Genomic DNA, 283724 nt, shown 5'->3' with positions numbered 1-283724 from the left:
GCAGTGTACATAGTAACTAATGGTGATCTCAGGAAGCCACTCTCTACTGGGAGAAGTGAAACCAGGAGATGGTTTCCTTTTTTCCCCCCTCCCTCTGTTCTCACATGTTAGGTACGGTGTGGGATCCACTTTGGGTCTTTTAGCTATTATTGACATAGTAAAGACAAATGGTCACTAAAAGAAAATTCCTGTGAATATAAACAGTGAAAAGGCCAAGCCAGGCTTTCCTATGTTTCCTGAGCATGTGCCAGGACAGTTAAAGTATATTAGTTATTAGTTAGACAGTTAGACTAGTTATTAGACAGTTATTAGAAAACCCATTCACCACAGACATCTTTCAAGATCTCCTTGAGATCTCCTCATTCCTTCTCCAGATGTTGCTCAACTTGAGATGACAGTTTTACCATATTGGGCAAAGCAGTGGTTTGTTTTGTTTTGAGCATCTTGAGATGTGAGCAGTGGGTGGACTGGTCACTGTTTTGGCATCCCCAGTGGTGGAATGCATACGTGGACAATCAGATCACTCAGAGGAAGAGGAGAGTTTGCTGACATCCTTATCCACATTCCAAGGCATGCCTTTCATCTGTGCATCTTCACCACTGTGCCAGAAGGAAAAGTGAGGGTAATTAATAATCTACCATTTGTAGGGACAAAGCTTGAGGGACTTCTGCTACCTGCATCCCCTGTGTGGTCTGTGAATTCCTCTGAGTTTGGGTATATGAGGTGCCTCCACAGCTACAGTGCTGCAGATGATGCAGCCAAGGAAAGTTTCAGTGGTTTGGTACTCAGGCTTGAGTCCTGTTCTGTTTTGGTTTTTTTTTTTTTCACACAAGAATATGCATTCATGGTATGTGGCTTGTCCATACTAGTGAAATATAAATTATAAAAGACAAATGCATGTTGCTGCATTGCTCAGCAGCAATATGTTGATTTATATTGCTTAAGGAAATAACCTAAATTTCTTTTTTTTACTTCTTGCAGTAGGAGCCAGAAATGTTTAACCAAACTTGGAAAATTCCCCTGGATGACAGCAATAAAACTAATCATAGGGTAGTATTCGTGTCAAAGTGGTTAATGTGGTTGTCTCACCACTTTATTTATTTAAAAGAGACTATTTGACTTGTAAGAAGATCCTTACAAACAATTTTATTGGGTGTTCCTTATTAAATATAAGGCGCTTTTCCATTTGTTTCTCAGGAGCATTGATGATTTATCTTGTTCATTCTTAAGTGCCCTTTTCAGTGCATCTGGTTCCTTCATATCCCATTTTAAGAACTATATGGTAATCAAGTTGTCTATGTGTGTACATATGTGCTATGTAGAGAACTGGCCTAATCATACAGGGAAGTTCTTGAAAGTGGTTATTCTGATAATTGCAGGTATTAAAAGCTGGATATATTAGAGTGCTTTAGTCTTATTTAAAGTTCACAGGGGTTATACAAGCGTTTTTTAAAAATCGGCTTTTATTTGTCTTAAAAAGATAAAAAAGTCATAAATACTATCTCTCGAAAGTATAAAAACATAAGTTATACAAAAATGTTTCTGGGTTCTGAAAATATTTTTTCGAATACATATTAAATAAGTCTGTATCTGAATAGTACCATTAGAAAGGAAATAAAATACATAATTTGTTTAAATTATTTCTAAATATTGAAAATATAAATAAGAAATATTAAAAACTAATAAATATTTTAAATACAATAAATAAGTTCCTAAAAGGAAATGGGAATGTATATAGATGCCAACCATTGTTACTATTTCTAGTTCTTAAAACAGAACAACACTGTTATCTGCCACCTGACAGATTTGTAACCAAAGGATTGTGCCTGAACTAAAACATTCAAGCACTGAAACTCCTGGTGTTTTTCAAATAGCGCACAGCCCTCACTGTCTTCTCCATAAATGAAGTAAAGTCTCGGAGGATGAGATGGATGGTGATTTTCTCTGTCCAGAAAGTGGACTTCAGCTTTGTGTGGAGGGATTCCTGGGTAGCTGCATCTGGGATGATCACTTCTTCAGGATTGATCACCTGTGAGAAAGACAATATTGGGGGGCCTTGGTTAAAGCACTGTCACTGAGCCTGTTGGAGAGCATCCGTTTGTATTTTCCCAGCCTGCTGCACTTTTCCATTTTTCTGTACTGCAGACAACAGCCCTCCCTGGGACTGTGCTTTCCTCCAGCCCTGTTTCTGTGCAGAGGTGTGAGGAATGCTGGTGCCTGCTATGACTGCTGCGTAGGAATCTGGGCTGTAGTGTTATGGTTTGAATGCCTCTGTCATTGTGGTCTGACAGGCTCTGAGCAGATCAATACACCCCTCCTGCTCTCTGGCAGTCATGTGGCTGGGTAGGTAGGGAGATGCTGATCGTGGTTTGTTCTAACCTGCACTGCTCCGTCCTGAGTCATAAGTTAATCGGCTGACATTGGAGTACTCTCACATTTTATAACAGATTAACAAGTTTCCAAAGATGTCAAACTTGTTTAGCTGCTTAATTCTTACTTTCCAGGCATTTAGTCACATGTGAGACTAAGTGCCACCAACTTTCACTGATATGTGAGAGCATAACTACAAGATGAGTAAAAGTTATTTATCTAATGCGTTATTTATCTAATGCTGACTCACAGCACTGTGCACCCAGTACCTAAAGGCCTTTGAAGAACTTGTCCCAAGAAGTGGGACTTCTGAAAACAGGAGTTACATACCCAAATCATGGAGCTGTTTTAGGTGGAGTCCAAAGTTCTAGCAACTATCTGCTTAATCCTGTGTTTAGGATCACTCCTACCCTTTAACAAGTGGCAAAAAGATGCAAACCTCCTTCTGGAACATCTTTTTTGTGAAATATAAGACAGAAATATTCTTCCTATCCAGACTACTTGAGAGTGTGTTCTGATCACACCCACTTTTCCTGGTATGCCCAGCTCTTTGTTGTGCTCTGTTAAAGTTTGGATATCCAGACAGGTATCATGCTGGTGGATCTGTTTAACCACAAGTGATGGATAATGGCTTTGCTGTCTTTCCCTTAAATAGCAGATTCGTCTCTCACAAAGAAAAATTTCCAACCTGAAGTTCATGGCCTTTTCTCAAAAACTCCACAGTTTCTACAAGTGCAGGTTTTGCTTTTTGGTCACTGTGTTTAATTCTGCCTGTTTTGATTACCTTGGTCAAAAAAAAAAAAAATAAAATCCAAAGCCCTAAACCCAACAAACCTAGTGTCTCTCAGTTATGAAACAAACTTTCTGCAAATACTTTCATGTATCAAGCTGGAAGCCAGTAATCAGTTGCTGTCTTATGACAGGACTATTATTCTCAGCTAGCACAGTGTGAAAAAAAGCACCTCAGCTTCCTTTCACATAAAGAATGATGGGCATAAGTAAATATGTTAGGAAAGGTATGGCAAACGCACAATGCACAATAGGCTTTTCACATGCTGAAAATTGCCTGGAAGGAAATAATGCCCCAAAACTTTTGCAGTCCTTACTTGGGTGATTTTTAATCAGGCAAATGCTTTCACCAAAGACAAAAGGAAGTGTTCATATTAAGGATTATTAAAATGAGCAAGAACTACATGAATGAAGTAAATTTTTGAAGTGTGATCTTTCAAAGCTCTCCAAAACATGAAAAATGTCTGTCAGAAGTTAATGGCATTTTAGTTTACCAAATCAAGAGAGAAATTGGTATTTTTGTGAAAGAAGATCTTTTGCAAGTAAAATATGTGTTTTTCAGTAGGGAGCTATCTGATATACTGACAGCAATATCTCAATATACCATACAGCTTGGCTTAGAAGTTTGGTTTGGAGAGTTTTAAAGATAAATAATATTGTAAAAATACACTTGGCTTTTTCTTTTCTTTCTTTTTTTTTATTTTTAATGTGGGCTTTAAAAAAAAGTTGCTGACTTCTACTTCTCAGTGGGTTCCAACATTAGTACAAGCTGAATTGCAGTTCTGCAATTATAAACAAGCTCTCTGAGAAATCTTTCTATCAGCTAGTTTAGTATATTTGTTCTTAAAACAATGATGCATTTGGTGGTTTGGAAATTACAACAATAGAAAGTAGGAAGAAGAGTTGTTTCTTTAAGAAAAGAAAGCAAAACTTTGTAAAACCTCGAAGTCATAAAGGTAAGATCTGACCATAAGGAACTGTCACCTGTTTTTTCAAGGAACTGAAACATAGCATCCTCTATTTCACATAGCATCTTCTATTTCTGACTTCACATCAGTATTAAGCCACAAAAATCATGAGAGGGAATTTAAAACCAACTCACCATCTGTTTTATGATATGTGCCAGGCGCTCTGTATTATAGGATAGCAATTTAACATTTTGGTTTTCACTTATAAAAGTTTCTTGTATGTATTTGAAGTATGTCTGAAATGTATAAAGCCCGCTGGAGATTTTTCTCAAGCATTTATCCTGAAATGAGAGAAAGGTAAGAAAGTCATTTGGAGTTCAAGGTGCCTTGATCTCAATGTGTGTGCAGGTTAGCAGATGATGCTTCTATAGTGTGGAGGTCTGGCCAACGCCAGCTAGAGCCGGCACAAATCTTTAGGTCAACTTCCACAGTTCTTTTGAGCAGGTAAAACCTGCCCCAGGTATACAGGATTAGATGGGAAAGGAGAGCTGTTCCTTGCCTCATTAAAGCCGGCGAGCAGACACCCATCTTTCTCCGTCACCTTGGGGAGGTTGAGGTTGTTCTGGAGGAGCATTTCCACGCTGTTCTGGCAGACGGTAAACTTCTCGCACATCTGGGGAGAGACACGGAGAGGTTTGGTCGCACCTTGTCAGGAGGCGGCCGGGCCAGCCGTGTGAGCGAGCGAGCGAGCGAGCGAGCGTGTGCTTGCCCGCGGTGCGGCCGTACCCACCTCGTTCTGCAGCTGTGTCGCCCGGTCGTGCAGCAGCCGCGCCAGGTTCAGGCTGTTGGGCAGCACCGCCCGCCGATTCGCCGCCTCCTCCAGCTCGGCCTCCCCCGAGGAGTCCGCGCTGGGCAGCGGGGCGGCGGCGGCCCGCGGCACCAGCAGCAGCAGCAGAAGCGGCGGCGGCAGCAGCAGCGCGGCGCGGAGGGCGGGCGGCCGGCGGCGGCCGGCGCGGACACGGTCGCAGCCACAGTCCCGGGGAAACTTCATGGTACGGCTTCTTGTCGGCTCCGGCCCTGGCCCCTCGTCGTTGGCGAGGCTGGCGAGTTGAATGAACTCCAGGCATCTCTGAATGTGTATTTATTGAGGGGGCTTCGAGATTATTCATGGCCGGGGAAAATCCGACAATGAAGCGCAGACCAGGAGGGGTGTGTACTCTCCGTAGCGGTTTGACAGGGCTGGTCGAGAGCTCTGATTGTGAAACGGGCCGGGGGGGCGGCCGAAAGCGCGGTGCGAACATGAAGTAATCGTCCTTCGTAACTCCTTGAGGCCCGGGCTGCTCCCCGCATCCACCGCCGGCTCACCTGCCCCGCGGGAACCCGGCCGCGGCTGGAGCCCCCCGGTTCGGCTTTCCTCGGAGCCTGCCAGCTCCAGCCGCACAAAACCTCCTGGAAATTATACATGCATACCTGCCTATATACACACATACTATATAGATGCCATACACTTCTGTATGTTTTTATACTTTAACGTGGTTTAATGGTTTATGGATTTCGTATGGTGTATATTTATCTCTGTATTTTAGCTATTTTTATTAATTGTATATGTGAAAATAAACCTGTTAAGGTGCTGGGTAGTACAAGTCGCAAGTTGCATCTGAGTGAACTACATGTGGGTGGGATTAGATACATCAAATACTTTAAGTGGACCAAAGCCAGCTCCTACGGGGGTGGGGGGGGGTGGCTGCAGGAAATGCCACGAAGTTCCTTGTTATCTGCTGCCTTATCTCTTTCTGCCTACCTGGTAGCTGTTGCAGGAATTTTAACCTTTCAGGGGGACTCTTCACCCAGGGACCCAGGGCAAGTGTGCCTGTTGGGATCAATCTTGCAGAATGCAGGCTGAGTCAAACTGTTTAAGGCATGCTGACACTGAACTTGTGGAATGTCTTGAACTGATTTTGGCCAAATTCCTTTTTTTTTTTCCTTTCTTTAGTATGAAGTTGGTTATGTTTTCTCACTTAAGAAAAATCAGAGGCTGCATTGGGAACTCCTAAGAGGAGAGTACAGAGTTGGGAGAATAGAACATGGGGCATAAGAGAGGTGTTAGAGACAATGCAGAAACTGAAAAATACCCCAGATACTTCATTTTCTAAGCACAGCCTGAAAAGAGAGCCTCAGGAAAGAAGCAAGGTGCTACTGACTTTTATTTAATGTCTCTTTCTGTCAGTAGCAGAAAAGCAGCTGTGGTAAGTTTGCCCAGTGGAGAGATATCAGAGCTGGAACACAAGTGTGAGAGAGCAGTTTTCAACAGCAGCAATCCATCTCTGCCCAGGTCCCCAAGTGCAGCAGGAGGGATATTGCCAGACCAGTATTTGCTGTAATGTCAGGTCTGTGGCATTAGGCATAGAAGAAAGCATGTCACTAGCAGTATGTTTGACTATTATCAATGAAAAGATCCAACTGAAATATGCTAAAGGATTAAAACAGCCAGGCCAGATGAGCTCAAAGCCTGGTATTTGCTTTTGCACAACCATCAGAGGCAGGCAGATACATCAGGGAGGGAACTCCTGCCTACCTCTTTTTCCACTTGCAGTAGCACATGGATGTACGTGTCAGGGATTTCCTTCCGCTGCCAGACGACTCATAGGCTGTTCCCTGCAGACAGTCAAACTTTTCCTTTACCTAACCTAAGTGAGAGTACTATTCTTAAAATGAGGAAAACTTGGTAGACAGCTGTGTTTCCATAATATCTTTTCAGCAAGCATTCTGTAATTTAGTCTTCTCTGTAGCTCTGTAATTCTTAATTTTGTAAACTTATTTTATGCATACCTCATTGTATTGTGAAAGTCTCTATTCCTTAAAAATTTTCAGAGAACATTTTTGTGCTGATCACTGTTATACAGTCTTGCTGATGTATGTAGTTGCATCTGCAGAGTGAAATAAAAGCAAGTTTCAATTGTTCCTCATCTAAAAGTCTCTAAGCCTTCAGTTACTGTTTTCTCATTTTGGAGTTTTGTTTACTTTTTTTTATATGAATGTCCATGTGACTTTTCAGAAGTACAAAGTATACTTACATGCTCCAGTGAAAGGTGCTCATTAATGGCTTCGGAACTCCATTTGATAATCTAGGACAAAGCATAGCATTCAAAGGAAGAAGGAACTAGAATTTATACAATAGCATTAGAATACTTTTATTGCTTTGGACAGTTTCTTATGGAAAATCACTTATTTAATTGGTACTGTACATAGAAGAAATACTTTTGCACTGATCTATCTCTAATAATGGTTAAATTTTGGGAAGGGATTAAAGGAGATCTGCACTGTATTATTAATTACTTGGCACTGTACTGCACTGAATTACACTGATTCATCAGTAGTCACGTTGTTCAAAATTTAATAAGCCCTGAACAAACAGCACATGCTCATGAGTTACCTACAGATCAGGAGATCCCGGTACTTAAAATGTAGGAGTATTATAACTGAGACACTGAGGCATAGTTTCTAGATGCCAAGGAATTTCTTTCCTGCATAGCATCTTTGTAATACTGTAGATTACTGTTCTTGCATCCTTTGATTTCTATTTCACTATATTTCACTGTACAAATTTTTTCTTTTCATTTATCCTGTCAACCAGATGGCTGCATCCTGGTATGTAAAAACTTCCTAAGGTGGGATTTCAGAAATTCTCAGTGTTTACCCAACTTTTTCTTCTGTCTGACAAATGAACACTACTACTGCACATTTCTGTAGGAGCGGAGAGACCATTTCTGAATGTTGTAAAAAATCTCTCCAACTGTCGCACATGAAAATTGTTCCAGGTTCCAGTCAAGTTATAGTCAATCCAGGATCATCCCATGTGTGTTTTCTAGGATCAATGTGCAGCTCACTGACCCATTCTGGAAAAGGTTCTTTTTCTTCTAGAATTGATCTGCCTGGGAGAAAGCCTGTGCCACTTTTGCTCTTGATAACCTGGGAGATTTGCAGAAAGGAGCCTGTTTTCAGGAGAGGTGGATGACACCAACATGGAAATGCTATTACCACTGAAGAATTCAACAAACTGCCAGAGCTGTCATGATCAAAGCTTGTCTTCCCTCTTGTCAGCCATCAGGCACATGTCTACAAGGAGCCCTACCATGTGCAGGGGCAAAACCCAGTGCCATTGGCAGCAGCAGGAGACCTTGCTTGCTGAGTGTTGTGAGTCAAACATAAATGGCATTCCTACATGGAAAAATAAGATCTTTCAATGAAGTAGAATTATTAGGGTGCAGTAAGTTCCACTCCAATCTGTGTGTTTGGTTTGACTGTCTTTTTCTTTCTAATAATCTCCACTGTTTTACAGTAGTAAGAAAACCAGTAATGTTTATTTGGGGATTATGACTTAAAATAGTACTGTTGGTAGTAAGAGAAGAAATACAACTGAAAATGTGGTGTTCTTCTATAGAAGTGTTAGACTGTGCGTGGAAGAAAATGCCAATTGTCAGAACTGTGATCATGACAATCACTAAGCAAATAACTTCCAAATATTTTGAATGAGGAGGAAAGCTGATGTCTGATTCCCCTGACATATTTTTGCTTGAATTCCTCACAGCTTGTTAACAAGAGAACTCGATTCTTACAGATCTTGTAAAGAGTGTCAGAGTTCTTTGTAATGTCAAACCAAGCTGCCCTGTGCTGTATTTGAAGTGAACAGGTTGAACAGGTCAGTAATACCCTGTGTTCATATTTCTCATAAGCAAACATTACTTTGACAAGCTGCATGTCACCAAAGAAAGCTGGTGCACTTGACTAATGGCTGTTGGCTTTTGTGGCTTGGCAACTTCTTTCCTTCTCTGTTGTTTTTTTGCCAAGTAACTTCAAAGTTTTTTGGGGATTTTTTGGTGAAAAGCTTTGTGGATTCCTCATTTTTCTTTCCTAAAGGAAGACTTGCATCATTCTTAAAAAAGGCTAAGATGTGTGGTAAGACTTGAATTTCTTTTCTTGAGTGCATCATATGCAAATACCCTGAATTTCCTTGCCTTAAGCTAGATCGGAGGTTTAGAGGAAAATTTTTTACTTACCTTTTAATTATGTCCTGGTTTTAAGCTTTATCTGCTTAATTTCAAGAAGATAAATAATGCTATGGTCGTCTCTAGCCAACTTCCAGCAGACAACAACTTCCAGCCATGCAGTCCTAGGTGAAAGAGGTCCTAGATATAATGGTTCTTGGGGAATATCTGAATGCTGCAAGACATATCTAATGGTACATGTCCTTCAAGTCAAAATGATTGCAGGGATTTTAATGCTGGAATGGGAATGTTGTGGCACCTGACAGTGAAACTCGATTTTCACTAGGAGCACTTTGCTTCTGTGACTGTGCTGTTAAATGGCATCAGGAAGCAATTTGATAAACTTTTGTCATGGAAGGAAGGCAGCTGTTGCTTTCTCTCTTTCATAGCACAATGTGCCTGGTGGGGTGGATGGTGCCCCTTGAGACACCAGAGCAGAGAGCTGGTCAAGTTAGAAATACTAATGGCCTTGGGTCTTTCACAAGCAGCATGTTGTTATCTGGCTTGTTTTGTGAGCATCACCCACGAGGACAACACGCTGTTTTGACAGGGATCCCATTTTGTCAGCACTGTGTATTGTAGGGTCGTACTTCTGAAAGAAATCTCTGTTTTTAAAAATTAATTGACTGTAAGTTCCACTCATCTTTAGGGACTTCTCAGTTCCCATTGAGCTTGCTTTCTAAGCATGAAAGATGAAAATTCAAGGAAGTTATATGATGAAGAAGAGTGAGGTATTTCAGTTACCAGAGAAGATGACAGAACTGAAAAGAGAACACTGAGGAGCCTGAGTGTATGGGAGGTACTGAATGGTGTAAGTATTTATCTTTATTGTTTACCATTTTTAACATGGTACATTAGATGTAGATTGTGTTTTACAAAGCTTTCAAAATTGGGGTTTTCCCTCCAAGGAACTTGCTCAATGCCAAGGGAAACTCAAGGGTGTCAATGTTTATAGTCCCACTCATGAATGCATACCAACTCTAGCTCACCTCAGTAAAGAGGATCTATTTCACTCTTAAATAAAAGCTCATGCATTGTTCCATGAGACATCTGTAAATCTAACTGTGTTTACCCTTGTCCATGCCCAATGATTTTGTGCCCATAATCTCATTATCAGATTGTTGTCTCACTTGGTGTGACATTTAGCCGTGCATTCTCTGCATTCTCATTCTGCCTTTCCTGGTGATTGCATTTGTGACTTTGTAGATTACCTACACATAAGCCAAGTCACTTAATGAAAATTTTATGGTTTTTCCTGGAAAGCAGTGGTTTCTCTCTGTAGTGAGAACAAAAACTGGACAGTATCAGTGGTAAAAGTATTGTAACTCCATTGTCAGAATGAGATGCAAGGCTTCAGTACATTCCTTTTGGGAGATAACTTTTCAATAGCACTTTATATGTGTTGGAAGTTTCTCTTAGCAGATGGATTACTGGAGAACTAAAATGCAGAGTGCACTTTCAATTAGTGTTGTGTGCTTTCATAAAGTTTTTCTAGCTCAAGGACCCTGAAGTGACATTGTGGAGCTGCTGTGGAGTTTGCCACTTTGGTCATACCATTTTGTTGAGAAAACTGAATATCCCTACTCAGAAAGTGGTGCCTTGCACATTGGGGTACTTGAGTCTTTCTTCCTTTCTGGGTGAGTTCTAGCAAACTTAATTTTTCTAAAATGAATTTGTGAAAGGGAACCTACTTACCATAGCAGGAGCCTTTTCTAATTGCATGCTAGCACACTATAAGAGGGTTAATAGATTGTGCTGAATCTGTAATAGCCACTCTTCCCACACTGCTGTTCCTGAAGCAAAAGTGTCCTGGGGGCCAGGTTAGCTGTAAAGACTTTGGTCCCATCACCGGAGCATCTGAGTGGTCTAGGTCCAACTAATTTTTTCCTTCAGATGGCCAGTTAAATGGTCTGGTTCCTTTTTGTTTAGATTACTCAACCAGGATGTGGGAGATGTTGAATCATATCCCTTCCTTATTTAAATGGATTATGAGCCCAGTTTTACTCCTTTACAGGAAAGTCTCCCAACTCCCAAGAAGAGTATTGGCCAAGATGTTTTTCTATTGCTCCTCTTAAAGTGAACCTTTTTTTTTTTCTCAGAAAGAGAAGATCAGGAGCCTGTGTGCCACCTTAGTGGATTCCAAGGGAAGTCTGCTCAAATATGTAGGACAAAAAATTCAGACCTTGGGCAGAAATAGAAAGTGATTTCCAGGGACACTCTGACCCCAGAGCTGTTGAGTAAGCTTGGGCAGAAGTGAAAGCCTCACTTCCTCCATGGGCTGCTTTTTAGAAGGAGGAGCTGGTTCCTGTGGTGAAATTGAGGAGGATTGGGTGGCAGGTCCTCCCAGGACTCCCAGGTCCTGGCAACCTGGGAGTCACACCTGCTTCCTGAGAGGAAAAAGCTCTTCTTGGAGTTTCTTTTGTACTGGTGCAAGAGCTTCTCAAGAGCAACACGCCAACTCCCACATACCCCTTCCTTGACAGGGGCTCTGTGTGTGCCTGGCAGGGGAACACCACAGCTCTGCCTGCTCTCTTGGGTCAGGTGCTCCTCACTGTGAAGTTCCCTGGTATCGCCCGTTGAAAATGCAGAGTGTATTCAGTTTCCCCTGCTGATGTTAAAATTACATGTAAGTCCAGAAGTTAAAAATAAAAACCAGAAGCAGTCAGGCTGAACTGCTCTGATAGGAAACCATCCCCTTCTCCCCAGCCCTTCCCTACAGCTGATGCTACACCCAGCTCTTCTCTACAGCTGCAGCTACATGTGACAATGGCAGTTTTGCTGTGGAGAGGGAACTTGGTAAAAATCTCCCTTTATACATTAGCTCAGCATCATCAACCATCACTCCCTGCTGCTCTTACTTAGATTTTCATTGTTACTCACAAATCCTCAAATATTGAAATTTCTATGGTGTACTTTTTTCTCATACTCCTTGTCTGGACTTGTCAGTATGTTGAAAGTGCCTAGACTTTCAAAAGATGCTGATGGGAAGGGGTATTGTCTGTCATTGAGGTGTATTGTCTTTATTCCCTACAAATACAGGAACAGTTGGCAAACATGAACAGAGAGCAAAGGCCTTGGTCAGAATTACAGACATTTTTAAGAAGGGTAAATTAAACTTTTGTATTTCATTTCACAATATTTTCATTATCTGTTTGCAATACTCTATGCATTTTTTCTTGTGGGAAGTTGCATACTTTATACATTTTGCAAAATAACTACTTTCTAAAATGTGATGTTCTACTATATTTTTAAGTCATGTAGGAGAAGACTCCATGGAGACTCCTGTGCAGTTACCAACTTCACATTAAATCTCCCATTTAGCCTGGACAGCACACAACTATGAAATGAAATGAAATCTGCTGCTTTCTGCATAACATTTAGCATGTTATAAGCTAATATAGAATCATAGAATCATACATTAGTGTGCTGCCCCCGGGCTTATTTATTATTCGAATTTAGTTTAATGCTTTTTCAATGAGCCCTGCTAACTACTGGGAAGTGGGGACATGCTATCAAATGGGTACACATGAGGGGAGGATGCTACCAAAAAGGAGTATTGCTGCCAGTCTGTAGTCTGACTTCTGCCACGAGTCACCTTTTCTCACCACTTCCTATGTGTGTCAGCACTGGTGTTTGAGCCATTATGTCAGACCGGGAGGGAGGATCTAGCTGGAAAATAGGACACCAAAGGAATTTTATTAGTTTTCATTAGGTTTCAGTCTGTGATCTGAGTGACTCTGCCTGTCTGCCTGAACACTTGTGTCAGTATGATGGAGCAAGCTGCAATGCCTGACTCCTGGGAAAGTATCAACAACAAATTAATTAAAATCACTGTGTTCTTTTGTTGAGCATGAAAAATGTTATGCCTCATCTCAACATAAATGTCACCTCTCATACCTCCAAAGCAGTGCACACTTAGTGCAACTGATTAAAAAAGGAGAAAGTTTTAAGACATTGATGTGAGCACCAGTTTTTATTAACAAACAAAGCTAGTAGCTAAAGTCAATTTAAATTCATGAGGACTTTTGTCTCCTCACCTGCTTTCAACTCCAGACAATACTTAGGACAAATTGTTATTATTATTATTATTAATCCCTGACTGGTCTTTTTGGTCAGCTCTACGCTCTTGTCCATGGAAAGCTATTGCACATGTTTTAAACTGTTATAACAACATTGATTTTGATAGAACTTCAATTGCCTGATGAAAGAGCAAAGAGAGTCATGCAGCCACATGACCAGTGTCAGTGCATGCTTTGCCATCTGAATGGGTAAGTCCACAGCTGTTAACTTTTGCTGCTAAGCAATGTGATGGGGTTGCAAGACCCTTCAGACAGCAAATTTCAAGAGCTGATAACCCCTGGAAACACAGCTTTTGAAAGGAGCATTGATGTGTGGACATATGGTTTAACCAGAGCTCTCCATGCTCTTGGGTCTACAGAGAACATCTGCAGAATAAAAAGCCTGCAAACAGTCAGGAAAACAAAGCTGACTTTCCTGGCTTATGATGAAGATGAAAAAAATGGTTGGAAGGCTCCTTTAGCATTTCTAGAATTACATTACTTTTTGTTCCACATTTTGTATCTTCCCTATTGTGTCCCTATTGAGAAATGTTTTGTAAATAATTTCAGGGAGTTGGTCACAGGGGTAATGAAAATATCTGCTTCTCAGAAGAGTAAGATCAGTGTCATGGAGAGGAAAAATTGTTTTAAAACTTTCTCAAAGACGATGTAAAATTACTGTAAAAGGGTGAACTCAATGGCAACATTTCTATTGAATTCATTATGAAACTGGCACTCTCTTATATGTAAAAGGAAAGACAAAGTGGGAAATGGCTCCTACCTTCCCTCCTAAAATCTGTACAATTTGTTCACTCTCTTCTGAGCCTGAGCTCCTTTCCAGCAAGCTTTGAGGAAACTCTTCTAAAAGCAGCACCATCAAAACCAAGGCTAGCATAGTAAGAAATATACTAATTTTTTTGAGGTACCACAAGGAGGAAAATAAGTCAGATTATATCAGAAAAGGAGGAATTACTAGTTTCAAATATTAGATGACATCTGTTTGAAATCCCTTGCTTGCCATTGACGCAGGACACTTCTTTGCCAGGTGACAAAGTCACTCTGCCTGTTCTACCACTTGTCCCTTCAAGTTGGTCCCTTAAGCACTAGTAATCTTGCTGTAGCCTGGAGTAACTCTTCTTAGAGTGTGAAGATTAAATGTTTCAAAATACATTATGGGATCATGACATATCATAATTCCAAAATGAAGTCACAGGTTTTCTGTAGTAACAAGCTTTATTTTGAAATAGATTTTCTGTGGCCACTTGCCAGAAGTGATACTTATTGTTAAAGATTTTGAAATAGATTAATTTTTTTTTAATTTGAAAAAAAGGTTGTAACACTTCTAATTTGTTCAGTAAAGGCCTTTCCCTGAATAGCTCCCCCTGACATCTGTAGGAATCTGTAATCCCACAGTCCTTTGATACTTCTGAAATTTGCTCTTAGTTCCCTACTGGTGGTGTATACATTTTTTGTATCCTTGACCCCCTTCCCTGCACCTAGGTTAAGCTTTACCAAGTGTGTTTTCCCCAAAATCTCCGTTTGCCTAGGATGTTCCTTTTTGTGGTATTGCATGTGATAGACTTCCTTTCAGTCTTAAAACAGCATCACACTACAAAGTATAGACAATTTTAGGCTTTGACCTGGACTGAAAAAGCCATGGAATATAATTTCCTCAGATAGTCTCAGACAAAATTTGTTTTCCTGATAAAACACCAGTGAAATCCTTTGGAGCAGCTTGTGCACATATTTAGTCTACATTCTGCTCTTTCCTATTGTATTTTTCACTTTTGCTTCTTGCTTCAGCATTTGCAGTCTGTCATTCTCACCAAGAGTTTATCCTGAAGAACAAGGTCACATGAAAGCCAAGGCTACTCTGCAGCCTTGCAAAGGAAATATCAGCAAGAGTTTTCATCGCCTTCATCTTTTTCCCTTTAGTAATCTGGAATATTTCTAGTAAATCATGAGTTATTTACATGAAACAGAAAATATTTCTTTTTATCTGTGGATGACCTAAAAAATCAGGAGTGGCTCCTGGCATGTCCATATTGTGGGAAAGCTGTGATAGCTGTTCACATTTTTTGTCTTGACCACAAAGTGAATTAGGAATGAGCATCCTGAATGGGGTTTTTTGGTGCTAAAATGGGGCATATTTAATGAGGTGGCTATTTACAAATTGAATGGATATTCGGTGATGTGTAAGTGATCACTACAGGGGACCACTGGCTCATGATGTCCCTTGCTCTGGAACTCAGTGATGATGTTACACCTCAAACACAAATGTCCGTGGAAGGGACTGCCAGCATTGCCACAGGGCCTGGTTGGCACCAAGTGCTGCCACAAAGAAGATGATTCAGAAACCACAGGAACAGACTTTCTGAACCACAGCTCCTGACGTCTGCAATGTCGTCCTCAGTGACAGAGCTGTCCTCTTCCTGATGTAAAAAAGGAACATGATTTCTTCAGCTATGTCCGATACCCCCTCTGTGGACAGCGTTGTGCTGCACTGTGGTATAGTGGGATGTACTGTATGTCAGCTATAATGAGTAACAGAGGTGTTTCCTCCTCTGGGAGGGGAGAGCATTCCCACTCCTTGGGTTCCAGCTTCCTTCACAGTGAAGCTGCTGAAAACTCCACGTGGTGTTTTACAGGCTCAAACTGAGAGGAAGACGCTCCTCTCCCTGCTGTGGGATCGAGAGCACAGCGATCACACTCCTTTCTGCATGGGGAAGCTCTGGCAGAGGCATGGGGTATCCAAGGTGAGTTTTAGTGTTGGCTCTGAAGGGACCAGAGCAGGCCACAGGCTCCTCACATGGCCTGGAATTGTTCCGGACTGCTGAAGTGTCCCTGTTTGCAGATCAATTTCCCCAGCTCCTTTCACAGAATAGTCCTAGGTGTGGAGGAAGAACCGCAAAAATGTGCTTAGGCCATGTCTCTGAGCCAGCCTAAAGAGGTGCTTAGGCCATGTCTCTGAGCCAGCCTAAAGAGGTGCTTAGGCCATGTCTCTGAGCCAGCCTAAAGAGGTGCTTAGGCCATGTCTCTGAGCCAGCCTAAAGAGGTGCTTAGGCCCACGTCTCTGAGCCAGCCTAAAGAAGTGTTTAGGCCCACGTCTCTGAGCCAGCCTAAAGAAGTGTTTAGGCCCACGTCTCTGAGCCAGCCTAAAGAAGTGTTTAGGCCCACGTCTCTGAGCCAGCCTAAAGAAGTGTTTAGGCCCACATCTCTGAGCCAGCCTAAAGAAGTGTTTAGGCCCACGTCTCTGAGCCAGCCTAAAGAAGTGTTTAGGCCCATGTCTCTGAGCCAGCCTAAAGAGGTGTTTAGGCCCATGTCTTTGAGCCAGCCTAAAGAGGTGTTTAGGCCCATGTCTCTGAGCCAGCCTGTGCGCTGGTGGCTCTGGGGTCGCACAGCAGTGGGACAGGTGAGGATGGCTACTGGGCCTTTGTCCTCCAGCAAAGCTTTTTTAAGGAATGCTCTTTGGAGTCTTTAACTTCAGGACACAAAGAGCTGGAGGATCTAATTGCCTTCCTTGCCAGTTTTGTGCAACATGGCAGGAATACGTTAAGTGTTTCCTGAAAACAAATGAAAACTTCAGAAGACTAAGCAATAGAGCACCAGGAGAAAAAACCATGCAATATTCTGGCACATAACAACATGTTTAGGCATAGCAAATTATGTGTTTTACATAAATGATGTAATTCATTCCCATTACAAAGAACCATTTACATATGAATGGTTTGTGTCATTTCTCTCTGCTGATGCAAGACTTTCCAGTCTTTTGCATTTTATTTATTACTGTTAGTTGACAGTACCGATAGATTTAATTTTTGATAATTCATGTGATATAGATACAGTTTTTTTCCTAAACAAATAGTGGTACCCACAAAATTTAGCTTTTAAGCTAAGTGTTGTTACCATTGAGCTGCAACAGAAGTTGAGGTTATTGTTGTTGGCAGTTATTTCTTGTGTGATGTTTTAGGCATTTTTTAATAAAGGTTTTGTAAAGGACTAAACAGATGAAAGAGTTGGGTCTGGTTTAAATTACTAGGATGAAATTTCAGAATTAGCTGCTTGTAGTATGTTTTGAGCAGAGGATCAGGGATTTCATTCACAACTCTATTTGAACTTACTAAGTGAAACTTTAAATGTAGAATATCACATTATATCTTGTTTAAAAATCTATTTCTACATGGAGATTCTTTAAATATTACAGGATAGAGTTTTGCCACTTCAAGAAGTGCTCAGTAAAACTGAAGAGATTCTAACAAAATGCATATTGTTGACATTCTACATATTGCAAAACTCTTTTAGTTACGGGTATTGTAAAAGCAGTGCTGGTAATTATATTGCTGGGAATTGTGATTGAAAAGGATAATACAACAGGGATAATCATGTCTCAGCAAAGAAAGGGATTAGAAGGAAATTGAAATCTCTCCTACTGGTGCTTAACTCCTCATTCATGATTTTGCCTCTTCCCATCATTATTTTTCCAGCTAGTAATTCAAAATGAAACTGCAGAGCTATCGCAACATTTTGGATCTCCATAACCTAACAGATAAGCTCTAACCATAGAAATATAGTTGAAGAAATTCCTGCCTTCACAGCTATGAACATAGTGCCAGCTATTGCACAATTTGTGTCTTGTAGCATGCTTTTGGATTAATCATAAGTAAATTTGGATCTCAATCGTTTCATTATCAGTCGCAGCCAGCACAGCTTCACAAAAGGAAAGTCCTTCTTATCAAACCTAATTTCCTTTATGACAAGGTAACCCACCTGGTTGATCACAGGGAGCCAGTTGGTGTAATCCTTTTGGAATTCAGTAAATCTTTCCATACTGTTTCTCACAGGATCCTTCTGGACAGAATGTCCAGCACACAGCTGGGTAAATACGTCATGCGATGGGTGAGCAACCGGCTCATGGGTCGGGCGCAAAGGGTTGTTTGTAGGGAATGGGGTGACATGAGACTGGGGACCTGTCACTAGTGGGGTTCCACTGGGCCCCCATCCTCAGCCCTGTGCTCTTCAACATCTTCATTCATGACCTGGATGTAGGACTGCAAGTTCACAGCTGATAACAAAACTGGGAGGAGCTTCAAAGGCAGGGAGGCCCTGCAGAGAGACCTCAACAAATGAGAGGCCTGGGCAATCACCAACCACATGAAGTGCAACAAGGGAGGTGCTGGATTCTGCACCTGGGATGGGGCAGACCTGGATGTAAGTACAGTCTGGGGAATGAGAAGCTGGAGAGCAGTGTCATGGAAAGGGACCTGGGGGTCCTGGTTGATGGCAAGTTAAACATGACTCAGCAGTGCCCTGGCAGCCAGGAGGGCCAATGCTGTCCTGGGGTGTGTGAGGCACAGAATTCCCAGCTGGGCAAGGGAGGGGATTGTCCCACTCTGCTCTGAGCTGGGGCAGCCTCACCTCATGTGCTGGGGGCAGTTTTGGGTGCCACAATGTAAGAAAGACATTGAACTGTTAGAGATGCAAAAGAGGGCAACAAAGATGGTGAAGGGCCTTGAGGGGAAGCTGTATGAGGAGCAGCTGAGGACACTTGGGCTGTTCAGCCTGGGCAAGAGGAGACTGAGGGGAGACCTCACTGCAGTTACAACTTCCTTGTGAGGGGAGAAGGGGGGAGATGCTGATCTCTTCTCTGTGGTGACCAGAAACAAGGAATGGCCTGAAGCTGACTCAGGGGAGGTTTAGGAGGAATATTAGGAAAATGTTCTTCACCCTGAGGGTGTTTGGGCACTGGAATCGGCTCCTCAGGGAAGGGTTCACAGCACAAACCTGACAGAGTTGAAGAAGCTTTTGAACAATACTCATGGGCACATGGTGTGATTCTTGAGGATGGTACTGTGCAGGACCAGGATTTGAACTCAGTGAGCCCTGTGGGTCCCTTCCAACTCAGCTGATTCTGTGATTATCTTTCTGGCACTTCTGTTGTTCAAGATGCAGTGAATGTATAATTTTTTCCCCAGAAAACTCCTGGATTATTGTGAGACAAGGTGTGATCTGAATTTGGCAGGGACTGGTACATGAAAGCAAAGCTCTGGTAGCAAGTATTCCCAGTTTCAGCCCTCTTGTATAAGGACAGTAACATACATATGAAGAAAAACAAACCTGGGCCCTTTAGTCAAAAATGTGGGGAGAGGAGGTGACCCAGGCAGCCTTAAGTGGTTGGCTGCAATAGTATGCAAAGCTCTCAGGAAAATTTTGAATGAAAGGCAAATAGAGGTTGGGAGGTAGATAAGATGAAACATGACTTTGCAATGTTGGATTGTGTCAACCCAGTACACTCACTGAGAAACTATTTCCTACACAAAGGAAACTTGTTTCCTTCCTAGGAATTTCAATTAAGCCTTTTCATGAAGTATTGTGGGATGTAGTGAGGAGGGAGCAGGGAGAAACAGGGATTAGGTGTGCATGGAGCTGGCTGAAAGGGAGAAGCACTGCTGAGTGTTAATAAGCAGATGGTGAGGAAGGAATTCATGACCTGAAGCTCTAATGGCAGGAAATATGCTCTATGGAAATAACTGTAGAAGGGAAGGATGCTGGTGTCTATGGTAGGTGTGCTGGTAAGGATTTTAGAGTGGTCTGGTGAGGTATATCCAGCAGAAAAGGGAGAATCTTACTGCTCTAATTCAAAGACATTTGTGAGATTTCACTTCAATTTTGCATATGCTTCTGATTGCTCTATGTCAAACATAGAGCAATGAACTTTCAAACATAAACTATAACTGAAGGATGCCAATAGTGGTCAGAGGGATGGAGGGCTTTGTGCTGGAAAGGAAGTGGGAAATAGTTACTATATTTAGTCTAGGGAAAGAAAGCCTCAGAAGGGACCAAGACTGCTTCTTAATAGCAGTGTAAGTACCAGAGAGGATGCCAGCAAACTGATGGCACTAATCTAGCCTTGAACAGAAATGTGTCTTTTTCAAGTAGGAAAGTGCTTCCTAGCCATGGAACAATTTTTCTGATCAGATAAAGTTATACAGTGGGACTGGTCAAGCACTGGCAAAAGTGCCCAGAGGCTGCTGAACCTCCATCCTTGGTGTGTGAAACTTGACTGGATAAGGCATTTAGCATCTTGATCCTACTTCAAAACAGATATTTCAGTAATGGGATGGCCAGGGGTGCCTCCTGCCTGAATGATCCCATGCTCCATTAGAACAAAAAAGTTCCCAGATACCTTCCACAGCACATGAGGAAGAAGCAAAAGGCCTCAATATAGGTTCCACAAAATTCATAATATTTTACCAGAGAGCAGAGAATGGCCAAGTAATGAAAAAAAGGAGGTGATGAGAGCTGAAAAAAAATCTAATTTTTCAATAAAACAGAGTACAGCTGAGGCAGAATTCAGGTATAGAAAAGGAGGGGAGGGAAAAGGAAAGAATCAAAAGAGAATTAAAGGAAGGAGAGACAAAATCAGGAGATGCACAGATTTGCTAAAGAGGTCTGCAAAATTGAATTTGCTTGGTAGGTTCAGTAGTTCAGCCTCTCATAACTCATTTAGAAAGTGAAATGAAGTGGGGAAGCAGATTGGCCCGGTCTTTATTTTGCATCATGGAATTACAGAGCTTGCAAAAGATGGGGCTGTAGCCTAGACAGAGACAGCAACAACATTTTTACTCAGCCCTTTCTCCTTGACTCCTCATCTTCCCCAGTAAGGCTATATGAGCTGGTAGGACCATCTCTAGAAGAAAGAGGCAATTGTTTCTTCAAGCCCATCCATCCCTGAGACCAGCAGGAAAAATCCATTTCTTCTTTGTAACTCAGTTTTCTACCAGTGTTGTTCCACTGAAATAAATGCAGGCAATTTGGCTTTTAGTCCATTAGACATGTCATTAACACAGGAACACATGTTCAGGGACTGGGCTGATACTTTTCTGAACTAAATGAAATATTATAATTTGAGGCCCAGGAAATTTTTTTTAATGACTTTCCTTTTTTTTTACATTGAACTATCAGGCAAAAAATAAACGTACAAGGGGAAACATGAGTAATTTAAAAGATATCTTTATGTGAAAGGCTATCTTATCCACTGCATTTTTTTGAATCTGAAAGGAAAAATTTCATATGCTTTTGGTAACTGGATTGAGCTACAGTAAAGAGGTACTAAGGCTCAGCTTAGCCTAAACTCTGGACCCAAAATATAAGTATAAACCTTCATTGACTCATGATGCAATTCTCCTTGTATAGGCAAGCAAGTCTTGGCCTCTGTGAGGTGCAGGACAGCTGTACATGCAAGATATGTATGGTTCTACATCCTCTCCCCAGCTTTTCTCTGATTTGGCATTGTTTCAGCCTTGCACTGAGAGCCAGGGCACAGCTCTCTATCTCCTGGTGCCCTCTCAGTGCCCATCCTAGGGCTGGGTGGCTCAGCAGGCTGCTGGCAGCACACACACCAGTACTGCTGCTCTCAGCCTCCCCTGGGAGCTCTGCACACATCACCTGCTGTGTGTGAGCATGTACAGGGGCTGCTTGCTGAGGTGGCAGATGCTCTGCTCTCCCTGCACAGCCATGGGCAGGGACACAGTTCTGAGAATTGAAACAGAAACCTCCCCAGGGAAAAAAAGAACGTTTCTGATTGTTTGGAAGTGCTCTGTATTCATTGCCCAGAGGCAGACAAGAGTGGATGGACAGGTTTCTCCCCAGTGACTCAAGGACTTCCGTGGCTCATTTGCAGAAGGAAGATGCGTCATGCTGGGGAAAGCCTCACGTCATTCTGGGGGAAACATTACCCACTTTTGAATGTATCGCCTGGCACCCGAGGATGTGACAACAGAGAATTGTGGTGGCTTGGCAAGAGAGGCCAAGTGAAAACTGAAATGTGTCTGTGCATGTATGAAAGAGGGATTCTCAGATACTTTCTTTCACTTTTCTTATACTCAAGTTTCCCTTTTCCACTATAGTCAAAAAGGAGTAACTGTTTCAAAAGCAATTACCTCAATCAGCTGCAGATATGTGCCTCTGACAATGTCTTTATATTACAGGTTTCCTGTCAGGACACACTGTCTTTCTCACCACAGCTGTAGTGAGTAAAATTGATACTCTGAGTTGCTGAAAATTTGATTTGCAGCCTCTTCTAAACTCTCTGGTCTGTGAAAATCACCTCTTGAATACATTCTTGCTACTGTGCCTTCTAATACCTCCTTTCAGCTTTAGGAGCACTCAGTCACTCAGTTCTTTGGATCTATCTCTTGCAGTGTGGTTTCTGTGCCTATCTCCTGTTTTGGATCCCAAAGACTCCCTTATCTGATCCACCTTTTTTGGTGGACAATCTGGCTCTTGCTTGTCTGTCTCAGTGGAGGATACAATGTCACTCGAAGGCAGTGCTACTGCAGCACACCCAAAAAACAGTGAAAAGAAAGCTGTGCTATGTCCAGGACATCAAGGACTCCTCTGCAGGAACTTGAATCCAGTGCTGGACCTGACTTCCAGTGCCTGCAAAGACCAGTGCCACCTCAGGAGGTAAGGGTCATGGCTGGTGCACTACTGAGAAGAAGAGAGAGGGAGGTGTTTGAACTTAGTGTGTATGGAGGCAGCAAAGGATGAGAAGTGACTGTGGAGCTGCTTGGAAGAGAGGTCACAAGGACAGGGAGACATTTTGTTCGAGAACTATATGAAGAATCACTCATTGGCAGCACCTCCAGCCTCTTGTGGACTGCATGGTAGATGGATCTCAGGGACCTCAGGCACATCTGACAAGAAAGGATAATTTCTATAGATGGCAGTTGTATTCCTGATGTTCACTTACTATAGGGAGAGGCCAATATTGCTCAGGAGAAGGAGAGACTTAAATACTGAGGGAAAGAAAATGAATGAAATGAATCAATGATGGGCTCTATCTCTACTGGTGAAGGTGCTGGGGTGTCCCTGGACAAGGACACTCAGACCTCTGTGTTACCAGAATATATGTGTCCCCACTTCAGGTTAAGATAAATATCACTCCCCAAAACAGTTTTTGGGTATGGTTTGGGGGGGGGGTTAAGATCAATCCATGGCCACTCCTAAGAGGTAGTTTGTGAGCACCCAATCTAGTTTGAAAGGTGAGAGATTTTAATAATGTGAATATGAACTTCAGTGCCTGAGAATGGTTTTAGTCACAATTCACTAGCAATGCTGAGGCATTAGATATTTAGTAAAGTTTCTGACGCATAAATCAGAGCAAGAAAATCCTGGCCAAACTGCCTAAGAAATAGGAAATCCTGGGCATGAAGTTCTTACAAGCTGGGGGCAGAGTGGTTGGAAAGTGTCCCAGCAGAAAAGGACCTTGGGGTGCTGGTTGACAGAAGCTGAACAAGTGCCCAGGTGGTCAGGAAGGCCAATGGCATCCTGGCATGTGTTAGCAACAGAGTGGCCAGCAGGACCAGGGCAGTGATTGTCCCTCTGTACTTGGCACTGGTGAGGCCACACCTCGAGTCCTGTGTTGCGTTCTGAGCCCTTCAACTCAAGAAGGACATTGTGGGGCTCCAGCTTGTCCAGAAAAGGGCAACGAAGCTGGTGAGGGGTCTGGAACACAAGTCCTGTGAGGAGCAACTGAGGGAGCTGGGATTGTTTAGTCTGGAGAAAAGGAAACTCAGGGGAGACCTCATCACTCTCTACAAGTGCCTGAAAGGTGCTTCTAGCCAGATGGGGGTTGGCCTCTTCTCCCAGACAACCGGTGACAGGAGGAGAGGATACAGTCTTAAACTGCACTAGGAGAGGTTTAGTTTGGAAATTAGGAAGAATTTCTTCCCAGAAAGAGTGATTGGGCATTGGAGTGGGTTTTTCAGGGAGGTGGTGGAGTTACCATCCCTGGAGGTGTTTAAGGAAAGACTGGATGTGGCATTTAGTGTCATGGTCTAGTTGACACGGTGGTGTTTGGTCATAGGCTGAACTTGATCATGTCTAGGTCTTTTCCAACTAAATTAATTCCATAATTCTCTAATTCGGTTGAGCCAATTTACTGCACTGAGTGATGACTTATTTGGATCCTACCTTGTAATTACCCAGAGCCAGATCTCTATTTACCTCCTTTGCCATGCACTGCCACAGCCTTTCTTTGTTTTTCTGACCAGTTGGGCCAAATACAGCTGGTACTCACAGCTTTCCAAGGGCACAGTGTAGCAAGGACCCATAGCCCAGGCACACCACTGGAGTACACAGCCTGTGTTTGGAACACGGTGCTGGGATCTGCCCTTCTTATGCACCCCAGCAGAGACACAGTTACATCACCCCAAGTGCCAGATGAATCCTCCATTGTGTCGTGCCTCTGATGTTTTGCCTCATGCTTACATTGGAGAAATTAAAGTCTTTATTAGCACTGTTGGAAAAACACCAGTGGTCTCCGTCAGGTTGGTCCTTGCTTTTGCTTTGGAAAGAGAAACATTTCTCAGGGGAAGCACTGTCATCCAGGAAGGATGCAGGACACTCTTCCTGCACAGGAAGGCAGGGGAGTGTAGATCTTGAAACTTGGCTGCACAGGGCCTTTTCAGGACTGTCAGGTCTGAGATGGCACAGAACAAAGAAGTTCTTTACCAAAATGCCCTTGTAAAAGGGGGCCAGTTGCACGTGCCAGATGTGCAAGTTTGAATGAGTGTTACAGCTGCTTGGTCAGCTTTGCTGCCTTGATTTCTGGTTGACAGGTGTTGTAATAGCAGCACCAGTTGCTTCAATGTAGTTACCTGGGTTGGAAGCATAGGCCCAAGGTCAGGGAAACTTCCACTTCAAGACAGCAATTAAATACACACAGTAGGTGAAATATATGCCTAAAATTCATTGAAATTGTATTTATGCTTTAAATGTTTCTTTGATGCTGCTTAATCCAGTCACCATTTCATTTATTACCCCATGAAATCCTTTTCTCTGGATTGAGCTAGAATCACAGCACTGTAATTTAAGGTCCGAACTTCACACCTGAATGTGTAAAAATATCAAATTAGCTATTACAAACCTAAGTGAAACTACTTGGCTTTGCACTTCTGCTGCACACAGTGAAGAAGCAGCAGGAAAAAAAAAGAAAGAAAAATTATGAGGAGATATGTTTGCCCTCCAGCTGGACTATGTTCTTGTAAAAGTGATCATCTGCATCAAAGTGATCTAAACAGAGCAAAGGACATTAAAACTGCTGTTCTTTGACACAGGATACTGCTTAATAAGAATGCAGAACAGCTGTAAACTAAATGAGCCACATAATACTGCATTTTTCATGGCATCCTTTATACAGACTCCACAATCATGTTTCCAGCCTATGGTTCTTGTCTGGCAATTAATGATTTGTGCTGGTAACTCATTTTTGCCATTTAAAATGTATTCTTCATATTTTGTTTAAAAAAAAAAAAACAAAACAGGATAAAATGTAATTTGTAACTGCTTTTGGAATATGAATTGCTTTCTAAGTCTTCTGACAAAAGAAAACACAGTTTCCAGGCCTAAATGCTAAAAAGCAAAAAACTGAAACAGATTTACTAGGGTTTTTTTTTTATGAATTGTTTTAGAGAACAAGTTTTGCTTATTTTATATATATATACATATATAAGCATTAAATATAAGTTAGTACATATTTTTTTAAATGAAATTTAAAGAAAAGATAACACTCTGTCAAACAATTCCGTTGAACCCTATTCTCATTTTATCCTGGCTGTTTATGTAATTTTAGAAAAGATCTTGGCATGTGGAGAAGCTAAAGCTTTCCCATTTTAAAATGGGGGAAAAAAAAGCTTTCCCTGCTTTATCTTTCAACCATTTTCAGTCTTTTCAGGCAAGTTTACTGGAATCATTTCCTGGGATTTCTTTGAGTTTCGAAAACACATCCCTTTGACCCTCACTCTGCACAAAAGACCCACTTCAGGCCCTGCACTGAATGGGTCTTACCTTGAAAAAGAATTTCATTGCCTTCTCCTTTGGACTTGAAGATGCAAATTACATTCAGGAGCTGCCTTGCAAATTAGATAAAGAAATGCTCTTTTTACTACTGCTCCAAGATGGGAAGAACATTCCCACCCCTGCCTTAGAAGAGAAGGGCAGTGGAAGTGCAGGCTGCTGCACCAGCCTAGGTGATGGGCTGTGCAGAGCTACCAGAGGGGCTGTCGGGGTGAATCTGCTAGAGATGGGAAGAGCTAGAGGATCCTCACCTCTGTTCTTCCCTTTCCACTAGAGCCTCCTCAGGCAAACTCACCACCTTTCTGCTTTATTTCTCAGCCTCTGAAAGAAGGGAACTCAATTGGCTCATCCCATTTGCCCACTTCTGTTGTGTCTTGCAGGTGGTTTCACAGCATGAGCCCTATCAGGAGGATGCAATAGCACTATCGCCACTCTCACACCATGCATTAAACAAACATCCCAGGGAGCAAGGACACTAAATATATAATATTGTTTTCATTTCCTGTATTTGCTTTTATGAACACAAGGCTTACAACTGCTTATTTATTACAATTATCAGTAGTATTACTATTAGTGAAAGTCCAGTCCACTTTAAGGACTCCAAAGATGTTGAAGTCCTTAAAGATAGCTCCAAGATAGCTTTAATAACATGTGTTGGAACCCTCAATAAAGTCGTGGGATGTCATGAGTCTCTGAAATGAGTGAGACTGCAAATAAATGCTTGCCCTCAGTGTGTTTTAGTCATTTTCCCTGAAGATAAATTGCCTAAGGAGGAAAACATAAGCCAGTTAACACTGCTGGTTTATTTCAGAATAAAATTACAGGGACCATTACTGTCAAAGCAAAGTTAAACATCCTGTCAAGCTTGTGTAATGACCTCAGGTCCCATTTCAACTGAGGAAACATCTTTGCTGTCATTAGTCTAGTATAACTGGGTTTTGCTCTGTAAAATGTCAAATGTTTCTTTTCTCTTTTTGCCACTCACAGTACTAATACATGGTAAAGATGAATGAAAGTTACATAACATTCAAGAACTGAAAATATCTCAAGAAAATATAATTCTTCTTGGCTGCACTCAGAGTCTTTGGTTGTCTGAGGGAGTCTGGGATTCTCCATTGTCTAATGTTCCTGGTGTGTTTGAGAATTAATAAACTAGTAGGGAGGGATTTTCAAAAGCTCAAATTACAGCCATGTGACCATCTGCCATGGTTTTTACAGCTCATCTTGACTGGATTTCTGAAGATAAGGTGCTTTCTTTGCTTTTCTCCATGCTGATGCTCAGGGTGATGTGGTAGCTCTGGTAGTAAGAACCATGGTCTCCTTAGAGCACTCTCCTTGGCACCATCTCACAAACCTCACAGATGAGAAGGTGAGACTCTTGCCCAGGAGTGTGGGTGATCTGCCCTCAGGGCAAGACCAGGAGCTGACTGTGAGCCTGAACTGACCACTGCCCTTTTTACATCTGAGCCTAATGACCTGCTGCTTTGCTGTTGTGCCCTTTTGCCAGTGTCCTTCCCCAACTGGACCACAAACTCATTCTACAGGTATTGCTGTCATGCTTAGGAAAGACCCCACAGATTTGACCCTCACATCAAATTGTGAAATAAAAGACTAGAGCTACTCAGTACAACTCATATACATTCACCTCCATGTCACCCTCCAGAAGCCTCTGAGTTGGCCTGTCAGTCTTCTCTTTCCGTCTGGCATGTTTTTCTGAGTTTATGAATAGCCACTTCCATCAGCAAGCCTGTGAGATATATGACATACAGCAGCCTTATGTGACAGAGAGGAACCTCACAGGGACATGGATTTCAAGCTACCTATCAGACAAAAGTCTGTAAAGAGTTTTTCATGGATTTTTTTTTTGTTTGGTTTCTTTGTTATTTTCTTGACGTTCGTTTTGAAGTTTTGGGGAGCAATGTTGTACCTTTGGATCAAAGCAAAGGAATGGCTGTGCAAGTAAATCAGTAGACTGGTGAATAGCCCATTAAATTTTTGTTAGACTGAATTTTGATGTGTGTTCAACCAACAGTAAGCCCCCAATAAAGAGAAACACATAGGTACGAGGTATGGATTTCAGATAAAACAGTGTCCAGATCTGGTTCGTGCCTGTGCTGCTGCTGGAGAGGAGGGCAAAAGAGCAGGGGAAGATGAATAGGGAATAAGCAATGCAGTACAGGAAGGATCCCTGCTGTACTTTTCTATTTTGGCATAGATCTTCCCTTAACACGTGGTAAGCTGTGATCTGTTTTGTAACCAGCCCTGAAGAGGAGGCTGCTTTCTCAGAGAGGACTCTGAGAAGCTACGTGCAGCTTTGAGCTTGCGTGCACAGCCGTCCCCAGGAGAGGCAGCAGTGAAGTCATGGTGGTCCTGGGATGACCTCTGGCAGCCTCGGTTGAAACTGTGTTGCTCAGGCAGATTAGAAACCAGGGTCTGAGCCAGGCGCCTGACTTAGCTGCATCTGTGAGTGTGCATGCCTAGTGCTTGTGAAGCTCAGTTTAACTCATGCCTCTAATTTCATCTGTAGGGAATGCTGACACTTCCCACAGACAGTTTCTTGGCTCATTGTTTATCAGCGGCCCAACACCACTAAGGTGTTCTAAGATGTTGCCAGGGTTTGTCAGCAGAATTTTCAGGAGAAAAATCCACCTGCATTGGCTATTTAAATTTCAGAAAATAGCAGAGTGCTGAGCAATGAGGCTTGAAAGAGAAATACAGCAACAAAGGAAAGTGATTGTTCACAATGACTGATGAAAATGACATTGCAGATCTCAGCTTGAGTTTCATGGACTTGCAGTAAATCCATGAATACATCCAGTAAATAAGAGACCTCACAGCTTTTGCATATTACACTATTTCAAATTCATGACAACATCATTTTGTCTTCACCAAATCCTACCGTTTCATGCTGTCTGTCACAGAAAGGATCCAGAAACAGTTTGCAATTAGCCAGGTCTCTGCTGTGACTAGGTCATGTAATCACAGCTGCCTCAATGTCACTTTGCGTCACCTTTCCCTTTTCTGCTATTTAGTTATATTTAGGTTTTATTTAGGCTCTTTATTTTACTTAGGTTCCCTTTCCTATTTACCTGCTGCATATTGTCTGCATCTTGGGTTATAAAATCAGGATAGGAAGTAGTGGGGGTGGGAGTTCTGGTGAGTTACATAACTTCAAATGGTGAGTTAGAGATGTGACATTTGCTTCTGCTTGGGGTCTTCAGAACTGTTGTATAACATCAAATAGTGAAAACAAAACCACTATATGTTGATCTGAAGGGTTTGGCAAAATTAACATTTCCTAAAATGTGAGCAGGACAGGCTAAAATTCTGAAAAACTACTTTAACTCATGCTATGAGTTTGTACTCAGGTACCATTCATTGCTCTGCAGCACCACTTAAGGCAATTACATGGGAGAGAGCATTTGGATCGCATCCTATCCTCACAATATCTTTCTTGGGGATGAATCTTATTCCTATCTCTTTTTTTCTCTCCATGAGATGGAAAGTCAAATTAGCCAATCATCTTGGAAACACATTCCATTGCTCTGGTGCCCTTGCTCTATTTCTCTGAAAAGATAACATATGATTATTAAAGGATGTATCCTCTTTTTGGAAGGATCTTCCCCTAAAACTACCACATAGTATAAGTCTGTGGTGCCAGAATTTCTTCCTCTCATTTTCTTTTCTTCCCGTGGAAAAGCTGGTGATCCAGGTCTGTGTTACCATGAATTCAAACATGTTGAGGGCTCATCTGTGTTTCACAATCCTGTTTCACTTAGCACCATGCAATAGAAGCTCTGTAAAAAGATCAGTACCAAAAAGCACTTTCCAAAAAGGGCAACAATGTCATCTGTACTTCCATTTCTCCTGTGCAATCTAAATCCAACCCAACTACACAAGGAAATATGAAGCATCTCTTTATAAGCAATCACTGCATACCTAGATGCTCAGATTGCTAAATGAAGGCAGGAAGGAAGGGTGAAGGCAGCAGTCCAAAGCCCAGATTTTCCTGACTCACTGCTGTGTCCTGGCTGTGTCCTCCAGCTGCTTCCACACAAGTAACATTTTCTGCTGGGTCACAGCATGACAAGGCATTTTTCTCTTGTGATTAATCCCTTCTCTAAGAGCAATTCTTCCTCTGATTTGTTCTCTCTTCTGCCCAGAAGAAAGTGCTTGGGTTATGGCAAAAGCAGATCTTTCTCCTTTTTATGTCACTTCTCTACCTTTTTCCTGGCTATTGCTCACACCTTGCTTTGTCTCTGGAGTATAGGAATAACTGCAGCTGTCTTAGGGAATTGCCACTTATCCCACTTACTATCCGTCTTATTAACCAACCCCTGCCAGAGAATGTCTGTAAATGCTCTTTATGGGGATTTTCTTTGGCACAAACTGCTGTGGTAGCACAGGACTTGTAATACTCCTTTGCAGCTCTTACTGTATGTTGCAACAGATTGCATAGCTGCTTTCCATACACTGTCACTGGCTAAATCATTCCTGGCATCAGTGGATAAACTTTCCAGAACCTGCAACCCAGCCCTGACTAAGCCAGGGCAGGAATCTGGGTCCTGGGCTGTATTTTCTCACTCAAGTGTTTTGAAACACTTGGATTTGACATCTCTGGGCTGACCTCACTTGGGCCACTGAGGAGCACACCGACCTCCCAAGTCACAGAGCTGGAGGCACCTGCTTCAGCACCAGCAAACAGTGTGTGCTGAAGCAGGTTGTGTCCAAAAGTAAACTGTGAGGTTCAAATCCTGCTTTTAGTAAAGCAGGTGCTTATATGGGTCAGTGATTTATTGTTCTATTTATCACGTGTTTCAGAAAGCCAAATATTGGGTATTTATCTTTTTTGGATAAGACTCTGTGGAAAGCTCATCCAGTGAATCTGTGAGCTCTCCTGTAATAAGATAAATCTGTGAGCTCTCCTGTAATAAAATAACATAGCTAAAGCCATAGAAAATCAGTATTTATGAGGCACAAAAATGCACCACAGCTTGGCCAAACATTTCAGACGGGAAGCCCAAACATTTCCGTGTTCGTGGAAGGTGTAATTTCTGTCACTGGGGAGAGAAGGCAAAGTTGTTTTCAGTTAGAGTCTTGTAGCCAGGGCTTGATTAAAAATTTTAAAAATGCAGAGCAGTACAAGTAGGAAATCATGAGGAAAAGCGTTTGTATGCAAGTTGGAGAGCTGTCAAAATTTAGCTGTCTTTGAAACATATTCCTTAATTTCTTTTGTACAAACCTGGTGTCACAATGGCCCTTTTGTCACGTTCCCGTGCTCTCTCCAGATGGTCAGTCCTGACACAAGGAACAGCTGTCACAACACTGCTACCAACAGAAAGTTAAGATGGATGGATATCTGGATGTGAGCTGAATCTACTGTATCTGAGGTCTGCACTAAGGTTAGCAGGACAGGAAGGTGGGGGAAGTGTGAAAGAAATTTGGCAATTGTTGTGATATTTCCAATTATCCTAAATATGGAAAGAAGAAGAAACAAAAAGGGATTTTTTTTCCACTTTAGACTACCTGACAAACATTGGATGTAAGAGTATCAGAGAAATGTAGAATCATTTAAGTTGGAAAAGACCTTTAAGATATCAAGTCCAAGGGTTAACCCAGCTGCCAAGTCCACCACTAAACCATGTCATCAAGTGCCACATCTACATGTCTTTTAAATACCTTCAGGTGTGGTGACTCAACCACTTCCCTGCACAACCTGTTCCAATGCCTCACAACCTTTTTGGTGAAGAAATATTTCCTAATGTCCAATCTAAACCTCCCCTGGTGCAACTTGATGCTATTTCCTCTTTTCTTGTCACTTGTTACTTGGGGGAAGAGACCAACACCTACCTCACTTCAACCTCCTTTCAGGCAGTAGAGAGCAATAAGGTCTCCTTGAGTCTCTGAGTGTTCAGGCTAAACAGCCCCAGCTCCTTCAATCACTCCTTGCAAGACTTCTGCTCCAGCCCCTTCACCAGCTCAGTTGCCCTTCTTTGGACACTCTCCAGCATCTCAATGTTTTTCTTGTAGAAAGGAGTCCAAAACTGAGCACAGGATTTGAGGTGTGGTCTCAGCAGTGCTGTGTACAGGGGGACAATCACTGCCCTGGTCCTGCTGGCCACACTATTGCTGCTCCAGGCCAGGATGCCATTGGCCTTCTGGGCCACCTGGGCACACTGACAGTGCATGCTCAGCCGCTGTCAACCAGCACTTCCAGGTCCTCTTCTGCCAGGCAGCTTTCCAGCCACTCTGCCCCATCCTGCAGCACTGTCTGGGGCTGCTGTGACCCAAGTGCAGGACTCAGCACTTCCCCCTGTTATGGCACAGCCTTGGCCTTGGCCCTGGCCCATTGATCCAGCCTGTTCTGATCCCACTGCAGAGCCTTCCTACCCTCCTGCAGGTCAACACTCCTGCCCAGCTTGGTGTCTGTGAGCTTGCTGAGGGGGCACTCAATACCCTCATCAAGATCACTGATAAAGATCTGGAACAGGGCTTGTCCCAGCACTGAACCCTGGGGAACCACTTGTGATAGGCCGTCCAATAAACCTTAAGAAGCAACAACTTCAAAGCAATGAACTAGTTAGTGTAAGGTATCACTAGAAGAGGTGTGTTACATGAACAGAAGTTCCCCAGGCAGCCTGGTATTTCAGCAAGAAATGTTGCTGCTGTTGCTGCTGCAGAGGCTTGCACAGTTCTGCTGAAAGTGCTGCTGCTGCTTTCACATCCTGTTAGATTTCAGGAAACTTTGCTCAATCTCCCTGAAAGTGATTGACGTGGTTTCAGTCTCATTACTTTGCAGATACTTTGTTCTGTTTCAGAGGAAAAAGGGAATAGACATGTCTGTGCCTTGACCAGAAACCCGAAGTACCTGCTGAGAGTGAAACTGAAAAGATAAAAAGGCTTGCAGCTGGCTAAAATGCCGGAGGCTCTCACTGTATTTCCTGGGAAGCCAGTGAAGAGGAAAAAGGGAATGTTATCTCCTTAAATCCATTCCTAATTTCCTAAGCTCTATGATCTCTTTTCCACAGGCTGAAGATGACTCACCAAATAACTCACCCAAAGGTGTTCAGTGCCTCTTGAGAGCTGGGGCTAGAGAATATAACATTGGGCCCTTGAAGGGAAAATGTCAAGAGAATACAGCAGTGACTGCTCACAGACCAAGGGCAAGAGCCATTGCTCACAGCTTTCCAGGATTGTGCAGGGTCCTCTCTCACTTCCTTTTTCTGTGAAGAAAAGATGATGAACTTCCATGGAGACCATGATGAACTTCCTCTGCGTGAAGAAACAGTGACTGGCTGACCCTATGGCTGCTAGCTGTAGGGATATTACAATAATTAATCAAACTGGCAGTCTCCAGTAGGTTATCTACAGCTGGTCCCTTCATTGTACAGGCAGGGAATTCAAAATGCAAGCTCTTTTGTCCAAAGACACAAAATTAATTAGTATCAAAGCCCACATGAAAATTCTTGAGGCCAAATGCAAATTTCAAATGTGCACATTAGCAGTTACATGCATCATCAAAAGTATGTAACTGATGTTTTGTAGGCATGTCTTTACTGATAAATCAAACTGTGTGACAATTTAAATTCCTATGTCTGATGTTAGAATTGAATCATAAAATGCAATGAGCAATGACCCTGAACCCAAGAGCAATTCACTGCCTATTTTCTAGAGATGGTATTGCAATGACCAGGGTTTCTTAAAGAAATACCCTTGATGAATCTGCTATATGCAGACATGCAGATTTTGCTGTGGTAGCATAGACTAAAAATGAGCCCAAACAGCTCTAATCAGAAAAACAGCAGAGCAATTACATAGCAGGCTTTTCTCAGCATCACCCAGAGCAGGACTCATTAAATTGGACTCTTTACAAAAACACTCTTAATATTGACTCTGTTATAATTGACCATCAGGTGTTTGGAGTTTAAACACGTGAAAACTGTGATAGATATTTTGTCATAGCACTAAATACTGTGCTCCATTCTCCCAGCAGGGTTTGCTACAGGCCACAATTGTTCCCTACAGTTTTTAAAAGATCCTGAGCTTTGTGAATTTTCTCTGGTAACACAGGTTGTATCTCAAACTAGTGGGATTGTAATAAGCTTCCAGGTGTTGCAGGCTAGAACAGAAGTGTAGATGGCACTCTCTGAAAGAAGTTATATGAATTACAATTGGAAGATATTTAGCCTATATTGCAGTTCACAAGCACCATCCATTAACTCTCTGTACTTGTGTGTTCAGAAGTCTATCACCACAAGTCTAATCTTTCTTCTACTTTGTTTTTAATAATGGTGATTTTTGCTGCAATGTAACAGGGTTACAGACACCATGCAAAACTGGACAAGACCCTACAGGTGTTTTGGGTTTGTCTGGAAAAACATGGAACATGTCTGTTTCCCATGAGTGTTGGTGATTGCTTCATCCCAGAATCACTTCCAGCTTCCCTCTTATCAATTACCATGTACCACACAATGTAACCACAGCTTTTTAGATTGGTTTTGGGGCATTGGACTTTTCAGCTAGGAAGGTTCTATTTCTTCATATTTTCCCCAAAGCTCTCATAATTCCTAATTTCCTGATACATGCAGGAGTGCCGAGTTTTAGCACTGGCTGACTGTTGTGGTTTCACCCCAGCCAGCAGCCAAGCCCCATGCAGCTGCTCTCTCATTCCCCTACCATTTGGCTCAAGGAGAGAATCAGAACCCAGAGAACTCATGGGTTGAGATAAAGACAATTTAATAGGGAAAGTGAAAGCTGTGCACACAAGAAAAGCAAAACAAGGAATTAATTCATTGGTCCTCATGGGCAGGCAGAAGTTCAGCCATCCCAGGAGAGCAGGGCCCCATCACATCTAACAGTTACTTGGGAAGACAAACACCATCACCCCAAATGTCTCTCCTTCCTCCTTCTTCCCCCCACTTTATACAGAGCATATCCCATGGTCTGCAATATCCCTTTGGTCACCTGGGATCACCTGTCCTGGCTGTGTCTCCCCCCAGCTTCCCATGCAGCCCCAGCCTCACCAGCATGGCAGTACAAAAAGCAGAAAAGGCCTTGGCTCTGTGTAAGCCCCGCTCAGCAATAACAAAGCTTCTCTATATTATCAACAACCCTGTGTTCTGCACACATCCAAAACACAGCCCCATACCAGCCATTGTGAAGAAAATTAACCCAGCTAAAACTGGCCTTTTGTCACACTGCTGGTCTTTGCTGCTGAAACATTAACATTTCTGTCCTTAATGACAAAACTGACAAAACTGACAAAACCTTCTTCAAGGGTTAGTTGAAAAATTAATTTACTGAAGAATATTCTAAGGAGATAAGGGAAGATGCTTGTCCCCTGTCACTGGAAAGTGGTGTAAAACTTCCCCAGTTCTCAATGAAACACACCAAGGGTTTTGACAGCTCTGCATACATCAGCAGAAGAAATTTCTGAGTGAAACTGGCCTGGCTCACTGCCTTCTCTTTGGCAGTTGATGCTTGCTGCTGTATTTCCTTGGAATCAGTGAGATCACAGCCTCTAACCACTGCATCTTCACATCTGGAAGAAAGTGACCCAGTCACTAAATCTGTTATAAATATTTAACTTACTGTCAGTTAAAAGGAAAACCAAATTGCATGCACCAATACCCCATCTGAATTAGGATGCACTTTTGCTGCAGCGGTCTGAAATCTGTGTGTCCTTGCCAGCACTCCCTCTTTGACCACTTTTTTTTTTTCTTGGTGGTGATGGAGGCTGTGTCTCAGTGCCTCTAAGATGGTAACTAAATGGTAACCAATCTTAATGAATCAAGCTTTTGTATTAGATTAATTATGTCAAAGAATCAATGCTGACAATCTGGATTTCAGTTTTGAAAATTTTATGGCGCCACATTCAGTGAATCCTACTCCTCAGAAACCATATTTTCAATAACCTCCTGAATTATACTGGAATTACCTTTGTAGAAAAGACATTTTCCTCCAGAAAAGGTGCCTTTGAATACTTTTCTGGAAATGATGGTGGAGCAGAAGCATTATATTACTGGGTCACTAGATCCCTGAACAAGCAAGCCTTTCCACCTCTGAATGTGTTGTGGTGTTTCTCTGGAATAGATTAAACTCAGGTATTTCTACTTACTGCAGCAGACATTGAGGGTAGGTGGCTAGTTTGGCACACAGAAGGCAGATGGGTACTGAGCTGTTAGGAAGTGAATAAGTTTCTCCATCAGAGTTTTAGTGGAACAGTCATGGACCAAGGTAGCACAGGGCCTGGAAAGGCTGCCAAGCATTCCTGGTGTCCTCATCCCACCTAAGTCTCAGCTACAAAGACAAGAAAATGCTCCATAATAATGTTCAGAGGCTACCTTATTCCTTTCTTTGTGCACTATCTTTTTTCCAATCTTCTTTTTCTTGTATGCCAGAATCAAATAGCAGCAAATAGTCTCTTGTTGTTTGCCAAAGGTTTACAGGGGCAACGGATGCTCTGAGCTTTGTCTCTGACTTACAGCATTTCTCTGGGCTGTGCCCTAAAGGGCAATACAGACAGCAGGGCAATATGTGTGCATGAATCACAGAATAAATTAGAAAAGATAAATAAATCTTGGAAAAGACTTCTGATGTCATCAAGTTCAGCCTTGATGATGACCAAACACCACTGTGCCAGCTAGACTGTGGCATGGAGTGCCATATCCAGTCTTTCCTTAAATACCTCCAGGGATGGTGACTCCACCACCTCCCTGAGCAGTCAATTCCAATGCCCAATCACTCTTTCTGGGAAGAATTCTTCCTAATTTCCAACCTAAACTTCCCCTAGTGCAGTTTAAGACTGTATCCTCTCCTTCTGTCTCTGGTTGCCTGGGAGAAAAGACTGACCTCACCTGGCTATAGCTTCCTTTAAGGCCCTTGTAGAGAGCAATAAGATCTCCCCTGAATTTCCTTTTCTCTGGGCTAAACAACCCCAGCTCCCTCAGTTACTTCTCATAAGATTTGTCATCCAGACCCTTCACCAGCTTTGTTGCTGCTCTCTGAACTCTGGATTTAATTTGTAACTGGGCTGAATAATCCAGTTGTACTCTGACTCTAGCTTTATTTTTTATTATACTGCCCCAAACATTGATGTAACAGTGATATCCTGTTGTGTGTGGAGCTACCTGTTGTTCCACCATGATTCATGTGCTAACGCCTGTTCTGCTCAGGCCACACTGCCTATGTCAGGCTCTGAAGTCACAGCTATTTCCCAGGAACAGTTTAATTCCCTTCTAGCAGATCTGCATGTACTATCTGTTGGAACCATGACTCATCCATTTCTTTGGCAAAAACCCAACAAACTCCACAGCTTTTAGAAAATGGACAGTTGAAAAATGTCTCCTCTTTAGAAGGAGAAAACCAAAACCCATCGACAGCTGGTGAATGATATTGTTGCCAAACTATTCCATTACTACGAGATAAAATAGTACAAGGATCACTCTTGGGCTGACTGCAGAAAAAAGAATGACATTATAATTAAGCACATTTTCAACATGGAATACAATATTAGTCAGCTTTAAGCATGCTGCCTGTTCTGAAAGGGGAGTTCAGCACTTTTTACAGGGAAATGAGGGGGTTGAGAACCTACATGTTCACATCCTTAATCTGTGGGCTGGCCTGGAAAGGAGCAGACTGACTCTCTTTGACCTCTGCTTAGTAAGGGTAAAAACCTGCCAGTCTTTGTCTTGGAGGCTCTGGGAATGGAAATTACTGGAAATTGAAGGTGGTAGCAAAAGGGTTTCACCAGGATTTTAGCAGTAAATGTAATGAGTGAGGTAATTGCATGAAGTAGCTCTCTTGAGCATCTTCTGGCAATATGTTCATGATAGAATCAGATTCAGTAGAAAGTGCAAAACTTCCTTAGAAATCTGTGGAGTTAATTGAGCACATATCCTAAACTCAGTGTTGCAATGATTAGTTATACCAAAAGCTTAGGTATAGCAGGATACAGCTATCTAAAATAGCAAACTTGTTGCAGTTAAGGTCTGATTGTTGCCCTACATCTTATATTTAAAAAAGTGCTGCTAGAACAGAATATCAGCACTGTACGTGGTCTTTCCATCAGGCAGGGAATGGAGGAGCATATGAGAACTTCTCCTTTGCTGGGATTTGCAGTGAGTCTTTGGTACTAGCAGTATTTTGTATCGACTTTCATGAACAAAATGAAGGGGTAGGAAGTGCCCTGAAGACTGAACTGTCTGTGGAAGACTGACATGCTGAGAGGCTCCCAAGACCAGCAACCATCTTCATGTATGGCCCCTACAGATTTTACTTACTCCTCTCCTGCAGAGCTGGGCAAATGGTTCTTTTTTAGCAGCTCAGTTTCCTTTCCCCACCAAATGTGTATTTTCTCCAGAATGTCTTGCTGATGCTCCCTCTCCTGGGAAGGCAGGCGAGTTTTCTGGAGGACAGCCATGAGATACTCCCACGACTGGGCTCTGCAATGCTTCTGGCCTGAGAGAAGGGCACGACAAGCTGGGGGAGGTGGGGGCAGCAGGGCAGGAGTGGGAGGGGAGGCTGTAAAAGGTAGCACTAGATGAAATACTCGGGGTTACAGCCCCGGTCTGGGGAAACACTAAAGCATCTGCAAGGTGCTGAGTGTTTTAGCTGTACCATGGTTATACTGGGTAGCCTTTTAGGACCATCTGGAGTACAAGGAACAATGGTCTCTGATACAATGCAAAACCAAACTATATAACACATTAGTTACTTCATTTCAAAAATTACTCATTTTTTTGGCAGAGGAAAACTGCTTGGAGAAAACCTTAATTTTTTTTTTTTTCAGTTTTTCAGAACACTTTGCATTTCTTAGGAATGGCGTGGGGGTTTTGGATCAACAGAGGAAGGTTTTAAAAATAGCAACATGAGCTCCTATTACTTTTCTAGAACTTAATCAGTAGTCTCATGCCAGGAAGAATTCTTTTTATCAAACTTACATGGGATCCTCTCTGACTGCTGATTGATAACTGCCTAGGAAATACTAAGAATAGAGAAAATTTTCAGAGTCCTATTTAAATAGAAGAACTCATGGTTGACCAAAATAGTTGAAACACTTTCCTTATGTTAACATATTTATGAGTTATTCCTACTTTGTATCTTGCACAATATTGCTACAAAACCTGCCAGGCGTGATTTTAGAAAGAGTCTTTATTCTATAAATTTGCTTTAACATCTTGGGAATTCTCTGGCTGCTGATTTTGATGAGCAAGAAGTACACATCTGACACTTAGTCTTTGTGCAAAGTCTTGCTTTGTAGTTTAACATTAGGTTCACTGTTTAATAAACCTGTTATTCTTCTTTCTGCTCCAACAATCACAAAAATCCTATGAGGACTCTTGAACAAGACACCCTGGCTGATATACTATGTTAAGGAAGTATGATACTGTATATAAGAAACACAACTTGCAGTTCACATATTGAAAATAGGTTTAGCATGTTTCTTAGAGTTTGTGTAATATTAATAGCCAGTCAAGATATAGTGCAATAATCTTCAGCTCAATCTCTAAAATTCTTACTAGACTAGCTGTGTGCTGACTCTGTTAAGGAAATTAGGACTTAGGAAGCAAGAGACAGAGAAGAGGGGGTGGATTCAGCTGCTTTTTGAGAAAGTGTGGTAGCTAGTTAGTCTGGGAAGTTATGCAAAGACCAGTCCAAGACAGACGTGACGGCTGTGAATTGTGGTGCTTGCTACCTACGTTCTCACATTAGGGCATACGTTATTGGGCTTGTTCACCAAAGTGTAAAATTAATAGCTTGTGCAATCCATGCAATTTGTTCCTTTCAAATTCCCTCCCTTCAAGTCTTGATGATAGTGTGTTCCAGTAAATCAACAGCGGAGGGATTTTTTTCCTTCCTGGTATTTGTCTGAAGCTTCAAATAATGTTATTTTAGCCCTTAAAAATTGGAAGTAACCAATAGTAGTTGGACACGTCTCTCATTACAAAGTTGGCAGACAAGCCTGTGAAATCCCACACTCGTAGCTCTGCCAAGTGGAAAGGGAAAGCAGAATGAGGGCAGGGGAGCCACCACTGTACTGCAGAGCTGGCTGGCGAGAGATGCGTCAGCAGGGTGACTCTCACTTGACACAAGTCAGGGGCTATGAGGGGGGCATGTAAAAACAATTAAGTTTATGTATCCTCAGGGCTTTGTTCACTGCTGGAAATTACATGCAAAAGGAAGAAGCAGTTTTGGAATGAACTCTGGGGGGAGTTTTTTGGAATGTTTCGTGGTGCTGTAACCACCTTTACAGGAAGAGATATCCCCAAAGGTTGATTTGCTTCTGTGAAATGGTCTTGACCCTTTTAAAAACAATGAAGCATTCTTCAAAAAATCTCTTTTATTTTTTTTTTTAAACTTTTGTTTAGGTTTAGTCCTTTGAACATTCAAATCATCATTTTCCCTGAAGTATTTTATAATCATTTATACACCGCATATTAAGGGTACAGCAGCTGCAATTCAAGATTTAAGGCTTAAAGGAGGATATTCAAAATGACCCTCCTCCTTACTGAACCCTAAACCTAATACTGAGAGACATGTTTAGTTCAAAATAAAAATTAATGAAAGATCTTTGTTTACTGAACTTGCAGACACATTAATTCCCATTGTTTCTCAAAGACTTTTTTCCCTTGGAAGATTCTCCTCAAAGTTATCAGTAAGAAAGGATTTAGGCATGGTCCTTTTGTTACCTTCTGTAATAAAGAAGGTGAACCACTGGCAGTGTCTTATCTGTGGAGCCCCTGTTGGCCACTGACAATATCCAGGCTTTAGAAGCTTCACAGTGGTGGTTTTTATTTGCAGATACCTAGAGCTGAATTCATTACAGTATTCAGTATCTTTATGAATAAACTGTGATATCTGAAGGAATGGAGACAGTATCAGAAGGGAGAAAGACCTGATTTCTCTACTATTAATTTATTTGTGTAGCTGAAAGTGTCTATAAAACATTTGACTTCACAAATAAGGCAACTTTGCTGAATTAAAAGAATTAAACATTTTATGAAAAATGTTCATATTTTTTTGTTCGGTCTATGTAAAGCCCCAGGAAAACCTCTTTGTCTTCAATTTTTCATGGGAATTATATTAATGCCATAATTTCCTTCATATAAGTTAACAATTCTGAGGTTTTAGAAGGCTGTGATAGAAATCCTGTTGTGGCACCTCTCCACCATTTCAGGTGTAGAAAATTTCAGGAAAGACACAGATGGCATTAAGTGAGAGAGGGACCAGCTGTTGGACAAAGAGTGAGAGGGCTGAGCAGATGTTCCCTTTCCTAAGCAGCACTCATCCTGGACTGTGCAGGAGGTGAGAATCCACTAGAGAAAACAGCTCATATCCTGAAAATAATGGCAACCTGATGATGTATAAACCCAGGAGGAGCCAGCATCACAGAGGCCTGCTGACACACTTCTAACAACCCACCTTTCTTGAAGGGATATGTAATACTCACCACTGAGAGTAGACATGGTCTTGATGTGGATGAACTTTGATAGCATCTCTTTGACATACTTTTTAAAGGGCACATACACATGATTTCACTTGAATCAAAATACCTTTTCAAGTAAAGACAATTCTTTCAAAACAGTTGGGAGCTCTTTTTTAAAGACAGCAGTAATACTGCTTTTCCTTTCCTTTTTAATGTATATGAAAAAACTGGTATTTCCATTCAAATTCATCCTCTTTTTTTTTCCATTTCCTACTTTAACCCTATAGAACAGGTTAGCCAATATTTTCCCCCTTTAGTGTAAGATCTCTTGGGTGACTCTGAGAACAGGCTTTGCAAGGTCTTATGCTGAAGGGACAGAGATGTTGGTTCATTGTCCGAGATCTTTCATCTTTTCTTTGAGCCCAAAAGTTTACCAGCTAGTGAAGTTGAAAAGCTGGGAAACAGAAAACTGTAAAAGCAAAAACAATCTAGCTCAAAAAGTCATAGTTATTCAAATTTCACTTTCCAGGGTCAGTCTTTACTTCCTCAATTACCATCTCACCATCATGTATTTTCCTAGAAGAAACAGGCCTTATAGTTCTCTTTTGGTGACTCCTTTCATTTCAAAGCAAAACTAAAGTTTTGGAGAACAAATTATTAAGAAATTATCATGTATACTCTTCTTGTCATAGCATGTTACATGTAATTTAAAAAATCTTAACAATATCAGTTTATTTTTCAATCTCCCATCATGATTTTTACCTGGTTTTTGTTACCAATGACAATGCAGCACAGACACTTAATTGTCATAAATTTGTTTTAAAAGGAAGATCAGCATTCACCATAAGAGGGTGAAGACAAATCCTTTTCTTTTCTTTATGGGCACTGGGGTAGTTTTCCTGATGGCAGGGGATTCAAAGGGGCACCTCCAGCAGGTTTGTGTGCTCTTTAAATCTCTTCCCATTAGAAGTCAGTGTCATGGCAAGGTAGAAAAATAAACTACAAAGTAGAGTTATTATTTCTGCTGCTCATCTTTTAAACAGATGACATCAAAGTAAGGGGAAGTAGGAACTGTCCCACATTAGTCAATCTTGTATCTCAATAAAAGCTTTATCCTATTGCAATAGTAAAGCTTCACATTTCCTTTAACCACAATGGGATTTGCTAAATGCTTTTTCTCTTACCACACACAAATGATGGTATTGCAAAAGGTAGGGCAGAAATTCTGAAAGATGGGTATCCTGTTTCACTTGGGGCAAGGAAATACATTCTCATAAAAGAAAATGAAAGCAAGTTATGTGGTGATGAATTCTGCAGTTGGTTGAAGAAAGCAATAGTGAAATAAAACCACAAGTTAACCTGAGGAAAAGAACCCTCAATTTCTGCCTGGTGTTTTGTTTTTGTTAATATCTCTTATTCTATAAGGACTTTAAAAATGCTCAATATCTTGTTATATATCTAATTGCTGCACTTAGCCACTGACTTCACAGACTACTCCATCTCTAAGACTCTCCTATTCATAATTGGATTTCTTTCTAAGAACTTTTTCTGTCCTAAATTTTATGCCTTTTTAATTGTCTGAGTACATTTGATAAAAAAAATTGCTTTAAAGTGTTTTTTCCTCTATTTTGAACAGTGACATAATACATTGAGATAAGTTTTCTAGTCTGGAGAATATAGGACTTTTTAAATTGCTCTTCTGAGACATGACTTTGAAAGATCAGCCTTTGTTAGAGGAAGAGTGTCTGCCTGCATCAGTGCAAAAATGGCACCCAGGACGTGGATGTGAAGCATGTGAAGATACTGGGCTTGGTGTATGCTAGTACTAAGGACATTTCCCTGGGTGCCAAAGTCATGATGTTGTGACCCTGTTCCTCTGCTGTTTCCAATGCCTGACCTGGATTGTGTGTGTGCTTTGTCTGCATTGTCTGCACAGAGCTTATTGCAGGACCTTTTTCTGGTGCCCTAATCCTGGCTGAGTTCTGCTACTACAACACCACAACGCCAGCAGAGAAGCAGAATGGCCACTACCACTTCAAACATTCCAGGTATTTTCTAATCAGAGATCTAATTATATCATTAAGTCAAAGAATGTTAAGTGGTTAAAATGGACCTTAAAGATCATCTAGTCCTAACCCCCACCTCCATGGGCAGGGACACATCTCACCAGACCAGGTTTTTCAAGGCTTTATCCAGCCTGACTTTGAACACTGCCAGAGTTGGGGCAGCCACAACTTCTCTGGGCAACATGTTCCAGTGCCTCACCAGCCTCACATGAGAAAAATTCATCCTAATATTTAACCTGAATTTGTCCTCTTTCAATTTACACCCATTATTCCTTGTCCTATCACTACAGCTCCCGATCAAGAGTCCCCTCTTCAGCTTCCCTCTAATCCCCCTTCAGATGCTGGAAAGCTGCTATGAGGTCTCCATGCAAACTTCTTTTCTCCAGGCTGAACAGCCCCAACTTTCCAAGCCTGTCTTGGAAGGGGAGGCACTGCCAGCTGTATCAGCTTCCACATGGAATAGTGGGTAACAATCTGTGGGCTTCATCAGGCTTGGCAACTTCTCAGTAGCATTCTTGACCCAGACTCCCAGAAGCCAACACACCTCCCTCAAAAGCGGGTTAGGCCAACAGATGTGTACCCAGTACATTATACATATACCATATTTATTAATTACATGTATGCCAATACATAACATGCAATGTAACGAGAATATTTACAATATTTGCACTATTGCAAATTAGCTGTAACAATAATTAATATATATTTTAAAAGTATGTCTTTAACAAACCATTTCCTCTTTCTATTGCAACCACATATTCTGCAATTATGAGGATGGTTTCAGGGACAGCATTTTATGAAACTTTTCATGGAATTATGAAACTGGTACTGGAATAATTTTAATTTGGGAATTTCCCTAAACGTCAGAGAACAACAGCTTACATCAGATCCCAGTAAAACCCACTGAAAAATTAGCATACAGTTGTAGAGGAAAGAATGGTACGGTGCAATAAGCATGACTCCAGTGGCACATCCATCATCACAATTTCATTTTTTCCACGACTCATTAAAAAATCCCTGAGTGCCTCTTTTAAACCACACTAGCCTAAAACACTCAAGAAACTGAAGCAGATGGTTGCTCCAGACGGTGGCAAGAGAAAGGCTTAAGTGTAAGGTGTGTTCTGGCCTTTGTGAGGGGCACAGGTGGATCATGCCTCCTTCTTACTGTCACTGTCCCCAGGAGTAGTGACATCCAGCCAGAGCCAACCAGGCTATGGAGACCTCCAAATTTTATTGGTGCTGGTGCCAGCACAGAGGCTATCCCCACATCACAGCAGAAACAAAAGGGAATGTCCCTTAGCTGTGAACCCATGATGTTAAGGACATGCATAGTTCTCAGAGGGGTACGAGGCCACAGGCTTCTGAGGGAGAATATTTTGGTGCTAAAACTGCTCACGTGAGTAGTCACAAGAGTCTATCTAGGAATCATGTGTCCAGTCACAGTGCTGAGCCTTGAGTCACACTTGAACACTTGAGTCACATTTGAACACTCAAGTCACACTTGAGTCACATTTGACCTTTGCATAAAATGGTGTGTGTGTATTCAGTTTTAGATATAGCCTGATTAGTTTTGTTCTGCAGAGTACTAGATACAGGAAACACTTATCTTTGATAAGATCCTAATTTTAAAACCTGTGTAAGACTTTAATTTCAATCCATGGTATTTTCTTCTTTTGATATTTAAATAATTTGTCACTTTGGTATAGTTTGTCTTTCACATTTATGACCTGAATCTAATAGAAATATCACCTGAACATAAAACATTAACACAGAGGAACCTGTTTGCTGTGGGTTAGAGGACATTGAAGGTTTACATAAGAAGTGACAGTCTTTACATTTTGAAAAACAATGTGACTTGTGAAGGGGTACACATAATCACACTTAAGGAATTAAATACTAGTACATGAATAAGAAAAATAGTGTATAGACATTAACATAATTAATCATATTTCATTTAATGGATGAAACATTCCTTTATCAAAGAGGCCATCCAATTTCAATGCCTTTACAAAGACATTTCTTTCCTCCTCTATTAACAAGTGGCTCCACTAAAGCTGCTGCAAGTCTAATGTGGAACTGCATTGGCCCTAGAAGAACAAGTTAACTGACTCAATGCTTAGTTTATCTCCCTCAGTTATGGGTTTGGGGTGCATCAGTGAAATTTAGGGAAAAGCATCAGGACCTCATGCAAAGCTGTGCACGACAAAGAGGCATTCTGCATTGCAGAGTGTTCCATCTGGGCTCATTCCCTTTGCTTAGCAGCGGATCCTGAAGGAACTATCCCCTCTGTTACTCCAAAGGTAGTCCCACTGAATGCACTCCTGTGACAATCTGTGTTTTCAGTTAACAAAAAAGGTTGATTTGTATGTTTCATTGAAAGAGAGACTCCTTGAGCCTGGCTGTATTAGAATGAAAGATCATCCTGATGCCACATACACTGTGTGCAACCCAAGATCTCAACACTGGCTCTTCTCACAAACTTTCCACTTGACCCCAGCCAACAACGCCTCCCTCCCGACTCTGCTGCTCAGGTAAAGTCAATAAAAAGGAAACTGGCAGGAGTAATTTACTACATTAAACAAGAAATAAAAACATCAAAAGACCTTAAAAGGGACAAACTGTAACAGTTACCGGATGTTATCATCTAATCCAGATTACTAGTGTTTATATCTACCAAAATTGTCTGCGATGGCCTATGGAAACCAGAGTAGATAAAACATAGATGAAGTCTTTCAACTGGTTTATGTTGTGCATAGGAAACACTGTGCCTTATAAAGGTTTTTGACATGGTTTGCCTTTGAACAATCTATGCTGGCTGCTTCCAGTCATCTTTGTGACTGTCTTGTGGCTGGAATGATTTCCAGGAGGATCTTCTCCATAACGTTCTCTGGACCCAAGACAAAGCTGTTCGGCCTGCATTTCCCTGGGATGGAGATAGCTATGATGTGTTTTTTTCTGAACATCAGGCACCTCCCTCAGTATCATTGACCTTTCAAAGATGATAGAGAGGGGTCACACAGTCAAAACCTCATGACTTTCAGGTGCATCCTATCTGGTCCTGTGAACTTGCATCTATCCAATTGGCTCCAATGCTCCAGTCCTCACCTGTGAAAACAATTTCCTAACAGGGCCCTGAGTGCACTAATGGGCTTCAATTGCTTTGACCACTCTCACATGGGACCTTCACCCACACAGCAATGACCAAGATATTTAAGTGCAGGCCCAAGAGCAGTAGCCCTTTCCTGACCTATGATGGAACTGTAGGACATTTTTCCAGTCCTGTTTTGTCATGAGTCGTTTCTTGGATTTCCTGGCTTGATCTTGGATCTGGGTTGCTTTTGCCTGATTCATGGGATGGGACCTGTTGCTCTTTCTGCTCAGGGGCTGTGGTGCCATGCCCTCATGGTAAGTTCACTGTTTGTGCTGTTTTTACCTATGTCTCACCCTCCCCAGTGGGGAGCCCTTCCCTTGCTCCCTGCTGACATGTTCCCACAGAGTAGGTTAGTGGGATCAGGGACCGGGGAGACCAGCTGGCAGCCTTCTCTGGTGCAATCTAAGGCCAGAAAGAAAAGTATTGGGTACTCCAGCCTACCCTGTACTTGTCACTAGGTTCCATGGCCCCTACAGAGCAGGGCTGTGTCTTCCTTAGGTTCCTTCCTGCTGCCAGTGTGCTTACAGAAACCCCTCTTGCTGACCAATGTAACCTGTTCCATACTCTAACCTCCTTGAGCTTTGGCCTTCATAGCTTCACTCTTGTGAATGCAAGCCAAGTTTCTATATTTGTCGTGGGCAGCCTATGTCTGCTTCTACTTTCTATGTGCTTTCCTTTTTTATTTGAGCTTAGTCAGGAGCTGTCTGGCTCTTTCACAGCCCACTTCTCCCATGTTTGGTTCCCAGATATCAGAATAGGCTTTACTTCAGAACTCTCCTCAACTCTATTTAAGGTTAATTGGGAGATTTTGAGTCAGTATCAGTGTAAACAAAGCTTGTTTCTAGGCTTTTCTGTAAAATTAATGTCCCTTACTGAGCAGAAATTGGAAAAATTGAGATAACCAAAAAAGATATTCTGTGGTGGGAAAGGAACTAGAGGTAGACAGAAATATGAGAGCAAAACTATAGAATGTATTGTTGCATAATTAAAAATGCTAGTCTTGTCCAATTCTGTCTCTTTTGGTCTGCAAGCAGTGCTGCAAAGTATGTTGTTATGCACGGGGATTATTGTAGGTTTTCAGTAGTTTCAGTCCCCTGAAACTTCAGTCATTGTCTAACCCAAAGCCAAATATCTGCTAACCATGGATCCAGTTCCCATCACACACTGTGGGCTGGGATAGCCCTCTGGAATACAGCTGAGGGTGGCAGGAGCTTTAGCAATGTTGCACAGGTCCCTGCTGCATGCAGTGGTGGCCAGCCAGGATGCAGCTGTGCAGTGGCTCCAGTGCATGTCGAGTCCCTGCTGGGGATGTACAAGGGAATTCTCACTCTTTTCTCCCAGGTCCAGAGCTGCTGTGGCTCCCCCTTTGGCTGGCCCTGCCTTTGAACTGTAGAGTACCCTGCTGACAGGGTACTCTTAGGAAGGGCTTAGTCAAAAGTTTGTTAAAATTTGCTTACTCGTGAGGCAACTGGCTTGCTGATCCTTAGGGCAGCTTTATACAAATCCTAATCCATAGAAAAGATTTAATATGAGTCTTTATGGGAGTGTCCTTAATTGTTAGAATGGTATGAGATGACATTGGTCTCCTGCCCACCTCCTGTTGCTGTGGAGATCTCTCAGTTCTGAACACACTGAGTGTGAACTGGTCCTTGTGGTATGGAAAACTGCCCACAAACAACCCATATTGTACTGGAACATATACATATATACACACCACTGCATCTTTTAAAAAAGAAGTATTTTGGCATCATTACTGGCTCCAGAAAACCCAAACCCTTTCATACTTTGGGAGTGATAGCAGCATACAAAAGCATACTTTGCTGTGTTTAGGGAAGGGGACTGGGAAAATGGCTGATTTCACACCTTTGCTTTGTAGCAGTTTATAGGCATGGTGCAGACTCTCAGGGCCACAGTGAGAGTGAGTGATAACACAGTGGTGTTATCAAGGAGGGCTGGGCAGTGTCTCAGGTGTCAGTAAAGTAGAAGTGGTAATACTATGTAGTTACATCAGGCTGAATTTGGGCCCACAAAACAATTGGGAATAAGGGCAACACAGCCCCAGTTGCATAGAAATAATGTTGAAAAGAAGCTTTAGATTGCCTGTGGCGAATTCCATGAAAATATTTTTTCATTTGGTATTAGCCCAATTTGTGTGAATAACAGCTAATTAAAGAAAAAATAAAGGATGGGAAAAAAGCTCTTATAAGAATCTGTTTTAAAGGCTCTCAGGGGATTTAAGGAGGTAATATGTACTTAATGGAGGGGCTAAAAATGCAGCTGCATGTAATTATGGCAGGAAAAATATTCCCAAAGCTGATTTGCAGCTTCCCTAAAATGGTAGTCAGTAAGGCACCCTTAGGGAGATGGAGAAGAGCAGGTTTTACATTAAATCCTTTTTGTATCTTCTAGCTCCACTCCTCATGGGGCCCTGGGCTCTCTTTTAACCCTGACCATGCAGGTAAGAGATCTCATCCATCAGCCCTCTGCAGAAGGGGAATGCAGCCATGTCAGCTTTGGCTTTCTGTGGCACTGTACCTGGAGTTCCAGCCTTTTCCTGTCTTTTCCCAGCCCTGATGCAGGGTGCCATAGTCAAAAACCCCAGCAGCTGTCAGGAGAGTAGTCTTTCAATAATTTGTTTGGGAAGCTGTTTCCTGAAGCACATTTCTTGTGCCTCAATCTGGAACACTTTCATGGCTGGAAGGCATCACCCATGTCTGGGTGTTTGACTCAAGCCCCTGAAAAGTCCTTGGTGACAGGTGTATTCTGGCAGCTCCTGATTCAGAGAGGAGGTTCAGACACCAGCCAAGGTGGTACGGAGGAAATCCCATTTCCTCGTTTTCTGTAGTCAGAACTGCGGGATTTATTAAAAGACTGGTTTGTTTTGCAGGTTTCTGGGTGTTTGTTTAATTGTGCTTTGAAGGTTGCCTGACTTGGGCATTTTTGCTCTGTGTTGCTGTAGTCAAAGCCCCCCAGCATTTGACAGAGGAGCTGTTTTTTGCTTAGCGGTTTGAGGACTTTTAATACTTCCATCTAGAAAAGGTTTGGTTTCTGCTTTTGTTTTTTCATTTTAAATACCTTGAAGTCAGTTTAGTTCCCGCTCCAAGTTGCGAACTTGTTTTTCTAGTTATAGAGCGTGTCTCCGCGTTTGTGAAGCCGTACTTTTTTGCTCTTCTGTGCTGTTCGCGCCGGCGCATGGGCGAGCTGAGGCCGGGTCAAACGGGGCCTTTTACGGCTCCGCAGCCCGCACCAGGCCGGTGCCGGTACCGGGCAGCAGCGGCGGGGCGGCGGCAGCAGGGGGAGCCCGCGGGCCGCGCCAGCCCGGCCGCTCCGCCCGCTCCCGAGGGAGCCGGGAATCACCGGAGGGCACCCACAGCGAGGCTGTGGTGGAGAGATGGGAATCGACATATCAAATATTTATCAATCATACCAATATTTATATATAACACCGACGTCATTTGCCTACTAAGCACTACTAACACCCTTCCACAGCGGCCAAATTTCCCCCCCCCAAGTGTCTAATGAATTAGGTTACTCGGCCAGGTGTATCCTTGGGGATGCTCATTTGTCACAGGGTGGATGTTCGGTGGTGTTTAATAATTTGGCTTCTTTAAAGTGTTTAAGGTCAGAAAGCAGAATGATGCATCTCATTAGCACTGGCTGTCCAAAGTGATGAGCCAAGCACGGTGCTTCCCCAAGGGAACAGCAGGCAGGGCAGCTCTGCTCCTCTACTGAAACACAGACAGCTTTTGGAAAGGCTTCCCTTGAAAGATGTGATCCAGTCACAGAAATCTAGGCTGAGCTGTATAGAACATTAGATGAATAAATAGAGGGAAGAGGAGTTAATGGGGGATGAAAGATAACTTCTGTATTAATTAAAATGGGTTTTTTTGGTCCTTTTCCCTTCCAATGAATATGCTATAATTGATGGAGGAGAGGAAAAACCTGGAAACATTTACTTTGCAAAAATGTCAAGCAGACTGTATTAACTGAGACCAGTAGGAAGCCATTGAAAATAAAATAATTAAACAGAGATAAGTTGAAAGTTAGTCTTTTTAGCTATGCCTGTTTGTCAAATGCTGAATCATTTAGGATCAGAGTTGGTGCTTTATTTGGTTCTATGAGGTGCTGAGCTCTCTGCTTTATCTTCAGCTTGGAGAAGCTTTATCTTCACCACTAGAGCAAGTGGGGGAAAGAAAGACATTTGAGATGTGCAGAATTAAAAATTCTGTGTAAAGTAATATTTCTGTGTTAAAATTAAAATGGAAATCTTCCAAAACATTGAGAATGCTATTGGAAGTGTACCTGGCTTTTTCGTTTTGTGGCTGGATGGCAAAACTTCTGTCCAGTTCTTTGGCTTAAGCACCAGGGGAGCCCTTGGTCATGCTTGATGGCAGATGTATTCTGGTGACAGCTTCTAATCCAGAGAAGATTGAGCCAGCCAAGCCACAAATCCAGTTTCATGTGGCAGGAAATTTCAATTTCTGATTTTTTTAATCCAAAGCTTCGAGTTTTATTATCATTTCCCAGAAACAGTGAAATTTCTCAGAAAAAGGTAAAGTCCTACAACTATTAATGAAAAAAGTTCTTACAAACTTCTGGCTACCTCTGGGATTTGCTTCCTTATTTACATAGATAATCCTATGCAAATTCAGGGGAGAACATGAAATAACCATATTTTAAAAGGTAACTAAAAGTGGAATAAAATATATATTCATTACTAACGCAGATGACGTACTTGGACTTAAATTTTCAAAGCACAAATCAACAATGCACTTAATTATTACAGCTAAATTAATATTTAAAAAAAGAAAATATTTTTCCCTCTGAAAGATTGGCTGCTGGAAAGGAGGCTGCTGGTCCCTGGGTGATCCAGGGCAAGGCTCCATTGCTATCATGATTAATAGAGCTATAAGGCAACTGCTACAGACTGTGGCAGATCCATTGGTTCCAGATATGCTCAACAATCAGTATGCAGATATGCTAATTTACAGTGTATCACTCAAACTAAAGGATGTTTCTATGCTCCACTAATAGTTCCAAAAGATAATTATTTTCTAGTTAGTGAAAAAGACAAAGCCAGGCCCCGAGTGTTGGAGAAGCTTTATTTTAATGGAGCTTTGTGATTATGTTCTTGAACAATTCTGCATTCATTCAAAATGGGTTATAATCTACCAGGACCAGATTTGAATACTGTATGTGCCAAGGCAAAAACATTGTGGTGGAACACGAGCCAGGGAGCAAGCCAGATTAGGCAGAAACTATGTGCTGAAGATAGAAAAGAAATTAAGGTAGGCTGGAAGGCACAAGGGAGCTGTGGATGAGAACTTAAGTGAATGCTTTAAGTGGCAATTTGCAATTGGAGCATGGGAAAAGCCAGAATGTAACATTATAATGTAGTTTCGAATAGTATACAAATCAGTTCATGTATTAGATTGCAAATTATAATTATGCAACATTATTATACTAATTTTATGCATTATAATATTTTGTAATATTGCTGTAATTACATAATTGTAGCAAATTATAATGTTACATTATACTAATACAGAAGTCATTAAGACCCTAAAGCACATGAAGTAGTGCTGCAAAATTCTGGTTTTCCTTCCTGATGGGTTTGATGGAATATTTGAGTGATCCCCCAATTAATGGAATCGAAATCGATACATTGTCACTTCACAGTCTCACAGGGCTCACTTTGTTTGTCAGCTTCTGCTCATCTCTGGCCACATTTAGCAGTAGATGTACAAGAAAGAATGATCAGCAGCTGCCAGCTACAGCCCCTAGTTACTCACATAATAACTCTCCTGTAATATTTACAGTCCTGAGCTCCCAGCTCAAAGCTGGCTCTAGGATGGCTGAAATGGCAGGAGGAACTAGGGGCATGTTTTTCCCCCACCCTCATTCTTCTGCATGGCTGGAAGCCTTCAGCCAGTGCTCCCAGTGAGCCTCCTCTCAGGGAAGGTATGCTTTGCTCCAGGCACTTGGAATGCATGATTCATTTTTACTGTATGCCTTGTATGCAAAATTATTATTATTTCAATCTAGGATGGCTTATTAGTTAAAATTGTACAATAAACACTGCTGCATAATTCATTATATACATTGCGAGCTTTTAAGTCTAATGTGCCACATAATGTTCTGTGTGCCTTTGGTGGAATACAAACACATACAGACATCCTTCTCCTTTTCAGCAGCGTTGGTCAAGTCATTAAAACTTCACTACTGTTGTCCTTAAGTTCTCACAGTCAGTGCAGTTTCCTAGCTGCAGTCCTCTGCTGGATGTCAGCTTGCTGGGGGTAATGCAGGTGGAATGTTGCAGCCCTCAGAAAGGCTGCCTCTGCTTTGTGCTGGGGATGAGGCCCTTGGTCAGATCCTGGGAACAGGTTCACTCCCTGTGTTGCCACTGTCATAATTTGCTTACTGTAACTGACTCTTAAGGTTAGATGTTGGGCTATTTCAAGCAAGTGCTCAATTCTTCTAATTTTTTTTCCTTATTTAAGTTGTGAATTGCCCCCCACATAACAAATTACTTGGAGATTGTTTCAACTGGGAAAGCAGATATTTCTGCTTCCTCCATTTTTTCTATATTCTTTCAGATAATTTAATTCTTAAAGGTCACAAGCTCTGAGGATGTGTGATTAGTGCTAGAGCTAATTTTTATGTTGAGATAATAATATAAAGAGTAGATTAATTTTTAGGTCAGCTGTGTTACTGATGGTCACTGTGATATAATAGAATTTGCCATATTCCCAGGACAGACACTTCAAGAACCATGCTAGGAAATACTAAGTTCACAGATTTATTAGAATTTAAGTTTTCTTATCAGCTAGATGCCTCTGTCCTTGGATCAAAGGAAAAAAAGCAATGAAAACATGAGAACAAGGTCTCTATGGGCCTCCTCTGGGAAGGCAGAACTCAGAACTGCCAAACTGTGAACTCTGTTTAAGCCAACAAAGCTATTAAAATAATCCAGGCATGTCCATAGAGACTTCTTCTGGAATAACCTCCTGGTTTGTGGTTTGTTTTGCTTTCTTCTGGCTGACTTTTTATTTCTTTGATGGGTTCTGGAGAGTTGCATCTGATCTTGTTTGGCTGGTGGTGGAGAGTGTTACAGCCAGGGACCCTGGGGGAGAGCCAGGGAGGTGAGAAGGGTCAAGCTGTGAGTGATAGTTGTTAATTCTGCCTCTACAGAAGGAGGGCACATAAGGGAAAAGGAAAGACAGTGCCTGAACAGGTGGAAACTAACATGGTTTGTGAAGGGAATCCATGTCTGAGCTCTACCATCCCCATCTTGCTTTCTGGTCTCATGCATCTCCCCCTGTAGCTTCTGCTGGCACACCATCCCTGCAGCCTTAGATGGATGTACTGCTAGGCCAAGCTGCTCAGCAGCTGTTGGATTTCTAACTGCCACATGTATAGCTGAGCATCCTGCAGGTTGCTACTGCTGTGTAATTCACCTCTGTGAGGCAAGGAATGAAGAGAACCAACCTTTTCAGGATGGCATGAAAACCAAACTGTAAATAGCATCGGATCTTTGGAACATTAGTACTTCGCAGTAAAGTTAATCAAAAGTCTGGTTTTAGAAAACCAAGGTTTAACTTTGATTAGAATTAAATGAGCAATTTCATGCTGGTGAGGTACGGCAATGGTTATTAATTATTCGTTTTGATCAATTGCACAATTCTTTGATCCTTGCAGAAGCAGAATTGCACTAGTAAGATCCCAGCTGTCTCTGTACTGGTATTTATGATATTCTGTTCTGTTGGCTTGTTCTGGTTGCACTACTGAATACTGATTTCTTAGGGGTGTTGCTGCTTCAGCTGCATCTAGGAAAAGAGGGACAGACTTCAACCCTTTGCACTTTTGTTCAATTTCCTGGATTCCCTCGCCCCACTTTCCAGAACAGTAATGTGTGGATGGTGCTTTGGCTGAATTACTCATGTTTGAAACCTGCCTCTATTATTTTGGTGTTAGAGAAGCTGAGCAGTTGTTGTGTTGAAACCTGGCAGCCTCACGCTATAGTCAGCAGCAACAGCCACAAGGCAATCCAGCATTTCCTGTGGCCTCATCCAAAATTTGGCATTTGTGTAATACTGCAGACGTGCGAGCAGGCTGGTATAGCAGGACTACGTGCAGGCTTCAATCCCAGCCACGATGGAAGGAGAAAACAGAAACAACTCTTCCCTTAAGGAGGCAGCAGTTCATAAATGAAGATGATTTCCTGGACTGCATTTCCTTCTTTCTGCCAAATGCCACACTTGTTGGAAGGAGCTGTCACAGATTCATGGATGAGATTAGTAGACTCAGCATCAACAGTCTGGCCACAGGGCTGGAAATACTTATGCCAGGATGATTGGAACTCATAAACTAAAAGAAAGAATTAATGGGAACTTCATGCACTGAATTGACATTTTAAGAAACATCTAAACACATTTTCCTTAAGTTCTTGTACAAGGAGCCAGCCCACAGAGCTTGCTACATCATAGGACAAGCAAATTCAGGTGGATTTCCCCTTTTCTGAACATCTTACCTCCTTTCACTCCTTCCTTCTTCTTAAAATTGTTTCTCATTATTTGCTGTTGGGAAGACAAATAGAAAAAAAAATAATTGTAACATATAAAATGCTGAATAAAGAGCAAGCAAATGTGAAGACTGGAGACATTGCTGACATAGGCAAAGATGAAGACTTTGAAAGGAGAGTTAATAATTTTCTTAAACTGGTGGGTGGAGTTGAGAGATGATTTCAAGCAGGCACACAAATGGGTTTTATTTCCCCTCTCTTATGTAGAAGGGGAAATTGCTTAAATATGGGATTGGTTTTTTACAGGTTTAAAAGATAAGGGCTGGAAAAGGAAAGTACTATTTTTTCCCTTATGCTTTGATGAACTAATTAAAATTCATCATTTCAAGCATTCGGGGGTCAAATGTGACCTGGTTGGCATTTTCTGACTGCCTCAGAAAGTGCGAAAAACCAGTTCAGGATTTGTTTGCTTTATTTATTTATTTGGTTTTTTTCACCTTTGGAATTGACTGCTGTGGAAACTCTGGGAAAGACTTATTATTCTATTTTGGAAGGACAGAATTTGGAAGAACTGCTGCAGTAAGAAAAAAATGGTACAGGGACCTTCAGGAATATCCTACCCCATCTGTACCTTAGCTGCACTTTGCCTGCATGTTAATTGTTATTTATTGCACTCTTGCTCTTAGTAGAGCATTTGTGACTGAATTCATTTTAGACTATAGAAGTTATTGAGCCTATAACCACAATTTTAGGGATGTTTTTAGACTTCATTAGGCCTATACTGATGGCTGCTTTCAAGGTAAACATAGAATTCTTTTAGCTGGCTGAATACCCTCTTGGGAGTCCATTACAGGCAGATTTCCTGCTTAAAATAGGTGTTCTGGGTTTTAATAACCAGGACAGACTGATCTACAAGAATCTGATTTTTTTTTTATTGTTGGAGGTTTTTTTAATGAACCACAATTCTGATATAACTCATTATTCACTTGAGATGGCATTAGAATAAATTAATATTAAAATATTTAAATGTAGAACAAAGAGTTTGAAAAGTTACAGAGATTGATCACCTGAGATGCAGCATTGGTGCTTCATTAGTTGTGGCTCTCTGCACTGCCAGGCTGAGGTACTTCTGTTTCACCTAATTAGCAATTCTTTTTCTTAATGCTGACTGGACTGTATTCAGGCTGTGTGGCTTGATTTTTCTTCTTGCCAGAAGTTTATATTTCTAGGAGATTTCAAGGTGTGTTGGTGAGAATTCATTCCAATACAAGAAAAGAGGCTTTGCAAGAAAGTGCAGTTTTTTGTGATCAGCCTAAAATTTGGGAATCGTGGCATCAAAGGAGTGAGAGATAAATGCCATCTTCTCTAAGCAGGCCAAATTCTTTTTGCATTTCTCATGTCAGACTCCTCTTGTATACAGAGAGAGGAGTTTTCTCAGCTTCCCAAGAACCTTGGCCCACTCTGAATCAATCTGTGGTGCTGCCAGCCCATCTTGTTCACAGCTCTGAGGTTGAGTAGAGAAATGTCTCCTCTCCTGGAGAAAACTCTCCTCCCAGAGCTGCCTGCAGTCCTGGATTCCATGGCTGGAAGTCCTTGATCCCAGTAATACCAACACAGCCATATGGTCTGGACCTGTAGGAGAAGACAGTTTTATAATTGTAGGTAATAGAGTTTTGCCAGGGGAAAAAGGAAGACAAGTTTTCATGCAGTTAAGCCCTTTCCCATGTACAGGATGAGGTGTGGCATGCTGACCCTGCAAATGCTGCTCTTAAACTTGGAGTTTCCCTTGATTTTCGACGTAGGACCACAAATGCAAATCTGATTCTGGCTTTCTTCCTAAAAAGCTGCTTGTAGGGGTTTTCCTCTGGAAAATCTTCTGCTTCCCCCCATGAAATTTTCCTGGCCCAGGGCCTGCAGGCATGATTCAACACAAACTTTCCCGGGCATCGGGGTTAAGGCATAACCATAAGGTGGGAAGGCATAAACCCAAAGGCAGGAACATGAAATGCAGTGTCTAGCAAATGGTGGAGGCATGGACAGAGAAGTGTCTGCCACTTTTGCTCAAGGCCACACAGAGCTTTCCTAGATCTGAAGGTCCAGAGAAGACACAAGCCATTCACTCATTGTCTCTCACTGGTGGGTAGAGGTGGCAGAGGCAGTGATGACTCCTTCAAGCTGGGGAGGAAAAACAACCATGCAGTAATGTAACTTTGCATTTTCTGCATCCATTTTTTTTGTGGCTTTGGACCAGTTTTAGTTTGTGATTGCATGTGGTGCTGGCTTTGTCGTCAATGCTTGCATGCTTTTCAAAAATAGAAGCTATAAAAAGGACATCAATCTGTGGATTTAAAAAGTCCTTTCTGCTAGGAATTGTCATTCCCATTATAGCTGTGCCCTATTTGCCCTCTTTAAATCTTCAACAGAGTAGCTTGAGGTTTTGCATTTGCGGATATGTCACGTTAATTCAAAGAGAATTTAAAATGAACCAGTGGATTCAATGCAGGCAGAAGGCTGAGTGACTTTTGTTCATGCATAGATATCCAGGGTGGGGAGGTGTCAGTGGGTGGGTCTGATCTTGACTGCATGGGCCCTGTGGAATTTGTGATATGACAAGATACAGCACTTGCTGCAACTGGAGCCTCTTTTAGCTTTGCTTTATGTGAGATAGTGAGGATGTTCAAATCTGTAAACACACAGCACATTGCCCTAGACATGTTCATGAAATGTTCTGAAATGTTCCCAGGGCCTTTCTACTGTCCTGGAAAGTGCAATGTGCAGCTGGAGCAAACACAGCAGGTCAGGGATGTTGGTGGGTTAGTGGCTTGTGTGGTACGAAGGGTTAAGATGAAGGGGAAGGCTCCCTTCTCTGCTTCCAGGCATGTGGTCTCAGATCTCAGAGCTATGGGGAAATAAACCTTCCTGGGAAGTGGAGTCTCGAGGGAGAAGTCTTCTATTCCACAAAGCTCCCAGGCCTAAGGAGAATGGAGCCGAGGCTTTGGTGCTAGCTACTGCTTAAGAAATATGCAGTTTGATGCTGTCTCAGTGGACTTACCACCCAGACATAAAAAATAGCCAACTCAACGTTTTAAAGTGAGCTATGACTTCTGTTTTTCTCTTCCTTTTCCTGCCAGAGAAAGTTTCCTATTCCCAGGCATCTCTTAAGCACATGCAGAATTGTCAGGGGGATTAACCAACATGAAGAAGGAACAGCAGGGTTCAGGGAAGACCCAAGGGAAGGAAGGACTGCTGAGAGGAACACTTCCAGGAGGCAGATTATGCATAACTTTTGCTTTCATGAGGGAAACCTAGCACTGGTTGCACAGGTGTGGTGGTGGAGATCACAGGAGCAGAGGGACTGAACCAGGTTCAAGCTGTGCAGCCAAAAGGAACTTTGCTGGCAGGGTCTTCAGATCCTTCCAGCACCATCAAGTCTTCACATATGTTCCCTATCAACCCCCTGCAAGAATAGCATGTGGTCAATACACTCTGCATGAACTTATCTTTCTTAGGTACCCAGCAGGCTAACTTAATTCAAATACTTTGCTTTTCCTCATCCCTGTGGCGGGGAAAAGGCTTTTTATCTCTTAAATGTGACACCAATAAATTTCAGAGTCATCTTGTAAGTGCCCTTTCTGTGCTGCCATCTTATCACAGGCTCATGGGTAACATTTGCTTGGGAAGCATGTTAAAAAAATTGTCAGCACATTACTAATTGCTTAATTTAAACTGGTGAAACAAAGAAGTTAAAAGTTCAAAGCTGAGAGAATCTCAAAGAGCTGCAGGTGCTTCCCTTTGCCTGCTCTTTTGTTTCTTCTTTAAATTTGTGTTAGCTGCCAGAACTAATATCTATAGATCAAAAATCCAGTTGGTTCCTACCTTCTTTTGCCCACCCAGTACTGTTTATCACAGTGTCGAGGTTTAGGGCAAATTTGGAGGAGAATCTCCAAATTAGGGCTCCTCCAGTTAGCAAACCCACACAGCCCCTCCCCCCAACCGGTTCGGGAAGGATTTCTCGGAGAGGAGTGGAAAGAACCTGTTTATTTAACAAGCACAGCACCCCCCAGCACACAAAATGAACAATACCGGATGACACCACTCTGAAAAAGATGACAAATTCAGAAAGTCTCTCTGGGGGTGGTCACTCTGGTCTCAGTCCCTCCGGCGCTGGGGCTGCTGCTGCAGGCCAGAAGGTGCAGGATCTTGGTGTTTCTCAGGTCCCAGTCCGGAGCAGGTTCGAAGTGATCAGAAAAAGGAAAGGAGAAACCGTCCAGGAAGAAATTGGACAGTTTAGCTGAATTAGCTAAAGAGCAAAAGCAAGCAGAAGCAAAGCGAGCAAGAGCGAGAGAGCAAAAGCAAAAAGCAAAAGCAGCAAAAGCAAAAGCCGCAGACTCCGTGTCCCGCCAGGCTGATAAGAAAACCAAAACAAAACTTTCCCGCTTCAGAGCCGGTCTTAAAGGTACAGAACATAATATCCAATATTAACAGAACACATGAATGGGGATACAAGCATCATAACGTCACCCTAGGACATTCCACCCCTTATCCCCATATCATCAACATACTACCACACATCATGCATTTATTCATACAAAATTTTCATCTGCTCCCCCACAATTTACAAGCAACACTCATTATGTCCTCATCACATCCCCACACTGGACCACTGAATCCATGCCCTATACTACAGGGCGGCAGGATTTCACCCCTTTCACCTTACTCACTCAAAGCTCCATCTATCACTTGCTCAGACCTTCGACACTTGCCCATCTCCTTCTCCATCTCCCACTTGTCCAGACCTTCAACACTTACACATTTCCTTCTATCTCATGTCTGTATGGTTTTCTCACCCCACAATCAGATCTCCCTGTGGTACACATCGTGTTGTTCCATCTCTTTGCATTATCCACCATGTGCAACCTGGTCCCTGAGCAAAGACAACCCCACGAATGGGTTTGTCTGTACTCAAGGCAGAATTGACCCACACAGTCTTCCCTAACAAACCTCTGACACGTACCACTGGGACTTTATCTCCATCTATTACATTCAGGGACTCAGACTGGGCAGGACCTGCTCGGTTGGTGGAACCTCGGGTGTTAACTAACCAGGTGGCCTTTGCTAAATGCTGCTCCCAATTTTTGAAAGATCCCCCACCCAAAGCTTTTAGCTGGGTTTTTAGTAGTCCATTGTACCTCTCCACTTTGCCTGCAGCTGGTGCATGGTAGGGGATATGGTACACCCACTCAATGCCATGTTCGCTAGCCCAGGTGCTGATAAGGCTGTTCTTGAAATGAGTCCCATTGTCTGACTCAATCCTCTCAGGGGTACCATGTCTCCACAGGATTTGGTTTTCCAGGCCCAGGATGGTGTTCCGGGCAGTAGCATGAGACACAGGGTAGGTTTCCAACCATCCAGTGGTGGCTTCCACCATGGTCAGCACGTAACGCTTGCCCTGGCGTGTCAGGGGCAGTGTGATGTAGTCTATCTGCCAGGCCTCCCCATACTTGTACTTGGACCATCGCCCACCGTACCACAGGGGCTTCACTCGCTTGGCCTGCTTGATGGCAGCACACGTCTCACAGTCATGGATAACCTGAGAAATACTGTCCATGGTTAAATCCACCCCTCGGTCTCTTGCCCACTTATAGGTGGCATCTCTGCCCTGATGGCCTGAGGCATCATGGGCCCATCGAGCTAGGAATAACTCTCCCTTGTGTTCCCAATCTAGGTCTATCTTTGACACCCCTATCTTTGCTGCCTGGTCTACCTGCTCATTGTTTTGGTGCTCCTCATTGGCTCTACTCTTGGGGACATGGGCATCTACATGGCGGACTTTCACAGGTAGCCTCCCTACCCTGGTAGCAATATCTTTCCACTCATCAGCAGCCCAAATTGGTTTTCCTCTACGCTGCCAGTTAGCCTTTTTCCACCTCTCCAGCCATCCCCACAGAGCATTGGCTACCATCCATGAATCAGTGTAGAGGTAGAGCTTTGGCCATTTCTCTCTTTCTGCAATGTCCAGGGCCAGTTGAACGGCTTTGAGTTCTGCAAGTTGACTTGATCCACCTTCTCCTTCAGTAGCTTGTGCAACCTGTCGTGTGGGGCTCCATACGGCTGCTTTCCACTTCCGGTTCATCCCTAAGATGCGACAGGAACCGTCAGTGAAAAGAGCATAGCGTGTTTCCTCTGGGGGCAGTTGGTTATATGGAGGAGCCTCTTCAGCCCGTGTCACTGGTTCTTGTTCTTCATCTGTGACACCAAAATTCTCACCTTCGGGCCAATTTGTAATTACCTCCAAAATCCCAGGGCGATTTAGTTTACCTATATGGGCGCGCTGAGTGATAAGAGCAATCCACTTGCTCCATGTGGCACTGGTGGCATGGTGAGTGGAAGGAACCTTGCCTTTGAACATCCACCCCAGCACCGGTAGTCGGGGTGCCAGGAGGAGCTGCGCTTCTGTACCAATCACCTCTGAGGCGGCTTGGACTCCTTCATAGGCAGCCAAGATTTCCTTCTCTGTGGGAGTGTAGTTGGCCTCAGAGCCTCTGTAGCCTCGACTCCAAAATCCCAGTGGTCGACCCTGAGTCTCCCCAGGCACCTTCTGCCAAAGGCTCCAGGACAAGCCATGGTTCCCGGCTGCAGAGTAGAGCATGTTCTTCACATCTGGTCCTGTCCTAACTGGGCCAAGAGCTACTGCATGAGCTATCTCCTGCTTGATCTGGACAAAGGCCTGTTGCTGCTCAGGGCCCCAGTGGAAAGTGTTCTTCTTGCGGGTGACCAGGTAAAGAGGGCTCACGATCTGACTATACTCAGGAATGTGCATCCTCCAAAAGCCTATGGCACCTAGGAAAGCCTGTGTCTCTTTCTTATTGGTGGGTGGAGACATTGCTGTGATCTTGTTGATGACGTCTGTAGGAATCTGACGCCGTCCATCTTGCCACTTCACTCCCAGGAACTGAATCTCACGAGCTGGTCCCTTTACTTTGCTCTTTTTAATGGCGAAACCAGCTCCCAGGAGGATTTGGATGATTTCCTTTCCTTTCTCAAACACTTCCGCAGCTGTGTTCCCCCACACAATGATGTCATCAATATATTGCAGATGTTCTGGAGCCTCACCCCTTTCTAGTGCAGTCTGGATCAGTCCATGGCAGATGGTGGGACTGTGCTTCCACCCCTGGGGCAGTCGGTTCCAGGTATACTGCACTCCCCTCCATGTGAAAGCAAACTGAGGCCTGCATTCTGCTGCCAGAGGAATGGAGAAAAATGCATTGGCAATGTCTATAGTGGCGTACCACCTCGCTGCCTTGGACTCAAGCTCGTACTGGAGCTCTAATATGTCTGGCACGGCAGCACTCAGTGGTGGAGTCACCTCATTCAATGCACGGTAGTCCACAGTCAATCTCCATTCTCCTTCAGATTTTCGCACAGGCCAAATGGGGCTGTTGAAGGGTGAGTGGGTCTTGCTGACCACCCCTTGGCTCTCCAGCTCACGGATCATCTTATGGATGGGGATCACAGCATCTCGAGTGGTTCTATACTGTCGTCGATGCACTATGGAGGTGGCAATTGGCACTTGTTGATCTTCTCTCATCAGACATCCTACTGCAGATGGATTCTCAGACAGCCCAGGCAAGGTGTTCAATTGCTGGATGCCCTCTGTCTCTACAGCAGCTATCCCAAATGCCCACTTGAGTCCTTTTGGGTCTTTGAAATACCCACTTCGAAGGTAGTCTATGCCCAAAATACATGGGGCCTCTGGGCCAGTCACAATAGGATGTTTCTTCCACTCATTCCCAGTGAGGCTCACATCAGCTTCCACCAAAGTGAAATCCTGGGATCCCCCTGTCACACCAGCAATAGAAACAGACTCTGTCCCCACATGTCTCGACGGAATTAATGTACATTGTGCGCCAGTATCAACCAAAGCTTTATACTCTTGTGGTTCCGATGTGCCAGGCCAACGAATCCACACAGACCAGAAAACACGATTTTCCCTGGCCTCTACCTGGCTAGAGGCAGGGCCCCTCTAAGCCTGGTTATCCTTCTTTCCCTGGGCATATGTCTTAGATGTTCCTTCAAGGGGATCAGACATGGCATCATCAGCATCATACCTGGCGGTTCGGCTACGGGCAACTGGAGCTGCTTTCTTCCTGGTGGCTTCCTTCAATTCACGCACCCGTCGTGCCAGAACAGCAGTAGGTTTTCCATCCCACCTCCTCATATTTTCTCCACAGTCACGCAGGTAGAACCACAGCTCTGTTCGTGGGGTGTACCTTCTCTGGCCATCTGGGGAACGTCTGCCTTGGATACCAGAACCTCTGATCTGTACTGCCGAGATTTGGAGAAGGTCTTCTTTAATCTCCTCTCTGAGCTTCTTATGATTCTCCTCTATCTTATCCTCTAAGTTCTGCAGACGTGTTTCTACCGCTGCAATTCTGGCATGTGTTGGGCCATGCACAGCATCTGCATATGCTCGGAGCTTCCTTGCCATATCCAGCACAGTCTCGTCCCTCTCATCCCGCTTCATTATGGCTAGGGCAGAAGCATATTCGTGTGGCCCAAGTCGCACAAGTTTCCGCCACATCACAGACGTGCATGGCACCAAGTCTGGGTTCCTAGTTGTCACATCATCTGAGAAGATAATCTCTGCCACTGCCATCTCTCTCAGGCGTTGGATCCCTTGCTCTATGGTCTTCCACTGTGTCTGTTGCATATAAAGATCATCTGCACACAGGTATCTTTGTGCAACACTTTCCAAGACCCGTGCCCAGAGGCTCTGAGGGTTTGCCCCCCTCATCATTCCTTGGTCAATGACAGGATCATGTGACAGGGATCCCAAATGCCTCGCTTCTGTGCCATCCAGAATTGTAGCCTCGCCTGCAGCATCCCAGAGACGGACTAACCAACTAATTATGGATTCATCAGGTCGTCGGGTGTAATCCTTCCGTAAGCCACGAAGGTCCTTCAGGGAAAAGGACTCAATATTTGCATCTGGTCTTGCACCTGCTGCTTTGACTCCTGATTTTATGTCAGGAGGCATTGAGGTTCCTTCTGCTGCATCATCATCATCATCATCATCCACTGGTCGATTGGTCTTGTCTGTGCATTTCCCACTTCTGGTACTGGTAGCAACAGCCATTGGTTTAGCTGCTGGCTTAGGCTCACTATCTGGTTTGGCTGCTGGCTTTGAGCCTGTGGTGTTGGCTGCAGCCTGAGTGACTGGGATAGCTGATTTATCTCCCTGCCCCCCTGCCTCCGTCTGCTGTCCTACAGTCTCCAACAGAGTGCGATAAGCATATGCCAGGGCCCAGCTCACTGCAATGACCTTTCTCTCCTTAGGCTCATCCTGGTATTTCTCTTTCAGATATTTCCCCACCTCAGCTGGGTTCTGAATTTGTTTATGGGGAAAATCCCAGACTATAGGGTCAGAGAATTCCTTCAGGATGTGGCCCATTTCCTCCCATTTCCCACACCACTCAGGATGTTTCACACCTGGGTCTACTCCTAAGTCAGGGGTCTCATCAGCCCGTCTAGAAATCTCAGCCCTCATTCTGGAGAGACAGCAGACTGTATAGAGGAAGGTTACCAGATTGAATACAAGAAAGATGGTTTCTCTAACATTCAGGGGAAACTGAACATCCTTTACTACTGACGCAACCGATTCATAGGAGAGGAAGGAAACCAAAGGCTGAAAAGCCTCATTCCCTGCTGCTCCTCCTCTAACAAACTGGACGAATAACCATAGCCAAGAACCATTCATACCTGGAGCAGACCCCAACATGTTTATAAACTTCTTGCACATCATTGCCATCAAGCCCAGCAGGATAGCCATTCTGGTCACTGCCCCTCTGCTGTAAAAACTACGTATGAGGGACAATACTAGAACTATTTCAGGATAGGAAAATAAACCTAGGGACCACAGAGGTATTAAAATCTCGAAAAACCCTAGGGACCAGAAGCACATGCAAGCCTTCACCCCAACACTCATCATGAATTCAAAAAGCATGGCTATTAGCTGCTTCAAACAGAGAGTAATGGCAACCAAAATACCCACAAAACAGGCTTTTTCCACTCACTCTCTCGAGCCCCACGTTGGGCGCCAAGATTTTGTCGAGGTTTAGGGCAAATTTGGAGGAGAATCTCCAAATTAGGGCTCCTCCAGTTAGCAAACCCACACAGCCCCTCCCCCCAACCGGTTCGGGAAGGATTTCTCGGAGAGGAGTGGAAAGAACCTGTTTATTTAACAAGCACAGCACCCCCCAGCACACAAAATGAACAATACCGGATGACACCACTCTGAAAAAGATGACAAATTCAGAAAGTCTCTCTGGGGGTGGTCACTCTGGTCTCAGTCCCTCCGGCGCTGGGGCTGCTGCTGCAGGCCAGAAGGTGCAGGATCTTGGTGTTTCTCAGGTCCCAGTCCGGAGCAGGTTCGAAGTGATCAGAAAAAGGAAAGGAGAAACCGTCCAGGAAGAAATTGGACAGTTTAGCTGAATTAGCTAAAGAGCAAAAGCAAGCAGAAGCAAAGCGAGCAAGAGCGAGAGAGCAAAAGCAAAAAGCAAAAGCAGCAAAAGCAAAAGCCGCAGACTCCGTGTCCCGCCAGGCTGATAAGAAAACCAAAACAAAACTTTCCCGCTTCAGAGCCGGTCTTAAAGGTACAGAACATAATATCCAATATTAACAGAACACATGAATGGGGATACAAGCATCATAACGTCACCCTAGGACACACAGCCTTTCCCAGGTCCACTGCACTCACAGTTCCTGAGCTGGGCACTGGTGCTAACCAAAGCCTTCAGGGCAGAACCTGCTGTTCCAGGGAAAGATGAGCCTGGGAAAGGTGCAGCTGAATGCTCTCTCTGCCTCTTCTTGAGAAGTGTATCTGAAGTATCCTGCTATTCCTCCCGTGTCTTTGACTGACATATTGAACACATTTGAGAATTTTAGTCCAGTTTTAGTCAGTTTAAAAGCTTTGATGCCTTTGTCTATTGGCAAATATGAAAGGGCTTCCCAGTCCCCCAGGAATGGGAGTGTATCCTTCCAGCACCCCTAGGGAGAGAGGCAGAAACACCAAGCCTGCTGCAGGGCACGGAAAAGTAGGAGGTAAGAAGGCTGCAGCAGAGAAGAGAGCTGTCAGCTCCTGCTGAGCTACTTCACCTCATCGGAGAGGAGCATTAAGCAGAGCTCCCACTTGAGTGACAGTGACACTTTTAACAGGTACTCAGGCTGAGTCAGGTGCTTGTTAGCGTGGTTATTATCTATCATGAAGAGGTGTTGGAGCAGTTAATACTTACTGGGGGGAAGCAGGATATAGCTGTTTGGAGCAACATTCCCTCCTGCCTGCAGAGTCTGTCTTCCATCAGCATCCTGCCGATTTGTAGTGACTTGCTTTCTCCATTAAAGATTATACATATGATGTTGGGCTTTGATACTAAAATAATTGCTTTCTGAGTTACAGCTGTAGCATTGGCATAATGCAAAGCTAGTTACTTCAGTCACAAGAAAACTTTGAAATAATTCATTTGGCTCCTGCTGATGCTGTGAATGTGTTACTTCTTAACTGGAATGGGCCCAGTATTATTTACTGATAGCTTAAATCCATGGGGCACCATGGAAAAGCTGCTGCTCAGCAGATGCCAGTGTTGATGATGAGGGCATGCAGCTGCTTTCCTGAGTGAGCACACAGGTCTCTGGGACTGCTTGGGGGAGCATCAGCCTAGAGGAGCATTGAGTCAGCAGATAGGCAGGTGCCAGGGATTGCTGGTGGTGCCTGGGAATCCCCTGTTCATGGGGCTGGCACCGGGGCTCTGCAGCACAGGGAAGGCTGGAGCCAGGTGAAGGTGGCTGCTGGTGTAGTGGCAGAGACACCAGGGTGTGACAGAAAGCTGATGGAAAACCCTAAAGGGGGAAGTCAGAAAATCACTCATTTTACATAAGCGCTTTTCTGAAATAGCATCAAAATTATTTTGTCAAATTGAGGATGGAATCCTCTTAGTGAAAGTGGTTTTTGTTTTTTGGGTTTTTTTGCTGTGCAAATCAAATTAATCTTCCTTTTTTTTTTGATGCAAATAAAGCTTGTGAGATTAAAAAACAGTGGAAGAAACTCATCGATCTCTTTCCCTTTTTCTCCTAAATCCAAGAGTGCTGAATTCTGGGCCATTTTTAGGGTTTCTGATTTTCATGTCATCTAAGACAATTTGAGTGGAAATGATGTTGACTTACATCAAAACCTTAGGAAGGATTTAGATAAATTTTATTGTTGTTTTGTTATCAAAATAATTTTTAAACCATACTGAACAATTGCTTAATCATTGGGTAATAACATTTGTTGAGCTTGTGGGAATAAGTACTCAAGGATCATGTTTGTACACTTGCAGTCCTGTGGGTCAAACAACATTTGTTTAAACTGTGGGTGCCTTTTATTTTTAATCACAGGCCTGAGCTGGAATTAAGAATTTCTGAACCTGGGGGCTGTTTCCATCTGAATCTCCAGGCTGAGAAGGGCTTTTGTGACCATTGCTCTACTGCTAGACATAAATCAGCCTTTTAACCTTGGGTCTGCAGGCAATTAATTTATAGTGGCATTGGCTCTGCTGCTGACACGTCTGATCAGGGGGTGGACTGGGCTTTCAGGAAAGATCATGCTCCATTCTTCCACTGTAAGCAGGTTATCATACTCATTTCTACAACTGATTTATAGTTTATATATTAATAATTTCTGTTTCATAATGTTACTTTTCCAGTTGCAATGTTATTACAGGTAAAGTCTGTGTGTTGTGCAGCAAGAATTCAGCTGGGAATCTGCACAAGGTCACTAAGGATGTTTGAGAGTGTGCTTTTAAAGGCATTAAGATGAAATTGAGCCCCAAGTACAGAAGACAATGTAAAAATGTGTGCTCTGCAGCGTACTTTTCCAATAACAGTGTCTTTTAAACAGCCAAAGGCACAGATGTGGTTACTCTGAGAGTGTGCAGAAGATGTAATAATGCTGTTTGATCCTGTTTGAAACCTGAGTGCTGCTCATCAGGTACAGGTACAGGCTCAATGTTTGCTGGCATCCCCAGCCGTCCTTGTCTCCTGCTGGGAGATCAGGTCATGTGTTCCTGATGCAGGGCCAGAGCTAGCCCAGGGCACAGAGAAGCAAGTGGCTCTTGGCTACTGCCAGGGAAAATTTTGTTTGCCTCTTGCTTCAGGGAGGTTCGGTCTGGGAGAGAACATCTGGGATTTCTTCCCATGTTTTGGGGTGCTCAAGGTTTGGGTGTTTGGTTACCCAGGCTGCCCACTGCCTTCCCTACAATATGTGTGTTGTCAGACACAGATGCCCCTTGTCTTTGTCTCATTTTGCCACAGAAGCAAGCACAATGTTTTGCCTATTCTCTTTCTTTTATAGATGTCACCATAATGAGCCTGGTGACATCTACAGCTCTTCCTTTCTTCTTGTCCTTGATTTTCTCCTTTTGGAGCCTAATTGTGAAGAGAAGGCACCAGGAGATCAAGCTGTGCAGTAATTAAAACCATGTCAAAGATTAAATGAAATGTTTAACCCTATTTGAATGTGCTATTCTGAATTTAATGGGCTAGATTCTGTATTTGAGAAGGAAACTTACTGTGTTTGGCAGAAGCAAATGATAAATTTTCTAGACTTTTGGGATGTGTATGAATAGCAGGGACTTGGAGCCTGGATCACATAAAACAAATCTGGGGGGGGGGGGGGGGAAATCACATTTTTGATGGTTTTAATACCTACTAGACCCATTTTGTTAAATAGTACTTAAAAACACATTTATCATAAGTTGCTTATTAAGATGCATGTCACATGCACCGTCATGCTGATCAGCCTGAAAAGGAGCAGTTTCTCAGCTGATAATCTGCTGTGCCACAGGGAGGTCAGGTTAGAAGTCAAGACTCCAGGGATTAAATTGTGGTCCCTTTGAAATTGATAGGCATCTTGCCAATCACTGTGGATTCTGCTCTGTTTTGCTGTTTCACATGAGTTCTCTTCTTGATTCTTATCAGTGATTTGCTGTGGGACTTGAGCAAGTTTTTTAACTCGTCTGCTCTTTTACCTTTTCCAGCAGTTTTCAAAACCCAGTGTATTGCGTGTAGCACTGTAAGATCAACATATAAATACATCAGATGTAAGTGTAACGTTAAAAACCTTGAGATGATCAACTCCTCTGATTTTTTCTTTTTACAATGATTTCCTGTTCAGGATTGTGGGTAGGAAACAACAAAGAGATTTCCTACTTTGAGAAACACAATTTTTGTATGAGTGTATTTTTCATTCTGTAGGTAACTTTCTGAACAGATTTCCATGAGTTCTGTGAGCCAACCCTCTTTTTAGGTCAGCAGCAGTGCTGAGTAAGTAGAGCTTAAGAACTTAGTTTGGTGCCTGATGCAACTCCCAGAATGCTGATGGGGAAGGTGTGCAAGCTAAGCTCCACAGCAGCCTGTTTTTTTGCAGATATTGTAGGACACAGCAAGCATCACTCATAAAGAGAACCACAGCCATGTTATTCCCTAAGAACTGCAAATCTCATTTCTCCATTTGCCTGCTGTGAAAAGGAGCATCCCTCCTCCTTCACACCAGTTATGGCTGCAGGCCATGCTGCTCCTGCAGCCAGGCACCCAGCGCCCTTGCTTGGTAAATTGACTGGTGCTGGGGAAAAGAGAACCACCAAAACTGATGTGGAGATTGCTGGTGGAGAGCAAGATCATCCCAGGGGAGCATGATGTTTATTGTGACATGAAATCCTGCTCCCAGCATTGTGGTGAAATTCAGACTCTATGTTCTAAGCCTGAAATCAAAGGAAGATAAACACTTTGACTATATCCATGCAGCCTTGATGAAAAATCCCTCATTCCCAGGTGAAGGTGTGTAATCTGGCCCTTGACCAGACCACCAGCAAGAGGGGAACATCTGGGCTTTGCATGATCACCCCGGTGAGCAAGGAGAAAGGGCCATGTCCTAGTCATTCCAAGGGGATGCTGCACTGCTGGTGGGTGAACTCTTTCCTTGAAAAAGGTAGCCTTGGTCATCTTAATTACTACATTGTTGTGTTCCCTGAAATAAGCCTGGACATTGTCTTGGAAGACACAATTGGGCCAGGAACCCTGTTGGAAGTTTGACAGTCAGGGCTGTGCCCAAGTTCATGTCCTGGCCCTGTTTAGTTCCATAGTGCCTGTGTTTCATTCATGACCAAGGATACCATTATTTGCCAGTGCCTTTGCAGTTCAGTGTGAGTGCTGCACCACAGCCTGACAGATGCTGTAGCAGTACTACAGCACAAGGTACTGGCTGTACATCCAGGAAAGTGACAAGCAGGTGTACACAGGGTGTTTTCATGTTCCAAAACCTGCTGGAGTTGTGTTGGAAGATTGACACAGGAAGGAGGAGCCAAATTTGTAATGGTTCCTTTCACACATTTTCTGCGGGAAATCAACTGGACTGCACCAGCTTTTGGTGCATTTGAGGTGTGGGTGATCAAGGGAGTAAGTCAGAAAATTAAGTTATTTCCAACATAGGTGCCCCCAGCTTTGTGTTTGTGGGTCTTTCCATGCCCTGGGATCCTGGAATGGAAGGGAAGTGCTGTGTAAATGGAACAAGTAAAAGGGATGAGGGCAGCAAGACTGCAAGGAATCTGGAGAGGAACTTGCTCTGCACACTGCTGAGATACTCCAGGGCTGCCTGTGGCTGTCTGCTTTGCACACCTGACCCATTCATCTCTCTAGGCTCAAACTGAGTGAGAGCAGCCCTGCTGCCCCCCTCCCTGCCAGACCCACAGGTGCTGCTCCACAACCCGGAGAAAGAAGTCCACGTTTACGGGAAGTCCTTTTCCCTCCCTTTCCTTTCCCTTTTAAGGCTCCTGACAAAGCTGTGTGATTCTTATCTGAGCTCTGCAGAGCCTTCAAGTGAGGTCATTCAGGAAGTTTAATTAATCCTGTACAATTGTCACTACATCCTTGGCTGCACATTGTACTAGGGCCCAGCCCACCACCACAATGCCTCTTACGACAGCTGAACATCTGTTTAAAAACTGGTTGCCAAGAAGTAGTACTTGCTAAGCTCCATTTTCCCTCTGGCTGTATGTATTCAGCTCATCACAATATTGTATAACAACATTAAGAGCAAAAACAGAATTTCCCCTTGCTCTAGGGATCAACCGGTAAAGCAAGCTAAAATTATCTGGGAAAGGCTGGTTCTGAAATAGCACTGGCAAAGAAATGGGCTGGTTTATGTGCATCCTGCTCATATTCATTTCCCAGGCTGGCACCATCCAGGGCACTGGGCTGTGAAGTGATGCTGCAGAACATTGGATTTGTTGGGATGCTGGGGTGGATTTACCAGGGGCTTCAGTCCTGATCCTATTTCCCTCAGAACTGGGACCTTGCATGGCCCCAAGGCTGTGCTCCCTTCCACTCTTTTCCCTCTGACTGCAGAGAAAGTCAATATGCTCTTTCTTGTCCTGAGGGTGGAGAAATGTTGCACACACAGAAGTACTCAGCTCTTCCCAGCCTCCCAGGATAGCGGTTAAAAATTACTCTGGAAGAAAAGGAGAGACTGATAAAAAAGAGGTGAAATTGCAAGTCCTTTGCAGGGAGGAAAAGAATGATAGATGGGAGAGAGGGGAGCAGGAACCAACAGAAATATGGGGCAAGCAATACCTAATGCCATAGTGGCAGAGTAAAGATAAAGGGATGTGACCGTGGTCACAAGGGTTTTCAGGATGAAGAAGAGATGAGAATGTTGACTCTATGATTAGAAGGCCTGATTTATTATTTTATGATATGTGTTACATTAAGACTATACTAAAAAGAAATAGAAAGGATAAGGTTTCTTCAGAAGCTAGCTAAGCTAAGAATAGAAAAGAATGAATAACAAAGATCTGTGTCTTAGACAGAGAGCAAGAGCCAGCTCTGCCATGAGTGGTCAGTAAATCTAAATATCTACAGGAGACCAATCACGGGTCTACCTGTTGCATTCCACAGCAGCAGATAACCATTGTTTACTTTTGGTTGCTGAAACTGCAGCTTCTCACAAGGAAAAATCCTAAGAAAAGATTTTTCATGAAAGATGTCTGCGACAAAGGGACACGTAGAAGGTGCTGGGGGAGGATGTACTTTTATCTGACAGAAGAGTATTCTTGGTGCCATCTAATCTGTCTTTTACCTTTGTTTGCTCCTATCCCCCTTGACTTTCTGCAAAATTCTTAGTGGTGCAAGAATATAAAGAAGCCTAGGATGAAATCCTACAGAGAGTTATTTGTGATGGTAGGAAGGTATTGGGGCCTGAAATTGTGCAGCTCATGTTTCAAGGAGAAGCAAAATTTTTCCCTGCTCCTGCAGGAAGAAGACCTAATGTGTCCCAGAGCTGCTCACATGGGATAACTGCTCCTGTCCAAGAAGGGTGGAAGTGGAGCTGGTGCTGCCCCTGTCTGGCACAGCTGTGGATTGCTGAGGAGTGATTTGATGTGAAGATTGTCTAATTTGGCATCTCTGATGAATAATGGATGGGAAAAGTCAATGTACTAAAAGAGACTTTGAGTCTTTGGGGGTAATAATCCATGCTTTCAATTTCCCAAATGGTCTTGCCTTTTGCTTCAGTAATGAAATCTATTTTTCATAGTTTGGCCTTTTGGAGCTACCTGATTTGTTTCACTCTTTGCATTTGTTAAAAAAAATTAAATTGCTTTCTCTGAGGTTTTGCAGAGTGATTGTGCAGTTGAATGGGCAGAAAGGTGTATTTACATGTAGGTATATCCTTCAAGGTTATTAATTCTGGGATATTCCTATTTAGTTCCATACACAGACCATCTTTTATTCTGTAGTAATAATATGGTCTGCCTTGAGATAAGCTCTTCTTTCTTTAATATCATATTGCCTTTTCTTAGACTTAGACTTGAATGAAATTCAAAATTAGCAACATACACTAATTAATTTAATATTAATTATGAACTGTAAATACAGTTAAGCTCTAAGCAGTAAACAGTTGACATAGACTGCAGCATATAAAGGTATCTTCTACAATTATGATAAGATAATACATATGTAATTATAGGTATATATAATTGTTTGTGTTATCTCCAAAGGACTGAGGTCTCTACTAGCTTCATGCACAGAAGGACACTTGCCATGCATTGTCTGAACATCGGGGAGCTGAGCTTTCCAAATGCTGTCTGTGTGCAGGTGTTAAATGGATGGCCTAGGTGGTGTCCTCCGTGGCAGAATTGCTGGTCTCAGCGAAGCACAGAGGTGTAAGTGTGTGGCCAGGGGCCACTGCTGGTGATACAGTGTTTTTCTGGCAGGTGGTGTGTGTATTTTCCCTCCCTCACATCATCTCTCTGCAGGGCAAACTCAAACCCCATCATCCTTTTAGGGATACCTCACTTGTTCTGGGCTCTAGACATCTTGCTTTATGGGTATACTGGAGGATTTTGCACTCAGCTTTTAGTCTAAGGGACATGTGAAGGCCAACTTAAAGGAGGGTATAAATACTAAGGAGGACTAGAGGTGATATTTTCCTAGGAGGGTTGTTTAATTGATAGCTTTCTAGCCAGTATTTTCCTGCCTCAACACAATCCTCTCAAGCACACTTACAGGACTGCATGAGTTGCATTTTAGGGTGTTTATCTGTCTTACCTTTTGACATTGGCACAGATGTGTCTAGCTCTGATTTTTTCCGCAGAGCTCTTGGGAGCCAGTGCAGTCTGGGTATGCATCTGTCACAGTGTAATAACTCCCCTGCTGTCCATAGCACTGTTCTGTAGTACTTCCCATGTTTTGTGTGTCCCAGAGTTTCCTGAGCTTGCTTACCTCTGAGTAGATGGTACTGCTCTGTGGCTTGAGTGGAATTGCAGGTGAGGGAGAGCTGCTTTCTGCAGGTGTAATATACCTCTTGTTTGTATAAGAAAAAGGTTTTCTCTGCTTTAAGGTAGAATTTAAAGTCAGGAGAAGATGGCTGATGCTAAAAGCAGCATTTTTAAAGGCCAGAGCCTGAACTGATCTGATATCCTGTCTTTAATCAGATCCCACAATTGAAGCCAAAGGGTATTGTACTGGCACAGTCAAATACAGAGCATACCCCACTACCCCTGAAATAAATGACAGCTCACACTGATATACCCAATATCATATTTCTTCAAAGTGCTTACAAGACATTAACTAATTAACCTGATAGTGCTTTTATTTAATGAGGTCTGAGTACCAGCATGTTCACAGAAGTCTATTCTCTGAGCACTGCTCTCTGAAGAGCACACTTTTTGGTTTAAGTGCCACACACAATAGTATTTTATCTATTACTGTGTTTTTCTCCTACGGTGCCGTAGGGATTTTGTGTAGCAATGGGCTGGAGAATCTTGCATTTTGTTAGGTGCCATGATGCAATTTCCTAGTGCTTTAAATTTCATTTAAATGGTGTTTAAAAGTCCATGAATTCTCACAAAAATGGGAGAAAGAAGTAACCAAGAAAACCATCAGTCTTAGGCAAAGATCTCATATCTCCTGTCTTAGGCTCACTTTGCTGCAGTGTGTTGTGTATTTTAGCATAGTGGCTTGGAGATTTGAAATACAGCTGGATTTAAATGAGCTTTGGCTCCCTGTTAATCATTTGTCCTTCCTGGACCCTGCCTAGGCCTGTGAGGCTTGTTCCTCTCTCCACCAAAGAGCCCTTGTCTGTCTGTGAGAACAGCTCCCCGAGGCTGCCTGCTGTGTTTTGGGGCTCAGCAACCTTATTGCCCTGCTGATTGCCAGTGTCTGAGCAACCCTTGGCCCTGGCAAGCATGATGCAGCAGGGTGTGTGTGGGGGGAGGCTGCAGCCCATGGTGGGTGCCTGCTGGCATCTGTCTGACCTCTGGGCCAGCTTCACATCCTGCTTCAGGCGCTGGTTTCCCAGCTGGTCGAGGGTCAGTTGCGCCGCACACAGCAGGAAGAGCGGTTCATCCGTTTCTGCAGATTGCTCAGAGCCACGTTTTTATCTGTGCATGCAGGGCTGTGGTTATCAGCTGTTGCCTCCAAATAACCTGGGAACAAGGCAGATTAGAGGCTTCCACCAGACGAGTGAAATTGTGCATCAGGTCGGTCAGGATTCTGCTCATTGAACAGCTGAGGTTTGGTTCATGGCTGCAGTGCCACTGACACATCTCCTGATTCATGGTTACTAAAGACCACTGAGCTGCTAAGCTTTTTGAAAGCTTTGTAAATGTGCCATATGGGGAAGATTGATTAAAATACATTTCTGGGTATAAATGGCATTGCATACTCTGCATATTTTCTAATAAAGTTTGTCCTTATTTCTCCTAAACTCTCATATCATGAATTCTCTAGCAGATATCTTTCTGGTGTATCAGATGTACTGTCAGGCACACAGTTTTGTTTTAGCTTCAACTGTTATATTTTTATATGGTGGTTTTTAGTGTTTGTTACAAGTGCCTTAACACTACTTTTTTCCTGCTTTCTCTCCCTAATCTCGCCTCCTTTTTCTTCCTTTATGCTGAATTTGTACTGAATAAAGGTGGCTGGTTAACAGTCACATATATCAGAAATTTCTGTTTATCTGCATCATATGTACTGCTCCTGAATTCTTTCACCACTATAAGGTTCTCCAAACAGTCCTTTCTATGTTCTCAAGGCTATAACTCAAAGCAGAAACAAGTAGAAAAAGGAATTTCTGTCCATCTCCCTCTTGTCTGAATGTCCAGTTTGGGTTGTGTGTGACAGGAGTGAATCCAAGGACTAAAGATGCCCATGCTGGAGCCCCTGCACCTCCACTGTAAGCAATTTGCCCCTTTACTCCAAAGTGGGGTTAGTCTGATTCTTCAGGTGAATGCCTCCAGTCATTCATTTGGGCTTTTGCCTTCCCAGCAAAGTTTTAAGTGGATTTTTCTCTTTGCACACCTGAATCAGCCCCTGGTTGAGTTTCCTCTGAAAACAACCTAGTCTGAGACCACCAAATTGCCTTGCAAGCACCACCAAAATGCAAAGATGAGCATGGGGTTGTGTAGCTGCTCTGTAGTATGAGCACAGCTTGAGGAAAAGATGTGCAGATCCTGCCAAGGGTGCCAAAATGATACTGGGTTTATGCTAGATACGAGGAGTGGGTTTTGTCAGGCTGAGGATAAACCTGGCCTGGAATCACCAACCCCTTTTCTGTTGGACTGACAGTCACATCTCCCAGCTAGCCAGGCTGCCACTCACCTTGTGGCAGCCTGTAAGGCTTGTAAAGGTATAAACCCCAGGAACAGGAAGAAACACTAAGCTGGCTTCTTGTATGTACTGTACAAAAACACAGCAGCCCCTCATCCACAGGAGGCTGTGGGTCCTTCATCAGCTCTGTGTTGAAAAGCCTTAATCAGGCCCTGGTGTTACACTCAGTGATGGAGACCTGACCTGCTCTGGGAAGGAAATAATCCCAGTCTGCTCTGCCTTGTCTGGTTTGGAGCCAAAGATGTCACTTCACCACAAAAGCGAAGAGGAAGGAGGAATGACCTCACCCAACTACAGCAGAGAGCACAAAAGGGATGAAACCATTTGGGACAGCTCAGCTGCTCTAGGAAATTCCCTTCTCCGGCCTTTCTGAAGGCATCATCAGTATTTCCAACCAACCAAGCAATCTTCCGTCTGATGCTTCCTGTCCATGTTCACCCCCCACCCTGTCTGGCCCCGTCCCCAGTCTCCCAGTGCAGCCTTCCCTTGGCAATGGGACACCTGGACCTGTGCAATGTCTCTCCCAGGCTCTGGCCCCACTCTTTCATATCCTGGCACTGGCCACCTTTGCTGCCTGTTCCTGAACTTGCAGACAGAATTTGCACCTGCTGGTGTTCTGCCCCAGTACAGCACAGAGTCTCTCCTTTGGTAGCAATTTTGGATATAGAATTCAAGAATAGTTTAGGTTGGAAAAAACTCTAAGATCATTGCTCCAACCACTAACCCATGTCACTTAGTTCCACATCTACACATCTCTTAAGTACCTCCAGGGAGTGGGAGCTCCACCACTTCCCCTGGGCAGGCTGTTACAATGCTTGACAACTGTTTCCATGAAAGAAGGTTTTCCTGATATTGGTTTTCCTGTGGTTTGAAAACTTGAGGCGATTTCCTCTTGTCCTGTTACTTGTTGCCTGGGAGAAGAGTCCAACCCCCACCCCAGCATAACCTCCTTTAGGGTAGAGAGCCTCTTTGAGGTCTCCCTGAGCCACCTTTGCTCCAAGCTAAACAATCAGCTCCATCAGTTGTTCCTCATGAGATCTGTGCTCTAGACCCTTCACCATTTTTGTGGTCTTTGTTGGACATGAAATCCATCACCTCTATATCATAGCTGTGCATTACAACAAAAAAATAATTAAATTGCAATGGGTCCTGCCTCTTTATCCAGGCTGCCTCCATATATGTTCTGGGCAAGCACATCCTAATTTTCATTCACTGGTGAATAATCCTCCAATCTTTTGCCCTCCCTGGGAGTCCCTTTGGTGTGTGTTTGGATGACTGAGTTTTGCTCAAGAGTCTGTCCTGCTGTATTTCACTGGAAGGTGAACACTGCCATGGGGAAGGGGTGGTATAAAAAAGTTTGCATCACACAGGCATTACTGGAGATAAGACAACTCCCAGAGTATCCAGATGCTCTGTGCCTTTTTTTTTTTTTTAACTAAGTAATGAATGAAAGCTAGCGTTATAAATTTCAATTTAAGAAATTCCAATTTCCCTAGATGTAGACCAAAAATAAAGCTTTTTTTGATAAAAATAGTATCAGAATTATGTTTTCTACTTCCAAATGAATTAAAACAACTAATAGGTGAGCTACAGAGAAGCGTATGTGCTTTAGTTGTGAAGGAGTGCATCCCTTTGGATATTTGCTGACTCTTTCATACCCATGGAAATCCCTGGTTCCTTGATTGTGTTAACTTCCCAGGGCATGTGAATGCTGGCAGGCTCTCAGGTGTGTAAATACCTGGAGAAGAGTTCAGTTTACTGGGGAAACCAAGCGTAGGAACTGAAACTACCTTGTTTTCTCTCCTACAATAGCGAAAAAGGTTTGGGTCTTATGTTTAAACTAATTAGCTGGGCTAATTAGAGACTTGTTTTGGTCTGTCCTGCTTGTGCATTAGTCCTGTGATGGGAATAAGAGCAGAGCCCCAGGGAGCATAAAGATTTATCAACTACGTTTATATTATCTCAATTGGTTTTCCTTTAACACACAGCATGAAAAAAGATGTGACAACAAAAGTATGATGAAGAAATATGGTCTGTATTGCAAGACTCAGCAGTCATTTGCAAGTGCAGTTACTAAATCTTTGGTTGCAACAGAGTTTGGCTCTGGTAAACACTAAAATAAATTCAGGTACAGCTTCCAAGGTATTCTTTATACTGTGAGATCAACCAACATGTCTTGCAAGGTTACAGCTATTTTTTTTCCCAGTCTTCCTTCATCCCTTCCTTACTGCAGAGGAAAATTCTTTTTGAAGTCTTTGGACATGGTGCTTCAAAGGAAAATTATAACCTTAAACATACAGTTCCCACAACTTGAATATCCCCGTGTCTTCTCAAGGTGATGAATTCTAATTCTATCATCATGAAGAAGATGAAAAAAATGAGCTGTCAGTCTCATCAGCTTTTTTAGAGGAGTGATGAGATAAATTGCAGAGTTAAGCAGCTAAATGTTGGAGTAAAAATACATTTATTACCTTTTTGAAATCAATGCGTATTACTGAAACGCTCAGCAATAGGAAACTTGCTTTGAACAGAGCAGTTTGCCGATAGATTTCTTAAACTACCAAACCTGAATTAATATGAGAATTATGCACATGTCAAATAGGTATCTCTAAAGAAAGAAATTTGTAAAATTTGTCCTCAAACATCGCAACAAAAAAATCTGTATTTTCCCAAACACTGATCTGGACACTGAGTGGTTAGGTCCAGTATCAGCTGGGGCTTCATCCTCTCCTAAGAATTGGTGAAGTTAAAAGTAGTATTGCAATGTGTTCCTTCTTCAGCCAAGTACTTATAAAAATATTTGAAGCATAAGAATCCTTTTCTAAGCTATACCTATCAAGAAGGGCTTCTGTGACTGCTGTTTCAGTCTTTTGATTTTCATTTCAGCTTTGCCATTTAGATTGTATCAAAAGATGAAATTTTTCATGGCCTTTCTCCTCATCACTTATACCTTTCCTTCACCTCATGTAACTGTTAGGTAAGAATAGATATATTGGACATCAGAAAGCTTGTATTTTGCTTCCAATTTCATTTAATCTTAGGCTTAATGATGTTGAAAATTCAGAGAACCTCTAGAGATCTCTTGGGCTCCAGTCTCTATGCTTACAATTTGCATGAAGGTAAAATCACACGGGAAATACTCAAGAAAATGAGGTATTTTCTTCCCCATAGAAAATACCTTCCTCCAACAGCTGCAGAATCCTTGATTAGTCTTTGTCTTTCACATCCCTTTTTAGGGATGTTATTTGTGCCTGGGTGGTATCTTTGTAACAGGCTCCAGTGAGTAATTTATTTCCTACTGACTGACAAAGAGGAGGGATTATATCAATGCACTGATTGCTGAACTGTCCTGATTGCTTCGTTACTGGCACTTTGGAGAGAGCTGGGAGAGGAAGCCTGGGGACTGCTAGCCTCAGGATTGACACTCTCTAAATACACTGAAAAAGAGGGGGAGAGACTTTTTTTTGCAACACATTAGGAAATGGGCAGTTCCCCTGGCAACAAACTGCAGCTGAAGTCGAATTTGCATCATCTGAAGGGTCTGTGTCCTTGAAACCAGGAGTCCAGAACATGCTCCCAGCTCTGTCCTCAGACTAAATGGTGCTAGAGAAAGGCTTAGGGGTCATGCAAAGCAGAAATATCCCTCACAATTCTGCTCCCAGGCCAACCATATCCATACCTTTTTGCCATCTGGATGACTGTGGGCATGGCATTCTCACTCAGGAGACCACAGTGGAAGGTCCAGGTTTCAATTGCCCCTGTGGTGCTTCATCCTGCAGGTGCTCAGCATGCTGAGCCTCTGGGTGCTGCCAAACCCCTCTGGAAGCCTTAGTGTGCCCATTTCCCAGGGAAAGGCTGCAGGCTGTGTGGGAGGCATGGCTGGAGCCCTGCTGCAGTGCTCTGCTGGGCAGAGAGGATGGTCTTGTGGGGTCTGAGCACAGTGCAACACAAGCTGTGAGCGATGAAGGATCAGAGCTTTTCTGTTTATTGCTGTTGTGGGTCAATGCATGGGGCTTTTCTGCCATCTGCTGAAGGTGGGAATCTCTATTGCAACAGCTCTGTGCTCACATGCTGATGGTGTAAAATCTGCTGACTCATGTAGAGCTGAGTTTCTCCTCAGCATGTGTGTCTGGAAGAAAAGAAGCAATCATACACAGATTTTGTCCTATACTTCTATGTAAACTAATGATACCATGTTGAGGAACCCCCCAAGGACTAAATTCTTGAGACAAAAGCAGCTTGTTTGGGGGACCAGGAAATGTGTGGACAGGACTAAGAAAGGGCTCTGAAGGTCTCTTCTTGGGTCTGGGAAGGTGGGGAAAGACCTGTCTAACAAGCGTAACAATCATGGATTGGTTCACATGATGTGGAGAGAAGAGGAGCTTCTCTTGACATTTATTTTGGGAACTGACTGTAATTTTATCTGCCTTCAGCACAGCCCAGGTTCCTGTCTTGAATGATCTGTTACTGCTCAACAGGAGGAAGGGATTGCTCTGCCTGCCATAATATATCTAGTGCAGACTTTTTGGAAGTAGCATTTTGATTAGAGACAACCCCCATGGATGAATTGGTTTAAAAATTAAAGTGGAGGATGTAGGTGTAATAATTTCTCCCTTTTCTTTGATGTGGAGATATTTAAATGCACACCTCATCCAACTAGAACTGACCTGGGGTCATTCAGATGAGGGTTGCTAATATGGTGCTGCCTCTTTTAAGTCTATCAATACCTGTACTGACACAGCCATGGCTCAGCATCAGAATTCCCTCTCTAAACATGCCTGTTTTCAGGGATTTGTGTAACTGCTGGTGGAATTTCCTCCTGACTGGTTGACACTTGTCAGATCTATTGAAACCATCTCTACAAACTGGGCGCAGGGGAAGTATTTCCTCTTGCCTAGAATGAAAGTCTGTTTAAGTAATGAAAAGAAAAACTGAAAACTATATCACTTGAAGAGGCAATAAGTAACCTTAGAAGAGGCTGCTTGGGTGGCTCCCAAGACCCCTTCCAATCTCAGTGGTTCTGTGATTGTATGAACTGTGGGCCTTGGCAGTGTGATGGCTATGTGTTCTTGAAAAATTGTTTTAGAAACACAGCAGTGAGGATTACAATCCCTGCTCAAGATTGACAGTAAGTCACATGCCTGAGGTGAGACAGGATTTTTATCTGAAACCTTCACTGTGTGGTGGAACGAGCTGGTTTTTAAGTACATCTGTCCAAAAAATCCCATCACATGGTTTACTCTCTGTGGTGCACATACAATTGCACATAATACACTTAAAATTACACATACAATTGGATACAAATACACATACAATTGCAGTATACCTCAACAAAATATATTCACTGATTATACTCTTCATAGGATTCCTTTGAGCATTACCTGAACTCACACTGCTGTGACAAGCTGTGGTGCTGTGGATCTCCCTATCCCTCCAGCAGAGTCTACAGGATGCCACAGAGGTGGCCAGAAAATTTTCATACTGGGTAAAGCCTACTTTTTCAGAGGACTTGTTCTCAGTTTTGCCAGGATTCAGTTTGTCAGAAGCTGTAATAAACACCAAATGCCATGGTGGCTCTTTAGTCTGAAGAGGGAGGTGGTAGGAGCATGCATACAGCATGAGGAGGCTGCTGTGCAAGCCAGTACATGGCAGCATGTACCAAATGGTGACACTAAGGCTGTGGTTTGGCTCTGGAGCTTCAGGTTTGAGCTACTTCATCTCCCTCTCCCACACCTTCCTCCCAGAGTGATGCTTGGCTATTCACTAGGAATGAGTTGTGTGGAGGAGAAGCCAGTGTTTCCCTGTGCCCATTTTCTCACTGCCAGGTATCCTACTGGCCTCTTGGCTTCAGTGTCTTTGGAAAGCTGGGATCTTTCTGGTGGTGGCTGCCACATGCTGGTGATTGCTGCTGGAACACTGGCTTTCCAAGCACCTCTGCAACAAAGACTTCATTTTCATGCATGTTCCTGCCATGTCTGCTTATAATTAAAGCTGAGCAACCAATCAGAGCATCAGCATAAATCTGTGAAAGCCAATGCTGCAGTATTCAGTTGCCTATGGGTAATGAAGCAATAATTTTGAATGTGTGAACCTTGTCCCATGGTTGACTTGACACAGCATCAGTATTGGCTTCATTCTGCTGTTGTTGCCTTCTAATGTGATGCTGTGCCATGTGAAATTATGCAGTTGGGTCTGCAGAGTATAAACACAGGAGCAGATATTTGTAAGACAGTCCAAAGTAAACTATAAAAATTGTCTTTCATTTCTTGGCTTCCTCTTTCACAAGACTTTCCCACCGTAACATTTTCTCGTGCGTCCCTTCGCTAGCACAGGCAATGTGCTGGTTTCATATTTCTTTATTCTATTCTGGTTCTTCTGCCGCCCACATCAGTATGGTGTCTTAACTAACACATACAGATTTGAGGAGAGAAGACTGGAAAAAAAAAAGAGAGAAAAACTGCCTGCTAATTAACATTCTAGTGATGGGAGAGAGATTGTTCTGTTACCATTTAATTCTTGAAAAGCACTCAGTGTAAAGGTTTTGGGAGGAACTTTCTAAATACTTTGCTTAATTAAGCAGCAATTGTGTGAAAATGAAAACAGACGATGATTGCAGAGACAATGGAATATAATTTTTGAAAAAAGAAAAAAAATAGCCCACTGTGCAAACTGAAGTCTGCTAGTGTTAAAGAGACAGTGGTATTGGTGCAGAATTGATAAACTACTCTAAAAAAAATTCTAGGTAATGCCTATCTGCTAGTCACTGGATGAAAAGATATCTTTTTGCTGTCTTTTGAAGCTGGAACAGAATTAAAGATGTTTTATTGAACAAGACTATAGGAAAGGCCATTTCAGATAGTGAGTCCTTAGTCTGGTAGATATGGAAATCAAAAGACATATTGAGGGGGTTACCCATCTATCTGCCTGTATATATGGTGGTCATTAATCAGCTGTGCAGTCAGAGTTTGGGGTTAATTAGCATTAGAAGATGAGAATGGAGGGATGACTACAGGGAGCAGCCATGGCATGTAACATCCTAGCCTTATGTGGCATATATTTGTTGTTAATTCTCAGAGAATCCAGTGGCTGGGCTCAAACTATGTAGACAGCATCAAATTGCAATTCAAGATGTTCAGTGCCATTTCTTGAAGCTTTCTCATGTCTTATTCTAATATTCCATATAAACATGGGCTGAGAAAAAGAGATAAAACAACTTTTCTCACATTGCAAACTTCTCCTAAAATTATCAGTGGCACCTCAGAAGTGTGAATGAACCTTGATCCTAACTCTGTGCTTCAGTACAAGTCTTCACAAAAAATCAGTGTGGATACATGCTAGCAATGTAGCATGTGCTTGTGTGAACATGTGCTTGCTTGTGAACACAGGGAAACAAGTTGAAATAAAATACGATGCAGAATGTACAAAACAGCCCAGGAGGAAATGTGGGCATACTGCAACATTATGTTGGACGTGTTTTTATCATAGTGAGCATCAAGTTCTCAAAAAAAACCCCAAAAAACAACAACAAAAAACCTCCAACAACAAAAAACTCCACTACCCCCAACTTCTAGTGCATATTTTCCTTAGATTTGTGTTTAAAAAACTGTTTAGATTCAACTATTTCTGGTTCAGACAAAAGGAACTGGTGAAAACAGCATACATAAAAGAATACAGGGTATTACCTTTTCAGTTTTAATAAACTCACTGGCAGCTTCAATGATGAAAAATTATTCTAAGCACAAGTTATATCTCATATCTGATGCCAGGTAAAAATAGAACTACAACAGACACTAAAACATACTCCTTGGTTAAAGTACAAGGAAATTAGGGCTTTTCCCTGCTCTACCTATTGGTCTATAAGTGAAGTTTATACCTAAACAATAGAAGGAAGGGTGCATTAGAGGTAACATGGGTAACTCAAAAACATGTAGGGAAGGATTCCACACTGGAAGTGTATAGTAAAGTAGGATGTGACTGAACAGAGCCAGACTTGCCTATACAGAGATAAAAACAAGTATTTGGATGATGATAGTGCAGCTTTTGTATTATTTAACCTACCTGCCATTTAGAAAAAAAATATCCCTTCCATGTTGGAGGAATCTGCTCTTCCTAGGGAATTCGGCTGAGTCTACTTCAGTGTCTTCCTTGAATCTTGTTTGGGCAGATTTTTCTGTTACTATTTTTTGCAGCAAGCATGGGACCTAGTGTCATCCTTTGAAGACCCCTTTTATTGTTGTTTTTGGGCTTGAGGGGGTTTCTTTGAAGGCTGGTGCTAATACATCTGTGAGTGCACATCCTTGTAGGCTGCATTGATCTGAGTCAGTCTTGCCTGGGCTCTATGAATGTCAAAAATTCAAGAATGAAGAAATTATTTCAACCCTCAGATGCCTTCACAAGAGTGAAGGAACTGCAGAGATGCGTCCCAGGCTATAGAGGATATTGTGCAATAGGGAGGATTTGGGGAAAACCAGGTAGGATTCATACATCCCCTTGTGATTAGTGGGGGAACTTTTGTGCAGACAGCAAGTGACTGAAGAGAAGCAAGAGAGATGAGTAAGAAAAGAATATGCCTGGCATCAGAGAATCCAATTCTCCACAGCTGGGCACATTTATGCATGCCCATCTCATGTCAAAATCTCTGTGTGTCCTTAATCCATGAGATGAGTACATAGGATAGCTAAGGGACCACCAGGAGGCATTGATCTGAGAAAATCATACCTTCCCATGGGGAATTTCATATGCTGACTGTGGGAGAATACTGGCAAGCAGCTCTGTCCCTGGGCAACCCAGAGATGTTGATCTTGGCCACCCTTGCTGGCTTACCTCCCACCTTGGCTTGAGGTTTGGATTGCTTAACTATCCCCATGCCACCACATGCCTGCTGCAGGATGGGGGACATTGCAGGTGAGGCAGCATCGTGGGGCAGGTAGGGATTATGGATAGGAGCATTATGGGTCTCAAAACCAACATGTTTTCTACCCTTGCAGGGCTGTAGTGACCCTCAGGTCTAGTGGTCCATGACAAGACAGCAAAAAGGCACCAAAATCAATTCTCTTTCCTTTTTATAGCTCCTCCAACCCATATCCAGCCCAAATGCCAGGTGCAGCAGGAAGCACTGTGCCTTAGTTGCAGAATTATTTCCTTCTGCGATTAAAAGAAATTTTAATGCACAGCAAGCTCCATTGAAGTGCAAGTGAAGGGCCCATTTCATAAAAGATTTAGGCACTGTCTTGGTGTATACTTTTGATTTGTACAGCAGGGAGCTTGTACTTGGGAAGAAGGGGAGGGGGGAGGACTTTGTTTTAAATTACAGCTTCTTTTTTTTTCTATTCATTTTGCATTCAAAAGACCAAATATATTTTCTCTTTCTCTTCCCTTGATTTATGACCTTATAAAAATGAGATAGAATCAGCCCAGAAAGAAACAAAGGTTAGGTCTTCCCAGAGCCTGAAGCCTTTGTGTAACTCCCTGAAGAACAGCTGTGCAAATTACATTTGCTGCTATCAGATAAAGTGGAGACAGAGAGCAGTTTTTCTAACAGGATCTGGACAAGATTCCATTTTATTTTGTCGTTTTGAATGCAGGTTTGATTTTGTTTGCTGGTAATCACAGCCTTTAATGTTACCTTGCCAAAAATGGCTATTGCAGGAGAACTCCCATCAATATGATATCTGCGCAGGCAGAGAGAGAAACATCCTGTTTATGTGAATGTCCCTAACAAAAGAAGTCAAGATCTAAACAGATAGAAGAGAATGCCAGTAACCATGAGACAAACTACATGCCAGATGTTAGTCACGCTGCTTAGAGCACTAGGAGAAGTTGATCAGCTATTATGTTGATGAGTGCAGCTTATGAACCTGTAGAGAAGGGAAGCAATAGTTGTCATTTGCATGATTAAAGTCTTGTGTAGTACTTCTACATTAAATCATAAATAATTTCATTTTACCTGAGTGTATTGATTAAAAGTTTACATTTTAAGGCATTAACTTTCTTTTCTTTACAAGTTCATATAAAGCATTCAAAAGTAGAAATTAATTTTATTTTACAGGCTAAGAAAGTCACATAATCACAAATAAAATTAGGTTGAAAAGGACTTCTGGTCCTAGCCCCTGCTCCAAACATTGCCAGATTCAAAGCCACAAATTGCTCAAAGCCTTTAGTTAAACTTGAGTATCTCTATAGAAACTAGATTTTTTTTTCATTGCTTAACTGTGTCCACAGTGGAATTGTTTTCCTTCCATCCAACCAAGCAGACATTCCCTTGCTGAAACTTGTGTCTGTTGCCTGTCATCCCTTTACTGTGCACCTCTGGAAGGACCCATCTCTGTTGTAGTCCTCCAAAGGCCCTGTTAGGTTGCTGTGAGGTTCACTGTGAAGCCACCTCTCTTCCCAGCTCAGTTCTCACAGCCTCACTTAGCTGGCAGGGGCTCCAGCCCCACTCATCTTTGCAGCCCTCTGCGGAGCTCACACCATTTCTTGGATCTCACTTCTCTTCTGGAAGATGTGAAACTGGACACAATGGCTTCACTAGCACCACAGAGGAAAGCTGTGGCCTTTCACATGCTGGCTCTATTGGTTTGACCTGTGTGTTTACTGAGGTTTCACTCCATCCCTCTGTCCAGGTGGCTGAGGAAGGTGTTTAACAGTGCCAGCACTGGCATTATCATTCACAGCAGCTGCTGATTATACTGACTGCTAAGTTGTCTTATGGCCCAGCTTCTCCTCCATCTAGTATTGGTCATTTTTGAACCATGCTTAAATTCTGCTACTGCTTCTCTCTCCTGTGATGGAGATAACTTGGAGCAGAATATTCAGGACTTGCAGAATGCAAAAAGTTGTCTAAATAAAATCAGAATCTGATTATTCAGCCTGCTTTTCATTTTGAGATTTTTTTGAGAAAGTAGCTGTGTTTCTCAAAGACTAATAGGAGTTTATTTTTCTTGTTTAAATCTCCTTTGGGTTTCCAGGAATCTTTGAGAAAGGAGAGTGTGGGAAAAACTAAGGTTGAAAGTGAAGGGACTGAAGCCAAGAACATCAAGTTATGGATTTGTACAGGAATAAGACCTGTATATACACAAAAATATTTGTAGCTAGCAGAGACTCTAAGCACTTCTGCTACTCTGTGTAGTTTCACTGTTTGACTAAGGAAGGAGATATTTCCCCTGCAGCAGAGCATCCTTTTTTCAAATACAAAATTTTCACAGGAGCCTTTGAATTTTGATAGAACTTTAGCAGGTTGAAAAGAAATACCTGACTGTGCTTGGTTTATAGATTTTTCAGTAGTATCAAATAACTTGCTTCACAATATTAGAAAGCACTCATTGTTTTGGATTTTATTAAAGGATACAAGGAACAGTAGCAGCATTATTATATCATTTTATGTTACATATCTGCTTGATAATCAGGTTGTGTAGTCAAAATAGAATAATTTCATACTGAACCCCAAATTTACAAAACAGTGTCTCATGGGATCTTTTGAAATGTCAGTTCTCTGCTTAGGGTAACTTTCTTATTTTCTGAAACTGCTGAGAGTTCTGGTGGACCATATACTTCCAAGATTCAAATTCATTATGTGGTTAGATTTCACTTTCTTGACCAGCCCAAGGTGGTGGAAACACCTTATACCTCATTGATCAAAGCAGCATTTGGTGGGCACTTCTTGGTCCCTGTTTTTTTTCTGTACTGTAATCTGACAGTAATGAACAGTACTAATATCTGATAGTAATGAACAGTTGTTCTGGCTCTTTCTTGCCTAGCAGGTAATAGTGGGAGCTCCCAAGCTACACCAAGGTCACAGTTTGTCCGAAGATGTGGTGCAGATTTTATGCATAGGGAGTTAGAGGGGCATGCAAAAAATAAGGAAGTAAGGGTAAGTAAAATTAAGCACACGCTCAGGGTGCATAGGTTGTGTGAATATATCTGTGCATTATCATTGTGTCCATTACACATTTTTCTCAGAAGTGTAAGCCTCAAGAGCAAAGGTAAGGTGACAGTGTAGCATGACATACTTTTCTAAAAGCCTATCAATGGGAGTTTAGGTTTTAACTCTTCTCCCCTCATCTTCTCTTGAATATGAAATGGTTTCTAGCTGGGCTGTTTAAAAGATTCATAAGGAGAGTCCAATTTGTGTTGGTGATTCATTTGTAAAGCTTCAGGTGAGGGGAAAAAAACCAGCAAAGAATTTCCAACAGAAAAGTGTATGTGGAGGAGTTAGAAAACTATTCCCTGTATGGAGCAAAGCCTTCTGCATGGCTAAGTGTCAAAACTGCAGCAGTCACACCACACTGACTCCCAGCTGGCATTTTGCTACTGCCTCTATATGCACTAGAGCAGGCAAAGACAGAACACTGTGAACTGGGTTTTTGAAAGCCAGGATGTAGAATTCATTTTTTCAGAATGCAAAACATCGTCAACAAAAGACAGTGATTGTGCTTTTAAGCCACCTGGGAGCAGAGGGAGAACACATGCTCAAGCATTCAGAAAGCTGAGGCAGCCTCAAGTTGTTCTGCTCCTGAACAGGAAAAGGAACTTTTGCCAGTGAGATGTGAAACTGAAACAGTTGTGTTGTTGAATCAGAGAAAAAGCAAGTTGTCTACCTGTGCTGACCTTGAAGGCTGAGATAATTCTGTTTAGTCAGTTGTTTCTTCTCCTGAGCCTTATGCTGGGATAAAACAGGAGAAGATGAGGCTGGGAGATAAGAGGACACAGCCACTGCCAGCACTGTGGAAATCTCAGTGTCTTTTGAACACCTTCAGGCCCCCTGGCTACACCAGCACAAGCCAGTGTTGCACTGCTATGAGGGCAGCATTGCATTCTGAAGAGCAGCCCCTTGAATTGCCCCAAAGTCATGCTTCACTGGATATGCTGGGAAACAGCTATTAAGAACACAAAATGAATTTAATGACTGAAGAAATAGCCACTGAAGTCAGTGTGAATGTGAGGCAAATCTTTTGCAATGCTGAGTTTTGCCATGGTACAGTAGGCAAGAAAGGAGATGTTATCTAGAATTCCTAGATATTTCTTTACACTTTTTCAGAAATAAAAGAGAAACTCCAATAAAAGTGAATGAAACCACTTGAATCCTTTGCCCTGCAGCACAGGTTGGCAGAGAAATTGGGAAGAATGTTGTGATGCTTCCAGATTTTCCAGGAAACCAGCAATGCTCAGGAAGTCGGGGAAGCTGGAGTCCCTTGCATGGATGTGTGCCAGAGACAAAAGCATTGTTGTAACAGCTGGAATCTGTTTCTTCCGGCCCCATTGAGCAGGGCATAAGTACATACTTAAGCAAGGAGCAGAAGTGTGGGCTGAAGCTCCAGTTGTGCTACTGATTGCCTGTGGCAGTGATTCTCACTATGTCCACAAAGGCTTTACTCTGCTTCAACTTCCTTGCTATATCAAAAGTAATTGTGTTAAGGTGACCAGCCTGAACTGGAACATGGCTTTAGGTTATCTTAAACTAATGAAGGCAAAGGTAGATACTTACACTGTCTGATTCTACACAACTATTTAGGTGCCCCGAGCCATGTGCTAGTATCCATGTCTTTCCCTTTGGACATACAGTGGGGCTCTCAGGCTCATGAGTTCTGAATCACATTTTAATTAGATAACTAAAATGCCTGTTATAAATATCTTTCTAAAAAGCAAAGTTTTAACTGTGAGCATAATCAAGTGTTGAAATCAATTTCAAAAATAATTTCAATTTGTCATCACTTGCAGTCTTTCAGCTGAGCATGAGTGTACATAAACATACATTTCCCCCACTTACATGGGATTCTTATAGGGCACATTCTGGCACTGTGCTGCATAAATTGACTCAGGTCCATGGTGTGCTTTACTGTGTATTCCTCCTGAGGAAAGAGCTGTGTACACCAGGATGGCTTCTTTTGGTAGCAAAACGTGGCATGCGTGTGAGAGCCTGCATTTCCAAGAAGGTGCCTGGCAGTGTTTTACAGTAATTGCAATTTCCTGTGAACATACACTGCATGCTGTAGTCAGTTGATGGATGATCAAAGCATGATTTACTAAAAACAGATTATAATCTACCAGAGACAAGTTTCCTAGCCAGCCAGGGATGACTGCTAGATGATGCTATGCAATGTCTGGAAAGGTGATACAAATGGCTTTCCAAGTAACAACTTGGAACGTAAGTCTTGGTTTTCCATCTGCTATATGTAGTGATTGCTTGTAGACACTAAAAAAGAACTGTGTGATAGTTTCTGATAAAGCTGCAGTTTTCTCTCATTATTTTTTCAGTACCTTGCTGGAGAAAAAGCTCAGACCATTTCAGATTGTTGCCCTGGACCTTTGCTTTTTTATCTCAGGAAAAGGAACTGTGCCTCTGAGACAGCATCAAATGCTTTAGGTAGTTCCAGGAGTGTGAGAAAGGATATTTACTGTGTAGCCACTGACTAGAGGAGATTTTGCTTCCACTGAGATTGTTTCTCATCCAAGTCCTGGATCTGAAAATACCCATTCAGCTTCATTTATACAAGGCTACACTTAATCCTGGGTTATTTTTTAGGAAGAATGGAGAAGAGTTAACTACAGTCAATAGCAGATTGTTACCTGTGCACTCAGGACCCTTTGCATGCCAAACAGTGTCTTTGAAGAGAGCCTTTCTTCTGTGGGTTTCATGTCAGCTATTTCTGTCCAGTGGCACCAGCTTACCCTGATGGAGGAAAAGTAACTGAGGTAGTCAAGTTCTTGATTCATGCCCTCTCCTCAGTATGTGAAACTTTTTGCAGGTTGAAGGTAATGGGCACTGGAAGCCTTGGTGGAATATTGGGTGTAGTGGTGTTTTTTTGTGCTACTTTGCTTTTCTGACATTCTTTTGATCACAAGATCTCTCTGTTCAGAACTGACTAAATCATCTGTGAATCATGGGAAGGCTTGGGGTGAGATTTGGCCGTATCAGTGGAGGGATGTGGGCAGGAAGGTTTTATGGGAGTATGGGACAACCTCAGCTTTTATTTTTCTGCCACTCAATACTTTGGTTTCATGCCTCTGGCAGGTGAACTTCTGCAGGGGCAGAAAGCCAGGGAGGTATATGCAAATGGCAGGAAGACAGAGCCATATGGTAGTCAGTGTGCTGATTGTCAGGGCTGTCATTGCTAATGCCCCATAAGTCCCTCATGTTTTCCTCAGGGGAAGAAGACATTTGTATTTTAGCAGACCTCGGTAGTTGTTGCCATCTTTGTAGCCAAGCCAGAGGCTCTGGACTTATGGCTGGTGTCCTAATGAAAGGATGCTTGTGATGTTCATAATCTTGATAGCAGGGCTGGCAAGCAGCACCTGGCTAGCTACTTGACCAGAGATTAACTGGGACAGTTCTAAAGCAGAAAAAGGGAAGGATTTGGCAGGTTTTGTCCAGCCATCTCACCACAGTGTTGTTGAAACTAGGTGAACACTTATTTATTTCACTACCTTCAATATACCGGTGAGTTCTTCTGTGAATGCTAGAGTCTTGGCAGAATGCAAACATGATTTTCTCCCCATTCCTTTACTGCTCCTCTCTCTTCTGTTGTGCCTACTAACTGGAAAGCACAGTGAGGCTGAATAGTGTCCTCAGACTAAGTGCTGTGTATTCATCCGTAGCATCACAGCCTCCAGAGAAGAGGTTAAACAACAAATGGTCTGTTTGTATATGCCTTACCTTACAGGTACTGTTTTCTCTATACCTCAGGTAGGACAAAGGTTTCAGACATGGAGTCTGTCTTGGAGATCCTAACAAAGAGTTTTAAATCAGTTTATAGTTTTCTTGTGATGTAACCAAATATAAACCCTGTTTATTTAATTAAGGCATGTAGCTGATATCCAAGACAATGAATATGTAGGGCATGAATGTTAGACATTTACCTGAGATCTTTCTTACCTTTGGATGAAGGATAATGTAAATGTTCTCCCATTGCCTATTTATATTTTTTCCCATTTTACAGAAATGTGAATGAAAACCCAGTGCAAAATTTGGTGTCTGCGGTGCAGCTGCCTAGGTTTGAGCTGCTTGCCTTAATTCACTTTATAGTCAGTGGAGGTAAAAACATCATTTTTAAGACCTGCCTTATTCAAAACACAGTGGCTGAATTCAAACCTACAAAGGCTTCTTTCTCTCCATTGACGCGAAAGGGGGCCCAAATTAGTGTTTCTTATGTAGACGGACTACAGATGGCCGAAACCCAACAGTGAAGAATCAGTGAGGAACTGATTCCATTACATTATTCTCCATTTTGAAATGCATTTATTTGGTTATTAATGAGATCCAATGTGCTTCAAAGTTCTAAAACAGAGGAAGTTCTCAGGCATTCCCCAGGCTGGCTCAGCTTTGTTAGTGGGGCTCACAGACAAACTGTCTGGTATTACACGACCCAATTAGTTTTAATAACTTCCCATTCAGACCACATTCTCACTTGCCAAAATAGAATTTTTCATGAATTACTAAATTAATAATCAGTTCTTACTGACTTTTAACTTAGTGAAAGCTGATAGGAAGATGTTCTTGGCTTGTAATACAAGCCTAATACAAGCTTCTGTGGAGGTCACAAAGTTTCATCCTATTTTTATCAGCCTTCTCCAGCCACCGATATTTCTCTTTCCCCAGGTGCCTTTCATTAGCTTGTTGAAAATCTGTGGGAAGTGAAACAATTTAACCTTTGAAAGATACACAACAGTTATTTACTCTTTCCTCTTCTAACAAGTCAGAAGAACCAAACAGTATTAGAAATTGAGTCACCATACACCAGTAAAAGTAGTTTACCACTCCATTAGTTTATTATTAACAGAAAGCTACCTAGGTCTTAATTAAACTGCAGATTTGTTTCCCTGAGATAAATACAGTTTGGCAAGAATTGGGAAAGATAAACTCAAATATGTAATTCAATACTTTTCTTTAGTAGTGTCTGTTAGGGTTTTGTTTTGTTGCTGAGGACAATGTTTAGAAATAAGAACCTGGCTGTAAACACCTGACTTTATTGAGGTAGTCATATATAAGGTTGGGGCAATAAAGTATGTCCTAATTATTGTCCTGTAGGTTTGACTGTTAACTGTGATGTGGGATACTGGACTGGCTTTCAAGCTCTGTTCTTCAAAAACTGTGCCATAAATGAATGAAAACGCTGGAAGAAAAGGGAAGAATTGTTATTGTCTAACCACAACAGTCCAGGCAGGCTGCCATAACAGCATTTTTTAAGCTCTAATTCAATAATTAGATCCAGCTACAAATGTATTCGTTTAGCCAAGTCCTCTAGTTGGCAAAATGTCTCAAATTTCCTTTGATAAATGCTGTTGTTTGCTTAATACATCGTTAGATAGTTTACAAATTGCTTGTCTGTAAATTACTATGTTCAGTAGCAGCTTATTAATTGGATTAATTTGGTTTGGTATTTTGCTAGAAATAGTTTATCTTTATATGAATGTATAATTTTATTTCATTACAGTTACAGATATAACACTGTTTACTAATGGTAGTGTATCCAATTTTCAGAAAATACTGCGTCTTGCAGACCAAGTACAAAAAAAAAGCATTTTTCCAGGACTTCAGTGAGAGGGAACAGTTTTTTCTTGTGGGAAAGAAAGATCCATCACATGTCTTTTGAATGCACAGTACCATGTACTTCCTGTGACTCTCTTCCAGCAGGTTTTACACAGCTGCTGATGCAGCCTGTTGGGAGACTGGACTGTAAGAGCCTTGTTTTACCATTCTGGCTGCTCCAGGTAATCTAAACACATTTTAGACAGATAAATGCATGCAGACCCCAGAGCTAGTACTGCTTGCATGCAGAAATCCACCTCTGTAGATGAGGTTCCAGTAAAACCCTCCTCTCCACAAGCCAACATCCATAATCTTCCATGCATAGTCTCAACTGGATCTATGTTGACATCTTAGGACAAACTGGTTTGCTACCCTAATCTCTTTAATTCCCTGACTCCTGTTGCCTTTCAGAAGTCTCCAGAGGTGTTTGTAAACACTTAGAGGAGACTGAAAGGGGAGGAGATTATGATGGGCAGGACAAAGACAATTTCTCCTTTTCTCCAGGTGTGCTGGATATCCCAGCACGGGGAGAGCTGTTTTGCCAGCTACCTGTCCTTGCCTAACCCTGCCCTTGCTCTCTGCTACTTCCTTGAATGACAAGATTGTTTTCATCATGTTTTCCCACTGTCCCTTTGAACAGATATCCCACAGGAGAAGTGAATAGTCAGGGATCCCAGGAGTGCTGTTGGATTTGAGGGCTCATCAAGCCGTAGCTCTGGACACAGAGCTGAAAATGCCCTTGTGTGGATCCATTCAAATCCATTTACTATACCCTAGGCACATGGGCACTGCCTTCCTGCACTGGCAGATGTGGAAAGCACTGTCTCTCCCTGGACCTTGCTCATGTTAGCAGACCTGCTGGAGTGAGCCTTCCCTCCTTTACCGCCACCTGGATTTACCCACAGCCTCATTACCTCTGCTAGTGCTGGTATGGCTGTACTTCACTGCCTTTAATGTTATTCTTAAAAATACCAGAGGAACCTATCTGGTCCTACACCATCCCTTGTACAGTGCAGACTGTCTTCTGAACCCCCAGTCAAACACAATTTTCTTTTCCAGTCATCTGTCTCCCTGTTTCTGGTCAACAGCTGCAGTCCTCTTATTCAGGGGGAAAAGTCAGCCATAGTTAAAACAAAACAAAACCCAGAACAAATACAAACAAATCAAATTAAAGAAAATGTTTTAGAGCATTTCAATACTCACATGATCTTGTGAGATGGTTTCATGTCTAAAATGGTAATATTATTTCTGGCAATCTATCTCATGCTATTCTTTTGTTGATTTTTCCAACCTCTCAGGAACTTGGAATGAAAATATTTTACTGATGTTACTATCCCTGGGAAAAGCTTGTCAACATAGATCCAGGTTTATGCTGAAAACTCAAAATGTTTAGCATGTGGTTTTGTATTTTTCCTTCATCAAAGACATTATGTGGGGCTAAAGCCTGTTCACATGGAGACAGGAAGAGATACTGACACTGTAATTAAAACAAAAGGCGACATTTCATATCTGTGTACACATATATGCAAATATCTCTTTTTGCAAATGATAATATCATCATATGAGAAAGTCATTACATTACTGTAGCTCTCTCATACGAAAGCTGAGTAGACACTCTGGCACTCTGGGCATATGTATTCTGTAAAACCTCCCCCCCCTCCTCTCTCTCTCTCTCATTTTTGCAGTGGCTCTCTGAGCAGGGGGATCAATGAAGCCTGATTTTGTATGGATTTGTGTCTTGAGGTTGAGACCTTATCTGGACTTTGAGGTCTCATATGAAGTGCTGCACTTTTTACCTCAGTGAAGCATTAACCACAGCTCTTAACTGCCTACCTAGTTTCAGAATACTTCTAAGGACTTAATAGTTTTTGGATTTCAATGCCTCTCAAATGTGCTTGATGAGCTCAAGCATTTGAAGACTCACAGAGAGATCTAGATGCTCAAAGAGGCAGCACAGTATCTTAAATACAGTTTCTGCAAAATGAAGCTAAAGTGTCCTCACCCACATATGGAGAAGAAGCATACAAATTAAAACAAAAAACATGAATTTAAACATGAACAGAGAATTTAACAGCTAAGGAAGAAAAGATATATTTGCAGATTAACCATTAATCACACAGGGGAAATCTTCCATTGCCTGTGAGAATTTAGCACCTAATTGCAATTTGTCTCTTTTAAAATTTCCTACACAATCTCTTCTGTAAATGTATGTAAAGCTTCTCACATTGCACATTAAAAAAAAAATCATGCATATGCCTATGTGTCTGGGGGGTAAAGGAACTTGAATTTCAGTTGTAGCTGTCAGAAAAACTCCCCTATTCCATGGGTTCATTTCTGTGTTTTCTTTTTAAATTTTTAATTAAAAGACATTGATTTGCCATTCTGAGATTTCTATGTTTAGTTAAAAACAAACCAACCAAACAAACTAAACAAACTCCAATGAGGATCTTATTGGCTTTGGAGTCGAATTTTGGCCTGCAAGAGAAGGAGCAATAGCTCAATGACAACACTGTTTTGACAGAAAAGGCCAGATAGATGAGCTTTAAGAGTTTTAATTTCCCTGAGGGGTCATAAGGTCCCCTGATACCAAGAATGTTAAAAAGACAAATCAAACTGAAGAGTTGAGTCAGGTTCATTAGCTCTGGCAAATCAGAGTCACCACAGCAAATGCATTCTTCCTTGGGTTTGTATGAAAGCAAAAGTTTGCTACACAGCAAACAATGTAAATGCAATGCTGTATTTACCTTAGTTTTGCCCTTGTTATCATGGCTCAGTGATTCTTAATTGCTAAAGGAAAGGCAAAGAGATCCATTTAAGGTTTCAAACACCTGCACACCTGTCCTCTCACAATTCGGGGTCAAAGCACAGCAGCAACAAACCCAGTGGTTCAGGATGCTCCTGAGCTCTCTTCCCTTTGAGTGCCTATGAGTCAGTAGCAGGGATCATGTCCCAGTTCCATGGGTGATTCACAGGCAGGACACAGGCTGAGCAGCCATTTGAAGATGCTCTGAGTGTTTTGAAGGCTGGAAGAGGTGCTGGGGGCAGAGGGGCAGGCAGCTCTTAGTGAGGTGCAGGGAGAAAGGGTCAGATGCTGAACTTGAAGAGGTTCACAGGCTGTCAAGTGAAAACTGAGGGTTGAATTAGGAGAAGCAGCTTCAGATCTTCCAGCTATGAGTCACACAAATCATGAAAATACTTGAAATATTTCACCTACTCATACATCTCCTTTATCTTTAACCTCTTCCCTCTCTTTTGTAGTTATTCTCCTGTTCTGCTTTCTTTCAAGTCACACCCTGCACTGTTTTCCTGCTTCCTCGTCCCCTGTTCCCATTTTGGTATCTTTCTGCTGCTGAGCATTCATTACATTTTGCAGATCTTTCACATTTTGGAAAAACTACAAGCAGTATTTCTGATCTTTGGTCACTGAGTATTTGGTCTATGTGATGACACAGTACTAAACTGTTTTTCAAAAAAATTACTTGAGAAACTAAATAACTGATTAATTTTTAAGTATGCACTACCCACATACATGCCCTCAATCTGATAATGAATTTGTGCTATTTATATCTGTAGTAAATTGGTGATATTCAACATTTAGAATGCAACTGAGGTCCCACTCTTTGATCAGGTGGAAGGGAGATAAAAAAACTCAAACAAGTAATTCAGCCAGACTCAAAAAAGTCTCAAGCAAGTTATTTGGCCAGCAAGCAGATGCCTAGGGATCTGAGGTGTGGACAGGTTGGTTTTGTCCTGAAGCTGAGTGAACCAATGAAGAGTTGCCAAAGCAGAAAAGGGTGAGAGGTGCCCAGACTTCTGCAGTGTTATCTCCAGCTTGCAGCACAGTGGCTGAATGGTCACCTGCTGCCCTTGTGCTGTGGGTGAAGTGATGAGGGGCACACACCCCTTCTTGGGACTGGGAAATGTGTCCTGAGACTGCTATGAGGCACTGAAGTGGCAGAATGGAGCAAAGTCTTCCCCAGCCCTTCTCTTTTCCAGGGCCATTGCACATGTTGTGTTTCAAGCTAGAAACAAAAATCTGCCAGGCCAGGCTTCTCCATGTCAGGAGCCTGAGAGCTGCCAGGATGTCAGAGCACAACAGGGCAGTCTGCAGTTCATGTGCATTGGGCCTGGAGTAACCCTTGGAAAACTAAAATTTGTAGGATACAATTGTCAGGAGAGCATCCCACAGAAAGGGACCTCCTCAGACATTCATCTGGGTGTTGTATAGGAGGTGGGCAGTGCACAGCTCACCTCCTCCTGAATGGGAAAAGAGGTGTTATGAAGGAAATTGTGCTTGCCTGCTTTTTGAAGAGATGGGGAGAAGGAAATCAACTCTGTTTCTGAAAGGGTAGGAAAGCATCCACCCCCATCCCCACTCCAGCAGGACTGCCTGGGGAAGGGGAAGTAGTGTTTGTCTGGTTGTGTAGCAGGTGGTGTTGTTTTGGAAAAAATCTTGCTTTCTTCTAAATGCCTCCTGCCAGGTCAGGGAGAGGAAATATTCAAAAAGGACTGCTGCCTGTCAATGACATATGGCTCCTGCACACCACTACTCTGCAATTCTATTTCTGTGCTGCCTTCATGCAGGGAAAACTGAAGTGGCATCTATCAATTATTCCAACTGAGTCAAGAGCTCCTAATACTTTAAGTCCAAAATAAGAGTTTATTATGCTTTGTCAGGAAATGTCTGATAGCAAGCAATTCTTTCTTTTTGCAATGATCTACTTAAAAACTGATGTGAAACACATACATGCATGAAACAGCTTGCATTGTTTTTACTGCATTTCTTTTGATTGTGCTACACCATGAAAGAAAAACAAACACATTCAAAAAGCAGACACTCCCAGGCTCCACATCTGCAAGTGCAGTAGAGTTGTTTAGGTCTCCAGACTCCATCCTGTATCTATTTAAACATAGATGTTTCTATATTTATATGAAGGCTCTTGCAAGTAAGGGAACAAAGCCTAGTCCAGACTCCACTCTGGAAGGTACATTCAAGTTTGGATTTTTTGCTAGAAAGCATCACATGTGTCCTTAGTTCTGTTTTATATTGGACCAAATGATAAGTGTTGAATCTGGAGAACTGGAAATCTCCAATGTCTGCACATGGTCAGTGGATCTGATATTCCTTTAGTGTTATTGCTGGTGTCTATGAGGGACAGGAAATCCAGTCACCTGCAGGCCAAACCTGCTGAGAACAGGGACCCCAGTCCCTCAGAGCCCTGCTGTGCCTTCAGTGACAGTTCACTGAAAGCAAGATGCCCTGAACACAACGTTTTGGCTGCAACACACTACTCTGGGTTTTCTAAATGAAACTGTTTTGCCAAACACCTCCCCACAAGATCTAGTTTTGCTCTCTGATCCCCATCCCTTTCCTCTGCAGAAAAAACCCAGACTCATTCACCATGCTAAACTTTCAGTGGGTTAATAAAAAAAGCAACACAAAATATTATTTTATACAGTTCCTACCACAATCCTCCCAAAACCTGAAATGATCCAAACAAGAACAAGAGAGGCCTATCTAATCAAATTTTGACAACTGATAGTCCATATTATGCTGTCTGGCAGCTGATAATCTTTAAACACACCATAGGGCATATTAATTTCTCTTTTGACACTGTTTACATGTTATACATGCTTGGTTATCTTGCTTAGTTAAAATACAAAAAACTTTGAGCACTGGCATCATTTTACCCTTTCTTAACATAATCAAATTACTTCTGGTTATACTCCAGTCTGTCACATTAAGTCCCACTTTATTGAGTTGTCTTACTGTGGCTTGCATTGTAGCAGTGCCTAAAGAATCAAAGAACACGGTCCATTTGTGAAGCCCACAGACTAAAGATCCATTATTCTTTTGGGTGTAGATACACTTCTCTTCATAATTACATCCTGAGCTGTGACAAAGTGGCTGCCAGGCAACACAGCTGTCAAAACTACATTGCAGGGCAGTTGCAAAGCACAAATCAAGTATAATAATAGAAATATTTGGGACATGACAATGTTTGGGGTTGTCATAATCACCCTTGTCCTTGCAAGTGTTGGTGCTGATGTTGCCACTTGGCAGTCCCAGATCTCTCTGGCATTTTGAGGACTGCAGCACACTTTTTGTCTAAGGGCTGCCACTATCCTGTCTCTTTTCTGTCTTTTCTGTCAGCAATAGGCATCATTGCAATGGGGTGTATCACTCTGCTAAAATAGGTGATTATTTTTTTTACACTGAACCTTTCAGATCTGGCTAATGTAAAGGGCAATAGCAGTGGAAAGGAGGTGATGCCAGAACGTGGCTGGAGCAAACCCTGTCCCTTTCAAGAGTACCCAAGCTGGCCTGATTCACATTGCTCATCAAATCATGCACAAAGGATGCAGTTAAGTTGATTTAACTGCTTCTGAAAGGAGCAGATCTGCTTTACCTCACTTCCAGGTTTCTGCCTTCCTTGATCCTGCAGCTGTGGGGTCACAAGGTGGATCAATTCAGCTGTCTGGCCAATGGAAAATCCATTATTTTCTGAAGTGTCATTTTTCCACCAGATCAATCAGCTGAATAGAGTCTGATGGTTACCAGATCACACGGAAGGGTGGCAAAGGGAGGAACACGTCCATGGGTTGCAGGAGGGATCACTGTTTCACAGGAGCCTGCGGTCAGGCCAGTGCTGCTGAAAAGCCAGGCTGCTGCTGCACTCAGGTGACAGATAATTCAATGTCACAGTGATGCTGGAAGAGGCTGTTGTCTGTCTCAGCACTGTGACACAGGTTGGGCACATCTGCCATCTTTCTACTGTGGGTGAGCCTGTGATCGCAGAGGAGCTGGCTTAGGGAGCACATTAGTGAGGAAAACAACCTCTTCCTTTCTTACTTTTCCCCCCCAAGGTTAGTGTCTTGGTTAAGCCAGTTCCCTGTGGGGCTGGAGGAGGAATACTGGGCGAGTCCTAAAACCAGTGGGACCTCTTGGCTGGGACAAGCAAACAGCTCTCTAACATGGCTGTGAAATTGGCTTGACTATTAATGTCATTTACTCAGACATTTAGGCACTGGCAAAATCCTCCTGGATGAGCAGGTCAGCCTTATTTGTAGCTTTGAGGCAGAAGATATATGTAAGGAAGACCCACATAACCATCAGTTCTGTGATCTAAATAAGAGAGAACAGAGCCTGGCAGAGAGGAAGCAATTTCTGTACCATGAGTTAGAAAAGGCAGGCTCCAGAGACTAAATAAAGTCCCCATAACTCATGGAACTGAATTCTAGACTAGTCTTTTACAAATAGTAAGGGAATTGGTTTCTCACATTGAGAGTTCTCTTGCAGGGATTACCTGAATGACTGGAAGCAAGTCATTCATCTGGGATGAACTGCTTGGTTTCTCCAGTACCCATGCTGGCTCGCATTGGATGATGAAACACTTCTTTGAGTCAAAAAGCCACTGGGAAGGGAACAGAGAAGGTCTTTACCCCTTGTAGCCATAAATAATCACTGGACCAGAAGGTAACTCGGGCAAGTGGGAACGCGCGGAGGCCTCCAGCCCGGGCAGGCTCAGTGCTTGGGGGTCACACCAGGCTGCTTGGGACTTCCTCCAGCCCCGTACTGACAGCCTCCAGGAGGAAGCCGAGGCCAGCCAGCCCCTGGAGGAGCCCGAGCCCCTCTCTCCTCTGTTCGGAGCCGCCGTCTCTGAGCGTGCTGGCCGCTCTCCCACGTGTTCTCGCCGGCGTGCGGGTCGGTGCGGGGCGCCAGGGCCGGTGGGGACAGCCCGGGCGGCGGATCCCCGAGCGCAAAGGAGTTAACAGGACTTTCTGCCTTTCCCGCCCGCGCCTCCTCCACCCTCCTCATTACCTGCACTTTATCACCGCCGGAGCCGCGGGGCGGGAGCGGTGCAGGGCCGGCGGGGCTTCCTGCGCCGCCCGGGGCTGCCCGCGGCGCTGGGGCCGCGCCGTGCGGGGGAAGGTGCGCGAGTGCTGCGCGCTGCGTGCGGGGGAGCGCCCGCCTGCCCGCCCGCCCGCCGAGTGCCTGCCTGTGGGTGGGAGCGCGGCTGGGGCTGGGGCTGGGGCTGCGGCCGGGCGAGAGAGCGGGGCTGTCTGCGCGCCGCAGCCCGGCAGGGATGCGGCATGGCCGTGGGCTCCGTGAAGATGCCGTCGCCGTGTGAGGGCGCGGAGCTGGCCCGAAGCTGGAGCCCCGGCGGCGGAGCCCAGGAGCCGCCGCCGCCGGTGCAGCTGCGGCAGAAGCTGCGGGAGCTGCCGGCGCTGCTGCGGAGCGGGCTGACGCTGCGGAGGAAAAGCGCGGCCGCCGCCGGCCGGGTGAGTGAGGGAGGGAGTGAGGAGAGAGCGAGGGAGCCGCCGGCGGCCCGGGGCAGCGCCCCCGCCCTGCCCTGCCCTGCCGTGCCGTGCCCTGCCCGCCGGGCTGCGGTGCCCGGGGCAGGCGGGGCCCGCCCGCAGCGCCCCCGGCCGGGCCGCGGTGCGCGGGAGGCCGCGGGATCTCGGCGCGGGGCCGGGCGGCGGCACGGGCTGAATGAGGGAGGGAGGAGGGAGGGAGGATGCCCGGGCAGCACCTCGGCACCCACCGGGAGAGGTGCCCACGGGGGGCCCCGGGCTCCCGCCACTGCTGCTAGCTCTGGTGTAACATGAGATACCAGGGTGAGAAAGCGTCCCTGTCCCATCTCGGGGTTCCTCGAGTGGCTGTCCCCCTCTGTCCCTTCCCCTAGTGCGGGCTGGTGCCTGCTCTCCGCGGACAGCAGGTACAGTGCCCCTGTGCTCCGACAGCGGTGCACACGCGTGTTCCAGCGGCGAACTCCAGCGTGCCCCGCAGCGTGTGAAGCTGGGATGGAGTGAAGTTGGGATGCACACGCCTGGCCCTCAACCTCGCGTGTCTCCTGAGGCCGTGGGGTCAGGTGGGCGTGACCGAGATCCCCGTCCAAATTTCTCTCAATTTCACCCATTTTTAAAAAGGCTGGGGGTGTGTCTCCGCAGGGCAGTCAGTGCTCTGGTGAAGTACAGTGTGACACTGCTGCGGCTGGGAACTGCACCGGCAGGCAGCTGCCCGTGGCTCCGAGCTCTCCCAGCTGTGACTGGAGCCGTATCGGGGGGTGGCATTGCCATCAGATCAGTGGCAGTCAGTCTGGTCCGACCTCACTTGCAGGCCAATGCTGGATTGCAACCCATCTCCTGAGCAGTCGAAATGGAGGAGTGGGTTAATCTACATGGGGTTGGATCTGTCTGTGTTGGGAATCATGCGAGCTGCTGTTTTGTTTCAGTGCACTGATCAACACCTGTGCAGAGAGTTGGGGGAAGTCAGCATGGTGTGTGTTTGTACCCTCATCAACTTTGCAGTACTTTGCCCATGTAAATAAATGATTTCTCTGCATGGGGAAGTTATTGTGAAATATACCAGGGTGTGAATTTCAAACCAAACTTCCTGGGTGAATGCTTTGTTATAAGAGGATATATAGGCAAGGAAGATAATTAGGATTAAGGTAGGATATAAATTCACAGTAGAATAGCTATTTTTAAGTAATGTGGATTCAGATTCCAGTTTTACAGTAATTTTTTTCCTCCAGCACATTCAACATACAGAATAAAGACTAACCTGTATGGAGATGCCTAATGATTTTTATTGTTCTGGTGAATTAATCCACCTGATTACAATCCAAGTTGTCCATATGAACACAGAGCTAAGGAGAATCAGTTAAACAGCTAAGTCTTACTTTACCCTAGGAGGATATTTGTGACAGATACCCTTCTTCCAATGAAGAAAGTCCTTTTCTAAATTGTATGGTTTGTTCCTCATTAGAAGCATACGACCAAAGCAATGGAGTAAGTGTGCAGTGAGGAGGAGAGAAGCAGTGCAGAACTGCTGCTGGTGGCAGCTTTAGTTCACAGGCGGGTCTGAAACACTGCTTTAACAAAACAAATTCATGGCACTTCAGGGAGATACCACACAGAGAGCAGCCTCAGGTTTACTCTCGTGGTTATTCCTCACCACTACTGAAAGCATTTGACAAGTGAGTGGTACAACAGTTACTCTGTAAATATTTGCTGTGGGTGAGTTAACATCCCGGTGAGAAGCCTGGGTAGCTCCTGAGTCTTACAGCTCCTCACTTGTGCTTGATGAACCCTTGGTCCTCTCTTGTTTCACAGAGTTCCAGCAAGACTCTGCCTGCCTTTGCTGATGTTCTGTGTTATGGATCAGCAAACACAGTGTGACAGATTTAGTGGTGGTGTCAGCTATGGCTTCACCTCCTGGTACCCTGTGGGTCATCTTGTAAAGTTTTTCTTGTACCATCTGTCTTGGTAGGAAGACTGGAGGGAGGATGGTGAGTCTGTAAGGCAGTCTGGAATCAGCCCAGTGGATCTTCTGCTAGGAAGAAATTCTTTACTGTAAGGGTGGTGAGACACTGCAACAGATTGCCCAGAAAAGCTGTGGATGCCCCGTCCCTGGAAATGTTCCAGGGCAGATTGGATAGGGCTTTGATCATCAACCTGGTCTAGCAGATGGTGTCCCTGCCCATGGCAAGGGGGGTGGAATTAGATTGTCTTTAAGAAGGTCCCTTCCAACCCAACCCATTCTATGATTCTGTGACCTCGGATCAGTGGAAGATGCTGTGTGGGGATGCTGTATAGCTGCCACAGTGTCTTGGTCCCATGTGGAGAGTGGGGATACTGTGCTCTGCCATCTCTGGGTTTGCAGGGACTATCCTGCAGATGGAATTACTCAGCAGCATAAGTTCCTAGTGGGGTGTTCCAAGGAGCAGGTCATACAAAATTCCAGCAGGGTTGTTAATTCACTTGCTCCCTTTGGAGACAAACTGGGCACCTGAAGTGCATGGAGCGTCCCTATATGTGTGATCATCCAGGGAGCAGTTTGTTTTTGTTGGTAGTATCCTGTGTTGATTCCTGCCTGCTCTGTGCATGTGCCTTTTCCCCCCAGAAATGGACTTTCAGAGGCATGACGCTTTTCATGTACTTCTATTTAATCTGATTAATAATTTAAACCCAGAGAAGGAGAGTATTTGGGAGAGAAAAACATGTTAGAACAATAAAATGCAGCATTTTTATACTTTGCCTTTTAAACATGACCCTAAAATTTTAAGTCTTAAAATAAGGTTGGACAAAGCAGTAATAATAACATATGAAACAAAGATTCCTTTTTCCCCCCACCTCAACAAAATATTTCAAGTTAATCCAAAGTTAATTTTCAGAAGGTTTTGTTTGCTTATGAAAAAAACTTAGTCTGTTCTTCCTCTCCAGTGGCTTTTCTTTGTGCCTTTTTGCTTGTTCAAACACCAAGCTGAGAGCCTTATTTGTCCAGCTGGTTTCATCAGGAGTGTTGCTCACTTAGGTGAGCTGTTTTCAAGTAAATGCTGACCAGCTGAAATTCTGGCTTGTTTAATTTCCTAGAAAAATATTATGACCCTTGAACAGGGGTTCTGCTTCTGATGCTGACTTGCTCAGGGACTGCCTGCAGTGCAGTTCGCCTCCACATCTATAAAGCACAGATAATCTACATGTGTGCATGCCTGGGGACTATGGATAATAAAATATAATGGAAGTGTTAAGGGTATTATAATTGTTTTAAGGATGTACTTCACTTTATGCTGTTCAAATACTTCCTGGGCTTCAGGGGAAAGGAAAGCATTGTGTAGTAGAGGGTAGTATACACAAAAAGAATTGATTACATTTTGAAAATCAGTATGGGGTGAAATAAATGTTTTTAATCTATTTGGATATCTCAGTCCTTCACCCTTCACACTAGACTATCTGAAAGTTGTGACCAGAGATGGGGATAATTGAAAATACAGTGTAACAAAATTAGATTTCCCTCTCAGTTCAGCGACCCCCAAAACTGGAGAGCAAATAGGTATTTTTTGCTTTCTGTCTTGGGATACGTCCAGTACTAATACATGTAAAGAAATTGGAGATGGAAAAGCACCTTGTAGAAAAAGCTTCAGTAACCATCCTGCTTGGATGTTTCTGTGCTGTGAACAGTAAACATGAATACACTCCACTACTTCAGTCATTTAGATAAAACAAACATCCAGTTCCTTGTCTCGGGGAGCCCAATGTTTCTTTTAAAGCTTTTGAACTTTGAACTGCACATTGACCTTGTCCTTGATGGTTTTTTCCCTTAAATTCAGTCTTAGGACAGGCATAGCACAGTTATCCGAGATGGCGTGGACGGTTACATTGCATTTGCGCAGTGAGCTGTGAGGTGAAGGTTTTACTCATCATCCTCTGCTGGATAAAATAGCAGAAAATGCAACCTTTGCTGTGGTAGCTGGGTGTGTGTCAGAGCTTGTGCAGAGGCAGAGGAGGGATCTGTTGCAGTGGGTCATTGTGCCCTGTGGAACTGTTCCCTTCCACTATGTCCTTTCTCAAATTCTCTGGAAAGACTCTTCCAGTTTCCCAGTTTGCCTCCTAGAGTTATGTGTTGAGTGTATGTGTAGGAGGCATGAGTACTCTGCTTATGAACTGTCTTTGCTGCTCTTCCTGCTGCTTGTTAAAGATATCTTCTTCTCTCTCCTTTTCTCTTGTGACTAGTGATGAAATACAGTTCTGTGCCTCTGGAAGCACCAGCAGGGAGGTCCTGCAGGCCACTCCATCATGGCAAAACTTGTTTTCACCACACTCCGTTTTATTCTTTATGGACCTGACACTGGAGGTGCTCAGAAGGAGGATGAATCATCTTGCACACACAGAGGCACACACCTTTTTAATCACCTCTTCTGCTTTCTAGGTTCACACTTACACACAGATAAATACTGTTATACATGAGCATCAATGTTGCTCTTTGTCACAATAGTGGATCTGGAAAACCTTTTGGATGTCATGGTGTCAAACCACATACCCTGATTTTGTGAAAGATCCTGCTGGTCTGTAGAAACCTCCCTCATGGGATGTACCTTTTGGCTTGATCAAAGTTGAAGAGATATTGAAGAGACTATTTTCTCTTTTGAGACCTTGTAGTTACTTTTGTGAGTTTCCTAGAGGTCTTTGGCCAGGCAGATGTTCTCAGACTGTCTTCACCTTAGCTTTGTTTTGAGCAGCTACTTTGCTGTATGTCTGTCAAGATGTAGCTGACTGTAGGGTTACAGGTTGAAAATAAACTACAGAACCTGTGGTACAGCTGCTAAAAGTCTACATGAGTTCAGGGTGAGTCTGGAGAAGTTCATGGAACAGAAATGTATTGAGGATACATAAAACCCATCAGACACAGAAGGTTCCCAAGCTGAAAATAGCTGGAGGGTTGGAGTGCATTAGGGATATCTATCATGTATTCTGGCACTAGCGGTTGTCATGCTGTTGGAGACAACTCCTCTTTGGCAGAAGAGAAAAATCAAACTATATGCAATCTGTTTTAATTAAATGAAGCATCAGATCCTCTCAACCTGCATTCTGCTAAACTTTTCTTCATCTCCTGTTAGGAGGTTTCAGTTGCTTATGTCATTCAAGTAGCTATTCTCCAATCAATTCTTTTGGCAGCTGGGGAGACTATAGTGTTGTTGATGAGGTTTTGCCAGGACATTAGAAACTGGCAGCTGGAAACACTCAGAATTTACTGTCCTTCCTTCCATGGCTGCATCGTGGTGGTAGTTGATATTCAGGTTTTGATTGAGCTGAGCATATAGATCTGCTCTGTACTCAGATAATCCTCTTGCAAATGACTGACATTTATGGCAGTCCATACCCTTGTTGGCAGCTTCTCATCTTCATGGTGCCTGAGTGACCTTGTACTTCATGCTATTGAATTACACTCTTTTCCTAATATTGCACTTTTTGAAGGTTCCTAATCTTCCAGTACACCATTCTGTTTACATTGGTTTTGACAATACCTCCAATTTTGTGCCATCAACACATTTCATTAGCACCTTTATGCTCTTTTTACCAGTCTTGCTAATGAGAAGAAAAAAAAATCATAATAATTTCCCCGGTATCTATGTTTTTATATACTATGGAGACTTTAATTTTGACATTTCTTCTGCATTAAAAAGATGCAGCAATGTTTTGTATGGATGCTGTACTGGCTGAAATCAGCACACAAAAGTGCTGGATTGACTCAGTGGGTTGGAAGTTTTATTGTCAGAAGGATTATTGAAGTTGATTGATTGATATTGGTGACATTTTACTTTCAAGTCTGCCACAGAGGTTCTACTCAGTAAGTTAATATCCCCATCACTTTAGCAGCTATTAAGTGACTAAAAATAGTTGTGGTAAGTAATCTTGAATTTTTCCTATTGTAACCAGGATTATTATGTATTCCTGCTAGATGTATTCGATTAAGAAAATTATCTTTCACATATCACATATAGTATCCTTAAACTTGTCAGCTCTGTGATTGGTGATGCATGAAATATTGAGCAATGGATAAAATAGCTTTAGCAACAGTGACCATGGTAGCTGGTGGGAAATATCAGTGCCTCATGTGTTTATTTGCATAATAATTTGTTTCATAGTCAGTCTTCAGTAAATTATTAAATTGAGAATACTTCTTAATTAACCCATGTGTTATGACATCTGAGAAATTATGCCTGGATTTGATTAACTACAGTTGAATGAAATGGAAAGTAAACCCATACTTCTGCCCCAGGAAGTAACCTAGTAAGTTTTGCAGAATGCAAAGCTATTTTTCTCCCTGAGGTTGGGGATTAGCCTGATTGACAGGATGATACCCACTGCCTGTGGTCTTACACTGGTGCTGGGAGTGAGGCTGGCAATTCCTGGACTGACAGTCAGCTGCTATTTAGCATCCCTGGGAAAGTCCAGATGCAGCACTAGCTGGTGCCACTGCCAACACATGGGGAATAGGTGCCATCATGTGGCTTGTCTTCATGGGAGCTGCATAAAATTAACACAGATTCCTGGACACACCAAAAATGCAGCAGCTTGCTTTAAACTATGGGAGAGGCTCTGTTTCCTTTCTCTGCTTTGGTCCAGAGCACATCCTGATAAGCCTCTTTTTTGACCTGCCTACCATAAACCAGACTTGACTGTAACCCCTTTCCCAGGCTGCAAATTTGGCTCCAGCTGAAAATACCTTGAGCTCATTTTGCCTGTGCTTAGACTTTAAGTGTCTATTCTCTTGTGTTGAAAATAAAGCCTTCAGTTAAGGATTGCAGAAGCAAGTTTGATCATCCTTGCATGTTTTTTGTCTGGTTGGATCTCAGTGGTTTCACTTTTGGTTTTGCACCCCTTCCTAAGGGATGTAGCTTGCAGATCCTCAGGTGTGGTACTGCTGTGTATGGCTTGGAAACCTATCAAGGAAGTCTATGTAGGAAATAAGATCAACTCCACTGGAAGTAAAATTAGTGTCTTTGTAAAATTTCTGCTAGTGTTACATCCTGTTGAAATTCTTGATTTAAAGTGAGCTGATTGCATACTTACAGGAAAACAAACAAAATTCACTTAGTGGAATTTTGTACTTTAATTTGCTTGGTTACAAACCTGTATTATTGGTTAATTCACAGTAGATTTCCCAGCTGCCAGGATGAATGAACAAGACCATACTGTACAATTATGACAAACTCTGTTAAGATTTGTATTCAGCTGTTGTTACTTGTATGTCCCCAGTGGCTTGAATTCCATTTGCGCCATGAGGAAATTGCAAAACAAGCTGTGCATTTTTATACAGATGAAAATGCTGAAAAGACAGTGATAGCTTTTCAAAAGGGGAAAAGAAGAGAAAAAAAAGAAAAGCAGAATATGTTGAGTTTCTGGGGTATAAACTTTATCCATGACACCTTTTTATTTAAACATTTTTTGTTACACCTGTGTTTTTGGCATGAGTTTAAGGATAAAATAGAAGTCATTTGGGCTCTAAAGTTAAAAGCCATGGAAGCAGGATGTGAGTATTTGCAAATTCTAGGCATAAAATGCAGTAGCTATTCATAATTGTCACAATGACTTTTAACTCAGTTAACTTATTGTTTGGTTTGGGTTAGTTTGACCTTGTAAAATGATCCTCTTCTAGACATTGTATTAAGCTAAGGTCAATTATTAATTTAATAATTTAAATCCCATGCTATGGAATTTTTTCTGATTAATTCCTATTTTGAAAGATATTTTCTTACAGAGAGACTCAGTGGTCTAACTGATTAAAAGTCAATATAGTTTTTTTTACTTTTAGTGCTAAAAGAAAATATTATGCTGATTGGAGGAGAAAAAAGCCCTTCAATCTCTATAAATAGCAGTAGATGTGTATTCATAGCATCAGTAAGGATCTTCTGCCTTCAGTTTTAGAACTGAATTAACCCATTAAATCTTAAAATGCCAGATTATTTCCTTTCTTGAAATACTGATTGTCAGGAATGCAACTTTTTTTCCCCTTGCTGCTGAGGAGACTGCCTTTCTGTCCCTGCTTCCTGAACCTCATACTCAAGCCTTTATGTGACTGAGACATACATGGGATACACGAGTTAGAGCAATAAAGAAAGAAATAGTTGAGAGTCTTTTGTTTAATTATGGGATGTGATTTATCTGTGTGTGTGTGTGTGTGTTTTATTGTGGTAACTTCTCCATCAGCTGCCCCTTCTGAGCCTCTCTGCAGGTCGTGCATGTGTCAGTATCAGCACTCTGACTGTGGACTGAGTGGCACCAAGCAAGGAGCAGTGGCTGCTTGAATTGATACCACTGGTGGAAGAAATGTATGTTAAACTGTGCCCTCCGTGATGAAGTACATGGTGTGCAGTTTGTAGGTCAATATTGAGGAGGAGGGAGGAGTATTTTGGGTTAAAAACTGAAACAAACAAAAAAAGAGGACCCCAAACCTCAAATCCCACAGAAAACCCCAACAGAAAATTGAGGTCCAGACCACTTATGAACATCAAGGATTTATTATGTGGCTTTGGGGGAGGGAGAGAGAGCAGGTGTTTGGGGTTTGTTTATACATTTTTTAAGATGATAAGCATTTAATTGTGGTTTTCTGGCCAAGTTCTCACCGAGAGAGCTAGACCCAGTGGACCTAAAACACTTTGTAATTTCAGATGGATGTGGTAATCATTTGCTGCAATAGACTGCTACTGCACACTGCTGAGCAGATGCTCCATTTCATCCCATAGGTGAATCCAGTTCAGTGATACATCAATTGATTTTTAAAATATGGAAAGAAGTGGGGGGAAAACAATGCACACACACACAGCTCTGAAAGTTGCAAAGCTGTTGTTTATTGGGTGGCTGAAGGAATGAGACAAAAGTATCACTTAGACTTGCTCTTGATCCCAGCTCATATACAATCCAGTGCTTTGTTGTGGTCTGTCATTTCTGCAGTGCCTGAAGCCTCCTGACAGTAAAAATAAATCTGGGGGTGTGGGCTGCGAGTCTGATGCTGGATCTGTGTTGCAGGACAAACTGTGTTGTGTGGTGTTTGTTAAGGAAGGATGCCCGAGACCCAAGCCCTAACAGGAACAGAAGCAGAATTGAGTACTTAGCTGCCAAGGAAGAAAGAGGAGGACAGAACCTATCCCAAGCTTAAGTGTGTTTTGACTTAAGCAGGATAAACTGTAACATCTGTCAGTGCTAGCACTGATTTGTGCATGGGAATACTCTAAAGTAGCCTTCCTTGCATTTTGTTGGGAAAAAGTTACTTAAGAAACAAAAATTAATAATCCTGTTAGATTTAACTGTTATAAACACTTTTAAAAACTTAAACAGAGTTAAATTCCCATTGGCCAAGAATGGCATAATTATGTTAAAGTTGTAATTTTGATACTTGAAAAACTTATACTGTGCAGATCATCTTAAAGTTATACTCTGTCAGCTCAAAGAGTGTCTGCAAATGATTAAAAGACCTGTTATCTTTCTTCCACAGGTATAAAAGAGATTGATAAAAACACTCAGCCTGTTGGAGCACAGTAATTCATAAATAGTGTCTGTGTTTATGGCCTTTGATGGCAATTGCTGCAACAAAATACATAAAATGCAAAAAATAATAATGGCAGTCAAATTAATATGTCTTTATTTATATTTTTACTATTGTACTGAATAATACTAAGGAACATTGAGCAGATATTTAATTTCTTGTTTTATCCTATTAAACAAAACAAATGAGTTTCAGATTAGTTTTACCAAAGCTATTTATCTAATTATGGCTTTCACTGCACTTGAACGAATGGTTGCAAATCAATAGGTCTCTTAGGTTGCCAGGACATGCATTAATATTGGTGAGTCTCCAAGCTGAATAGCAGGAGTGATGTCTCTTTGTTATTTTTCCTTTCAGATATCTGGCCTCAGTTCATACAGTGGATGCGTAAACTGAGAAATTACCTGAAGGCCTGCTTAAAGAGTTCCATTTATAAACTGATCATTTGCAATTCAGTGTGGCAAAAAATATTTACACTATACTGGTGGAGGTTTTATTTGAGAAAACCCAAAGCAATTCTTTCAGAGGAACCTAGAGTAGATAAAAACATGCTGTAGTGGGTCAAGATGATGGTTCATCTAGTCCTGTACCCATAAGTTATAAGGTTAATCTAACAGGTAACAGTTTTAGCCATAAATATAATGTTTCTTGTGATTTTTTCAAGACAGTGTGTGGGCAAATGTTGTATTGCCTGTCTCCCACACTTTTTTTTTTTGTTTTGTGTTTTCTTTTTGATTTTTCTGTTTGTTTGTTTGTTTGTTTGTTTTCCCCCTAGTTTCAAATAGTCAGATAGTTTATACTCTGGTGATGGGGGCTTGTTAACATTAACCATTTTAGTTACAGCTTTTCATGTTGTGCACCTGCAAAGTCAGTCTTTTAATGAATCTGGATAGTGTTTTGTTTTCAGACTCATCTTGGAACATAAATTCACAAACCTTCTCTGTGGGGTCTGGTGACAATAACTTTACAAGGGAAGGAAAATTGAGTTTTGTTTTATTCTGTTGTTGATAAAAACATTTAGTTTTGATCAGTTTTCAATTTTCTACCTTTAATTTCAGGGACCCTTCCTCTGTTCCTGTGAGGTAGGGAACTTCCAACTTCTGTACATTTTACTTTTTTATTCTTTTTTACAGCTGTTTTTCAAGCAAGCAATTCCAATCTCTCTAGATGACTCGTTCCATGCTGTAATCATTTTTGTTACCTTGTTTTGAACTCTGTCTGCTTCTGCAGTGTTCCTTTGAACTAGTGATGGCTTGTGCTGAATGTAATATCCTAGATGAGGGTGCACCACTGTTTTATATAAATCATGCAATTTCCTCCCTCTCCCCATCATGTAGGATTTTCATCCTGACAATCTGCTATCTCTGCAGAACTCCTGGGGCCACTGATTAGTACTTCACACAAAATGTCTTCCCAGCCACTCAGGTTGCTTTCTTTTAGCTGATATAAATAATTTTAAAGCAGCATAAATTGTCAGCATACTTTTCCTTGCTTTTGATGTGGATAAACATAATTTAGCACTGTTTACTTGCCTACCTTGACTAGGTCCGTTTGGAGCTGTTTATAGGCTTCTGATTGTGACTAACCAAATTTGTTTGAAAATTTGCTTATCTTGATGCTGACATCATAAATATGTTTCATGAAACAGCATCCAGCCTAGGATACAATGTTGAGGCATCTTTGTGTTTTCCTTTTCACAATGAAAACGGTCCATTTAGTCCTGTTCTCGTCCTTGATTATTTCTGTGTTTTTGAACAACCACACTGTTTTGTCTACACATGGAGGGCTGCTTTAGCTCCCTTTGAGGAGTTTTCTATGTTAGGGTGAGTCCATACTGTCCTTGTTGAAGCTGGAGGTACAGCTGTGGAGTGTTTCTGTGTTTCTTTGAACATAGGAGAAAAGCAGAGAAAAGCAGCTGATGGCACGGTCAGTCTTGAGTTTGTTGCAACATGCTCTGTCAAAGGCTTTGCTGTTCTTCTAAGGAATGTAAGAATATTCATGACCACTAAAGCTCCTGTTTGGTGGGTGGACAAGTGTTTGGGAGGCTTTCCACAGACTAGCAACCATCAACATTGTCAAGTAATCTCTGAGCAGAGGTCTGTGCAAGGGTATTTCTTGACTCTGCTCCTATCACTACTTTCTTTAAAAACTCTAGTGATGGAGTGGAAAATAAGTTGTTAAGAAGTAGCTACTGCTCCAATACATCAAAGAAGAAAGACCAGTAAGGAAAGGTGCCATTTTTTGTTCTTTTTAAAATAATTTCTTTTTATTTTTCTGCTTAGGCAATTTTATGGCAGAACTGCTATTAGGAACAGACCTATTTAACAGGTAAACCTACAAAGACTTTTGAAGAATGTCACATTACAGACATTTGTTCTCTATTCTTGTAAAGCACTTCATTAAAAACAGAGGCACAAAATGCTCTTGTAGTGAGTAGTCTTTTGCATTTAAGCAGAAAAGTGTAGCTAACAGAGCAACACTGCTATTAAATCAGTCTGATTAAAAACAATATGACAATATGAACTTAGGCTCTTTGAGAATACATTTATTTTGGCTGTAGAAAAGTACCTACTTCAGTTGTTTATTAATAGCAAAACATGTTAAGGAAAATTTATGGCAGGATGGTGGGAGTTGATAAGGAAACATCACATTTGCCCCTTCTGTAAATAAAAATAATTCCAAGCAACTATCCAGAGACAATAATTTCTTGTTAAAAACTGCCCCTGGTCACTGAAAAGCTAATGGTAAATTTTGTGAAACTTCTGAAACTGGAAACCTGATTTTACATTTTTTAAATTTGAGTTAAGCAAGAAAACAGACTGCATCTTTATCCCTTGCTTTAGCAGTTCTTGGTGTTATCTGACTTTTAGAAACAAAGCTAAATGCTGAGGGTCTGTGACTCATCTTCTTTTCAGCCTGAGCCAACTCCCGCTTCAGTATATGTATGCTTGTTTCTTTATACCATGACTTTTTCCCTCCTAAGTTAGTCATTGTTATCTCTTGGCACAAGTGAAGAGGTTAAAAACGTCAACAAGCATGAGGCATGCTAAAAACATGCAAACAAACCTCCCATGTAATCTTCCAAACCCCAGAGTGTTTCCATTCCCATTACTTTGTTGTTCATGAACCCATCTGATCTTTTGATCATATCCTGATGGAGGGAGCAGGGAGGTGAATTCCAAGGCAAGGGTTTATTGACCAGGAATAATGGCCTAGAGGCCCTCTTCAGTTAACTTCTGCTGGTGTGTCCAGTTTCCAAAAAGGACATTATGACATTGCATAAAGAAAAACCAGAAAATAGATTAAATAGAGGTGAAAAATTTCTGTTCTTTTTTTGAAAGCTTTGCATTTTGAAGAAGTCTCTGTGTGTGTATCTATGTACCAAGCAGTTTTATAAGCTCCTTTCAATTTTGGTACAGTTATTTCTAGTGCTGGACAAGCTACCAAAACATAGTTAACCCACAGGCTTAGGTTAGTTTGGATAAAATGGATGAAGCCCTTGTGGTTTGTGATGGTTGTTCCATTGAGATAAGGATGGTTTGAAATCACCTCTAAAAAACAGTGTGGGAAAGGATGGAGCAGTGAGCAAAGTGATGGGAGTGAGCATCAACTGTTTTTTGAAGACAGAGTATCTCAAAATGAAGGTCTCTTGCAGTTAGCGGTGATTTGCCATCAGTCTGCTCTAGGGCCTTGCTGCAGAATACGTGATGGAGCTGGATGGGCTTTGGAGATTGTCATGGTGAAGAAGTTGGAAGAGTTTGAACAGAAATTGCCTACTTTGCCCAGGCTGCTTTGCTGAATTTATGAGAGTAAACTGAATGTCCCAGCAGTTTGTTAGGATGTCACTGACATCTTGCTTTTTGTTAGTGTTCCTGAGAACACTAGAATATCTCTGTTGCTCTCTGACAGATCAGTCACTCTGGAGGGAGCAATGCCATACACTTTGGATAATTTTTCTTTCCTGATTTCAATCTAAATTATAATTTTCCATGTGCATATTGCTTGAACCAACTTTTCAAGACAGCAGTTCCCCATCTCTCCCACCTCCTGCTTTGCGTAGGTCACGAAACATTTGCTGACTTAAAATGATGTTTATTAGTGACTTTGAAAACTGAGTAGGCTGGTAACTAGGATACAGTGGATAAGTGAGAGGAGGGTAACAGCATTTTGAAGTGATCATTGTTGCAAGCATTGGCTGTGATGCAGAATATTGAAGAATAAGAGAGTTAATTCTCTTTGCCCCTAGGTCTGAAAAAATTTGGTCAGTCTTTACTTCCTTTTATTCTCATGGGACAAAGCATGCCCTCAAGGATCTTAGGATAAAGATTTAACATGGTTGAGGCAGAAGAAGGTTGCTCAGTTCTATGTTGTTGCTTTCCATGGGTAGATAAAGGAGGACCCTGAAGAGCCCTCAGGGCTCTGGACACTGGTCCAAGGGCAAGAAGGGTGCATCTTCAAGCAGCACACAAAATGCATGAGCTGCTCCTTAGTCTGGTAACCAGAAGCTCCTCCAAGTGTGCTGTTCCTAGCGCTGGCTGCCAGGCCTGGCTGTCCTCAGGTGGTGGAAATGTGACCCTGCAGAAAGGCAGTGATGTGTGAGTCCTTTCCTCTGATTGTACTGTGGGTCTGCTGGCTCTTTGAGGTTGCTGTGTTCAGGATACACTCAGCTGTACTTTGGCTGTGAGTAATGCAGAGGCTATTCTGCTTTTCTTTTGTATGCCCTGGTCACACAACTGATAAGCAAGCTCCTGTTCACATTGTGTCCCTCTGCTTCACTCTTACGTGTTCTAATGAGCATTTCTTTAAAAATAGTTACAGTGCTACTGCTGCTGTCTCCAGTGAGGGATGAGGTGCTCTCCTGGGTGGTTATCTCAGATTCTGCAGGTGCAGGCTGCCTCGTGTATATTTTGAAGCAGCCTTGAAAAAGTCATCCACAACTTTCAAGCCAAAAAACTTCTGGTTTAAAACAACAGTTCTCTGGAGGAGTAATTTTCCTTTCAGCACCTGATGTACAGAGGTCTTTTGAAACCTTAGAGAGTTCAGCCTCTTTGTCAAGAGACACATCTTACACAGACATGTGTGTTCAGTTTCATAACATGCAATTCACCTCAGATCCCTGCTCTGCTGTAATACTGTGGACTTTTTTCCACTGCACACATGTTTTTCATGCTAATTAGACTCAAGCAGTTTTCTTCTTTTGCATATGCTTTTGAGTATGAGAATAAGATTGACTAGGATATAGATATCATATGGTGGGACTTCTGTTGGGATGGAAAACTAGATAATAGTTGCAAATGTAATTAAAGGTTAATTAATTCAGATAATTTAATCAGATGTAGAAAGTAGAAAAATCTTCTAATCGTTTGACTCTCAAATTGTGAGGGTTTTTTTCTATTTATGGAGTAGCATCTTTCTTTTGTAGGGGAAAATGTGCCTTAAAAATAATTTAAAGTCTTTATAATGCATTTTTAAAAATAGAAGAAAGGGAGAGGAACTTTCTGCTTTAAATGCCAGGTCTAGTTTTGCTGGAGGGAAATTATCGACATCATGGAGGACAACAGACTGATGTGGGACAAATTGAAGCAAGATTTTTTTGTTTGTTTGTTTAGTTAGGCTGCCTAGAATAGTTTTTTCACAGGTACTTTCTCCACAAAAGATTTAGTGCAACACAGTTTGATATATTGTTTTTCTGTGAATTTGAGTGGGGTTATCATTTCAGAGGATGTTAATCTTGCCATAGTATCTTGTCAAATTTTGTGGCTTTTTGTTTAAACTGACTTTGGCTGTGCATCTGAATGTAGTCTAAGCCTGAGGAGAGGTGCAGGGATCACTTCTGAAGGCCCATGCTGTCTTGGAAATAAGTAAAAAATGCAGAGAGCCCTAATAGGACATATTTCATTTGTGATATTTTCAAGTGTCTTTTGTTGGACCAAGGCCCAACCTTTCAAAACTGGAGGTCAAAAAGAGAAAATTCTCTCGTACCAGCTGGAAAATCGCATGAGATAAAGAAAACCCTTCCCCATAGGGATCAAACTTCCTATAATAGTAGGAAGAATTACTTGTAGACTTAATTAAATTTAGAGTGACTAAATCTGCAGCAAGAAAATTTAAAATAATACAGCATAAACCTGATGTGACATATCCATGTGCTAATAATATCAAATGTGTGCAAACAATTGTTTGTATGAATAAAGAATGAAAATAAAGATATATATCAGAAGAAAGGCAGGTAATTAAATTTAAGGATAAAGAATAAAATTAAGGAAATCTGCCTCATTAGGGTGAAAGTCTTGCCTCACTTGAAAGGCTGTGTTCCTTTCTTGAACTTATTTTCACAAAGGAGGTTCCTGTCTAAAGATGTCTGAACTGCATCTGTGACCTTGTTCGGGTGCTGAGAACATCTTTTACTTTCTTATGAGATTAATTTTTACAACATATGTCATTTGTATTTTTTTGGTTTTGATTTTATAATATTAAGAAAATTTTACATCTCTTAGCTACTTGACACTTGAGCAATTTTACTGAGGCAAAAAGAAATACACAAAACTCCCCTGTCTTCCATATATATTTTCTGATTCTGTAACCTCTCAGTCTGGTGAGAGCTAAATTTACCTTAGCAGCTTTTAGTGGTTGCTCATGTATTCTAGACTCTTCATGTTCGAATCATATTCCATATCTAGCAGTTATTGCACACTGCTTTCCACGTTGCCTTATGTGCCAAGCAGTTGGGATTGAATGATAGACATGCAGTGGTTTCTGCTACATTGAAAAATTCAGATATTTTTGAGCTGCTGTGTTTCTCAGGTCCCTTCCCATCTCAGATGTGACAAACCTCCCTTTGGAGTGGTTTGCACTTGAGTTTTCATTTTTTCCTGCTTTAATGGCCAGACTAAAGATTTGAAAGGTGATCAGAGTTAGTAGATCTCATTCTGCAGACTGTTTGAAGGTGCTGGTAGCCAGTTCCAAGTCTTTCTGAGGCTTTGCCAAGAGCACTTGAGGAGTTCCTGATCTATTTTGCCAAAAAATTACTTGTGTGATCTAAGGGAAAGCTTTATTCTTTCTTTGCGTATTGAGTGCTTTTCGGCTCTCTGTACAGCAAGGCTTTGGCTGCTTCATGAAACTGAAGTAGTTATGCTTTAATAGTTTTCCCCTACAAAAAAGTAAATTACAGCTGTTCTTCTGGAAGTGGTTAAGAACTCCCACTCTCTGGTTCATAGTAGGTTGGCACTGGTTTGTGCCAAGAGCTACTGTCAGTGAAACTATTATTGTTCCCAAGAGGTCACGTAACGGAGCGCTGCCAACACAAACCACAGCGCTGCAGATCCTCAAACTGTTAAGGCTGTAATGCAAAATTCTTTAAGCAGAGCTTGTTCACCCACCCTCAAGGCTGCTCCTGCTCTCAGAGAACCTCGGAAGCAAGAAAAGCAGAAGTTGGCAGTTTTACTCTAGATTTGTTGTGTTTTAAATGTCCTATAGGTATTTGAACTTGGAGTGGGGCTGCCCTGGGTACGTGGAGGAGAGCTTGTGAGCTTCTAGCCCTTAGCTGGTTGCAGATTTTTACCTGTGGGTATCAAAGTGCTTCCAGAGCCTGCTCATGGTCGTTCCCATTGCATGGGAAGGGAAATGCCTCACTGAAGGTGGTGACCACACCATGTTCAGGAATAAAACTGAGGTACACTGAACAGTCTGGTGCTTTTCCCAGTGGGCCATTTGTAAAATCAGAAAATCAGTTTCAAGAAACAAAGAGGAAATAGTTTGAATGTCTTGTACCAGGAAGGAGTAACTGCTCTCCTAGAAGGAAAAAGGGTTGGGAAATTACTGGATGACCTACCTTCTTGTGCAGGCAGTGGTAAAAGCAGGGCTCTCTGGGAGCAGGGACATAAAATTATAGGGACATTAAAAACATACCTTTGTGCACTTGTACACACAATCATGGACAATCTGTGTGCAACCTATTAAAAGAAAACTTTAAAAAGTTGTCAGAAAGACAGGCATTTTTCGAACAGTAAGCTAATGCAATTTACTGGGAGGTATTTTCATAAATCATAATCAGAGCACAGAATTTTAATTTTGACTTTTTGTACTTGAAATATTAAAGATCCTTTAGTTATTGAAAACTATAAAAGTGTGTCTTTAATTACAAATTGCTTCTGAATGAATTAAGATTTTAATGGATTTTCTTATTCAATAATATATGCACTCTATATTGACATTTTTAGCCATTTGTCGTCATCGTTCACAGCTGATTTGCTGACTATTTGCTAATATTTGGGGTTTTGTTCCTGCATCTGCATTCACTGAAATAGCTGCAGCAATCTTGGATATTTTTGCCCTTCTGCTGTTTGCTAGAGTTCTTGTGGCAGAGGTGAGCATTCTTGCAGCTGGGTTATGGGGGCAGTTCATCTGAAGGCTCCTGAGCCTGTGCTGGCAAAAATCAAGTACCCAGCCATGCTGGTTTTGCCTGACACCAGAGAGGGAACGTTTGAACTTACACCTACGTGGTGGGTGGTTGGTAGTGACAGGCAAGATGAATCACTTAACTGATTGTCTGCTTTAAAATTTTTATTATATTCCATCTCTGAGAAATGTGGCTTGCTGAAGGTCAGGTTCTGGCACCACTATTATCTGCAGTGATGTTGACAGCTGGGGTACCTCAGCAACTGAGACCTGGCACAGTGGGTGATGTGACAGGGAAAAGTTTTGGTGGAAGGCTAACATGAAAATGTGTGATTTTAGGAGCCTCTTTTTAAATGCAGAATGTACCTAGAAATGTACTTCTGGTTGCCCTGAAGCTCCATAGAGCTTTTTCTCCCTTGCCTGGTACAGCCAGTTGGACTAGCAGAATTGAATTGTCTGGGAGTGATGGAGCCAGAGACAATTACAGAAATATTTGGGTGCTAAGGGAACTCCAGGAGATTGTTTGATCCAAACCCTGCTCTGTGCAGGACAAAATTCAAAGCCAGAGAAATTGTGCAGGATGCTGTCTGGTAAAGTTACAAAAACCGCAGGAAGAAGATTTTATAATCTGAGCATTTATTCTTGTTTTTGACACACAATTTTCCGCATAAATTTCTTTTTACTAATGCATGCTTGTAAGTAAGGCTTCCTGGCTTTCAGAATGCCTTTGCTGCTTTTTTTTTCATTTGGAAATGTGTCATGAGAAGTTATTTTGCTGACAACACAAGAAACATGTCAACAGAGGTACTTTGAAAAGCTTTTAAGAATGCAGACAATCTGCGTTTTCCTACTCCTGATCTCTCTTTTAACTGTTTTGTTGGTGTCTTCATTTAGATTTATCTGAAAATTAGCAGTGACCTGTCACTGGGAACATTAACTGTAGTGTGAAACATCCAGTGTACATTCTTTTGAATGCTCCAAGTAGTGTATTATCAAATTATAACTTACATCATTAGAAATATTAGCTGCTACAAAAATTTTTAGCAATCGTTGAACCACCCAACCCATCTACTCCTATGTGTTGCCCTCCAGATCAAAACCAGACCAGATGCTGTTGGCCAGGGACACAAGGGTAGATGACAAAAAACATCTACTGTATTTATTAGGTGCTAAGTTTTAAAAAAATATGCAGTACAGCAATATTGTTAAATGTTTATGGTGACAGTCTGTACAGTGCCTATTTTTTACTGGAAGAAAGGGAGAGTACTGCTTTCCTGTGAAATGTTGCTGACAGCCAGGAAGAATGAAATGCACTGGGAATTTTCTAAGGTAGCATTAGGAAATGTATGGTCAAACTGGCAAATGAGAGCACAAATGCTGCAATAAAGTTTAGTTAAGGAAGGAACATGAATAGACAATTAAGTGTACTCTGCATATTTTAATGTTATATAAAGTGTGATAAAAAGCAGTAAAATTCTAATTCTTTCTTTTCATATTTAATGAAATCTCACTGCAAACATTGTATTAGCATATGAGTTGAAAATGTCCATTCTCTCTTTATAAGAAAGAGAAATCTTGTTTAAACTCTCTTTCTGTATTACAAACTATGCCCAGGCAGTCTACAGTTGTAGATGACATGGGTATTGTGTTTTCTTCAGCTGATGCATTTATGTGAACATGGAGTTCACATGGTGAAGTTCCCCATGCTGACACCCTTGAATTTTGTATTGTCATTTTTTGCAAGCGTAGTTAACTTCCTTTTTATGTTGACAAAGCAGTGTCTCTGCTCTGTCAACATAAAAAGGATTTATTAGATGTGCTTTATGCCATCATTCCTTGGATAGTTTTAATGTAGCATAAACAAATGCTTCCTCTGAGCACAGCTGTCCCTGCCTGCCTCCCTCCTTGTCCCACAGCCTCGCCTGTGCCCCCGCTGCTGCCTTGCTGGGGATTGTGTTTGTGTGGCTCCCCAGTGACCCCCCCAAGGGAAACCATCTCTGTTGAAATGAATCTCTGTTTAATGAGCCTATTCAAAGCCATTGGCCCTTTGACTTGGTTCAGGACGTGGCTTCATGGACAGGTGTGGAAGCACAAAGGAGAAGAGTGGCAGGAATGGGAAGCTGAAGCAGGAGGTGTAGAGAGGACATGACCTGCTTGTCAGCAGCTTCATTTCAGGGTACTGAATCTGATCATGGAACTCATTATTAGCAGGAGGGCGGCTGTCTCCTTTCTTTAGTCACATAAAGTTCCTAACCAAGGTACCCCCTTCTGCTGGCTCACCACTCTTCCCTTTCCCTCAATCCAGGTGGGTGTCAGGATGCTGCAGCTTTGTTTGAGGCACAGGATACAGATGGAGGAGCCTGTGTTGGTGCCTTCCTGAAGCTGGATTTATCCTGGGCTTTTTGCCGTGGTAGGACTGAGGAAAAGGGAGGAGAGAAACCAGCCAGCCCTGCCATATTGTCTTCTCTGCTATTCTTTTCTTTAATTAACTTCTTTTAGGAATAGAAAAGGACATTGAAAATAAATTTTGCTCTTGGACACTAAATTACACTCCTTGCTAGGCTCCAGCGGCTTTGAAAGTGGATGGTTTATGCCAGATAAAGTAAAAATTAGTTTTGTTTGAAGCACAAACCCATTCAGCCATATTTAGTTTGCTAGGTACTGGAAAATAAAGAAATGCTTCTAAATGCATAGCTTTCCTAACTGTCACTGACTCAGAAATAAGTCTTTAAACATAAAGAGCACTGCTTGTCTTTATAAAGAGCATCCATTTTCTTCTCACATTTCTTTCTGTTTTGGAGGAAGTGAGAACGAACCATGGGTTGTGGGTTTCCCCTTCATGAAATAACTTATTTTCTAAGTTCTTTTTCTACAGAAAACAGATGACAATACCTCCTTGGTTTTCTTTCATTAGTGACTCATTTGGGTTTCTCCAGAGAGCTCTTCAGGCTCATCTGGGAACCCTAAATTGCAAGCTCTGCTGAACACAGATTTTTCTTTTTACAGCTTTTTGACCTTTTTATGCTACACCTAAGTGTATGAAGTTTAAAATGATCAGGAGAAGATCTTTCCTTTATAAAAAAGATCCTTTATAAAGGATTTTCTATTTAATCTTAAATAAATATTAATGCAGAGAACTGTCACGTTGGTTATTCTTCATTACCCGTGAATTCTGACAGTGGGTTTCAAGTGGAGCAGTGGGGGAAGGTTGTTTGTTACAAATATTATTGGCAGAAAGTCAGGCATATTCTATGATTTCATATGAATGATATCCACTGAAAGTCAGCTAGCTTCCCAACCAACTCTGCTTGCTGTGCCTTAGCAACAAGAAAAAATCTGTTGCCACATGGAAACGGATTGGGATTCATGACAACACTCCCTATATCCAGCCACCTTCAAACAACAGTAGCATTTCCTCTACTGAACACAACACCCATATCTTACTTCTGCTTGAAACAACTATCATTTAGACAGTAGCAGGTGATATCAAATGCAAAAAATTCAAAGGTGGCAAAGTGTTAAATCATATTGTTCAGTAATTTTTTGCTCCCTTCCCCCACTCCCTGCCTGGCACGAGTAAGCACTGGGAATAAATGGGCATTTACTCCTGCAGAAATGACTGCCTTCTTGTGTTGCAGGTTGAGAAGGGTGTGCCAGGCAGGTACAGCCCAGCTTTGCTTCAGGATTTGTGTTCGGATCAGGGCTAGAGTGGAAACTCTCTCATTATTGTAGCTTCTTGCTTTTAGCAACTCCAGCAAATCTTTTTGATAAAAAAACCCCATAGGTTTTATCAGTTCTAACAGTTGCAGTGGTTTCTGTCACTTTTATGGCATTATCATTGTCATGGTTCATAACAAGAGAACAAAATCTGGTTGGGACTCAAATAATTACTTTTTGATTTGTGCGTGGAGTGGGAGAGAAGCCTGAGAGAAATTAAGTAAATGCCTCTGGTGGATTTTTAAAATTTTTCCTGAGCCACTGTATTCTTAGAGCTGAATGATCATTGGAGAGAAAAGTACAAGCAGATTATTGTTTTTGAGAGTGAATTTGTATTCAGTTTTATTTGTGATCCTTTTCCATACGCTCTCATGGTTGGAATGTGGGAAGTTTCCAGCATGAGTACTTGTGAAAGTGTATTTTAGGTTTGGATGCTTGAATTCTTTTTGGATGTGTGTCTGAATATATAATTTCCTTTGTGATCACATTAGCCAATTTAGGATTCAGGTGTTGAGTAGTTGCAGAAATCCCCCTGTCAGGGAATAGAAATGATCTCATTACCAGGTAGTCTGTGCTACACCATGTGCATATCAAAATGAGATGATTTTTTGTTCAGGCTATTTATATTTAGGAAATAACAACACTGAAGCATTTGCTTAATTTTAACTATATTGAGTAATCCAGTTTGAAATGCACGAGTATTACACTAAATTCTTTAGGTACATACTGACAGTGCCCTGAAATTATAAACAATTGTTTTGTTATATTTGTGCATAACAAAAATGTTTCTAGAACTGCCCAGCAGCATGCAGTTGATCATGGGCATGTTTGCAAATTAAGCTCTGATCAAACAGATAAATATTGATGAGTGTGTTGTAAACTGAAAGCAGGTAAGCTTTGATTGCACATTGCAAATTCCAAAGCATGGAATATTATGCTCATATTTTGGAAACACAACCAGTTAAAAACCTAGATATTTGAAAAATCTGGAGTGAAAGCTTGAACAATTTACTGGGGAAGAAAAGCCATGATTCTGCCTTTCCTCATTTCTGTTAGTTTAAAAATAAATCCCACTTTAGAAGATTTAGTAAAAGGAATAATCCTGACTAAAATAGAAATCCTTCCTTCCCATTTTTGTCTTTTTTTCTCGCTAACTGCGCATGAGTATCAGATGCTCTTAGAAGAAAGGCAAAACATTTTTGTTCCATATTTGAAATTATTATTTCCCTACAATTTCTATAGCCTCTTTTGAGGTGTTACATTATGACTTGTAGTGTAGACAGGTTGCTGGCTGCTACCACTGCACTAAATCCCAGCTGAGGAAAGCACTTGAACTGGAGCTCGAAGCACTTTTACTCTGTTTCTTTCTGAGCATGCTGGTGATTAAATTGCTAGCAGATGTACAGAGCATTGCTGATGCTACTGTGACTGCAGTGCTGGCAATGGCAGAGATATCAGCAGTTGTTGGAACAGCTTGGGCAGGAGGCGAAGCACAAGCAACTTGTAGGCAAATCATTCTCCCAAGCTGAGATGGGGCCAAAGCAAAATCCCAGGTCTAAAAATAAGGAGTAAATTCAAATGTATCTCCAAAAGATATGACTAAATCCATGCTCTACAGTAGCATTAGCCCTTGAACAGAACATTAACCATGTTGTAGTAAATGCACAGGGAGTTGCTGTAGTGGACCCAGTTCAATGCTCTCCCAATGAAGGAACTAAGTCAGCATTTTACAGTAAGATACAGCTTGTTCTTTCTGATGGAGCCATTAGTATACTTTTTGTGTAGTATGTTGTAGGGTAATTTCTTTCCAAACCTCAAAAAAATCAGTTTGTGCCAATATATTAAAATAGTATCATTGATATCTTCACATGCTTAACTTTAAATAATGTCAGAAGTTCTTAGCTTGTGTTAAAAATAAATGTACAGTTGAAGCAATAACAATTTAAACTTAGGTATAGACTTTGCATAGTAGGATTAGTCATTAAATTAGCCTCTGCTTCTAAAACTCTACCTGTCATATTTAATTCTTTGGCTTATAGTTCTATAAGCTGACCATATAGATTTTAGATAAATATTTCCTTCTGGTTGTTTCTATTACTTGCTGTTCACTTTATTTTAATCCTCCCATTTTTTTCATGTCATTACTCTACTCCTGGTGATTTTAGTGATTTTACATACCATGGTAAACTCCTTTATAATGTTTCCCAATTTCAGACTAAATTTTCTGTGGTGTATTCAGATTTGATACTAGCAGACCTATTCCAAAACTTTCTCTGGGCCTCCTGTCCCAGCTGTCCTCTCCTGTCACATGCAGGTTGTGTTCCCAAGCTAGGATGATGCCATCCCTTTGCCATGTTCATAGTTCAGACTCTGGATCGTCCAGCCCACAGGGCCCGTCCCTGCCTCCTTGTTCCTGCATCCCCAGCAGGGAAAATAAGCTGCCTATGCACACCTACTCATGTGTGATGGGACAGCCCTTCTGGAGGACACCCAGTGCTCTGGATCTCCTGCACATGTGGTCTTCTGTCCCACCACGACACGTGCTGCCATAGCCCTGTCCTCTCCCTGACATGGGGCTTGGCAAAGCTTCTCCTCAAGCTGGTGAGGAGCACATGGGGATGCCAGGGTGGCAGCAGCTAGAAAGCAGCACTTGGCGTGGGCATCATTAACTGTTCCAAGGTAGTTTTTGTGAGAGATGAGCTGTTTGCCTGATGACTAATTAATTTCCTTTAAAAGCACATTTTGGCTCATTCTTAGAGTGATTTGCAAATGTATTTTCAATTGGTGTGTGTGTCAGAATAATTTTGGGAGAGCAGCCTATATTTACCAGATACCTTCAGGGAGCAGTGTGCTTCTCCAACAGAACCACCCAAAAGTTGGGGTCTTTGAAGATGGGCTGGACCACTTATCCAGTACCTCTTCCTTTCCTGTAGGCAACTGCCCAGTTTGTCCCCAACAGCCAAAGCAGTCTGCTAATAGAGTGTGCTCAGTACCTAATATTTATTGAGGTAAGTTTAAAAAAAAAAATAAGAAAAGAAAACAGGATCTATCATGGTAGCTAGGACATAAAAATCCTAAATTTCTGTGTTAATTTCAGCCTAACTGCAGCGAGTGTTTCAACATTACACAGGCTGCACTAGCATCAACATGAAAGATCATTTTTTCTATTCCAGAAAGCCACTTTCTGTTTTGTTCTACTTTCTCCTTTCCAGTTTCTACTTTCTTATGCTTTTAGAAATTTTGGGTGGTTGGGTGCATGGCAGGCTAAATGTGCTCTCATGGTCTCTCCAAAGTTTCATCTTTGCTCCACATTGATATGGGCCCAGGCTGCCACTGAAAAGCCATTGTCCTGTTCCTCCCTTGTCCCTTTTCAGGGCTGTGAATTCCTCCTGTCTTCTCTGTGCACCAGAGCTACCACTTTGTGGTCTGAAGGATAAACTAGAAATTTGGGGTTTTTTTCTCTACTGGTTTTCATCATCAGATACTTTTTGCAGACTCCTAAGAATTTCTTCCTAATATTTAATCTAAATTTACCCTATTTCAGTTTAAAATTATTACCTGTCGTGTCCTTTCACTACACTCCCTGATTAAAAGTCCATCTATGTCCTTCCCGTTGGCCCCCTTTAGATACTGGAAGATACTACAAGATCTCCCTGGAGTGTTCTTTTCTCCAGGCTGAACAACCCCAACTCTCTCAGCTTGTCTCCATGGGAGACGTGCTCCATTCTCATGATCAACTTAGTGGCCCCCCTCTAGACTTCCTCCAGCAGATCTCCCATTTTTATTATGCTGGGAAGCTGACAAATGGATGCAGTACTCCAGGTGGGGGTCTCACAAAAGTGGAGTAGATGTGCAGAATCACCACCCTCAGCTTGCTGCTCCTCCTTTTTTTGATGCAGCCCAGGATACAGTTGGGTCCTGTCCAGTTTTTCATCCACCAACACCCCCAAGTCCTTCTCCACAGGGCTGGTTTCAATCCACTCATCACCCAGCCTGTGTCCATGTTTGGGATTACCCCAATCCAGGCACAAGACCTAACACTTGGCCTTGTTGAAATACAGGAGGACTGCACAGGCCCAGCTCTCAAGCCTCTCTAGGTCTCTCTGGAATGAATGCCTTCCCTCTAGAGTATCAGTCACGCCAGACTTACTGAGGGTGCACTCAATCCCACTGTCCACATTCCCATGCTAACATGAGGATGTTAAATAATATGGTCCCTGAGGGACGCCACTCATCACTGGTGATCAAGCACAGCCATCAAACCAATGACCACAACTCTTTGAGTGGATCCGTTTCCTTATCCACTGAGTAGTCCATCTGTCAAATCCATGTCTCTCCATTTTAGTGAAAAGGATATGCATGGGATAGTATGAAATGTTTAGCACAAGTGCAGGTAGATGATGTCAGTCTCTCTCCTCTTATCCATCACCACTGCAACCCTGTTGTAGAAGGCAACCAAATTTGTCCTTTTTGCTGAGCTTCATCTTATGCTGTCATGTAAGTGCACACTGCAGTACCACTGTTCTCCCTGGGTGACCCTCCCTGTCCTCTGTCAGTGCCAGCCTGGGAAAGGAGCAGAGAGCAGGGAAATCAATGTATAAACTTTGACTGTGTTGCTGCAGTGAGAGAGGCTTGTGGAATGAAAGACTTGGACAGGAACCAAGAGAAGTGGTGGTATGTAGGGCTGCTGCAGAAGCGAGGTGTTAATGACATGCCGGCTAGGAAGAGTGAGTGGGATCCGAAGCAGTGTTGCGCTCTTCCAGCATCTCTGTTGGGCACAGGAGAGGGAAATTAGGCTTATATGTTGCAGTATTTCCATATGGAGCTGCTGTAATGCATGGAACTACACTAAGGTTTGTGATGAGCATGGAAGGGTAAACAGCGATAGATGCTTCTGTGGTTCCTTGTCCCTTCCCTTTCTAAAAATACAGGAACAAGAATACAGGGAGGAAAAAGCAGGTGGTGTTACTGAAATATGGATTCTGTAATTCTTACAGCATGTGAACGATGGGGTTCTTTTATGATTGAAATATACCAAGTGAGAATTAGATCCTTCTTAAAACAAGGAATTAATTATGCTGCTTAGAAGTTGGAATAATGTGAGGGAGCACCACATGATCTTCCTGTTGTAGTGCCAGTGCACCTCTACAACGTCTTCTTTTCCATTTCCAGGCTTATTTTAGGCAGTGTTTATTTGTGTCTTGAGTGGCTTGTAGTAAGATAGAAGTTGCAAGTAAGCATCAGTATAGACAATATCTTGTCTTTTAATAGAGACAATATATGGAAGGATCATGGTGAGTAAGAGTGGGTTAACCTGGTTCTTGTGGAGATGTTTATCCTGTCTCTGCCTTTCAGAGTTCTTGTTCAATGTGAATTTTATAATTTTAAATCCCAGTCTTTATTGATCAGTGGTAAGATTTTGGCATTTGCATTTCCCTGCTGTGAAGACTTGTTGATTTTCCTTTCTGTCTCCTCAAATATGAATCCTCTCTAATTTCATTGAGTGATCAGTTATTTTCATGTAATGTCAAGTAGAGCACAGAAAATTAGTCTTTTCTTTGTGCCATACTGCATAATTACATTATGTCTCTTGTAATCTCTCCTTTGTAAGGTAAATAATCACCGTCTTTTTTGTCTTTTCTCATATTAAAATTTATCAAAATCCTTTGTTACTCCTACTACTGTTACTGTCTGAGTCCCCTCTAACATTGGAGCATTCATTTCTTGAGATGCTGGTACCAGTGCAACGTGTGGCACTGCAGAGATAACGCTGATCTACATTAGTTACCTCCCTGCTGGTCACAATTTTATTCACCATTTATCCTAATTTCTTTTAACTACAGTTAAGAATTTCATTTAGAAGAGTGGTCTTCTTTGAGAAGGGTTCTGTGACCCTGAGGTGTCTTTACTGAATTGATAAAGTTTGCTTTAAAAGTATGTGCAATTACATTTTCTCCCTCTAGTACATGCTGATTTCAATGTTGAGCTCATCATTAAATTGTCTTTTCACCCAGTATTTTTTAGGCTTATCTTGAGATTCTTCACTGTCATTTTTGATGTTTCCTGACCCAATAATTGTGTGTTATCTATAGGCTTTGCCATCTTATTGTTCATATTCTTTTCTCGATCAAGAATAACTGTAATAGAAAACACAGAACTGAGTTTACCTTTTTCCTGATGTGAAACAATTATTATTTGAAGACGTATGTTAGACTATTCAGATGACTTGATAAATTCTTTTTATTTAGATTTCAATAGCTAAAAGACTAGATTGCAGCTACTTTATTTTTTTCCATGCAAAAACCATAACAAAACTAACAGTCTACTTATTATTTTACAGACCCTGTCCAGAAGAATTTCAAATCCCTATTTGGAAACTCCTTCCAATAAGGTACTTGTGAACCTTCTGTATAATTCTGTTTCATCAAACAACATGCAAGGAATGCTTCTGCTTCAGTTTAACTACTTATTCACAGCTTTGAAGATACTTGTGAATGTGACCTGAAGTTAAATCCAGTTCAGAAGTTATCATTTTGTGTGTGTGTGTTACAAATCACATCTTACTGAGTTTGCAAACTGAATTGTTGTTAATTCCAATGTGCACTTGCTTCCCAGTCACTTAAATGATAGCCACTGTTTAGCTTACTTTTACAGTATTTTCAGAATGCTGGTTTGCATGTCACAAGATTTTACTCTCTCAGGTCTCTTCTATATGCCTTAAAAAGTTCCTAAACATAGGAAGCAAATAAACAAAAAGATGAAACCAAACAGCATCAAGTTATTTCTTTGTGTCATTTGGTGTGTTTTGCTGAGATAGTGAGGAAATACCACAAAAGAAGGCCAAGGTAAATTCTTCAGTAAGGAGTGGTCCATGGAGTCTGGGTGGAACATGGTTTTATGGAAAACTGAGTTGGGTTCTGTTTGGACAGACACATCTGCAGCCTTGAGGTGCAGGGCAGAAATCAGGTGTGGGGAGATCAGAGCTGTCTCCATTCTGAAAGACCATATCCTCCTGGCAATGCATGGATGAACTGATCTACAGCTATCATAGGAAACCTCTAAAGGTTCTGAACAAAAATAAAAGACTATGAAATAGTCTTTCAGTGTGTATTAGATTTGAAATAAATTATTTAGCTGAAAAACATAGGAAAATATATTAATTTTAAACTGTATCCGTGCGATTTCGGAATGGTTCCTATGTCTCTGCTTTGCCAGAATAACAAGTGTTTTCATCATTTGTCTGTTGTTCAAAGGTAAAGCTGATGAATGGTTAAACCTCTCCTTTTCTAGGGCAGCAAATCTAAAATCAGCCCAGCTCGTGGGGCACCTGCAACCCATGATACAACTGGCAGAAGCTGGGGTGCATTTCCTTTGAGACTGGGTGCTTGCTTGTCATTTACCTGTGAAAAAGGCATTGCTCAAAGGGAGGGAGTGGACAGTGGCAAGGCAATTTACTACAGCAGGAATAAATCCCTGTTTGTCACAGTTTTCAATTTCTCTTTTCATTCAGATTTATGGAGAAAGTTCTTCCTGTGCTGGGAGAGCTCTCAGGAATATTTTTACTCTGCAAGCTTCTGACCTGATTAAAGACAGGGTGTACCTTACTGGCATTTGCAGGTAAATCAAAATAATTTGTTTTAATTAAGTTTAAGAGTTTTATTTGCATTTATCTATGCTCTGGTTTGACAAGAGAGTAAATTCTGAGTGATTCTGTGTATGTCACTAAGAATTAAAAATATTTTCTTTAAAAAATTTTATAAAGTCTCATGTGCCTTAATATCTTTTCTTACATTACAATGTCAGTTGTCAGAAAGCAGCAGTGGCCTGATTGTATATACATTAATTCAATTGCTTATGGTTTTCATATACGATAGTGTTTGTCAGTTATGTTTTTTGAAAAGAAATAGTATTCATTTCAGCTGTGGTTTGGAGTTATAAAAGAGCTTAATTGGATTCCAAGATTTAGTGACACAGTGATTTCTGTATGTAATTTATGGAATATTTCTGTAATGAAGTGATTTTCCATTTCTGTTGCATTGTAGCATAAATGCTTCCCTCTGTTTTCAATTACACCAAAATGTGCAGCTCTCTATTATAAAACCATTTGTTCACACCTGTGTTTAAGAAAAATGCACTACTTTTTTATTATTGTTTAAATATATACATCTACCAATAATATGAAAGACTAAGTCCATCCTTGAGTAGCACTTAAAGTTCTTACACATATTGTTCAGCTGTACTGATTATGGCATCTCCTTGGAAAGGAGATAAAAGGCTGAGGCTAGAAGCTGGATTTTATTTATCTCTTATGCACCTTTGGATGACGTGTATGCACCAAAAATTGATAAAAATTCTATTGCAAAGTATGCTACATGAATCAGGTATGTAAGGGAACTTGCTCATCTAACATAAGTTCCCTCATTATAGCTGGAGGTACCCCCTGAGGCTTGCCAACATAATTTCTTCTCTTGAAATGAATAGGTTTACAAAAATTAGGAATTGAGACAAAGAATTTTCTCTGCTGAACAAAAAGGCTGACTTTTGATAGCTTTAAAAAGAGCTCTTTATTATAAAAGAATGTTTGACCATTACTGTAGTTTAAGAAGTGATGTTTTGCTTATTTGCAGGAGAAGTTGTGTTGGATCAGAACTCGTAGACTGGCTTTTGGAGCAGTGCCCTTTTGTCAAGTGCAGATCTACAGCAGTTGGAGTGTGGCAGCTCCTCCTGGATATGGGCATTATATTGTCAGGTCAGTCCTGCCAGTACTTGCAGTGTGAGGAAGCCTTTCCCTTTCTCCTGCACAGGACAAGAGCTGTGGTTTTGATCAGAGGAGGGGAAGAAAATAAAGCACAGATTGATCCAATTTTCTTGCCGTTCTTTTTTCTGCTATCTTTTTGGGAGGCTCACTTCTGTGACCTTTCATTTCTTAAATACCAAAGATCAATCCCTTGTTTTTGGCAATTTCATTCCTTTTTTCATTCCTGTAATTGCCTATTATCAAGTTGCAGACAGAGTGCGTGTCTTTTCCAGGCTTTTTTTTTTTTTCCCCTCAAGCTATTTTTGGTTTCTCACAAGACAGCAGCTGTTTAGTTGCTGCAGATCATGGCTTTACTAGATGACTTCTGTTGCTATTAAGCTATTAATGATTTTCTTTTCCTCTCTGTTTTCCATAATTTTTAATTATGACGGGATGAGAGAGGATCCAGTTCCTTGAGACAGTGGTGAGGCCAAGTTCTACCCTGCTGTCTCCAACTCCCTCACCAAACTGAGGGATTTGGTCCAGCTAATGTGATTGCTGATAATTACACTGATACCTAGCCTCTGGATAGCTGGTGGATTTTACTTGGAGGCTGGAACTACTAAGGTAGCTCAACTCAGGTCATACTCCACCCTGGGGTCTGCGCTAGACACTTAACCTCTTTCTTATGAAAAGGTGAGGACTTATAGAAGATTTCTGCATATGTACACTGAAAGTGTACTTTCAGGTTTTCTTCAGCTAAACTGGCAGCATATCTGGTCATGCAGCCTCAGCAAGCGCCAAATGACTTGTTGCAGAAGCTTGTGATTTTGGCTTTGGACTCTGTTCTTTTTTCCTGATTAAATCAATTTTTTTTTCAGGGAAGACAACTGATACATCTTCTTATCCAGGTCTAGTGTGCAAATTGAGTAGAATTGAATTTCAGGAGAAGCTGGAATAATGATGGACTGTATCCCCATTACTGAACTTTGTTTACTAATGCCTGACCACTAGTGAAAATGGTTTAGAAACCAATGGATAGTGAGACTCAGAAATCTAACAAAAAAGAGGAAAGTTTTTATTCCATAAGTCTGAACTGATTCCAAAATTGATTAAACACTCATCAATCTTAATGCTTGAATTTCAAGATCCTGGAGATCTTTAAACTGAGGTTTTGGGGTTTTCCTGTTTGGATGCACTGAATTAAATGGAGAGGTCAGGATTGTTTCTGTGCTGAGTATTCATTCCTTTTGTCCTTTTGTGATGGTATAACTCAGTGTTAAGATCAAGTAATACAGAATGTGGTGGGAATCTTTACACGCTGGAAGTTTAAAGGGTATCTAATATTATTTTTTCTTACAGTGGACAGACAACTCTATTTTCAAGACAGTCATGCTTTCTACCAGTTCTCAGCAGATGAATGCACCTACCTTTTCTGTGAATTTGAGAAAGAGGAAGCATGGAAGAATGGAGTAAAGCTTCTAATTCAACTACTGCCACTATCTCCTCCCAGGATTGACGTGTGCAATCTGTAAGTGTGCATATACAGCTGTTTGCAACTTCTACTGACCATTTTATAGATGTCTGGCCTTATAATGACAGTTTGCCCCCAAATCACCTTGCAAATGAGACAGCTTTCTTTTGGGGGTCGAAAAATCTTGTAGAGATGTGCTTTTCATCTGAGAAGGTTGGAAGGGGTAGGAAAATGGAGGCACCTGACTAGAGGTTTTGGACATATTACAGTTTTTAGGGACTAGCTTGCTGTCTCTAGCTTGCTATATTACCTGGGCATGTGATTTTTTTGGTCTCCTCTTACATTTGGAGGTTTGGCATGAATTTGGCAGCAGGGATGCTCTGGTGATGATTGACTAGCAGATCAGATGCCCTTGTGATATGTCAGGATCAGCTTTCAGATGGATTGACAAGATGGGTGGAAATGTGGTATCTTCAGTCATTTGATTTTAATTTTCTACTATATGTTTGCCAGAGCTCTGTAAACTCACATAATTATTCTTTTCTGCAGAATATGCCTTTTAAGAGTTTTGCTTACTCTATGTCTCCCCTTTAACCTGACTATTGAATGTTATCATACTCTCTGTGCTCATGTGTCTGCACTCTAAGGTTGCCTGTTTAGAGTGGCTAGAAGGAAAACATAGTCATTTGTTCTGCAGTGAGAGGCCAAAATAGAGGAAAAAGGTGTTAGTGAAATCTCTGGAGGTTCATGACCATTTGTGCTTTAGTAAATCTGCAGGAGTTGGCCTGAACAGACAAGTTAAGTTAAATTTTTTCATTATTCCTAGCATGATGATCCTCAAACCCAATACTTTGGAGAACTATTACTCTGGCAGCACCAGAATTTATTCTCTTTGATGCCAAAGATGACACTTTCTTCTATGGGCACTTTCCTTCTCTACATATTAGCCTTTAAAAATGCTCATTCTGAGATGATGAATGTCCAGTAGAAATATTTCAAAGAAGCACAAAGTCCAAAGATCCTGTAAGCTGTTTCAAGCCCAGATTCTTAAATTCAGGCATGGTAGGGAAAAAACTCAGTAATTTCTCTACATGGTTCAGGGTGGAAACTTGATTCCCTTCCCTGTTGCTGACTGCCCTCACCAATCAAATATTGGCAGTTCTGGAGTGGATCTTCCCTTCAAAATGCATTTATTTGATCAGCTGGAATGAGTGTAGGCAAGTGACAGAATATGTCAGCAGCAGGACTGAATATGATCTTCTAAGCAGCTGATTCACATGGGAGAAAACCTTTGACTGTTTTTGCAAATAGAAATTTCTTGTCTTCCAGCCAACTCTGGTGCTAAACAATTTGTCTGTCCCTTAAATATCAGGGCATTTTGATCTTGATTTTAGTGGGAATTGGGATTTTTCTCATCACTGTAACTCAAACCACTTTTCATGGTTTGTGTCTCCTCGTTCAAAGGATTTGAATCAAAAGGGCAGAACAGATAGGTCATATTGATGTGTTACATGAAGGATGCTGGGTAGGAAAATGGATTGAAGGCTTTTTAGCTTCAAGTTTACAGTCTGCTTTGCAGTTTTATCATTTCAGTACAACTGTCATTTCCAGTGCAAGATGATCCCTGTCACATGAATTGAACAATTATTCATTAATGTACATTTCCAGCTCCTTCCTGCTCACATTATTCAAATTTGAGTTGAAGCTGGATTTCTTTTGGGAATATTGTCACTGAAAAATTGTTTTCTGGAGCTTTTACCTGTCAGATTGTGAGGGTGCTTTTTGAAGAAGTATATATTGTAGGAATTGAATTTTAAATAATGGTACACCCTTGAGGGAATGTGATATTAAAGCAGAAGGAGACTTTTCCAGTTTCAAAATTCTTCATGCTTGATGCAAATAATAAACTACTAAAACACAGTCAGAAAGGGAATAGGTGTGATGAGATGTTTGTTAAAGTTGTCTGACCTGGTTAAATAAAGCCATATACTCCTTTTCATGAGGAAAGAGAGCAATTCTAAAAACCTTTCCCTGCAGGGTTTGTCTTTTCTTGAATATATAAGCTGTTTTGCATACCATTAGAAGCACAAGATTTTTTTATAATTTAATATTTTTGTACTCATTTTTCTGTCTTAGCTTTTCCCACAATCTATATTGACTGCATTGACTCTGTATGTACATAGGGATAGAGAAATTCTTACTTCATTAATTAAATTCCCTGTGTTTGATGAGATCGGAAGCAGCTGCCTGCTTGTGCACCAGAAGGGAGCATTGGATGTCTCCTGGTGGTTCCAGAAGCCAGATGACCTCTGTCTCCTCTGCAGCTGTGGGCAGCAGCCTTGTGCTTGCCTGGGCTGCATCAGTGGGTCTCTGGAATACCATGGTTCTGCTCTCAGAACAGAAGGAGTCTGTAGACCTGAGTAGGCAGCAGCAGCTCTGGGGACTTCCTTCAGCAGCTATTCTGGAAACCCTGTTAAATAAACATAGCTCAGATTTGACTTGCTGTACAGATTTTTGGTGGATCTGTATTTGTTTCTGGGCAGTTTTAGCAGTGTTACCAAATTACAATAGAAAACTCTACAATGAAAATACTGTTCTGAAGTCTGAGATGTGCTTATGATTCCTGAAAAAATGCTCCGTGTTGGTCTTGGTGGAAATTCCTTACATTCAACATAACATTGGTGGGATTCACCATGGAAAACAAGTCAGGACATAGCAGGTTTTCAGCAGCTCATGCTAATCTGAAGGCTAATGTTGTGTGTATTCCACAGGATTCAGAGCCTGTAAATGATGTCAAATTAGATGGGACAAATGAAGAGGCTTCTTGGGGTCGTTAAACACCCAGTGTTAACCACAGTCATTCTACTTGAGCAGAAAACAAGTGAACATTGCAGTAGCCTGGGAACAAAAAATCTGAATTGAAAGCTCTGCCACGGGCTCCCTTACAACCTTGAGCAATCACTTAGGCTCTTATTTAATGCCTCCTGAATTCTTTTCCAGTTACTGCAATGGTGCTGTATCAGGTGTTTAATCCTTGTGTGCTTCTATTTCCTTCTTTGTAAATGGGAGTGTTTATAACAATTCCCAGAACCACTGGTAGACTCAGTGAACATTTCAAGAATGCACTCAGTAGCTGAGACTGTTGAAATTTATCACATGATACTTTTAAAAATTTTTGGAAGGTATGTTAGCAGAGTTTTTTTCCTTAGTCTTACATTGCTTTTTATTTTCAGGAGTGTTGCACTATATTCTCTGTCTCCTGTCCTGAAACAATTTGCATTTTATTGGTATCAGAAAAGTAACCATTCTTAGAAGTAATTTGGTTTTCATGCAAACAGCCAGGATGGCATATTAATTTAGTTACTGCCTTATGGAGTTCCTGGAAAGCTTTTGCTGAACACCAACAGCTCTCAGGTGTTGGGTGGAAACTGACTTGCCTACTTGCAGATCTAGAACAAGAATCCCTGCATCTCACTCTGCTTAGCAGACTGAGCCCACAGATCACTGAACTATATAAGCACTAATTTGCCTGGGCTTTGTAACTCCTGTTTGATACCAGACTCACTAGGTCCTAGCTGTCCACTTTTGAAAAAATTAGGCTGTAACTGTTGCTTTGTTCCTTTTGTCCATTGGCCTGGGTGTCATAATATACCCTTCCTCTCTGATTCTGAAAAGCTGACTCTAATTTTTAGTGTATTCATTGTTTCAGAAGTATTTGATGATCATATGCAGCTGAATACTGGGAGTATTTTTAAACAGAAAATGAAGTGATAAAGGCCCAAGAAGGAACTAGCTATGTTATGTGCTGGTCTAGGTTTATAGATTGCGTCTGTGGCTGTGTCTGCTGAGCTACTATCTTCTGCCTCCAATTTAGAAGAATCAGGTCCTGGTCTGGTTCTGAGAGATTAGAAGAGAAATCAGATTATAGAGAAACTTCTATAAAGTTCAGTTATTTTAATCTCATTCTAAAGTATAAAGAGAAAATCTGAATAAATCAGTCTTTGTAAATGAAAATGCATTCATTTATTTCTTTTGGGCTGTTTATAACACTTAAAATGTTAAATCACATTTTCTTTGAATAGAAAAGGCAGTTGTGAAAATAACTGTGATTTTCATCTGAATTACCATTTTGATCTGAATTTGCTTGCCCCAAAATGAATGCATGTGTCATTCTGTGCTTTCTGACCTTAATTTTTTAATCAGGGAATGAAATTTTTGGACATGGGATGTAAGAACTGCAATATACCAGCTGCATATTCCAGATGTCTTGCCAGCTCTCTCCCTAAGGACATCAAGGCATATAAGCAATTAAATAATTTAGTCAAAGACAGAAGCTTCTGCTAATACCTGGGATTTATATTTATTTCAGCAGCTGCAGTTTTGTGTATCTGTTCAGCTTGCTGGCATGCTTCTTGAATACCATGAAAACTAAAGATCTCAAGGGCATTTTCTTTTATTTCTTCCTGTAGTTATAACCCTTGGTGCATATGGTGTAATGCTTCTGATTCTCCAAAAGCTTCTGGAAGGCTTACAGATGTTTTAGTGTACAGATAATTTAGATGGGAATTAGACTGTTTTAAAGAAAAACACAGTCTTATCCTGTACTGTCCACTTTTGTGTGGCTGTTTCCACGTGGGCCAGACTTCTGGGATGGTTTCTAGGAGGGCTGTGCCTTTACTGCCTCACTTTTGAAAGGACACATTAAGTCTCTTTCTTGCGAGTCACTGTCAAGACAACCTAATGTTGCTCTCAGCTGTTGCTTTAGTTTGGTTATTTATGGCTTCTTAAATGTATTATTTTCACTTTCAGTTATTTTTTCTGAATATGGTTATTTATGGCTTCTTAAATGTATTATTTTCACTTTCAGTTATTTTTTCTGAATATTGAATTTCACTTGTCACAAAATTATTCTGATGTAGTCTGTTTTCATCTACATGCAGTTGTATTCCATAGGTGCTGCTCCACACCTTGGCAAAGCTGGGTGGTGGGCAGATAGAAAACTCTTTGCTCTATTCACAGAGTAAATTTTTAGCAAAGCAAAAGATGCAGTCAAATAAGCAACTCTGCTCTAAAGGGTCCTGCATTCTTCAGTTCTTCATCATATTTTTATAGCTGAGGAATTCTCTCACTGCTTCACGTTGGTTGGATCAAAAGAGTTCTTGACAGCAAGGGACAAAGGGTGTACTCTGTCATTACTGACATGATTAATTATTGTCATGCTGCAGTCCTCATTTTGATGTGGAATCTCAAAGGCCCTTTTACATTACTGCCTGTGGCTACACAGTTCCTTACTTTCCAGGAATCAAAAGATGTTGAAATAGAATGAAAGAAATAATAAAATCTTGTTTTTATTTTTTAAGGCCTGATCAAAAAATAGAAGATACAGCAGAAACCAATGCTGAAATTCTTGCTCGTCTCACTTCTGCGGTAAGGTCATTGCATCAAAGTTTGAACTGATCATGTTTGAAATATTGTCATATCTTGGATCCTTTCAAATTAAAGACTTGGTCTAAGTGAACAGATGTTTGTATATGAAGACTTTTTTTTAGTCTCTGGAAGGGGAGAGCTTTACTGAGGTCTTAGTGTACAATTCCAAAGCTATTAAAATCAACCCAAGCAAGGACTGCAGCAGCCTGCTCTTGTAATATATGCTATTCTTGGCCCAGAAGATACCCTCTTGGAGGACTAAGGTGACTTTTGTGTGATGTGCTTTACTCTCAGACCCTCTTGGTAAAGTCTACATCAATGGGAGACAAAGGGAGATAAAAGCTTTTAGCAGCCCTTATGTAGATTATAATAAACTTCTGAGGACACCTACCTGGGAAACCTGAGCTTCCTAACTATGTTTAGCCTCAGTAAACTTCACCATAATAAACAATAGCTTGCTCTGTTTCTGCTAGAGTGTGGTGCATCTTGTTTATCTTGTGAGATCACTGTTCTAAGAAGAAGACAGACAGGACTTTAGAAAGTTAAGCTAGACTAACTCAATTTAATGTAATCTGTATGATAGCACAGAGTGTACCCTCATAAAATTAGCAAGCAATGCAACAGCATGAGGAATGGTTGGTCACCATCCCTGGAGGTATTTCAAAGATGAGTGGATGTGGCACTTGGAGACATGGTTTAGTGTGGACTTGGCCGTGCTGGGTTAACAGCTGTACTTGATGATCTTACAGGTCTTTTCCAACCAAAATAATTCTATGATTCTATGGTTGTGCTGCCACTTAGAGGGACTTTGAAAGTCTGGAGAGATGGGCCAACAGAAAGTCCGCAAAGGGCAATGCAATGTCCTGCATCTGGGAGAAATTACCTCATGATTCTATACAGATTGGGGGTTGACTGAAAAGCAGCTTTGCAGGAAAGGACCTGGGGGTTCTGGCAGACAGCAGGTTCAACCAGAAACATGCCCTTGTGGCAAAGAAAGCAAGTGCTTCCTGAACTGCATCAGTAAGAGCATTGTCCTTAGGCTAAGGCAGGAGACCAGATGTAGAGTCTTGGATCCAGTTCTGAACTCTCAGTACAAGAGATATGGATGTCCTGGAGTGTATGTGAATGACCATGGAGATGGTTGGGGAATAGAGAACTTGACTTGCAAGGAGAGTGTGACAGAAGTGGAAGTGGGGCTTGGAGAACAGAAGCCTATGGGAGGACCTTACTGATGTGTACAAATATCTGATGGACAGGCTCTAGCTGGCCATGATTTTCAGCAGAGGTTTGGATCAGATGATCTCCAGAGGAGATCATGCTTTCCTACCTCCATCACTCTGGGATTCTGCAGTTCTGTGAAACCCGAAGTTATGGTATCATCAAAACATGGAATTGGTGTTAGTTCTGTTTTTGGCATGTGAGAAAGAAGGGTGGAAAAAATTAAGCAAACCAGGTAAAGTTTTATGAAAAAGGCACGAGGATAAGAGCTATTTTAAGAAAAACAAGTAAAGTGCTATCTTGAAATTGCTGGAAAATGGAAGGAAAGGAGAATTTTTGCACTTGGGTAACATGCATGTCCTTAAACACCTAATTGACAGTGAGCTCAGAATATTTCACATCTGCGAGGTTGAACCTGTGAACTACATCCTGAGTCACTCCAGCAGCAGGGCACCTGGACAGGGTTTTCTTAAATAAACCATTTTATTGCTGTAGCTAACTAGCTAAAGAAAAATTAGGCAGTTCCATCTCCAGATGGCCTGAGACCCATCTATTGCCATGGTGATGTCAAGAATCTGATATTTTCTCCTGCATTTTCTGATTTTCCACAGAACTTTGTAGTGCCTCTGTAATGATTTTCTAGTCTACCCCTGGGAAAAAGGCACAAGGCCAGAGCAGAATCCTCCAAATTTTAGCATCTGTATATGAGCTTTTCCTGTTTAGCCCTCCAGAATATTGCTTTTCCTCCATAAAGTAGATTGGGACCTAAAAGACTCATTGTAACCTTATGGGAAGTCTTTTTAAGTCCCAGAAGAATTTGAAACCTCAGCTCACACTATTCAACAGAGGGCTGGACTGTCCACTGTCTTGGTTCTCTTTTTTTTGTAAGCAGGGGCTGCAAATTGAGAGTGAAGTTATCAGCTATTACTGGAAATGTGTTCACACTGGCTTTTTGGCTCACTGAATGTTTATGCATTTTGTACAAAATTAAACCATTCTTCTTTGAAGAATTCATAATTGAAAATCCTGCTCATGATACTCTTCACACCAGAATTTCAGAAGTGTGAAAAAACCCACAAAATCATCCCTACTTCTGGCCTAGCACTAAAGCAGTTGAAGATTAAAGTTGACTTTTTAATTGGAGATGCAAATCCCACTTCTGTCTCTTCTGCTTTTCTTTTTGCTTTTAATGGAACAAAATATTATTTTGGGGTCAGAAGAAAGTTTCTGTGTCAGCATTTTTTTCAGGGGATTCCATTCTAAATTTTCAAACGTACACTGATTGTGATGATCCAACCCAAGCAAAATTGGAGGAATCTGTGTGCCTAAAATATAAATCCCTCTTTTAATCTATCAAATTATGTGCTTATATCATATGTTCCATTACATGAGGCACCAACAAAATGATCAAACTTAAATTCTAAAGGCAAGCAGTGCAAAATTTGCAAGCAGTGCTAAATGCCATTAGAAATACATTTTCATCAGATAATCTTTTTTGGTCATGAATTTTTAAAAGAATGCTGTGATTACTCATGGGTTTAAAAAAAGCATTCTAGAGCTGTCATGCATCCCATGTCGTGTCCTGAAGAGCAGCTTCATATTCAGTGTTTTGTGTGCTAAAAGCAGAACATGGTGAGATGTCTATGAGTGCTTTCACTGCAAAGCCTTTTACCTTACCTTGTGATGGAACAGAAGATGATATCAGGATATTAATGAGGTGTATCTGGAAAATAATTTTCTGGTACTTAAAGGCATCAGCCAATATTACTTTTATTTAGAGCCCATCAAGTTATCATAACTTGAGATGCAAAAATGTGAACCAGTTTACTGTTTTTCGAAACCCTGCTGTTTAGAGCCTTCTGTTGCAGGATTTAATTTTGAGTTTCTGTAAGGATTGGCACCTTGTCTCTAGATTGAAGTCCTGCTAGCACAATAGTATCTTGACTACTGTCTCACAAAAAACTATTATGGGCAGAAACAAGAGAAAGGAAAAAAGATGATATGCAGTGTCTGCTAGATGCACAGTTATGTCCACTATGACAAAATGATAAGATTTGCAATAAGAGAAGAGCAGTAGTTGTCATTTACTTTTTAAAATTCTCTATTCTTTGAAGACAAGATTCACCATATAAATGAGCCATTTGTACTTAATCAAGCAGAAGTATACCCGGGTATCACTTTCTATGCATACTCTTCTATATTTCAGAAAGAAAACTTGATTGAGATGTAGTAACATGCCAACTACCCACTCAAAATGTTCTCTTTCAGACTTTCATAATATTTCCATAAATATTGTGTAGTGAACTGGCCTTTAAAATGAATCAGTTTTGACATCTGCAATGCTACTCAAATGGGATACTGTTTGGATAGTGTTAGCTTTGTAGCAACAAGCTGTATGTATAAAACATATTTTAAAATTTAATACGTCAATATGGTAGGCATAGTCCTTGTTTATATATTTTATTTTGTGTCTGCATTATTATCTTCAATGTGATGTGCGACTATCGATTTCGTCAAACAGGCAGTGACTGAAATCCTGTTAGGAAGAATCATGATAATGGGTAGCATGTGTGCAGTGAGGAGTGAGTGTTATACATGGATTTCCATTGGGGTAATGATGCAGAGGAATTGCATGTCCAGCAGGGATGTCAAGTGCATTTATGCTAAAATAGACTAAAGCATATAGATTATGAAATCTAGGGGCACCACTCGAATCCAGTACTGCTCAGCAGTACCAGTTCTTTGTGATTGGAGTGAATCCTATGAGAGGGACCTCAGATTGTCCTGATGGAACCCTTTGATGAAGGAAATTTTTCTCACTGCTAACACTAGAGAAACATATTTTCCTCCTGCTTTATCTAAAGGATTTTGCTCAGGTTAAGTAAAAGAGCAGCTGCATTCCTGGCCAGCAGCAAACTATGAGATATTTAGCTTGACATAGACAAAATATAGAAGCCCAGCCTTTTAATTGCCTGTGATTTTAGCACTATCTTTCAAACCTGAAAGGTGTCACCTTATAAGCAAAAGTAATATTGGAAATACAACTGCAGGATGCCACAATGCTGCCTTTTCTTCTGACAAGATGGGTTTTTCTTTGCAGCCATGGAGATGTTTGCATTTCTTGAATGTTTGATTGGGTTAAGAGATACATTTGCAATTGTTTCAGGTTGTAATGTCTCTTAAGTATAAGCTTAGGATAATGCATTTATTAAATGCTAAGAGATAAAGGTGAGACATCAGTGAAATGCTTCTTACTGACAGTAACCTGTGACAATAGACCAGAATTGAGCCATTGACATGGGTACCTTTTGAATTTAATGAAGGGAGAGGGTCTGAGAAGTGTAGCCATGAAAAGTCATGGTGTTGTTGTTCAGGAACAAATTGGGCTTTTATTGAAAATCCTGTTCTTTATTAGATAGCTTGTATGTATTATTATAATAGTTGTGTATAGCAATTGCTGCAAGGAAGCACATGAGTTGTTTTTCTTTTCTTTCCCATTTTACTTGAAGTTTATGCTTACATTACCTATGATTAATATTTCTCCAGACATGGGAATGAGTGTACAGGAAGGAAGGAAGGGAAGGTAATACTGCCAGCTTGCACAATTGTGCTGGAAACAGGATGACATTTAAGAAAACCATGGCACTGCCTTCATATTTTCCTGCTTGGAGTGGCAGAGAACTCCGTCCCTCTCAGCAGGACAGCATCAAGGAATAGAAAAGATCCTTTTCCCTTGCAAGGACAGCAAAAAAGTCTTTTTGGTCCTTTGCCACAAAGGAAAGAAGGATGCAAGCAGAGGAAGGATGTGGCCTCTGGTGTGACTGGCTTGTTCCACATGCAGAGTGTACTGCTGCATGGCTCCTGAGGATCTGCGGTTACCATTGTACTGAGATGTCCCAAATGATTTTGTCTGTCTTTCTGCTCAGACCAATATAATGTTAACTATTCTTCTTTCACATTTTCAAACTTCTCTTCAGAGACATGAGAGTGAGACATAGACAGTTGTTAGTAATTGTGTTACTTTGGGAATCCTTTGTGGGCTTTTTGCCTTATGACTGAGCCACATATCTTGAGAATGATGTCTGAAGTTTCATGTCTCTCAGAAACTGCATGTCAAACCTCCCACTGCAGAATAGCCTTGAGCCTTGCCTAGGTCTGTTAGACAGGATGGCTAGTATGCACTGCTGGAGGCTTCGTACAGAGAGGTGGGACAATTCCTAGAAAAAATTGGAATGTGCCATATTGTTTGGTTGTTTTTTTTTTTTAAATACTGAAAACAACCTGTCTTGGGAAAATTGAGGAAATTGTAAGGTGTATGTAGCAGAGAGCATTTGGTGCTCTAGGCCAAGTGCAAGAAGCTGCAGTGGGACAGATGATGGCAGTGAAGAAGCAGGAAGCATAAAAATAATATATAGAAAAATTATAGAGAAAGAAATTATATTAAAAGGAATAGACCTATGGAGGAAAGTGGATGTTGAGTTGAGCTGGCTAAAGAGAAAATAGCTGGTCTATACAGAGAATATGAAGAATACAGAGACAAGAGGATGAGTAACGGAGCTGGTTAGCATGGCAGGGCTGTTTTACAGGCTAGTGAGGGACCCTGTAAAATTATAAATAGCCTTGACTTCTGCATTTTCATCCCAAGTGAAATTTTGGTCCAGCAATTCTCAGCCATGCTACTAGGAGAGGTTGTTTGCTCTTGGAAGATCTAAAAAGTGAAGGTCAATTATATACAGGAGGAACCTCTGTCAAACCTCAGCATGAAGGACTCTCTTATTCTGGAGTCACACAATAAATCCAGCATTACAGTGTGCTCATCAGAGGCAAAACAAATATGTAACAAGGGAAGGGAGAAGATTCAAGTGTGTACTTGTGAAAGAGATATGCTGTGCAAATAAATTACAGGTCAGGCTACTGAATTGCCCACTCCCTAAGGAATGTGGGGTATTTACACGAAATTAAAGTCACAGAATTCCCAGCTGAAAAGGAGATAGATTTGCTAGGAAAACTGACTGTAGTTTCAAAATCAGGCATAATTCCACATGCAGTTGATTGCTGCAAAGCATTGATAGCTCTTATCTTGCCAGTGTTGCATTCTGTTTTATTTGACTGTGCCAGGAACTTTAACCATCCTTTTCTTTTCCTGATATTTTAGGTACAGAGAGAACTGGCTGCTGTCATTGCCTTGAAAGCAAGGAAGTCAGGTGAGTCAGGCTGAACTTCAGAGGGGTTTTTGTAATGCTGTTCCCTTTGTCATTTCTTGAAGTATCTGAATAGTCACTGCTGTCTTTTTAATACAGGGAAGAAAAGATACTGATGGAGAATCTGTGTATACAGCACAATGCAATTACAGCTAAGCTTCTCTCCATCTAGCTCATTATGTCTAACAACCTAACTAATAAAATCAGTGTTTCAGTTCAACTTGGGTCTCTCTGACCAAAATCACTATTTTCTCTAGGCTTGCTCTTTATAAAAAAAGCTGATGTCTTTATTTGGCTTCAATTTAGGACAAATAGGTTGATAATTTTCCTTTTTTTTTTTATCATCCAGTATCTCATGCCATTATCTTTTCTGCCTTTTACCAGCCCAGCCAGGTGTTTTTCTTACTGCTAAAGCAAAAGGACAGCTTCATGCACGGAGGTGTTCTTTCCTGCCTTTTCTTCTGTATGACTGGAGAGGCAAGTCTCTGATCAGGGCAGGAGAAGGGAAGAGGCAATTGGATAACTGGGAGTCTCTGCCAGTAAAAGCACTCCCAAGAAATGCTGGTGCCACAGTGCAAAGCACTGAAATACGTGGCCATCTCAGCTCCATCAGGGTGTGTTAGCACAGGCACTTCAGCAGGTGGAGTCTGCACTGCCGAGGCAAGGAAGGAGGCAAAGAAGCTAAGCTGTGTTTCCCAGGCACTGCACAGGAACCAAAAGAACCTACTTGGCCAGACCTGACTCTTTACAGGTTAACTCTCTGGTGTCTTTGTGCAGTGTCTTCTGCACCAAGCTGAATGTATTTCTAAAGTACAGCAGAGGTGGAGTGACCTTAAATTATTAGCGTGTTCCCAAAGCCTTTGAGGTCTTTGAGCGCATTTTCATGGAGCATCTCTTGTGATTTTCAGTGATTTTTCTAGAAATCAAAGTCACAAATCTTGTACTTGAGCTATTTTCTGGCTTGTTCATTGTACTGCATCTCTATCAGTCTGTCTGTGACTTACAAGTACAGCACAAAATTTACTACACACACACACAACACACATCATGTTATCGTAAACTGGAGGCACCAAGAAGATGTGGCTGGTCTACCTGCCAATATTTTCTTGTGAAAATGTACGTATTAAAAAAATACTCTAGACACAGTTTGATGCTATTTTTTTCTGGAAATAGAAGTATCCATAAGTTATACCCACACTCATCTATAAATGTAAATCTGTGGAAAGCGAGCACAAATGTGAGTGTGAATTCAGACCTGAATTTCTTCTATGGGAAAGCTTTACTTCTGAAAGTGCTATAGTAGTTTATGATGGCAACAGCCCTCAGCTGCTTGCCCTTACCTGGTGTCACCCCAGTCCCACCTGACTTGTAATGACTGAACATGGAAATGCTTCTGCTCTGGCTCAGTGTAGAGGAAAACAGGCTATTTTAAAGAACTGCTCAAGGTAATCTTTTGTTTTGCTGCTAAATGGGCTGAGCATGGTGCCATGTATATTTACTTCCTGCTCATGGAGGTATCATATATCTCTCTGCTTTTAAGCAGTTTTGTCTGCAAATATTTCTATAGCTATGAGCTATAAATAGAAGTCTTTCCCCCAAAATAGTTATTTTTAGCTTGAAGTAGTCTCTTATTTCGTTTTGGTAGATGGTTGTTAAGAGTAGAAAATGGGGTGGGCATTACATTAGGAATGAGATGCAAGAGATGAAAATCCAAAAGGAGAATATCTCTTGGAGTCTCCTTTTTCCTGGTGTAATTGCAATCCTCAATGTGCAGGTAGAAATATTGCACTTTAAAATTACAGCCTTAATAAAATAAAGGTCCTTATAGAGCTTTGCAGTGCTGTCCAGCCTTTCCTAATACATTAATGTAAACATTTAAAATATCTGTTCAGATCTGAACAAAAGATAACTCTTTAGTCAGTTTAACTAGTGTGTGCTTGTTGAAATTTGCATTTCTTTATGCCCCATCTTGGATGCCTGTAAAAAAGGGGAGTATGATCAGGCATAACTGTAAGGTCTAATTTAAGTTAATGCCTTTGGTAAAGTAGGTGCAGAGTAAATTAGAGTGGTTGGTTATGCTCCTTTATTTTATTGCTGGTGGTTAAATTCACAGTGTGGCAGTTACTGTGAGTGATCAAGCTCTGGTCTGCTGTGCCTGGTGAAGTGAAGCACGTTTCAGAGAAAGTACTTCTGGAGCTGTAAGCCACAGTATCTTTCAAAGATATTGTTCCTCTAATCCTCTCTGAGATTCCATATAATTCCAGGAAATAAGCCCCCAAAAGTCAGACAAAGAGTTTATTTTGGCTTGAAAAGAGTGGAACATGGCTTTTTGGGCCAGCTGCCCTGGGTAGCTTCCAGGCTGGTGTGAATGGCGTGGGAGCCTGGCTCATCCACCCTGGGATTTGTGAGTGGGGAGGGCAGGCAAATGGGCATGGTCCAAACCTGCTGCCTGGAACCTGGCTACAGAGGGTAATTGGTTTATTAATTAAAAGCTTTCCTAGAGATCAGTAGCCCCCCTCCCCCTATAAAAAAAAAAAAAAAGCATTTTTGCCTAATGCAAGAACTATATAATGTGTTCCTGAATTAGTTTAATTTCTGAATGTACCTCTGCTCTTAGAGAAACCCTTCACAGTGATTTAATTGTACTAGAAAAACTGGCTGATTTAAGTTTTTGCATTATTTGTCTAGAACTGCTGTAGTAATCACTATGTTAAGTTGCATGGAAAGCACTTCACAAGCACATAACACCACAGCTCCCTGTGCAAGAGGTGAAGAGGTTCCAAGTAGGAAGGTTTTCTGTGTTTGGAGGGCAGGGGGCAAGCATTGCCTTTGGTTACCTGAATGAAACAGTTTGGTTTTGTTTAAATGAAGTGTGGGTTTGCTACCTATTATGTGTATGGGACAGGTAGTAATTGCAACTATTACAGTTCTGGTTGTGGCAGAGATTTCCACACTGTATCTGCTGACAAATACCGAGGTACAGACCTGAGCCTCCTGTGGGGTAGGGCACAGTATCAAATTCGTGCTAGTACAGGATCTGACTTGATGGGGAATGTCTGCTACCCGAAAATAAAACACCAGCAGGGTGTGGGGTAGAATGTCTATCCCCAAAAGCTGTTCTGCTGTTTTTACTGTGGTGTAGAAGAATAGGAGAAATTCATAAAATTGGCAGATGCTGAAAGAAAAATGAGGAGCCTGAAAAATTAAAAACTTCTGTGCTGTGGGAAAAAAAGCTCTGTTTTCATATTCCAGATGTGTACTGCAAGTATACCACTCGGTATACAACAAGGCATATGCTGACAGAGACATGCTTGAGAGCCTTCATGCAGAGGGAGCTCAGCACTTTTAGTTGCTTTGCAAATAAAACTAAACCAGGGTAAAATAAATGTCTGTAATTCTGAAGTGTTGATGGACTTCGGTAACACTGTTGACTTGAAATCACATTTATATTTCATTAGAATAAAGCTCTCATGATAAAGGTGACCTAGGAGGGGGAAATGAGCTTGTGCACTTCTCTGTGGCTTATAAAAATGCATTGAAATAATTCTTGCCTAACCTTAGAAATAAATAGATTAAATGCTGTCTTCTGTGGTTTGGTAAAAGGTCTTGGGGAAGCAAATAACTGGAGCAGAAAGGAACTTTTCCTTTAATTGCAGGCACTCAGCATTAAATTGTTTTTTTTATTTATACCTTGCTGGCTTCTGATAGCTTCTGCAAATGTGCTGAAACCTAACACAAATGCGGCCTCCCGTCTGAAGGTTTACAAGGGTTGGCATTTATCTCAATTGCTTGTCATGGCTCATGACATGTTTCTTATGTGTTAGAGATGGGAGCTAAAACAAGGATAAAAAGCAGCAAATAGCCTAAGGCAGGAGGCTTTAGCTGGTGGCAAAGCTACACGGGTACATGTGAACTGATCAAAACCTGTCACGTAGATGCTTTGTACTGCTGTTAATCCCATCCACAAACAAGATGCCTTGCATTTCTGTGCACAAACCCATGGCATCACCCAGCAAATCCCTTCACAGAAAAAGGAATTTCTATAACTTTATTTGTGCAAAGGATCAATTGATAAGAGCATGGCTCTTGTCTTTGTGTTTATGAATACAGGGGCTAATTAAGATAATAGCTGGCAGGGTATGGGTGAGGTAAGAAGGTGGTGACTCAGCTTCTCCCCAGGCACTGCAGGAGCAGCAGCAGGTCTGTGGGTGCTTCTCCCTCCCACTGTGAAAGGCAGGGCAGCCACAAATGCCCTAGAACTTGTGTGTGGTTTTTCTCCCCCTTATGAATGATATTCAGGTTTCCACTATATAATTAGATACATTTTAGTCATGCCATTCTTGAATTGGCAAGCTCTATTGATTTTTTAATATGTCATTTACATTTTCTTTATAATAATGTATAACAATTCATAATAATATGACTTTTGCAATGTATTAACTCCATATTTGAGATCTTCTGGATTGCCTCCACCCTATTCTTACATATACGTATGCATAGCCAGCCTTCCCCTTTTCTTTTGTATTGCTTCTGTCAGAACCTAACTGCCTATGTGATTTGCTTCGTATTTTTATTTTAGTGCAGGCGATTCAATATGAAGCAGTCACTGGGGCTTGAGCTCTGCCGACATGAATGAAAAGCAAGCTGTGAAGAGCTATTCCTTTTCCCAGGCACTGCAGCACCTCCACAGCACTGCTGTCAGGGCTGATTGCGTGACTTGACTCCAACACACTGCAGGCAATGTCAGCCCAGTTAAACACATGAGAACAGTCAGGCTGGGTCAGGTTAAAAGTCCATCCAGCCATGCTCCTACCGTGAGTGATGAGTAGGGGATGCTTAGAGTAGAGAAACAGAGCGAGTGCAGTTCTTCTGTGTACATACTCAGCATCTACCAGCCTGTGATAGAGGGATCTTGGTGTATCCACAGTGCTGTGGTAGGTAACCCTTGCTGGACCTATTCTCCATTAATTTATCAAATTGCTTTTTAAGTCTGCTTATACTCCTGACCTTCATAATCTCTTATGGCAGCAAGTCTCACAATTCACATGTGGAGTATGTTAAAACATTTTTTTTTTTTTTAAACACATTGCTATGACCCTCACTCTGTTGTGATACAGCTCTTTGCTGACAGAGAGTGGTGAATAATCCATTCCCTATTTGTCTTTATACTATTCAGGATTTTGTGCACATCTGTCATACCCCTGTGAGTTGTCTCATTTCCCGGCTGTTTCACCAGTCATTCCTCGTACCAAATGTCTTCCATTAAATCTGATTATCTTTGCTACATCTATTATATACTTTTGAGATGGGGCAGGCACAGCAGCATACAGTATAGCAGCAGCATGTGCTGGAGTTGATGCAAAGTGAGGGTGGCAGCTTCTTATCAGGGTGGAGAGGTGGAGGTGTGTGGGAAGGAGCCCAGTAAGACACTCTTGGCACCATTAAGCTGTTTTATCAGCTTAGTTAATTCAGAAAACTGCATCTTTATCTTTCAGCCCATTTCCTCAAGTAGTACAGATCCTTCTGAGACTTCTCAGTAAATTTATTCTACTATAATTAGCAGAAGTTTTGTCATATGGTGCTATCTGAATGTCCTATGCTACGTTATTCATTCTATTCACTTGTAGAAGTGTTTTTATATAGAAAATGAAAATCATTACAAATTTTAGTGAGGTTTGTATACACACTTGAAAAATTACATAACAAGTACATGATCAAAGGTCATTCAAGAATTGACCAGTTCAGCATTTTGTGTAAGTTTCAAACATATTAAAGACTATTGAATTTACATGTTTCATAAACAACCAGGTATTCAATATCTTTGGAGTAAAACATGCATGGTTTGTTACCACTTATGCCACTGAAAAGGGCATAATGAGGTATGAAAAAACTTGGTCCTCTTTATACATTAAAGTGACAGTCATGTGCCAGAGAGGTGTGCATTTTCCCTTGTGAAAAAAATAAGAAAATTTGAAGGGTGGGAAAAGGGTGAATCAGTAGGATCTTACTGCTTTTCTGTTCTCCTCATATTTCTTTTCAATACGTTTGCTTACTTAAGTAGTGCCTCATTCCATTACAACTTCCAGTTCCTCCAAGCACCCAATTGTTTAAAGCAAGGGCTGAAATTAGTAAACTGTGTAGAATGAGGGTTCTTCTGCAAATTCTTCTGCAAATGATACTTACAGGATTCACCCTGGAGAAATGGCCACTTTTAAAGTGAAGGTGCAGGACTGTTGTGCTTCTGTTAGGTCATGGTAACTGTATCTTTACTTTTCCCCTGCCCACTGAAATGTGATCCAAAATAAAACTTCCCCTGAAAACATAGCTAGCAATATTTTAAAAGTTACACTGTACTTTGGGGTCTTTCTTTGAGGTCTGTAATTTCAGGTATTGAAGTAAGGGAAGTGATCTTAGTTTGCTCAGCCTAGAGAAGAAGAGGCTGAGGGACAGTTCACGGTGGTCCCTCATGGGGGGGAGCAGAGGGGCAGCACTGATCTCTTCACTCTCGTGACTGGTGACAGGGCTCAAGGAAATGGCAAGAAGTTGAGTCAGAGGAGGTTTAGTTTGGATATCAGGGAGAGGTTCTTCACTCAGAGGGTGCTTGGGCACCAGAACAGGCTCCCCAGGGAAGTGGTCAGAGCACCAGCTGTTTCTGAGTTTAAGAAGCTTTGGGGCAATGCTCTCAGGCACATGGTGTGATTCTTGGGGTGTCCTGCTCAGGGATGATCCTGATGGGTCCCTTCCAACTCAGCATAATTTATGTGTGATTCTATGATTTTAATCATGTTTGTTTCTTTAAGCAATCCCTTTAAAACATTTTGTGCCCTATTGAAGGGAATCCCTAGCCCTAGGGGCCAGTGGGGGTTACTATGATGTATTGCATCACATGGGATTCTTCCATTATCCCTGCGATCAAGCACACCCAGAAAATGACAGCATTTCAAAAGGGCAGGATCATACCCCTTCTAGACCTGGGGAATGATGCTCATTTGTGCCCAACCTGGGTGATGCTGGGGATGGGAAATGCCCTGGACAACATCAGTGAAAGGACTAGAGATTAACACTTACCAGCTGTTGTGTATTCAACAGCTGATACAAAGCAGAATAGACTCAGACCCGGAAAAAGAAGGAAAAGAGCTCTCTGCTGGGAATTGTGGTGAGAGGGATTTTGGCAGTTTATGGTTTTGGTTTTGCAGTTGTTGTAGGACCTTGGGCACGGTTCTTTCTGAGTGATCTAAGATACTCACATAGAAGAAATCGGCAATGCAGAGTAGCTGTGTAGAGGAAAGATATTTTGCACATATGCAAAAAGAGGCAGCACAGTAAGGGCACAAAGACAGCAGTTGTACAAAAAACAACCCCCAGGTGAATGTTTTGTTTACTGGGGCTTTGGGAGAGGCATTTACAATGAATTCACAGAATTTATTTATTCAGAGTCCTCTTTGTTTCCTGCTCCTTTCCTGGCCATGCCTGGGGGATGTTTCCATGGAATAGAGCCCTGTTTCTCTTTGCACCAGCCTGCTCAGCAACAGCCCATACCTCCTTGTTTGATCTGTTCCCAGCAACCATTCTCTGATCATTTGATAGGGTCTTTCTTCTCCATCCTTCTATCATCTAACTTCAGACAAAACTGTTATAGGTACATTCACTACCATGTGATTTAAAAAAAAAATAAGTATCATGCACATGAGAACAAATATCTACAATTACTAGATAAAATTTAAAACTTTCTGCATTCAAGCATCAAATGGTTCCCCTTGAGCTACAATTGGTACAAAACCCCTTGATTTTATCTGTTCCTGTAGTAATCCTACAACATTTTCATATAATTTTCATTTTTTTTTCTCCTTGATAAAAATATGACCTCATATGTTCACAAGGTGAGTATGAAATATGGCTTTATCTTTGCATGCATCACAAAGGGCCAGGCATTGAAAACCAAATCTCCTCTGGCCACATGAATGAACTGTAGTTGTTTATCTATTAAAAAATGCCTGTCTCATTTAGCCAGAGGTGTTTTACAAATTTTGTTGCTCAAATGCACCTCTACCTTGCATGAAATATGGACCTTCAAAGCCAGATATAAGAGCCTGGGGCTTTGGTTCTTATAAATAAAATAAACAGAAGTTCCTAACAAAACCAGTTGTACAGTAATGTGAAATGACCATTTTCTGACTGAGCTGGGAAATACTGGTGGCTTTACTTGGTACACTCATTTTTTTATTTATAATGGCTATATAATTTAGGCAGACTGAGCCTCATTTAAACAAAAGTTTGTCCTTCCTGTGGTCATTTAGAAGCAGTGGGAAGGAATGGCGCCTTAATAGTGATCAGCAAGACCAAATCCACATCTGCCAGCCTCCTTTCTTACCACAGTGACTTTGCTCTGTTTAGATTGGAGATACCTACCCTTGCTGTTATCTGTTCCTTTTGATAAACTCTGAAATGAGAGGAAATGCTCTTGCATCATTTTCTGGAGTCCTGTTTCCTATTTGAGATTTGTGAAATGGCTTGTAGCACTAGGACCCTTGGGAACTTCTTTTTCTGCATGGAAACTAATCAGAATAATGAGTACCCTCTGTGCAAATTCAATATTAGTTCTACACCTAAGGTCAAGCAGGAGTTAATGACTATTTTTTAAGTACAGAAGTCAGTTATGAGACCAACATTACATTTTGCACTTTTTGTAATTGTAAAATAAAATGCTGCAGTAATTTATGTTAAATTGATTTAAACTACAAAGCATAAATATCAGAGCATCCCAGATTAGGGTTTGAGAGAAAATGGCATCGTTGTCTCTTGTGCAATAATTCTTTCACTGATTTACAAGTACCTTTATTCCATCTTGTGCTTGCTGAGCTTTTTACATACAGAGGTGCTGAACAATGCTGTAAGGGGGAGCCTGTCTCTAATAATTTTTGCATTTTCTTTGTTTCTTTAATTAGCTGATTTACTCAGCTGATTGCACAGCTGTCTGGGCAACACCCCCCCAGGGGTCTGCCAACTGTTTCAGAGATATGTAATGTACTCAGTGAAGGGAAATCTGTATGGTAATTTGCATGTATATATGCAGAAGTAGCAGGAAGGAATAAGAAAGCTCAAAGGCAATTTTTGTATTGCTAATAAAAGGAAACATGTTAAGGATGAGCTTAAAAAGCTTTCTCTTTTCAGTAATTTCTGAGAAAAGATTACTCTTTCATGGTAAATAAGGAACCAATTCTCAGTTGGAAGGTTTTGTTCCTGGGATTATTGCTCTCTTACAAGCAGCTTTTGGGGATTTCAGAGATACTCAGTGCTTGTTAGTTTTCCCTTTTGGTTTGGAAGCAGAACTTGGAAAATGCAGGAACATGCATGAGGATGTGGTCTGGTCTAAAATGGTCTCCAAATCCAAGGTTTGCAAAGCATTTACTGGCTGCTCATCTTCTTTTCCATTGCTCAGCACTAGTGCTCTACATAGCCTAGAGGATCTGGCTTTTAGTTTCCCCAGTGGTGTCAGTATGAGCTATTCATTTTTTTCCACTCTGATAAATTAATAAGCATCAGCAAACATTATAACACTGTCAAACAGCTCAGAGCTGCCATAGTAACCAGCCTCCCTAGAGCTTGCTGTATACCCTCCACAAAGAACAACAAGGGATATCACAAGTTCCATTGTTCAAAATAACAGTAAAGTTTTCAGAAATAATGAAATTAGCTTAGTTGTGTGATTAAAAAAAAATAAAATGGGGGGTTGTGTTTTTTCTTAAAAGCTTCACGCCAGCAACTTCCATTGGAAAAAAAAACCAAAACAAAACTAAAAAACCAAAAAAACCCAAAACAAAATATAACAAAAAACCCCAAAAATTTCAGAAGAGAAACAAACATTTCTCTTAAAAATTTGGAATATAAGAAGAATCTAGAAGTTGTGAGCTTCTCAGAAGCTGACAATAAATCAACTGGTGCAGGCTGCTGGCAGTTCTGGAGCCTTCTCCCCGGGGAATATTCTTGCAGATTCCTGAGGTCTTGTTGGTTTGACAGGGACAAAAAAACTCCCACAACAGGCTGTAACCATCCAGCAGGGATGAGGCAGTGAAAGTCTGCTGGCTTGTCAAATAAACTAAGTCCCTGTGCTCAGAAGTCTCTTTAACTCCTCCAAGGTGGGAATATGTCTGCTATCTGTAGACAGCATGTAGGTGCCTTTTACTTACTGGCTAGATGAAAGAGATTCATACATGAATTGTGATCACAGAGTACTGAAAAGACTGAAATCATACAAAGGGCAGACTAGTTTGATGTTCTAGGATGTTAGCAGGGTAAAGAACAATACTAAATAATAAATTAATGTCTGCATTTGAAATGAAGGAGCATCTCTGAGCTCATAAGTAATATAGCCTTAGGGGTGACCGAGCTTTGTATGGCAAGCAGAGCTACCTCTGGAGGGGCTGTGGGGGCAGTGAAGTCCCCATGCAGCCTATGCAGTCCCAGGTGAGCCTGGCAGTGTTTGTGCAGCTGGAATCCCCCACGCTCGGCTGCTACTGAGGCTGTGCCAGAGGGTTTGCAGCAGGCTAAGTGAGTTTGGTCTTAGGAGCAGCCTAGGGCAGTGCAGAAGCATGTCGGCTGAAGGTGCTTTATGGGCTCTTGTCCCCCAAAATCAGGTGGATAAATGGATTAGATGGATAGATTTCACAGCAAGCTCAATAGATGGATTTCACAGCAAGTTCGAGGGCTGCAGCTGGAGTTGTGTGGCACAAGAGGTCTGGCAGCAGCAATATCTTGAGGGCTGTCCTGTCTCCCTGCCTGCTTCCTGGGTGCTCTGTTCTCAGCCAGGTTAGTAGTAATGTTTTGCCAATCCAAAAATCCCAAATGCCTTATGGCAGCACAGAGTGGGAGCAGTCAGTACCGGGGTGTGGGACAGCCAGCAGTGATGGGAAGCTAAACTGGAATGGCCATGTGGGTGCCACCCAGAGCCAGCTGCTTACAGACGGGCAGATGTCCTTGCCTGTTGTTCAGCAGCAAAATGGTTAACTGTGATGGCAGTCCTTTCCTAAGCATTTAAATAATTAGCTTTCACAGTTAACACCCTATTAAGCCAAAGGAGGAAGTTCACACCTCTCCTGGTGTTATTGTTCCAGTCTGGCTGGCTGCAGCAGCGGAATGACGCTGGTGCCTTGGTTTGTGTTGAGAAGGTTATCTTTGCAGCCAGAAGGGGTAGAAAGAAGAAATTTCATTTATAGAAAAGGAAGAAAGCACAATAAAGCAAAGCCTCTGGGAAGATTACAACGCTGTGGGTTCCAGGAGTTGCTTTATGTGTGAATTTTATTTTAACTGTCCTTCCCACTTTCAGTTGGGCGAATTATTCTGCTATATTGAACAAGACAAAGCATTGAAATGAAATAATGCGCTTGTAATATTATGTGACTTTTAAAAATCTTGCTCATCAAATGTAATTAATGTAATTAATTACCTTCAAGTTTGTGGCATAAAGCAGAGTGTGTCATGGAGGCATTGCTCTGTGGGTAACCTTGGCAGATTCTTCCATGGGCAGGGGAAGGTCTGTCGTGCTGCTGGTATCTGTTGTTACCCCCAGTGGGTGCCAGCCTGTATAGCTAAGGTGACCCCTTTAGCCTGTGTGTTGTGTGCCTTGCTGCTGGAAAGACAAATCCCTTCCAAAGCCTTGAATCTACACTAAACTTTGTGACACGGCTGTAAAAGCAGGGGGATCAGAGTTGGTCGGTTCCAGTGTGAGCAATGGTTACATTCCCTTTCCTTTCACACCCCCGTGTGATGGCTGATTCCGCCGTAGTAGCAGGTACAAAATGATTTATTTTGGTTTCTTATTTCTTGATTATTTTTTCCTGCTGATTTAATGATCTGAAATGGAACTACTAAAGGACAAACCTCTCCCCCACAAGAGTTCTCTGTCCTGACATAAGTTTACAGAAGAATCTACTAGCAAAATCTCAGCTCTGCTCTGTGGGGCCACAAGGAACTGAGATCAGATGATGGCCTTTATGATCCTTAAGTGACCATAAAACATCAAAATCTTGAATTCCCCAGACTAATTTGCAAATGGATATATTTGAACTGCACATTAACAAGTTAATGCTCATTTGACTTTTTTTTTCCCACTCACGGTGACCTTTCCTCCAAAGGATAAATGCTGCAGGTAGAAAAGGGAACTGATCACTCTATATTTGTTTGTATTTTTTTCCTGTCTCAGTTCTCAAGCCTGAACCCAAATATAATATTAAATGGCTACATATAGATTGGTGTTAACTACCTTTGCCTTTCCCTTTTATTGCTGCTTTGTAAAACATGCTGGGATATTTGTATCAGGGAGCAAAGCTGGATTTATGGTGGTGGAGAAGGAAATGTTTGGCTCAGCTCCAAAGTTCACAACTTTTTTTTGTATGTACAATTCCAGAATCAGCATTTGCCTGGGAAATACTTTCCCATCCCACCCTAAGCTTCCGCTTGCTTTTCCTATGGTTGAATTTGCAATGTCAGTTTTTTTTATCAAAAAACAAATGGCCAGCTAACAGTAAGTAGGAAATTATCCTCGAATTCTTATATTTTTGTGATGGAACTTGTATTGCTTGCACAGTAACACATGAGAGCAGTGCCTGGCCAATTCAAGGAATGTCTATGAGTTGTTACAGGGTTAGGAGGCATACTGTGTCCAAAAATACTGCAATCAATTTCTTACATGTATGTGATGGCCCCCAGTACCGTAAATTTCTAAAGATACCAGAACATTTTAAGAAACATGTGGGTTTTCACTGTTTTATAGACAAAACACATAGTAACATTTTCCTACAGAAACCAAGAAAATATAATTAGAGGGGATGTTGCTTGTCTGTGTGGCCACTTCAGCCTTTGAGGGACTGTGTTCTTGTGATGGGGAAAAGGTATGAGATGGTGTGATTCCTTGAGTGTTGCTCCCCGGGTGAAGTTAAATGGTTTACTTGTGGCTGGTCCTTATGGATTTGGATAAGAGGCGAGGAGGACAAAAAAATCAAGTTTGTGATGGAAATTTCGTGAAAAAGAGGTCAAATGCTCCTTCTCTCCCAAGAGAGCTGCAAGAACGTCAGTGTGAGGTCTGTTGTTTTTCTTTTTCCTTTAAGAAAATATTTACGGCTTCTTTTCTACATTCCTTACACAGTCTAAACAACATTGAAGCCAAGGAGAGCTGGGTCTGGATGATAAACTTATTCAGGCTTTTTGGACTTGAGTTGTGAAATTGCTGATATAAAAACTTTTTTTTTTCATTTTTATTTTTTTAAGCCACTCAGAGTGCACTTAAACTGAGGCAATTTTCTCATCATCTTTAAAAGAGCTCATGTTAAAATCATTCCACACTCAAGGATAGCTATATTCACTGGGGGTTGTGGACATGCACCCTCTTTCTCTTCCCCTTTGTGCCAGGTAAGAGATCTTGCTGTCCTCCTTTCTGGGTGTTTGCTGCTTGTCACTGTCTCCCTGGCCAGACACCACCCTCTCACCTGCCCGCCCAGCCAGGTCAGCCAGAGGTGCTGCTCCCTGAATGTCTCCGTGTTCACTTTGGTTGAAGATGCTCTGGGGTGTTTGCCCTGGCACTGGCAGGGAAGGGGACACTTGTAATTGAGGCCTGTGACAAGAAGCCTGTTGGCAGGCACTAACCTTTTCCCCTGGCACAGCTGTTTGTGGAGCTCCCATCTGCTCAGGACTGTGGAAACACTGGCTGGATCAATGTAAATCACTTAAACCTCGACTCACGGCCCTGTTACCAGCAAGGTGCCACTCCTCTAAATGCCATGATTAATAGCCAGAGTCTGGGGGGATATTTTGCCCATGAGTGCCTACAGCAAACTGATTATAGAAGAAATCAGAAAATTGAAAGGAGAATTGGGCGAATGTTCTGCTAACGCAGACTTAACAATTTGAGATATTGCTCAAACAACCGATTTTTAGCATTTGTTAATGCCTTCTGGTATTGCTGCATTCCTGTCTCAGGCAGGTTGTTCTGCAGGGGTCAACAAATCAATGTCCTGAATGCTCCATGTCTCTCACAGTGGCAGTGGGTAGAACAGGGTCATGCTCGTGTGGGACTGTGCAAGAGGATGAGGCAGCTCTTGGGGAGGAAGGCTGGGAGGTGGGTTACACAGGAAGGAACTGCACAGACCCCCCAGCCTGGATGGATAAAATAGGTTGCCTTAGAAGCCCTGCCCTGCACCAGAAAAGCAGGAGTCACACATGGCTGCTCAGGCCATCCCTCTCATTACTGGGTCATTATCCAGGTTCCTTTTCCAGACTGGGGTAGAGATATGCCACAAAATCCCAAGAGTGTTTTGGTTTTGCCTAGCTCTAAATATGCTGGGATCTAATGCCCATTATACATGCTGTCTGTTGCAGCTACAGTCTGACCCCCTGTTCTCAGTATTCACCTTGCATTTCAGAGGTTTGCTGGTAAAGTGATGCCTACAAACCCAACGGTGAAGATTTATGTCAGAAATCTGATAATGGATTTAAAAAGATCCTGTAATGGAATAAACTGTATTGACAGAATGACTTATTTCCCCCTTTATAATTACATTTTTAATACCTTTTTTTTTCATAGCATAACTGTGGAGCAAGAAACAAAATTATATCCTGTATGGCATAGCAATATCAGCAGCAATCCTGCCATAAGAAAAAATAAATCTGTACAATTTATTTTAGAGGTAAAGAACAGTCCAAAGTTACTTTTCTTTTAAGTTGCTAGATGCTGCCTAAACATTAGGCTGCTTTTTGTCTGCAGCAGACCCAGAGCACCCATGCAGGCACACCAAGCTGGACCTCATAGCTCACATTAGATGTATGAGTTTGGCCATGATAACCTGGTTATGGCTGAAGATTCAGGCTGAGGATTGCATAGGTGAGAGAAGGTGGTACTGCTACCTGCCAGCCCTCCTCCTGCTCCCTTTGCTCATCAATCAAATCCTGGGCTGCTCAGCTTGCAGACATAGTTTTAAGGCAACACAGGACTGGTGATCCTTGTCTGAACACACTGTGTTCTGGGCTGTGGCTGCTCAGATGCAGCCTGATGAGCAGCTCAGGTACACAGGGGTGAAGGAGAGAGGAGGTGGGCAGGAAGAAGCACACCAGCTCAGCCCTTCCACCCATCCAGCAAAGCCATGAGCCATGAGGTGTTTTTCAGGAAATAGATGTGACAGCTCTGCTGCTTCAAGGATGCTTCTGGTGTCACAAATGCTGTGGCTGAACCAGAAAATCACTCAATATGTCCTCAAGATCAAAGATATCTTCTAAGGTGATGTGTACAGTATAAGGTAAAGTCAACTTGTATGTGTTTCATACATATGTGGGTCTGACTCTCCCAACTTGTCACATTTCAGAACATCTGAGGGCTCAATGTCCCACCAAAATACAGCAGGTGGCTGTGCTGACTGAAAGGGTAGCTCAGGATATAGAGAGTAAAACTGCTTAGAGATGAAACTGCTTAGAGATGAAGCTGCTTGCAACACAGATATCTGAGGTGCTCTTTCACAAGGGGTTCCTTGTTTCTTTAGCTGGATAAACTCCTAGCTCTGGTTTTGACCATTCAGGGGATTACAAATTTGATACAAAACTTTAAAGTCTAGCAAAACTTTCTGGTTTTAAGTGATTTAAGTCATGTTAATTGGGTGGGGTTGCTCATTTCTTCTATTGTGCCAGCAGCAAGAACTTTCAATAAAACATCTCCTGCTACCATTTATTTCTGGAGATGATTTTCATGCTAGTGGCTATGTTTGTTAAGATTGACATCACTTTGCTTACAAGGAATTTTCCAAGTCTGAGGTGAGGAATAAATCTGCTTATTTTGTTTAGTCTGACCTGACCTTCTGCAATATAATGGAAGAAGAGGGAGATCTTATTTTTTTTTTTTTTTTATTGCTTAGGAGTCATGATATCTTGTTACTATGTATGGAAAAGTGAAGTTCCTTTAAATGTCATTGTTTTATCAGGACTAACAGTAGCATGACTGTAACTATTTAGTACTGGATTTTACTGCATGGGGAAAAATAAAGTATGCTGTATTCAGCATTTTTCCAAACCCAAAAAGGTGTACCTTATAGGATCTGTCCAAAACCACTCCAGGAGTTTACTAGAATGCTGAAGTTTAAATATTCCTTGAATGGTCATCCTATTTGATCTAAAGTGGGCCATGCCACTTTGCTGCTTTTTGTGATTTAAACCTGCCTGCTTCCAATATATTCCTCTTTCTTATTTTTAGCAATTCATCAAAATGAAGAAAACAGCAGTCAAGAAATAAGAGGACTAGAAGATCTCAAGGATACCTCTGATGCACAGGTACATGTGTAAGATTAATGGAGTCTTGGGAATGTTTCCAGATCTGCAAGTTGAGGAACTGCTTAAAATAGCTCTGGGAAATGAATTTTCCTCGATGTTCTGTGCAGGGAGCATGTAGGAGGGAGCAAGTCTGCTAGATCTCATCTTATGTGACTATTTAGAATAAGATTGATGATTATTCTGGGAATTAATCCCATGATGTTGCAATTGGACAGCATTCTTCAGCTATCTTTCTGCTCCTTTTAGATAATACACATAGCATATACCAGATGTGAAAGTAAAATGAGATGTGGTTTAGGAGGCAAGGGCATATGACATTTTGATTGAATTTTAATCACTGTAAGTAGACATGCAATGAAATAGGGATACTTATTAGTCACTCAAGTGCAAGCAGCAACCTTCTTCTTTTTTTCCCTAACTGCCCTCATTTACAACCAAAGCACACTTCTGGATATTGCTCAGAAGAAACTAAACTGCCTTTTAGAGTATTTTATTGTGGGATTGCTTACCCTTTTTAATTCTGTGAATCTTTTTAGATTAATCTGCAATTCATTCAATCATTCCATTCATGCGTTCAAGCTGTGCAAGTGCAACTGTACTGCTCATTGTACTGGTACTGATTATTGCTTTTAATTTAAAATTGATTTTTCCCAGTCTTGACTGTTTTTTTCTCCTTCTGTTTCTCTTCCAAATGTTGTATTCCCCACTTGTTGCCACCTTTTCTCCTTCCCCTATATGCAGCTTGCCATTCCTGCCTCTGATTTATCTCCCTAACATCTTGCCAAACTGAAAAGTTGTGTGCAAGAAAGGCAGGATTTATGCTGATGTCTGTGAACAAGCCTAGCTGAAAGGGTACAAGCCATGTAGCCAAGAGTGCATTACAGAGATATAAGAAGGACCCAGAGGGAAACACTGACCTCACTGCACAAAAATTTGGATTTCTGTTTTTTCATTGGACTTTTTTGGGGGGGACGGGAATGATTTAATGTATTCTCAGTTCCACTTAGTTGCTGTAGTTATAGTTTTTTGAAAATGTTTGTTCCCATTTATGACATAGACAATGCACATGCAAAGCTCCCATGTAGCCAGCTAATAAGATTACCCTGAAACAATTATAAAAGCCCATAAAAATTTATTATTGGGGTATTGATTCACCCAGATTTTAATTGACTGGAAACCAGCTTCTAAAATTTGAAAGAATATGAAACACATTTAAAATTGTACAATTATTAAATGAGCAGTTAACAAAAGTGCTCTGTTGTGCTCTGCTGGGAGGAGAGCAGGAGTGTTATCAAAGTAGTGTTTGCTCCAGTTTGTTAGCACCATAAAAATGACATCCAGTGAAGGCCAAATTTGTTTGAGTTTGTTTTAAAGGAGTGAATGATATTTTTCATTTTAGTGGAACTGTGCATATGACTGGAGCAAAGCAAGATGTCCTGTCTTTTGAGGCAGTGGCACATGGTTTTAAATTTTCAGGTTGATTAAAGGTGAAGCCAGTAATAATTATGTTTTTTCACCAGCTACAGAAAGAGAGAGAGGTATGGTGAAAGAAAACCAAACCACCACAAACTTTCTGTTAATAGAATTGAAGGGTGTGGTGCCTGCTCTCAACAGTGCTCTGTGGCAGAGAGGCTTGATTTACGCTTGAGTTAGTTGACAAAACTGGTAGAAGTGTGGAAAAAAACTAGCAAGGGGATTTTCAAAAGCAAGCATGCTGTGAACAATGTAAATTATGTAAACAAAAGATCCCATCTTGTCTTCCTAGGGATGTGTTAATTCACCTCTGTGTCATTGCTAGATGCTCATTTATGACCTATGCAGAAGGAATATTTTACAATGGATATGCTGAAACAGAAAGTATATTGTCAGCATCTTCCTCTTTCCACTCTCAGTAGTGAATAATTTGCTTTTATTTCCATTACACTTTTTAAAATTTAATTTCAAATATTACATAAACACACTTAGTTATCGTAATTTTGAGCCATGAATGGTAGCAAAGTTTTACTGTAAGGCATATTCATTTATCATTCAATAAGGTAAAGCCAGTTAAACAATGCAAATTTTTGATTGTCACCTTCACATATGTTAGTAATTGTATTTGTTTTGGTCTACACAAATTAGAGGTCTAAGCACCAACAAGGGTTTTGGAGAATATGTGCCTGCACAAAATGAAAATCAAAATCGTGCTTTCCAAAGTAGGGTGACTTGCCTTTACCCTTTTGTCTAACACCTTCCAAAGTATTGCTTGAAAATTAAATTTGTATTGAGAAGTGAAAATGACCAGTAATTGGAGACTGTCAACATTTTCCTAACCAGATTTTAGAAGCTGTCATCAATTAATTATTCAATTGACCTGGATGTTTTCTTACAAGTATTTAACAGAAGGATTTGTATTGAGAAGTCAGTATAAGTGAGGAAACCAGAACTAAAAGATTAATAGTTTTTTTTTTTTTCTTAATGATGAAAAAACAGGTTTAGCCTTATATGTTTCAAGTGCATTCTTTACTCCCAGAGCTAAACGTGTGCAGTTAATTTAATAATACCTTAACCCTCCCAGAAATTTTTTATCCTCTGGAGACCCAATTAAATAAGAATTTTTTTTTCATGTTCTCTGCAACTCTTTAAATGAAAGAACTGTGACAGGAGGAGGGGACATGTTAAAATGTATATTTCTACTAGGTGGCTGTTGTAGGTCATGGACTACCTTCCCTGGACACATGTCCTGGTTCCAGCCAGGACAGGGTTAGCTTTTGCAATAGCCAGGACCTAGAGGCTATTCTATACCACCTCCTATCATTGGTGGAGGCAGGGGTAAGGATTCTCTTCCAGGCTGGGATATTGTGGAGGAGGGATTGGTTGGGTGCTGTCTGTTGTTGAGGGGTTTCCATGTGAATCATTTCTTATTTGTACCCTATATATAATTATTACTGTGGCTGTTACAGTTTGTTTTCTTATCTCATTGCTGTTTTCAGTAAATTGTTCTTGTCTCAACCTGTGATCTTTACCTTTTGTGCCTCCAATTCTCCTCTTCAGCTACCCAAAGGAGGTGGGGGAGGAGAAGGGTGAGGGAGCAAGACCTCATTTAGTCTCAGTGGGAGCATTAAACTGGGGAGTGCCATTCCTGAACAAGGGCAGCACAACAGGAAGGTACAAAAAGTGCCTCCACAGCCCAGATCCAGAGAAAGTAAAAATCTTTATCATCCCGTAGTCCTAGTAGGTGATACCACTTTGGAGTTGTCCTTAGCCTACATCACACTGATGTAATACTCTGCTAGAAGCATCCTGCAGCCATGAAATAAGCAGGCTTGATTTAGTTGATGTCCCCAAGCACTCAAAGTGTTGGAAGTGCAGACATCAGGCCTCCCAAGTCTTAGGTTCCCTGTGCAAATTACTGGAGAAAAAGGAGAATATTAGGAAACAATTGATCTGACCATTTTAAAATGTCTATTGTAGAATGAAAAAAAAAAATCTCTTCCCAAATGCCCCTTTTTCTCTATTGATTAAACAAGTCTGGACAAGTAGTTCACTATATTCTTCAACATTTGATAAAATCAGTCTTGCTGCTGATCTTCAGGGGGATAAGAGTGTGTCAGAACTGGTTTATAAACCAATGTCTTCAATTTAGAAGATAAGGGACACTGAACTCATGGACTATGTAAGGAATTTGAGATTGGGCAATGCAATTCCTTAAATTCTCAGTGGATTTCTGACCTTCAAACCAGAGAGTAGGCTCTTTATGTAGGGAAGCTGGGTTCCTCAGGAGGCTGGGCTCAGAAGGAGTACAGGACATTCAAGGCACAGGCTGAAATCCTTTATTCATCAGAGCAGAAGTGTCTGATGCAGACTTGTGAGGAGATGTCTTCATCCTGACTGAAAGAATGTAGGCATGTACAAATTTCTTTAGATGAGTTGGGTAAGAATGACTCTGGATTTGGTCGTGGAGCCCATTTTTTCCATCAGCCTTCAAGAACTTATTCATAAAGTGGATTTGTTTTCTTCTTTAGCTGAAGAAATCTTAACCCCCACTTTTTGGTTGGAGAAACCATCAAGCTGTAGGATGTTTTGGGTGGGCACTCTCACACCTTCTTCTGTCATGGACAGGAATTGCTCAAGGCCAAGGAACTGGACCCTGCAGGGTTAGCAAGTCAGGGCATCCCTAGTTTTTGGGCCTGACTCACAAGATGTGTTCTGAATTCTGGAGTAGGTAGTGATTTATTTAAACTCAAGATGAACAGTAGAAAGAAAACTGTGAAGGAAGTTCACAGAAAAATATTTATTTGCAGATTGCCTTTGGAGTCATAGAGCCATATCATAGGTATGCCACACAATGGGCCCTCCCAAGATGTCTGCTGCTCCCATCAGGAAACATCTGGGCTAATAAAAGCTGTGTAGTATCATTGCCCAAGTCTCAGTTATGCAGAGGCTATATCCATAACCAAATCATGGACAGTGATATCAGCCACTGACTTTGCAAGGAGCAGTTTAGCCCATTTCAGCTAACTTTGCAATGAGTCTCTACTGTGCCTGTGTGCAAGCATGAATCCATCTTTTTATATGTATCTATTATATGCATTTTTAGAAAACAACCATTTTGACAAAACAGTATCAGCATAGCTTGAATAACATGTTTAACCAAAACAATATTTCTAACATAGCTTTTAAAGCAAATATAATTTCCTTCCCTAAACAAAATCTAGAGATACAGATTTGATATTTACCAAATAAATAGCTGTGGCACAACTGTCTTTTAACTCCCGAGTCTTGCATATGTGAAAAATGGTTGGAGTGGGAGCAGAGGGAGTTGTAGACTGTTATTTTTAGGAGTGCCTTGTGTTGCACTTCATTCTTTTTCCAGGGCTGTTCCTGGCTAACTTTCCCATGAGTTTTTAACCTCTTGCTCTGTTCTCTTATGTAACAGGAAACAGGCTGACAGGAACAAATAAAACACAGCATATCTGATAGTTGCACTCAGAGGAGAGGTTGATTTAGTTAGCCCTGCCTTCTTTCCTCCAGAGCAGATGCATTTGGAGATTCAGATGTTCTTCTGTTCCTCTCCAGTTGTTCCCCGGGAGGCAGTGACTTGTTTGTGCTCAGCAAGTGGCACCGAAGCACCGCAAATATGAGAAAACAAATGCATTTCTTTTAAGTTTGAAATTTGTGGTGGTGTCATGTCCTGGGACTGTGGATTTAAGTATCTGTTTGCTCTTTCTCCCACCCTTAAGGCAGGAGTTTTATGCAAGCTTCAGGGAAGAGATGACATCGGACGGATTGAGCTGGTCCAAAAGCTGGCGAGAGAGAACTGCCAGTTTTTGCAGGCGGATAGAAAAGCACTGGAGAAGGCAGAACAAGTAAGACATTTCTTATTTGGGTTTTTTTGTTTCTTTCGGGTCGGGGAGGGAGATTTAGGTCACAAAACTGAAATAGCAAAGCTGATGGTCAGAATCCAGGGCACGCATTAGTCATGGAGCTGTAGCTGCTCTCCTCTGGCATTTACATTTCTCCAAAATGCGTTCAGGTCAATAATTGTCAACACACTTAAATTATTATGTTGTCATTAACTGTCAGATGCTGTTATTAATATCTTTTATTAGGATATAGCAGATGATTTCAGGATGCTTTTTACCAAATTGTTGGGTTTTACGGTGTATTTAAATAACGTATAAGGCATATGAATGCTTCAACTACTCTAAATTATCTTAAAATTACTGCGGGCATATTTGGATGCAAGTATTGGCTGAAACTTTTCAGCATGAATTAAAAAGAATGGTCTGGATAGGGAGTTCAGCAATTTGTGTTTTTTTCTTTTAAACTGAGTTTTCAATCAAAAGTTACACTCATGAAAGCAGCATTCTGTTTAATGCTTCTGAAAGCACTTATTCAGATGTTAATAACTGGACTGAAAATTCACAGAAACTTGACTGCTTTGCTTATAGCACCATGTCTCCTAATTTTGTTCTCCTAGTAAAGACTTCTATTCTGATTGCATATTCATCTAAAGGTGCAGAGGATAATAACTGCGAGAAACAAAAAACCCACCTACTCTTCATATCTCTTGCCATTGTGTATATGCAATTTATTCCATTTTCTGCTCACTGGACAGTAGAAAAAAGACTTGTACTTTAGAAAAGAAATACTTTTCAGCTCATCTGCAAGTTCATTCCTACTGAAATAAGGCTGTACATAGGAAAAGAGAAGGATGAAGTGTTTTTTCAGAGCTTCATGCTGTTCTGTTTGGCAGCATTGAGGGTCTGGTCTGGTGTAGTTAGATGTCTAATTGTATCAATAAGTGTGCAGAAGGGAGGAGGGCAATTAGCAAAAGCTAATTACCCAAGATTAAATTGTTTCTCAGCTGACCCTCTAGCAATGGATGTCTGGGAAAATTTCTACATATCTTTAAACTGTATCCACAAAGCACAATTAAAAGTTGAGGTGCTCAAGCAAAGAATATTTTAAATGGGGGCAGATTTCTATCGTGTTTCAGGATTTGGAAACAAAATTACAGATATGTGGTCATAGAGATAAGGGAATGTTGAGACTGTTACTCAAAACATTCAGTGGATATTTTTGCTGCTGCTCTGGTCATTGCAAAGGTTGCTGTGGAGTCAGCTGCAGCTCTGTAGCTGCACAGATTACAGTACAGTTCCAAAAATGGAAAGGAAAGCAGCACTCAGCTTTTCTTCTCCTTTTGAAAAGTATGGTACTTAACAGTTGCTGCTATTTAGGAGATGAGTGACTTCAGTTTAGCAGGAGCTCAAGCAATTTGCTTGTACCCGTCCTGAGCAGTATAACGCAGCAATTACTGCTCTCAGACAAGGAAATGCCTTTAGACCTTTAGGACACGCTTTTGGAGGTGACAGCAAAGAGAAATGTTGCCTGAGACACTGCAGAAGCCCAGGTCATTCCTCATGTGCCCTTTTTTTCTGGGTGGGGAATTTCCTACAGCTAGTGCTGGCAATAATAAATCATGGTGTGCTTCTTCCCCCTCTTGTGCACTTTGCTGGTTGTTGTAGGGTGGGTCCAGGCAGCCCATGCCCAGATATAAGAGAGACCTAAAGTCCTTCTTGTGGATGTGTCTGGTAAGCCCCCAGCTAGACTACTGACTTCATTAGGAACAGTCACCAAGAGGGCACCCTGATCATGGGCAAGGTTTGTCGTAGCTTCCAGTTTAGCTGACTCAGGTAACTTTCACTGGGAAAAAAGCACACATTGCCATGGCAGGGCAGTGGGTTGCATATGTTCAGGAAGCTGTGAGCTTCCATCCCTTCCTCTCCCTCCCTTCCTCCCGTGTGCTCTGAGAGCTGATCCGGTGCACGTGCAGGTGACAGGATTTGACTGGCTGGGCAGGGTTCACTGCTCCAGGCAGATATCCCCCCTCTTCTCCAAGGAGAAAAGCAGCAGGCTGAATTATAGTGAGTAAAGTGTTGTGAATACTGCTTGGATCCAGGATTTCAGCCCTTCCCATCTCATCCTGCTGCTACGAAAGTGATGGCAGATTCATTGGCATTGGCTTACTCTCCAGTCCCTTGGGCTCACTGCAAATGTTAGAGGAACAACATGTTCAGGGCGTGGTATCCTTATGATGTGTAACATGCCCTTTTTTTTTTTTATATTTAAAAGCACAGCTTATTTTACACTGCTTTCTTTGTAACACAGGGTGATGGGCACTCAGTGCAGGATAAAATGGAGATGCTCTGTGCATTTTCCACAAGAACCTTGTTTTTCAGCAAGTATCCCTGCCCTGAAGCTTTCACCAGCTTTCCCTCCTGGGGAGCACAAACTGGGCTTTCTTGGATGATCTGCCTTCCTCAAAGGAATGGCATGCAGTCTGCAAATGAGAGGCCTGAACACCCTGCCAGGCTGTTCTCCCTGCCCTTGGAGAGCCTGCTAACCAGGCTGGCCTCCTGGCAGCCCAGCTCAAAGCAGAAATGCTGCTGGCTTGCAGGGCTATGTGTTTATCAGCCTGGGCCAGTGCCACTATTAAAAGCTAGAGGCTTTATAACCTGTCTGGAAGTTAAACTGCACTTTCCAAAATGGCCAATGGGAAATTTTGCCTGAAGCAGAGTTCTCTAGTTTGTTCTCCTTTAGGAATATGAAAAAAACCCCAAAACCCCAACTTGAACATGGAGTTAGAATTGTGCATATGCATAATTCCTCTCTACATGTATTGTGTCCCAGGCATGTGATGGGAAATGGAGTTGTGGCTCCTCCAGTGTTATACCCACTGTGTTTCTAAAGCAGGTCTCTTCAGATTAGTACAGCCTCACATGCACATTTTGCATTAGCATCAAATATAAATGTGTTATAATGGAGCTCTGATGATTCCTGTGCTTTCCTGTAAAGAAGAAAGGGTTCTCAGCCTAATTGAAGAATTTGGTACTGATTTGGTAGCCCGAAAACTCTTTCCTGTACAGTGAATGAGGTGTGGAGTGTGATAGGGAGCGAGACTGGTTGACTAGAAGGATTGGTAAACTCTCCTGTCATTCAAATAAATAGTCACCATCTTCATCTGAGTTTGAGTACAGAAGTTAATGACTCACTTAAAGAAGATAGATGACATGTGGATGCACAAGAGGTTTTTTGGCAGATAAGGTACCTAAAGGTGTTCTTTGAGGTGTGGTGTTGGGAGTTTGTGGTCCACAAGGAACAGGTGAAGCATGGACTAGTTTGGGTTGCTAGTTCAGGAGATGAAATATAATTATTTTTTCTCAGAAAAAGCAGATGGTTGGGAAGAGGGAATGTAAGTGACAGCTGGATGGCTCACTGGAAGAAAGCTTGGTTTGGAACTAGTGGGTGGGAGAAGGGATTCCTTTAGTTGGGCTGAGTTCTGGAGGGTGTAAAATTGAGGTATATATATCTATATCTGTTATATCTGTAAGATGATTTGTACAAAATCAGAAAGTCCATACTGCTTTTTTTTTTTAGCTTTCTGGTATGCTATCATTTTGCATTTATAGTCTGAATGAAAAAAGAGCTTTGAATAACTCATAATTTAAAAATTTCTGTGTTCAGTTTCTGTTATATGTGAGCTGCTAAATCAATTTTGACACTGGAAGCTGACAGTGACCAGGTTAGATTGGTATATTGGAACTGGTGTTCCTTGGTAACACACAGTGCCAACTTCTCTGGTAAATAGTGTTTGAAAAGTGCTCTAACCATAATGGTGCTCACAGACTTGTAGAGAAAAACAAAACCTAACAGTGATTTTTTCCCCCACTCCCTCTTCCTAATGTGTTAGAATAAGGCGCTTAATGAAGGCACTGAACCTACTGTATGTGTTAGGCTCACTAAAACTTCAGCTTTGCTAATGAGTAGAAAGTAAATAGAACTAAAGAAGCTTCTAAATAGGCAGAATAAGCTTCTTCTCTGTGCTTTTGCATTCCTACAATGTATTGATAAATAAATAAAATGAAATTATTGTCTAAAACACACAGAAATTATTTTAATATCAAATGTGGGGTAGCATAAAAAAACAATGCAGTCTTGCAGTTCTAATTTTATCCTTACATGCAAATCCTACCTATAAGCCTAGGGAAATGTGAAACTGGATATTTGTATTTCTATGTAATTTAAATATTTCATTTTCTTAAAAAAATTGCTTTGACAGAAAATAGATGAAAAATCTGTACTGGAATATTCAGCTATAGAGCAAGCCTGCTTTTTAGAGAGGTTTGCTTATTATTACCATTAATTATAATATAGAAAGCAAGCTGTGTGTGTAAAGCCATTTGAAGTCATTTATCATGGCTTTTTTTCCCCTCCAGCATATATTTGGGATGCATTCAAGACATATTTGCACTAAACCATAGTTTTTGAGATTCCTTTTAGTCAACTATAATTCAAATAATGCCTTTGTAATAGATGTAAAAATGTGTTGTACAGTATTTCCAGTTATTATTTCAATGAAGTGTTGTGCTCATTAAGAAAATCATGTCTGTTTATAGTGTCATTGTTTAAGTAAAATTGTAAAAGGCCTTTTCACCTCAGCAAATGGAGAGAATATTCTTTAGATTGTAGTATCAATTTCATAGTCAGATCAACTGAATAAGATGTTCACAAACTGACAGTAATGTTCCAAGGGGGTTCTTACAGTACTTTGCTGTGTCAGGAGGAAGGGGAACATTTCCTAAATCCACCCTGTAATCCCTTTACAGATTAATCTATATATTAGTTAGAATTACCTGCTGTTTAAAAGAATATAAGTACTACAGCTTAGGTGTATCAATTCTGTGACTTAATTCAAGATGAAAGAGATATATTATATGAGGCAGGTATGTTTTCAGAAGGACAACAGATACTGAGGAGCAGTTCTGGTAATTTGCTGGGTACTAACTTTTGTAGTCAGTGGTCTCATTAGGAAGACAGATGATTTGCTCATTGAAGCAGGTTAGTGGTTGAGCTGAAGCTGTTAAAAGACTTACAACAGAAGATTAATGATTTAGAGCCTTGGGTTGTATAGATTACTCATGACTGAGGAATTTCATAAGGAAATTCCAGCCATGACACACCAGGGGTATTTTTAGGGAGCCCAGCTGGACACCTGCATGGAGACAAGAAAGAATGCCAGGACTTGTCCAGAGCTGCAGTTTTGGTTAGCTTGACAAAGCTGTGGCATTGGGCTGTTGTACTGTTGGATTGATGGTTGGTAATCAAGGATGGAAAAATACTCTTTAAAACATTGACATCAAGTGATGTCTGAATACAGTCAGTGCTGAAATCTGTGCATTACTTTCTAAAAACATAATTTTGTTATGTCTGCTCTGTTTGGGACAGATCTATAGAGTAGCTTGTAGGTTTACTGCTTTTGACTCTCGGCAGTTGCTCTGCATCTCTTTGCAGAGCTGTGGGTCAAGTGGTCATAACAATTACTATGCAGCTTTGCAAAAATTTTCATGGCTTGAATAGCTACGAGGTGGTACAGATGTCTAAAGTCATCTAAACAGAATGGACTTGGCATGTCAGCACAGGAGTTTGCTGTTTCTCTTTATACCTCTTGGACCTGCCAGCACTAGCAGAGAGAGCTGTACCAGGCTAAGATGATAGTTTGCAATTTTGATTTAGTCTTCAATTACAAGCCAAGAAAAAATGAATCTATCAATGAGATTGTCAGTATATACTTCCTTGTTGAGCAAGAATAAGTAATTAAGAGTTAGGTACATGTTTGCTGTGGAGGTAACTTGAAGTTCAAGTCTCTAGTCTGAATCAGGGGAAACAGGGAGTGGAATCTAGTTCTGTCATGTTCTGGAGAGAATGTCCTATTCCAGATGCTCGATTTTTCATCTGCTGGAATGAATGCATAGCTCCAGGTGATCACCTGTTTTTCATAAGCGCACCTCTTTATCTTCTGAGAAGAAAAGGTTTCTACAGGTCCTAGGCTCTTTTTCTCTTTTCTTTTCTTTTCTTTTCTTTTCTTTTCTTTTCTTTTCTTTTCTTTTCTTTTCTTTTCTTTTCTTTTCTTTTCTTTTCTTTTCTTTTCTTTTCTTTTCTTTTCTTTTCTTTTCTTTTCTTTTCTTTTCTCTTCTCTTCTCTTCTCTTCTCTTCTCTTCTCTTCTCTTCTCTTCTTCTTTTCTTTCATTTCTTTTCTTTCATTTCTTTTTTTATTTTCTTTTTTTATTTTTTTTTCTTTTCTTTTTTCCTTTCCCCCCCCCCCCTGCTTTTTTTCCCAGTATGGAATGTGCACCTTTTTGAAAAGGCATCTTTTTGAAATGGAAAACATTTGCCAGAGATAAGGATCCTCCTGTTCAGATGTAGGACTGGGATCATCTGCATGCTTGTTTCAGTCTTTTGCAGCACTTTAAAAATAATGATAGAATTATTTTTATTTACTACATTCTTTTAAGAGGACCTCCCATTCCTTTTTTAGAGTCTATTTAATCCCTAGAGTCTATTTAATCTCCTCCAAAGTTCTGGAGGAGGACATCCTCATGCCAGGAGTGCAAAAGAGTGGTGCCATTATGTGATCCTTCTCCTTATTAAAAAAAAGCACTTGAGTCATGCTTGTGCTCCCATGATATATTGTGAGCATAGTATGGGAACACATTGAATAGAAACCTCACTATTTTCCTTTAAGTCAAGTTACATATTCCCACAATACTTTCTTTCCTCCAGATGCTCATCCTAGTGTTTAAAAGAAAAGAAAGCCTAATTTTCTCTTATTTGATTTATTCTGTAACATTATACTACTTTGTATAGGAGGAAATTCCACATACACATTTTGCACGTTGAGCTTTCTTTAGAGTAGAATGGTGACTCATTCTTGTGTGGGACAATGACTTAGGTCCTGAGCTGAAAGGAGTAAAAAGGGCACATGGTTCTTAGCAGACTAAAACCTGGGAGACAGAACTTTAAATTTTTATTTTTGAATCCATTGGTTATTTAATAAATAACCTTCTTCAAATCTCAATGCTTTTCTACACCTTTGTTTACCCAGGTATAAAATGAGGTCTTAAACATGTGGGACCTTGAAGAATGCCATAAAACTTGCAGTGGTTAATGAATGTTGAGGAATTGCTTTGGGATCCTTGAGACTTGGTTCAGGAATCCCAAGAAAGCTGGAAGTGGGTTGAAATGTTGATGGCCAGGGGAACTTTTTAAAAAATCCTGAGCATAGCTGAGGCGAGGCCAAACATTTACAGTCCCAGTGCAGCCTCTGGGTCCTCGGGCATTGCTTCAGGGGCTGTGCTGCCCCAAAGGCTTGTCCCCAGCCCTGGGCTGGCCCAGGTAGTGCTGCTTTTTGACATGACACAGGGAATAATGAAGCTGAAAAATACAGTGAATACACCTTCCTTGTGGGGTTATTTTCCAGCTGGATTGGTTCCCCTCATATTATGGGGACACGGATATGGGGTGAGAATGAGATAGTGTCAGGGATCACCTGTGCTGGTGAGAGCTACTCTGCTGCTCCTGGTGAAACACAGCCATCCTCCTTAATTCCCCAAAGCCTTGTGACTTACCCAGTCCAGAAGCTGGGCTGGGTCAAATGAAATGTCCTTGCATTTTTTTGGTTGGCAGTATTTCAATCTAGATCCTGTGTTTCACCAAGTGGCTTCATGAAGGCACACACGCACACAGAAGGGGGTGAGTGATGAATGGGGGTCAACACCCAGGAGCAGGGAGAGGACAGGAGTGTTGTTTCTCATGGGCAGCAGGACTACACTGTTCTGGTGGTATCGAGACTGAAAGCATGGCTCCTTGGTCCTGCCTTTGCTCCATTTATTCACATGAAGAAGTAGAGAAACTCTCTGAGAGCTGCAATCTGCTGGTTGTCACTGTCCCCTGCTTCTGTGTTTCTCTCTGGATTTCGAATCACTAACCTGCTTATGTTTCTAGACTGTCCAAAGGCTTACACAGAATCAATCTTATCATATTCTCTCTTTGGAGAAATAGAAATTACCAGTTTATTAGTTCAAATCATCTGCCCTTTTGTTTTCTGGCATTAAATTGTCCCTCTCTCCATGTGATAAATACATTTGATGACATTCTGAATGTTCTTTTCTCCATTTTCCTGATCTATGACATCAATAAATTCCCAGTTATGCTGATAATACAGTGGATGTATTCTGCCATTTACTTCTGTACAGCTACTACTACCCTTTTTCTGGGAACTATGAATAACAAAGGTGTCTGGATCTCTCTATTAAGTTAGGGAATTTGTTACCTAAATTCAAGAAGATAAAAAAGAAAAGTTGATAATGTTTTGAATATGTACCATGCAAATTTAGGTCAGAAATTTTAAGCAGTTTCTGAATTTCAGGAATAGTAATTTTGTCTTTCACATTTCCGTGGTGCAGAACTTTTAAGTAATTCATGGTTTTAGCAGACTTTTCTGTTGGAATTGAAATGAATCAAGGACATATCGTTTTGGCTCATAGTGTAGACCTGGCTGTAAAGAGCTACCCAAGATAACTGGAAAACTTTTTGATAAGCTAGAAACCGATGGCTGTCTACCACAGCTTCCTCTTTGAAAGTTATCTGAGATTCTGTAGTCTGCCCAGAGACCAGAGTCATGTAAAAAGGATTCAGTGCTTTAGGTATCCATTTTTTCTCTTTCTTTTTCTTCCTATCCTCCTGAATAAGTTCAGGAAGAACGTTCCATTTCAGTGTAGTCAAGATTTGGGCCAGTAAGATACCTGCCCAGTGTCATTAAACAAGTGAACACATTTCTGCATGTCAAACTTTGCTTTGTTTTACATAGAAACTACACTGGAGCAAATGCTGTAGTAAGATCTGGAGTCTATGCTAAGGTCAGTGTGATTCCATGGCAGGATGCTCTGGAGTCCTTGAGGCCTGTGTTAGGACCTCACTGGAATAAATGCTGAGAGCATTTGTTGGCATGTGTTCTTGTGAGCATGTTCTGGAGACCACCTGGAGAATGGCAGTGTGGAAACAGCCTTTTCCCTATGTTCAGGTGCCTCTCCTGTGCCAGAGTCAGGCTATCTGCTCTGAGAACTTTTTGGAAAATGGCAGCTGTAAAGTGGCTGTCTCTGCCTTCTTTGTTGAAACCACATACACAGCAGGAATGTAAGGACACTTTGGCTTTGTATTTTTTGCAGGCTCCCTTTTTTCCCCCCCAATATTTATTTATTTTAATCATGAAACCTTCCTAAAATCTCCTCCCAAACCTGTCCTTTTGCTATGGCCATTCCATCACTCATTGTGCCTCCATTTTAAAGTTTAATTCAGCCCCTGCTGATGTTAATAGATTTTTTTTGTGAGAGCAGTATATAGCCTGTAGAGTGTAAAGCTTTTGTCACACCGTAGCCATGGAAGGTGGTGGTATTTTGCAAGATGTGCTTGACACACGGCCACCTGTGGAGAACACTGATTTGGTAGCAGTTAATACACCATTTGCATCCATTTCTCTTGGTTCTGTGTGGCAGCTCAAAGAGCAAAGGAATGAAAACCCAGGTGATTAGTGGTATTTTTGCTGACTATCTTCCTCTAAATCAAAGCAGATATTCCCCTCTCCTTCCTCGATTAGTGTTCCTACCGCTGTGTGCAGCACCTCCTCTATTTTAATTCACAGCTCATGAAAACGAGGTCTCAAGTGCATACGCACAGATTTCATTTTAACTACCCAGTGAAAAGTTTTAATTAGGTGTTTCATGTGGAAACATGAAACAGGGTTTGAAATTAGCAGTGACCTTGCGGCCTTCCTGGAATATATTTTCTGATATCGTGTGGCAGGCAGTTCCCAGCTCTTCCAGTCACTGCCTGCAACGTGAGCATCCGAGCGGGGAAGGCTCTGAAGTGTGGGAGTGGCAGCACTTGCTGGTTGCAGGAAAAAGTACTTTAGCCTCTTTTGATGACTGGGAAAATAATAGGATGACCTAACTCAGGAAGAGCATGAATAGTGGCTGGTAGTTCCTTTAACAGCTTGCTAAAGATCAAATCTGAGATGGATTTCCAGACTCTGAACAAGGGTAAGCCCTGAACAGGGGGTGATGCTGAGCTACACAGCCCTGTTTGATCAAGGGAAGGGCCTTCAGCTCACATGCCTTTGTTGGCTGCTGTGCATCAGCTCTGTCCCCTGCCAGCTGGCTGATGCTGCTTTCTCACTTGGAGAGGCTGGACTGAGAGCATCATCCCTCATTTCATTTCCATTTTCCCTGGGAGGTGAGGGCAGTACACCTCCCAGTACAGTAAGGGGAGGGGAGTACACCTCTACACAGTACAACACCTGTGTGTTGTACCAGGAGCAGCATTCCTACTTTATCTGGTGCTAGGAGGAACAAAGACAAGCTTTGCTCTTTTGGGCAGAGTAGAAGACAAGAACAGAATGCAAATGTGCATCACCTTTTTGGTTTGGTTGCAATATCACAGTGTCTGTGCTGTTTTTAGAGGTGATAATATTTGTTCAATGAATACAGCATCAGTTTAAGCCTTTTTACAAAATACTTTTATATTGCAAATAGGGGATAATTCACCACCACAGGAATGTTTAAACAACATCTGTGGATACAAATACAACTGTTAAATCGATTTGCTCTCGGTAATATATTCTGTTTGGCCATATTTAGCAAGTTAATAGAGACTGGATGTGGTCAGGGTCACAGAAGACACTAATCAGAGCTGACTGAAGTGGCCACAATTTCAGTTCTCATACGCAAAGCCTTGTGGTTCAGGCTTTCAGCTAAAAACCACATACATTCAGGCCTGGGCTTCCTTGTTCGAATGGCAAAACACTGGGAATGTACTGACACTCTGGCTTTGTCTCCTCAGGTGAGAAAGTGAATCTTTTCAGTGGAATCCACACATTAATTCAGTCTGTCTAAATAATCTCTCAGTCTCTACACAGTACCTGTACTGAGCTAATCATTGGGCCATATTGATTTCTTTTTGGATTCTTGGATTTTGATGAACTTATGGAAAACAAGCATGAAGCATGGGGTCTTTCTCAGGATTTCACCAAGGACATGGCAGAATTCTTCTCCACCAAGGAATTTGCAGTGCTTATAGTCCCCCAATTCTCCTTCTGTAGACACACCTGCCTATGTGTGCATGTGCTGTACGTATTTATTCATTCAGCAAATCGCACATTTTCCTAAAAGCAAAGACAGTCTCCTATAAAGACTACTTATGGAACCCCTTTTCACACTGTAGAATGAACTAGTCATTTAAACACACAGTTTCAGTTGTTAACATAAAGAAGATGCTTTCTCTTGGTGACCCATCTGTTCTGACAGTCCTCTCCTTCTCTTCTTTTCAGACTGCATCAGGTTTTTGTCTAGCAGATTCTGGAGAAGTTTCAACTTCCTTTTCAGTTCTTCAGATTAAAACCTGAGTTTTGGTAATCAGAAGGGGTGTTTGAGTAGTTAGGGCACACTGGTGGCTGAGTGATACTACAGATAGGTTGAAATAGATCCCCTGAACCACCTGAGACTTGCTTGCAGTGGCAGATTTTTAATGCAGGACACTCAAATCAGATACTTTCTTTAAGATGGCCCCTATAAATTCTTTTCTTTTCAGTGCATGAGCTATAGTTTTCATTTCTAAAGACCCCTAAAAATGTGCCTCTCTTACTTCGTTTTAGACTCTTCTTGTAGGAATGTATGCAGGAACTGGGGGAGCGTGTTCCAGTTTTCCAGCAGAGCTGTGGGTACGTGTGCTGGTTTGTGTGGGATCTGCAGAGCTGCTCTGCTCTTGCACTGGGTGCCTGTATGCTCCCTGTAACTCGTCTGTTCTCACTCTCCCACCCCCAGCTGTCACACAGACACACACATATGTGTATGTGCAGTTATGACTGTCTCTTCCCTGGAGCAAAACTTAGTTTTGTACTCAGTAGGCAAAAAGGCTACAGTTTCACCACACCACTGTCCTTTGCAGCTCCTGTAGCAATGCTCTCCAGTCCTGTCTAATATTTTACTGGTTAATCCATTGACACATACTGTTTTCATTGCAGTGACATGTAAATAGTAAATATTTGCATTAGAAAAAATCTATACAGTAAATCATGCAATAACTGTTGTTTTAAAATGCTATTAGTTTTTAATCTGTGTGATGTTCAAAATGTATTAAGGATGCCCTAAGAATAAAAACAGTAAAACAATAGCAATTTACTCATTTAAGTATGGTAGAAATTCACATCTTACCTGCTGTAAGAAGAAAAAAAAATTCAGCATTCCAGCAGAAGCATCAAAAAGCTGTAAAAGTTGCTTGACCATTATCTTGACAAAATTAGCTCTAAAATCATAGGCGTTTGCAATCTTCCTTGTAATTCATTAATGCTGCAGTTTCCGGTGTTCCAGCGCTCTCATGTGTGGAAAGGATCTGCGTCAAATAATTGGATGCCCAGCCTGCTTGAAAAAAATCCTATTGATTAAGGTCTAATAATATATCCCATCCAAAGATTCTTCATTTGGGCAATTTTGTGAATGCAGCAGAACATGCAATACCAATGTGTCCTTGATCACCTTTGCTTTTGTAAGAAATAATTTGTTCCAATTACTTTACTCTTTTTTTTTTTCCATGCACAGGTTAAGTGCTTGCTACAGCAAAACTTCTTCAATTTCCTACCTTAGACAATATATTTAATGAACTTTATCTGTATTGCCCTGTTAAGGGCAAGGAGCTAGGAACTGCCTCTAAATAGACTAGAGCTTTTATGGAAATGAAAGCACCAAAGAGTTGCTTCATCATGGGAAATCACTGCCAAAGTCGTGTGAGCTCTTGCTCTCCTGGCAGACACAATGTAGAGAAACATTTTCATTTTTAGCATCTTGACATTCAACTTTTTGACTTCTAATGCTTTACCACTTTTTAGCATACGAATATTTTCCATTAAAATGTGTTGTTATGAATTTGCTTATATTGAAATAACAGTTGAGATAATTTGGAGATATAGATAATTAGAAACTTAGATCATGCTGTACAGAAGCATTCTAATAAGATAAACGAAAACCTGCATTTTATTTTTAGCACAGTCTAATATTTAATAAGCTAAAGCTTAAAATCTGATGAATTGGCAATGATTTTGTGATTTGATATTCAGAAAGAATGTGTCCTGAATACCAAATGAGTGAAAGTTACTGTGGAATATCATTGCTGCATTTTTTACTTTGACCTTGAGAACTGGGTTGGTTTAGTGTTTTTACACTGCTAACCTTGAAACACAGTAATTGGAAAAACAGTGCTGAAGGTTAGCAGTGCTTTTTCTTGAGTTATCATAGGGGAATGGTTTGAAGTTTATGGGGGTGGAGAGAAATTGTCTTCAAGGTCTTCAAATAGCCTGAAAGTTTTGGTGATGACAGCATTTTAACTTGTCGTTATCCTGAAAATGTCCTTCTGTGCCAGTGAAGCCTTACATAGCTAAAAGGAAAAGTAACTGCAGGAAGGGGTTTAAGTAATGTCAGGAGGATGGGCATGTCCAGGAAGCTGCTAACAAATCTTTTCTGAAGCTGCAGAAATATAGCCTCCTGCACTGTGGACGTGAGCCCTCACAAAATATCCTTGGTACAGTCTTGTTTTGTAGGTCAGGTGAGTAGCTATGGGTAGAGATCATACTTCCCATGTCAAGTAAATGCTCATGAGCCCAAGTCTCATCCTCCTCTTTGCTGGCTGCTAGCAGGCAGCCAATGCACCAGTACAGATGAAGGGTAGGCGAAGAAAGATGCTTTGCACAGGGAGGGTTTTGTCTGGAATAAACACAGGCATAAGACAGAAACAACAGGCTTGTGTTTTCATTTTTTTCTTTACTGAATGGATAGTTACACTGTAAACTGCACATTCATTACTTACACTGGAAAAAATTCTGACATATTTCAGGAGCATTAGATAGTGATCACTTGCATTTTAAGGGAGCAGAAGAAAGTGTAAGCAACTTCTGCTTAGGGTCATCTGAAAATATAATTAATTTTATTAAAAATTTAACAGAAACCTAGTGTTTTAGTTAGGATTTTAGACTTTGCCTTTCCCCTACCCCCCCCGACCCCCACTGTGGCCTCCGTGTTTCTGATTTCCTCCAATGCATGTGTTAAAATTCAAGGCATCTATAAGGCACATGTCCTCCTGACCTAGTGCTGTAGTTATGATGATGCATAAAATTAATCATTGCAATTATGGAGGCAGTCTCAAGCACTTAGGAACTCATGCAATTGCTTCTTGAAACATGACTGCACTGAAGAAAGGATCATTAGTTATTTCCCTGGAGTACTTGGATATTGTAGCCCTCTCTACAGGGTTCTATTAGGGAGTTAAGACCCGGTCATCTGTCCATACATCTCATTTTATGTTTCTGTTACTCAAATGCTCTGTGATAGATGGTGAATTCCAGACTGTGTGTCTTCTTCACCCTCAGCATCTCCTTATCTATCAAAGTTCAGGTCAAATAGTAAATGGCCAACCACGTGGGAAGGAAGAACCCAACAATGACAAAGTAAACAGGTTTAAGAAGTAATTTCTGGAAGGACTTATGAGAGAAGGTGGATTTATGAGATTTATGACATAAAAATAATTTCCTGAGCAGGGAGAAAGAAGTTGCTTAGATGAGATCTCACATTATACATGAAAAGGATGTAGCTGTAGAAAGCTATATAAATTGTTTGAAGCTATGATGGTCAGGAAGGAATCAAAGCTGGAAATGGGGGAAGGGAAGCCAGGATCAGAGATATGTGAGAGTTTCAGTATTCCTTGGGTGGCATAATAGGTGTTGGCAGTGTCTAAGTAGTCTGTAGTATGCAGTCTGAAAGTAATGGGATGTGATGAGAGAAGAAGAATGGGATCAGAAGATATATGTCAGCAGAAAACTGCAGCCTGCAGTGAAGCCTTTGTTGGCTGAAGAAATCACTGTGCATACAGTATGATATCAGAAGCTGATAAGTGGCATCATGGAGTGTCACTCCCTCCCTATAGGTACCACCAGCTTGCTCAGGAGGAGATACTTCAAGGAAGGAGAAGGGAGATTGTTTGGGAACCTGGTGTCAATGCTGCTCCTCATGGTGAATTTAACCAAAGACAGAAGGAGCCTTATGTAGGCATGATAGTGGCTGAAGAAGAGGTAGAGAAGGGCAGCAGGGAAGTGCAGTGAAAGCCCAGTGGCTGATGGATGGGCTGGGATTTTATGGGTGGGACTGTCAGTAGAGCAACATGGTTTGAGGGGTTGTTCTGAAGAGAGCTGTCCCCTACCATGTGGAGAAGGGAAGGCTATGTCAGGCAGAGCTGGTATGTTAGCTGCTGATAATATCAGAGCCCAGCAAAACATGCAGCAGCCTGGCTAAGGGTAGATCAGATGTCCTCGTTTTGGAGGCGGCAACATCCCTCAGAAGGGTGGAGCAGATGGCTGGAGGCAGCAACAGCTCCAGCTCCAGCTTGATGTGCTGCTGCATGTCTGGCAGCCTCCATGCTGGCAGCAAGGCTTTTCCTTCCAGTGCTGCTGGGAATGGTCTTCTGGTGCACGGGCTACAACACCAGTTTGAGGTACCCTGTCATTGTAAGGTTTCATGGTCTTGACTGAGGTAAATCCCAGCAAAACATTCAATATCTGATCCTCTTTTTCCAGTATTTCTTCCTATTCTAATGATAGAGCTGGTTAAATCTCCCCACACAAAAATAACACTTTGGATCACTTCTGCCAACTTTTTGCAGAAGAGACAGTGAAATCTGGACTGTGCCACAGTTCTGCATGTGTTCCTCCTCAGAGGAACCATTCCCTGTGGAGGAGGTCACACAAGGAGGCAGATGAGTGTTTACTCAAGATGCCTTGCATCTCATTGCAGATACAATGTGATTTACTAGTTGCCATGGGAACGGTGCTTTTTTCATTCCATAACTTGAATAAATGTTGAGGTTGCCCTTGGTATAACTAACTTAGCTCCCTTCTAAAGCTGGGCACGATTGTATTATCTAAGGAAAGCAGAGAGGAGACTCCCTACTGAAATAAATTTAGAGCACGTAGGCATGCAACAAGCAGGCACATGATTCCATCAGGCACAAAATAAGAAATAAATTAATATCTGATTATCTAAAATTATAAAATATAAAGAAATATAAAACGTTGCTTCATAATGTGGTGTCATACATTTTTCTGTAATTTGTATTGTTTGTGACACTTTGGTTTTCTTCAATACCTGAAAACTTATTTAATAATTTTATGGCTATTTCTTTATATAGGTATGCAAAAAAGCACTTCTCTTCTTTTTCCTTGTTGCAATCCGGCAATAAAATTCCTTTATTTCTTGGATGCTATAACCTCCAGCTCTGAATTAATTATTGCTGACAAGAGTTGATTTTTAACCTGCTCTTTCCCACCTCCCTTATTCTTTTATGTTTTCCTTTTGTTAATTGTGGACAACAAACATTGTACCAAAACAAATGGATCCTTTAATTTGCTCCTGTGCATGTAACATTAGAAAAAAGCATTGTAGATAAAAGCAGCCTGATTTTTCTCATTTTTATAGTTACTATTAACATCAGTGAATATTTTATGCTGCATAATAAATGCAGAATCACATCTCCTGCTATTAGGTGGAAGGAGTGAGTTTTATTTTTCATTCTAACTCCTTTTTCCTTTTTTTTTTTGGCAGCTTTATTGCATGCTCTACACATTTCTGTCTACTTAGGGTCTGTTATCAAGTCTGTGAGTGATTAGTGGCTTATCTATGTTTGAATGATTTAGATTCATGAATTAATTAACAATAAAAGAACCATTAGAAAGCATTAGTAAAAAGGCTGGTGATTTCAGGCTATTTTGGAGAGAATTAGAACTGTCATCCAAACCCAAGGAAATTGTAGCCATTGTGATTCATGCTTTCCTCAAAAGAAATCACTGTATTATGTCTAACTTAGTTGAAAACAACCACCAAACCACAGGATATAAATCCTATTTTGTGATGACTGCTATTGGTCTAGCAGTTAAATAAATTGTTTTGATTTTAAGCATTAGCTTTGGTTTTGTTTTTTTTTCCCTACTCCTTTACTCAGTGCTTTTTCACACTTGCAGTTAAATGTCAGTGCATTTGAGAGAGTTTGATTCTGGAGTTCTTGAGAATGAGCTTGAGCTTTATATAGTATTCTCAGTTTTAGAGAACCTTTTTCTTAAGCCTTTTATGAGGTCAGATCCAGCTCCTGACCTTTGCTGAGTACTCTTTTTAGAAAAATTATCTGCATCCTTCATTGAGCACAACACTTCAACAAGAAGATATATGCCTTACAGTGATAAGTGTAATGAGCAGGAATGGGCAAGTTTTAACCTTCCTAGTTTGCAATTGTGGCTTATAATGGGAATAGTATACAAATTTTATTTTATTTTTATTGGAGTGACAGCGTTGGCAGGCTTGAGAAGTATCCTAGACATAAGTCAAGAGACAAAGTTTTCTCTCAGAGACAGTAAGGGGGTAGGCGAGTTTTTAAAAATAATATTTTGCTACATACCTAGTATGAATTGGAGTGAAAGACAAAGAAAGGCATCATCAGTCTTGTCTGCTTGACTTAGAAGTTGTATGTGTTCAGAACTGGTAATTAGAGCAATATAAGGCTGACAGTGCCATATATTTGCTGCCATCTCTCTTCCATTCCTTCAGGAGACCTTATTTATCACTGCTTCCATTATAAGGGTTGTAAGGCCTTTGTACACATGTCCTTACCAAGGTGAATATTATTCTACATTAATAAATTAAATCTACTAACACTAGTGAGCTGTGTTCTGCAGTTCTCATTCTTGAGTGAAAGCTGTATGGGGGCTGCCAGAGAAGTCAAGTTCCAGCCCTGTTAGATGTTAATCAAGTTGTTATCTATTTCCTCTCATATGCCAGTAATTTCTAGAACTTCACCAGTCTGATGTTAGGATTATTCTGTCAAGTATTATTTCTGTACATCTACACATTTATATACATATATGTACATTTTTCTTTCCCTAAACCATATGGTAATAGTAGTATGTGTCATCAGTCCTTGGGTATCCAGGTTAAATCTGCAGTCCTCCTTGAAGCCTTGGCACTCCTCCCGCCTTCCTGGCTGAAACAAAAGTCCTGCAGTTTTTATATCATTTCCCTCATGCTCTTCACTGCAGCTAAGGCTTGAACCACAGCCACTAACATCACTGAAGATACTGTTCCAGTGTCTTCCAGAGTCTCCTCCAGATAGCTGGGGGATTGAATTGTTTCATCTACATACTCCTATTGTACTGTATTGTATTGTACTCTATTCTATTCTATTCTATTCTATTCTATTCTATTCTATTCTATTCTATTCTATTCTATTCTATTCTGTTCTGTTCTGTTCTGTTGTATTCTATTCATTTGCAAAAGGAGATACTTGCATCTGGTCTTTTGAGTTTTTGCCCTGAAGGAAACTTTACATTCTGGGGAGGAAAACAGTTCTGATTCTAGTGAAAATAATACAGTTGTAAAACTCTCTTAAGGCAAAAATACAAATTGAATTTTCCTGACATTTGCCTTGGGACCTGGACCTGTGGTGTGCTGAGCTCCTGTGTGGCAGGGGTTGCAGAAGCCCTGCCAGCCTGGGGTGGGCAGTAGGTGCAGGCAGTGGGGGAAGCCTGGCTGGCTACTTTCTCTTCAAACTGACATGCTCTGGCACAGTTTCAGTTGTACTGAATTCATATTTTTTCAGTGAAAAGAAAAAGTTTCATTGGGAAATTTCCAACCAGCTCCATACCCCACCACATTAATTACAAGGCCACTGGTGGGTATTGTTGGCATGTGCCCTTTTTGTTCTAGTCATGTTAATTTGCCCTGGTGTGGTGCAGGTTTTTCTACAAATACAGAAGCTCTAAGCCTCCAATTCTTCTGTATACTGACATGTTTTCAAGTACATACTGTCCTGCCAGCTGTGAGAGAATGAGATAATATTAATACCATCATCCTATCTCCTGCCTTGCTTCACTCCCTTCCCCTTCCTTTTTTCCCCTCTGTTTTTGTACAGTTGCAGAGAGGTCTCCTCAGTTGTCCTTGCCAAGGTGGTAGCTCTCTGTCAGGCTGTCAGATTTACCCACTAATAGCTATGAAGAGTGTGTGCTCCAAGGAAGGGAAAACTGAAATGCATAGCCTTCAGTTGTTGTGAGAAGACATTTCTCATTAACCAACAAAGAGCTGTGGAGTGTTGAGGTTATGATAACATTACTTCGGTGGTTGTGACACCAGTAATGATTTTCTTCATATTATTTTAGAAAGTGTGCCCTTTTTCCTGTGTTAGAGGTTCCTTCCTTTCATTAAAGCCCATTCCTTAAAGTGTTCTCACCTTACATATATTTAGAGGAAATTGGGGGCTAGTCAAGGGTACAAACAATTTGGTCTCTGTTTAGGACATTTCTTGCATGTCCAAACCATGTATCTGCAACTGTACTGCAGCTCAGCACTACTGAAGTGTGCCACAGGGAAGGGTACACTAGGATTCCTGTTTTCAATCATGGATTTATGGTTCTGTTATTTTCCAAAGAATATTAAGGGTTTTTTCTTTTTAACTGTGAACCCTCTGGTGATTGGACTTACTCTTAAAGGTCTTTTCCAACATAAACAATTCTGTGATTCTCTGAAAAGCTTCATGAGATTCCTCTTTTTCCACTTCTTTTGCCTTTCCTTAACTACACAAACTTTTCTCATATTTTCAAGTGGCCTGCACAGTGAACCCCCCCCCCCCCCCTTCTTATATTTGGACCACTACTTGGGAACATCATACAAGTGAGTTTTGGGGGTTTTTTCCCTTAGGACCTGACTGCAGCCCTTCAGCTCACATAAGGACTCGCATTTAGCAGTGCCCTATTCCCATGAGCAGTTCCTTTCTTCTTAGTAATAGAGAAAGCAGAAATAATCCTACTCTCAGCAGTTTTGGGATTACAGGCAAAAATTGTGTTCCTTGATGTATGACTGTGTAGGGATATTAATCTTTTCCCTGATGCCTGTTGTCTGTCGTCTCTTGTCTTACCAGCACTGTCCTTTTGACCCCTCTACAAGGATAACTCGTTATTAACGTTGCCTTTGCTGCCGATGCTCAGTATGCAGATGACAGCACAACAGTTTTTCTAAGAGGGCTTGTTCTGTGCATTATCAGACACAGTATTCACAACTGGCTGCAGCAACAAAGGATTTTTATTATTTTTTTTCCCCCATGTTGTGGCTTGTGCCCATTTTATCACCGTTTGTGTAGCTGATAAATTCAGAGGAGGTTGTGCTAAGCCCAGTGCTGTTGTTGTGCATCTGTCGGACTGATAGCTCAGGGTGAGACCACTAGCAAGTTTTGGTACAATGCCTGGGTGCTTTTTCCTGAAGGGTCAAATATTTAGAGTGTTTTACAGACTGGTCAGAAGTCACTGAGAGCCAAAACAAAATCACTGTGTGAGGCATTTTAATGTTATTAGTCGATTTCTACCAGTATACTGTGATTAGCCCACATTTATTAAAGGATTTAACAGCTGCAGGGGAAAACAAAAATATTAGAGTACAGAGAACTGGGGAAAAGATCATGACATCACAAAAAATAATAAAATGCAATATGTAAATCCTGTGAGCTGTATTTTGTAGTGAAATGAAATAGCACAGCCTTAGGTAACATTTTTTTTTTAATACTTAAGAACTGCCATATGACAAACTTCTGTTGATGGTCCTGCAGTCCTTTAAGGTAATTTTTCCCTTGATATTTGGAAAAAGCAGTGATCTTGCAACTTCAAAACAAGTAGCCCCATTGAAAACGTTTCATGTTTTGGTATTTTAAATTGAGGTAGAGTAGTAACTATTTTTTAATTTTCATCTTTCTGAAATAAAGAGAGGGTAACCACTGCAGAAAAAAATACTGGTCTCCTCCTTACATAGGGGTTGAGCTGTACTGGTGACTTTGAAAGCTTTTCTCCTGTGGTAGTTGAAAGTGAATCAAACATCTTAATACAGATTTTGATCTCTCTTGAAACTCTGTGAAATGCAGTAACATATTCTGAGATGGATTATCCACAGAGATCAGAGATATTGTCATCCACCTTCAGGTTAATTGTGATCTGCTCACTTCCATTTTTTTTTTGTCAAATGAAGGGGAATAGCCTGTGAAGAATAGAGTAATTTTTGTATGTGTTTGTACTTTGGTGACTTTAGATCTAATTTTGCAGTTTCCACAATAACAGATTCTAGGGAGAAACGCAGGGAAGTGTAAGAAGGTGATCATCCTTAGTCTTGATAGAAGTGGTCTGAAAGTGTATCTTAGATGTGTTAACAGAATGTGTTTTGTTGTGTTTCTTTTTTTCCTTTCCCTTTCTTTTATGCTTGCAGTATAAATGTGCCTATATTTTATAGCCAGGACTCACCTCATTGTCTATTATTAGCACTAGTGAATGTCTCACGTTGTAAGACTTCATTTTCCATTGCTTCTAGGAGTTGTTGCATATTTTCTGTTTTTTCTGAAAGCTGTTTGCATCAGCCTATGTAATTCTATATGAAAAATGCAGCCAACATTGTTCAGAAGTAGCTAAGAGTGAAGTTAGGGGTAAATCCTGTTTTGCTATATTAAAAAAAAAAAATGGCAGTAGTTCTCTGAAAAGCTCTTATGCCCTTATTATTCTGAGGTGGGATCTGAAATTCCTTTGTGTTTTTTTTGCCATCTTAATAAATATTTGCCCAAATATGAACCGAATTAAAGGCCAAAAAATGCAGTTTGTACAAGCTCTGTAAAGAGTTTCTAGAGCTCTGGAGGTTAATATTTGAAGGCTCTGGAAGCTCCAAGCATGCTTCAGCCTGAGCTGTGAAGGGTTTTCTGTACAGCTGCAGCTCCTGGCTGTTACAACCAAAATGTGCTTGTAGGATGTAATGAGCCAGGATGGAGATTTAACTCTGTCACTTTTGGTGTGTCCAACCTCAGTGGGCAGGTTTGAGGACCTCAGTACCACACTGCAAAGGCCTTTTGTCTTAGCTTGGACCCAGTCTCAAAGTCTCAAAATATGCTGAACAAGGAAGAGTTGTAGGGATGGAGCAGAAAAAACCCAGTGTTTTATTCAAAGGAACTACATTAGATAATACAAAGATTACCTGTCAATGTTTCCCAGTTTTTTGACTTGACTTCTCTGTCTTTTTCATGTTCTTGTAATTCTTCTTTTGCATGGATAGTATATACCAGAGATATTATAACACCCAAGCAAAAGGACATCTTCCCAGCAAAACAATCAGTCTTTGGAAATGAGGATCTTGTTACTTTGTGGCTCTTGTCAGGCTCTGTCACCAATTTGAGAACTTTCCCTGCATGGGCAGTCAAAGCGTCTCTACACTTGTTCTTCTGACCCCACTTCCTGACTCTGCTCTTGTGTTTCACACTGCTTGGATATGTTCCTGTGTGCACAGGGAAGCTCCTTAAATTCATTGAGGGGAGCAGTCTTCTCTTCAGAACACAAACAGCCCTGGGAATCCTCTGTGTTGGCCTTTTCCCGTACTTCTCAAGGGCATGACCTGGCACCAGCATCAAAAGACATAGAGGCAGATGTGATTGACATTATCTGATTGTGTTGAGTCAGTTTTACCAAATTATGCTAGGAAAACAAAATGTTCCTGCCCTCCATAACTTCTAGAAGAGGCAATTTCTTTGTCATTTAATGTGATTTTGGAGCAGATAATCTGTGTAAAGTTTGCTTTGTTGCGTGTTGCCAAAAGAAGATTCTCTTTGCCTTTGCTTAGTTGTTTGGCAGCAGGAAAATCTGCCTGTGCACTGGATTTTCCATGCTCCATTAAGTTTATGGATGCCTTATAGGTTATCTCTTAGTTCCTTCATTACTTTTTTACCCACTGAAACCGGCAGTGTGTGAATCTGTCTGGCTCTGGTATTGGCTGGGGCAGCTCTGGGTCTGACTCCTTTTTAAAAAAAGCAGGTGAAGAGATGTTGGACAAAAGTTCTGTCATTGAGAAGTGCATAGTTTGCATTGCTGGTTAGGGATGTTCCAACATAACAGGGACTTCAGTAATGGGTAACATAGATACGGAAATTAATCTTTGCACAGTTGTTCTGTCCTGGAGAAATTATGTGAACATGGATTTTCTTTTCAGTGAAGTAGGCTTCTGAATATACTGTCTGTTGCAGAGCATAATGGGTTTTTTTTTCTCTTAGAAAGCTGGTGGAAAGAAGAGCAGTTTTTAAATGTTATTTCTATCAGTGGAGGTTTCTCACACGAAGAGAGGAGGCAGCGCATTCTGGGTGTTGGATCCTTTTTAAATTAATTAAAAGGCCAAACTCAGGAATGCAAAGAACACAGAAATATCCCTGATACCAAAGTTACCAGTTGCTTTGGCCAGAGATTGGGTTTTTCCCTGCCAATTGCAAACAATCCAGAAACCTAATGGCTTCCATAAGGAAGCCAGCCCAGTGTGGCTGTTTTCAACAATGCCATAGGTTCCTTCTGCTTCCTTCTTCCTCTGTGCTAATTCTGGGGGTCATATTCCTGCTCATGCAAAGTGTAACTCACAAGTTGAGGCCCGCTAAGCAATGACTTCCAGCTGTTTCATTCCTGTAAGCATATAAATATTTATACCACCCCAGGGTTCCTTTCTTGCTGAAAATAAAGGTAGCACTTGTCTGCTGTTAAAATATATTACCCAGGAGATAAATGGCTTACTTCAGTATTAGGAAGATGGATGAGAGGAGTGGAAAATTGGCTATAATGTTGGTTGGAAGATCCACTGAGTCCAGAGAACCTTGCTGTTTACTTGAAACTCCTGCTGGGAACTGACATCGAGGTTGATAGTGCTGTGTTTAGCTATCAAGAGATGATTAATTAAAAGCTGTAATAAATGTGAAATATAGTGGCTGACAGATGCAGAGCTAGCTAAATTTCCTTGTGATGGGTAATGTGCACCATGGATTGATTATAACATCCTAACAGGATGTGAATGGTGCTTTTGAAGGTACAGATGGGACAGGGAGAGTGCACATAAGGCCACATGTAAAGTGAGATGGGAGTTTACCTCTGTGGCATTTTGGTGCTCTACCCCTTTCTATCCCACCTCAAATCCAAATGTATTCTGATCGAGGCTGCTGGGAGTAATTTCCTACCCACTGCCGTGGAGCAAAGTAAATATCAGATAGGCAGTGTGGGGGGCTCAAATCCAGCTGCCAGTGTAGCATCACCCAGGTGAACTGGGATGCTGTGGTGGCCTCTCTGCCCTGATCCATAAAATGAGAGCTGGTGATGCTGTGCCCTGCACGGCCAGCACAGGCTGCAAGGGCTGTGTGAAGGTCTGGCAAACTGCTGTAAGGCTTCCTTGTTAATTGGAAGCGTGATGAGAACGGCTCTTGAGGAGTCAGTCTGCTGGCTCTCAGGGACTTGGCCAGGGTGCTGCCGTGCCCTTCAGTACACGCTGCTGTCACTTGGGGGCCCCTTGCATCCTCCTCATCTGTCACTGGCTTTAGACGGAGCATGCTGAGAACAGCTCGGTTTTCTTCCAGCAAGAATTATTTCACGGACCATTCCAGGTTCTGGTAAATGAAGCGTGCCTTGATGTCATTTCAGAGTAATATCTGTATTGAAATCAGAACTTGTGAAAATATGTAGAACTTGCCTATGTGCTTTGCTTTGTTCAGGTTAATTGTTGTGGCTTGTTGTATGATTAAAGGGCCTGACTGAACACCAAAATATGTCATGTATAAGTGGGGGTTTAATGAAATAGTAATTCTTCCCTTAAAGTGAGATTGTGTTTGATATAAGATAGCAAAATAAAGAAATTCTCTATTCTTCTCCTTTTTTCAGGGAAATATTTATTATAGGTAATGAAAATCCAACTTGAACCCAATTGGCCTTAGTTTTGCTCAATTTTTGATAAAATAGATTGATTTTTCTCTTCCTTGAAATTGCTAAAATTAGCAAGAACAAGAGGAACAGTCTTAGGAAAATCTTACCATTGGGGCACTTTATGCTGTAAATTTGCTAACACCTACTCCAAAGGTTTTTTTGAAAATATCTCTGCCTAGTGAGATGCTGAAGGGGAAACACTGTCTTCCACACCAACCATTGTTAATGTCCTTTCAGTATGAAAGAGCTTTCACCCTCCCAGTGCTCCCTGTTGACTTGCTGCCAGCTGCTCATGTATGTAATGTATATGGGTGTGCTTAAAATCCATTCCCATCTATGAGGAAATAGATGGCTTGTACAAATACAGCACCATACATCACATACATTCTCCATATGTGCTGCAGTTTGGAATGTCAGTGAGCACAGGGAAATGAGGATTGGGGCTATTTTAGAGGATGGAAATGCCAGAGAAGAGACAGAGAAATGGAGCGATTTATTTGTTTGGATAAATCTCCCTTTTACTGAATTGCTTTAATGCTTTGCCTGCTCTTCTCTCCTTCTCTTTTGCTGCTTCTTTCATTGCAGTTTTTCAAATATGTAGGCAACAAAAACCACAGCCAGTGAAATGGAAGATTACAATCATGCATCAGTATTCCTGTAACGTGGCTGCTCAATAATGTCTCCTGGGAGTGTTACAATGAATATCTGACATTAATTGTCTCAGTACCTGTATGTCTGACCTTGCAGAAATTTAATAGATCAATTCTACATGTTCTTTACTGATAAAGAAAACTTCTTCAGGGCAGGGGCTGCATCTTTGGGCACGCCTGCACCACAGTGACAATCAGAAGTAGCAGTCAGATTCACTGGGTCTCAGAATAAAAAATTAAATAATAGAAAGAGGAATCATAAAGTCGTTTCTCTCCCTTGTTTTGCCAGGGTAGCTCTGTTCCTTAACATTTTTAAACCCGTTTGAAGTCTTTTTAACTGCTGGATACTGTACGTTTCATGCACAAATGCTGTTTTCTCTTCTTTGAGTACTAACATATATGGCCTTCATATGTGTGTTTGACATACTGAACAATATAACTAAACCAGGTCAGGATTAGAGCAACAGCACCTACTGGGATGTACTTGCATGGAAACAGCTGCCTCTTTTGTGTCGCTCACTCTGCGGTGACTGAATGTGCCAGGAGGATCTGGCAGGGGGCTGCGCGCCGCTCTCCGGCAGCCGCCGCGTTTCAAAGCGCCCTGCTCAGTCAGCAGCCAGCCCTCATCTCCCGCTCTGCTCCGTCAGCTGCCTTCGGCTGCGCTGGGCACGGGGGCTGCGTGTGCACAAATGGATCATGGTTCACCTCCCGGCCGTTTCAGGGAGCGGGCAGGGAGAAAGTCGGTGTACAAACCGCAGCTTAGCCAAAATTCACGCACACGGCCGTCACTGGGCTGAACTTTCTTTGGGGGTGTTTGTTTCCCAAGTTAAAAAGTTGTTGAAAAGAAGGGAGAGCCGTAAGCCCAGTATTTTAGGAGATGCTCAGAGGTACACATGACATGCCTGCCCACTGTCTGTACTGCCTTTACCGAAGTACAGGAGAGAAGGTTTACAGAAGGTGTATTCTGGCTCTCTATTACTGGCGTGCTCGAGAGCACCTGCCGCTTTCAGACTATTGTTACCTGTCCCCTGCTTTGTTCGACTGTCTGGGAATTAAACAAGCCATCACCTTGGGGACACGGAAACCCGCATATTGAAAGCCCCACTCCCACCGGCTTCTGTGAATTAAAATCCAACACACGGAGCCCAGTGCCTCTCACAAAGGGAGCCCGGGGTGCAAAGAGCCCCCTCCCCAGTCTAAGCCCCCGGGCGGCGGGATGCAGCCCCAGCCCCGACCCCGGCGGGCACTGACCGCGCTCTCTCTGTCCCTCTCTCTCCCCCTGCGCTCTGAAGGTGGACGATGGAGGCGGCGGCGAGCGGGCGCGGGAGGCGGCCGGCGCGGCGCTGGTGCTGCGGAAGGTGTGGTCACGCAGCCCGGCCCCCGAGCGGCGCGGGAGGTAAGGCTTCCGCGGCTCCGGGCGTGCGGGGCTGGGCCGGCCGGGCCGGGCTCGGCGGCGGCGGCGGCGGGCGGGGCGGCGGCCCGCGGCCCCGGCAGGGCGATGGCCCCCGCGGGGGGAGCTTAGGGGCCGGCGGCGGCGCGCAGGGAGCGGGGCGCCATGGGCAGCGGCAGGGTGCGGGTGCCCGAGGCGCTGGCCGGCCGCGGCGGGGAGCGGCCGCTGCCCACCTTCGACGTGCCTTACTTCAAGTACATCGACGAGGAGGACGAGGAGGATGAGTGGAGCAGCCGCTCGCAGTCCTCCACCGAGGATGACTCCGGGGACTCTCTGCTTTCCGACAGATACGTGGTGGTGTCGGGGACGCCGGAGAAGATTTTGGAGCATCTCCTCAGCGACCTGCACCTGGAAGCCGCCCAGGACAAAGAGACGGGTAAGGAGCGAGCCTGGCGGGGGGCGGCGGCGGCCGGGGATGGGGTAGAGGTGCCGGTCCCGGTGCCGGTCCCGGTGCCGGTGCCGGTGCCGCCAGAGCGGCGCGGGGGTGGCTCCCGGGCACCCCGGCCGAAAGCCGCTGGCAGCTGGGCGTGCAGCCGGGCGATGCGGGAGGAATCCCCGAGTGTGGCGCGGCGGCCGGGCGGTGGCGGAGCGGCACCGGCCCCGGGGCAGGAGCGCCGGCGGCAGCGGAGCCGCTCGGCAGCAACTTGAACCGCTTTACCTTCGGCTGTGGCTGCCGCCGGGGCAGCGCAGGCTGCGGCGGGCTTTGTACAGCACCGTGCCCCTGCAGACAGGGCTGCCACCCCTCGTAGCCTGCAGCTGTTCCTGTATCCGTCCGGATGCTTGCAGCGCATCTCACCTCCTGGCCAGCTTCTCGTTTTGCCACCACCCCGGTACTTTGGCACGTCTGTTTCATTAAAACGGCTTATAAATTTCCTCATAGCCCGGGGCACACCGTATCGCCCAGTGCTCTACTTGTTTGTCTTCAACCAGAGATATTTCATTCCAGCCTAGAGCAATTTTATCTGAATCGGGCTACTTGACATGCATGCAATTTAATTTCCAGCTGGATGTCTTGGATATATGCACAGCTTGCTGTCACCAGGAGCTCATGGAATAGTTTATCAGAAGTGCCTTTAACCTGCAATTCATAGATGCTTTTAATGGAAGCAGCCAGGCTGGTGAGACTTTTGGAGGTCCTGAATACTGAAGAGGAGGGTAGGTGGCCGTCAATGGCACTGTGTATTTGGTGATCCTCAGCAGGGTTAAAATGCATACTCCTGGTGCCTGTATATATCTTTCTCTACAAATGAGATTACTGAGAATAAACACAGTTTAATCCCTTTAAATGTCTGAAAATATAAATAACATCTGTGATTCCCAGAGGAATATCTCAGAACAAGTCATTAGTTTAATGTGGGACAATAGGCATATTCCTGGTGCTGATGTGTCAGTGCCCCAAAGAAACACATAGAGTGTCTGCCAGTGATATTATTACAGTGTTCCTAGTGCTGCTTTTGTCTGCTTAGGCATTAATATTTAGTGCAGAGAGAGACTGTGGTTGTTTTCCTTCCACAGATGCACTAGGTAGTTATGGGTGTAATTTACTTGAATCCGCTCCTTGGCAGTGTAGTGAGGATCCTTCCTTGGCCTTTTAAGGTCAAATATTGGAATAGAATAAGTTTTCTCATTAATGTTTATCACACAAAGATTGGGCAACATCAGCTGCCAGTCTTATAGTCTGCTTCACCTTATTTTATAAGCTCACAATCTTGCTGGAAAACAATGATACTTTCAGTAGTGATATGCATGATATTTTGGTGTTTGTAAAAGCAAAGCACTCCTTATGTAAAGCCTAAGATGCTGTGTACATCCTCCCATGTACTACCTTTTTTTTTAATCTCTTTACTCTCTCTCCCTCACAGAGAGGCTGTTCCTAAGCCTGGTCTTTTTGTTGTACAGAGGGGCTGGTAAACTGTCCTCAAAGCAAATGTTAAACCATGACTTGCTTGGTTGTTAGCAGATGGTAAAGTATTTAAAGGTTGATTAGCTTCCCCTCACCTCTGCCTTATCCTAGCTCCTTTGGAAAGAAACAATTAAGCTCTGCCCTGTAGCCAGGGTTAACTGGATCCCAGGGGCAGAACAAAGTAGCTGTGCCTTTGGTTTTTTGCCATCACTAAGATGTGTGCTAAACTTGCCCAGCAGCCCTCCACTCTCTCGAGGGTAGTTCCTCAGATACCATTTTCTTCTGACTTTATCAATGTGGTAATACAGAACTTCCTTAAAATGACAGACTTTAGGAGTTTTGTTTCCCAGTGGTTTATGAGGGGGATGCCCCATAATGGTTTTCACCAGCTTCTTTTGCAGGCTCAGTTGCCTTTGGCATGAGGAAGTATGGGATTGTGCATATTGTGTACAGCTTTGTGTGTGTACCTGAAGGCATCCTTCTGCCCTTTGGGTACTTGGATTTGCTGGGTTTTGTATTTTTTTCTAGTGCCAATCTGGCTCATCTCAGAGAACGATCAAGTTGCCGAGCCCTGCAGGCTTGTGTTTTAGCAGGCATAGCTTCACAGAACATAAAAGGACAATGCTGTACCCAGCTGCTGCTCCTGCTGTCTGTCTGCCAGTTCCAGGATGACTTCTGTGGCCTCTTGCTTTCCCTGCAGCCCCCAATGCAGTTTCCTTATTTGTGTCTGTACAGAACAAGAGAAAGAGCTGTTCTTACATTTGAAGGTGCACAGGGGGCTGTTGTTCTGTTTGACCCTTTGCACTGCTTCCCAAGGAGGGATGCTCTGCATGTTTTCAGTCCCACCCTTTGGATACCAAATCATAACTGCAGCCCTCTATGGCTGTTAACAGAAAAATCCCCTATCCTGGGGCTGGCGTGGTCATGGAACACTGCCTTTTCCAAACACTGCCTTTTCCAAACACCACCATGGCTGAATGATGTGCCATGGATTGCTCCCAGCCAGCCTCCATTTTCTAGCCCAAGTCAGCAGGCACTGCTTGCACCTGAGAGCCTAAAGCAAATTTTGGGGCTGATCTGGAAAAAATTTTACTGCTGTCCAGCCCAGTCTCCAGGGCTTCCTTCAACTGCTGCTAAACCTGCAGCAAGGCACCTTAAGCACTCAGCTTAATAAACTCTGCCATAATAAACAGGTGGGGACCCAGAAGAGTTCTCCCAGTGCCTGTGCCATAACAGAGCTCTGTTAGAGCAGCTGAGGACATCTGAAGAGGACACTGCAATCTGCAAAGCTTGACTAGTCTATTGCTCTGGTGACTTCCATAGGCAGGATGTCTGGAAAGCCTGAGGTCTGCAAGACTCTTTAGGTTTAATTTAGTAATTGTTTAATGACTGAGGGATTTTTGTGATGACTCTGTCACGGGGTAAATGTGAGTTCTTGGGATATCACCTTAAATTTGGGCTTGCCACTAACAAAGGCTTGCCAGCCTTCCATCTCAAAGGGAGGAAGTTTTCATCTCACTGAGGTACTATAACCTGTAAAGTACCAACCCCCAAGAAGACTGTTCTTGTTTCCTACCATGGGATGGATGGAAATTTTAAATTTCTGTAACAAACAACTTTTCTGAGTCATCTCTAAGGTGGTTGGAATCACTGGGAAATGTCTGCTGAGTGTGCATTTTAAAATGCAATTTGAGGTTTTAAGAACTGAATGGAGAGATACACTTCAAATATGTCAGTATCTAGGTAGAAGATCCAAAACTCCTGGGCTAATCCTCATCAAGGGTGGGGATTTGAACAAGTAATCTTCAAGAGGCCAAATCTTAGCATCTCAGGATCCCTAATCCCTTCCCGTTGACTACGCCATTTATTTAGAATCATTGTTCTTTTATGTAAAATCTTTATTTCTTGGATGTTAGCAGTATTTCCTTCTCTAGATATTATCCTGATGTCATTTTTGGAGTTTTCTGTAGCTGGTCTCTGTTCAAACATACTGTCTTGCTTTGTGGTGGTTACATTCAACATCTGGCAGCCTCTGGAATGATGTAGTGATCATCACATCCACTGCTGCTGCTCCAGGCCTGTCTGGATCTCTCAGGCAATTTCCTTCAGTCTATTGGGTCACCTCTCTCGGGCAGCTTAAGCAGAACATTGCTGAAGTAGAACATAATCTCCCCCACTGCATCTGCTGACACCACATGTCTTTTACCTCCCTACTACAGAATTCATTTCAGGGAATGACTAGAGAAGACATTCATTTGTGAAGGTGTTTGAGAGCAAGAGGCAGAGGGAAGGTGTGATCTGGAGAAAGGAAATAAACGTGGGATGGTATGACTGGCACAACATGGTGGTGTTGGTATTAAGTGATGTGCCTTTGTAGTGGACTGGGTGAAGGGGATTGTGACAAGGGGGGAGACTTGACAGTTTTGTTAGGCTATTGCGGATGTTGGGATGGCAAATGATGCAGGGCCTGAAGAAAGATTAAAGGGACAGAAAAAGAGGACAAATCCTCATGACACAGCTAAAGGAGAGGCAGAAAAGTGTAAGTATGGTCTGTATTTCTCTGGAGTAGGAAAAGGAAGGAGTAATGACCTTTGTACCTTGCTATGTCACCTTATCTGGGACTTTGAAGGATCCTTGGGTTAGTGGGAACTCTCCCCTGTCATACAGAAGCAGTTTTACCTTTAGGATTTTAACATACCACCTTGGAGGGGCCTTCAGACCATGACTATTTGTCCTAGAAGTCCTGTGTAGTAAGAGTTACTTTTGTTTAACGCGTTCTGTTTCTGCACTGCGCCAATGGCACTGCTGTGCTGCTGGGCAGTGGCACCCTCTGTGGAACTGTACGTGACCTTGGAGGGGAATGGTACTATCTTGCATGAACTGACTGTAGTCAGCTGCCAAATGAAATTGTGAAAAAGGGACACAGCTCTGCCTTTTCTAGATTGTCTTTTGCTTAGTATTCCAAGAAAAAAAGGCCTGGTTGCTTTTTGATAATTTTTTCTTAGTTATGAAGGATTTATTAGGGTTTTTTTTGCTCAGTGTGCTTTTCACTGATGATGAAAAGGTGTTGAAAAATGTACTCCTGTGACTGCCACTCAGTCAGTGTAAGTGTATCTGATGCATGTGGACTGATGTCAACAAGAATAAATACTTGCCCAACACTTTGTGATCCTACCTTCCAGGTTTTAGGATGGAGAGAATAAATGCCTGCTAACCCTTCCTCTTAACAGTCCTTCACAATGAAATGTTGTCAGTCATAATTTTGAGGGATTTTGTAAATTCTTCCCTAAAGTTTTAGGAAGATTTGGTAAAATAAGTGGGCTAAATGCATATTACTGTCATGCTCATAGGAGGGGAATAAGATTTTAGCTGAGCACATCAATGTAAGAATAACAGAAAAGATAAAAAATACTAATATATGTCCATGTTCAATATAAGAGAACCTGGGGAGGCTCTTGCAGAGGACAATTGCTTTATGTAGTGTGAGTCTAAGCTATCTCTAAATTAGACTGTCAGTAGAAGTAGGTTTAGAATAAATCAATAAAATGAATAGTAACAAATCACCAGGATCAGATGTTACTCCCTGCAGACTTCTGAAGGAACTCTGATATGAAATTGCTGAACTCCTAACAGTAGTGTGTAATCTATCATATAAAGCAGCTTGAGTGGCAGAGGAAGGTGGAAAATGTGATGCCAATTAAAAGAAATGGTTCTATTTGGGGAACGTCTAAGTAATAAGGTTGTCATTTTATCAATACATTATTCTAGCATAAACTGATGCTGGAGTTGAAAGAAGCAGCTCAGCCTTTCCCAGCCACTCTTGCCGCTGGTGCCTCTGTGCTTCTGCAGTATGCAATATGATTCTGTAGCAGACCCAAAGCTGGTCCTAGTTGATCCTAACCTAGGAAACACTAAATTATGAGTTTTAAGATCCACTTGATCTGTCAGTGACACAAAATTTCCTCCCCTGACAAAGGGAGAGGGTGGCGGGGAGTGAGAGGTTTGCAGGCGAGGACAGCAGGAGAGAGAGACTGGTGTTCTTAGCAGCTGGACTTGATTGCAGGAGTGTGATTAGATGCAAAATTTCAGCATGAAGTTATGAATTTGTGCTGGGAAATGGGGTGTCAGTACAGTAGATGCAGAAGAAAGCAATGCATACAGAAACATACTGAGAAGCAAGGAATGTGGGGATTATTTTTTACAGACTGGTCAGATCTTGTGTATCTTGTAGGGCTGTTAAATGTTTGAAAGAGCATCAGGATATATATGATCTGGTGTGCCTGTATCTTATACTCATATTTTCAAAATGCTTTTGATAAAGTCCCTTGCCAAAAATCCTGAAAGAAATTTAAAGATCATTTTGATCAGGAAGGAGATGCTTTTCAGGACTGATAATTACTTAAGAGAGAAGATGAAAGGTAGGAGTAAATTGTCTGTGTTTAAAATGGAGGGAATTCTCCATTCAAGACTGGGTGCTGCTGAGTGTGGGATGAAATCTGAGGTAACAGCATGTGCTCCTATTATTAAATGGTTGAGGGTCTCCTGATAAATTAGGCCATAGTATCACCTTTGGTGGCCTTGCAAGATGTTCTTGTATGCCCTATTATCTCCACATCTGACTGCTTGTTTGAGTTCTTGTGCTATATCAGAAAGCTGATCCAACTCAAAATTAGTCTCATGAAAGTAGTAAGAATGGGGCAGTGTAGAACTGGGAAAATAAGTTGGGAGCAGGCCCCTCGAACCAGCCCTATGGCTGCTGAAAGATGAAAGGAATAAAATCTGTGTGACTGTGGGATAAAATTGCAGATGGGATCCAAGTTTGAAAAATGCAAAGTAATGTGTTTTTCTACCATGAAGAAGAGGAAATTCTCATTATACATATTCAGCAGGGTGCTGACTTGACTATTATCATGTAGAAAATAGGTCTGTGGAGGAGGTAGTGTGGATAGTTCTTGGCAATTTTTGATCAGCATTGGTCAAAAAGGCAAGTGGCATTTGGGCTAATTAGGAAAAAAAGCCAAGCAAGAGCTATAGTTATACCACTGTGTAACTGTGAAATATGGAATGTATAATATGATTCCTTCTTCTCCCCCAGCTCAGGTTGAAAATGAAGTAAAGAGCAGCAAGAGTGATTAGAATTATAGATTAAATACATCTAAGAATAAATAGTCTAGGTCTGGTCATTGTAGGAAGGCAACTTTTGGTAAAAGAGATTTATGGTGATCTACAAGACTATTTATTGTCTGGGGAAGGTGAGACATAAAGATTGCTCATTTTTTCTCATAATGAGGCAAGTGTTTTGTAACACAGTGAATTTGATTTATAACTGATAAAGAGAAGTGGTTTTCTGGTATAATGCACAGCTAAACTGTGGAATTTGTTGTTGTGAATATTCTGTGGAAGCCAAAATTTGGAAGGGTTTAAACACAAACTAGGCAAAATCCTGGCAAAAACTCCATCACTGCAGTGATACCAATATGACTTCCCATTTGGAAAGTCTCCACTGCCTGTTGCTGGAAGATAGGAGGTTGTGTCTGAGGAAGATAACTCTGTATTTATCCTTTTTTGAGTTAATTTTTCTTCTGTTGGGCATCCTCTGTCGAAGACCTAGTTCTTTTTATGAGGATCCTTGCTCTGACCCAGAGTATTGCATGCAGCATGTTTCAGTTTGGAAAGAATTAATCAGAATCTAAGATTATAGTAAGATAGGTGGGACAACTGAGTCAGTTGTTGGTTCAGATGGCAGCAGAGTGGCAGCAGCATTTTCTGCTAAATGGAATGGTGGAACCTGAAGCTGGGACAAGAGAAGCTGGAGCTCTGGGTAGCATGAAATTTGGACCAAGGCTGCCAGCAGTGACACTGGCTTCTGAAATGGGAAGGTCTGACATCCTCTAACTGTACTTTGCCATGCTTGCCCATCTCCTCTTCTATACTTGTCTTGACCGTGTGCCAAGTAGATTTAGGTAACTTAATAGGAAATATTTTTTTCCCCCTTTGAAAGGATTATTTTCTGTCACAGTACCATAGTGAGCTGAATCAGCTTGCAGGAGGAGCACCATGTCTGGGATTCACTACAGACAGACAGTGTGTCACATGCTGCAGTGCTGAAGGTAATGGGAAATGCCAACGAGGGGAATGTGTCTAAGATGCTCTCTAGTGTCAGGAACTCAGACAGTTTTTTCTGAGAAAAAAAAGAGCCTGAAAAGGGTTTATTTGCACTTGGGCACTAAAACTTGTTTGGGCAAACTTTGGAAAGGCTGAGTCTGGGAACGCTGCTCCTGAATTGTCCCACCGTTGTATCCAATGACTGGGAAACTAGAGTCAGCATGGGGAATGATAAACACTCTTATGCATGATCAGGACTCTCTTTGTAGATAGAGATGGTATTTTTTCAGTTCATCATTGCAAATACTTTTCTGATGTGAGTACATTTAGCAAGTTGGACCGTTTCAGGGAGAGAAAGTAACTGAGGTGGCCATCAAAAATCCACAATTTTTCATGTGTGTAGGAGTTTTGGTGTGCCCAGGAGCACCAAAGCACTTTGTGCACTGCAGGCACCTAAATACATTATTTTTGTACTCAATGCAAGAATACCTGGTAGAGCCCCAAGTGTTTAATGTTCTGTGTTTGAGTCAAATTTGCAAAAGAAAAAGCTATCATTCTATATGACAGCCAATTGGATCATAGCATTGTCAGTTTCTCAGGTTTTTTTTCCTGTAATTCAGTGATTCACTATTGCCAGTTGTCGCCTTTTGCTATGTGAGAAAATGATAAGGAGCTGTCATGAAAGCCTAGTGTGAAACCATTTATTATGAAGATGTGCATTGTAGACAATATCAGGGTTTTTGATGAACTTAGTTGTTTAAGCAGAAAAGAATTGGGAAGTGTAGGTCTATCAGGAGAATATTTTTAGAGGTAAAAGTAATTTTCTTTTGACAGTGGGAAAGGCTTCTAAGTCAGAAAAGGCAGAAAATGTTCATTTGTTGTACTGCAAAATAAGCTTAGGTGATATAAGCATTTTGATGAGGTACCTGGCAGATAAGATGTTATGACACTGGAAATTTGGTAAGGTTGTTGGAAATGTAACCCTGAAGACATTTAATCGGTTATTTGTAACATCCCTTTTGCTCCCATAACACTGGAAGTCCAAGCGCTGTAACTATCAAATCAATCGAGAAAGTATTTCAGACACCTGAAATTATATATTGTCATATATATATATATATATATATATATATATATATATATATATATATATATATATATATAAATAACCAGATGCATCAAGTAGCTGAGATCATAAAGATACATGTTTGTATATTTGAAAAGCATTTCTGCAGAACTTTTTCCAGAATGGTGCTTTTGATAATTCCTAATTGTCTGGTGGTGCTAAGCCAATAAGTGCCTGGAAGGGATAAAAAATTATTGGAGGATTTTATAAAAATTCTTGTATTTTAGTGGTAAAAAGAATAGCAGATGTTGCTTCTTAGGTTCTGTCTTAGTCTGAATCCTTTTCTAATCACTTGAGTGTGGCTGGTCAGTGTCAAATGTAGCAGAAATAACTTGTGTTCCCAGGTCAGAAGGTTCGGACTGAGGGCCACGAAGTTGAAGGGGAAAATTGAGTCTCTGCACAGGGGTCATGCCAAAGAAATGTCTCTCATCAAGAGACCTGTCATCTTAGATATATATGCCAAGCACTTAGGTTGACTCCCTGTCTGGCTCAAATGCTACGCAGGAGGTTAGGTCAGTTCCAGAGCTGCAGGTGTGGAGATGAAGCAGACCAGGTACCTTCTGTAGCAACTAATGTCATACTGCCTCTAGTGAGCCATGTGAACACCAAAACAAGTCAACAGCACCTGAGCAAAAAATCATAGCCAAATTCTGAAATGAATCTAAACTGTGATAGCTCTTGCTGACCTCTGTCTACTGGAGATCCATTCCCCTGCAGAAGTTTCATCAAACCACCAAGAACGTGAAGGGAGAGGATAACCTCTGCTGCAGAAATGACACGGCTTTCTAGGTCTTCTCAGCCCCCAGATACAGCCCTGCTTCATAGTTTCCCAGAACATGGCTCACTGAAGCTGACTATAAAGCATATACAATTATCTAAAAAGTGCTGTTTCTAGTAGATGAAAAGTGGGACCTGACTTTTAAGAGAGTAGCATAAGAGGAATAGCAGCAGATGGTGTGTGGGCTGGCAGGTCAGTTAGCTGTGAGAGTAGGAACTGGAGCTGTAAAACTGAAATATCAATGTTGCTGCTTCTTGTAAAGTTTCTACACATCCTGTTCCTTCAGCGGGAGCCACAGAGCACTTTGTCCTTCTGGAACCCCAAACATGGGGCCATTCACCACAGGTCCCCCATTTACTGTTCTCACTGCTTAGTGTTGTACTCCTTTTCTTCCATCTTAAGGCCTTTTACTATCAAACCCTGGTCTACAAGCAGGTGAAATGCTGGGCACTGTCATCCAGGTACTCTTCTTGGTCACACCAAGATTCCCCAGCTGCTGACCTACACTAATGACTCCTGTGTTGCTATTAGCACCTACTGTGATGGTTGTGGAGTTGGAACCTTGTTCTCAGGATACAGCAAAGCATTCCTTCCTGAAAGCAGGATCTGTAACAACATAAAGCTCAGAGCTGGTGCTCTGAAGTTCAGATTTTTAAATTTATTTTTCTTTTTTTTTGAAAAAGGCTTTTATGGAATGGGGGAATTTTTATGTATGAATGCTGAAAAGATAAAACTGTATATTGACGTGCTTGTTGTATCACTGAGTCCAAGAATACAGTTCCCGTGCTGTCTTCAGAGTTTGAATTCCAGTGTTTCCAGTGCTCCAAGTTGCTATAATACAATGATTTTCTTGTGAGATGAACGTTTTCTGAGGAATATAAAGAACTCCTTCATTCCCCGCCCACAGGGTGGAAGGATGGATTCACTGCAGACCTGTGCTTTGAGGTTGTGTATTAAGAATCTGAAAGAAATCTGTTCTTCAAAGCAGCTTTTTTCCCTCTTGTGAACTAAATTTACTCTCATGCTGTTAATTCCTCCTTCCCCCGCAATCCTTCTTAACATGCCCTGAGTTCAAACAGTTTCACAGTACTATGGAAGTAGAAGCCTTGGTCTTTTTGTGAGCAAGAGTGGGACTGGTTTTGCCTATAGCCAAACTGCACTGATTGTTACTTTACTGGGCTCCCTGTCACGCTCCCTATTCGTGCTGTTAGGTGATGCTTGGTTGTGCAGTGTACTGATGCAGTCCTTTTCTTTCCCACTTTACTGCTTTCTGTAAATCCCTGGGCTCAGAGGTCACCCAGGGAGATTAAGAACAAAAAGCCACAACCCAAGACCTATTTGTGAACCATTAATTGGTATAGATTTCTGCCTATTTCCCAATGGGCTTTTTGTGGGCTCTTAAGACCTCCCTTAATAGCTGGGAACCCTGGGCTGCATTACAGCGTGGAGTGCCTCTGCTTGCTGTGTAGCTGAATAAACACAATTGCTTGAGAGAGTGTGGGGCCTTGGCAAGCTGGTGCCAGCACACTCTGGATTAGCAGGTGCAGCAGAGCCAGGCTCTGCCCTGCTCTGACAGGGGCTGCTGCCCTCTCTAGCCTGTTCAAGGGGAAGGGAGAAATGGAGCAGATGAGACAACAGCTGCTAAAGCCCAAATTTGCTGTGTGCTGGAAGAGGTTGGCAGGGTGTTCTGTTGTGGTTTGTGATGTTTTGCTAAGTTTTGATTTTAGTGGGCAAGGGAGAAGATTGGCTGTTGGATGTAGAAATAGCTGTTTGTTGTAGGAGTACTTTTGTGAGAGAGGAGGGGCCTGTCTAAAAAGGAGATAATGGAGCAGAATGCATTGAGCATAAATTCAGAAGCTCTGTGCTTTAACTGCAGTTGGTAAGCTCATAATGCAGGCTTTAAATTGCTGTTGCTTTTTTTAGAAGGCAAGGTTTGATCCAGTTTGGTATTACTTGGGGTGTATAATATCTTTTATGAGAGTCTATGTAGGCATTGGAGACAGTCCTGCTTGTTTTTTTAGAGTCAATTTTGATGCTTTCAAAGATTGAAATAGGAGTAGAATTACAGCACTTGGACAGCCAAAGGTTTTTCATGAGATGTCAGTTACCCTCATGGAGTATAGCTGGCACTGACAGAAAGAGCTTTTCAGAATAGCATCAGTTACTGCAATAAAATACATTACTTGTCCCATCTTCTAGACAAGGTGAAAAATATTGATGTGAGCTGTAGCTGTGGCAGCAGCTCACACCACTATCTCCCAAGCCAGGCTGAGATCATGAGATGACCTTGTCTTAGTTCAGAAAAGCTTGTGAGATCCTTCTAAAACCAAGATCATACTCTCCCTCTGATGTGAAAATGTGATGGTTACAAGGACACTGAGTGCAAAACATTTTGGGGTGAGAGTTTGGGGAAAATAGATGAATGTAAAAAAAGTGGCAGCATTGATGAGTAATTTTGATGGAAGCTAATCATAAAATACTGTGGTTTTCTTGTGATTGCAGTTGGCATGAATTGTGATTTTATTCCTTTGCTTGAACTTGAGTTTTGATGGAGATATTAATTGCCAGAATGAGAGATGAAATCATGGAGAAATCCTGCTGTCTGACTTGGGACTGCTGGAAGCTTTTATACCTCACATTTTATTGCTTTTTAGTTTCTTTCCTTTTTTCCTTTTTCTACAGTCTGCATCCTCCTCCTGCCATTATCCCTCCTCCTCTCACTGCCCACAATGCTCTGCCAATTCCACAAGCAGCCTTTCTTTAACCCTCTTCACATCCATTTCTTGGAATTTAGGGCTAGTTGACCTCTCTCTAGGAACCACTGCAGTTAAACGCAGAAGGCCAGTCTTGGTTTTGTTCTTTCCCAGCCATGAATTCAGAGCCCCAGCATCAATGCAATAAAGAAACCCTTGTTGGATTTCATTCCCTGCCCCATAGGAGTCTTGTCCATGGGATTTTGTTTGTTGATACTGTTGGTAACATCATGGGGGATGCACAGCCACAAGCTGGAAGCAAACAAACGACAGTGAAAAACAACCACAAACAAATAGCATTTGTCAGATCCCCGTTGTCAAAGGGTTTTCATTCAAAGCCTTAAAGCAGCAGTGGCCATGTAGCATTGCCCCAAAGTGAAAACCACCAAGAATAAGCAAATGCAAATATTTTGTTTAGAAGCTACATCTCCTCTTACTGTCTGTAGATGGTAGCTGTCTCTGTGTCTGTAGAGTTTAACCCTGTAGCAGGCAGGTGGAAAATTTCCATCCTGGTACCTGCCATCAAGCAGTGGCAGGGGGGCTACAGCAGGGTGATTTAGCAATTCAGCACACACATGCATCCCACTTTCTGGCAGGCACAATGCCTCCTCACTTCCACTTCAGCTCGGCAGGCACTGAACAAAGAGGCTGCATGGGGCAGCCAGGTGGTTCTCAGGATGGACAGACAGGTGCAGACCTCTGGCCTGCTGGAGCCCAGCCTGCTGTGAGGAGGCAGCCCTGGACATGCTGTGGGCTCCTCGCTGTCCTCTCCCCTGAATGTCCTGGAGCAGGGCAGGCAAAGGGACACTGTCTGTTCCCTCCTTGCCCTCCTTGTGCACTGTGGGGCTCCCAGGCCACAGCAGCTTGTGAATGCCTTGGAGGCTCCATCAGTGCTGGGGCTGCTGATGGGACAGAGCCCTTCCCCAGGGCAGTGTGACACTCTGGAGAGCCACTGCCATCGTGGGACCTCTGAGGTTTGCTGTGGGCAGAAGCCCCAAAGCACACAGGGACATTTTGGGATGTGATCAGTTGGGAAACCTGGGCGTGTTGGACAAGTGAAGTCTAAAGCTGTAGGCAGGGGAAGGTCCCTGCCAACTGAAACTGGGCTTCTCCCATTGCCAAGAAGGCATTTTCCTGAGGTATATGTTATATCAGTGGCTTGAGGGAAATTTTGTTACAGTCTCCAGCATGATGGCCCATCTCTCCAGGCAAATATATCATGGCCTGCTTGTGCAGCTTATGTAAATACTTTGAACAGGTTTTTTTCTTTGATGTGTGAGTACAGATCATGTTATTATTAATGAGGCTCTAATCTCCCTTCTGGGGTGAGGGTTTTGACATGCAAATGGGCCACAGGACATTTGATGTTACATCATAGTTTAATGGATAGGAAATTTGTTCAGGGAGCTAAGGTTAGTAAGATGTAATTTGGGAAGTTATAACTATGCTCTTGATTACAAAGAACAATAAATATTTGATAACAGTTTTCTAAAAGCATCTGGAAAACAAGAAAATGCCATCAGCTTTGCAAGAAACTGCTGTACTGGGTTTTCTTGACAAATGGAGAGGATTCAGATGTTCCTGGAGCTTATGGTTATGTATGTCTGGGATGGAGAAGTTAACAGCAAAGTGTAGGAGCAGGTGACCAAAGTGCTGCTATTTGTAGTGTTTGGAAGAAAGACAGCTCCTCTTCTAACCCCCTGTGACTTAAGGGAATCCTGGGTATGCATCACAGAGAGACCAGGAAAGTCTGTCATTAGACCACATGCAAACTCCACTGAGGTGAATGTCAGAGTGTTGTGTCCCCTTACTGCAGAGAATGTCAGCTCTGTACAATCAAGCTCCTAATGGAACAAAAAATTTCAAATGGGAAGCAAATGCACCACTTCCTCTGCTAGTCTGTGAATCCAGAGGTTCACAGCATTTGGCTTGACTATTCATGATCTATTTACCTTTTAAAATTCAGACATAGGCATGTGTGTGCTGATTTATTCCTCCTTGTAATTGGATACAGTGATTAAATGAGCTTGCATATTATAGTTCATTGTCCTTCTGGGATGTGGGCTACTGTTTCTTCAGAACAGCAGCTCCTAATGGAATTAATTCCAGCTCCTGTATGTTTACTGTAATCAGTGATGTGTTTCTAAAAACTGATATGGAAAATAATTTTTAAATATATGTTCTTATATATGAAGTATTCATCTAGCCGAAGGGTGCTATGTAATCCTCAGAGTCTCCCTTTAAGATGCTTTGCTACCTTCTCTGACAGGTTCTTTAGGAACAATAAATACATGCTCAGTATTTTGTAACCTGAAGGAGGCTGTAGGAAGTGTTACACCTAGCAGAAGTGTTTACCAGGCTGCAGTCATGGCAAAGTGATTGCAGTCTGAGGCTGTCATCACATAACTGATGATTTCCCATGGGCTAAGCAGTGGTGATGTAGAAAGCATACTGCTTCTTCGTAAGAAAAAATAATTTTTATAATTGCCTGTAATGACTAATTGAATAAGCAAATCAGTTTAATAAAAAAAAAAAAATCCCGAGAAATTATGCTGTTAGCTTATTTAATTTGAAGAGGGTTTGAAAAAATGATAGGCAAAGGCATTTTGCAGTGGGATCACCATCTGACTCACATTTGATAGAGCTGGCCAGCAGCATTGGTGGTGTCTGCATGGGACACTGGGTTTGTGTACTCAGCCTTGGCTGGTACCTGCCCCCTCTCCTGAGCCTGTATCTGCCTCCTCTTCTCTGTACACTGGCAAAATAAAGCATGTTTTATGAAGCCTGTGCTGGCACTTACAGCCTAAGAGAGCTATAGAAATGAAAGATGGCAGTGAGCATGAGTCACAGCCAGGTGCTGTAGTGGTGAAACACGGTCACAGAGCAGATGATCCAAGAGGCACTGTTTAATACACTGTTATTGCAGTTTGTGATTTTTACCTTTGTCCTTAACATTGCATCAGATTTGTGTATGCTGTGCAGAAAGGTGGGGTTTACCTGGCAGCCAAGGAGATTCCTTTGTGCCCTGTGAAGTCCAGGAGACAGCTGAGTGTCTTGATGAAGGGCTAAAAATGGAACATTTTCAGTGAAATGCAGAATGCATCTCCTGCATTAGATGCTTTCCAGTGTGTACATGAAAAACACAGTATCTCATAAGACTTGGAAAAGACACAAAGGAAGAAAGCTGGACTATATCAGTCCAAAGTTATACCTATCTGAGAGCTGTGTTTTGCATCTGTTTCTTTTTTTTTTTGTGAATGAATCAATAAATAGTACTAAAAATCTGAAATAATGGCAGAAGTGAATACAAAGCTTTAGAAAATTGCCCCACTGTGCTTTCATCTATAATTGCTTTGTATTTCCCCGTTATTTAACTGAAATAAGCAAGGCCATCAAATAAAATACCCTGAGTAATTACGGTACAATTGAACCAAGGATCTAATGCTGAACTCCCCAATGAATGTAAATACTTTGGAAATTATCAAAATAAGGGTCTTGTATCTTAAAAGTGTAGCACTGAGATGCTCTGTGTTGCAAGTCAGATTGGACACAAACACAGTTCAGCTGCCACAGGAAAATGCACCCATGGTGTATTAATACTTACAGCAGCTGAACTCTGGATAATATCTGTTCCTCGTGTCTTACCCTTGTATGATCTTTAAACAGTGCAAGCAGCTCTAAAATCACCTTTGTGATTGCTTTCATTCAGCTGTCAGCACGGGATTGTACTGACAAACACAATTGTTTGAAGTTTTTAGATGTTCTTAATACATATGCAGACTATGTGCAAGGCATTTTTTATTGCTGTCTTGCATTAAGTTGTAATAATAATGAGCATAAAAGCTGTCTTTAATTACATGTTAACCTGTCACTGGAATGATTTGGGTGTCTCAGTGTAGCAAGTACAATTTCAGGGCATAATTTAAGGACCTATGTCTCATAAATAAGTCTATACTTAGTGTAACAATGTATTTCAACACCACCATTCTGAAGCTCATCAGATTTTCTTAGCACCCATTCACCACCTGGGGAAGCAAAATGAAGCTGCCTTATGAGTGCTCTGGTGCCCATTGTTCTGGTTTTTTACTGTGAAGCTGTGTTTCACTGCCCTGGGAAATGGGGAGGAAGACAGGTGTGGAAATGCAAGATGCAAGGATGGCCCTATTTGGTTTTTTCGGTTCTCTTGGATGTCACATCCCTCATGCCACCTCCCTCCACTGTGCATCACAGGTATGTTGTTAAATATTGAATAAGTTATTTCTGAGCTATCTGAGAATTGTTTGTCCATCAGCCTGAAGTATTGTACACCCAGGGCAAAATGCTGGAGGTGGCATCCTTCGCCACAGCAGTGACACTGCAGCGTGCCAGTGTCTGTCTGGGTCTCCTGTGGGGTTTGCAAGATGTTTTCCTCCCTCCCCTCTGCCCTCTCCCCAGCAGAGCCTGTAACACATCACAGTCAGGCAGCACCTTTGCTGGGCCTTTTGCCTCCATATGCCAGAAGATGTTAAGTGAGTCTCTGCTTTTGAGGTTACATGACAGTGGGCCACAGCTGTGTATGCAAGACCCCAGCCTAGCGTGCGTGACCCGATACACCAAAAATATCCCACCACTTGACCTTTCCTGTGCTGGAAGAAATGTGTGGTCTGCTCAGTAGTCTACTGCATGCTATACCCATCTTGCATAGAGATTTGGACTAAATTAAACAGCTCTTGCTCAGATGAAAATGCCATAGTTCCCTTTGTAGGCAATTCTGTCAAATCTTCAGGAGCCAGGAGCGATTTGCCAGTGGAGGCTTTGTGGTGCTAGGCTTCCCTGAAGAGATGCTGTGATGTTTACTGCACATGCTCCAGTGCCACATGTTGGGGAGTTTGCACTGCTTAGCATATTTATGATAATTTGGCTCCCAGGGGCAAACAAGATACTCCTTATACCTCCTTCCTTGGGCTGAAGCACAAAGAAATTTCCCCTTGCTGCTTTGTAGGGGGGGAAATAATAGATCAAAGCTTCTTGCTAAACACTTTTAAAAATACACAGTGTGGATCTGTACATTTCTGTTCCCCCAAGGGACCCATGGAAAGCAGCTAGCAGCAGGTGATGGGAAAATGCTGTGTGCTGGAGTCTAGGCATTGTGCCTGACCTGCAGAGATTTGGGTGGGGCACTGCCATGAGTAATGTGACCTGTCCTTTATCCGTGTCATGTACCAGCGTGGAATGTATTCTGGTCACTATACTGGAGTTGTCATAATCTGCTGGACTGGATGTTGTTCAAGTGGATTAGGAAGTAAAGCCTTTTGGGGCTACTAGTCTGAACTTGAAAATAATGCCAATTAAGGGATTTTTAATATAAGTATCCAAATATATATGTAATTTTGGGTTGTAAACAGAGAATTTGGGCTCATGTTCTCAGAAATGTCACTGAGAAGTAGACTGTTTTAAAGAATCTCAGTGATCTAGAAATTAGGAACTCACAAGCAATTTTGAAGATGTGATGATTTTTATGCTTATATATAATATTAGATTTGAAGATTACTGTTTCCTAGGAGTAGATTTTCCAATTCAGCAATAACAAAGACATGCTGAACTTGAAACGTTGTTATTCTTCAATGCCATATAAGTGTTGGACAGCAAAGATAAAAAGAATAAAGATTAAGTGCATGGTCCTTTGTGTTAACTTTCTGAAAGCTGAATGTCAGATTTTCAGATTCTCTTTAGGCTGGAATGTGTGCTGGACTCATGGACCAGGCAAAAGGCTCAAGCAGCCTTTAGGCACCTTAGAGCACCCAGCTGTAGGACCAGGCTTCCAGTGGCAGAAGGGAGAGAGGGTGTACTGTGTGCTGCTGGCAATTGCTGGAGCATGGCTGTGTGCTGGCACCAGGAAACAAAAAGTCCTGTCCTACTGGCACCACTGAGGCAGTGGCAGCTCTCAGTGGCACCTGGAACTTGTGTCACTGGGGGTTCTGAGCTGGAGACCTTGCATCTCCTTGGCTGCCTGAGGAGGAGAGTGATGGCACTGATGCAAAGAAGTTCCTGTGCAAGACAGAAGCAGAAAAGTAGAACCTTGCCTTGTTCTTGCTCATACAAATTTCAGTGAGCCACACCAGTGCCTGGGGTGCCAGGCAATGTGCAAGCTGGAGGTGCAGACCCAGGAGGGCACATTGCAGCAGGCTGTGCTCAGGCAGCTGGTCTGTAGGCAGAAATATGAAAGGGAACCATTAAATCTTTCATCCTCTGTTCCTGCTGCTCCAGGCAATCCTGGCCTGGGTGGCTTATTAAAATCAATCGATGGAAAGAGAGGATGAGTTTTTCTCCTCAAGTTCTTTGGGAGATGACTGATGTGAACAAGGAGTGTCTGCCTTCTGCTTGTGTGAGGATTTCACATTTCACATGTGCATTAAATACTTCCCTTTACTGTCAAGTTTCACTGCATGGAAAGCTTCAGTGTTTTAGTTGCAGCAGTCAAAGGCACTTTTTTAACAACAAGTATCAGCAGAGTGGCTGATACTTGTTGTTAAAATGTTACTTAGGCAACATTTCTAATGCCTCAAAATGTGTAAGGCGTAGAGGATTTGTCCAATAATTTCAAGTAACCCTGACCATTATAGCTGCACATGAATCACCAGTGCTCCCTCCCACCTGGGGAAAAAAGAGAGCTTCAGATTTCTAATGTGGAAAAATTAGTGTCTCATTAAAGCTGGACAAGTTTGACATTTGCTCTCTGCCTGTGGTTTCAGGGCTTTTTGTCTCTCCAACAAAATAAGAAGCTGCTCAAATACATGTGATAGCAGCAACTGGAATGCAACTTTAGGAGCATCTTTGACCTTACCAGACAGAATGTGTTTGATTCATTCTGCAGATGTTAAAATAGTGCCAGAAATTTCTGGGAGATGACCTTAGAAATGATTCGTAGTTCTGACTTTTGTCCTCTAACAAAAAATGTGGTTGTACAAGTTAAATATCTTGCCCTTATGTACTTTAGTTTTCTAACCTAATGCAAGAAATAAATGTCTTGCTCTTTATTCCTTTGTGCATTGATTTCTCAGTGCCTTGGTGGTTAGGTGACATAACTACTATAATTGTTTTAATACATTAGCAGCAAATTATATATCGATGTTCTTTTTTTTCATTGACCTTTCTTTCTCAACATCATTTTCTTTTTTTTTGCTTCATGCTGTGTCCATGGTGGCATAGCACTATTAGAGGATTCGATTTTGAATTAAGGGCTAATCCTGCAAGGGTCCTGAGCACCGTTGCCATCTGCTGAATGCAAGGGAGGTCTGGGACCTCTCAGACTGAGCAGTATCTTGCTAGATCAGATAGCAATTTGCATTTACTGTTTCTGCTCAGAGACATCCTGACATTTTTAGTAAATTGCTGTGGAATTACAGATTACTGAGAAACTTCTACCTGTGAAAAGAGTTGCTGCTGTCAAATCGTTTTTCCGTTTCTGCAGAACAAGCAATTTTCTGATTACAGCTCAACTCTCAAACGCAGGACCTGTGTTTGCATTGCTGAAAGGTTTCAGAGCATTGCATAGTATTATATGAACTAAACCACACAAAAAATCTACGTGTAGCATTGCCTGGCTCGAGGTGTGTTATGATTTTTTCTCATTTTGCAGAAGGGAGGAAGAGGTGTGACAGGAGTTTATCAAGGCATTGAGCTTTCAGCACCGAGAGGCTGAAAAACTTGGAAATGCTTTGCTGTAGCCCTCATTTTGTTTAATTTGAACTAAGTGACTGATTATTTAAGATAGAAAAAACTGTTTATTCCCTATAGAATAGTAAGTAATCAGCATCCATTTTACTCAGGCACAGGGCTCGTCTGTCTGTTTGCCCAGCTGTAACCCCATCTCATAGGGCTGCTTTTCTTGGTGGCTGTGAGAGATGCATGTGGTAACTGTTTCTGATCAGTATGGTGTTGCTAACCCCATCAGTGAATATTTTCTTTCTAAAAAAAATATTTCCAATATGAGCTATGAGGTCAAAAGGTGCATTAGTGTTATTGATCCCAGCTTTTCAGTCATAGCAGGATAAAAATTCCCAAGGATTCAGCTGGTCTAGCAGTTGTCTCTTTTTTCCCAAATATATTCTGGGGGATGAGCCTCACAAAATGTTAGGGAAAAGTGTCTGGTCCTGCGAGGTAGGGATGATGCACTGAATGTAAATGAGAGCAGAGTTGTAGATGATTATTTCATTTGTAATTCTGGCTAATACTGGTAAGTGTATTAACATAAGGGGATGTCAGAAGCTGACCATATGGTCATCTTATCATCTTTGCCATAGTCACAAATGGGAAATGGCATGGCTAAAGGGTTTTAGAATTTGTTCTGTGTTGTCTAAAATACTTTTTTTTCTCTTCTTCTTTGTCTTTCTCAAAAATATCCCCCCACCCCACCCCCCAAGCATCAAAGAGATTTCATTGTCACACAAAATTTGCAGAATTTGCATTGATGTTTGAAAAATGTGTGTGTAGCCCCACTTGGACTTCATGCTGCTGGAGTTCCTAGATGCTGACAACCAATATATTATACTAAAGTTCTTACATGATGAGGATGAGGAAGATATTATGACCTCTTTTTATTTGTTACATTTCTGAAAGATAAGTTGAGCAGGAAGGAAGACACTTAGCAATTTCGTCTGCTTGGAAAGCAGAAGGTTTAGAGTGTTATATTTTTAATTCAGCGCATGGTTTTCATTCTCTGAGTTCATTCTCTCTCTCATACACATAGTGACAACCACAACTACTCTGTAGCATGACTAAGGCTTCCCACTACAGTGGCAAGAGTATTTTTCACCTATGAGTTACTGAGTTCCAGTGGCTTGTTCATTCAGGCAATTTTCTCTTTTTTGTTGTTGTTGTTTGGTTTCTCCTTCAATCTCCATACAGGTTTTGCCTCCACCAGCAAATCCTTGGAGAAAGCTGAATCACTGCTTTGCATAAAGTGGAAAAGGACTTGCATTCCAGTGCTTTATCTATATTTTCTTATAATCCGATTTAGTGTGGAATACAAGCCTGAAAAACCCTTAAATCTTTCTGTAATTCTTGCACGACCATTCACAATAGATTTGTACAGTGCAGTCTAAGAGATTTGGGTTCAGAATAGTGATGTTTAAAAAAAAAAAAAACCCCAAAGAAAACCAGATTACTTGTTTTTCCTTGCAGTTTAACAGAATTTCACTGTCAGTACCCTCTCCCCAACTAACAGTACATAACATATACAATCTGCAGAGAAAGGAATATAGAGTCTATATGCACAGTCTATATGCTTATACTCCTCTGTATAGAGGAATTTGCCTTTTGTAAGCCATGCAGTTATAAAGAAAGAAAACGTCAATGCATTGGATGTTTTAAATCCTGTTATTGCCTTGTTTTTCATAGCTTTATTTTTTCATAGCATTTAAATAAGCATATAATGGAAAGGATAGAACATGGAAAAGGAATGCTACAGAGAGTCTGAAAAGTTGCTTTGTAAAGTCTGATATGAAAAAGAGAATGGTTTCGGCTTATTTTTCTGCTTTTCTTTGTTTGTTTTTTCTTTTTCTTTTTTTTTTTTTTTTTTTATGGTAGCCATTGAGAAGTAAGAAACCAAAATCTATTCAGGATGTAGCAGTGTGATCCGAAAACCAGGACAAACTGGAATTTGTCATCAAGTTATCTCTCCTTGTGGTTGTAAAGGGATTAATGACTCAGGCATTAGGAATAATTATATCTGGCTTAGCTGGACAGTTTGTCTAATATTAGCAGTAGGGCAATAGATGTATTCTAAATGCAGCCTGAGCTATTGAGCATGTCTGTAATGTAGATGTATATGCACTATTGGTTTAGCTGTGGTGGTCTAAAGATTCTGGTTAATGCATGTGCAGGCTAGTAAATAAGATGTGAACATATAGATTGCTAGGTGCAGGTTAGTAAATTATATGTGAACATATAGATTGCTAGGTGGGTAGTTAGAGATGTGTAGCTATCTGTAACATTTGAATGTTTCCATACGTTTCATTCTTCACTCATTCTCTGAGGTAGCTTTTTTAATATTTGCTTTTTAGAGCTGTCCTCAAATATATCTAATTTAATCAAATGAATTTAAGTTTTACTCAGCATGATAAAGGCATTTCCTTTAGATTAAGTCTCTTTGAATGTTTATGTTACAAGTTATTAAAGTGAGGCTGCTCCACTGGTGCCTCACACCACTGCAGGACTTCAGGAAAATGCTCCAGTTTGAGAAGAGGGTACAGATGTTTGATGTAGCAACACCAAGAAGAGTACTGCCTGTCCTGATTTGTTAAATGTGTGTCAGAGATGATTTTTCTTTACAGATCTGTATTAATTTCTGTCCTAAGTCATAGTAATTGATAGCCTGCCTAGAGAACAGGGTAGAGAAAGGAGAAAAGAAACCATTGGAAAATCAGGTGTGGTGTGCAAACCCATGTAGGAAACCCTTTTTTTCCTCCTGGCATTTATAAATGTACCATCACCTTGAGCTGGTATTTATAGAGCTGTCTTCTCAGAGAGAAAGGGTTTCTCCTGCTAGAGAGGTAGATGGGCACACAGAAAGTAGCAGGGAATCCTGTCTGTTTTTTTAGTAGGTGGGAATACATGATGTGTTCATCTAAATATTTTATCATTTCCTGTGGCTGGGACCCTAGGTCCCCCTTCCCCTGGATGCCAGCCATTGTTGCTGTTGGCTGTCATCACCCTATACACACAATACAGTCTCATGTAGATGTATTGCTGGCTCCTTCAGGAACCAGCAGAAAGCAGATGTTCCCTGGATGTTTCACTGGGGTGAGAGTGTCTCTATGCTGCTCTTTCTACCCCTCAGCCACCCTGGATGTGTCTTGCAGAGGGATTTGATCATCACAGAGGAATGGGAGGAGCAGTACTAACTGTTCCTGGTGGAGCGGTGTCCATGCTTCATTTCACTTGGGAGGAGGAGGGGGCTCATAGCCTGGGAGAAACTGTCTCAGCAGAAGCTGGTACAAATGGATTATTTAATAACAAACAAGCACAGTGACTGCTTTTTTATTATTTTTATGCCTGTGGAACTCACACAGAATTGGTGTGGTGAGATTACTGCCTAAGGCTGCCCCCAAAGAGCTGCAAGAACAGGAGGCCTTGGGACTCATGCTGGTTCTGTTGCATGTCTTAATGAAGCTTTAAAATGCTTGAAATTGTCTTTGAAATGAAATATTCCATAGCTGCAGTTTAACTCCAGACTTTGTAATAGTTGCTTAGCCAAATAAAGGAAAATTGTGAGGAACAAAGAAAAGTTAGGTTGATGGCTAGAAGAAAAAGTTTAAATAAAAAATTCATGAAGAAGAGAAAAAAAATAGCATCACAGGCTTTTGCACCAAGATTTCCCTTCCAGTGGCTTTTCTCTTCCAACTATTACTGTGGATTTTATTCTCCCTGTTTGCTACAAACATTAGAAAACTTTTTCTGTAGGAATGATAGGAAAAATTTTTCACAAATTTAGGCAGAAACTGAAACACGGAGTAAAATTTTAAAAGGGGTATGCATTTCACTGCCATTCTGAGTGGGGGTATAGTGAACTCTAAATTATTAAAGAATTGAGGAATTGCATTTTGTAACTCTTAAATCAAATGTGACTAAACAGAAAAATCTCAGAAAGACTTTTGTTCATCATTGTCAGCCCAACTTGTACAGCCACAGCTCTTCCTCATTCAAATTTACTGCTCTAGTGGCCTTTAGTAACAAAATGAATAATATGCTGTGAATAAATCCTCTCATGGTTACCCTTTCTCTCCATTTGTAGATTAAGGCCAGCAAATCATCATTTGTGGACAAATATTAATGTCCAAAAGTGTCTGACAAATGTGCAGTTGTTTGTTTTGAGCAAATTATTTTTGAAGTATCAGTACACCCTCAGGTTTTGTGTTCCTGCTATGACAAAAAAAAATATTTGGGAATGAGTTTAAATTACAGGGCATTTAGGAAGAAAATATATAAGATAGTTACAGTAAACAGTAGGACTTCAGGGAAATACCTACATGCTAGTTCAGGCATTTTAAAATATGAATATTATTATTAAGTCTTTAGGTGATGTCTGGTAATAGATATTTAATCTTGCAAAAGCACTTTCATTGCTTACTTGTTAAAGTAATTTAACGGATGAGTGGTGGTATTAATGGACCACATGTATAATCCAGACTATTTTGTTCAAAACATTCCTCCAGGGTTTAAATTTCTAAACATGTTCATAGGCAATTTGAAGAAATTTAGCCCATACACAAGCTGTAGAAAATATAATTTATTAACTTTTCTTCTTAGTATTTCTTCTGCATTTAGAGGATAAAAGAAATCACTATGTATACATATGTGCAACTTTAAGTGGGCTGAGTGATATACCTTGTTTTGATGGGGTTGTTGGAAACCAGACTGTGAATGGAAGGACATGGAGGTGAACAGAGGGCTTAAAACTAATTGTAAGTTATCTGAGCAAACGTGCAGTTCCAGACTTTTCATCACTGTTTGGTTTGTTGTGCTGTTTGTGGTTTGTTTTTGGTTTTTTTTTTTTTTTTTTTTTGAGAGAGAGAATTGCATTATTGCATTAATAATGTCTATAACATAGTTCTTGCAAGAAAAGAAAACAAAATAGCAAGAAACTTACGTTATAGTAAAACCAGTCTTTCTTTCCATCCCAACACTTTGGGATGCTGGAAGAATTGACATCTGGAAAGCAGATTATCAGGTAATAACAATAAACATAAAAGTCTTTGCTAAACACTAGTTATTATAAAGTCACACTCTTTTGAACAACTAGAGAAGTTCTTTGATAATATTGAGGTTCTGCTTCAAAAAGGAATTAATTTATTTTCCAAACATGTGGCTGTGTTTTGCTGAAACTCGGGTATCACCTACACAGGGTAGGAAATTAGGGAAATAATCTGATGTAAACATCTCTTTGACTTTGTGAGGATCACTGCACAGTCACATAGTTCAATAAAGAACTAAAATGTGTTTGTTGACTCCAAGCTCAGCTGTTTCCAAATAAATGTTTGTGAAACCCCCAACTTTAATAGCCTCATTGTACCATCCAAAAGACGCGCAAGAGAATGAATAGATGACCTTTCAGATAGAGAACAAGCTGTTCACCATGTCTTTTCATTTACTGAGACAAAATGCTCTTTTTCTGCAGAGATAATACTTTCCACCATTTTTAACAATGTTGGGTAGAATAACGAGTTTAATTGTTTTGCTTCTGAGTGCAAGGGGTTTAACCTATGCCTCCTTAGATGGGGACTCTTTCTGGACCAGTACTGTTAAATGCATTAAGTGAGATAGAGTTATTTTAATTTTTTTAAAAGACACTGGAGGTATTTTGGGTCCCATGTTCACAGGGTAGGATGTCATTAGCTATCCATCCATGTTTATCCACGTGACATCTGTCTTTGAATGATACATGGATGAATTCTTATTGCCATTGTGCACCACAGCTAGGGGATCAATAATTTACTGATAAGGTCCAAAGCAGCTGTAAAGGAAATTGGTCTAAATCATTTTGAAATTGCAGTCTTGCTGTGGAAAGCCGCGGGAAGCTCTCAGTTGCACACTTGTACAAAAGCACTAGCTTGGACTGGAACAGATCACAAATGGGGAGAAAATCAGGATATGGAAATCAGGGCTCAGCCTTGTCTTCCCCATATGAGGCATGTTTGGCCCTTAGTGTTTGCAGTTGTAAATCCACCACTTAAATCACAACTTAGTATAATGCTAACTAATACCAGCTAGTTATACTGGTAAAATAGTTTTGCTCTACAGTATAACTGAAATCACTTTTTATTGTTCAGCCTCTGTCCAGGTTACTGTTCTTATCTGAAAAAACCAGAGCTGTTCTTTTGTTAAAGGAAACACGGTGTGTTTGCTGAAATTAAAAGAAGTACAGTCAAAAGGCATCCCTCAAAACTTGAGAGAAATCTTACAATTTGGAAAAAAAAACCACCACCACCACCAACAACAATAAATAAAAAAAAAACCCAAACCACCAGAGGAAGAAACAGAAACTTTTTTTTTGTGGTTACGAAGACCAATTACATTGCAATAAAGTTTTGTAAGGTAATTGCAAATTGCAATGTTTTCAATAAAGATTTCATTGTGTGAACCAAATACTCTAGATCATGCATTGTGCATGAGTAGTTTACTAAAACTAGAGTCAATTTTTTTTAAAAAATTTGTAATAATTAAATTTGGAAGGGAGCTGTGAAACCATCGGGTCGAACCTGTGCTGGAAGCAGCTTCAGTTAGATCAGGATGCTCAGAGCTTTGCACAGGCAAGCCCTGAATATAGTGATGTTGGACACCATGCAGGTAACCTGTCATGTTTGGCCTCTTCACAGGAGGGAAAAATAAGTATCTTAACCTAGACAAATTTTCTTTTGTTGCCATCTCTGATGGTGGTCCCATCATAATTTTGTAGCACACCTCCAGTAAAAGTCTGGTTCGGTCTTATCTCCATTCTGCCACTGGGGTTTTGAAGACACCATGAGATTACCTTGAGCCCTGTCACCCAAGAGCAAACCCAGTGCTTTCACCTCAGTGATGTGTGCTGTAAAGGTTTGGAAAAATCCTAAAAATAGTGTGACATGGGAATGAGGAATGAAAAAGTTACACTGAAATCCTAAACTGTCTGTTTGTCCTGACAACCTGAGGTGCTAACAGCTTCACTGTGTAGGGTTGGTCTGTTAGCACGCAGCTTCAGCCTGGTTTTGTGACACAGATAGAAAACCAGGAGGAGAAAAATCCTTCATTGATACAATTGAACAAACCTTAGAGAAAACTTCTCAGCACTTACAGTGATGCCCACAGGACTAACCAACCATCTAAAGATTTGAATGTATTTATTCTATGGTTCTCAACTGCTGTGCATAGATGCTAATCACAGTTCATGGCAATCCTAGTTTTTTTCCTCTTATTAGTAAAAGCTATTCTTCTGAATTTCCAGAACAAGCTTATGTGTGGAAGGCTGCTTTGTGTGCAGCTGAGCTAAGCAGGATGGCAGTGTTTGTTATAAGGACTCTTTCTTACTGGTTCCTGAACTATGATGAATTAGATTGTGCATACTTGTTCCTGTTGGTGCTTTGGGAGCTGAGGATGTATTTGTTAAGTAAAGGAACTGACTTCTGCAGTTAACTTTTTGAAACTTAAACCTTTATGTATTCTGTATTCTTTTGGAGTTTTTTTTAAGGGCGGGGGTCCTGTTCCTGCCATGCACAGTAACAGGAGTAGATACTTTCTTCCTGCTCTTGCTAATGTATTGTACCTTGGGCTTTTTTTTGTCTTCCTCTGCAGAAACTCTCCTGGATGATTTCCTTCTCACATACACGGTTTTCATGACGACTGATGACTTGTGCCAGGCCCTTCTGAGGCAATATCCTTTTACTGAAAGCTGTATTCAGGGGGGTCACACATTTACTCATAGTTTTATCTAATGTTGAGCCTTATATCAAAACTACATGCTTGGTTTTGAGACAAATGCCTAACTCATAGCAACAATGCAATGTTGCAATGAGTTAGGCATTTGTCAGCTTTTTTTGAAGATAAATAAACTTTTATAATGGTGACAAGGTAGAATTTAAATAGGGGTTAAAACCTCCCCAGGTTATGTTAATTCATAGAATACCTACATGTGCATAATATATTACAGAATACGCAATGAGAAAAAGTAAAGAAGTTTACAGTCTCTGCTCCTTTTATCATCTTATACAGGATATAAATCTTAGCTCATTTTGAGATAAAAGAATTATTTTCATGTATTTCTAATGACTTGGATAAGCTAGTAAGCTATGGATCAATGTTTGAATAAACTTGTGACTATAAAATGAACCTTTTGTTCATTTGTTTGTTTGCTTGTTTTTTTAAATCTTTTCCCCATCTTTAAATTTTGTGCTGAAACCATCAGTTTTTTCCCTTACAAGACAAAGAACCATGAAGAGACAGGAACAGTGCATAAAGTGGGTGTCATCTGACATTTGGTGCTCCTGCCTTATGAATAGAGCGAAATGGTAGAAATAATATTTTACTTTTTTTTTTTAATTTTAATAGAGTCACTTCTGCAGGTAGTATAATTTGTACAGACAAAAAGAAACTGACTTCCTTTGCCTGATTTTTGTGTTATTGTTACACTTCGCCCTTCTTCCCACAGACATTTACGTTGGCATCGGTGTACAGGGCAAAAGTTCATTCTCAGTTCTGCAGAAAATATATGACTGAACATTGTATAATTCCTTTTGAATTGATTTTACTTTTATAGACTCACCTCTCTAATCTGTAAGGGAAAAAAAATCCTCTTGGCACAGGGGATGAATAGAAATTCCTATTACTGAGAATTCATTCCCAAAAATTATGAAACTCCTAAAGCTCCAGACAGGATAAAACATTTAAAACTGAATAATGCACTGAAAAAAACCCTTTTTTTAGCAAATGAGATTACTGCAAACTCTTTGCCAGCAGTCAATTTTAAAGTTTCTTTGAGTTCTTATTATATGTTCCTTAACCTGCTGCACCTATTGTGCTAAGAACCACCAAGGGAAAGAAGATGACTCTGATGTGTCCTGTAGGAAAAGAAAAGTCTTGCATTTGGTGTCTCAATGGACTTCTCTCTACAAAGACTGGTTACACGAAGATGAGCATTTAAAACAATTTTTAAAGGTATTGAAACAATTTCTGTGATGCATTTCATTACTGTTTAATTACATACTGTGTCTAAAAAGCCCCAACAGGAAAATCTATGAAACATATGTTTTCATACTTAGATCTTCTCCATTAAATCTATAATATAAAATGATTTACATATGTCTTCTTTAAATGCCTTAAATATAGTCAGTTTGAACAGAAATCCTGTATGGTCAATACAGTCAACATTAAAAGCATTACTTTAACATACGAAACTTCTGGAACTCCTGTGGTCACTAGAAAATGGGAAAAGTTGGGAAGGTAAGAAATAAAACTACAAAGATGTGGGCATTCCTTGGACACACCAATCATGTCTGTCAGAATAGGGTCTGCAGTCAGTATCCAGAGGATCATGGACATTGAGAGTTTTGAGGTGATGTAAGAGATGATACTTTGACTGAGAAGTGAAATCCTATTCCATGGTGTTTGCTGGGTGGACATGGAGAGCAGCATAGCTTTATGTATTTTTGAGAAATAAAATTTTGTTCCTTACTTGTTAGCTAAGTTCTTCTCATATCTCTGTATGAGTTCCAACAGCTCTTACTAATTAATTAATTAAGCCCTTGTTAAGTTGAAAATAGCACTGTTGTTGAGAACCTGAAATCAATCTGGTTACTGATTTTCTTTTTTCAGTATGTATTTTTTCCCTGCTGGTTGAAAGGTGCGGGTATTTTAGGAGACTTTGCAGTATCTTACACTTTTACTGCTGAGGTTCTTTGTCTGTGACTGGAGATCTTCTTAAAGGTCTTTTATCTCTTCAGTCACTTGCTCAAGACAAAGGCAATGTGGACAAAATCTTGAGATTCCTTCTTTTTGTTTGTTTTGTTTGTTTTGTTTTGTTTTTTAAGTAGTACACACCAGATAGGGAAGCAGAGACCTTAGGATTTTTGCTTTTTGGTACTAGATTGCTGTACTGGAAAGAGGACATCATTTCAGGCATCAGTTATGTCACACTGAGTTGCAGCTTTCTGAATGCTTTCTGGCCATGGAGGTGTGTGACTGTGCACTGTCTCACAATTCCTCTTCTGGAAGCTTGTGTGTAGTATAAACAGCAATAATATTAATGATGGTTGTAGCACATGTGCAAAACCAACATACAGGGTCATAGGCTAAAATCATTCATGCAGAAATCTTTGAGTGTGGGGGCTAAAGCAAACCTGGTGACTCAGCTCATGCATGTGATCCTTGTTTCTTAGAAGGGAAAGGGAAGGATCTACGTGCAGATGCAGAAAAACTGTAGAGAAAATATTTCCTAGATTTTCAATCATGACAATGTCTTCCCCCAAAATTAAAATTAAGGTTTATTTATGTGTTAGTTTACAGCTAGGAAGAATTGTTGAAGTTAGTGGGAGGCATCAACTCAGTTTAAAATGCATGCAAATATGAGGAAAGGTAAAGTAGAATATTTGCCATTTTAAAAGTCTTAATCTGATGAACATATTTGTTATTATTTTGGATAAGTGATGATGGTGTAGTGTGCTGTCATGCTTCAGAATGTGTTATGCTGACCTAACCAGGTTTTATGTAATAGCCACATGTGGTGTTTTAAATTTTCCTGTTTATAGACAAAATAGTACAAGAATTTTGTGTTCTTGCTGGGTACACAGTACTAAGTAAGAGTGTTTTTCCACAGAATATTGAATATTGACCAGTTTGTCAATTTAAACAGGAACATTCTCTCCTTACATGTTTTGCATCAACATAATGATAAAACTTGTTTTAGTAGGATAGTGCCTGAATTGACTTAGACCACTGATGTGATGCCTTAGATTACTGTTTGAGTTGTCAGTGTGCTAAGGCACTGCTTTGTTTTGTAGACGATATACAGAAATGTGTTAGATGATGTGTATGAGTATCCCGTTCTTGAGAAGGACCTGAAAGAATTCCAGAAGATACTTGGGATGCATCGCCGTCAGTAAGTATTGATTGTATTAGTGATCAAGTCTTCTTTTATTCAGAGTGTCATTTATTTTTGTTGCTATCTTTCTGTAATTCAGTCAAGTGATGAGTGGCATATTCAGTTTTACAAATCGTCTCTTCTTAAAACTAAGGCTAGATTATTCTATTTTTTCTGATGTTTGTTGGGCAGTGTTTGTGACTCAACACTCACTCCCATCAATTTCACTTGGGATTACTTACAGACAGAGCAATAGTTTGTGAAGAAGCTGGCAAAAATTCCCTCAGAAGTTGCAGTCTGTGACTTCAGATGGTACCTTCATTCTCTCTGCAGTACTGAGAAGCAAATCACTTGGAATAGTCATCTCAGAGTTATTATTTTACTAATAAATATGGCATCTATAAAATATATTTCAGTGGCATGTTTTTCCAACAAATGGAGGTTGTTTCCATGGTTTGGCCATTGGGGAAGTGGAAGGAGCTGTGCCCTGGAGGCTGACCCTGGGTGCTGTGTTAGCCTACTCCAACAGCTCATGAGCTGGCAGCATTGCTTTTCAGCACATCGATTATGCAAGCCAAAGGAAAGTTCTCTGGCTGAGCCAGATGCCTTTAGTTTTTCCTGAAGAACCTCTGGGGCAGTGACCATTTACTGTTAAAAACTTCCTGATGTTGTAAAGTTTGTTATAGCTAAAACTTCCTTTTCCTAAGCTTTGGCTGGAAAGAATAATTGTGATTTTTCCTTTTTGTTTCAGCACTGTAGATGAGTATTCACCTCATCGAAAGGTAATGCCAACTTTATTGTTGCTGATGGCTAGTTAATTTACCATCTCACTTTTTTTTCCCCTCTGCCCACTTCTCTCTCTTTTCTTGGCTTCTTAACTGAATGTGCCTGGTGACCAAAAACATGACAGGACACATCAGAGAGGTTAGACCTGCAATGCTGCTTAAGGAACATTGTTTTTTTCCTTTGAGTGCATCCTGGATATCAGCAGTGTGAGCTAACCTGCAGTGGTTGTGACAGCATTAGCATGTTTAACAAGATGCTTTGAGATGTCAAAATTCAGGAGCGGCCTGGGAGGGTGTCCCCACAGGGCTAGAGGGATGTAGCAAGCTGGGCAAACCAGGCTGAACACAGACATTGATGTGGATGTCATGTAAACAAAGCAAAGGGTGGATTTGTTGTGACAGGGACAGACAAAAAGAGAGGAACATGAATCTGTCTGTCTGACTGGAGGGAGAAGTTGCAGCCAGAGAAAGTTGGTGTACAAACTGCTCAGAGGTGAATTGCTGTGTTTGTCAGTTTTACTGGGCTGAAGGTGAAGTGTGTAATAAGCTTAAAATGTTCCTGCAAAAATGTGGAAAGCAGAACATGAGATTGTAGTGAAATTGCTAAATAGGCTGATTGCTACATGGGAAATGTATATAAGAAGTGTGTAAGAAATGGGGTCTGAACATGAATACAGAAAACCTTGAATTGTGCAAGCTGCTTAGCTTTGGTATGTCCTGCTTCCTCCAAAATCCCCACCTTGGCCATTATTTAGTAAGGCAACTCCCAGTTTACTGCTCCAAGAAAGGGTGGGTGTACTTCCTATGCAGAAACCTTTTGGCCAGACATATGGGTTAAATGCTGCATTCCGTGAATTACTGCTTTGTAAACAGTAGGGATGCAAAAAATCACTGATTTTTTTCCCCCTTTGTTTCTTTTTCACTCCTTCACAGAATAAAACCTTTTTCCACCAGTTCAGTGTAAAGGAGAACTGGCTGCAGCACAGAGGAACTGTGAATGAAACAGAAGAAAGTGAGTATAAATTAAAGAATGGAGGGAAAGCTCAAAAGCTATACAATTGTTTCAAAAGGACTTCAATGCAAATATTCTTTAGCTGACGTATAGCTTTTGAACAAGACCTTAGGGACACAAAAGAAGAAATATTTGACAAGTTTTCCTTCTTCCTCCTGGTTGGCAGGGCTCAGCAGTGCCATGATATTTCAAGGGGTTTTTTAACCTGTCTGGTTCCTCCAGCACCCCTTGTCACAGTCCTGTGTATGTCCCAGGTGTGCTGGCAGCCCATCCACCAGGCATTAGTTCTGCTCCAGTTCATGCTCTTGGTCTCTTGACCTATATCTTGGCTGTGAAAGGTGAATGAAGAAGCCTGTCACATGAAATGGGCCAGGATCTGCCAGCACTGTGAACGTGCCTTAGTTCCTTCTCTGCTCAAAAACATCTCTGCATGGAGTGTGAGGTGCCACTTCACTTTAATGCCAGCCATTTCCAAAGGCAATTCCCTGCATTGCTATTGGTACTGTAAGGCAGTGAGGCTGTCACCCTCCTGCAATGCCTGAGCCAGGAAGGAGGCAGAGAGGAGAACACTGTGTACACAAGCAGGGAATGGCAGAAGGACCTCCTACCTGGCTCTTTGACAGTAGATCTTCATTTCTTACTGGGAACAAAGCTCCAGAAGTTCACTTGAAGTCAGTGTATTTTTAGTGCTCATTTGTGACAGAATAAAAACTGAGCTTGTTCTACGCCAAGTCAAAAGACTTGCACAGTGTGTGCTGCTGATAGATAATCCTCTTTTTGTGCTTCACATGTAGGGGGTTTTGAGGTTTATGTTACCAAGGCTTCTTCTAAAAATGTTATTTGTGGATGTGAACCCCCACACTCATTATTTTTTTTGAAGTTGGACACAGCTTGTGGGTGACTGGAAAGGAAAGTGTGCTGGTGTGAGAGAGGGGACAGACCGTGTGACTGTGGTAGGACAGCCACCAGGACAGGACCCAGCAAGGCCAGTCCTGACTGAGTTAAATTGCCTTTATCTCACTGCTTGAGAGCAGGAGCCATGGATTATGATGGGATTGAAGGAATGAAATAGCCAGAGTGAAGTTGGGGAAGGGAGAGACAGATGCAGAGGGTGGACATCTAACATGTGTGGTTGGATTGCTGTCTGGCTGATGGTGCTTGTGAGGATGGGTCTGTCCAGCTGCACTGTGCCACTTGACCAGAGGTGTTTTATCCTCTGTTGCAATCATTACCAGAGCAGCTTGCAGCCCATGGCTACTTCCTCCTTCTGACAGGGGAGCAGCACAGGCTCCTGGAAGAGATGATGTGGTCCATCCCAAGAGATACCATAGACAGAACATTGGAAGGGTGTGAGGAGGAGAATCACGATGGTGGTTGTGCATGAGCATCTGACCTGTGGGTTGATTTAGTTCAGTGTTAAAAGAAGGATAAATCAATAGCCCATTTATAAAATGACATCACTGTCATTGTCCCTTTGCAAATGACCAAGAAGACATTTCAAACAAAGTCATGTAGCAAGGTGTGTCAGTTTGCATATGGAGTCCAAATACTCCTATCAGATTTTTTAAAATTTATTTTTTTACCTCATAATTTAAGGTGCAGTTGGATGTCTCCATCTTCATGATGTGTATCTATTCTGATAAAATATTCTGCCATAGAATGAGCATCTCATTTACTCTCTGTCAGCAGAGACAGGTTAAAAAGGAATTATAAAATCAAATAGCTTTTTTTCCCCAATACTCAATGTTAAGTGCCTCCTTCATTCTCATATTCATTTTTTCTTTATTACAACAGGAAAAAACCCTGTTCTCAAGGATAGAGTTCTTAACTGCTTCTGGCATAGTCTTCACTAATGAAAGTGCCCTGAAGCCATGAAGATCTGTAGGACAAGCAAAGAGCTATTGCTACATACATCTGTCAATAAAGATAATAAAAAAAATACAACAGTTCTGGAGAAGAAAAGTTGTCCTGTGTTGGCATGGTAGCAGCCTGTCTAGAATAAGAAGTGCTAGAGGAGAAGGAAATTGAAAGTTTAATTGAGCACTGAAGTGAGTGTGAAACTAAGAGCTGTGACGATTCTGATTAGCAGATGTAATTTTCAAAATATTTATGCAAGTCTGCAGCTCAGTTTCTTCCACTTAAGTGTGTTCAGCCATATTTCAAAGAACTAGCTAGGGCAAACTCTGCAAAAGATGTAAACCTAAAATTCTGACAGGCAGAAAGAGTGTACATCCCTTTTCTACAGCATTCCCAGAGCTGAACCAACTCATGGACCTCAGTGGGAGTAGTGAGCCCAGGGAGTTTCTCCAAACCAGTCCCATTAATATGTGCTGCTTGTGATTCAGGAAATGAGTTGTCAGAACTGATTGTATGGCAGTTAGGGCAGTCTCTGCTGGTGCTGAAATACTCTGGCAAGTTGTTTAGATGTCTAGACAGATAAGCTATCAGGAATGGTTGAAAACCTGGGAGCAATGTTCTTGCAAAGCTTCCTGTTCCAGGTAGAAATGGAGGTCCAAAATAATTTCTGCAGCAGACATGAAGTATACTGAAAGGGCAGTGATTTATCTGAACCTAAAATGAAGGGAGAAAAAATGGCAACAGCTGAGTTTCAAAGAAGATAGGCAGTGAAGGAAGTTGTCTGTGACAAATCCTCAGGGTAGGAGATCTTAAATAGATATTGCTGTGGGAGTCTATGTTTCCATTTGCCTGTCTCTCTCATTTCTCAGGGAGAGGAAGCGGGGAGGGGAAAAATGGTGATGTTTCTGCTTAGTTTCATGTCCTTTGTGTCAGGGTGCAGTGGTTGCCCTTCCAGCAGCAGCCAGCCAGCTGAGGCGTTGCAGTGGTGGGGTCTGCAAGTTTGTTCTTTGCTCTGTTCAGGTATCTCTGCCTACAGCTGAGCATGTCTTTGTTCCTTTGTGCAGTTTTCTGCCGTGTGTATATAACAGAGCACTCCTATGTCAGTGTGAAAGCTCAAGTGTCAACTTCAGCTCAGGAGATTCTGAAGATCGTGGCAGAAAAGATCCAGTACCCGGAGGAGGAGTTGGCGCTGGTGACAGTCTCATTCTCTGGTGGTGAGTAACTTCCCTTCATTTGACTGCTTACCTCTTATTGCATCAGGTAAGGGAGGGCTGGCATTTTCTGATGCAAGGATACAACTGTTCCTCTGTGGGCCCACAGCTGGATGACCAGGGGAACAATGAGGAGCTGCTTCCCAGAGACTTGTTTCCATGGCAACAGCTCTTTCTTGGGTACTGTGGGATGTAGCATCTCCTGGCTGGGAAGGGAGTGTAAAGAACTCTCAGTCTCCAGCAGTATTGCAAGGTTTTATTTCTTTTGCACAGATGAATCTCCTATTTTGGAATTTAAATTAATTTTGAAGGCAATGAGGCATGGTTTGCCTTGAAAATAGAGACGGGAATAGCAAATACTATATGCATGGCTGTTTCCTCATTTATGGCATAGGTAACAAATATTCTTGAGCTGAAAGGAGGAAGACATATATTTGCACAATTGAGATACTGGAAGCAATCTCAGCAATATTTTGTAAGCAGCAACTGACATCTTTTGCCTATTCTTTTAGTGTTAGTCATTAAATAGAAGGGCTTATTGTCTTTTTTAAGAAAGACTATAGCAATCGTGGAGTGTTACTAGGGACCAGCCAAAGTCCCAAGATCTTCTTTGATCTTTGGCAGGTCTCAAGCTCCTTGGTCAGATTGTTTTGATCATTGTGGTGTTTTTTGGAAGCAATTTAACTAGGTGCATAGAACCATGAAGCTGGATCTACAAAAGGACTGAGTGTAGAATATCTTGGCAGTATTCTCAGATAACATTAGTTGGTGTTGACCCCCTAAGACAAAGGATGGGTCTTTTAAGTTACAGCACTCATTGCTACTACTTTGTCAGTCTAGTTAAATGAAATACACACAACTGCTGGCTTGTTCTGTTTGTATCTTTGATTCAGAACTGGGAGGTCACTTTTTTCCCCCCCATGCTAAGCTCAATTAAATAAACCTATATTTGAGTGCACTGATGTGTGTGTCAGGGAGTTGGTGCCCTGCTCTGGTTGCTGAGACCCTGGGCACAGAGCAGCCATTGGGAGCATCACACATGGGTGTCCTGGCCATCCAGGCTATATCATTTTCAGGCATATTCTTTTTACCCTTGTGTGTGCCCAAACTCCCCTTTAGTGCATTTCACAGCACTGAGAAATCACTCTGCTGCTGTTGTTTTTCAGGTCTTTCTCTCCTGTTCAAGAGCAGGTCAAGTTTTGCTCTGATAGCAATAAATCTGGTTCTAACTGCCTGCTTAGCTAAAGAAAACCAACCATTCATAAATAATGAAACACACTATATTGGTTCCCAGGAAAGCCACAAAATGGAAGTGGTTGCCACTTGGTTTTCAATGAGAGACAGTAAATAACATGCAGGTAAAGTAGGAAAGCCATTTGTACATGATCTTTATAACCCCTAAAATGTTATTTAGTTACATTGCCTGAGTTAATTTGAAATACAACAATATCAGTCTTTCTTCTTATGCATCCTTTACTGCAAGTAATAAACACCAAGCTGCTCTGCTTTTTTTTCTGCTTTGTGTTTTTGCTATTTGTGTGACTTAGAACTCTTGTCTTTCATCCACTTGGAGGGCAGCAGTATGAACACTGGAGAACCTGTTTTTATTGTAGTCCAATAATGGATAAGCGAGCTCTTCATTCAAAATTACCTTGAAAAAACATAATTATAGTTCAGCTAATGTATCTGTGCATCAATGGATAAGTGAGCATGGATAAAAGGGAAAGCTGTCTGAAATGATATTTGGCTCTCAGACTTCTCCTGGTTCTACTCCTCATGGGCAATGCAGAGTCCAGGGTAGCTGTCAGTGTTCTCGGTGTAGTAGTGGATCTACCATGTATCTGGTCTCCAGAGGATTACTTGGAGCCTCCAGGAAGTGACAGTTTTTGCAAGGCAGTTTTTAAGCTGTATTTGGAGTTTTGCTTTATTTTTCCCCCCACCTTTCTCTAGTTCATTCAAGATTCCACAGAGCTGAACCAGCTGAACTCTGGACTGGAGAAAAAAAAAGTCCTTTCTGTTTGCTACCAGTGTCCTGCTCTTCTACTCAGCTATTTTCCAAATTATTTGCTCTAAGTCTAGAAGAATTATTATAAATACTGTGTTACAAAGGACTGTGCAGCTCTGCTCCATGGGGTGAATTTCATGGTGATGGGATCCTTTAAACTTCTTTTCCTGCTCAATAGCTGTGGCTACTGATTTAATCTCCACCCCTGGTTTTGTCTCCAGTGACACAGAACAGCTCAGTCTCTGGAGGCTGAGACACTCTGCTCTTCAGAGTGTCAAAATTCACTACATTTATACTAGATACACTGGGCTGAAATTAAATGCTCTTTAAGGCATTGGAGGCTAGACCAGATCATTTCAGGGTTTCTTTCTGTTGTATGTGAAATGCAGTTTGAAAGCAGAAGCAGGAAGCTTTGTGCTCTAGTCCAACAGACATATCTTGCCTTTATCTCGCCTGAGCAGGGTGGAAATGATTGGTACCCACAGAGACTGAATTTGATGCTTAGTTACCTTCTAAGAGGTTGATGTGGCTTCACAAATACAATTGTACCTTTATTTCTCATATACAGCTTTTACTCCTGTTCTGAAATTTCTGTTTTTTTGCTGTTTTTACAGAAAAACAGGCGCTACAACCAAATGATTTGGCCATCTCAAAATCTTTGGAGTCATCCAGTCGTATGTTTGTATACCGAAAAGATCTGACTGATTCTTTGGTAAGGATTGGTATTGTATATTTCCCATTTTTTGTTTGTCTGACTCTAAATCAAAACCTTAGTATTCCTCTCAGAGGGCTTTTGCAATGCAGAATTTATTTTTTGCTTCCTTAGTAAAGCTTACTGAGCTGCTCTATCTCTTAAAAAAAAAATCTTTCATTAGCAGCAGTTATTTGACTGAACAGTAATGGAATTTGTTCATCAATTTTAAATAAACCAAAGCTTCTGTGCAGCTTAAATCTTGCAATCTACATCAGCCTGGGAAAGCTGACCTGTGTTTGTACCAGAATGGATGGGATGAGGATTATTCAGGGTTCTTGTGACTCTTTCCTCCCCGCCCTGCCTTGTGCTTCTGTAGCGCTTTGGCTGGTACATAATCATACAAATTGGTGAACAAATTCCCTGGAATTACTACATGTGGAAATAGATGTTGTGTGAGTTCCACAAGACCCATCAGTGTCACCCCTGTGTTGTGGCAGCTGGTGTGTAGCACTGGGGGTGTGTTCTCCTCCTTTCCTTCTGCCTGTCTGTCTCTCCATCCTCTTGCTGGCGCTGGGAAGGTCAGCAGATCGAGAGGCAGCACATCTCTCTCATCCTTCCCTCTGTCTTCAGGATTGCAACCTCCCTCCCTCCATGCTTTCCCAAAACCTCAGTGAGGCAGGCATGGTCGGGCCCTTTGCTTTTCCAGTAGTTTTCTGCTTATTATGCAGATGTTTCCAGGAAAGAGTAGGGGCTGTATCACAGCTGACTTCTATGTGTGGTGTCAGTACCTCTAGGATCTGTGCATTCATCCTCGGGATGAGAAATGTCTATTTACATTTTGTGGGATCAATGTGCCCCGAAGAGCTGACATGCCACTATCATTGTAATCTGTCATCCCCATTATCTCTGGCTTTTGAGCCATCTCTAAAAATGTGAATACTAAGGGAAGGTTTCCAGTGTAGACAGGTGACAGCCAATCTAGTTTCATTAGTTACATAATAAGGATTGCAAAACTTGGTGTAACTGTCTGAAATATAGCACCAAAGTAATGGCTTAACTGGTAAGAATAATCTTCCATTTTGGCAGATGGTTCATGTGCCAAGTTTCAGACTGATGAGGTTAAAAAAGCCAAGAGAAATGCAAAACTTGAAAATCCCAGCTAGTAATGGAAATGTTAAATGACCCTGAATGCCAGCAGTACCACAGCACTCCACAGTAATATACTAAGTAACTTTTATGAATCAGAACCCACAGCATTTTACTCTTTGTTGATTACATTTGGTGTAGATTAATCATAAAATATATGGATTTTTGTTATTTGTAAAAGTGGACTAGAGGGCAAGTTATGTGCATTTATTCTTAATCCAATGTGTTTTTAGAATGATTCTTTTATATCAGAAAATTTACTGGTGTCTTAATTTAGATTTTATTTTCTGATAGTTTGAGGGATTTTATTTTCATTATGCTCTCTGCTTGGCCAGTGTTTTATATTCAAGGTAGAGGGAGAGAGAAGGAGAGAGGGAGAAAGCCTGGCTCTCCAAAGCAAATCATTGATCCTATTGACCCATTTCCCATTTCAAACTATTTATTAAAGAGGTTATAGCTCCTTCATTTTGATTAGTGGGGAAAAAAGCCCTCAGAGTGCACTTAGAGAAGATTACCTACTCAGCTCTGTTTGGTACCTTAGTCCAGTAACTGTTTCATTGCAGAACCTTTGGCATTTCTTGAGGAATTTGTTTTGCTCTTGTCTGTTCATTTAGAGCCCATTTTCTGAAAATGAGGAATTGCAGCAAAGATCTGTGAGGATTTTGGGAATTAACACCTGGGATCTTGCCTTAGAACTAACAAACTTTGACTGGAGCCTCTTCAATGCAATTCACGAGGTAAGAAGCACCACATCCACTTCCAGGTATATTACTGTCATGCAGCATTGCATCACTGTGGTGGATTTTGGAACATTGGTACTCCTGGTTGCTTGCCTCAGTGTCATGACAACATGATTTGGCAGCTCTCAGTAGTGGTCACAGGTCCAAGAGTTACCTTGCAGTCCTTGAGACTGAAAAGAATTGTCAGAGGTTTGTAACTTTCCTGTGCTTGGGCATCTCATATGTTCCCTGTATACTTGATGTGTTCTATTGAGATCTGCCTCAAAAGAGTAAAAGACCATGATTATGTTCTAAAAACTTTCTCTGTGAATGTGTTACATATGCAAAATGTCCTATGCACTTGATAATGTTTTAGTAAATATGAGACTCCACAAATAGTTGTCTTTCATATCACTTCAGCCACAAAAGAATTCACAGTTTCAGCAATTCAGATGGTCACATCACTGTCCTTGTTCTTGTTAGGCTGCAGTGAGATGAAGAATACTGGGCAGGCTTTATTAAATGAGATAATGGTGCACTTCAGGGCCCATTGGGTTGTTTCAATGACTTTGATGGGTTCTGGTTTGGGTTGCTGAGTAAAACACACAGTTAACAGTAGAAAAGCTCTCTTGAAAATACCATTTACTGACAAGCATGTTGGCTTTCTGAGAAAATGAATGTGAAATTGCCTTGCTGTTCACCAGATGCTTTCCTTTTCTTTCATTTTGGGTCTTTTATTCAGTTTAGGCACTTTAAATTTGAAACTGGCCACATTTGTTTTTTGGTTTTTTTTACAGAAATCAAACCCACACCTCTATTGATTAAAAATTGGAAATACAGAAACAAGTTTGAATAGAAATTTTTCAGATTCTGCAGTGGTTTGATATGGTTGATTTTTCTTACTGGAACAGAAGTGATGGAATACAGAAATAGATTGTTTATGTCTTTCTGGCTATAGCCAGAAATGGAACCTTGGGAATTCTAACAAGAAGAGCATATCTTGCAGGATTTCCAGTCCACCTGCCTTCTGTAATAAGTCTCTAGATTTTGCTAAGCCAAACCTGAACCATTTGCGATTAGCTCATGGATAATGAACAAATAACCATTTGTTACCAAACCTCGTTTCAAAAACATAGTTTTAAATAGTTTACAGTTCATTTATATTTAAATTGTTTCTATATCCCTACTGATGTTGTCAATGTCTTCCAGCAAGAGCTGATATACTTCACGTTCAGCAGACAGGGCAGTGCTGAAAACACCGAGAATCTCAGTCTTCTGCTTCAAAGATGCAACGAGGTCCAGCTTTGGGTGGCCACCGAGATACTCCTCTGCAGCCAGCTCTGCAAACGTGTGCAGCTAGTGAAAAAGTTCATCAAGATTGCTGCCCAGTAAGTTGCTGGTGTTGCAACAGAAATCCTTGAATTCACACGGTTTGTTTGGCAAGAAGTAGGTAGAGAGGCAAGGAAGGAAAACTAATTCATCATCCTGTGTTTTGATAGTGTAGTTAGCATTCCTAAATAAAACAGTCCGTAGATAACAACAGCAGAGCCTGCTCAAAACTGGCATAGTGGAGTGTGTGCTGCTCAAATCTCCCTTGGGCAGCTTAGCTGCTGTGTCTGCAGTGCCAGCTGCCACATCCCTGATGGTGCAGAGATAGCCCCTTCTGAGCTGAGATAACCTGAGGACCATATGACAGAACTATTCTGGCAGTGCAACAGTCACACAAGACTAGATAGAGAAACCAAAACATTCTGTTATGAACTTGAAAGTCCTACCTCTAGAGAGGAACCTAACTGCAATAAGCTGTTGCCCTCTGTAATCCTCTCTGTAGTACTCTTTCACTTATTGGAGTGGTAGGCTTTTTCGTATGTTAGATTTGACAGTCTACTCTTTCCCTGTTATTGGGTAGTACTGGCATTTAGTCTATGTCTTGCAGTAGTATACAAATATATACTATACACAGGGATTTCTTTTCTTTGTAATCACTCTTTGTCTTAGTAACCAAGGGAATGGAGCAATTTAAATATATGCAATCATCCTTCTCACCTTTCTCTCCACTTGTTGGTCTTCTGCAATATTTGAATATGCATGGTTGTGGAAAATGTATAAATTGTTCCCTTCATCAACTGGGCTGATTTAATTTGCAAGGCACTTACATACAGAGGACTGTTCTCCGCTGAAGCAGTGCCTTTAGAGAAATTAATTCTAATCTAATCTAGTGTAACTCATGAATGTGATCTGATTTAGTTTGCAAGTTGTGTGGCATCCAGTAATATGTTCATTTTCTGCCCTACCAATGACCAAAAAATGGTTGGTTCCATGTGCCTTGCTTGCACCATTGTAGCATTAATTGCATCCCAAGAAAAGTGTTGTGTCAGTCCTATGTGAATAAGCATATATTTGTTACCAGACTGAAGTGTTGATCCCATTCTGTTAAGTGACAAGCCAAAGTTATGGAGACCAAATACAGTTGTCAGTAAACAGTAGACAGACTCTCCCTGTGTATTGCAGAAGCACCCACCACTGCAGAATGTAGGTGATGAAATAAGAGAGTGTGTAGTTTTCATAAGATTTTTTTTTTCATCATAAAAGCTGCTTTCTAAATGAACACACCACTGTATCTCATCAGTTCTGGAAGAGTTGATGAGAGAGGAACTGTTAGGGTGGAAGGATGGTGTGCTAAACACACCATGAGACAAGCCAAGCTGCCCTCCTGTTCTGTTTATGACTAAGGCAGAGAGGGAGGGAACTATGAACAGCTCTGGCTGTTCCCTGTTCGCTGCTCACTGGTTCAGCCAGGAATCTTTCTCTGATCAGGAAACCACCAGGACTAAGATTTCATATTCATTATCTGTGTGCTTTGCTGTTGAGGAAAGCATTTTACACAAGTGTGTCAATACATAAAAGGGAGACAGAGTTTTTGGAAAACAAATCCATACACTTCTGTTGATGAGTAGTCTAAAAGACAAGTGGTTCAATAAACAAAATTAATTAGCATGTTTTTAGAAAAAAAAAAACAACATCCTGGGGAGTTAAAGAAACAAATCAATGTAAGGTTAGAACAAAAAGATGACAACAGCAGCCTTTTTGCTCCCCAAGCAAGCAGTGGCTGGCTGTGAGAGACATCCCTTCTCTGCACAGCTTGCTGTGAGGAGGGGGTCCACCCAACAGACAGTTCATGCAGGCTGCACTGGGCACCTTCCTTGTTTTGACATGACTTGCCTTTGGGAGCTGCCTGGCTTTCATGATAAAAAGAATCTAAGCAACAAAGTTAGGATTAACTCGAAGACAGCTGAAGTGAAGTGAGAAATACACTGTCTGAAGATAGTACAGAGTGATAAGGGCAGGCTTTATAAAACTTGTAGCAACTTCTGGCCATTTTCCAGGCTAAGGCCTTGGCATGTACTGATGATAAATCCCAGTGAAGCCAGTGGAACTTTGAATTGTCTTAAAAAGAGTATTTGCACTCTCACACACAAATGCACACATATATTTGTACAGTCTCCAAAAATCTGCAAGACACAGGGCAATATTTTTGTTTTAAAAGGACTCAGTATTTCAGGATTTCAAGTTTCCTAATGAACTAGAAATAAGCATGGTCTGATTGTATACAGTAAAATGTCAAAAAATAGAGAAATCGAGCAAATTGGGACCTGTACTGGAACCAGTACTAGCTGCAACTGCTTTATAGGCATATGTAAATTGAACACTAACCAGATTTTCAGACAGTAAAAATGATGAGGGATTGCAAATGCATTGGAGGATAGATAGGAAAAAAAGAATTATCTAAGAAGTCTAGTGGAATGTGCAAACAACAGTAGGATAAGATTTAATTTAGATAGATGCCAAGTAATTCAGCTACAGAATGCTAATACTGAGCTGAAGAAATAAATGCGTGATTGTAAAGAACAGCACTGTGACAGAGGTCCTTGGGTGATAATAGATGACAAATTAAAAGAAAGGACAAAATGTGATGCTGTTCCAAATAAATAATTTGCTGTTTGTTTTATGCTTGCATAAGAACATAGAACAGTAATTATATTTCTTCTTCCCTCCCCACTGTCTCACTACATGAGAAAGTAGAGAAGGGAATAAGAGTTAAATATGAGTTAAAATAAATTACAAAGAATTCAATGAAGGATAATAACAATATGGAAAAGTAAATTGCAGGCCACAACTACAAAGAGAAATTGAAGGAACCTATGTTGTACAATTTACAGAAAAGATGAAAAAGAGGATGAAAATATTTATTATACAACAGAATAGAGGTCAAGGAATTTTTCTGTATGGTAAAGGACAGCTGGGAGTAACTTGAACATTGAAAAGGGAAAATTACTTTTGACAGCAAAGGGAAAAAATTAACCTGCCAACAACAGGGTTGATGAGACAGTAGAATGTTTTCTAAAAAACTTCTTAGAGACCCCATCACCTAGACTGCAGGTGGTTATGAGAGGACATTTAATGAGTTCATTATGTGGAAGATGATTGTATGTTAGTGCTGAGGGTTGAAATGAGACTCAGTAACCTAGGATACGTGTGCATTCCATTTATTGCTGATTCTGAGTACAAAAAAATCATATTTTCATTCCTCAGCTGTAAAGCCCAAAGAAATCTGAATTCATTCTTTGCAATTGTTATGGGTCTCAACACTGCATCTGTCAGCCGGCTGTCTCAGACCTGGGAGGTAAGACACATCTTTATATCTTTCAGACACTGTCAAAACCATTTTGCACAAAAGCTGTATACTGATGAATTACCTTTTCTTTCTGATTAATATTTTTTCATGCTGAAATCAAACATGGAGGGAATGTTGGTGGAGAAAATTCTTTGTGACCTGAAACCTTAGATACGCAGGTATTAAAAAAAAACCACTTAAATGTCTCCTTCCAGAATTTTAAATAAGAGCAAAGCATGGAGATCTTATCTCCTTAAAACAAAATAAATTATTCTAGGATTTTAAGTAGATATCAGAACAGAAAGTCTTACAAAGGTTGCTCCAAACAAGCAATACCTTATTCTGGAATAATTTAATTAAAAAGCTGAAACAATAAAGTAGAAATAAACCTTCTTTAGTTGTCTTTCATCAGGGTTTTTTTTGCAGCTGCTTGTCTTGAACAACGAAGTTAGGAAATGAGCCATGAATAAGGAGCATACTGGGGAACAGAGATTATTTGCTTAAAAAGCTACTGGCTGCTACTGAGAGTATGAGTGTGTTTAAAGAAGGGTCCCACTGGGATCTGTATTTCTGTTGTGATTTTTTTGTTTCCATCCAAATGGCATCCATGTTGAGTTACAGTATCTGCAAGTTTACTGTATCTGCTGATGAACCAAATACTGGGGAAGGAGCAATTGAGCAGGGTGGGTTGAAGCCTTATCCCTCCTTCATGCCCTTAACACCACAGGGGGGCAGGACTCCAAAAATACCAATCTGTAATACAGAGAGACAGAGAAGGGCTGTGATCTCCTGCCTTGGAGATACGCTTGAGCACCAACAGCTGGGACCAGAGGGCCACTAGAGACTTACAAACCTGTCTGACACTGTCCAGAGCAAAGTCTGCCCCCACAGCTGGAACCACACATATGGAAACATCACTTGTATGGCTGAGGCTTTGACACACACAGAAACAAGGACAGTGATTGTTTACAGGGACTCAGATATGCAAGGAAGAGCTGACTTAAATAAGAGATAAAGTAAAAGTTTTAGAAAAACTACATACCTGAGGACAAGGATACAGACACCTTGCCTCTATCTCTAAAACGCCTCTCTGGGGAGCATTTGCCCTGGCCTCCTGCTAAGTTGCCTTCATTCCATTTCTCTGGGCTTTGGTAGGAGAGTGGAAGAGACCAAGAATGGTCTGAAAGGCAATGATACAGATCTCTCCTGCACAGAGCCACGCAGAACTCTGGCCTGTGCTGAGGCCTCTGGAGATCATGCGCTGCCGCTGGACTTCTCTCAGGAAGAGCAGAATGTGTTGCTTGTCGGAACAAAGAGTGCCTCTGCATATGTGCCGCTGTAAATATGTCACGTTTCTGTGTGGAAAATATTTATCAAGTCACATCCCTTCTTTTTTTTTATTTGTAAAACTTCATTGCACTGGAAGTTTCAAAAGCAGAAGGTTATTTGCACTAGTAATGTGACTTCTAGAAAGTAGAGCAATGTTTTTAAATTAATTATAATTGCTTACACATGTAAATGAAACAACCTAAATTTAAGCAGCCATTTAGACTAAATCATATTGGCCCTGCACTTGATTTCTTAAACAAGTAGTATGCTCCCAAGTATATTCTTTTTTTCCTACAGTATCCAGTGTTTTAATAGGCCTTGCTTTCCTCGATTTAAGATAGAAAAAAAATGCAATTGCCATTCCATGTTCAATCATTTTAGCATTTTAATCGTACACATCCACTTAATCTAATTGTTCTAAATCTCTTTTCTCTTGGTAATGTTGCTGTGGCTGTTAGGATCTAAGGACAAAGACAAGACAGGATTTGTACTAAGAGGGGATCTCTTTTACTAGACTAACTACTATGGCTGGAAAAAATAGACAGGCTTTAAGGTCCACACACCATCCTTCAAGTCTGAAATACCAGCATGAAAATTTAAATTGCAAACAATTGCTTTGAGTGTAGTGATGTGAATCCATTAAAGCATCTTAGAGACAAAGAAAGTGGATGCTTGTGGAGTAGAGCAGGTATTGGCATGAAGGGCAAGACAGTAGTTTGTGCCTGGGCTCCCTTAGAAAGTCTTTTATGCACTTCTCTGTGGGATTAGGAGCAGAAACCAGAGACAGAGTAATCATTTTATTAAGGAAATGTCTCACTTTGGCACCAGTATGTGCCAGTGTTAACCCTGATCAGCACTAGCAGGATGTATAAAACAGCACTGAGTGTGAGACCTGTTAATTTCTAGAACCCGTGTTTGGGGCAAGATTGATTACAACGAATGATTTAACATGGATGTGATCAGTTTCTGAATTCTCAGCCTGTGTTACTGCATCTAGCTTGATATGGATGTTTAGTCATGGAAGCTGGGGAAGAAAGTAAAGCCAGCTGCTAACAAGCAGTTTCCATGCAAGAAGGATGCAGGTCCCCAAGATGAGGCTGCAGGGCCCAGTTTCTTGCTGCATTGCACTGAACATGGTCTGTAATGAGGGCCCTGGGAGCTGAGGAGCTGGGGTTAAGTGCCTGTTGGTGCTTTCAGCAGGCACTTCACCCAGAGCAGTGTCATGGAAAAAAGTGCCTCAGCATTTTTCTGCCTAAATCAAATTATCTCTTTTTTTTTTTTTTTTTCCCTCTCTGTTTTCCACCACTTCAGAAAATTCCTGGGAAGTTCAAGAAACTTTTCACTGAACTTGAAAGTTTGACGGTAAGAAGTATGATGTTGGCAGCAGAAGAACATTGCTAGATTTACCTGCCTTCCTTCTTCCTAATTTGTTTGGAGTCTGCCTGTTATTGTCTGGAGTTGGACTTGTCATGTCAGATCTGTGATTTGCTGAAGGCCACATGGCTCTCCAGAGCTCCAGGGTGATCTGCAAACATGAAAAGGAGAGAGGCTTTGTGCCTGACAGAAGGAGGAAGGGCAGAGAGAGGCAAATGCAGTTTCACCAGCATCAATTTGGGAGCTGTTCTTTTTCCCTGGTAGCTAATCTACCTTTATCTGAAGCAATATGCTGCAGATCAGGAGAAAAAGAGACCAGCTCAAGTTTTAAAAAACAAATGTCAAAATCTGAGGCTTGAGGGTCTTTGTCAGCATTATCAAAGCAGAATAAACAAATGTTTCCTCTGGCTGTCACGGAAGTGGGTGCATGGTACAGGAACAGGAGATCCAGCCTTTACCAGCTGTCATGCTCCTGTGCTTGGAGTTCATTATAAATGAATGTGTTTTAAAGATTCTGCATGAGCTGGAGTTTACATTGGAAATTGAGATGACTTTTTGAATTGCCTACACAGTGCCACAGAAATATGCTACCTTATTTTCTTTGAAAGTCTCCAGCATGCTCCATGGATTTTTAAGCAGTTTTTGTTGGGATTTTTTGTTGCTGTTTGGTGATGTTTGTTTTGGTTTTTTTAAAGAAGTTAATCAGCAATACATTTAGAGATACATTTTGTCCTCTATAGTAAGGGATTTTGCTAATAGAAATTTGTGGGGAAATTCAGAGCAGTTCAAGTGAATCTATTCTGCAGTTTCCTCTCAATTTAGCACTGCTTCATCTAGAGGAACATAATTGCTTTTGTTCCTTTCACTGTTTACGTTCCTGTTCAGTTTAGCATGTCAGCTGGCTTAGAAAACCTTTAGCTACCTTGCATCCCAAAGAAACCTTTTATATCTAAATCATGTTCAGATCATAAGCCTGTAATGGATTTAGAATTGCTCTTTTTATAGCCTATTGATTTTTCTGTCTATTACTCAAATGGTTTTGTAGGATCCTTCTCTGAATCACAAAGCTTACAGAGATGCATTCAAGAAAATGAAATCTCCGAAAATCCCCTTCATGCCCTTACTTCTGAAAGGTAATGTTAAAGCTTGGCTGCTCTTCACTGTTGTTAATTAAAATAAGTGATTTTAACCACCTTCTGTGAGGTGATTTTTCCTTTGGATGCTCTTAAGATGAGTATGGACAGATATAGTGGTATTGACAAGGTAGCACTTGGTCTGGATAGTAAACAACTCCCTTTTAAGACAGTGGGAAGATCCCAATTTTCATACAGGTCTTAAAACTTCACGGCGTCCTGTCAAGTGTGGATAGAGCTGTGTGCTCTTGCTTTGGCCACGTGCCCTTCAGTGGAGGAGTGTGGCCCTGCAGGCCCCTGAGCCAGTGGCCATGGTCATACTGCTGCTCTGAAATGCCTCCCTGCTTTGCTGGGATGATCCTGCCCTGGTGCCAGCCTGAAAGCAGAACCTGCCCTGTCTGTCTGTCCTTAGAGGAGGGGATTTCCAAGTCTCTTATAGGTCTAAAAGAGATAAGGAAAATCTTACTACCTAAAATAATTTTTTTGAAAAACGGTGTTAAAATAAAGTACAGCTACTTGCTAATGCAGTGAGCTGGGCAGCTAATTAAATGGCAAGTATTTCAAATATTCCATTGTCTTAGAGTCATTAATTATTAATTGCCCAGTCTTTGAACATGGCAAATTCATTTGTTTATTCCTGTATTCTGAAAGTGTTCTCTTTAGGCTGTTTATTCCAACCTGCTGCTGTGAAATGTTTTAAGTCAGTTCTCCAGATCAGCTGGTGACAGTTTGGGAGCCACCAGACACTTCCCCTCTTTGCACACATCAAAGGAGTTTGCATTAATTCAGATGGATACAATTATCAAGGCTTCAAAATCAATATTTTTAAAGTGTTCTGGAGTATGTCTTGCCTGCAAACAAAAGCAGCAGACACAAGTCACTTGTAGCAATGATGTTTGCACAGCATTACAATTTGGTGTGTAAGAACGTGCACCTAGACAGCATTTGTGTCTTTAACTTGAATTGGAGATAGCAAGAAGACTTTGAAATTAATGCAGTAATGTCCTTCAATACAATGGTCCATAAGGAGATGCTGCCAAGGTTGGTAATTCCCAAAGTGTAGCACAGTGCAATGGAATTTATTCCATATCAAGCATATTTGTATTAAGGTCATTTCCAAGACCAGTAAAATAGGAATGGGTAACACAGAAATCATTAATAACTCAGCAAATTGGTGTGTTTCATCACAATAGGAACAAAAGTAGTTTCAATTAAAAGAAGGAAAAAATCTTAAATTATGAAAAATAACTTCAGAGTGTCCTTTTAAAAGTTAATTAAATTTAAATGCAGAGCTCTCACAGCACACAGACACAGCTTTTGAAAATCAGGCAGATTTTTCAAATGTGTAATAAAATACTGTCATATACCCTTATAACCTAGTTCAGATGCAATTTTCTGCTCCACTGAATTTATCTAGACTCTTAGTTGTTGGCTGCAAAGCAAATTTCTGTTCCTTCTGCCCTCAGAGATACACACATTCCTGTCAATGACTTAAAAAGCTGTGTGAAAATTTCTGCTTCCAGTATAGGTTTTTCATTAGAAGTGATGGACAGTGTTTAACTGCACTGATACAGACACAAGCCCTGCCCGAGTCCTGAAGTCGTGTCCTTTCTGTGTCCCTCTCCCTGGGTGCCCCAAGCAGCCCAGCAGAGGAGGTGCAGAGGGTCGTGCTCCCTCCTTTCCCTCTGCTTTTTAGGATGCAGCCCGGGGGTAGGGGAGGTGCTGGAGGTTTTGGCAGCCTGTGCTGTGCTTTCTGCATGTCCAGGCTGGCATCCTGTCTGTCCCAGCCCAGCCACCCTAGGGGCATAGGGGCTCTCCATCACCCCCCAGGAGAGTCCCAGCCAGCCCCGGGTTTCCAGCAGCATTTGAAGCCGTTTAGCATTTCAATTCCAAGCAATTACAAAATGCCCCTCAGGCACAGAGTGAGCCTTTGAAACCCAAGGAAATAAATCAGCTTGGCTGTTTTGAGAGAGGGTGAAGGTAGAAGTGGATGGGGGGCGGTGAGTGACAAAACTTCTCTGCAGGTTTCCTCTCCTGAAATCCCCCAAAACCCTGGGTCCATGTGGGTATCAGAGGGTGTCCTAGAGGTGAGGACAGGAGAAATGCTGAGGGGCACAGTTGGACTGCTGGGCTGGAGGCTGACACCTCTGCTGGGAGGGACTCTTGTCCCATTCAGTGTGTGCTGTTCTCCTGCTGGCATCCACAGCTGGCACTGTTAAGGGGTAATGCTATTGAGGTGCCAGCTCATTCCTCCAGCATCTTCTGCTCATGGATCTCCTGGGTACCCTCACATGCAGGAGAGCTGGGCAGGGCGGTGGTGCTCCTGCCAGTGATGTCAGTAACCTGGAGGCTGTACTATTGAAGTCAGAGCCTCCACTCCCACAGGGAATCTATTCATATTCTTGGTACTTTATGTCCAAGATAGGTCTCACTTCTGAGCTAATATGCATTAGAAAAACAGAGAAAATGGCCTTGAGCTACTGTTTTAATTGTATCCTAACTTGGCAACATTTATTTTGCTTGATATTCCCTCCCTCCAGTTCATTACACTGTGTTCAGTTGTCTTCCTGGAGCCAAATATAGACCTTTTCCTTTTCCTCTGACCTTTTTCTTGCCTTTGCAAATTCCCTCCAACAACACTACACAAAAGTCTTTTTCCCTAGGCATGATGCTTATTTCAAAGCTTTGTACTTTGTACTTTGGTGTCTTGTGTTTAACCTCTCTGGCTGTCCACTGCTGGGGACTTGAGTGAGGACTTCACAGTCATTGTCCCACAGAGGGAGATGAAGGGGTGTCAGAGCCATCTCCAGCACCTGGTGGCTCTGCCCCTGTGGAGCTCTGGGCTCAGGGACAGACCTGTCCCAGCCTGGCCATGCAGGGCCATCCCTCTGGGTGCCCTCCCCTGCTCCCAGCCATCTTCTGTATATTATGCATCTCAGAGGTAGCACAGATCAGGTTTAATAAGAATTCCTTGCCCCCACTTAAAAATACTCTTCTTGTTAACAATGTGTAAATATTGTTGTTATCTAATAATCTCTGCATGTCATCATTAGGCCAGGCTTTTGTTTCACTCTTACAAGATATTGTGTAAATCCTTAATGGGATACTTTCCTTTTTTTCTTCTTTTTCTGTTGCTGTTTAGTAATTTTATTTATTTGCATTTAAAAAGAGGTTGTGAATAGTAATTATCTTTCTTTCTTTTTTCCAGATGTAACATTCATCCATGAAGGAAATAAAACGTTTCTGGATAACCTTGTTAATTTTGAAAAGCTGGTAAGCTAATTTTATCCTTCCTGTTTTTCAAACCATTCATGTTCTCTTCTTCCCTTTGCTTTCCTTATCTTGTAAGACTGTAAGGTTTTCTTCTGGCTGAACCAGGAGGAAATAATCAGGGGTATAGAAAAGAGCAAGCAGGATGAAACAGCCAAGTCTCTATCCCCTTCCCTTTTCCTCTGCTCCTCTCTCTTCTCCTTCCTTTCTCCTCTACTTCTGTGTAAAATGGCTGAACCAATAATGGCCATCATCACTGCTACAGAGTCTGCTCTTCATTTATACTCAGTGAGATCAATTCCTTTGCATCACCTGCTTCGTATGAGTTAAGTTCTCCTGCTTCAGCTTTCTCTGAATTATGTTTCCTTTTTGTTTTTCCCCCCAGGTTTCTCTAGTTTATCACCTGCAAGTGATATTGTAATTTTAGGGATCTTAAATGAAAGTTAAACTTTTTGATCTATGTTTAATGAAGAAGAAAATAATGCCTGAAATACGAATTAAACTGACTGCAAATATCACTATTGTAGCTTTTATGCATAAGGGCACTTGATGATGTATTTTTGGCCACATTCACTCTAGGCATCATATGGTATCTACTTTGGCATGGTATTACTGAGATAGATTTGAGTTGCCTAATTTGTGTTGGTTTTTGGTGGTTTGGTTTTTGTTGTTGCTTTGTGGTTGGTTGGTTTTGTTCAGTTTGGGGGTTTTTCTTTGGTAACATTTTCATGAACTTGGTCTGTTCAACCTAGAGAAGAGCTCAGTGCAGTCTAGAGCTTCCTCCTGAGGGGAAGAGGAGAGGCAGGCACTGATGTCTTCTCTGTGGTGACCTGTGACAGGACTCAAGGAATGGTATGAAGCTGTGTCAGGGAGGTTTAGGTTGGATATCAGGAAAAGGTTCTTCACCCAGAGATTGTTTGGGCACTAGAACAGGCTCCCAGGCTCCCACATGGAGGTGGTCGTGGCACCAGCCTGACAGAGTTCAAGAAGAGTTTGGACAATGCTCTCAGGCAGATGGTGTGATTAATGGGCATGGTGCTGTGCAGGGCCAGGAACTGGACTCGATGATCCTTGTGGATTCCTTCCAGCTCAGCTTATTCTATGATTCTATGGCACTAAAAGCCAAAGTCTATATATCTGAACAGAGGTGGAGTAGAGAAGCTTGGATTGTTTTTTTCTTGGCCTATAGTATTTGACCAAGAAACCAAAATGTTCTTTGCAATTGTCCAGGTATGCCATGGAACTCTTATTGCAGATGGCTCTGGTTGATGAATTGTGCCCAACTATTTTCTCCATGTGTTTACACTTGTTTGGGAATGAACACACAAGCATGGAGTTATTAGTGAACCAGATGTTGAACTTATTTTCACATTCTATCATAATATAGGTTGTCTTTCAACTTGCAAGCAGATGTAGGCTCTGACTTTTGAACCTGAGCTCCTTTTTTTCATGTTTTCTGTTTGATTTCTGTACCTTTTCTTGTTGCAGAGTTTACAAGAATACTAATTTGCATTTAATGAAAGGTTTTCTTGTTCCAAGTCCATTAACTGTTTGACCTTTAGGTGTTTTCATAAAACTCATTAGCATGTTCTTCTTCATTGCCTCTTGGAAGTACATCCAATTAACATGTAAATTAAACTAGCCCTTGATGCACCATAATTGTTATTAAAATCCCTCCACTGGCCCATATATTTATTTAGTGAATATGTAGAATCTAATTCTTGTCCAGTCTTAGCAGGCTGTGTTTGTTTGTTTGTTTGTTGTGTAATCGTGTATATGTTTAATGCATGCTGGGCTTCCTGGGTAAGAATGCCTTTCCTTTCTGTCTCCATTGTGTTTCCAGAGGCAGTGGGAGCTTTGCTAATTGACTTCAGTGAGCCAGGATCTCACCTTTTCCATTCAAATGGATAATGGGCATTCTAAATGGCAAGGGGGGAGAGGCTGAGGTGATGGTTGTGGGGTGAGAGTTGTTCTGATTGACACTTCCTCCAAATTATCATTCAGATCACGCTCTCAGAAACATGCTGTCTCATGCAGCCCTGTACATATGAATGCAGGCAATAGTGCAAGCTTAGGAAGTGGGGGCTTAGGAGAGATTTAAACATCAGTGTAGTGGAAACTCAGGCTGCACACTGGTATTACCCTGGCTCAGTTGGGTTTAGTCAGTGGCCACGAACTCACAGGATGCATTACACGTGATCACCTATTCATCAGTCCATGTTTCTTTTCTAATTATAAGGGCTTTGTCCTGAAGAACAATGTCCTCCTCGGTGTTCTGTACTGAACACTGAAGTGCTGAGCACTTTCTGGCCTTAGCTGAGAAAAATTAGGATTGACATTGATTCCCGCTCGGTTTGGATCAAGCCACTGAACCTCACCTGCAAATTTGCTGTTGCAGAAAAAGAAGAAAAGAATTATTCTACCATAGCAGATTACTGCTTTGGGGAAGGAACTTACTGTCATAAATTACTAGAATTTCCACTTATGAATTTCAAAGCAAAGATGGTTTCTTGTGTCTCCATTTGGATCACTATTTTGAAATATTTCATTTCTACATTAAACATCTCACCTGAAGGAGGACTTGTCAGTCTAAACCATTATTTTTTCCAACTGTATTAGTTTCTTTTATTAAAGATCCTTCTCCCTACAATCCCTGCTTCTTTTATATTCTTAGAACTCAGCAATCCTCACATGACTGGATTTGATTTGACATGAAATTATAGCAGTAGATACAAAGTTAATTCAAAATGTAAAGAAGGAAATTTGCAAAGAGACGAAAAGAAGTGATCTGTTGTTTTAGGAATGTTACCTAGCTTTAGCAAAGGTGAAGGGGTTGCAGTGGTTTATTTAACTGCATTTTGTGTAAAATCTAGTCTATTATAGTGTTAGATCAATATTTAATATTATACCTACTTCTTCAACCAAATCTGAAGGTATAAATGAAAATATAGCCTTACATGGTCACATCTCAAGGAATTTCCATGGTATTTTCTTAGCTGTTTCACTAAAATGTGGCTTGTTCAGGTTTTTCTCTCCAGCCTTCAGCTATGTCTGAGCAATGACATGTCTTAGCCACACTTGAGCAAACTCTATTACAGGTCAATGGCCATTACCATTTTTGATAACACCTGCTTACCTAGAGCCTTCAGCTGTAAGGACTGTGTACTGCAGCTGTGTGTTCTTAACCCACCCCCCAAATATCTGTGCAACCCCAAGCCTGAGGCTCTGCTGTCCTCGGTGAAAAAAGTGCTAATGATCCCGGGTGGGCTGAAAAGCCACCAGCAGTATGTGTCACTTATCACACTAACAAGTATTCAAGCACCTGTTTAAGCAGACAGGAGATAACATTTGCTTTGCAGATACATTGGCTGTAATGCTTCTGCATTACTTTTGGGTCCCAGAGAATTGAAACCAGAGAGAAATTCGTAATTAGGATACTAAAGCCAGAGGATTTGCAATTCTGCTTTAAATGTTGCACAAAGAGGTTCTTCCCTCACCAGAGCATCACCTACAGGAGCCAGTCCTGGGATGAACCCTCACAGTGACTGACTACAAAGGAGAGACAGCAAAGAGTTACAGTATGTGTGATGTGTGGGTTTTTCTGACTTGTAAAATCCAAATGCAGAGAGTGTTGGCTGGGAAACATCACAGCAGCAGCACTGGTGGAAGTTTCAGTACTGCCAGTACTCACATTATTGATCGTGAAATCTAGATCATCTCATTAGAACTTCATTATAATCAGTGCAAGGACATCAGCACAAGAGATTGTGTAATTTTATGGCAAATGAAGCACAGCGGGTAACAAGAAAAATTATTTTGATTTACTGATGAAAGAAATATGAAGTTTCCATTAAATGTGCTCTCATGATAAGCTTTTCTGTGGAGGAGCCTTGTAAGCCACTCCCAGGATGTTGAGAGATGAGCTTTTCTGCATCATTCTGGTCTTAAACATACTCTGCTCAAGACAGTTAATCCTCTCCACCTCTAATAATTTTTGAGGGACATGTAAAATGAGTATCAGCTGTTTGCATGAGCTTTCAGATCATTCCTGCTAACTGCAATTTGCTTCCATTACTTACTAGATTTGAAGAGGAATTGCCTCAGAAATAGTAAAATTTTTTAAAAGTAATGGCTTAAGAACTTTATGGGTAGTATCTTGTGAAAATAAGCTCCCTCTACTGATTTGTAGTGAATAAGTGAATAAAATTTGTAGTGAATTTTTGTATAAATTGATGACTTGAGCCTGAATGAGGAACCGAATTTAAACCTTTTGTTTCCTCCGCCTAATGTAAGTGAACATCCAATATCCCTGTAAGCGCCTCTTTTGTTAAAATAGCATACCTACAGGACAGTTTTACTTGGTACATACCTGTGGAGGTGTCAGGGTGTTTGCTCTGCAGCATTTGGGCTGTGGGCTCTTTTATTTTGTGCTGGTTAGGCTGAGAGAACAGCCTGGCTGAGAGTGGTGCCTGAGTGTGGTGGCATTACACAAGTGTACACTAAGGGATGCAATCTGTGCCACAAAGAGGCTTACAGTCCAATTATACAAATGTGGAGACAGAAGGAGAGGCTGCAGACTACACAGTATCTTAGTTAATGCACTAAAGCTGTGTTTGAACACCAAAGCACTCACCCAGTCCACAGGCCTTCCTTTCTGTAGGTTTTCGGTTTAATAAAAGTTGCTGTAAGAAAAATGAGCAATTGCTTGTTTATTTTTCATTACCACTTTCCATAGGTTCCTAGGGAGTTGTTCTCATTTAATCTGTGTTATATCAATTAGACATCTGACTAACCCTGTTTCATCAAATAGTATCACTAAGATAAAGAGCAAAGATTCTCCTGCTGTCTTCATTTTCTACCTTACCACAGTTGCTTTTTGCTGTTCAGTGTAGGGCAAGGAGATTTTTCGGGCTTTTCTGATGATGGAATCTGTCCCAGGTCTTTGCACTCATGTTTATTATTTTGTCTTTGCAGCACATGATTGCAGATACTGTTCGGTCATTGAGACATTGCAGAAATAACCAATTTGGTGAGTAGACAAAATTTCCTATTTATTTTGCCTTTGTACATCCTTGAGGGTTTGTTGAGTTTTTGGTTTGGTGTTTTTTCCCCCTGTTTTCTTTCCAGTTGCTCAGGTTTACTACAGAATGTGGTCAAAACCTATTTAACCAATGGGCAAGAGAAGGCATCATTTTTGGAAGATCAACACAGCAAAAACCACGGTTTTTGCTTTAGTTTACAAAATGTTTCTAGGAACAGCTTCCAAATTTTAGTAAATTACTTTCCTGCAAAAATTGCCATCTCTTCAAAACCCTGTGTAAGATGGGTGCCAGCTGCACGCAGTAATGGAGGCCCCTGGTGTACGCTGCTGTTTCTGCCTTTCCCAGCTATCAAGGAGTAAGCTCAGTCTCCTGCCAGTCTGAGTGTTTTGGGAAGGAATTCACAGCTGCCTTGGCTTCCAGCAGCTAAAGGATGGAACTCATCCCCACAGCTTCTCACTCAGCTCTTCACCAAGAGCAATTGTTTGTTTGCCTGGGCTTCTTAAGGACATTTCACAAAACTGTACAAGTCTTGAAGGTATGAGGATCCAGTGGGTTTCGTGAAAGTGGTTGAGTAGGAAGAAATGAGGGGGCTGTTTCCTCTTCTAGGGGAAGCTGCAAATATAGCTGTGCCTGCTTTAGACACTGGAGGATCAATGCTGGAGGCAAGGATTGCGAGTGCCTCAGCTGCACAGAGACTTTTTTTGTTGCTTTTTTTAAAATATTTTTTTTGTTGTCGTTTCTGCCTTATTAGCCACTAGAGAATCCAACCCTGAGGGACCATGCCAGGAAACTTCAGCTCTCTTTGTTCTGCTGCTTACAGAGGAGAAACCTTGCTTTTCTCCTTCTCAGCGTTCTTATTCTCTGCAGAAATGTTGAATACAGGAAGGGGACAGAAGAACTCCTTTAGGAAGCAGTTAGTTTTTAAGCCAAACCCACTAAACATGTCATTTATTGAGGCCACTAAAACCTCTTTTTCAAAGAGAAGTCCAGAACTGTGCTGCAGCCTTGGGGAAAATAAAGTTGAATAATAACTTTTTTCCACTGACTTTTCAGGAGCTGTCAGCATTGACTCCAACAAAAAGAACAATAATCATAATTTTAATTATAAATACAGGTACCTTGGAGAATAATAGGTACTTTTAAACATTTGCTCTATAGAATTACCACATGTATATACAGTATTACCTTTAAACAATGGCTGCTCAGTATTATGGTTCTTGTGTAATTTTTCTAAAAAGACATATATAAAATATATATATATAAATGTATGTAAGAGACAAAGCAGGGCAGAAGGAGCAAGATGTGCCTTCTTTTAATTCAGATACAGAAGGAAATATTGATTAATCCAAACCATGCCTCTTTAAATTAAAATGTCTCCTATTTGGCTTTATGAAAAGTAACATTGTTTCCTTTCAGTGATGCGAGGGGTTTTTTGCACTTTTCCCTGCACATCTTTCATCTTGTTTTTGCCTTTTTTATTTTTCCAAGTGATTTTGTAAGTCTTGCAGCATAAATCCAAGGTTAATACCTGAGATTTATCATATAATCTGGTAGTTTGAAGTAGGCAATTGTTATTTTATTTTAGTGCAGACTTGATTTATTGTGAAGCTGGCATTTAAAAAGCAGCTTATACAGACATCCCTGTAGGCACTTTTTTTTCCCTAAAATTTGTTTAGGCATGAAATGAATTCACTGAATATTTATTGAGACTTTATGGACAGTTTCTTTTTCTAGTGGGCTTATTTTGCTCTCAGGAATGTGAATCTTTCTACTGTATCAATTCCCAGATTGGCCTAAGAGCAGCAGGCATCTCACTGTAGGAAGAAATTCAAACAAAACTAAGCAAGGAATATTATTATTGTTTATGAACTGTATCATGTATATTAAGCTTGCAGGTCAAAGTGTTTCTGGATTAGAAACTGGTTAGGTTCCAAGTAAAACTGAAAAGCCTGTTTAAAGCAAATAACATTTGTATCCTAAATCCTGAAAACAAATAATAGCATTTCCAAAGTGAGGAAGAACAGCCTGAGAAAACAACATAATTCAAGCTTTTGTTATTTGAGGTGTTAATGAGAAATACAAATGTTTTTCACTATGTTCAGCACAGCTGCTGGGATCCTGTTCCCTCAGAACAGAAAGGTCAGCTCTGTATCCTGACAGAAATTTATCACATTATCCTGTTCTCTCCAACACTGCTCAAGTGAGATGGCTGCTCTGCAAGAGCTCTTTAGAGCAGCTGCCCAGGAGCCCACCAGCAGCCACACACAGAACTGGCTGCATTCACATCCCCTGTGACCCACACAGCACCACAGAGAGGTCTTCAGAAACAAGGGATTGGTGATTCCTGGAAACTTGCTCAAACAGCTGGAGAGTGTGGAGAAAAGGGTGATAATGAAACAAAGGAGAGGGAAGAAGTGTATGAGTTAAGCTGGTTGGTTCAAGGAGTTTTGAAAGGTTTTTTTTTTCAGTTTATGGTAATATTGAGGACATGGACATGAATGGAGCTTTCCAACTTTGCTCACCTGCCAGAAGTTAGCAATGTTGCTTTCTCTGCCTGTCTTGAAGGATCTTGGGCTTGGCTTTATTTTATCTGTCTCTGCTGGTACCAGCCATGCTGGATGGTTTCACAGGCAGGGAGGTCCCACATGCCCATTTTGAGCATAAAGCTTGTACCAGAGAGCAACTGCTATTCAGGCCACCCTTCAGATTGTCTGTTACACAGCTAATTCCTCTTGCTGCATAAACTCCCATGAAATGGCAGCATGACTTTTGTCCCTGTTACTAGATCAGAAATCAAAAGCCTAACAGATCAAAACACAGGGGTCTGTCAGAGCAGCTTTGAAGAGGTTTCATATCCATCTGCTGCGTTGTCACCTTTCACTGGCTCTGAAGAAAATCATCCAGGGCCTGCTGTCTTGTGGACTGTGTTAAAATTTTTAAAAAGTTGCAGGCTGAGTTGCCCCCCCCCTGCTCAAGGTCCCATTGTGTTGCCAGAGCAGCACAGAGGAAACCTTGAACCACCCTTACAGGGGGTGGACTGCCTGTACTGCCAGCAGAATTAAATCTTCCTCTTGGGAAGAGTCAGCTTCTTGCTGTCCTCATGTCCCCCTCCTTTGTGCATGCTGGCTGCCCAGAATTGCCTATATTTTTTTTTCTTCTCCCCTGCTCTCTATCTAGCTGTTACCTCATTCATTGCACTTGAGCAGCAAGTCCTTTGAGTTACTGGCTATCTTTCCTGTGGCTGTCTAGCACCTGGCAAGTGGCACAGCACTGACTTTGTGACAGAGGACACAGAAGCAGCAGGCAAGGCACAGCTTTCTGATCCATCCCCTTTCTCGTGTCTTGCAGGCAATGAAGTTCCTTCGAAAGAGCATCACGAGCTGAAGCCATACGTCCACCACCTGCATGTCATCGACAACCAGCAAGCTCTGTTTGAGCTCTCCCACAGGATAGAGCCGCGAGCGTGAGCGTGCACAGCTTCATGTAACCCTGTAACTGCAGCACTTTGAATTCAGTGAATGTTTATGCCAAGCATGTTGCTTCCCTCTATGAGAACGGTTTACTGAGTTTTATCAGTAGCTCACACAACATGTGCAGGAAAATCAGGCAAGAGCCAGCAAAGGAGCTGCTCGCAGAATTGCAGGGCAAGCTTGGTGCCATTCCTGCTGCTCCCCGGGACCTGAGGCAGCAGAGCAGTGCCCTTTGAGCTCAGGAGCTTGGTTTCTGTGAAAATATTGTTTGGTCCTGTGTAGCTTTCAATGCAGATTCTGCCAGTATTAGAAAGAAAGGAATCATCGTGTCACAGCAGCAAAACATTTCAGCAAGCAACATGCCGCAAGGGGGTTGATTCCCAGTTCACCACAGTATGTACCTCACTAATTCAAGGCTGCCAAAGTATTGTTGCCAAAAATAATGTGCAATCTGTGCAGCTCCCATGAGTCCACTGGAGCATAGTATTTGAGATGTGTAAGCAACCTAGAACAGGAATATAACAAGCAGTGCAACCAGATGAAACTCAAGAGTGCGTTGTGATGTGGAGGTCAGCAGTAAACAGTTCACTCTGTTATGGCTCCTTTAGGAATATGCTTTATAAAACACACTGTAGGAGCCAATCCACTTCTGTTGCAATTTATGGACACAATTGTTTGAATACTGAAAACAGATTATTTTCTTATTTTTCAGTTATCTCAGATTTAGCACTGGCTCCTGCAGTTAATGTGTTATAAATTATTATAGCAGGAACTTTGTTTTCTGCTTGGATTACAGCTTTTTTTCTATCTATTCACAGGCAAATGCCTAGATCAATCTACATTTCTAATTCACCCCATCGGAAATACCATTTCAGGAAGTAAAATTTCACCTAACTTGCACATGCTTCTAGTTTTTAAAGAGCAGAAAGGTGCCCCTTACAGGGTACCAGTGTAATTACCTGCAGACACACCAGGCTCTGAGCATCAGAGTGCCTTTATTGCTTTTGTCCCTTTCACAGCCCTCCCCACGACAATTCTCGTGTAGTTAAAAGTACTGCATCTGGGCCTGTGCTGAGGCAGCATTTCTAAAGTAACATCTACAGCTGACCTACATCTCAAGCACCATGATCACCTGGTTTCCAGTGCTAAGGAGTTGCCCTGAGATGATCCAGTGAATGCCACAGGAATGTGCAGAGGGTGTTCCTTGGCATGACTTTGTGCACTGACTCACTCAGTGAAGGTCTCTTTACAGAGCAGGAAGGATACATTGAGTTGCTTGCCCGTCTCTTGTATGTTTTCCACATGAGGAAGACTTCCAAGAAAATGCTCCTTTACTAAAATGTGGGAATACTGAAGTAGCATGCTCTTCATAATTGTGTTGTCTCTGGTTTAAAGGGATTTAAAAAAAAAAGCAGCTTTAACAAGTAGTCTGTGGGGGAATCTGTAGAATGCATTCAGTTTTCCCATCTGTGAAATATTGTATAGATCTATTGTAAAGGAAACAGATGTTTCAGAAATGTATTTGCTTGTACTTTGTTATTATCAAATACTATATGATTTTTTTTTAAGAAAAAAGAAATTTCTTTTTACCCAGTAAAAAGAAAAAAAAATAAACTCTTGCTGGCCATGGAGTAAAAATTTCCTATGTTCTTCTGTAGATGTGACTGCACATATTGTAAATATCTTTTTTGTGCAAACAGACCAAAACTGTTCAAATGAAGATACTAGCTGTGGTGGGCTCCTTTTTGCAGTGTAAGAACAAAAACCAGATACAATTTGCTGCTTGTGTTTCTGCAGTTCTTCCTAGTGCTACAGCACTTAGAATTCCCAACATAGCTGCATTACCTGGATTCTTTCCTGGGTTTTGAGCTCCCTCTTGTGAATTTTTTTTTTACTGTGGCATTATTTTTAGGAACCTGTATGTAGACCAGCCTGCATGCTTCAGCTTGTATGGTGTAACACTCTAGTCCACAAAGTTGTTCTGGAAATCTGTGGGAGAGGGAGCATTCAGAGGTATTCAGGATGAGAAAGTGGGGCTGTTTCTCAGTTCACTGCATTTGGCTCTGTGATAGTTTTGGTAGCTACTGTGGATGAAGCAGCAGCTGAGTTGGAGAAGAATAAAAGACAAGAAAATGAAAGAAGGAAAGAAAAAAAAAACGAAAAAGAAGAAAGATGACTCTGTGCTGAGGGTTTGATTGGAAAGCCTGATAGACTTACCTGGAATGCTCCTCACTCTGCCAACTCCAAATGAAGTAAAGGATGGGTTAACTCATCCCAATAGGCTTTGAGCCAGCTGAGGTGTTGGCTTTCTGCACATCTGTAATTTCACACTAAATCAGGTGTTGTCTACCACTTGCAGCTGGCATAAAATCAGTCTGAAGGCACCCAGCCAGCATTAACCTTGTTATCTCTGCTGTGACCAATAAGACAACTTGTCACAGCTTTGCAAACTACTTTTGTAGTGGCCTGTATAACTCAGATTTAAGTTTCAGGTGTGAGGATCCAACATGGCTGCATCAATTAAGTGTTGAGAATTGGGCCTTAGAACTGTTACTATAAAGGAAAAGTAAATAGCCCAAACCTATAGCTAATATGTCTCATTAAAAAAAGGCCCTTCTATGTCTTCATTCCACTGGTGAAGTATTGCAGAGCTTTGCTGCAGACTGGCAAGCAGTTTGAAGATGTGGAAGTTAGGAGGAGAACTAGAAGTAAACCCTGTATTAGGGAAGGGCGACACCATACACCTCTCCCAGGGTCCAGCACTGGTGATATTGTGTGATTTTTTTACATCCTTCAGTAGTGCAATTAGGTTATGTGGTATAAAATCTATAAATCTTGTAAATTCCATTTATCACAATCACATCTGGGGTTAAATACTCTGCATACTCTTTTTTTTTTTAGTACCTAAGAGGAGTAATTAGATAGAACAAAGGAAAGAGCTGTGTCACTTTGTACCCTCTTTGACATGGGATTTTGTGGCAACAAATTTAGATGTTTTGCTAACACAGCTTTTTGATTCCAACATCATCTTAAATAGCAATAAATTTCATTTGCATAGCAGTGGCAAAAGAAAGGGTGTTATCAGAAATAAGACCTGTGTTGCTGTAAAAATTACAAAGAAAGATGTAAATACTAAACATTTTAGCAGAGTAATATTTATTTGCATAGCCTATTTATTGTCATCTTATACACTGTTAAAGACTGGGATGAAGTCAATGAGGTAAGAACACCTGCCTGTTCCCTCTTGAGTGCCATAACGGTGTCAGCTTGCATTAAAAGTAATAAAACAGAAACCCCCAAATCAAGGTATTTACCTAACTTCTCAGGGACTACAGCTAGTAGTTATCCACCATCATGAGACCTGGTATGTATGAAATAATCTGATTTACCAGAATCAATGTTGCCAATGTTTTCCTTTGCATATTTCATGCTTGTTTGCCTCTGTACATATTATTGTGTCGTGTATTTATGAGCGCTAGTAAGCAATAATTTATATGTCAAAATGGCCAAGCAATACAAGGTTAAAACTTGTAGAAGCAACTGTTATGTTTATCTTGCATTTTCCAGTGTTTTTTAATATTGCTTTTCAAAATATAAAAACTACCTAAATGAAGTCTGAGCTCTGTGCCTTTATGCCTACCAAACATACTTATTGTTCCAATGTGGAATATTTTACCTCCAGTTCCACAGAGCCTCACTGCATTTGTGAGATGGATGCAGGCTCACACAGGGGCTCAGGAGCCTGACCCCTTTCAGAGCTGCTCATCTGTCTCTGGTCAGTGGGACTTGCTGGTACCAATGTTTCAAAAGCAGGAATGGTGTTAATGGAGGCTCAGCTGTGCCCTGTCATCACAGCTCAGCCAAAGAGGGGCCTCGAGCCACCATGAGAAGTCCCTGTGGGAAAGGGGAGGAGTAAATCTATCTTCATATCCTCTGGAGTCTGCTTATTGGCACTTGATCCTCTTACTGAGGACAGCAAATGCTTTCCCCTGTCATCAGTCATCCCTGATGCTGCTGTTTCCTCTCCTTCCTCTGGGCTGGTCTGCAGCAGGAAGGCAGAGCTCAGCATGGGCTGCAAGTGCACTGTAAAGCAGCTGAGGCTTGCCCTGTCCTTCCTTCCTTTCCACTTGCAAACCCCGGGAACCAGTAAGCCAAACCTGGATATTTCAGACAGAAATAACACTTGGTACTTACATGATGGCTGTTCAGAGTGCTTTACAAACAGGCAGTACTTCATTAATTAATACTTAGTACTTAAGACTCTGAGTGTCTGCACCTTAAGTAGTCTTAAGCCTGACCTTGAAAGTGTTTGTGCTACTGTTAATATACAGAGAGAGTGAATTCTAACCTTAATATTTAAAATAAGCCTGAATTGTTGACACTCCTCCATAATGATGTTTAAAGATACATTACAGACAGACATACTTTTCCAGATCCAATTGCACAATCTGAAGAATTTATGGTCTCAGTGGTTTATCACTGTCCCTTCATTGGATATCACTGCTCCCTGTGGTGTAGCCCAGAAGACTGGGAGAGAACCTCCAGACCTGTTGCAGTAATTAAGCCACACTTTGCAGGAAGGGCTCTCCTTCCCTCCACTGCCCTTGCTGGGAGACAAGAAGAGTGATGATATCTTTTAGATGATTTGCAAATGGCAGGTGTGGAGCTGAGGACAGCTGCCTTGCAGCTCCAGTTGTGCTAGAGGAGCCATGAGAAGATGCTGCTGGGCTGCAGATATGTCTCTTGAGACCATCTTGCTAAACTGTTCAAATAAGGGCTCTTCTATCCCTCTCCAGCAAAAAGGTGAAGGCCTGCAATTTGAGGTGGTTAAGGGACTCTGTGAATTTTAACTGAAGTAATCAGAGGGGCCTGTGAAGAGCCATTCCTACAGGAGCTGTGTGAGCCCAGAGGCAGCAGGTGGGGGCAATTTGCTGGGGGCCAGCACAGCCCTTCATGCAGAACAGCACTGACCTGCACGGGGACTGTTGCTCTGCCCCAGGTAGGGATGATTTCCTCTTCTCAGGAGGAAAAAAAGTGCTCCCAAAACCAAACCCCCCAAATATTTGCAGCGTTTCACATCCCAGCAGACTTTCATGCCACCCAGAGCCTCTGCCCCGGAGTCCTGCTGTCTGCTGCTATGGGATGGCAACTGAGATGTAACAGCAAAACCCAAAGAAGGTAAGTCTGCCACCCCTACAATGCCCACCATTTCACACTGGAGATTTGTGGGATGGCACCTTACACTCATGGTACAGTAATACTGTGAAGTACTTGTGGTTGTATCAGAGTTCAAAGAATTGAGCAGCATCGTTCAAGTCTGGAGGACTGAGGAGGCCTGCAAAGATGGGCCAAACAAACAGTTGTTGAAGGAGATGTGCTCTCCTGCATTGCCCTTGTCTGGAGGAAGGTGTGTTGATGCCCTGAGATTGACTCAGTTGGTTAGAGCATGGTGACTCAGTTGGTTAGAGCATGGTGCTAACCATGCTGAGACTCGGTTAGAGCATGGTGCTAACCATGCTCAGGCTGTGGGTTTGAGCCCAGTAGGGGCCATTCACCCAAGAGTTAAACTTTGATCCTCCTTCTGGGTCCCTTCTAACTCAGAATATTCTGTGATTTCATAAGACCCCTGTTAACACCCCTGAGCAGCATCTGCCACAGAGCCTTTAGAAGTATGACAGTGCTACAGTCTGCATAATTTTAATTTTCACTGCCCATTGCAGTGGTAAGCAGTTGCAGCTGCTGGTCTCCCCAGGATGTTTGCACTACCACTTACTTGCAGAGATGCAAATCCATGCATTTAGGGAACTGTCTGGGCTTCAGCATGGCTTTTTAACCTGTCTCTTATGCCAGGGAGGGAAAGTGGCATTGGCAGGAAAATCCACAAACGCCAGAGATTTATGTCCAAAAAGGAGACAGAGGAGTCCTGCAACTTTATTCGAATAAAGGGAGAGAGTCCAGTGAGGCGCACACCCGCGGGGTTTTCTCTCTCGAGGTTTTGGAGGGCACAGCCTCCTTTTATCCCAAACTCCTGACCGCACGTTGCCCTGTTCCTTTCCGCACTGGCTGAGGTACCAGGAAGGTACAGCCTTCCCGAACAGCCTGCCACGAATCCTCCCTTGAATCTACTGTTTTACCCCTAAGCTCAGAAACTCAGCCTTGTGCAGACCCTTGATTGTTTCAGGAACCAACATGTCTGGGCTCTGCAACAAACCTGCTGCCCAAAGTTAGTAGAGACATTAAGACCCTTTTCAAAGACGTTAACACCCACACCTTCACCCATCCAATTGTTTGTAAAGACATTACCTTTCCTATCAGCATGATCTAGAAAGCCTTGGAAAACTTCCCTTACCCTGAACAGTGCTGCCGACCTTTTCCAGGTTCGATTTCCCCAGGGGAAATCTCAGGGTAGAGGCAATCCTCCTCACTAAGAAAAACACAACCATCCTAGAGAAACCAGGCAGCCAAAGCCAAGGGAAAAACTCATTTTAGGGTTAAGAAAGAGAAGAGCCATTTGGGAGGTCACCCAAATGCAGCAGATGAGGAGGAAGCTCTTCCTTTTTTATTCTTTGCATGGGTCTGATTGATTGTTCTGGGATTTTTGGGTGGTGAAGTTGTTACTTTGCAGGGAGAGGTGGATAATGCTGGGTTTGCTTGTAAGCAGAGCTGATTCCTTATAAAAGGACTTTTGTGGACGGCCTTTAGTGCTCTTTGCCATCCTAGTCCTAGTACCAGTAGTTCCTATGCCAAAGGTTTCACCTTTCATCTCTGTGGTGAGGAGTCAGAGTAGACCTGGGGGTGCTAAGAAATAGTGAATCAACATAGTTGAGAATAAAATTTGATTGGAAAACCAAACTTTACCCTGAGAATGTGATTCAGCTGTGTAAGTTTATAGAAGTGCATGAGCAAGACATGAAGATGCCTTTAAGCAGAATCAGAGGAGCTAAACCACACTGAAGGACAATAACTGGGGTGGGCAGCCTGCCTTGAGTAGATAGGTCTCAAAAGATGGTTTGTGCAGGGAGATGGGCTATAAATTTCTAGGCCTTTCAAATATATTTTCTTGCAGAAAGTTGTCAGGGCTTCTAAAACTTGCAGCATTTTGTTCTGTTCTCCTGCTGTTGCTAACACCAATTCAAGTCCTTTCCTGTCTGCAGCAAAGAAAGATGGACTGCTCGTGCCCCAGATAAGGTTATAAAGAAAAAAAAAGGAAAGAAAAAGTCTTGCCACTGTCCCAGCTGAGTGTGAGGTTGCCTCTGTAGGAAATGAGTAAGATGAGAGTGCTACTTAGCAGGGAAAAATGGCACTGGCAGAACTTGTCTGTTTAACCTAAGTGGTGAAGTGTCCCTTGAGAGAGGTACTGCCAGCTGTGACAGATGGCTTGAAAGCAAAGAGCTGGGGATTGCTGGAAGGGAATTTACTAGCAAATGTAAACAGGGATGTTCCAGACCTAGAAATGAAAAAGGAAGGTGAGCATCAAGCCCCAGATCAAGCACCTCCTTGGTAAGTTATGGAGGCTCTTGACAAATGTTTGTGAGAGCTTTCTGGAATTCTAGCCAGAGGTTTTGTTGCTTCAAACTGAGGTCACTGGGCTTGCCCCCATCAAGTGTGGCTGTTGGTGGGGGTGACTGTGGTACACTCCAGTGTCTGCTGAGAAAGCCAGCTCAGCAGCTCCAGGTGACAATTCTTAGGCCATAAAGCCCTCAAAAGTTTGAAGTCTTCAAGTTATGTCAAGCAGCTTGGTAAAACTTTAATCAAAACAGCTGAAAAAATGCTGTCATAAGTCTGTCTCCCTCTCATTCAGAAAGACTGTGTGAAATCAAGTTGAACTTCTATTGATTTCCACTGGGTTTTAAAAACCCAGGTTACCCCAATGTCTGCTGTCAGACTGAGTCTCTGGCTACACTACAAAACAGAATATGGTCTCTCAATCCAATCTGAAATACTTTAAAGTAGCAAATAACCCTGAACTGCTTTACCTGCTACTGATGCTGGGCTTCATACAATGCAAATCCCTCTCATCATGGTGCAGTGCCAGAAGAGGACCAGGCAGAGCTGCTGGGTGTTGGGTGCCCTGTCACACTCACAGTGATGAAAATTTTTGTCACCAGCTGCAGCATTGAATTTGGCTCAAGGCTACAGCTACGTGCTCCAGCTTCAGGGCACGTTGTTGGTTGGAGGTCACTTTTAAGTCCAAATAAGTGATGATGTGCTGGTAGGAACTAGAAGAGGGGCATAAGACAGGGTGTAGAAGGAACTGAACAAGTCCAGCACAGCAGAGGTAGAACAGAGGAGTACTGTTAAGGGAAAATAACATGCAAATCTGAAGAAAACTCAGACATGTCTGAAATTCATTTAGACCCTTGTTTGCTGCTTAGTTGAGAGGTTTACCTAATTTTAAGTGATGTAATTCACTTTGCTTTTAAATTGGAGTTTCTGCTGAAGAGTATAAAGTAGTTTAGTCAATCAAATTCGATTCTGTGCATTTTGCAAACTTGATTGATTGCTCAGAGCAATTTATGTGACTCCGGAGAACCTGGTCCAGCTTTGTACACATGCAAATGAGGAAAGACTTCAGCTAAATGTTAAGGTTTTCAGAGGACATTGAGAGATAGTAGTACAGTGAAGGTTGGTATAATTTCCCACAAATAACCAGACAAGAAACTACTGGAGCCACATATTAAGGCAGACAGAGTTCTTACTGGGGGCATCTCTGAAAGGAATACATCAGCATCCTGACCAAGCAAAGAGTTTGGTTGAATTGTGGTTGGCTGGTGTCAGCCAGAACAAACTTTTCCTGTGGTTAACCTGCTTTGAACAGTATCTTCCCTTTCAAAAACTCAGAATACCATTGACATCTAGTGGTGAAATCCTGTGCCCAGAGAGTCAGTTTATTGCATCAAAACTGCCGATGTGACCTTGAGGGACTGCAGGACATAATGCAGCAGTGAGAAGTTCCTCTGTCATCTCCCTGGTCCACTGACCCATTTTATTAGATTTGTTGACACAGATTCCCGTTTAAGTGGACTGATGGTATTAGCTGTTCAGCTTTTTTTGTGCATATTCTACCCTGGGTTTAACTTTCAGGCTTTATGATGAGAGTGCACATTCACTTAGGAGAGATGCTAATGGCAGTAAAGACTGCTGCCTTCTCATCTGTCAGTAGTCCCTGGAGTCAGCATCTCATCCAAAGCTGTTGGCTGTAGTGAGAGTGTGAGAAATAGCTACTCACTTTTCATAGTTTAGGAAGGTTTATTAAACCTTATCAAAAATACAACAGAAAACTGAATTAAAAAAACCAGGTTACAGGCGCGGGGAGCAAAAGATTTTCCCTGCCACGTGCTCAGCTCCCTCACAAAGGAGGTTTTCCCTTTTTAACCCTTTAACTCCTCCCAAAATTCTGTCCATCAAGCCCTTCTTCGCTGTCCAGTGGTGGAGATCTCTTCCTCAAATCCCGATTGGAGGGCAGATGTCACCATAGTGACAAGCTGGCCCTCCCAGATGTCCCAACTCCGGCTGTCCCTTGATAACCACATGAGGGGGTAAAACATAACTATAAATCTATAAAACTTAACCTATATACATGATATTTGTCTGTTAATTGTGAGAGTCAATCATCGCATTACTCATCTATCACAAGAGCATTTGGTCTGGGGCAGCTTCTCCAAACACACTGCAAAGTTGTCTGAGTGTGTTTGACAAAGGCAAGCAAATCCTGCTGGGCTAATGGTGTGAGGCTGAATTCACTCTTTAGCCAAAGGATGGGTTTTGTGAGCCCAAGGAGTGGGTTTTTTTTGGGAGGAGCTGTTGTACAAGTGCTCCTGGCAGGCTGGTGGTAGAGTGTGGCTCTGTTCTCTGTCTCAGTGGTACCCCCAAGGAGCACAGCTGCAGCTGCCACTTGGTGCCACAGGGAAGCTGCAAACAGATAAGACAGCCATTTTGTTGTCATATACCAGGCAAGCCTCCTCTGCATAGTAAACTTCATATTTCAGCTACACACACAGCATGAGTATTTGTGCTTTACCCTACCATTGGTGCAGCCAATGAGAGCAGCTCACTGGGGGCTTCCCCAGACTTGCTGTGATACTGCAGCTATGGTCACAGTGACAGCCTGGGGTCCATAACAGGACTGCTGACACTTGCTCTTTTGTGGACTGGGGAAGAAGAGTGCTCCTGGACAGCAGCAAGCAGTGCTGTCAATAGGACTTATTCATTTAGTGCCACTCAGAGGGCTTTGAAGGCAAACAGAAAATGCTCACCAGTTTAAGGCACCAGGAGACAGAGAGGAGTTGCTGTTTTAAGGAGAAGAAACTTCAGAGAGGCAGAGAGCCATGGCCAAGGTCAAATAGCACTAGAGCACCATCCAGATCGAGCCTCACCCATCCTTGGGCACTTCCAAACCATTGGTGCTTCCCCTGCAGCTGCTCCCTAAACCAGCTGTACACTGTAAAAGAGCCAGGGGCCTGATGGAGACAACTGGAAGCTGAAGGGTGGCAGGGCACAGGCTCCTCCTGGATGGCTGCCCACAGCCTCTCTGTCTCCAGAGAACTGCAGAGTTTCTGCTTGGTGGAGCAGCCATGGTGTTGCTTACACAGGCTCTCTATTCTATGGACTTTGAGGCATTTACTACTTTGTTTTGAGGAAATCAGTGTGACTTGGAAAATCTCCTTTTTCTTTAGCAGGGTGCCCATCCCAGATGGTGAACTTTCTGCAGCTGCTTCTCCTCTGCTGCCTTGTGTGCCCCCTGTGCTGGCTGACTGGCTGGATAGGCCTGCTCTGGGGAAATGAGGTGGTTTTGTGGGTAGGGAAGGTGACTTGCATGGAGACAGAGGATGCAGTCCACAACTGCAAGCATGGAGGAGGCATTTTGGAAGCTGAAGAAAGGTGCTGCACCTTTCTTAGACTCCTTGGAGCAACCTGCTTCAGTAGACACAGACCCTCCTCTTCCTGGGAGCTGTTCCCACTGTAGGGCCCCCTCACTGGCCACAGACAGGCACATTTCCAGTCTGACCCTTTGCATCTTCCTCAATGGCTTGCCATTGACAATGGTTTATTCCCTGGGTCTCTTATTTTGCCAAATACCAACCAGCTCTTAACAGTTTGGGCTCTAGTGGCATTTAGCTTATTTGGTTTAGTTTTTTCTATTAATCACTTAATTGAAAGAAGGGGGGGTATTTTTTATTCCTAGTTTGTAGAATCTCAGGGTGAATGCCAATAAATGCATACTATGGCCAAAAACCAGGTAACTTGACCTAGAAAATTGTCTTGTGCACAGGGCTGCACACTCAGTTGATTGACAGATTAGGGAACTATGCCACTAAATTTTGCTTTTGAGCTGTGTTCTCCTTTTATACCAGCAGTCACTTCTGGAGTCATAGAGAGTACTTGTGAGAGAAAGAACTTACAAGTGATACAATCGAGAGGGAAAAAACTGGTTTTAACCTAGTTTCTAAAGAAAAATGACAGATGTGTTCTCTTTTTTTTTTGCCCTTTCTTATCCCTTATAGATTTCTAGGTACTTGAGACATATTTGACCAAATCTGGAAGAGTCAGGAAATGCTCAGAAATAAATATATGTTTGTGAGGAAATTCAAAATACAGCTGGAGGAGATGAGGGGAGGTAAAACAGGAGACTGCAATATTGCTCTTCATGCCTGTGGTGCTCTGTGGGCAGCAAGAAGCCAACTCTTCCCTGATTCCTGTCAGTTCTTGCCCAGTGGAAATTTTGCTGTCCATAGGAATCAATGTGTGGGTACATTTGAGCAAGGCACCATTGGTAAACCTTGCTTTTCAGCCCTGGAGATTTAGTGTCTGGAGGGGCTAGCAAGGCACTGATCCAGGGCCATAATCTAGCTCCTGCTTTTACCACTCTGGGCAAGTCTTCAGATGTTCTTTTGGTTCACATCATAGTCCTCTCCTCCAGCTTTTTTCCCCATTCCTGCCTTTTGTATACCCTGCAAAGAGGGTGAAGTTTCTCAGGCAGGAGAGTGACCATTTGTGAGCTCTATACAGGACAATAATATCCAAATGTTCCTGCTACCCCATTCCTGACTGATCACTACCAGTAAAACATCATTATTTTAAAAATATATTTAATGGGAAACAGGAGTAATTTTTGCTTTTTTTTCCCCTGTTTTTTAAATCCTCAGCCACAATATGGAGAAGAGAGCATTTTAGGGCAACATAAACTGAATATCTGTCCTATTTCATCCTAAATATTTTACGGTAGAAAGACTAATGTTTGACTACCTTACAGCATCTTTTCTAAAGCTCACTTAAGGAGTGTAAGCAAAGTGCTTTAGGAAAAAGGAGCTGTGGTGGTCCTAAATGTTGTTTGGACAAGCAATACAATTTGAATATGCCATAATGGCACCAACCTGAGGCAGAACTGCAGTTGCACAAAGCTGATAATAGTACAAGTGTACTTTATAACAAAGACATATTGGCTTGTCTTTTAATCTACAAAGAGGTGTTTCTAAGTGGAGCAAAGATCAAGTTTCCTGTCTTGATTTCAAATATATAACATGCCAGTGAGCTTAAGTAATATAAACTGAAGCTTCTGTAGTGGTTGTTTTAGGGTTTTTAATTTGTTTGTTGTTGTTTATTATTTTGTTCTGTTTGGTTGGGTGTTTTTGTTTTGGGGGGGTTAGGGGATTTTATTTTATTTTTTAATAAAAAAGGAACAAAAAGGCAGGAAATCTCACCTCAGCTCAGTGTTGGTGAGTGGAAGAGGAGTCTCACAATGCCATCTAGGGGCTCCTTTGCTTGAGAGAGGACTACTTATGTTTAAGTCCCACTTAGCTGGGAGCTGGCAATGTATTTTAACTGCTCTTACCTGGGCAAGAGCAGTTCCAAACATTGATGATATCTGTTCTGAGCATTGATGATATCTGTTCTGAGCATTGATGATATCTGTTCTGAGCATTGATGATCTCTGTTCTGAGCATTGATGATACCTGTTCCAAGCATTGATGATACCTGTTCCAAGCATTGATGATATCTGTTCTGAGCATTGATGATACCTGTTCCAAGCATTGATGATATTTGTTCCGAGCATTGATGATATCTGTTCCAAGCATTGATGATATTTGTTCCAAGCATTGATGATATCTGTTCAGCCCCTCTCATATGGGAGAGAGATTTACAGTATTATAAAGAAATACTGTCATAAGTTTTTGGCACTTATGCCCAATCTGTGGGAGATGTCAGGTAAATCCTGCATTTGAAAACCACATGGATCAGTATTCACTATTTCAAAAATCTGGCTGCAGACAAGGAAAGACTAATTTTAGTTCTGGCAGGGAACTGGATGAGACTTTTATTTTACTTCACTCAGTAGCAGAGTCTTGAGTGACCCATTTCTCTCCAGTAAAGGTGGTCTTGACCTTGCTCTGCTCTTGCTTCTGTGGCATGGCTTCACATTTGTTTTGCTGAAAGCCTGTGTGGAGAGAAAAATCCTTTGTGGGCGAGGTAACTGTCTATGGCAGAATTTGATTTGGGAAAATGGCATCATCATAGCAGGTCAATTGAAGCAAAAGTGCCAGACACAGCCACAGCAGAACTAGTAGCAAGGATGATGTGGGTTGTGGTGGTTAAGCTACAAGTGTGTAACATCACAGTAAGACATGGGCATTTGGCATCCTGGGTCACTCCCTAGCACCCACAGCAGAAGCTATTTTAGGCTTTCTTTATTTTTATCCATCAGTGACTTCCTCTGCTTTAATTCTGTCAATAAGATGTCAGGCAGCCTTCAGGAAGGCACAATCCTTGGGGTATTTGTGATAACCTGTGTGACACAGCTGAATAGGTGCAGCCAGCAAGTTCCTGATGGCTGGCACCACCTTTGGTCCTGGGAGCCTCTGTATTCCCATGTTGTGTCAAACATTACCAAGCACAGGAATGCTGGACATGGCAAAAGAGTGCAGGTAACATTCTATAACCACTGTCACACCCTCTCCAACCTGCTTTTTATTGACACTTGGTTAAAACAGGGATTTTCCTTTATTACCAGTGATTTAAGGTTAGATTCTGTGAGATTGCACACACACATACTTGATTAATCCTTCTTGAAAGGAAATGAAGTGGAGGACTAGCCTGTGATATTTGCCTATATGTATAGTTAAATTCTCTTTCAGGAAATATTTAACCTTGAGCTTAATATGGGATAGTCTGTAGCTGAAAGAAAATGAGAAAGATTAATGTTCTGCAGTGACTTGCAGCATCCTGGACACTGGAGAGAAATTTGTTAAATGGAACAGCACAACAATGACACCTTCTGTAAAACTCTAGAAATGTCATGTCTTACTGCTTGTGCTTCTTCCCCTGGAAATTCCTAACCTATACCTGGCAGAGGGCTGAAACAGACATTTCTAAGAGAAGTCCTTTGCCTACCAGGCTGTGCACATGCATCCCAGGCTGTCATGTCTCAAGCTGTGAAAACCATTTTGGCAATCCTATTCCATGTTTGTTTAGGGTTTTTTTCCTGTCCAAAAGCATGCTTGCCCAAATGAGTGAGAAATTGAATTCCTGACCTGAATGAGGCTTCAAGATCATGCCAGCATGAATGAGGGCCCAGCCCAAGGTTATTAGTACATCTAAACCACATATTAAAAATATTCCACTGCATTGTATTTCTTAAATGAATTTGTTAAAAGGAGAGAGCACAAGAGGGAGCCAGACTCTGCATCCTGCTAAAGGCTCTTGGCTGTGTGTTGGGAAGCAGTAAGGGGAGCCTGGAAATTGGTTCCTGTGCTCCAAGCTCTGTCCATATTTGTTCAGTGGCTTTGTACTATGTCCTGTGGATACCAGGTCAGACTTCCAGGACTCCCCAGCCCCAGGTGATGCCCAAGGACTTGGGCCACAAAGTCAAATCTCATGTCTTTCCCTCTGACATCAAAGGAAGTAGAAGAGCATCCCATTCAGGCCAGGCAGGATGTGAAGAGGTGTGAGATATGGTTTTGATCTCCTTTCTGGTGAGGAGGAAACACAACACAAACCTCCTGTTTCATCTCTCCAGCCATGGCATTCTCATGCTGCAGGTGCTGGTGAGGAGCACTGGCACTGCTGGAGCAGGTTTATTCACCCTCTAACAGGGGCACAGCTGCTGTGGGGGCTGTGGGGGGCACTGGCACTTGCTCTCCAGCAGGGAGCCTGGGTGTGGGGCACAGGGGGCAGGAGCCTGACCCTCAGCCTGCTGTCAGCACGTGTGGTCAGCACCCACACTGCTGGGGAGATCCCTCCCCAGAGTCTGCAGCTGACAGCCAGCACTGACTTTGGAAGCAAGCTCTAACTTTAAAGCATCTGGGACTTTTACTGGCTCTGATTTGAGCTAAAAATCACTCTTGCAGGGTGTGACAGAGTTGGGAATTAAATTTCTGCCCCCTAAACCTCAGATCAGGGTCTTCAGCAGAGATCAGCCCTTCAGTTGCCACATACATCCTGAAATAATTCTCTGTGCTTCTACTTTCTCTAGAGGCATCATGCAAAGTCTTTATCTACCATTTTGCTGGGTTACTGAAAATGGCATGGAGCTCTGTTTAAACTCTGTTTAAGAGTGGAAAGTCATCCAAATTCCTTCACATTTGGTCCAATAATTATCAGATATCATGAGGTTAACCCAAGGTTTCAATGTTGGAACAGCTATCCACAGGATGTTACAGGGTGAACACACACCAGGATACAGCACAGGATACAATGGGAATATGGCCTGTACAACTCAGTGAACACAACCTGTACCATGCAGCTCTTCCAGCACACAGGCATCAGAGTGTCAGGGACAGCTCTGCTCTGGTAACACCATTTCTTCTATGTGAAACTTGTCAAAAGATTTAGATTAGAGCCCCTAAAACTTCTTGTAAGTCAGTAAGTCTTCCTTATTTTTAAGAGAGCAAAACTAAGAACCTGGGCTCTGCTCCATATAATATATCCTCAGGAATTTTTTTTCCCTGTGTAATTTGACTGAATCCAGCAGTGCTAGTTCAGATCATTTTTGTGTTTATTTTTGACATAATACTCCTGCAAGTGACAGAATGCACAATTAAAATGTAGATTACTTCACAATTTTATTCATATGTATTGGAATTCTGAAGGCTTTGCACTGGTGTACCCCCAGGTAAACAGGTGTCCCCTTGCACATCAAGCAGCATTAGTTGGGTTTTACCTCTGTTTCAGTGACCTGCACCCTCTTGAGTGTACCTGGTATGATGAGAATTCAGTTGAAAGAAAATTGAGAAGAAAGCATTGTTTGAATGGTATTTTTCAGGTTAATGTATCAGATGCAGTGTCAGGAGTATAGGAGCAAGTTATTGCTGTGGCTGCTACCTGAAATTTTATATGGTGTTAGCTTTAAGTACCAACCCATATAAATTTGTGTAGGTGAGTTGGGTGTTTGTTGATCAAGTCTCTGTTGGCATCAGTGACACATTTGTATTTCAGTGCCTTTTGAATTTCATGCTTTCACTGCTGAAATTTAGTTTTTGAAACTCAAGACTCTTCCCAACAGCCCACACCCTGTTGGCCCATCCCCTCCTCCAAGGTTACTTGTCACCCTTGAGCCAGAAATGACACAAATTCACTTGAAGGCTGGTTTGCAGGAGAAGAGCGTTTAATATAAAAAATCCTCTTTTATAGACAGATTTGACACATTCTACTTGATTGGCTAACTAACAAAAACATCTTTCTCACAAACAGTCCTTGAGAAGAATAGAAAAACAGAGTAGGAAAACACCACCTGCAGGTTGTTTATACTAACAAGTACCATAGTTTTTCTACAACTCCCTAGAAAGTCTCACAAGTCCACTGTGAGAAAAGGAAGCCCATTTTCTTGCTTTCTGACCAGGCTGTTGCATCCACAGTTACAGGTCTCCCACAGTGGGTTGTGGGTGCCCAGCCAGCCCTAAGGACAGGCAGGGTCCTGGGCAGCAGGTCCCACGTCTGCTTGGCACCTTCTGTTCATTTTGTTTTGGTGTGGTGGTGGCCTTGGTTGAGAAACATTGACAATGTTTGCATGCCAGCTTGCTGGCAAGGATAACATCCCATTTGGGGTCAGCAACACCTAGACCATCCTGAATTTTGCAGGAGATGCCCTGTATTTCCATCTGTATTTACATCTAGGCATGAATATCTCCCTCTCCTGATCTGCACACACAGGCACTCACACATCTCTTACAGAGGGAGGGTGAGCTGTTCATAGGAGCCCAGCTGCCTGGGTGCTGGGGCTTTTGTTGATGCTCCACAGGGTTCCTCATCCCCCTGCAGGGGTGGGCAGCCACTCAGCCACACAACCACAGAGCACTGTGTCACCCAAAAAAGAGCATTAATTAAAGGGTGTCAGGAGATGAGAAAAAGAAAGGGTATTTTTGTGGGGAGGAGGAAAGCAAGGACAAGATATTTTCTTTAAAGAGCAGAAAATAAGGAGAAATATTACTGTCATCTCTAATTTTTGGAGAGAATTTCCCTTCTGGTGTTGCATATCAAACCTTCTGCCCATTTCCATGCAATTTGGCAGGGCAATGTTTGCAGACAGCACTGGAAATTGAACTGCTTCTTTTGGTTTATTTTCTGTACTTGATACAGCACAAACCCTGCTATGTGCTTTCAGAGCCAACCTGCTGCTCTCTAAAAATGTCACACACCAGCAGTAGGGAGATTCTGCAGTATTTAGGTAAAATTATATCAGTTTTCAGTAGAAGCGATGGATTTTTATTAATTAGATGCTATAATGCAAAACCTGTATAAATGTGCTATATATATATGCATACACATCTTTAGGAGGAAAAAACCCAATCAAACTAAACAAGTGCTTTCTTTTTGTGAAAGGCCAGGAACTGCACAGCACAGCAAGTTTGCTAAAGACTACTGTCAATTCTATAAATTAGATTATCTACTCGTAAATCAGGAAGTCAAAACTACTGGGATTGATGACCCCTCTGAACAGTGGCAAATACAAGTGCTTGCTGCACAAAATTACTTAATTTGGGCTATGCTCAACTCATCCAAGCAGTGGGAGAAAAATACATGGATGCCCTTCTGGATGCCCTTCCCCTGCCTTTGGGGAAGGAGGGTAGCAGTGAAAATTCGTTTTCCTCTTACAGGTTATCCTTTTCCTTCCCCATCTTTGTGGTGATGCCTCTCAGGTCTCCCTGAAGCAGCAGGTTTTTGCAAAGTGATTTCTACATGTTCTGTGGGAGTGCAGCAAGATCACAACCAGTTCTGCATTTTTTTCAAAACTTTTCAGATTAGTTTCTTGTTCCTGCTTCCAAGACTTTAATTTTAACAAAATGCCTGCAGTGCTGACTGCTGGGGTTACAGTTAGGCAGCAGAGCTACCTTTTGCCTGCAGTTTCTGCATGAGAACATGGTTTCCTTAATAAATGTGGCTGCAAATGCCAATGATGCCAATAAGGCTAAAGTTAGGTTTCCATTAACAAAATTCAATTTTTTTAAGTAAATTTCACTTTCTATTTCTCCTCAGACCACGATTATAAAACCACTGACTTGCTGAATACTAATTTCTTTGCTAAACACTGTTCTGTGAACAGTGAAATTAATGAAAGCTGGTTTTCAGTTAATTAAATTGGCAATTTCCATGTTAATTTCTCTATCTTCAGTCCTTTCATGTCCACTACAACAGAGACTGCATCTTTCCCCCATGTCTCATTTTATTCTCAATTTCCCTCTCTTCTGTCATTGGCCCTGATTCTCCCCATGCCAGCTTTTCCCAGGGCTCAGCACCCTCACACCATCAGGCTATGTCCATCATGGCTCATCCCTAGGTGGGCACAGGTTGTCTTGTTTGACTCTGGCTAGGAAAAGCCCAATGGAAAATGGGCAGATTTCACTCAACAGATTTTCAGGGAAAGAGGGAAGATGATAACCTGGGACTGTTCCTTCTCTCCAGCTGCAAATTTTCAGAAAATGTATGATAAATCTATTTTATATATATATATATATATATATATATATATGTATATATTTCAAATTTAATTGCAGTTGGCTGTAGAACTCCTGAGATAAAATTGGGGAATTGAGCAGTAGCTGATTGTTTCAATTGCATCAGTCTTCCTTCTTTAGAAAACTAAGCTAAAATGGCTTGGGAAACCTGTGCACCACAGATACCTGAGCACAAGAAGAGCATTTTGAGATCTGCTGGTGCCATAATGACTGAAGAAAATAGATGAGTAAGCTGAGAGGGGTTGCCAGTATAAGACATTGGTAACAAGGAAAACTTAAGGTTTCCTGAAGAAAGCCTGATGAGAGTGTAAAGTAGCATCATAAGGAATGGGAGAGGATGAGTCTACATTCATCTGTCCAGAAATGCACATCTTTTCTACATGCATTTGGAGTTGTGTTTAAGATTGAAATGACCCCCACACACTTTAAATTTTAGTACTTTCCCAATGGGAGTACAAACCAGGAGGCAGTTTCTAGGCAAGATAATAAATACACGTGTATTTGAAAATTAATTTTTATACATTTCTAAAAGCTTTTGGAGCCTTTTAAATTTCATGTAGTCCTGTGCAAGGAAACTGAATTGATAAAACTCCACATAACCTTCAGGGAAGTCGGGGTAGTAAGTCTGAAGAGGAGAAGGCTCTGGGGAGACTTTCTAGAAGTTTTCATTACCCATAGGTAATGAAAGGTGGAGAGGGATTTTTTACAAGGGCATGGAGTGATCATACAAGGGGTAATGGCTTCAAACTGAAACAGGGAAGGTTTAGATAAGATATTAGGAAGAAGTTCTTCACTGTGAGGGTGGTGGGGCACTGACACAGATTGCTCAGAGAAGTTGTGTCTGGCCCATCCCTGGCAGTGTTCAAAGCCAGGCTGGATGGGGCTTTGAGCAGCCTGGGGGTTTGGAACTAGGCAATCATTATAAGGTCCCTTCCAACCCAAACAATTCTAGAATTCTATGATTCTGCATGTGTGTTTGGAGAGCTGTATTTTTCTCCTCAAATGGCAGCCCTGATGAAAACATTTCTCTGGGGTATAGCATTGAACATTTTGTTAGTAGTTTGAAAATATGACTGTGAGACACCTGGCACAGCAAGAGAGTGGAAAAATTATGTGAGCTGCACATCAAACAGGGACAGGGTCTTCCTGGCATTAATATTTGTGCTAAAATATTTCTTCTTTCCTCTTTTGTTGGCTCCCCTTTGAAGTACTTGAGCACAGGGGCCACTCCTTGGTTGGGAATTTGGGTTGTGATGGCTGGCTGAGCTATGTTCAAACAAAAATCTGGCCCTTCTGAGCTCTAGGATATAAAAATGTGCAGCATTTCTGTATCTTTTTGGTGATAGAGCCCCAAAGGTATGAGCAGAGTAGAATTCATGGTGGGACAAGTAAATAAATGAAGATGGGCAGTGTTGGATATTGACAGACACATGAAGTGCCGCTTGCCCTGAAACCAGTTTCCTTTGTAGGGACCCAGGCTGTTTCCTATGCAAAGTAAATTACGTTTTCATCTCTGTTTCCACTGACAATTTGAGGGCATTTTTGTAAAATCCTTCTTAGCTGTGCTTACAAGTCCCATTTCTAAAGATTTTGGGGAAGACACCTTTTCATCCAGCAAATTTTTGGCTGTCTGGAGGAAGCACATGCCCTGTCCAACAATCCCTATGAACACACTGTAAGAAGAGGATGTCCTCTGTGTTAATGGGCTAATTTTCATCCTTGCACCTTCAGACACATATAGACAGCACACCCTGAGAGGAGAATCAAATAACCTGTTACTTCCTCTCTTATCTGTTTACATGATTAGTGCCATAATAACTCTTTGACAAACTGTACCATAGCAGCTCTACGTTCAAAGACTCCTAAAAACCTCTGTGGGGATTGAAAGGTTTCATAAGAGTTAGAAACAAGCAATATGACATTTCCAGGCCCAGGTGGACTCTGATTTGTTCCTTTTACAATCTTCTTGCTCATGACCTCAGTTTTATACAGCACACTCCAGGGAGGCTTGTACAAAACCAGCCATAAGTAAAGACAGCTGTATATTTCATTAAAGTAGATGAAAGGGCTGAAGGTGCAATTCCAAATGGACAGGAGCAGTGGGACTGAAAAGCTAAAAGCTTTTCTACTAAAGCAGCAATTTATCACTTGCTTACACAACTTGATGTAAGTAGGGCTTTTGCCAAAAATATTTCTTTAAATCCTAAAACCCCCAAATGTTTCATACTATATGTGTTTGGAAGTAATAAAAACATGCAAAAAAGTGTGGCATTTATGCATTTAATTATGTAGCTAATGCAAGTTTCCTTAATTTTCAAATCTCATCTGCATAGATACAGAGATCACAGAACAATTTTGAGGCTTGTTCTTTAACCAAGGGAAATAATAACAACAAAGGGAATAATTAAACCACAAAAAGTATTTACAAATAAGATAGCATCTGACAGAAAGCCATGGGGGGCATCTTCCATTGTAATTCTTCTTTTTAATGGCGGTATTTAAAAGAAAATAGAGAAAGAAAAGGAAATATCTGAGCATTGATTTTTAATTTGCAATGCTGGTTTTAAAGGTTTTAAAAATTATTTTTACCTTGCATTGTCCTATTTTATCACTTTCTATTCTATAAAAGATTCAAAAGGTTCTTCAGAGATGCACGATGTGTAAAAGGTACATCATTGTGTCCTACAACTTGCAATCTGAACTAGATAGCAATAAATAAGTGGATAAACATATATGCAGGTAAGCATTAAATTATATTGAATGGCATGTGGCCCTCTATGAAATCCCATATTTGTTGCAATTGGGATATTCATGCCTTTATTTTCTCTGAAGGAAAAAGATCTGAATGAGTCATCCTCTGTCAAAAGCTTCTGGGCATGATAAAGAAAAAATGCTTGTTAGAAACAGGCAATGGATATTATTCCCCCCTCTTGCAATGACTTAAACAATGAACAGCAGCTCTGGGAAAACAAACAAACAAAATCATAACTGTTGCAGAAATGTTTGTTTCCTGAAAGGCATCTTTACAAACTGTAGCACTAGCTAGATACCGTGTGGAAACTGTACAACTAGAGTGACATCAATACATAAAACTAAGGCAGAACCCCTCTGTCTTTAGCTCACAAGGGGACTTCTGAGGTCATAGAGGGTGGTTCCCTAAACAGCCCTTTAAAGCAGAGTAAGTTTTTGCAGATATTTGTCAAATTGATTTAAGATTCATTAGTGGTCCACAAATCTCATTACAACATTGCAATTTTTAGTTTTTCCAACTGCAAAATCTATACCCTAAATATGCTGAGGTTGCATTTCCAGCTTTTAGATCTTATTATTTCTTTGCTATTTTGTTGTTACAGGATATTGAACATATACATGAGAGAGAAATCCATGTCTGATTTTTAAATGCATGAAAACATGAGGCACTAAAAAAATCCCTGAACTGAAAATGGCTTTGTAGCAGGAGACTATAGAGAGAAGTATAAATTTGCTCTGTCCTCATAACCTCTTTTCCAGATGTCCATGTCTGGTACTTTTGGAGAGGTGATATTTCAGACATCATCTGAACTGATGTTTGTTTTGATCTGTTCTGGCTGTTCTTATAGTTCTCCTTTAGAGATTTACACAGCTTATTAAGTAACACCTTAGGTTTATATCTGCTCTGTGAATATGTAGATTGTGCCCTATGGCAGGTTTGACTGCAGGGCACTTAATTGATCATTTAATCAACATGGGTCTTAAATTGTAAAAGAATTGTAGGTAGTGTGCCAGTAGGAAAAGAAAATCTAACTTGTCTACAGCTCTGTGACAGCTCTTTCTTGGAATATGGGCAGTTCACAGGCTTTTGCCAATGGTAGTATGCTGCAAAGACATCTACATTTCCACTGTCCACCAGGACTCCAAGGTTTTACTGTAAGTTAGTGTTTTGCTGGGCCATATCCCTATTCATAAAGACATGCTGCAGGTTTAATTTCCAGATTTATAAATACAAATGTGAATATTCCTTGCTTGTCCCTGTTCCACAAACCACCCAAGTGCTCTGTCTCCATGAGCTCAACTTTGCATTCTCTTTGTCTCAGAAGGATGCTGTGGAAGGTGGTCATCCACTGTGAAGTGCAAAAACTGCCACCTGCTCCCCCTGTGTGTTTTCACTGTTGGAGGATGGATCTGTGAGCATTCCTCCTCCTCAGCCTCTGAACTGTCAGTGACTCAGAAACCCACAAAGCTACTTTGACAAAGAAGGTCAAAAGGGGGTACCCTCTGACTGTTCGATCCTTGTTAAGAATTGGCTTTGCATTCTAATTATGCAAATATTTCCACAAGGTTTAAGAAATACCTGTGGAGTGACATATATGCTGGAAGATGAATGAGTCCTGTTCTTTCTTATCTAGGCTCCTGTCAATGGTACATGGGCAACTTAAGAAACTCATCTTGTGTCTTCTCATTAATTATGATTGCAACCCCTTAAAGCCTTGATTTGGGTTAAGTAAACGTATCTATATTCTACCTTTTACCATGCTCTTGTGTTTTCATGGTTTATTTGCCTTAAAAAATAGATTGGTTTGAGTTAGTTTTATTCTTGGGGTTTCTTGAGCTCTGAAAAGTAGTTTTGAGTAAAGGATGGGAGGAACATACTTAGGATAGACAGCTCTTCATGTTCATGCTGAAGAAGTTAATATATTAAGCTCAAAATTATTTTTTGTTACCTTCTTAGTGAGATATGGACAGTATGTAACTCTGAACTAGCATATAACCACACCAAAAAACCACGGTTCATCTAGCCACTTAGGAAATGGCTTTAGCTACTTAGGTCCTTAATTTAATATTAGCAAAATTTTAATGATAGCAGATGTCATTATTTGTGTACATTTGACTTTATTGGGGTTAGTTTTCATACTTTTTTAATGGAAGTGTTAAATAATACATTCAATATTAAATACTTTTTTCAGCAACACCACCATATTAAATTAAAATATCTCATTAAAATCAGTGAAAGGCATTTTGGGCACAGGGAAAAAAAATATTTAAGTTCTACTTTTGCATATGTATGTCTTCCCACTATAGCTATCAGAGACAATTTTGCTTAGATCTGCATGACATATGCATCTTTGGGGAACTTTTAGTTAAAGAGCTGTGTATTCTGTCTTGATAAGCACTGGGTATATTATGTATGTTTTGGGTTTGGTAATCCAGTAGTCATTTCTGTGATCCATACAAACAAAGTACCCAAACCAATAAGGTAACTAAACCTTCAATTACTGTAATGTATGTACAGAGCATTTCTCCTCCTCCCTACTTCCCTTCGCCCAAACCATCCCTCGTTCCCCTGGGCATCATCTGGTTGCTAAAGCATTGAATCCATCACAGTGCACTTAAACGGCTGCGGGAAATTTGTTTTACAAGGCTGGTTTTAACTGAACTACCTGCTGTGCACCACATTGCTACTGTTTGTGAAATGAATGATGGGAAAAGCAAGTCTGTGATTTCATTTGTTCAGACCGATTAGTCACACGTTGCATATGGTATCATTTGCTTGTCACTTAATGACTGACCAGCCTGCCTGAATCATTAGTGCAGCAGCGCAATGAAAGGAAGACATAAACATAATGATGAGCTCAAGGAAGTGGAGTGCTGTTTTACCTAAAAGAAATGGTGCGCAGAAATCCAGCACAGCTGCAGGTGCTGCGACGACAATGTGGGAAGCAGTTAGCTTCCAATTTAGCAGAAAATTAAGAGCGAAAAAACTGTTATTTGTGAGAGAAGATACTCATGGCAAGCAATCATCCATGCTCTATACCCACAAGATGAGCATTCAGCTGTCTTTGTCGTGACTTAAAACAATTGGTATCTTGGGCAGCATTCAACACCAGATTGGTGCTTATTATCTGCAGTTTATTCTTTCTTGGGATATTTTGTAAAACCCCCCCTTTATTTTATGGTTAATTTGCTTGCTTGAATGTAAAGCCATTTAAGCTGAAAAATCTGGATTGGGGTTCATCATTGTGCCAGTGCTCTGAGCTGTGTGATGCAACGTAATTGGCAATTTTAAAATTCATAATCCATTTTGTTTCATGCATACACACATGCACAGACACAGACACACACGCACACACGCACACACCCTGCCATCCCCTTTCTGCAAACCAGTAAAAAAGCATGATTGGAGCATGTGGATTCCTTCAGTGAAATATCAGGAATCAACAAGAGGTGAGTTTTTTCTAAAGTTAAATAATGGATTTCTACTAATCAGGAGGATGTGATCACCAAAGAAGAGCTAGGGAAGTATTAATGGATCTGAAATATCTCATCCTTAGCTAGGCAAGGCTTCTGCCAGGATTAGCAGAACTTCACATTGCACAAAAATACTGGAAAATCTGAAATTTTAATGTATGCCATTTTTAGTGATTTTGGTAGCAGGCTACTGAGAGAAAACATTGTAGGGTGGGAGGGACTGGAACTTGGAATTCAAAAGGAAAATGCAATCATTTCTTAAATGCATGGCTGTTTATGCCAATGCACATTGCTATTTGTTCAGAATAACTTAAAATTTACTTTTTCTAATTGAGGATGAAAGACAAACCAGGGAAAATTCAGGCAATGAGTCCTTCTGTAAAAGTATCTTGTTTTTTCTCTCCTGTTTTATGTCTGGTCTTTGTTCCTGGAAAAGCTTTCACTTCTCTGGAGTTTCTTACAGGCCTTGGAGGCCAAGGGATTTTTATGTCTCGCCCACTTACCATAACGTATGGTGCTGGCAGGGTTGATTATTTTTTTAAGGTTTATTGCTTCAAGAGTAACTTGAGTTTCTACATCAAATTCTGTCTTGCCTGAGCTTGTGATTTTAGTACTTCCTTGTGCTCCATTTTTGTTTTCACCAGCTGGCCACAGCCAACACTCAGCTCCACTCTATTTCCCTCTGGCTAATGGCCAGCTACCTTGCCTGCCAACTCTGCTTGCGATCCGCTGGTTCCTCTCCACCCATTTCCAACATTCTTGTCAGTTTGCGTCCTCTACTTCATTAAGCATATCCTCTGGTTTTGCAGAAATGAAGGATTCTTTATGATGCTGGCATAGAAGTGGTCTGAGTTCACCAACTCCAGAGTACCAGAGCTGCAGGGTTTGCTCTGCTGTACCTACATGGGAGGAGATGAGGCTGAACTGTTCTTCTAGTAGGACTCTATTCACCCTAAAGTGAAAACCTTTATATCTGAGGAAGTTAATTTCATCAGCAATTGATAACGGCATTATCAACTTTGAGTGAAAAATTTTCACTGGGTCTTGTGTAACCCTTGTTTGAAGACTTAAAGTATTTCTCTGTTCTGTTCAGTTGGAATTCACTAGGCCTATATGCTCTGAATTGGTCTGTTTCCTGGCAATCCACCAATCTGTTCTCCAATGGGAAGGTGCTGCAGCCTTAAGCCAAGTGACCTCATGTGAAAGATGGCTACAGTCACTAGTTCATAGAAACACAGAATCATAGAGTTAGCTGAGTTGGAAAGGACCCACAAGGATCATTAAGACCAGCTCCTGGCCCTGCACAGCACCATCCCCAAGAGTCACGCTGTGTGCTTGAGAGTGTTGTCCAAACACTTCTTGAACTCTGCCAGATTGGTGCCGTGATCACTTCCCTGGGGAGTGTATTCTAGTGCCCAACATCCTTCTGGGTGAAGAACCTTTTCCTGATATCCAACCTAAACCTCTTCTGACTCAGCTTCATGTGATTTCCTTCAGTCCTGTCACTGGTCATGAAGTGAAGATGTCAGTACTTGCCCCTCTGCTCCCCCTCACGAGGAAGTTGTAACTGCAGTGAGGTCTCCCCTCAGTCTCCTCCAGGTTGAACAGACCAAGTGACCTCAGCTGCTCCTCACAAGGCTTCCTCTTTCCAGACCCTTCACCATCCTTGTGGCCCTCTTTTGGATTCTGTCTAACAGTGTCATGTCTTTTTTATATTGTGGTACCCAAAACTGCAGACAGAACTTTAGGTGAGGCAAGCACAGCTCAGAGCAGAGCAGGATAATTCCCTCCCTTGCCTGGCTGGTGATGCTGTGCCTGACTCTCCTCAGGACAGTCTTGGCCCTCCTGGCTGCCAGGGCACTGCTGGCTCAGATTCAGCTTGCCATTGACCAAGACCCTCAGGTCCCTTTCCATGGCACTGCTCTCCAGATTCTCGTTCCCCAGTCTGTACACACATCCAGGGTTGCCCCATCCCAGGTACAGAATCCAGCACTTCCCTTGTTGAACTTCCTGCTGGTGATTGCTCAGGCCTCTCATTTGTGGAGGTCTCTCTGCACATGTGCTTATGATTGGTTTGGTCTCCAAATGGCAGTGCAACAGCATCTCACCAGAATAGCATTGAGACAAGAAAAGTTCAGCCATTCAAATTTAATTAAGAATACACAAGTGTTGAAAATCTGTCTTTGAGACAAGCATTCATAAGTACTGCAAGATAAACTCTATAAAGTCTGGGTAACTGAACAGTTGTTTAACCCAAATGTTAAAATTGTGGAAGTTATAAAATATTTAATAGATGTTGGCTCATATTGAGTTTGCGAGTTCCATGCATTCAGATGGTGAAGTGCAGTCTCTGCATCCTAATTGATGCCAACAGCCTCACATTGACAGCTGCCTACAGATAATGACTCATATTTAAGAAATGTGTTCATAGCTGATTTATTTACTCATTGAAATGACAATATCTTTTGCTTTACTTTTTAAAATAAACTGTTTTAAAAAAAACATTTTATTTTTAAAAGTAAAGCAAAAGAAACATTGGAGAATTTACAGAGCATCATTGAAATCCTCATGAGAGAACTGTCTGGCTTGCTCCATCACTTTTTCTGGTCACAAAAATTCATGTAAAAATCAACCAAACCTACCTGCAAATCTCCCCCTAGGGAAAAAAAAGGTGGGGGGGGGGGGGGGGGGGGAAGAAGCCATGGAGAAAAAGAAAGTTCAAAGAAAAATATTTTTATATTTTTGTTTCAAAATTTATGTGCACATAAATCTGAATTTAATTCAAAGTAAGTCAGCACACCATCCCCATCTTCCAAGTCTAATGATATTCAATGCAAAACAAATTTCAAAATATTTCTGTTTAACTTCTTTTTACTTTTTAACCAAAGAACTATGAATGACAGTATTTTCCCCCAACACCAAGTAGAAGAAAAATAGCTTCAGACCAGCTTTAAGTATATTACATTTCACTCCATATTCCATCCCCCTCTTGCATTTACACAAGTAAAACCAGTGTGTACCTTCAGGACCTTGTTTTTCTTTTATTTATTTGATTT

At 41.6% G+C, this 283724-nt stretch overlaps 2 protein-coding genes and 2 long non-coding RNA genes across 5 annotated transcripts; 1 reads left to right on the top strand and 3 right to left on the bottom strand.

Annotated features, from left to right (window-relative positions):
• Window positions 1-1450: 1450 nt before the first annotated feature.
• Window positions 1451-5404, bottom strand: IL6 (interleukin 6). Its single transcript, XM_077175987.1, is given in 3 exon segments — window positions 1451-2029; window positions 4262-4408; window positions 4627-5404. Coding segments are annotated over 3 exon segments (828 nt in total). The 5' UTR covers window positions 5119-5404; the 3' UTR covers window positions 1451-1840.
• A 46353-nt stretch (window positions 5405-51757) lies between these two features.
• Window positions 51758-101617, bottom strand: LOC143693615 (uncharacterized). Of its 2 annotated transcripts, XR_013181508.1 has the most exons (6): window positions 100326-101486; window positions 92044-92114; window positions 90957-91059; window positions 56261-56825; window positions 55203-55248; window positions 51758-55039 (listed from the first exon to the last, which is right to left on the bottom strand). It is a non-coding gene; the product is annotated as an uncharacterized LOC143693615 (long non-coding RNA). The 2 variants fall into 2 exon arrangements; XR_013181510.1 differs by lacking the exons at window positions 90957-91059; window positions 92044-92114 and having other exon boundaries at window positions 100326-101617.
• LOC129126068 (uncharacterized) lies at window positions 59214-65917 on the bottom strand. The gene is made up of 2 exons (XR_008535041.2): window positions 65473-65917; window positions 59214-59598 (listed from the first exon to the last, which is right to left on the bottom strand). It is a non-coding gene; the product is annotated as an uncharacterized LOC129126068 (long non-coding RNA).
• Window positions 101618-102009: 392 nt separating the features above from the next.
• RAPGEF5 (Rap guanine nucleotide exchange factor 5) lies at window positions 102010-259109 on the top strand. The gene is made up of 26 exons (XM_077175973.1): window positions 102010-102198; window positions 130203-130253; window positions 131373-131479; window positions 132490-132611; window positions 133962-134130; window positions 139434-139500; window positions 145874-145922; window positions 162148-162224; window positions 167447-167572; window positions 194366-194469; window positions 194811-194899; window positions 222495-222573; window positions 223709-223853; window positions 225695-225792; window positions 226526-226556; window positions 227493-227571; window positions 230493-230642; window positions 233259-233356; window positions 235099-235221; window positions 236413-236591; window positions 239797-239887; window positions 242519-242569; window positions 243627-243714; window positions 246923-246987; window positions 251959-252013; window positions 255375-259109. Exons 1-26 carry the CDS (start codon window positions 102010-102012, stop codon window positions 255491-255493), a joined length of 2601 nt encoding a protein of 866 aa, XP_077032088.1. The 3' UTR covers window positions 255494-259109.
• Window positions 259110-283724: the final 24615 nt, after the last annotated feature.

This window comes from Agelaius phoeniceus, chromosome 1 (assembly GCF_051311805.1).
Source record: "Agelaius phoeniceus isolate bAgePho1 chromosome 1, bAgePho1.hap1, whole genome shotgun sequence".
Taxonomy (NCBI): Eukaryota; Metazoa; Chordata; class Aves; order Passeriformes; family Icteridae; genus Agelaius; species Agelaius phoeniceus.
Note: the sequence above shows the minus strand (reverse complement) of the source record. Positions and strands in the feature narration are given on the sequence as shown.

Bases quoted from the DNA above. Each gene is read 5' to 3' on its own strand.
- RAPGEF5 (XM_077175973.1), top strand. From the start codon at position 102,010: ATGGCCGTGGGCTCCGTGAAGATGCCGTCGCCGTGTGAGGGCGCGGAG. The intron at 131,480-132,489 runs GTAAATCAAAAT...GCTTATTTGCAG, and splicing joins TACCTTACTGGCATTTGCAG to GAGAAGTTGTGTTGGATCAG. The intron at 194,470-194,810 runs GTAAGGCTTCCG...GCTTTCCGACAG, and splicing joins GCCCCCGAGCGGCGCGGGAG to ATACGTGGTGGTGTCGGGGA.